We start from the raw sequence: 288,358 nt of genomic DNA on the forward strand, positions 1-288,358 counted from the left end.
ACCCCCACAAGACTTGCCAAAAGTCCAGCGGGGGTCCGGAACGACCTCCTGCGTCGAATCGTTTTGGTTCGTTCAGCGGGGGACCCCCGCTGAACGACCTCCTGCAGTCGATCTCCTGCCGGCTCCATTTTCCGTACGGAAAACGATTCGCGGCAGGAAATCGCTCCCGGAACCCCGCTCGACCCCCAGGAACTTTTGGCCAGCTTGGGGGGGCCTCCTGACCTCCACAAGACTTGCCAAAAGTCCAGCGGGGGTCCGGAACGACCTCCTGCATCGAATCGTTTTGGTTCGTTCAGCGGGGGACCCCCGCTGAACAACCTTCTGCAGTCGATCTCCTGCCGGTGCCATTTTCCGTACGGAAAACGATTCGCGGCAGGAAATCGCTCCCGGAACCCCGCTCGACCCCCAGGAACTTTTGGCCAGCTTGGGGGGGCCTCCTGACCCCCACAAGACTTGCCAAAAGTCCAGCGGGGGTCCGGAACGACCTCCTGCGTCGAATCGTTTTGGTCTATGGCCGCCGCCATTTTGCGGCGGCCATTTTGCAAAATGGCGCCGGCTGAAGACAACACGATTCAATTGAGGGGGCCGTTCTGGACCGTCGCCGTTCCGGACCACCGCTGGATCCCCAGGTAATTTAAAGCATTTGGGGGGGGGTTCGGGAGGGTGGGGGATTTAATTTAAAGGGTCGGGGTGGGTTTTAGGGGGTTTTAGTGTGCCGGTTTTCCTGCCCTCCCCCTTCCCCCGATTTACGATTTTTGACGATAAATCGGGGGAATTGGTATTGTATCGTGGCCCTAATGATTTTTGACGATTTAAAATATATCGGACGATATTTTAAATCGTCAAAAAATGATTCACATCCCTATCATTAAAATCATCCATTGCACCTGAAGACTGGAGGATAGCAAATGTAACCCCAATATTTAAAAAAGGCTCCAGGGGAGATCCGGGAAATTACAGATCGGTTAGCCTGACTTCAGTTCCAGGAAAATTAGTGGAAAGTGTTCTAAACATCAAAATCACAGAACATATAGAAAGACATGGTTTAATGGAACAAAGTCAGTATGGCTTTACCCAAGGCACGTTTTGCCTCACAAATCTGCTTCACTTTTTTGAAGGAGTTAATAAACATGTGGATAAAGGTGAACCGGTAGATGTAGTGTACTTGGATTTTCAGAAGGCATTTGACAAAGTTCCTCTTGAGAGGCTGCTAGGAAAAGTAAAAAGTCATGGGATAGGTGGTGATGTCCTTTCATGGATTACAAACTGGCTAAAAGACAGGAAACAGAGAGTAGGATTAAATGGACAATTTTCTCAGTGGAAGGGAGTGAGCAGTGGAGTGCCTCAGGGATCTGTACTGGGACCCTTACTTTTCAATATATTTATAAATGATCTGGAAAGAAATACGACAAGTGTGGTAATCAAATTTGCAGATGATACAAAATTGTTCAGAGTAGTTAAATCACAAGCAGATTGTGATAAATTGCAGGAAGACCTTGTGAGGCTGGAAAATTGGGCATCTAAATGGCAGATGAAATTTAATGTGGACAAGTGCAAGTTGATGCATATAGGGAAAAATAACCCATGCTATAGTTACACAATGTTAGGTTCCATATTAGGTGCTACTACCCAAGATAGAGATCTAGGCGACATAGTGGATAACACATTGAAATCATCAGTTCAGTGTGCTGCGGCAGTCAAAAAAGCAAACAGAATGTTGGGAATTATTAGAAAGGGAATGGTGAATAAAACAGAAAATGTCATAATGCCTCTGTATCGCTCCATGGTGAGACCGCACCTTGAATATTGTGTACAATTCTGGTTGCCGCATCTCAAAAAAGATATAATTGCGATGGAGAAGGTACAGAGAAGGGCTACCAAAATGATAAAGGGAATGGAACAGCAGCTCCCCTATGAGGAAAAACTAAAGAGGTTAGGACTTTTCGGCTTGGAGAAGAGACGGCTGAGGGGGGATATGATAGAGGTGTTTAAAATCATGAGAGGTCTAGAACGAGTAGATGTGAATCGTTTTTTTACTCTTTTGGATAATAGAAAGACTACGGGGCACTCCATGAATTTAGCATGTGGCACATTTAAAACTAATCGGAGAAAGTTCTTTTTCACTCAACGCACAATTAAACTCTGGAATTTGTTGCCAGAGGATATGGTTAGTGCAGTTAGTATAGCTGTGTTTAAAAAAGGATTGGATAATTTCTTGGACGAGAAGTTCATTACCTGCTATTAATTAAGTTGACTTAGATAATAACCACCGCTATTACTAGCAATGGTAATATGGAATAGACTTAGTTTTTAGGTACTTGCCAGGTTGTTATGGCCTGGATTGGCCACTTTTGGAAACAGGATGCTGGGCTTGACAGACCCTTGGTCTCACCCAGTATGGCATGTTCTTATGTTCTTATAAACCCTCTGCAAAGCCTGGAGTCACCATTGAAGCGCGGGGGCACTCGGAGGGCCAACAAGGCTCGAGGTATCGATGGAGATGGCTGTAGATGAGTAGGAACCGGATTCAAAACTGGATTATTAGTGAGGGCATCAAGCTGGGCATGAAGACGATCCATGAAGGAGGCCAGTGCCTCGAGAAACTGCTGCTGTTCTTGTACCTTGGATGCCAGCCCTGGGATGGCCTGGAGGGCACATGGCTCCACCTAGTCCATGGTCTTTGCAACCTGTTGCATCAGAGGTGGACCCTTGGACCGAGGTGGGGTTGATGCAACCCCTAGGTAGGGATCTATGGGTTCCCACCGTCAGCAGGTGGCGTGGGCTGATAGGCAGAGGCCACTGGAGCTTTACCTATACCAGCCCTCGTTCCCCGCAGGTTGACCCTTTGGGTGCTGTGGCCGGCAGAACTTAGGTGGGTCTCGAGGTTGGTTAGCAAGAGTGATTGGTTCAGCCCAGAGACAGCAGACGATAGGTGACATAGTCCTACTCTGGACTGGGTAAGGTACTGGAACTCGGGCGCCAATGGAACTGAGGTTGGCTGAGGGTGCTCGAGCAAAGGTAGGCAGGAGTCTAATAAGTCCACGTCCAGGGAGTAGGCTAGGAGAGGCATCAATGACAGACTTGGATCAGGGCCGGCGTCAAAGTGGAGGTCATGGTAAGCAATGCTGAGATCTGATCACGGAGAAAATAGCGAGAGACAATCAAAGCAATGATAAAGGTCTGGAGATAGGTTGTAGCATTGTCAGATGTAGCAAAGGTCTGAGTCTGGGGATAGGCAGTAGGGTAGTCAGGCGTAGCGGAGGTCTGGGTCTGGAGATAGGCAGTAGTGTGGTCAGCATAGCGGAGGTCTGGGTCTGGAAGGCAGAAGCATGGTCAAGCATAGCAAAGGTCTGGGTATGGAGATAGGCAGTAGTGTGGTCAGCATAGCGGAGGTCTGGGTCTGGAGATAGGCAGAAGCATGGTCAAGCGTAGAAAGGCTGAAGTGTGGTCAGGCATAGCGGAGGTCTGGGTCTGGAGATAGGCAAGCGTGGTCAGGCAAAGCAAAGTCGATATCCGTACAGTCAATCCAAAACATAGACAGGACAGGAACGAGGAGAACAGTAACCAGGAACAAAGAGGGTCAGGAACAAAGCGTAGAGAGGATTCTCTATCAGCAACTAGTACTCGAGAAGTGAGGAGACCTGTTGCAAAGGCAACGCTATGGAGCGAAGCCTGAGCTTAAATACACTGAAGAGTTTGATGTCAGCATCCAGGACCGCAGCCAGATTCCCTCCGCGGGCCCTTCAAAAGATCAGTGAAGCGCGTGTGCGTGCCTAGGGAGGGGTGCAGCGCGGGTAGTGGCATCTCTCCGCGGGCCATGTGGAGAGGCCCGACAAGTAATGGCATCTTGAGCTGAGTTGCTGGGATTTGTGGCGGAGCCGGAGGCACCAGGGAAGGCCCGAGATCAGAGCTGGCGGCCTACCGCCACTAGCAAGGAGGAACCAGAAGCTGGAGTATGTATAGAAAAGTGAGAGGGCGCGCCATGGGTTTGCCGTGGATGGCATGCGTAACATTCATGGGATCTTCTTGGTGTTTGGGTAATTGCCAGGTTATTGTGGCCTGGTTTGGCCTCTGTTGGAAACAGGATGCTGGGCTTGATGGACCCTTGGTCTGACCCAGCATGGCAATTTCTTATGTTCTTATGTTTTCACTGGTATATTTATGGATTATTTCTTGAAGAGGGGAATCTTACTGCTCATAGTTTGGACATACTGTCATTTTGAAAAAGTCCACCGATGGAGAAGAAACCAGCAGAGGGTTGCTTCATGTTACTTTTGTCTTCCCACAGGTCTTTTTTTCGGAATAGGTTATTTCATGGTAAAAAGGTCTGATTTATTCTGCATGTTTCAAAAACTACACAAGTTCATAGGAAGACATTTTTGGCAATGAGCCAGGAAGGCTTGGCCTTACACATAATGCACCGGATTTTAAAAGGGTTACGTGTGCCAGGCCTATTTTCAAAAGGCCCGGTGATGCGCATAAAGCCCCGGGATGCATGTAAGTCCCGGGGCTTGCAAAAAGGGGCGGGGAATGGGAGGTCCTGTGCGGTTCGGGGGCGGGGCCAGAGGCCTCTGACACAGCGGCCATTTGCCGCTGTGTTAAATGATCACGTGCCGGCAAGCTGCCGGCGCGCAACCTGCGCCTGCCTCCAGGCAGGTGCAAAAGGTGAAATAAATTTTTTTTGGGGGGTTAGAGTATGGCTGGGGGGGGGGGGGAAGGTTAGGGGAATGGGTGGGAAATTTAGGTTAGGGGGAAGGGAAGTTCTCTTCCAGGCCGCTCCGATTTTGGAGCGGCCTGGGAGGGAATATAGGAAGGCAGCGCAGCTTGGCCGCACAAGGTGCACAATTGTGCACCCCCTTGCACGCGCTGATCCCGGATTTTATAACTTGCGCGTGCCTGCAAGGAAAGGCCTTAAAACATTTCTCTTTAACAAGCTCTTTGAAGATTAGTTCTTCTTAATCATGATATATTAAGATAGTTTAACTGATTGTGTTTGAATTTATTTTAATCAATTTCATTTATTAAATTTTAGATCTTGTTTCTTACCTCCTTATTTATATTTATATAATATTTTGATGTTGTTTTTATGACATTTTATTGTATAATGTTTCGGCTATTATTTGGTAGTTTTTTCTTTTCATGTGTTAATCATAGATATAGATAGATAGATAGATAGATAGATAGATAGATAGATAGATGTGAATCGGAACCGGAATCGGTTCTGATTCCGTTTCTGATTCATATCATGGTTTTTTTTCGTCCGACCCGATCGCGGTTTTGTTTACCGGCTGCGCCCAAGCCGATAAACAAAAAACCCACCCCGACCCTTTAAAATGAATCCCTTAGCTTCCCCCACCCTCCCGACCCCCCCCAAAAACTTTTTACAGGTACCTGGTGGTTCAGTGGGGGTCCCGGGAGCGATCTCCCGCTCTCGGGCCGTTGGCTGCCACTAATAAAAATGGCGCCGATGGCCTTTGCCCTTACCATATGACAGGGTATCCATGCCATTGGCTGCCCCTGTCAGATGGTAGGAGCACTGGATGGCCCGTGCCATTTTTAAAGATGGCGCCGGCCATCCAGTGCTCCCTCCATGTGACAGGGGTGGCCAATGGCACCGATACCCTATGACATGGTAAGGGCAAAGGGCCATTGGCGCCATTTTGATTTTTGGCAGCTGACGGCCCGGGAGCAGGAGATCGCTCCCGGGACCCCCACTGGACCACCAGGTACCTGTAAAAAGTTTTATGGGGGGTCAGGAGGGTGGGGGAAGCTAAGGGATTAGTTTTAAAGGGTCGGGGTGGGTTTAGGGGTTATTTTTATGTGCTGTTTTTCCCGCCCTCCCCCAAAATGATAAGAGAACCCCCACGAACAATTTCGTGGGGTTTTCCTATCGTTTTGGGGGAGCCCCCGATTTCTGACATTTTTTACAAATATCGTACGATATTTTCAATCGTCCGAAGCCCGATTCACATCCCTAGATAGATAGATGTTTGAAATGATCCACTGGGATTCATTACCAGCAGTGCCCTAGTAACTCTAACATGTGGTTAGACGTGCATTTTGGATGCGCTACACTTATGCCATATGTAATACAGGAATCAGCACGTACAAAATGAGCATCCAAACCAGCATGTAGTTAATAGTGCTCATCACATGTAAATTCTATGTAGATGAGGCTATTAGCTTTTAATTCGCTATTCAAAATATTCCCATGCAGCCAATGCACCCATTGTAACACAGCAAATTTAACGCCAGCCGGGAGCTCAACCAAAAAAACCAAAAATCCTGATTTATGTTGTTCCTTCTATTAGTATTGGCGTGATACAAATTAAGAAGAACCACAGAAAGGAACATTGTGCAAAAAATAAACTCTTGAAAAAAATACCGTATTTTTCGCTCCATAAGACGCACTTTTTTTCCCCCAAAAGTGTGGAGAAAATGTCTGTGCAACTTATGGAGCGAATGTAGGGTCTCTCCCTCTCGCGCGCCGTCCCCTTCCTCCTCCCCCCAACTCAGCTCAATCAGCATGGCGGCGCAGGTCAAATGCACACCGCCCCCACGACCCTCTGGTGCGTCTGGACAGATGTGAGGGAGATGGCCCGCGCTTACCATGGGCCCCAATGCTGTGTGTCATCTTCCGCCGGCGGAGCTCGAGCTTCCTGCCGGTCTGCTGCTCCTGGGGTGCACCCCTCCGCAAGGGCCGGCGTGGCACAGGCCAGACATCAGCCGCCCGAACCATGTGGGCTATGGAGGCCCCTCCGGTTCAGACAGCTGGCATTTCACCTGCGCTGCGCCGGCCTTCGTGGCAAGATGCACTCCAGGAACAGCAGACCGGCAGGGAGCTGTTTGAACCGGAGGGGCCTCCATAGTGCACGCGGTTCTAACAGCTGATGTCTGACCTGCACCATGCCGATCTTCGCAGTGAGATGCACCCCGGGAACGGCGGACCAGCGGGACGCTCGGGCTCTGCTGGCGGAGGACGATACATGGCATCAGGGTTTGTGGTTGGTACAGGCCATTTCCTTCTCATTTGTTTGGATGTATTGGAGGTTCATGGGGGTGATATACTGCCTGGGATGGAGAATACATGACACAGGCCTTTGCTTTTTTGGTTCTTTGTGTGTTTCAGTGATTTCTGATAAAATGTTTCTTGCATATGAAGCAATGTGGCTTTTCAGAAATGATTAGCAGTTTGACAGCTGAAATTAATGAAAAGCAAATAGAATTACTGCCTGTGCTGATTAAGTGGCTACCTGTTGAAATATTAGGAGCAAATTGCTCTCCTAATCAATGTAATATAGCCCTGAGTATTTATTATTGAACTTTGGAGCAGTCATGAAAGTTTAAAATAACTGGTGTGAGAGAGCTGTGTGTATGAGGGAGAGAGTCTGAGTGTGTGATTGTCTGTGGGTATGTGTATATGTGAGGGAGAGCCAGTGAGTTGAGTGGGGGAGAGAGCTAGTGAGTGTGAAAGAGCCTATGTATGTATGTGAGGGAGAGAAAACCAGTGAGTATGTGTGAATGTTCTTTGCCTTACTATAAAAAACAAAACCAAAAAAATATCCCACAGACAGCCACCAGGGGGGAGCTCTGTACAGAGCCCCTCATGGGGACAGACATTTTTTTTCTTATTTTCCTCCTCCAAATCTTAGGTGATTCTTATGGTCAGGTGCGTCTTATAGTGCAAAAAATACGGTAATTTCTGGACGCCCAATATACACACCCAATATAAACAGTCCAGGCCGTGTATATTGTGCGTGTATATTGTGCTGACAGCAGGAGAAAATGGACACTCGTATTGAGCGTCCATTTTCCTAACCTGCACTGACAGCCATGTCTCCTGGATGCCTGATTCCAAAGAAGCTCTAAGGACGCACAATTTCCCCTAGCGCCTCCTTTTTTATGTGACAGCGCATTACCCTATTTCATCGTGTGCCCAGGAGAGGTGGGTAGGTGTGCATTAAGAAAGCAGGCGCTCATGATTAAGTGCCTAATTTTCGTGCAACAGTATTGATTCGGCCTGTTAGATAGGGCAGTGTAGGATGGAGTTTGGAGAGATACCTTTTGGTACAGCTCCTTCCTTTCAGGGAACTGGAATGGCCATTCCATGGTGGTTATTTAAGCAACTCCCTACTGAGAGACTGGAGGCAGTGCTTTTAGGTTTCTGAGTTAGGTGGCAGTGCAGGAACTTTTTTTATGTTGGATTTTTGGCTTACTTGGAGGATCCAGGCAAGCCCTACCTGACGATTCTGAGCAAGGACAGGAAGCTGCTCTCCCAGTCCACTAACTAGCTGGTTGGCTGAGCATCCGGATTGTTTTTTAGGGTTTTGGACATTTTTCCATAATAGGAAGGTTTGAGAAGTCCCTGGGTGTTCTTGAGTAGAGGTCATGGGGAACCCTCTCCCTGAAGAGCCAAGGATAAGGAAGGCATGCTCTTCTGCAACTTTCTTTGGGAACCAGAGTTATGGTTGTGACCTGATTTAAGGACAGTCTGGTAATTTTTGGACCACATTTTTGGGGAAAAGGTTTTTGGTTCCCAGAGTTAGGAGGAGGATTTCTACTGCCCGTTCCTACCTGAGGAGGAACATTGAGATATGCATGTTCCTGAAAGGGATCCCTTCCATTGTGGGATTTGAGGGGAAAAGAGAGATCAAGCGTGTGAGAGCTGAACTGTGAATAAGACCAATTCTAAACCTATCGTAATCTTCAACTACTGGGGAGAGAGGACCTTTGCACTCTCTGTGCTGAGACTGTAAATTCTCATTTTTGCCAGTGGAGGGGTTTTCCCTTGGGAGCCTCATTTTATCCAAGTACTGGAGGGTGAGTGCTTTCCTTCCTGCCATCTGTCATGGATGAGCGCCCACGACTTAGGGAAACAGCCAGAAGGACAAAATGAAGTGGACTCCTGCTGGTTCTCACACACCAAGTTTACTTACAGAATAAAAATACTGAATATAAGGCTGCCTACCTTTGCAGTCCTTACAACAGCCTTAAACATAAGTAGTCTACTTGCTGACTTCCTGATTTTAAACCATGCACAGATAGACTTTACCTGGGAAAATGATCATCTGTGGTGCTGAGAGCTGTGTTAATTGGGCCATGTCTTCATCTGATTCACTTTTAGTAAAGTATATTATTTTAGACACTCAATGGTGTATCTGGTGTGTTCTTCGGGACTAGCAGTTCTCACTAAGGATGTGAATCGTGTGCCCGATCGTCTTAACGATCGGGTTCGGCTAGAGGGGTAAAAAAATCTGATCAGTGGTGATGTGAATCGGAATCGGTTCCGATTCACATGGTTATTTTTTTTTTAGTAAGGCCCGACCCTTTAAAATTGACCCCTTACCTTCCCCCACCCTCCCGAACCCCCCCAAAACTTTTTACGATTACCTGGTGGTCCAGTGGGGGCGCGGGGACCGATCTCCCGCTCTCGGGCCATCGGCGCCATTTTGGCTGCCACTCAAAAATGGCGCCGATGGCCCGATAAAAAAAACCCCCACCCGACCCTTTAAAAATGACCCCTTAGCTTCCCCCACCCTCCCGAGTCCCCCAAAACATTTTAAAATTACCTGGTGGTCTAGTGGTGGTCCCGGGAGCGATCTCCCGTTCTCGGGCCGTCGGCTGCCACTCATAAAGATGGCGCCGATGGCCCTTTGCCCTTACCATGTGACAGGGTATCCGTGCCATTGGCCGGCTCCTGTCACATGGTAGGAGCACTGGATGGCCAGCGCCATCTTTAAAGATGGCGCTGGCCATCTTTAAATACGGCACAGCACAAGCAGCCATACGGCACAGCACAAGCAGCCATGACTTGGAGAAAGAGCCCAGGAGGACAAACTGAGTTGGACTCCACCGGGTTCTCACACTGAATACAAGGCTGCCTACCTCTGCAGTCCTTATAAAAGCCTTAAACATCTCTCTGCACGCTGGCTTCCTGTCTTTAACCTAGGGTCCTGAACACTGCCGGGCTAAAGGGATCTCTCTGGGCCCAGAACCCTTTGCTTGGTTGGCTCATAAGAAGGACCATACCAGATAACTGTGGTCGGTCCTTCAAGGCACTCTATTACTAGAGAATGAATCGCTGAAAGAAAAATCTTTAGCTCCTCTGGTTCCAGCTTCCTGGCAACCACCCAACCCAAAAACTAGTAAGAAGTAAGCTTCAAATAAACTAAAAGGAAATAGAAAGCCCTGCCAATACACTATGATGGCAGCACATTTCACAGGATCCTACAGCTACTCAGGAAAAGACATTGAGGAATAGAGAGTTCACATTTTTGTTCCTCTGTAAATGTAGCATACATGCTCCAATACAATAAACATGAAGGGGATACTAAAATCGTGAAATGAGCCAAAACTGAACATAAAAATACAGACATACAAAGAGCAAATTTGAGTCTCTCTGAAGAGCATACAGGGAAGCAGGTGCAAAGTATCCCAGTGGCAATATGGGCAGAGATTTGAAAATGTCACCCCAACCCTCCACTTAACTGCCCATTTTTGTGTGTGGGTAGGACCTGTGCACACTGTAAAACACTGCATGTCCTTTTTACCCACATGGAGTGGTTCGGGGTAGGCCCAGTTTTCAAATGCATTTTTACATGGGTAAATAATATGTATTCACCTATTACTGACAACAAAATAACATCAAATTACAGAGAAGAACAAAATAACACCTTAATAGCCAAACATTTCTGAAGGATGCTGGAGGACCGATAGTAGGAGGTCATCCTCCATCACGGGTTAACACCCTCATGCCAGTCATGTCAGCTGACACTGTGGGAAGGGTGGGCCTGCAAGGGCTTCTAGATAGGATGTATCCTGTATAGTGCGTAGATTCTCCATCTTTCTCCATGCCTCCTGTGCTGGTTATTTTCCAGCAGAATCATCTGTACAGAACCATATGACTGTATATGCAATGTATATTATTTTCTATCTGTTTCCCAGGTAAAGAATCCTTGCATGCTGCCATGGAAGAGCTCTGAGTCATTTCTGCTTCACTGTGTTTTTCCTAGAGGCGTGGGAGGTCCCTGCTGCACATACGCCTAGTTCTGATCCATAAGAAGCAGATCAGGCCAGAAATGATCCCAGACAAGGAGAGAAAAATCCATCAAAGGGAAGATCCCTCTCTTAAGGATCTCACAATTGAAGGTACATAAAAAGAATTTCAGAATTACACAATAATGAAAAACCTTTGAAATTCAGATGACCAAATACTTTGGAATGAACAGAAAAGAATTTAAGAAAAACGTTGGCACTCTCATCTGTTGTCAGATATAGGCTCCTTGGAACTGTAACATTTTACTGTCTCTGCCACTTTCGTTAAGCCACCTCCCCTCCCCCCCAATCCCATCCCTCAACTGGGTGTAATAACCTGCAAGTCCCTGGCATTTGCAGACAACCTTAGTGTCCAGCTGTCTCTGTACTATTTAACCCCAGTGTAAGTGTGCTGTCTTTTCACATAAGAACATAAGAACATAAGAAAATGCCATACTGGGTCAGACCAAGGGTCCATCAAGCCCAGCATCCTGTTTCCAACAGTGGCCAATCCAGGCCATAAGAACCTGGCAAGTACCCAAAAACTAAGTCTATTCCATGTAACCATTGCTAATGGCAGTGGCTATTCTCTAAGTGAACTTAATAGCAGGTAATGGACTTCTCCTCCAAGAACTTATCCAATCCTTTTTTAAACACAGCTATACTAACTGCACGAACCACATTCTCTGGCAACAAATTCCAGAGTTTAATTGTGCGTTGAGTAAAAAAGAACTTTCTCCGATTAGTTTTAAATGTGCCCCATGCTAACTTCATGGAGTGTCCCCTAGTCTTTCTACTATCCGAAAGAGTAAATAACCGATTCACATCTACCCGTTCTAGACCTCTCATGATTTTAAACACCTCTATCATATCCCCCCTCAGTCGTCTCTTCTCCAAGCTGAAAAGTCCTAACCTCTTTAGTCTTTCCTCATAGGGGAGTTGTTCCATTCCCCTTATCATTTTGGTAGCCCTTCTCTGTACCTTCTCCATCGCAATTATATACCTGATGAAGGGAGGATAGCCCTGGAAAGGTAGTCACAGATGCATTAAGTTAATCCAATATAATGTTTTCACCTACAACTGGTTTTCTGACCTTTATGTCTACAGTTTCAAGTAGACTAACATGGCAACCACAATGTGATGCTCCAAGGAGCTGCTAATTAGTGTTATATGGCAGAATTCAAGAGCTGTTTAAAAATGTAATTGGGTCTGATGCTGGTACTATAAATAGTACCAGCATTGGCCTCAACCACACTACTTAGAGATAAGTGAGTAAAATGCCAGGTAGGAAGACTACAAAATAGTCCCATTAAGGTCAGTTTTATATTGCAATCCTCAAACTGAAAAAAAAAAAAAGTTACTTTTTTTTTTTGTCAAAATACTTTTTATTAACAGGGAATCAGCAGACAGAAATGTCAAACAGGCACTATAAGGTACAGAACATAAACAATTAAGAACATTACTTTTAAGAGCATGACTCAAATCTGCCTCTACTTTTCAGCAGCAGCAAATCTGAAGTGCAAAAAAATACTTATGCAAAATGCTTTTGTGTGTGTGCGTGTGTGTGTGTAAATCTCACTGATTTGTACTGAGAGATTTGCCCTTACCTCACAATTTACTTTCTAGCCATCAGAATCTGAATATGGAAATGAAGGAGCTTGGAACTCAGGTATTTAAAGCAGCACTACGGGCCTTCACTGAAGAATAGTGCTATATTTGGTGTTTAAAATCTGATCTCCGGAGGAGCAGGAGGAGGTGAATTTAACTGTATTGACTCGCTGGAAAGTGAACTGTTTTATTTTTTTCTTGCCTACCTTGCTGAGGTGTGTGATTGCTGGAGGGAAATGTTGGTGTGTGAGGGCTCACCAACCTGACTGATTAACAGCTGTTTCCATGGTCAGCGTGAGAGGACGGACCCGGACTCAAGCCCAATAAGAACTGGCTTGACTGCGGTGCGCAGCAGACGCCGGCATGCCGCCAAAGCCGCGCGCGCCTAAGGGGTGCGCGGATGAGCGGCTTAGCCCGGCTTTGCCCGGACTTTGCATGGACTTTTCAGCTGTTTCTGCTACTCCTCATTACTCCACAGGTAAGATATTAATTGTGTTTCTTGCACCTACCTGCTCTCTTCCATATAGATATCTCTCTGAATGTTTGAATTGTTATGGTCCATTTTGAGAATCTAAGAAGCCTGGAGAAATTGCTCTTCAAATATGCCTCACACTAAAAGGAAGGCCAAATTAAGGTTCAGCATGAGAGGACGGACCCGGACTCAAGCCCAATAAGAACTGGCTTTCTTGCAGCACTGCTTGAGGAGGTGAATTTAACTATATTGCTTGACTCGCTGGAAAGTGAACTTTTTTTTTTTCTTGCCTACCTTGTTGAGGTGTGTGATTGCTGGAGGGAAAAGTTGGTGTGTGAGGGCTCACCACCCTGACTGATTAACAGCTGTTTCCATGGTCAGCGTGAGAGGACGGACCCGGACTCAAGCCCAATAAGAACTGGCTTGACTGCGGTGCGCAGCAGACGCCGGCATGCCGCCAAAGCCGCGCGCGCCTAAGGGGTGCGCGGATGAGCGGCTTAGCCCGGCTTTGCCCGGACTTTGCATGGACTTTTCAGCTGTTTCTGCTACTCCTCATTACTCCACAGGTAAGATATTAATTGTGTTTCTTGCACCTACCTGCTCTCTTCCATATAGATATCTCTCTGAATGTTTGAATTGTTATGGTCCATTTTGAGAATCTAAGAAGCCTGGAGAAATTGCTCTTCAAATATGCCTCACACTAAAAGGAAGGCCAAATTAAGGTTTTCCAAATTTACCAAATGTTGATTCTGGGCAACAAAGTGTATCAGAATGGCTAGGATCTCCAATTGTAAACCCCGATGGACTGACCGTTTTGGAGGAGGGGGTGGAGCGAATTCCTACATCCATGGTCTTAGAAACATCATTGAGTCCGGGGGCACCGGAGACACCGCCCCCACCCGGTAGCGAAGGGAGGTCCCCTCCGGTTGTACTGGGAGGAAATGAGGAATTGAAAGATTGTAAAATCCCTAGAGACTGAAGTACAAATGGCACCATCCCTAGCCGAATCATTGGAAGAATCTGATATTGATATCTCTTTATCATCTCCAAAAAAGGAAAGTACTCATATTGGGAAATTAATTGGAACTAGGAAACGGGACACTGTTAGATCAGTGATATTAAAGCCTCCTACCATTACTTTAAAAAATCTATGGAATTTTATAGCAAAGTTAGATGGTTCAATAGGAGAAATTATGGAAGAAGTTAAGAAAATAAAGAATTCCCTAAAGATCAATTTGGAGAAAGTAAAGGAACAACAAAAAGAAATTAAAGATTTAGATAAGAGATGTGTGCAGATAGAGAAAATTCAACATCAAATTAAAACAGAAGAATTCCAAAGGAAAGTTGAGTTTTTGGAGAATAATATAAGGGCCTTTAATCTAAAGGTAATACATTTTCCCATCATAGATCAATTGGGACCAAGGGAACTGTTTAAAGAATATATCATACAAATTCTAAATATAGGCATAAGGAAAAAAAGTTCCAATAAAATTAGATCAAATACAAAATTCTCAAGAACATCAGGAATCCATAGATATTTCTGATCTGTTGCAAACATCGCAAGGAAAGATAGAAATAAAAAATAGAGGCACATTGTTGTTACAGTTTGCCTTTATTACTGATAAGGATGTTATACTTAAATTTTTTTTTTGCAATAGATCAAAACATTTTTATGGACAAAAAATATGGATCTTTCCGGATTTGGTAAGGGCTACTCAGCTCTGTAGAAAGAGTTTTCTACTACTTAGAAAAGAGGTAGTGGATAAAGGAGGATTATTTTTATTAAAATACCCCTGTAGATGTATCATCAAGAGCGAGGGGAAAAATTACTCATTCCTAGAACCAGAACAACTTAGAAATTTTCTAGGGGGGAAAACAGCCGGTTAATATAGATTGATGGAAATCCCATAACATTTTCTGGTTGGGTTAAGATTTCAATTAGATTTTCGCTCATAAAAAGTTTCACAGAGGATATCCTTAATTTTTCCTGTAGTTAGGAGGAACAAGAATTATTTTTATTGTATTTCAAACAATATTATGTATATTTCTTATTTAAATGTTTCTTTCTTGTTCTGCTATTACTGTCTTGGTAATTTTGACTGAATAAATTGAAAATTCATAAATAAAAAATTGAAAAAAAAAATCTGATCTCCACATTACACAGGCACTAGTGTCATGCCATTAGCATAAATGAGCCCTACAAACTCTTACTTTACAGAAAAAAAGATTTTTGAAACCAGATGGTATGATCATAATAAAAAGTGCACACCATTTATTTAATAAAATTAACAACTATAAATAAAAAAATATCTATGAGAAAACAGAAATGCAAACAACAGATGGAGGAGCAGAAGTCACAAACAGGTAAGCTGATGTTTTGAAGACTGCAATGCTTTAAAATGACTAAATCCTTTGGTTAAAGATCTATCATAGGATATTAAGTATACTATACAAAAAAAGATGCCCTTAATTCTGATGATTGTTGACAAGTAGGTCAAACCATTTTGAATATAAATGACATACTATAAAAGGCAATAGCATTTTAATACATCATTATCTTGGTAGGTCATAGTGGGTCTATCATTGTCAGGGAACATGAGTAAATACTGTAGACAGGAGTGGAACAATTCTTTTCCAATATCTTACCATGGAATGTTGTGGGTTTTTTGTTTTTGTTTTTGCATCTGGAAAGAATGATTGGAAAGCCACATCTGAGACAGACAATAATTCAGTTCCTTGTCTAATCATCAGGGAGTCTCTAAGTGGCAAGACGCTGACTCTCCATGGCTTGGTACAGCTTCTCTGTTGGTAGGTAGCCTTGCTCAGTCCAGTCCAGACCCTTAGAAGCATGCATCTTGCCTTGAATTTGAATGCTTTGATCAATGAACCAGACCACACTGTCGCCTTCAAGATTTTCTTTTTCTTTTCCACAAACAAAAAAATACAAGCATAAAAAGTAGTACACACCCCATTTTGAAATAAATTAACTGAAGATGCTTCTGAACGTGTCTTCTGTTAATTTATTTTAAAATGACACTTATACAATATTATAAAGTAATTCTAAAAAATTGTACAGCTTATAGCCTGCAAATATATGAAAACTGCATTTGTAATCCTAGACAAACTACAATTCTTTTGTTTCTGTGCACTGCCAAATGTACTACAGTCTACTTCCACCAGATGGCAAGGGGAAGTCTTGAGCTACATGCAAGACTTCTTTTTCACAAAAAATAAATTTAGGGGCCTATTTACTTAAGGTTTTCTCCCTTTTGTGTCTATAGGAAAAAAATAGTTTGCTACCAGTATCTTAGATCAATTTTGAAAAAAAAGAATATTTAGTTTTAAAGTGTAATTGCATTATATATAAGTGGCCCCTCTTACAAGGTATATAAAATATCGCTAAAGAAAACCCTGAGAAGGACCATTGCTGGTTGATAAGATCATAGAAGGAAATGGGGTAAACTCCTTTTACAGAAGAGAATATATGGAAAGAGCTAGGAAAACTGAAGTGGACAAGGCCATGGGGCTGGATGAGGTACATCTCAGGATACTAAGGGAGAGATGTCCTGGCAGGTTCACTAACAAGTTCAATAGTAGGGATGTGAATCGTTTTTTGACGATTTAAAATATCGTCCGATATATTTTAAATCATCAAAAATCGTTAGAGCCGCGATACAATAACAATTCCCACGATTTATCGTCAAAAAATCGTAAATCGGGGGAAGGGGGAGGGCGGGAAAACCGGCACACTAAAACAACCCTAAAACCCACCCCAACCCTTTAAAATAAATCCCCCACCCTCCCGAACCCCCCCAAAATGCCTTAAATTACCTGGGGTCCAGAGGAAGGGTCCCGGTGTGATCTTTTACTCTCGGACCTCCGGTGCGTTGTAGAAATGGCACCGGCGCTACCTTTGCCTTGTCATATGACAGGTCAAAGGTAGCGCCGGCGCCATTTTGTTTTTTGTCCCCCGACGTCAGGAGCATAGGAGATCGCTCCCGGACCCCCGCTGGACCCCCAGGGACTTTTGGCCAGCTTGGGGGGGCCTCCTGACCCCCACAAGACTTGCCAAAAGTCCAGCGGGGGTCCGGGAACGACTTCCTGCACGCGAATCATTTTTCCTTATGGAAAAATGATTCGCGGTAGGAGATCGCTCCCGGACCCCCGCTGGACCCCCAGGGACTTTTGGCCAGCTTGGGGGGGCCTCCTGACCCCCACAAGTCTTGCCAAAAGTCCAGCGGGGGTCCGGAACGACCTCCTGCAGTTGAATCATGTTGCCGTACGGCCGGCGCCATTTTGCGCAAAATGGTGCCGGCCGTACATTGGGGGGGTCCCCCGACGTCAGGAGCGATCTCCTATGCTCCTGACGTCGGGTGACAAAAAACAAAATGGCGCCGGCGCTACCTTTGACCTGTCATATGACAAGGCAAAGGTAGCGCCGGCGCCATTTCTACAACGCACCGGAGGTCCAAGAGTAAAAGATCACACTGGGACCCTTCCTCTGGACCCCAGGTAATTTAAGGCATTTTGGGGGGGTTCGGGAGGGTGGGGGATTTATTTTAAAGGGTCAGGGTGGGTTTTAGGGTTGTTTTAGTGTGCCGGTTTTCCTGCCCTCCCCTTCCCCTCCCCTTCCCCTCCCCCCCCACTGGACCCCAGGTAATTTAAGGCATTTTGGGGGGGTTCGGGAGGGTGGGGGATTTATTTTAAAGGGTCGGGGTGGGTTTTAGGGGTGTTTTAGTGTGCCGGTTTTCGATTTACACGATTTACACGATATTCACGATATTTAAAAAACCCAAACTACGACGATCCGATTCCCTCCCCCTCCCAGCCGAAATCGATCGTTAAGACGATCGATCACACGATTCACATCTCTATTCAATAGAGCCCTGGAAATTGGAGAGGTGCCGCGATATTGGAGAAGAGTGGTTGTGATCCTGCTTCATAAGTGTAGTAGAGAGGAGGCTGGAAACTACAGGTTGGTTAACCTCACCTCGGTGGTGGGAAAAGTAATGGAGACTCTGCTGAAAGAAAGGAAACAATCTACAATATGGTAAGTTTCTGGACCTGAAACAGCATGGATTCACCAGTGGAAAGTCCTGTCAGACAAATCTGATTTTTTTTGATTGGGAGACTAGAGAACTGGATCAAAGAAGAGTGCTCAATGTGATCTACTTGGATTTCAGCAAAGCTTTTGATACAGTTCCGCATAGGAGTCTTGTAAATCAAATGAGAAGCTTAGAGTGAGTGCCAAGGTGGTGGCATGGATTACAGACTAGTTGACTGATAGGAGACAGTTTGTAATGGTAAAGGAAATCTACTCTGAAGAAAAAGCCATGTTAAGTGGAGTGCCACTGGTATCAAAATTGGGACCGGTTCTATTCAATATCTTTGTGAGCGACATTGCAGAAAAAATAGAAGGTAAATGTATATTTGTAGATGATATTAAGATCCACAACAGAGTGGTCTCGTCTGAAGGAGTAGAGAGAATGAAAAGTGATTTTCGAAAGGTTGAAGGGTTGTCAAAGATTTGGCAGCTGGAATTCCATGCCAAGAAATGCAGAGTCATGCATCTGAGATGTGGTAATCCAAAACAGCTGTATGTTACAGGTGATGAAAGACTGATGTGCACAGACCAAGAGAAGGAACTTGGGGTGATAGTGTCTGGTGACGTGAAGATAGCAAAGCAATGTAACAAGATAATAGCTAAAGCCAGAAGAATGCTGTGCTGCATAGACAGAAGAATAATTAGTAAGAAAAAGGAGGTGATGATGCCCTTGTATGGGTCCTTGGTGAGGTCTCACCTCAAGTACTGTGTTCAGTTCTGGAGCCCTGATATCAAAAGGAATAGAGACAGGATGGAGATGGTCCAGAAAAGGGCAACCAAAATGGTGTGGGGTCAGTATCGGAAGACTTATGAGGAGAAGCCCTATTTAGTAAACCACGCAGATATCCGTGCAGAAACCCATGCAGACACTAATTGGTATGTGAACACCCATGATTGATTCTAGGGGGCTAAAGCCTTTCTTTTCCAAAAAAAGAATGTTAGTGGTCCAGAAGTTGATGTGAAGGTGGGTAGAGCAATATCTAACCCCTCATGATCGGACTCTGCCGGCAACAACATGAAATGCAGATCGGCGATTCTGCCTCATTGAGAATCTGCCTTCTCTCTACCATTCTATCCACCACTTGGCTGACCTGCAAATGCATCAAGAAACTGGTCTCCACACCGATTCTTTCACTTAACTTCTGCCCTGACCCAGGTGCAAAAACCTGCATTAACCCGAGCTCCCTACTAGTGTGGCTCCCTGCATTGCCTGTAAATAGATAATTGCATCCTTTGCATGCCATTAGCATGCTTGTGTGCTTTTTTCCCCTGTGCACAAAGCCCTTATTACATACCCGTATAGGGATTTGCACAGGAAAACATGTGTAGAGGCACGCACAAACCCACAGCAGCTTCAGCGCACTTTTTACATCAACCCCTATGTGAGTTGATATAAAATTATTCTATGAACTGGTTTTGTGGAGCTTACTGTCATGTAGAAGACTCATGCTCCAGTCTCCTGTCTGATGGGACAGAATAGATTTGAGATCTTTGCAGAAGCAGAGTTCTCAGACATGCAGAGGGAGGGAAATTGACTGACACTTTTATATTATTTTATTTATTTATTTATTTGTTTGTTTTTATATACCGATTTTCACCCAAGGATATCACATCTGTTTACATAATTACCAGTGAGATGGTGTGATTACAGGTCACACTATCTTTACATAGAGATGATGAAACTACAGACAATTATAGTATTATAGAGAATAGAATAATAACATTTTAGAAACTGCAGCGAATTATAGTATTGTAGAGAATAGAATTGTAACATTTTAGAAACAAAACAGCTTATTTTCATGGCAGTATAATGGCTACCGATTAATTTGACTATTAAGTGTCTTCATTGAAGGATATGTGTGGGTTGGGGATCTGTTTGGTAGTGGTTGTTGGAGATGACGTGGAGTTAACTGTTGTTAACTCATAGAGTCTGGCAGACTAAGTCAATTAAATTTTTCATTCTTTGCAATGGTGAAAGGCCTTTCCTTTCTCTGCTTCTAGGAATATTAATCCCATCTGCCATAAAATGGCCTAGAGGGAAAGCCTTGGAAGAGACTGACCAGAGCGTTTGAATCATTTGGGCATTTCATGTGAGGTGTGGTGGGGGAATCTATAAAATGGAAAAAGGTGAATTAAAAAAAAAGGATATTTATTGTGGTGGAACGGAAACATTAAGGGACCTATGCACTAAAGCTTATCATGTACAACAAAGGCATACAGTGCACATTCTAAACAGCATGCAAAGCAGCAAGGTTCTAATACAGGTATATATTAAGACTAGTGCATATCTGTATGTAAATTGATTAGTCCCCTTCTGTTTTACCCTAAGGGAAATATTTTTCCAGAAGGCTGATTTTGGACTAAACCTTCAAGGAGCTTGTCCCCGGTTTTACCTTTTGTAATCTAGAATTCTTACCTGAGGTTCAGTGACAGGAAGAGATCAGCCACACAGTCAATTCCAGTTTAATTTGTCATAAATTTATTTTATAGACAGCAAGCATGAAAGGAATTAAAATCTCAAGCACAGAGCACTACACAATGGTTTATTAGCAGGTCTTATTCATTCTAGATCTACTTAGCAAAGCTGTCTCTTTCTTCCTGGGTAGAACTACAAAGTCCTTTCCAAAATGTTGTGAGCAGTCTTACAATTTTCTGCTTGTGTCGTTCTGGCTTAAATTCTACTTGCATATGTGTCAATCTGTACATAGCTTGGCTGCTTTGTACCACCACAAACTACTCCAAACCAGTTTAATCTGGCTCCTAAATGCTGACTACCCCCTATTCCTTAAGCATTTGTTCTTAAATTTAGTTTTACTAGAAATGATACATTCTTAGTTTCATGTTTTTATTTATTTATTTATTTAACAATTTTTATATACCGGCATTCGTAGGACACATCATGTCGGTTCACATTTAACTGAGAAAGGAAATTACAATGAACGAGGATAGAGAGAGTCAACGATATTACAATGAACTAGGAACAAGGATAGAGAGAGTCAACGAGCAAGGATACAACTTTGTAAAACGAACTGGATGATGATTATGCATGTTAAGAGTAGGTATGCATCAGGATGTAAAGGATGCATGTACCCTTAAGAACTTAACATATGAAATTATTTACAATAATAATATTAAATGTAGGGGCAGGGAGAAGGGGAAGGGGGTAGCGAGGAGGGGAAAGGAGAGGAGGGGGGTAGGGGTATAGGAGAACGTTAAGGCAATGGCACTTTCAAGGAAAGGCTGTTTGTAGGAAGAGAGGGGAGGGGTAGGGGAGAGGCAGCAGGGTGCTGGGGAAGGGTGGGGGGAGGGAGCAGGGGGGGAGCTGGGAAGGTGAGGGAGCTAGAATGGTAGGGGAGAGGGGGGAGCTGGGAATTTATTTATTTTGGGATGGCGAAGGGGAGGTTGAGGAGGGGGTGTGTAGGCTGAGCGGGAGCTGAGTAAGTTCGAGACAAGACAATGACTAGGATTGGGAGGAGTTGGGGTATGCCTGTTTAAAGAGCCATGTCTTGATTCCTTTTTTGAAATGGCTCAGGGACGGTTCTAGGCGGAGTTTAGCAGGAAGGGAGTTCCAGAGGGTAGGACCCGCAATGGAGAAGGCTCTAGGGGTGTGCATTCGGATTGACCGCATTAGTAAAACGCAACTCATATTTTTTTTTTACTTAAAAAATTGATTCGACATAAACGATCGGATTTCCCACATATCGAACATAGATATGTTCGATATGTGGGAAATCGCGATTGTTGAGCCAAAATAAAAATATAAACCCCCTCACCCTCCTTAATCCCCCCCCCCCGACTTACCACAACTCCCTGGTGATGGAGCGAGGAGTGAGGACGCCATTTCTGCAATCCTTGGCGAGAAGCATGTGACGTCGGCGGCACGTCGAGTGACTCTCTAAACTAGGACTAAAACTAGGGTCAGGAGGCCCCCCCAAGCTGGCCAAAAGTTCTTTTTGGGCCGAACGAGCCGTCCGGCGCGAACGAGCCGGGAATCACGTGACGCCGCGTCACTCGACGTGCCACCGACGTCACATGCTTCTCGCCAAGGATTGCAGAAATGACGTCCTCACTCCTCGCTCGATCACCAGGGAGTTGTGGTAAGTCTGGGGGGGGGATTAAGGAGGGTGAGGGGGTTTAATTTTTTTTTTTGCACATATGTACATATACCCAACTCATTGGATTTTTTTTATGTCCATATTGGCCGCAAGTGGGACCCCCTTTCGGACATAAAAAATATGAACATAAAATTTTGCTCTGCACATCCCTAGAAGGCTCTGTCCCGGGTAGTGGTAAGGTGCCCAATTTTGAGTGAGGGGGTTTGAAGGGTGCCAGCGAGGGAGTTTCTGGTGGGGCGATTAGTTTGACGGAAATGTGGCATATCCTCCAGCCAGGGGGAGTTGTTTTTGTATAATGTGTTATGGAGGATGGTAAGTGTTTTGTATTGGGAACGGTAGGAAATGGGGAGCCAGTGGAGATCCTGTAGTATGGGAGTGATGTGGTCAGTTTTCCTGGTGTTTGTTAAGATTCTAGCCATAGCATTTTGGAGGATTTGGAGGGGTTTAATAGTGGAGGCAGGTAGACCTATGAGAAGGGAGTTGCAATAGTCGATTTTAGATAGTATGGTGGTTTGCATAACAGTGCGGAAGTCGTGGGCGTGGAGGAGGGGCTTCAGTTTTTTGAGGGTTTGAAGTTTAAAGAAGCCCCCTTTTAGCAGTGATTTAATGTGAGATTTGAAGCTTAGCTGATTGTCAAGGGAAACTCCTAAGTCTCTGACACTGGGTGGTAGTGTGTAAGCTTGTGAGGCGTTTTGATTCATTTGGTGGATCGCGTCGATTGATTGATTTGTTAGGATAAGGATTTCTGTTTTAGAGGCATTGAGTGCAAGGTGGATATTGGAGAGGAGAGAATTGATGGATGTCAGGCAAGTTTCCCAATATTGCAGGGTTTCAGTAAGGGATTTCCGAATGGGAATGAGTATTTGTACGTCGTCTGCATATAAGAAAAATTTTAGTCCTAGTTTAGAGAGTAGGTGGCAGAGTGGGAGTAGATATATATTGAAGAGGGTGGACGATAAAGAGGAGCCTTGTGGTACGCCTTGTGTGAGGGGAATGTGAGCGGATTCAAAGTTATCAAGTTTGACTAGGTACTTTCTGTGGTCAAGGTATGAGGAGAACCAGGATAGGGCTGTATTTGAGATGCCTATCTCCGCTAACCGTGATAATAGGATTTGATGGTTCACGGTATCGAAAGCGGCAGAGATATCAAGGAGGGCAAGTATATATGATTGACCGTGGTCCATGCCTTTGAGGACGGTGTCAGTTATTGCAAGCAGGAGTTTTTCGGTGCTTCGGTCTTGACGAAAGCCATATTGAGCGGGATGTAAGATGTTGTTTTCTTCTAGGAAATCAGTGAGTTGCATGTTAACCACCTTCTCCATGATTTTGGAAATAAAAGGCAGATTGGAAATGGGCCTGTAGTTTGCTGGGTCATTGTGGTCAAGGGTAGGTTTTTTCAGTAGTGGCTTCACGATGGCAAATTTCAGTGGTCCGGGGACTTTCCCAGTGGTGATGGAGCAGTTTATAATATCTGCTATTGGCTTAGCAATGGCGGAAGGAATGGTGAGGAGAATTTTTGATGGGATGGCATCTGCGATATGTGTGGCTGGTCACATCTTCTTTAGTATAGATTCAACTTCCTTCGAGGAGGTGAGGTCAAGGGAGCTGAGATTAATTTTATTGTCAATAGGTAGTGGGTCTGTGGGGGCAGGGTTGGAGGGGAGCCGAGTAAGAATTTGGGAGATTTTGTTTTTAAAATAATCTGCTAGTTTCTCACATTTCTCTATGTTCTCTATGTTCTCTATGTTCTCCAGTTTCATCCTACCAGAGGGTCAACTCTCAGACACCTATAGAGGCTAGTATCCCAATACACTATCTCCTTCAGAGCTTCCTCTTCCTTCCTCCAGTTGTTTATTCTCTGATCTACTCTGGTGCTTGGTTATCTACTGCCCCACCTTATAGTGCTGGTCAGGCCCTGCCACACATTTTCCAGCAGTACAGACTTCTCACAGATTTCCATAAGGTAATTAGGCTTTAACAGATACACAGGAAATACTGTGTAATGCTGTCCTCCACATGCTGTTTTGTGTGAGCTCATTAAGGCCTAAAGTTTAACACCTATCTAGGGTGTTAAACGTTAGCATGCCAGCAGGTACTGATCCCATTCCTGTCCAAAGGCAAAAATCTTTGGAACATAGAATTCAATGTATCTGGGCAGTGAGTTCCTTATTCTTTCGTTATTTTGCAACTATGCCAGAATTCTTTGGAAATTAAATGTTCTTGCTTTGGTAAAGAATACAAACAGTTTTGCTAAGGTTTTGGTACGGTTACCAAAATGTATATAGTGACCCATTGGGATCTCTATGAACATTAGGCAAGAAGGAGGGGACAGGGCAGAGGATCACCGCCCATTTGGTGAAGACCAAGTATGGATCTCTGCAGGAGAGGGCCTGAATCTCAGAGATCCACCTAGCTGAACAGATTGCCACCAAGAACACTGCTTTAAGCGAAATGCCCTTACGTGATACCTGTCTCAGAGGCTCGAGGATGATTAAAAATGCTTGGTTTTCTATTTTCTCCAATGTCCTCATTATCAATGGTCATGGGGTAAACACATACAATGGGTTTCTGGTTGCCAGAGGACCAGCAGGGCGTCTATCCCACTGGAGCTTCTTCAGCTGAAGAATTTTCTTGTCTTTGTGCTGAGCTGGGTCACCATCAGGTCCATTGTTGGCTGCCCCCATTTGGACAGAATACTGAGGAAATTTCTTGGCTCATATCCCATTTGCCCTGGTCTAATTTATACCTGCTCTGGAAGTCTGCCTCGATGTTGCAGGAGCCCACAATGTGGACTGCTGTCAGGCTCTAGAGCCTTTGCTCTGCCCAGGCCCAAATTGCTGCAGTCTCATGTGCTAGTGCCTGACTGTGGCCTACCTTTTAACAATGGGAAAAGGCTCAGAGTGCCAGGCTGATAGCCTGCAATATGAGTCTGTTTATGTGTCAGGACTTTTCCTGCTCGTCCCACTGCCCTTGGGTTGTCTGCCCCTGGCAGTGGGCTCGCTAGCCTAAAGTGCTGGTGTCTGTGGTCAGTGTGATCCATTCTGGTGTGCCTAGGTTTACCCCCCTTAAGTGGTTGGGTAGGTATGTCCACCAGTCTAGATTGTTCTTACTGGATGTTACAGAGGTAACTCCTGCTCAAAGTCCATTGAGGATGGTGACCACTTAGAGAGCAGGTGGTCTTGTAGGGAGCACATGTGTGCCCGGGCTCAGGGGACCAGATCTATGGTTTTTGCCATTAAGTCTAACAGGTGCATGTAGTCCCTGTCTGTATGCAAGGGCTGGGTTTAGAAGCTTCTGTGGAAAATTAATTTTTCCCATTTCTTGCAGATAAAACCCGCCCGGCTTCCATGTAGAATAGTGCTCCCAGAAATTCCCGGAATTGAGAGGACACTAGGGTGCTCTTCGCATAATTTACCACCCAGCCTAGCCGCTTCAGCAGGTAAACTACTGAGGAAGGGGCCGGGAGCTTTCCTGAGCGGATTTGGCCCAAATGAGCCAGTTGTCCAAGTAGGGATGGACTTGATTACCCTGCTTGTGCAGCCTTGCTGCTATCACCACCATTATCTTGGTAAATGTCCTTGGTACAGTATTGATGCCAAAGGGAAGGGCTTGAAACTGGAAGTGTTTGCCCAATACACAGAAGCATAAGAGGTTCTGGTGAGATTCTCTTATCGGTATGTGGAAGTATGCCTCGGCTAAGTCCAGGGAAAAGAGAAACTTCCCTTTCTTCACTGCCTATATAACTGAGCGCAGGGTTTCTATGCGGAAATGCAGGACCCTAAGGCATTTGTTGACCTCCTAGAGGTCTAGTACAGGCCAGAAGGATCCATCCTTCTTGTGCACCATGAAAAAGATAGAGTAGGTTCCAGTGCCCTGTTCCCCAGATGGACTTGGCAAACTGCTCTTGGCCTCTGTAACTTGACTAAGGTAGCTTCTATCACTACCGCCTTGACTGGTGATGAGCAGGAAGAGGCCACGAATATCTGGGGTACTGACATCAGTTCGAGTACGAACCCTATGTGGGTCCACTCCGAATAGAATCCCTGCAGGGGACCACTCTCAGAGAGATCCCTGATCATCATTGGGAAGGGTGACTTGGGCCTGCTCCTGTTGCAGAGTTGGACCTGGAGTGCCTGGCCCCTCAAAAGGGCTGATTACTAGGTCTCCATGCCTGCTGACCAGAGGAGCTGCTAAACTTGTGCCTATGATAGTCTCCTGGTACCTCTAATGCCTAGCGCTGTGCCTTGGTCTGTCCTCGGGGAGCCTCTGGGGCTTTGAATCTCCCAGAACCTTTACTACTTTATCTAGCTTCTTCCCGAAAAGTAGGCCCCTTTAAAAGGGAGCTTACTCAGATGAGTCTTTGAGACCTCATCTGCGGCCCAATTCCTGAGCCAGAGCAGCCTTCTTATGGCCACTTCTGAGGCCATCCTGAAAAGGTCATAAAGAGTATCTGCCAGGAAGGCTACCTCTGATTCAATTCAGTCTGTCTTCCAATTCTGGCCACTGCTGGACCTAGCATTCCACTGTGAGCAACATAACCTCCACAAATGGAGGCCTGTAGGGCAAACGATTGCTTCAATAAGCTTTTGATCTTCCTATCCTGTTGGTCTCTCAGGGCTGAACCTTCTTCCACGGGGATAGTAGCCCTCTGGGTGACCGCTGATACCAAGGCATCGACCTTGGGGAATTTGAGGAGAGAATCCCCAATATCCTGAGGCAGGGGAAAGAACTTGCCAAGGATTTCTGACCCCCTGAGAGGGCCCTGGCGGATTTTCCACTCCACCATATATCCTTTAGGGCCAGGTGAAACGGAAAGGATTTCTGGGACTTCTGCCCCAGGACAATGGGGCCCCCTTCTGGGTGCTCCTCCCTCCTGGGATTCTCAATCTTAAGGGCTGTCAGGGTACTAATAATTAGTTCTGGCAGCTCCTCTCTGTGAAAAAGGTGCACACCACAGCATCTGCCCTATCCTCTGAAGAGTTGTTTTGTTCCTCTGAGGAAAGCGAGTCCAGGCTGGGAGAACTTCCCCTGGACTCTGGCAGGGGATCCCTGGCAGGAGGACCGGCGCCTTTTGGTTCCCCTTGCCTGCCCCCGAAGATGCCAACGAGGGAGGGCCTGAGCCCTTCTGAAACCCGGAGATACTGCTTAGCTGGAGCATTGCAACCTCGTCCTGTCCCCCTTCTTCCTTGCCTACAGATGGCTTGCCGCCTGATTGTTTCACAGGGGGGGAGGGGGCCTGGGTTCAACCGTGGGTAGATGTGCATCGCAGAGGGGGGCAGAGGGAACCTGCCATGGTCAGGAGCCTCTTAGTCCCGCAGGCAGGACATCTCCTGCCTTTTAACATGCCGCCAAATTCCAGCTTGCCAATGGGATGGTGACGGTCATGCTTATGAGCTTGTTGCAGCGATGCCCTCCCTCTCCCAAGTAGGAGGGCCTGCGTCTGAAGCTTTCTCGCCACAGTTCCAGAGCGAGGAGCCCCTCGCACCCTTAGTTCCACCAGACTCCAAGCCTCCTTTCCCAGTACCCACTACCTGCTTGCTTCCTTCCCCTTTTAAGACTTATTTATTTAATTTTTTACTCACTATGATTCCAGCAGCATGGAAGAGACAGCAACATGGCAAAATACTTGGTCCTTAGGCTTTCTGTCTCCCCACGAGGAGGGAGAAGTCCCCTACCAGGGCAGCCACTCAAGCCCATGGGAGGGCTGGGGGCACAACTCGAGGGATATCACCAGGGGGAGCCAGATCACAACCCGGGAATTGAGGCTAATAGGGGAGGCCCCAAGGGGACTGATCCAGGCCTGGGGGCGAGATGCCAATCTTCTTAGAGGAAAAAACAAAAAATAAGACGTCGAATAGGACTCGTCCATACCTGCTGTGAGACAGAGAACTCCTGGGGACTGCCTTGTGTATGCCTCCCTTATAGGGGAAGTGACATCACAGCAAACAGCTTGGAGACATTTCTCTGCACCAGCTATGGAGGAGGAAACCCCTTTGGTGAGGAGTGATCTAGCAGTGGATAAGGAAGGTAAGGATACTCATTCAGTATCTAGTGGAAGCAGAGGCAGCAGGAAAGAGGAGAAGAAGTTGCACACACAAGGTGCTCACTCAGAGCCTGCACCCATACAGTTCCCACCAGAGAGTCAAAGAGGTGCCTAGCCAGTACAAGAGAGAAAAAAGAGGAGTGAAAGTAAAACCACAGCCTTACAGCATTATTTAAGTACCATTTACAAGGAACCGTAAACTGGAAGACATATCCATTGTTCAGTTTTAAAGTTCAGTAAATTCCAACTGCAATAGCTGTTGGAGGCCTTGTTTCAAAAAGGAATAAGGGGGACTGCAGAGCCACAGTTGCTGATTTATATATATTCATTTCAGGATTAAGGAGTATCAAAAGGAAATGTCTATTTCATTGTGCAAGTGCTTCAGTACAGACTTTATGTTGGAATGCCATTCAGGTGATCCTTTGGTTCTTTTAAGCACACTTGGGGATTGATACCCTTAACACCTTGCAGTATAGAAGATATCTACCCCCACCATCCACTAAATGGAAGAGAGTGGATTGTATGTATGTCTTAACCCCAGGGTTAAGCCCAGGGTTAAGACATACATACAATCCACTTAACCCCCCCCTCCACTTAACCCCCCTCCACCTATCACACACAAATCACTGTAACAGAAGATGGGTATATTTACTCCAATGGGATATCAGACAGCAAATCCTCATAGGAACTTACAATCATTTATTTGGAACTCATTGTCTGATATCCCTTTTATTAAAATACTGCCATCCATTGGATGTTATTTTTGCGACCGTCGCTGCCCGACAACTCCACTCCGCCCTCCTTTCCTCTTTGGCGACTCCCTCTTTGGTTGATGGAGGTTTGGCTGCCACGGCGTCATCTTGCCGACCTCCTCCGGCGTCCCCGGACCGGCTAGACGTTGCCTTCTGCCATGTTCTCCTGAGGCCTAAGGGCGTGCACGCGACGCGGCCCCAACTCAAGTACCAGTTGTGGCGTGAACCTCAGGGGTGTCCCCCTGAGATGACATCATCCTCTCCGGATACTTAAGGTCTTCGTTGTCGCTAGCCATTCCAGTTAGCAAGGGCTTCTCCGGGTATCATTGCGGATGGGATTGGCTCTCTGCATACCTTGCTACTCTGCCTCCTTGGACTTTACCAGGGGAACCCGCTCCTCGGGGGCCTAGCTGTCTCTTTTGCTTTTCAGGTCGAGTCTGGAACTGGTACTCACTCCTCGAGGGCCCACATTCCCGGACCTGCTACCAAATACAATTTCTGCCAGGAAGTTGTATTCGGTTGACGACTCCCTCTTTGGTTGATGGAAGTTTGGCTGCTGTGGCGTCATCTTGCCGACCTCCTCTGGCGTCCCTGGACCGGCTAGATGCTGCCTTCCACCATGTTCTCCTGAGGCCTAAGGGTGCACACGCGGCGCGGCCTCGATTCCACTGCCTACAACTCTGCTGCCTACAACTCCGCTGCCTACAACTCCATTCAGTTATCATCTCTCTCTCAGAGCTTTCCCTGGAACCAGGTACTCGCTCCTCGAGGGCCTACTTCATTCCAGCTTCTGGGCTGCCTCAAGAGACTATTGTGTGAATGTTACCATCCAGGTTCTGTTCCTGAACTCTGCATACTCTGCCTTCTCAGCTCAGCCATCCTGGGATCGCTGTTCCAGTGCCTGAGGGACTACAGCCCAGCCGGGCTCTTCCAGCTCACTACTGCCACCTCTGGTGGTTCACTTACAGTTTAATAAAAGAACTAGTGTGTGTCTGTCTCCCAACTCTGAGCCTGACCGGTGGTCCCTCTCGGCATCTTCCCCTGTGGGCGTGGTCATCTGCCACCGGTCCAAGGATCCACCCACAAATATCACAAATAATAACAGTTATATACTCATTATAATCTATCCATGTGTTTCTGTAAGTCATACCCCTAACAATTTGCATGTGCAAATGTTTTTCCAACAGATCTGTTTCTCTCTGCTACATGCAAATGCCAACTTGAGGTTACAAAAGTTTTCTTTCCTTACTGTTTTCAATTATAAAAAAAAAAAAAAAAATTCAAACCAGAAGCGTAAAATATACCATAAGTAAAGATTATAATTAATTATTTAGTTCCCATAAGTGGTGGATTAAGAAGGAGTCTGAAGGACAATGACGAGTGAAGAAATGAAGTGCTAGAGGCTACTTATTCTAGCCGACACATTTAATGCATTGTATACAGTAGCCAGAAATACAAGGCACCAGGTGCAAAAGTCATTCCTTTTTTTTATCCAGTCAGGTATTGGTTCTTCCATATCTCATTCCCTACAGGTATACTTTTGATTTTCATCTTCATATTAATCCTCTTCATCATCCTTCATTAAAAGCACATCACAAATTACATTTCTCATCCATCTGAGCATATGGTGCGGAACTGTTTCAATGGCTGCAATATGATGATCCTGGACTGCAGAGCAGAACTGATTGGCACATTAGACTGCTGGGAGACTCTTATCTGAAGCAGACAGAATTCTTCCCAGTGTACTCCTAAGGGGCCCTCAGTAATGAAAAATAGTAATTCCAAGTCTTCTCTACCTGTCTGTTGCCAAGCAGCTCTAAATAGAGTTTCAATAGTTTTTCTTTTCCTGTAACCCGTATTAAAGCAAATCAGGAGTGACTCATTTAAGTCATTAGAGCTTATAGAGAACCTCAACAATAATATTAATATCAATACCATGCATTATCACGTCTAATATATACAGTATCTATATGGAGAGAGAGATTATTTATATATATTTATATATTTGTGTAGAGTATAATTTTTTACAAATTTTCTATCAAGTAAGTTGAAAATGCATCTGTATTCTGTGACACATTTGAAGGTAATGGAACTTATAGCTTTCATTGGCTTCAATACTGTAAACTTTGTGAGCCACAGAAATGGTCAGAGCTATTTGATCTGCAGCACTTCTTTCCTCATACAGCACAAAATAAATCTGAGGTCAGCTCAGGGGACATTCAGGTTAATGTCTGACATTTATTTATGTGCCTGCTTCTTGCATATTGTAGAATTCTTCAGAATAGCAACCATTGGAAGCAGCGACTGCAAATTAAAATTTACTTTTGCATCAGGTCTCCAAGGTGAAAAGTATATATGTATTCCACACATTAAGAAAGGTGGAGGAAGGCAAAACGATTACCGTCATGGTTAAAAGGTGAGGTGAAAGAGGCTATTTTAACCAAAAAAAATCCTTCAAAAATTGGAAGAAGGATCCATCTGAAGAAAATAGGATAAAACAGATGCATTGTCAAGTTAAGTGTAAAACATTGATAAGACAGGTGAAGGAAGTTGACCATAGAGGCAAAAACTCATAATAAAACCTTTTTTAAATATATCCGAAGCAAGAAACCTAGGAGTCGGTTGGACCATTAGATGACAGAGGGGTTAAAGGGGCTCTTAGGGAAGACAAGACCATTACAGAAAGACTAAATGAATTCTGTGCTTCTGTGTTTACTAATGAAGATGTTGGGGAGATACCAGTTCCGGAGATGGTTTTCAGGGGTGATGAGTCAGAAGAACTGAATGAAATCACTGTGAACCTGGAAGATGTAGTAGGCCAGATTGACAAATTAAAGAGTAGCAAATCAACTGGACCAGATGGTATATATCCTAGGGTACTGAAGGAACTAAAAAATGAAATTTCTGATCTATTAGTTAACATTTGTAACCTATCATTAAATCATCCATTGTACCTGAAGGCTGGAGGGTGGCCCATGTAACCCCAATATTTAAAAAAGGCTCCAGGGGCAATCCGGGTAACTATAGACCAGTGAATCTGACTTCAGTGTCAGGAAAAATAGTGGAAACTATTCTCAAGATCAAAATCGTAGAACATATAGAAAGACATGGTTTAATGGAATACAGTCAACATGGATTTACCCAAGGGAAGTCTTGCCTAACAAATCTGCTTCATTTTTTTGAAGGGGTTAATAAACATGTGGATTAAGGTGAACCGGTAGATATGGTGTATTTGGATTTTCAGATGGTGTTTGACAAAAATCCCTCATGAGAGGCTTCTACAAAAACTAAAAAGTCATGGGATAGGAGGCGATGTCCTTTTATGGAATACAAACTGGTTAAAAGACAGGAAACAGAGAGTAGGATTAAATGGTCAATTTTCTCAGAGGAAAAGGGTAAAAGTGGAGTGCCTCAGGAATCTGACCGGTGCTTTTCAATATATATATAAATGATCTGTTGGGCATCCCAACAGAGAGGTTGGGATGCCCAATACGACGAGTGAGGTTATCAAATTTGTGGATGATACAAAATTATTCAGAGTAGTTAAACCACAAGCGGATTGTGATACATTACAGGAAGACCTTGCAAGACCAGAAGTTTGGGCATCCGAATGGCAGATGAAATTTAATGTGGACAAGTGCAAGGTGTTGCATATAGGGAAAAATAACCCTTGCTGTAGTTACACGATGTTAGGTTCCATATTAGGAGCTACCACCCAGGAAAAAGATCTATTCATCATAGTGGATAATACTTTAAAATTGTCAGCTCAGTGTGCTGCAGCAGTCAAAAAAGTATACAGAATATTAGGAATTATTAGGAATGATTAATAAAACGGAAAATGCCATAATGCCTCTATATCGCTCCATGGTGAGACCGCACCTGGAATACTGTGTACAATTCTGGTCGCCGCATCTCAAATAATATATAGTTGCAATGGAGAAGGCACAAAGAAGGGCAACCAAAATGATAAAGGGGATAGAACTCCCCTATGAGGAAAGGCTGAAGAGGTTAGGGCTGCTCAGCTTGGAGAAGAGACAGTTGAGGGGGAATATGATAGAGGTCTTTAAGATCATGAGAGGTTTTGAACAAGTGAATCGGTTATTTACACTTTTGAATAATAGAAGGACTATAGGGCATTCCATGAAGTTAGCAAGTAGCACATTTAAGACTTATCGGAAAAAATTATTTTTCACTCAACGCACAATAAAGCTCTAGAATTTGTTGCCAGAGGATGTGGTTAGTGCAGTTAGTATAGCTGGGTTCAAAAAAGGTTTGGATAAGTTCTTGGAGGAGGTCCATTAACGGCTATTAATCAAATTTACTTAGGGAATAGCCACTGCTATTAATTGCATCAGTGGCATGGGATCTTCTTAGTGTCTGGGTAATTGCCAGGTTCTTGTGGCCTGGTTTGGCCTCTGTTGGAAACAGGATGCTGGGCTTGATGGATCCTTGGTCTGACCCAGCATGGCAATTTCTTATGTTCTTATGGCTAACGTAGATAAGTTCCCATTAATACATTTTAGTGGGTACCCAGCCTGTGATGGAAAAAGGGGCAGCCCCGAGTGTTCTCTACCCCCAAGGAGAACTCTCGTATTACAAAGCCCCAACCTGTCCATAAACCCCACCTTATCTATTTTCAAAAAAAGATCCCAACTCCCTCCAGGCATGAACATTTCTCCAGTCTCAAGTTTACTTAGGGAATAATTAGCCATTGCTATTAATTGCATCAGTAGCACGGGTTCTTCTTAGTGTTGGGTAATTGCCAGGTTCTTGTGGCCTGGTTTGGCTTCTGTTGGAAACAGGATGCTGGGCTTGATGGACCCTTGGTCTGACCCAGCATGGCAATTTCTTATGTTCTTATGTTCTTAATTGCTTCTGCCCTACCAGCAACAAAATTCAAATTGGCGCCAGTTTACCCACAGCTCCTATTTGTAAGACAAACAGGATCCTTAATTCTGCCAGTGCCATCTGCAATTCTGGCACCAGTGGGGCATGAGTGATTAGACCTGAGACTACCATTGTGTAAGGAAGGATTCCAGAGGATAGAAAATCTGGGGAACCAGGAGAGGGTCATGCCTGGTGATATCATAGATTTAACTAGCGCAAGTCCCATTTAAGGGTTCTTGTAGATACTGAAATGCACCTTTGAAAGCAGAGAACACAGAGGCTGGGGAGATGACTTCTAATTCTGAATGCCACAGCACATCCATTAGAAGATGTGTAAGTGCCACAGCCAAAGCAAATCTATTAGAAGATGCAACTACATCACACCGTTCTACTGAAATTTCATTGGCTCCCAGTGCTTTACAGGATCAAATTTAAAACCATATGTCTAACCTTCAAATCCTTAAAGGGAAACAGCCCAGACTACACATCTACTAGGTCTCTATAGGGTCATCCTAGAAAGCATTCATAGTCACTTTTTCACCAAAGGAAATAAAGCATTCTGACATCCAGCAAAGGGCTTTCTTATGAAGCATCCACACCCTGCAGGACTCACTACCAGAAACATTATGCCAAAATAGAACCACATCCACTGCAGGAAGTAGGTGATAGGTACATAACATTATTCTCTCACCCTTACTCTGCCCCTGTAGTTGTCCATGTTTTACGCATTTCAACATAGGTGCCTAAATTTAACTGCTCAGTCATAGTTAATTTTCAAAAGGATCCTAAATCCTTCAAAAATTGATCTTAATTATTTGTTTGCATCAAAATCAGAGCTAAAGTGGGTCAAAGCAGTCTTCAAGTATCTGAATAAGTTTGAGTTAAATTATATCACTGATTTGAACCACAGTAAATTCAGTTCACCCACATCTACAAACAGTGGAATTTTCCACTCACCTAGGCTTTTTAATATATATAATTTCCTTTCCTCACTTCAAATAACCTGAAAATCCCTTCACTGTGTAGGTGGATCTCAGAAGGAGTTTTTCTCATCAATTTTTTTTTTTTTTTTTGGAATCCATTGTAACCATACAACCTATTGAATCTGGAAACAGAGAGGTCAATATTCAGTGTTGTGTTAAGCAGAATATTTTATTCAGGGAAAATTACACGTATAGCTTGTCCAGAATATTTTATTCAGGGAAAATTACACATATAGCTTGTCCTGGAGATTCAGTGGGACTTGCGTACACAAGTCTCCCACTGAATATATTAAGATAAAATTATGCATGTAACTTTAATGGGGTACAGTTAGGAATGTGATTTTTCCAACCAAAGTTATGCATGTAATGAGGCCAATTTTAAAATGAGCAGGTGTGCGCCCTTGCATGCGCACATCAGTGCACAAGTGAAGATTCACTGTATTTTTAAATTGTGCACGTAATTGTCTTCTGTAGGACTTTGTCAGCTTTTATGCACGTATGTAAGTGGATTTTAAAATATGCTCATGCGATAGACATTCCCAGTTTTTCCAGTTAGTCCACCAGTTTGTGCAGTTAATATTGAGGTCTTCCAGACATCTCTGGTACTTCATCCTGCATGCCCAGCAGTTGACTTAGACACTTCACTCTATCAGTTTTAAAATACAGAATTTGCATATAAGTGTTGGCCCCACCCCAGAATGCCCAGGTCCCGCCCATGCCCGACTCCTTATATCTCTCACGTGCATGGGCACATATGCACATAATTGGCGGCTTTTTAAAATCTGCATTCTTGCGCATGGCCCATATACGTGTGTATGTGGGCATTTTTGCGCAAGCAACACTTTTAAAATCAACCTCATTATGGGGTCGATTTTGAGACCCATGTGTGCACATCCATGTGTGTGCAGTTCCCGGTGTACGTACATGGACAAACCAATTTTATAACAACATGTGGACTAGGAGGAAACTTTCCTATGCCTAACTCTAACCTTCCTACCTCTTCCCCTCTCCTCTCCTCTCCTCTCCTCCCCTACCTAACTTACATTTTTTTTAATTTTTTACATTGCTGTTCCTGTGGAGCAGGAGTAGATTCTGCACGTCGGCCAGCTGCTGGCATACACTTCACCGGGACAGCCTCGAATGGCACTGTCCCGGCCCACCCTTGTCCTGTCCCCCAGTCCGCCCCTTCTGAGAGGCCTGGCACTTGTGCGCATATCAGTGGTTATGCACATGGCCGGGGCCTTTAGAAAATGCACACACAGGGTCCGGTATTTGTGCACATGGCCCTTTCAAAATTGACCCGTATGCGCACACACTGGTTAAGGTTAAACCCTGCCCTGGAACGCCCTCATTGATGACCCTTTTTTGTGCTGGTAAATGTGGGGCAGAAAAAATTTTACACACAAACTTTTTGCATTCAGTAGGGAAGCATTTTCAAAACTCAGCTTCTGTCTTGCATAACTCAAAAAGTTACATGCACAAAGGCCTTGACTATTGACTTCAAAATAGGCATAATGCTGATTAAACCGAATGAGAAGCTTGCTGAAGTTTTGCCCACTGTCTGTTTTTCTAAATGTAGAGAGAGAAAACCACAATTGACAATTGAAAAAGTGGCTGTCCTTCCCACCTCTTAAGCATCGTTTTTCCAAATCTGCAGATTCTCTGCATGGTATTTAAAATAAGCTTCGTTTACATTTAATACTCTAGATTCTCACATCCATAACTGCCCTGTAAAAATGGTTTTCAATGTGATTTTTGTTTGCAATTGTTAAAGAAAACAGACACATACAGCAAAAAAGTGAATAGGACCCTGGAAAGATAATTATCACAATTACAGTTTTTTGTTAACTTTCATTCCTTTCTAGGGATAATAAAATGTGCTTTTGGAACTCTAAAATTACTCTCAGAGGTAATTTTCAAAGAGATATGTGGGGGTTGCATGCATAAAATTAACATACATGTGCATAATTAGCACATGTCAATATATGCTATTTTATAGACTGAGAGTATGTGCATAGCATACTTGCAGTCTCATGTAACAGGGGAAAAAAAGAGGTGGTCTAGGGATGTTCTGGAATGGGGTTCAGAAGTACATGCTCAATATGCTATTTTGTAAGTGGTGTATACGCTGCATTACCGAAGTTACCTGAACTACTACACCTGCTAATTGACCTGTACAAACTGAAATTAGACTTAGCTTTCATCTTCAGTTTTTGGGTGGTAGTTCTGTGTATACTGGTGGGGGCTCGAGGTGAATTGCTGGAAGGTCTGGGTGAACTGGAGGTGGTGATTCCAAGTATGCATGCAGGTAAGACTTTTCAGAAGCAGAGAGCCTCTCTATTTAAGTCAGGGTTATGATGCAAATTGTTAAAATTATGTGTACATTTTTATAAAATGGATAAAGTATGTGTGTTGCTGTATATCAAATATATGCATGCACTGAGACATACACACCTGCTCTCTGGACAGAAATACACAATAGAGGTAATTTTCAAAGGTGTTACATGCATAAATGTAACATACTATTGTGGCAATTTTCAAAAGCTATTTATGCACATAAAATGCACTTACCCGTGACTATCCTATGACCAATTCAATGGCATATATTGTAGCAATTTTAAAAAGCCCACTTACAGGGTAAAGGGCATTTACTAGCTTATATTTCCATGGGTCTACATAACACCCAAATGGTGTACCGCAGACAGTTTTGAAAACTGGGCTTTTTATTTGTGATAAAAATCAGAAGGATAGCTGGTGTAGCAAAAATGACAGGAGTCGAGTGGCATCCTATAGACTCCAATTTATTGAAGCATAGCTTCTGGCTCACTACTACTATCTATGAACTTAACTGTTATCAGATCATTCTGTCTTTTCCTTAGTTGTCAGTAGACTATACTATAATGCTATTAACCCTCTCTGCACACCATGTTCTGCCTAATCCAATGTCTTCTCTCTGTTCTGTATATATTTACCCATTTCCTGTACATCACTTCATACGTCTTATGAAGTGGACTTTGTCCTCAAAAGCTCATGTTTCAATAATTTAATCTATAAGGTGCCTACCTGACTCCTGTCCTTTTTTTTTTTTTATAGTGACTTGAAATTAACAGCAGCTTTTCAAAACCTTTCTCCCAAACAGTAGATAATTTTTATTTTAAATTTATGACACAAAAATCACAGGTGTCATTTCATGTTTTGATTTCATGAAAACAATTATTTAGATAAACTATTGGGCAAGGTTATTTTTCCACCCTGAATAAAATTGTTCACAGTCTATATCCTCTCAGCTTTCTATTTATATATTAAATTGTCTTTTCCCCTGCTTTCCATGCTATTTGGACTTCTATCAAATCAATTTGCATTTCAATTGAAACAAATATTTTTGTTGCTGCAATAAAGCTCATTGAGCTTGGCATCTGCAATATTATGCCCTGGCATGTGTCACATTAATATGAATAGCAAGAGGAAGTAATTTTATAATGGTGCAGGTTGGGGTAAAGTCTGAATGTACCTTTTAAGTGCAGACTATGTCTTAAATTTCAAAGTGAACTTGTGTGCTTAAATTTGTTTTGCAAATTCCCAAATTGGCCCAGAATTTGCATGGACTTAACCCCTAGAAAATTATGTTTGTGCAGGTGAACTTATGTGCTAAGATGGTAATTTTCAAACTGGTGTGCAGGCACACATGTGCTCACGTGTCGACCTACACCCAGGGATGTGGCCATATTAATACATACACATGTATCTGCATGCATGTTATAAAATAGCCTGACCATGCGCACGTGTGTGCAATTTTATGTGGACGTGCACAGAGACCGCTTCTACCATGTAAGTGGGGGGATTTTAAAAGACTTGCGTGCTGTCACCATTACTAGTTTTGCCAGTTCATTCCCAGTTAGGAATAGGACTTCCAAACCCCCTAGTTTAATAGCCTCCCTTCTCCCCTGTTAACCTCAATCTTCAAACTCACCATTCTATTTGTCTTTATTTTATTACTTGCACATCCTCCATAGCAGAAGTAAAGTTATATGGCAGAGGACCCCAGTGCAGGTAAGTATTTACATGCAGATTTCAATGTGAAGTCCAGGAATGCCCATGCTCCGTCCCAGCCCCTTTTTTGGAACTTTTCATTTGTGCACATAGTGGCAAGTATGGGCAAACTCAGGCAACTTAAAATCCACTCAGTGTACACTGGCCCAACTTGTGGAGAGAGAGAGAGAGAGAGAGAGAGAGAGAGAGAGAGAGAGAGAGAGAGAGAGAGAGAGAGAGAGAGAGAGAGAGAGAGAGAGAGAGAGAGAGAGAGAGAGAACCTTCCTATAGTGCCTATGCCCTAGACAGGTATTTTAACCCCTATGGGAGGGCCACCTACTAACTCGGGGTGGGGATTAGGTATGAGCGTCGTGGGTTGGGGGCCACTTTCGCATTCCACATGAGACCTACGGAAAGAACAGTGGTCTCTAGTGAAGATTTGCTGGCCGTCGGAGTGAGGAAACTCACTCCAAGAAGAGATTTGGGCTATGTTCTCTCCACCTAGCTTGTTGTTGCCCAGGTAGAGTGTCCATCAAGCTAGGTGGAGAGAACGTAGGCCAAATCTCTTCTTGGAGTGAGTTTCCTCACTCCGACGGCCAGCAAATCTTCACTAGAGACCACTGTTCTTTCCGTAGGTCTCATGTGGAATGCGAAAGTGGCCCCCAACCCCCGACGCTCATACCTAATCCCCACCCCGAGTTAGTAGGTGGCCCTCCCATAGGGGTTAAAATACCTGTCTAGGGCATAGGCACTATAGGAAGGTGCTCTCTCTCTCTCTCTCTCTCTCTCTCTCTCTCTCTCTCTCTCTCTCTCTCTCTCTCTCTCTCAATAACCCTTTACTGGCCTGTAGTGCAGTCCATATCGCACATTTGAGGGTTGTAGTTATCAGCTGCACTGCCGCTGTTTCGCTGCACACGATAAACTGGTTCCAACTCTGCCCCCTGAATACTAATTTGCATTCGCGTTAACGTGATTTGTGAATTTATCGCACGCGGTAAACTGCTTTGAAAATGAGGCCCTTAGCCTTCTAAATTTTTATCCAGCTAAAAAGTTAGCTGGATCAGTGTGGGGTTGGAAGGGGCATTCCAAGGCGGTATTACTTTTAGCTGGATAAACGCTGATATTCAGCACTATCCAGCTTCTGAGTGACCACTATTAGACACAAGAGACAGGATGCTGGGCTCTATGAACCACTGGTGTGACCCTGCATGGCATTTCTCATGGTCTTAACTTGAACCCAGCAACAGCAGCACTGATATCAGCTTATTCATAGCCCTTGGATAGCATGGAGGACAAACAGATGCTCTTACCACTGATCATAAGATTGATGCAGCACGAAACTGTGGAACATAATTTTGAAGTTTCTTAATTAGTTAACTGCTTTCTTTAAAACTGCAGAATCAGGTCAAATGAAAGCAACTCACTCTCACAGTAGACCCCAGGGCTACCCTTTACTCGGGGGAAAGGGAGTATTCATCTTGTTCTTTATTTATTGCATATTTGTGCAATGGGGTTAGGCATGCTCTGTACCCATTTTTTGTATGACGATGCAGATTTATCAGGTATATCACGTAACTTCAGTTTTAAAATACAAAACAAGGACCTATTGATACAATATATACTGTATAAAAACATAGAGGGCCCAATATTCAAAACACATTCAGTGCTATTTAGTCAGATAAGCGGGACTTATGTGGCTAAGTTGCAGCCGCTGAATATAAGCCTACATTCAGTAACCACTGCTTAGCTGGATAAGCCCCTTATTCAGATAAAACTTACACGCACAAAAAGTGGGCGTGTACTGAATGGATAGGAGCGGAATGACATGGCCAAATTTTCAAAGTCCCATGCGCGTAAATCCCGGTAGGTGCACAAGTGGTGGGCCAGGGGGTGGGGTCTGGGTGGGGAGGGGCAGGCCGGGACAGTGCCATTGTACACTGTCGCAGGGAAGCACGCGCCAGCAGCATACAAACACTGCTTCTGCTCCCAAGCAGCAGTAAGTAAGAAAATGTAAAAATTAGGGGTAGCTAGTTAGGGATCAGGATAGAGAGGGAAAATGGAAGGAAGGTTAGGTAGGGAGGTAGGGAAGTTCCCTCCCAGTCTGCTCTTTAATTGGAGATGACTGGGAGGGAACTGGGGGAGGCACGATTGCATCGCCACGCGTACTGTTACAAAATTCGGCCCCTCTGCGCGCACTGCCCGCACATGCACGCAGAGGGACTGTGCCGCTGAATATACATCTTAACTTAGCCAGATTAGTTCTAACCTGCTAAGTTACTTATAAGGCCGGCTTTTAATATCTATATCTAATTTATAATTTGTCTCATACTACATAAAGTAATAATTAGAGAATGTGCTTTTCCAAACTATAAATCACATTACACCAACCAAAATGATTTCCATGTGCAATCTCTATTCTATGGGCATTTTAATTTTGTTAATTCACATATACAAATATTTACAGTATTTTTGGCAAGGCACAATGGCTCTTGTGCCATCTGAGTGTCTGTGCAATTAAAGTCACTTAAATGCTGGTGACCAGTAGAGCTATATTAAATGTGTACTATTGTGTACTATTGTACACAATAGTACACAATATTTATCAGGTATATCTGGTGCATGTGCACATGTAGGACATGTGCACATGCACCAGATTTTAAAAGCCGCCTACATGCGCGTGCATCTCCTGATACACGAATATCTCAGATACAAAAAGGGGCTTGATGTGGGCACAGTTTAGGCAGGGCATGGGCATTCTGAGGCAGAGCCAAGAGATGTGCGTGCAAATTGTTTTGTCCCTTGGCATGCGTCCAAGTCCAGTGCCACATAACTTTATATCTGATATAGAGAAGGTGTAACTTAAAAAAAGAAACAAAACCAGCCATTTCTGAGGGGTTTAAAGGATTTGGGGTAAATGGGAGACTAGAGTTTATTAAACCAGGGGGATTTGGAGGACCTAGCTGTACACTGGATGAACTGGTGGTTGAACTAGTGAAACTGATCAAGGTGCAGATGCACACCGGTTATAAAATTCTCCCACTTAGGCATCTCAGACTCGAATGTGTGCAACTGTGTGCACCCAGTTGCAAAATAGGGTGCACACACCTGCGCCTATGCTATTTTAAAACATGCAAGCAAATGTGCGCATATGTTATAAACTAGGCACGTTCCTGGTCGCACACCGATGCACGTGTCAATGTGTGCTACACTTCCCTTTAAAAGTTGCCACCAGTGACATTAATTCCCTTAATTCTTACATATGGTGTCCTCTAGCTCCTGTCTTGGACATTTCCTGCAGACCCTACGTCGAAACCTGTATAGGGATTTTGGTTAAGCAACAAACTGTTGATCTTCCAGGCAACTGATTCAGTACTCTTCTTTATACTGTACAAGGATAACTTTCAAACAACTCCATGCTGCCACGTTTAGCCATAAAGCCATACATTTAGCCATACAGAGATCTGAGATAATATTTCATAACCAATGTGTGTATTAAAAAATACGTGTATGTATGTTTATGCACAAAAACAAGCAACGCATTGAAAGTGAATATTTCAATATGCTGAACATGCATACTTTTCCTCCAAATTAGAAAAGATATGGGCGTATATTTATAGCACGAAAATAAAGTAGGACTTGCTTGCATAAAACTCAATTTATGCGTGTAATTCAGTATATTTTAAAACACGAGCACATAATTGAAATTACCAATTTTCCGATTCCTCAACCAGTTCGCACTGTCCTTCTTCACCCTCTGGGTTCTTCAACCTGACCTCTCACCCAGTCAATAGTACACAATAAACAAATCTGATATCACTTATACAAGATAATTAGCAGATGTAAAATTATGCAAGTAGAATACCAGATGTTTGCGCATAAGTCTCTCATAAAATAATTTACATGAGTAACTGTTGGTCCCACTACAGAAAACCCCTTTTCCACCCCTTTTTTTTTTACATTATCTGTGCGTGTATTTTATTTTTTTATGTTTATAAAATAGTGAATGTGTGAGTACAAGCTATTTATAAAAGTATATGCTAATTTTTACAGGTGTAACTCTTTGAAAATTCACCCCATGTGTTTTGCTTCTTGGGATATGTCTTGTTTTGTTATTTGTAAGTCATTTAGCATTTGTTTGCTAAAAAAAAATAAATAAATTACCTCAGCTAAGAATGAGTTTAGCAATGCAGTTTGTTTCCTCAGGGCCACTGCTTTTTGATAAGCCATTGATGTAACCATTGAAGAGAACGGCAATACGTTTGATAGTTCAGGCAATACAACAAATGGCTGCTAGGGATGTACAGGCCCAAGATTTTCATCTTGGTTAATTTATTCATTCCATGGGAGTTTGGTTTGTTTGTTTCCTTCAGTTTGGTTTATTTGCTGAACCAATATAAAATGTTAACGCTCCTCAGCCCAAAAAAGTCTCAAAACAAATAAAATTTGTAATGGGCCTCCCCCCCTCTAATCCCAATGTAAGCCTTGGGCACAGACTAGGCCCAACTGGGGCCTTCCCAGGCCTCTCCAACCTTCCCCTCCCATCTGCAAAAATACCTCAGGGATTGAGTTTATCTGGCCTGGCGTTTGCCGAACTCAGTTGGGTCTTGATCAGGTTACTATGACCCTCCTCCTATCTTCTACAAAAATTGGCAGAACTGAGGCTCTCTCTGGGTCCTTCTTAGCCTTTCCATGGGGGTCTAGCAGCTGTAAAGTGCAGGAGTGATGCTCACTCACTCCTGCCTCTCTTCTGCTCTTTAATAATGGTAGCACTGTCTCTGCTAAGCAGCACCAAAGTGCCACCATTTTTAAAGAGAAGAAGAGAGGGCAAGAAGAAGGAGGCATTCGTCCTGCTCTTTACAACTTCTAGACCCTCAAGGAAAGGATCTGGGAGCCCAGGGAAGTCCTCAGCCCTGGCAATTTTTGTAGATGGCAGGAGGAGGGTCAATAGGGGCCTAGAAATAGGGGCCTAGAAAGTCCCTGGCCCCTAGTCCTCAGTGACTTTTGTATGGGAAGGGAGGTGAGTTGGAGGAGTGTGGCTAGACTCGGCTATGCCCAGCCAAGTAGGCTGGAGGATCAAGGTATTTTTCCTCCAGAGGAGATCTGAGAGTTCTAGGGAGGCCTTTTTTTCCTGCCACATGAAAGGAAAATATCCACAGATTTTGGAGTATTTTTGTGACAGGCCATTTTGGTTTGTTCCATTTAGAATGAAACCACAATGGCCTCATTTGTTGCATTTTTCACATTCTATATTACATATGTGATATTTCAGGTCAAACACCGGTATATAAAAACAAACAAATAAATAAATAAATATATGCTTTACTCTGTGCTGTGCATAGTACAACTATGACGAGTGTTTCAGCAGAATACAATATCTATTTATTTAGATTTATATCCTGCTTCTATCATAAAAGTGTTCACAGCATAATACAACCAATAAGAATTATAACAAAATACTTTTCACAAAAAATAAAACAAATGAAACAGGCAAAATATTATAAAACCTTAACACAAACATGCAGCCTTTTATAAATAAGCATATGCATATATTATATCAAATCATAATTAATAACAGAGGAACCTATTTGATCTAAATGTTCAAGATAGATGCAGTCTGAAATTTAAAAAAAAAGGCTTTACTGCTTTCAAATATGTCAATAAGTCAGTATTAATCCTAACATCCTATAGAAAGGTAGACTGTAATTTTAACTGACTTAATTGGAGGCAATTCAAGGTGACCTGTTTGAGAAGCATGAATAGACTTAATAGATTCTAGTCCTAACAATAAGCAATATGCTTTGGTGTTGCTCCTACTTATCACCATTTGAATTACAGATGTGGAATATAACTTTACAAACTCATACTGTATTGTGCACATCTGGGCTCTGATTAAAATTTTAAGTGAAAAAAAACCCAAAACCTTATGCAAGGAACATTGTAGAAACTTAGCTGAACTTACCACTGGGGATTGACTATTCTGATGTCTGGTTCCCCAAGTGCTCTCTGCATCTTCTGGCTTTCCACCTGAAAAAGAACATTTGAATTTTAGTAAGAAGACTAAAGATGAATAAAGATGGAATTATTCCAGAGCTTCCTAAACCTGTCCTAGGGATCCCATAGCCTGTCAGGTTTGCAGGATATCCACAAAGAATGTGCCATGCATGAGATAAATTTGAATATGCTGAGTCACCATGCAATGCAATTTTATCTCATATACTGTAGATATCCTGAAAACCCGACTGGCTGTGGGGTCCCCAGAACAGGTTTGGTAAACCCTGAATTATTCATTGTTATGCTATGAATCAGAAGGTTCAAGGCCTGCAAAAAAAAAATTCTAAAACCAACAACCTCATATCCAAACATTTTTTAGCTGTCCAATTAGGGCCACCCATTAGCATTTTGTTTTTGTTTCTTTCTGGGGACCCCAAAACAAATTAAGAGGTTCCCCCAAATTAAAGGAATTTCTTTCATTTGTTTGAAATGAATGATTTCTATAAGCCATTATAGTCAAAGAACTCATAGGAAAGTAACAGGTGCATGTGTTCAGTTAGAAATCGATACAGTGTAGAGTAGGCGGTCAGCAGAGAAGGATGGGCTTGTTGTCAAGGAGATGAGAGGAATGATGTATTACAGTGAGACAATTTGCCAATATAACCTATTGCTGCAGACCGGGTACAGTGACGCTGTCACATTGATCTTGAAGACTGAGCATATCAGAGAATTGCTCTGCATTGCTTCTCAAGACATTGTCTGTGTGAAAGCATAACGGAGCTTGCTAAAGTTTTTTTGCAATGGCATATTTTATAGTCTTACTATTCCAGAAACAGCCCATCGCACCAGAGAGGAAGGCAGTGAGACAGCACTGCGCACAGTATCTGTGTCTCATAGCAGATTTGTGTTGCTTCACGTACAGTTGCTGTTCTGTTTTTCATTTCTGGTGATTGAAGCCTTAGGTACACTTGAGATTAGTCATTTATTCTCTGTTTGCCAGTGGGCAGTGGGCACAAATGAGTATGGAGGGCAGAACAGAGAGTGTAGCATAACAGGTGGCAGTAAAGCCTCCAAGGCAGGCACTGATAAAGGGGCCAAGTAGCACAAAGAGTGACTTCAAAGTATAAGGTCTGGTTATTGTCACACTTAGCACATCACAAAAGATGCTCAAGAGAAATAATTTTGATTAACGCATATAATACAACAGAGTAGGGCCAGAGATTTCATGCAATACCAGAAAATCAGGAAATGGAAGCTCAATGATGTGGGAAATGGTCTTTAAATAAAGCAGCCCTCACTACTTTCTTGGAAAACAACCTCACAATCATTAGACAAACCTTTGTGATGTACTAATTAATTATGATAATAACCTTTACATTTGGCAAACCCATTCTACAAGAAAACCTAAATTCCACCCTGCACCTTGAGGGTCTTTGTGCCACTCAGTCCTGCTTCCATACCCAGACCTTACACCTTGGAGTTCCCTTTGCCACTGTGTCATGCTGTCATACCCCAGAGCTAACACCTTACCAGTCTGTTATGCCCGTCGTTCACAAATGGCTGCGACCGCGTGTACTTACTTCCCGCACTGCTTTCCTGCCCTCCCCAGGGCTGCCCGCAGCTTAGACCAGCTTTCACCGCTGCTTTCCCTGGGACTCCTCATGGCAGCCTGGACGCCGCTGCCATCCTCCTCGACTTCGGGCCTTCCTAGGCACACACGCGTGCCACCGGGCCCTCCTGCACAGGATGATCGTAGAGCAGGAGATCGGAGGACCCTTACCTCCAGATGTTGTTGTCGTAGATGGTAGTCAATTCTACCGACCAGGGAGATCAGGTCTTCCAGAGATACAGGGATCTCGTGGGCAGCCAGTTCATCCTTTAGGGTAGGAGAGAGTTCCTCGACGTAGAGTGTCTGCAAGTAGTCTTCTTGCCAACATAACTCAGTAGCTAGTGCTCTAAAGCAAGTGCGAGCCTTGACGGAGGTGGAGTAGGTGGTGGCCAGTGACCGCCTGTAGGCCTGGGTCCTCAAAGGTACGTTGGAAGACATAGATGAACTGAGGGAGCTGGCGAAGGATGGCGTCGGAATGCTCCCAATGTGGGGAAGCCCATGCCAGGGCCTTTCCCTCAATGCGCGAAAGGATGAATGTGATCTTAGTTGCTTCATCAGGAAACAGCGAGGGTTGCAGTGAAAACTGCATATAACATTGATTTAGGAAGACTCGATAAAGGCACGGATCCCCATTAAAACGGGGTGGAGCCGGGAGGGACAGTGGTGCCTGTGAGGGTAAGGTGTGGGCAAGACCCCCCTGAGTTGGCCATGACAGATTCCTCCAATTGGAAACATATTTTCTCCACAGAAGAAGCCAACGCTTCCATGATCTGTTGTTGCTCTTGGACACGAGTGACCAGACCGGGAATGGCCTGCAAGGCAGGAGACTCCACCAGGTCTATGGCCTTGGCAACCTGTTACGCTGGAAGTAGCCCCTTGGCCTGGTGCAGGATTGGTACGGCCCTCTGGTCGGACCCAGAGAGCGCCTGCCATGAGGAGGTGGAGAACGTAAGGAGAAAGAGGCTAACTGGAGCTTCAACAATAACAGTCCGGGGTTTCTGCAGGTTGAGCCCTTGGATACCCAGACTGCCTGGACTTAGGTGGGCCTCTGGTGTTCTCCCGGAGAGGTAGCAGAGGGGTGTGCCCACCACGAGCAAGGGTGCACAGCTGATGCAGAGTAGATGGACTAGACCCGAACTGGAAGCTCCGGAGACCTCAGGGAGGCAACAGTTCAGGAAGGTTCTCCAGGCGAGACAGGCAGCACCTGCAGGTCTAGTCAAGTGGAAGCCGCAGTTAGCTTCCAAGCAGGTTGGTCTGATGGTCACCGGGGACCAGAAGAGAATGTCCAAGTGAAACACAAGGGTCAGAGCCAGAGTATCAGTCCAGGAGAAGTCAGCCAAAGCAGGGGTCAATACCAGAGTCAGTCCGAGAGTAGTCAAGGCAAGCGAGGATCGGTTCCAGGTGGCAGACAAGAGAATGGTTAGGCAGGCAGAGAATGGTCAGGCAGGGATAAGGAGACTGAGCCCTGCCTTATATACAGGGCTCTGGTGATGGCATCCGAACGTGCCTCTCGGGTTTCCCGTGCTTGTCCCTTTAAAAGAATGGACGTCGGCCGCATGCGTGCCTAGGGGCGGGGCCGAGATGGCGGAAGATGCAGAGCCCCATCGGGAGCTCTGCTGCGAGGCCTGTAGGAGTGAGGATGCTGAGGAAGGCCATGGTGAGCGCCGGAGACGCCGGCGGTTAGCGGCAGCAGCCAGGCCAGCGCTTGTGGAGGGCAGCTTGAGGTGAGCAGGTCCGGTCGCAGCACCCACACGCTTGTGACGCACAACAGAAACTTGCTGAGAATATTTGTTTATTTAAATTTATTTATGAATCACTCTTTCCAGATTTAAAATAATCGTTGAGTGATGTACAAAAATATACACATAATACAATCATATATATTTACACATATAGCATAAACTCAAAATGAAAATAAAAAATCATAACAATGAAATCAAATAAAACCAACAAAAAGAAACAAATACTACACTCTTGCACTATCCATTTATAATCTACAGTCTCCATTTTACTGTCACTTTGACATTTGCATCTCCTTTCTGTGAAGATACTTTTTCTAAGAATATACAAATTCAGTTGAAAAACTAATCTACATACAGTGGGGCAGATTTTCAAAGGGGTACGCACGTAACCACCCCCCCCCCCCCCCCCGAAAACCTGCCCCAAGCTCCCCTGCACGCACCGAGCCTATGTTGAAGAGGCTCGGCGGCGCGCAAGCCGTGGGATGCGCGTAAGTCCAGGGGCTTTCCTGGGGGGGCGTGCCGGGTGCATGTCGGGGGCGTGTCGCGGTGGCACATCCGGGGCATGGCTGCGGGCGTGGTTCGGCCTGGGGGCATTTTGGGGGAGTGGCCGCGGCCTCCAAAACCGCTCCCAGGCCGGGGAATTGCATGCGGGCTGGCCGGCGTGTGCGAGTTACACCTACCTCAGGCAGGCGTAACTTTTCTAACAAAGGTGGGGGAGTTAGATAGGGCTGGGGAGAGTGGGTTAGGTAGGGGAAGGGAGGGGAAGGGAGGGGAAGCTGTGGGGGCGTGGAAGGAAAGTTCCCTCCTAGCCCGCTCCAATTTCGGAGCAGCCTCGGAGGGAACGGAGGCAAGCTGCACAACTCGGCGCGCTGACCCCGGATTTTAAAGGACATGCGTGGCTACGCACGTATTTATTAAAATCCGGCATACTCTTGTTTGTGCCTGGTGCGCAAACAAAAGTACACGCGGGCGTACTTTATTAAAATCTACCCCACTAGTTTTCTCCTCCAAGCTAGACACACCCCTGGTAATGCCTCCTTTTTTGAGTGAGGGCAATTTTCAGGCAGAAAATTTTATGCATATAAACCACTAACCCTTCTAGCTCTTCACCAATGACACTTACAAGAACACTGACGAGAACAAGATCTAGCAAAGACGGTGAAGAGCAGGGGTAACCAAATTTGGTCCTGGAGGGCCGTAACCCAGTCAGGTTTTCAGGATTTACATGAAGAATATACCTGAAATCTATCTGATGCACTGACTCTATTCTGTGCAAATAAATCTCATGCTTATTCATTGCAGAACTTTTGAAAACCTGACTGGGTTGCAGCCTTCAAGGACCAATTTTGTGGATCCCTAGTAGAGAGGTCAAAGAAAAAAGTGGTAGGAAGGAAGTTAGGAGGCTTCTGAATTATAAACGTCCATCCTTCACTTCCTCAGGAACAGAAGGTAAGAAGAAAACGAGATATGGATAAAGGAAACAAGGTAATGATAACAGTTTACAGCATAGTAAGTTGGAAGCCAACAGGCTAGAACTACCCAGAAACAACTTGGTCAATGCTGGAAGATTTATGATTGCCACTGGAATATCACCATGTTTTTATGTCTATATTAGTTTGATTACTCATTCTATACTTTGTTGGAGTGAGGTTGGAACATGCTCTGAGGCTCTGGTGGTAGAGCATGCAATAAAATGAAAAAATAAATATGCAGGTGCCTCCATCCTGCATTCAGAAAACTGATTGATATCCTATCAGAAGTAAAAGTTCTGCTGCTGGGATATATCCTTAACAATATAAACCAAAATAACTGGGCAGACTACTGAATGAGCCAATTGGTCTTTATTAGAGATGTGCTTTGGGTAAAAATTTCATGTCGGGCTTTGTTTCGGGCCCCCCCCCCCCCCAGGAATTTCGTTTTTCCTGTGGTTCAGGTTTTTTTTGGGGGGGGGCCCTATTTTCGGGTTAGCGTGCCCTATCGGGAGTTAGCATGCAATATCGGGAGTTAGCATGCACTAACTCAAAAATGAATTTTTTCCGAAATTTCGGAAAACATTCAATCATTTTTCGGTTCTCCCGAACCATTCCGAATTAGGCAATTTCATTGACATTGCCTAATTCGGGAAAAACGATTGCACATCTCTAGTCTTTATCAGCTGTCATCTACTATGTTATTATGTTAATGTTATAGATAATTTGCATCTTTCACACCCCCTCTGATCTTCTACTCTTGTCGCTTCAAATAAATCAAACATTTGGCAATATTTTCCCTTTATGACATCATGCTGCCTACAAACCTGTAATCCACTAGTTTAAAAGTACTGCACTATTCTGTCCTCCAGAAGCATTTCCATTACCTTGCCAACAACAGATATTAGACTAACAGGTCTGTAATTTTTTGCTTCTTCCTTGTGGAGTGGTTCGACATCTGCCCTTCTCTAGCCTCTTGAAACCTCGCCTATTTCAAGTGATGTACTGATTAGAGATGTGTTGGGTACAGCAAATGCCTCCTTCAGCTTCTTCAGTAATCTGGGATGTACCCCATCAAGTCCCATAGCTTTGTTTACTTTTAACTGCGTGACTTCAATATTTGAAGCTAGTGAGTGTGGGTGTACAGTACTGTATATCAATCCCATACTCACAACATTTAGACATGTAACCACACTGTGATTGCACGATAGACATGACAATAACCACTCCAAATCCTCAAGGAGTCAGGTCCCTTAATCATTCTACCTTCAGTGCACTGTGTATTATAATTTTATTAGAATTTGCATTAATTATATGTTTTCTTTTGTTTGTTGTAACACATCTTATGCACTTTGGCAGAAAGGCATACAAGAATCAAACATTAAATACAACTTCCATAGTAAAGGGTGACATTTCAAAACATTACACACATAAAAATTTGCCATGTAGTTTCAAAACATACCCACATATGGCCCCTGCTCAGGGATTTTGCATTTTACAAAAGTCCAAAATATGTGTGCACTTTCACTCGCATTTAAAAAAGGGACCGCCTGGAGTGTTTTTGGGTGGGACCAACACTTACACTCATAAATTACTATTTTAAAAGACACTTACATGTGTACATTTCCTGATGTACTCACATATTTTTACACCTGCTAGTTATCTGGCGTAAGTGATAGTAAACATGTTTATTGTGTAGTACAGACTGGGTGGAAGGTCTGAGTGATTTGGGAGTTGTTCAGGCTGAATGACCAGGAGGGTCTCAACTCTCAATGACCTGGAAAAAGACTGGACAAACTGGCTAAACTGGTAATTTCACTCATGTGCGTATGTCTTAAAATACACTGATTTACACGTATAAATCACGAGTAAGTTCTATTTTAGTTTAGGATGTAAAATATAAGCATGTATATATTAAAAATAGCTGGATAAGTTATGTGTGTTCATTTAAATATATGGTTTCAATGCATTGCATGTATTTGCACTTTGGTAAACAAACATGCATTTTATCCACCTATTTGGAGTGTACATGTACTGATTATTGTGTTTAATGTATGTTCTTATGTAATTTGCCTTGAACTTTGTTATGACCAATGCAAGCAACAAATTTTAATAAATTCAAATTTAAATTCAAATATGCATACATGTAATATGCACGATACAAAATACAATAGTAAAGCTACACGGGGCCACATACATACGCATATGCTGCCACGCTTAGTTGTTTGAAAGTTATCTTCTAAGAGAGTAACTCTATAACAGCTCACATAGCAGTAAAATCTGCATGTACATTGTATGCACCCAGATTTTACAGCATAGTTTCAAAGCAAACTCATGCACCTCAGTTCACGTTGAAAAACCCTTGGGTAATTAGCCTCACACAAAGTTCCACCTAGTCCAAGAGGGCAGCTTTTGTGCACAATAAGTTATGTGCACATTTTTGAAAAGTTGTAATTCTGCCCCAACTATGCCTCCCAGAGTATCTCTCCTTAAAGCCCACAAAAGATGATGCAAAATCTGCTTAATTTAACATCCGCTGAGCCTGAGTCAATTTTAGAACTGCCATTTACCAAATTAAATTGGGTTCTATGTGCATCAATGGCTTTGAAAGTGATCTCCGGAATTGCAATGTGTTCTCCCGACAGCCCCTTACATCCTGGTCTTTTGCCTTTGGTCTTTCACTCTCCTCTGAATACCAAACAGAAGTATTTGTTTAAGTTTTCTGCTTTCTCCTGGTCCTCCTCGTCATTAAATCGTTCCCTTTCATTCTTACTGCTTGTACTTATTTATTTAAATAGGTATCCTCTGCTTTTTCCGATTGGGCAGTACACACATCCCGTTTCCCTTTATTTCTCCTAGTAATCTTGTTTGCTTTGTATTTCATGAATGCTCTTTTTTCCTTTTATTTCATCTCCTTCCTTAGTGAAGCTTAATTGTCTGCTGCAGGGGCAGCCAGTTTTCCTGGTTGGAAATTAACTTCAAAGCTCTGGATCAACAGTGGGGGAAACTGGATTATATTCAATAATCAAACCCATGTATAAGAGTCAAAATCAAATAAATACATCCATTCTACTTCATTCCAACATGGTACATTCACCAGGGTATTAGTTTGGAAAGTAAACTTGTACATTTCAACCAACTTGTCTTTACCCTCCTCCAAGTGGTAAGCTTTTCCTTGAGAGAGTATGGAAGACAAGGAAAGATCTGTCATTCTGGGTAGGATTATTTCCAGGGTTTAGGCCCAGATTTTAAAAGACCTACGCATGCCAGGTTTATTTTAAAAAGGCCCGACCATGCGCGTAAAGCCCCGGGATGCGAGTAAGTCCGGGGACTTCAGAAAAGGGGCGGGGGTAGAGCAGTCCATGGTGGGTTCAGAGGCTCCTGGCACAGCGACCATTTGCTGCTGTGCCGGGGGATCGCGTGCCAGCAGGCTGCCAGCGCGCACAACCTGCGCCTGCCAAAAGGTAGGACAAAGGTCGGGGGGTGGTCTAGATTAGGGCTAGAGAGCAGGAGGGTTAGGGGAAGGGGAAGGGAGGTTAGTTTAGGGGGTTGGGAAGTTCCCACCCAGGCCGCTCCAAAATTGGAGGGAACAGGGGAAAGCCGTGGGAGTCGGTGCGAGTAAGTTGCACTAATGTGCACCCCTTGTGCTCGCCGACCCCCAATTTTATAACATGCGCACACCGGCGCCGACCATCTTTAAAATGGCCGGCACCATTTTTAAAGATGGCGCCGGCCATCCAGTGCTCCTACCATGTGACAGGGGCCGGCCAATGGCACAGATACTCTGTCACATGGTAAGGGCAAAGGGCCATCGGCACCATGTTTATTAGCGCAGGAAGCAAAGGGGTCATTTTTAAAGGGTCGGGGTGGGTTTTTTGTTTATCGGCTCAGGAGCAGCCGATAAACAAAAAAACAATCGTGCCGGACTATAAAAATTGTAAGATTTGAATCGGAACCGAACCGATTCCGGTTCCGATTCACATCTCTAGACCTTTCTGCTGAAAGTGGTCCTAGAGAGCACTTTAGTTTGGCACTAACAGGTGCAACAACCACCTGAGACCCACGTTTTCCACTACCTGCAGGAGCTGGTTGACTAAAGTGATCATCTTGCCAAAAGTCCTAGTCACCACTTTATATGCTGCCTGCTTTTTTGCTCTGTGACAATGCCACCGGACACCACCCCATTTCATCTATTCTGGGCTGTCGCTTGCTAGGTAAGGCTGGGGTCTGCTGCTGCTGCTGGCCTGCCACCTGACTGGTAGAACTAGCTAAAGGCTTGGAAGCAGATGGAGGATTACTAGTCCCTTTTTCAAATAGTGTCCTCTGCCTTGCAGAAGGGGCCTCCTGATCACTACTACTACTATTACCATCCCCAAGTGCATATTGAAGAGGAAGCTGCTTCTTCAAGTGATGCTCCATCTCAGAATTACTTAAATGGCCCACTTGCCTCCCTCTGCTGATCTCCTTTGCACAATAGTTACAACTCACAAAGCATGGGTCCTCCCTGATTGGAAAATGGCTCCAGATCACACATTTTGTCATGATCCCTTCCTCTGTCTGCATCCTTGCGGGTGGATGATGGTGGTACTGAAGTGGCAGTGGAAACAGATGGAGGCTGAGAAACTGGGACAGTGCAGGAACAGGAACATCCTGTTCCTGCACTGTCAGTGTGATCTGCTCTTCCTGCCTCTCTCCACATCACTGAAGTGGAGGCTAAAACAGTACTCATTAATTCTTCTAATTCAAGGTCTTTAGCTAACAGCTCTCCATCTCTGATTCAGAAAATCCTTTAAAGGTGGATTCTTCAAACTCTGATTCAGAGGAAGAGGTTGACATACCTGCTTTTGCTGCCTCTGCTGATTGATTGCAATGCCAGAGCTTTAGGTTTTACCACTTGTAATTCAACTTCCACAGGCACTGGTGGTGCTCATACCCTACGGCTGCTTCCTGCCCTTTCTCTGGGGTCTGGCTGAGATACAGCTGGTGCTGGCAGATCCTCCTCCCCAAATTTCAATTTCTTGCAGCTCAACCTGCCTGTCTCTCCTGCTATTTTGGATTTTAAAAACAATCTTTTTCCAACTGTGGGCTTCCCGTGGCCTCTACCTTTGCCTGACATGATGTGATGGAACAGTTCCCCTAAGAGGAAAGACTGAAGAGGTTAGGGCTGTTCAGCTTAGAGAAGAGATGGCTGAGGGGGGATATGATAGAAGTCTTTAAGATCATGAGAGGTCTTGAACAAGTAGATGTGAATTGGTTATTTACACTTTCAAATAATAGAAGGATTAGGGGGCATTCCATGAAGTTAGCAAGTAGAACATTTAAGACTAATTGGAGAAAAAAAATTTTTCACTCAAAGCACAATTAAGCTCTGGCATTTGTTGCCAGAGGATGTGGTTAGTACAGTTAGGGCCAGATTTTATAACATGCGTGCGGGTGTAGATTTGTGCGCGCAACCCAGCGCGCACAAATCTACGCCCGATTTTATAACATGCGTGCGCAGCCACGCGCATGTTATAAAATCTGGGTTCAGCATGCGGAAGGGGGTGCGCACTTGTGCACTTTGCGCACGCCGAGCCTTAGGGGAGCCCTGATGGCTTTCCCCGTTCTCTCCGAGGCTGCTCCAAAATCGGAGCAGTCTCTGAGGGAACTTTCCTTCCGCCCCCCCACCTTACCCTCCCTTCCCCTATCTAACCCGCCCCCAGCCCTATCTAAATCCCCCCCTACCTTTGTTGCAGTATTTACGCCTGCCTGAGGCAGGTGTAACTTGTGTGCGCCAGCTAGCTGCCGGCGTGTGAACCTCGGCACGGCTGCTGTGCCGGAGGCCTCATTCCCACCCCCAGACCGCCCCTGGACCAATGCCACGCCCATGACCTCCCCCCCTCCCCCCCCCCCCCTTTTTCAATATGAGGGGGGATATGATAGAGGTGTTTAAAATCATGAGAGGTCTAGAACGGGTAGATGTGAATCGGTTATTTACTCTTTCGGATAATAGAAAGACTAGGGGGCACTCCATGAAGTTAGCATGGGGTACATTTAAAACTAATCGGAGAAAGTTCTTTTTTACTCAACGCACAATTAAACTCTGGAATTTGTTGCCAGAGGATGTGGTTAGTGCAGTTAGTATAGCTGTGTTTAAAAAAGGATTGGATAAGTTCTTGGAGGAGAAGTCCATTACCTGCTATTAAGTTCAGTTAGAGAATAGCCACTGCCATTAGCAATGGTAACATGGAGTAGACTTAGTTTTTGGGTACTTGCCAGGTTCTTATGGCCTGGATTGGCCACTGTTGGAAACAGGATGCTGGGCTTGATGGACCCTTGGTCTGACCCAGTATGGCATTTTCTTATGTTCTTATGCCCTGGGACATATGCGTGTCCCGGGGCTTGCGCGCGCCGCCGAGCCTATGCAAAATAGGCTCGGCGCGCGCAAGGGCAGGTTTTTGGGGTTACGCATATAACCCTTTGAAAATCTACCCTTTAGTGTAGCTGGATTCAAAAAAGGTTTGGATAAGTTCTTGGAGGAGAAATCCATTAACTGCTATTAATCAAGTTTACTTAGGGAATAGCCACTGCTATTAATTGTAACCGTAGCATGGGATCTTCTTACTGTTTGGTTAATTGCCAGGTTCTTGTGATCTGGTTTGGCCTCTGTTGGAAACAGGATGCTGGGCTTGATGGACCCTTGGTCTGAACCAGCATGGCAATTTCTTATGTTCTTATGATTTTATCAGGTGCTGTACCTGCTTACTGGGATTTAAATGATGGATTGGACAAAAGATGTTTTAATCTTTATTATTTTCAATCAGGTGAATGTGAGTGACACTGACTACTAAACTGAGTGATCACTGTGTATAAGGTTGAAGAACACAAAGAAGGCCCAATGTTGTAAGCGCATTCAGATTTATCCGGCTATCTAGCAGTCCACTAAATATCAGCAGCCTCTATCTAGCTGGATAAGTCACTGATCCAGCCATCTCTTAGCCGGCTTGAAAGTTGGTGAGCAATGGCCTGATCAGGGTAGCACTACTTATTTATCCAGTTATAAGTTAAATATAAGTTATCCAGCTAAGTAGTGATTCTTGCACTTATCCATCTAAGTAGTGATTTGTCACTGGGATATTCAGCAGCATAGCTAACAGAAATGAACAGACAACTTTTGAAGATTGACCCCAGAGAGAATGCACTACGGTACTAATTTAATATATTATATTTTCCTCTTCAGACTATGCACTGAATAACACACACACACACACAAAGCAGAAAATGATGAATAATGCTATATTGTGTGCGTGAGTACAGCCGTGCATCCAATAGTACAACAGTATGAAAATGAATCTACAAAGTGACTGGCTGTACTTGTGACAATAACTGCCTGCTTTCTTTGTAGAAGAACTGACTGGTGCACAGATGCAGACAGACAGTATATTGGGCACTGTTACACGGCTAGCATAGAACTGTCTAGTGCTAGCTGCCTGCCTGGTACAGCTGCTGGTTCACTTCAATAGGTCCAAACTAAATGTTGGGTTTGAGGCATAGTGTGGACTCTTAGTCACAGTGGTGATGACTCCACTCACGGGAAGGGGCCCCGTGGGGAAGCACAGCGATAGGCTAGACTCAGAGAGAAGACACTGGAGATGGAAAGCTTTATTGTACTGCGTTCAAGCAGGGCGAGCCTGTCTCGCCCTGCGAACATAACTGGAGGCAGGAAAGCGAAGGAAAGGGCGGGATGTTAGGATAGAATGAAGGAAGGGGGGGAAGGGGACTGGAAGGAGAGTTAAACCAATAGGAGAGGAGAATTTCAAACTGGAGGCCTAGGATTGGAGTAAGGGGATAGAAAAGAAAAGAAAGTGGGGTTAACGGTTAGTCGGTGAGGAAAGACTGAGGCAGCAGGTTGAGGCTGGTTGTCAGGTTTTAAGGGGGTAAGCAGAGTATTTGTATAATTTATTTAGCTAGCTGTAGTAGAATTCATTTAACTTAGGGTAATATAGACACTTAATTGTGGTTTCATTATAAAAAAAAAAAAAACAAAAACTAAAAACATTGAAATTAATATAAAATTAATTTTACCGGATTATCCTTTTAGTTTTATCCCGTCAGCGGGGACTTACCCTGAGTGGCTCTAAGGCATGCCTAAGAAGGCCAAGGACCGGGGGCGCGTTCCTGCGGCCTCCGCGCCCCGCCGCGCCGCCCCTCCCCCCCTGCCTGCCTCCGACTTGGTTGCTGCGTCTCCTCCTCGCCGGCTCCCGCGCGGTGCTCCTCCGCCTTGCATCGTCGCGCGCGCGGCTTCCCCACGCTCGCCCGCTCCCCCCCCGCGCCCCTCCCCCCCGCGCCGCCTCTCCAGCTCCATGCCGGCCGACTCGGGCGAGAGCGGCCCAGAGTCGGCTGACGCTTACCTCGGCCCTGCCCGCAGCCCCTCCCCTGCCAGCGGGGAATCGGCTGGGGACGCAGCTGAGGTGTCGCTGTTCGCTCCTGCCTTGGAGTTCAGCTTCCTGCCGGCTGGCGGGAGCCCCTCTCCTCCGCGCCGCCCCCCTCCGCCGAGGTCCCCCCCTCGCTCCACTGCGACGCTCCTCCCCGCGCATCCTGGGCCCTACGCTGCGCTTCCTGCGGATTCGAGAGGTCCTGTTTCCAGAGGCAGGTCTCGGTGGCGCCTCGGAGGTCCGCGCAGGGCCGTGACCCGCGGCACACGTGGTGTGGGTGGCTCGTGCAGCCCCGGCCGGATTCAGGCTCTCCAGGCATCCTGCAGCGTGGGTATGTATGGTTCCGGCAAATTTAAAAGTACATTGCAGAAAATTGGGAGTGGTAGGAAGTCTCGTCCCGGGCCTTTGGTTCCCTCGTTGCTAAAAGGGGCACTACACAGCGTTTGCAGCACCGGCAGCGATTTTCAGGGCAGGGGACATGCATGTGATCAAGGGCAGGCCAGTAAGCCAAGTAACACAGATGGGGCCCTTAGTGAGATGCACGGAGGGCTGCCGCCCTCTCCCCAGGCGGTTCGCCAGGTTCACGAGCCTTGGGGATTTGGGGGATGGCCCGTTTGGAGCGAGGTTGCGCCTGGGACGGCTGAGGGCAGGGTGGAAGCAGATAGGGAGAGGGACCACTCGTCGGGGAGACATAGGCGGGGGGGGTCCGGTAGGGAGGCGTCTCGGTCGGGCACGCGTGTTTCGGGCATGCATCGGGCGGGAGTGGGGACTGGGGGGGGATCAGAGATGTGTTTTCTTTCAGAGCCAGAGGTGGATGTCATGCCTGGGACATCAGGACAAGAAGCTTGGAGGGAGAGGGAGTTTGCCGTGGAACCGCCAGCAATGGTGCGTAGTGGCGCAGGAAGTAGCAGAAGGATACCGGTGGCAGGGCATAGGAGAGTGGAAGTATCAAGCGCAGGTGAGACGGGGCATGGTGCGGGGAGTGATAAAAGTAAACACAAACGGAAGAAGCCCCGCTATTCTCCCAGTTCATCGTCTAGTGATTCAGAGTCCTCAGATATTTCTTCTGACTCAGGTCCTAAGTATAAGAAAGCGTTAGAGGAAGGGCCTTTGCATGGGGTTGGGCAGGCAGCTAGTCCTACATTGGCGGAATTATGGGAAGGGGTCCCGAGGAAGTTACGCAGAAAGATTAGGAAGCGACGTTATGTGAACATATTTAGGTTATTAGAAGGAAGGAGAAGGGAGAAGAAGAGCAAGAAGAAGGACAAAAAGAAACATGTAAAGGGTGTCAAGGTAGCAAAGAATATTGTGAATTGGGTACGAGGATTTTTGCGGTTAGCCAGTGTGGTGGGGCATTATGATTCATCCCAATATGGAGCGTTACTATCCTATGCGGATAGTATTTTGGGAGCGTTCAAGGATTACGAAGGTTGGGCTTGGCTCAACTACGATGAGAAGTTTAGAGATAAGATGGCAGGCAGCAAAGGGATGTCGTGGCGTTCTCAGGATATCAATTTGTGGTTGACACAAATGACAGCCAAAGCGAATAGTGGTAGTAAAGTGTCTGGCGTTGGGAGTAGCGGTATAGGTGGGGGCGCGGGGACCAGTCCTGGGCTGGGGCAGTCCTTTCGGGCGGGAGGTCAAGCTGTTAGAGGCATGCCCGGCAACAAATTCAGAGGGGGAGGGAGCGATACCTGTTGGCGTTTTAACAAGACAGCCTGCTTGTTCCCAGACTGCAAATTTCGACACGTGTGTTCAGTTTGCGGGGGAGTGCACTCAGCCCTTAAATGCAGCCAAGGGAGTAGTGGAATACAAGGGAGAGGGGGGAAAGCGTAGTACATGGCTTACGGTAGCGGACTCTCCAGTATCCGTGCATGAAATGATTCCTTGGCTGGAGAGATATCCTAATAGACAAGCTGCCCATTTCTTAAGGGAGGGGTTTCAAGTGGGTTTTGTGATTCCTTATATTGGTCCCGGTTTTGGGGGTACAGGGAGAAATGCGCAGTCGGCCAGCAAGCACGCGCTTGTAGTTAGGGAGAAGATAGATACGGAAATTCGATTAGGAAGGGTGGGAGGGCCTTTTGTGGAGCAACCTTTTGTTCATATGCACTTGTCTCCGGTAGCCGTTATCCCTAAAAAGGAGCAGGGGAAGTTCCGCTTTATATTGAATTTATCACATCCTAAGGGCGAGTCGGTTAACGATTTCATACCGCGGGAGTGTTGTTCAGTTAGTTATGCTTCATTTGACAAGGCCGTCAGTTTGGTGTTAACGGCGGGGAGAGGAGCGTTATTGGCTAAGGCAGATATAGAAGCGGCGTTTCGGTTGTTGCCTATTCATCCGAGCTGCTTCCCACTATTGGGCTTTCGATTTGAGGGTCAGTATTATGTGGACAAATGCTTGCCTATGGGTTGTGCGGTGTCGTGCGCTTTTTTTGAAGCGTTCAGCACGTTTCTTCATTGGGTCGTGGAAGAAAATTTGGGGGGTGGGGGTGTTTTACATTACTTGGATGATTTTTTGTTCATTGGTCCGGTAGGGACGGATAAATGTCAGTTGCTCTTGAATGGATTTCTGCAAGTGGCTCATCAGTTCGGTGTACCGATCGCATTTCAGAAGACAGAGGGCCCAGTATCGAAGTTAGTGTTTCTAGGGATTGAGTTAGATTCTATTACATTAGAAGCCCGTTTGCCGGTGGAGAAAGTAGATAAGTTGAGGTGGTTAGTGGTGAATACCAGGCAGTTAAAGAAAGTGACGTTGCGTCAGATGCAGTCTCTTATAGGCGTGTTGAATTTCGCTTGCAGGGTAATTCCAATGGGTAGGGCTTTCATTCGGCGGTTGTCTAGCAGGACGGTAGGTATACGAAGCAGTCATCATTTCATTAGAATAACTTCCAGAGTGCGAGAGGAGTTGGGAGTGTGGGAGGCTTTTCTGGCTTCTTTTAACGGTGTTTGCATTATGCAACAGGCGGAGGTCTCTAATGTAGAATTGGAGTTATATACTGACGCGGCGGGGAGCATAGGTTTTGGAGCATATTTCCAAGGACAGTGGTGCGCAGAACAATGGCCGGAGGACTGGAAAGAGGAGGGGTTGACTAAAAATATTACTTTCCTGGAGTTATTTCCTATTGTAGTAGCCTTGTCTTTATGGGGGAGACAGTTGGTAAACAAAAGGGTGATATTCTGGTGCGATAATTTGGGGGTGGTTCAAGTAATTAACCGACAGTCGGCAAAATGTCCTAGAGTGTCTGAATTATTGCGAGAATTAATACTTCAGTGTTTACAGTTAAATTTGACCATTCGTGCTAGACATGTGCCGGGAGAATTAAATGTGATAGCTGATGCTCTCTCCCGTTGTAAGTGGCAGGAATTTCGAAAAGCGGCGCCAGGTGCACATGCGGTGGGAGAGAAGTTGCCACCCCTACTTTGGCGGCTGGGTCGACGGCTTGGTCGCTGATTCGGAAGTCGCTGGCACAATCAACTTGGACAGCATATGTGCGAGGATATTGGATAATAGCAGGATATTTGAAAGGGGATGGATGGCGCAGGGGTAGGGTGGAAGATGAACTGATCGTTCGCTTTATTCTCTGGGCAAAGGATAGCGGGTATTCTTTGGCTGCGGTGAGGGCGCATTTGTTGGGATTTTCATTTTTTCAGAAATTGAACGGATGGGGAAATCCTGGAGCTAGTTTTTTGGTGAAGAGGGTTTTAGGTGGGTGGAAAAGGGAGCAAGCCACTTCTCCAGATATGAGACTTCCCATTCGTTACAGGGATCTCCGGTTGATAGTAGGATGTTTACCAGAAGTTTGCTGGTCCGAATACGAAACGCTGCTGTTTCAGACCGCGTTCGTATTAGCCTTTTTCGGAGCAATGCGGGTAGGGGAGTTAGTCGCCTCTTCCAGATACAACAAGCGGGGTTCTGGTTTGAAGGCTCAAAATGTTTGGTTGGGTTCAGGGATTGTTACAATTTGCATCCATCGGTCCAAGGTGGATCAATATGGTAAGGGTCAATTAGTAAGGTTGGTCCCAGCAAAGGATAGGTGTGTGTGTCCAATATGGCATGTACTGCGTTTCTCGGCAATTAGACCCAGGATTGAGGGTTTATTCCTAGTTCACAAGGACGGATTGCCGGTGACGGTTTATCAATTCGTTCAAGTTTTGAAAAAAGCTTTGCGGCATTTAGGCTGGGACGACAGGCATTTCACGTCACACTCTTTCCGGATAGGGGCCGCGACGTCGGCGGCAGAAGGGGGATTGTCAGGCAGGGCAATCCAATCCATTGGGCGATGGAAATCAAGGGCGTTTCAGTCGTACGTACGGCAAGGAAACTAAAAAAAAAAACAAAAAACAATAATAATAATAAAATAAGGAACAATATACATAATTATTAATTAAAGAGGCCGTGCCTAAATATACATGCAGTTCGTGGTTCTGGTATTAATTTTGTGTGTTTTTTCTAGTGAGCGGGACAGTTCGGGGATTACAAGAATGTGTCTGGGTCGTGGGCCATTCTTTCATACATTGGGCCGAGCATAGAGCCAAACATAGACCGTATGGACGGAATCTCGAGTTGGAGGAGTCGAGTTGGAAGATCCTATGGCTCAGTCGGCGTGGGATGAAATGGGATGACTTATTATCCTTTGTTGAAAACTGTTTATTGCAATTTGAATTTCCAAAAATTGTGTTAATTCACTTAGGGGGTAATGATGTGGGGGAAGGGACTTGTAAAGACTTGATTGTACGAATTAAAAAGGACTTGGGTACTTTGATGAACGCCATGCCGGATACACATTGGGGTTGGTCAGACATTATTGTTCGTTTAAAATTCTTACGGTCCCCTTTATGGCTTAAAGGAGTTAAAAAGTTAAATAAGCAGATTGGTAAGTGGGTAGTGGGGCAAGGAGGTTTTTGGGTGCAGCATGAGTGGGCTTGGGAAGTGATCCCGGGATATTTTCGATTGGATGGAGTTCATCTATCGGATGTGGGGATCGATTTATTTAACATTACGATACAGGAGGGTTTAGACCATGTAATTGGTCGTGTCAAGACCGCAGTTGGGGGGAACAATGACAACTAATGTTGTTATTGTCTTATGGCGGTAAACCCGAGCCTCAAATGTTGTTAATTGTATTGTATTGTTCAAATTTACAAAGGGGGGGGAATCTTGTGCAGTGCGGGGGGGCTGCTGCACGAGATTGCCAAAGAGCAAGAGGGGGGCCGATGCTCGGAGGCTTTATAAGGGGATGCTCTACCACTGGAAAAGGTGGGGGGATGCTCTACCACTGGAAAAGGTGGGGGGCGCTGTTGGGACTGTTACGTGAATGGGGGGGGGGGGAACGTTTTATTGTATTATAAGTATATTGTGGGGCTCGGGTCTTGTTAATAAACTGCGGCCTTTTATTATTCCAAAATTAAAGTGTCTGTGGATATTTGGGAACTAGGAAGGGGAGAGAGGGAGATGGGGTGGGAAAGGAATGAGCGAGTATTGCATCTCACAGTTAGTTCAAGCAGGGCGAGCCTGTCTCGCCCTGCGAACATAACTGGAGGCAGGAAAGCGAAGGAAAGGGCGGGATGTTAGGATAGAATGAAGGAAGGGGGGGAAGGGGACTGGAAGGAGAGTTAAACCAATAGGAGAGGAGAATTTCAAACTGGAGGCCTAGGATTGGAGTAAGGGGATAGAAAAGAAAAGAAAGTGGGGTTAACGGTTAGTCGGTGAGGAAAGACTGAGGCAGCAGGTTGAGGCTGGCCCACCCTCCCGCCCTAATAATAAAATAAATAAATAAATAAATAAATAAAAATAAATAATGAACCGAATAAATAACATAATAAATAATCATTGGTGTTTTCATGTATAGAGCTGTATTCGTCGCAGTGGCGGTAAACCCGAGCCTCAAATGTTGTTAATTGTATTGTATTGTTCAAATTTACAAAGGGGGGGGGAATCTTGTGCAGTGCGGGGGGGCTGCTGCACGAGATTGCCAAAGAGCAAGAGGGGGGCCGATGCTCGGAGGCTTTATAAGGGGATGATCTACCACTGGAAAAGGTGGGGGGATGCTCTACCACTGGAAAAGGTGGGGGGCGCTGTTGGGGACTGTTACGTGAATGGGGGGGGGGGGAACGTTTTATTGTATTATAAGTATATTGTGGGGCTCGGGTCTTGTTAATAAACTGCGGCCTTTTATTATTCCAAAATTAAAGTGTCTGTGGATATTTGGGAACTAGGAAGGGGAGAGAGGGAGATGGGGTGGGAAAGGAATGAGCGAGTATTGCATCTCACAGTTATGTAGAATGATGGTAATGGTGCAGGAAGATATGGCATAGCCTCAGATAACTAGGTCTCACCCAGATGTAGAAGGTTGGTAGTGTTCCGCAGAGCAGGATAAGCCGGACCTGGTGGGTGGAATTGGAGAGCTGGATCATAGAGGTACTCACTGAAGAGTAGTGCAGGACTCCCCCTGGTGGATGGTGACGGTGGGACCCGAGGTACGTGGTGCAGGATACTCTGAGCTGGATAGGCCCTCAAGGAGTGAGTACCTGGAAGCACAGAATTCCGAAAAAAGACCCCCGAGGAGCGGTTGTCTAGTTAGTGGTAGAAACCCCGAAGGGGTTGGAAGCGAGAGGCCCCCGAGGAGCGGGAGCCCACAGCTTCTTCAGGAGCGAGATACCCCGGAGGGTAGTGAGGAGTCTAAGCATGCAGTTTAGAAGTGGACAGAGTAGCTAAACTGAAGTCCTTGCTAACTCGTTCATTCTGAGTAGAGTGGAAGCTTAAATACCCGGAGGTATGAACGTCATGCGGTGGGGATGCCCCCGAGGTTCCTGCCATGACATGTAGATAAAAGTTCTTTACTTGTGTGCACGGGCATGCCCTAGGAGGCCACGGGAAGGAGCATGGCGGGCAGGGACTCCCATGTTGAGTTGGAGACGCCGAGGGTTTCGGCACTCAGCACCGGAGGTAGCCATCTTACCCATGGAGGCAGAGAAAGGCAAAAAAAGAGGTGAGGCAGAGTGGTCGCAGCCATCTGCGACCGACGGACACAACACTAAAATCAATCACTGCACTAAAGAGAGAAGCTACAGTCTTCAGCCTTTCCTCCCAAAGGGGAAAAAGGCTTGATTCATAAACTTTAGTCTTCAGTGGCAGTGACAATCAGATGTTACAGAAAATAAATGTTAAATACCTATGCAGATGAACACTCACAGCAGCCAAAATGACGGGTATGCAATGTTTCTGAGCACACTGTTGATTAAACACTGTGGAGCATGGAACAACACACCTCACACAACAGCTATCAATGTTTCTTCCTCTAGAGAAAGATGTAAATGCACTTTCAAACAGGCTTCACATACTATAAGAAGAATAGATAGAGCAGTGACTCGTAGATTTAGAAAACTACTTCACTATGATATGCTCCCTTACGTTGTCGGTCTGGTTTCCTTACCTCACAGACAAGTCATAGGCACAAAGGTTGGTTGCTATGGAAACTCCTACATGGCCAGCCTCAGACATGCACTTGAATGCCACCAATGCTTTTCTATGGGAAACGAAAATGAATGAAACTGACATATGTTGCATTCATGGGAAGTGCCCATTCTTATTCATTGGCCCACGAAATTGCAGTCATTTTAAATAAATGTGCATCCCTACTGGTTCTCTTCAGGTGCTAGGATGGCAGTCAGCTCACATGTCTAGATTTGTGAGTATGGGATTTCTGTAATGTATGCACGCACACCTGCTACACAAATGTTCTCTCCTGCAGGACCAAGAAACCTAGTGAACAGTGTCAAGCATGAGACAGATTTTTTCCTCCCTGATGGTCGTTTCGATGAAAGATTGCTTTATAGCCAATGAAGAGAAATAGCAGAAGGGGAACAGTGTTTTCTGTCCAAAACATATCTGTTTGAAAAAAAAAATCATGTCAGAGAACATCAAGTGACAAAATGACAAAAGAAGAGATAAAGAAGTTGGACCATCTGAGAGCAAGGAAGAATAAATTCCAAAGAAAGGATAATCACATACTGAGCGGGGAAGGTGCTCAACCCAAGAGTACAAAAGCACAATGCAGGCTGACATTGATAAAAGACAAGCATCGAACTGACCAAAAGAAAAAGAACAAACAAGATACAACAGGTCCTCTGTGTCCTACCCAGTGTTATATCCATGCAAAAGAGGCTGGTGCAAGCATGGGGGGGGGGGGGGGGGGGGGGGATGTGTCTTCTTTTGCACTAGGCAGCGGAAAAACTTTCACCTCTTGCTGCTGAAAGAATAGAGCTGTGAAGAGATGTTGCTTGGTGCCATTTACACAGCCCTCATGAAACGACACTGATTTGATGTCATTGGTAAAGAGAGCTTACTAACTTACGGTATAACTCACCATATGACTTCTACATATGACAGCGACTGTATAATGTTAATAAGCTAGTTGTATGGGGAACAAAGATTTCTCTGCATTCATACTTCTGAGAGGCATCTGTTCTTTTGCAGTCATCAAGGAATAAGAGGGTAAGGAATGCCGAGTCAATCTGAAACATTTTCATTATCACTGCCTATTCAAGACACTGTTCTTCTTAATTTATGATATGCCAGTTACTGGAAATTCATTAAGGTTCCTTACAGCCTTCCTGAAAACCTTTAAGTAAATATGTATTTGTGTATGTGCCTTTTACGACACAGCTTCATTTTAAGGGGAATTTAATTAAATGTACAAGAGCTCATATTTTATGTGAAATTTGCATCCCTCCTGCTGTTGCTTGAGAGAAAAAAAAAAGTGTGACTTTTTCCCTGCCATGCAAAATAGCCTTCATTCACTCATAAACCCACCTTGAAACTCCAACTCTAAACACACAAAACCTGAACACACTTTTGAAATATTATGAAACAAAATATTTGGAGACCAGCTTTGAGCAATAGAGCAATACTGTCCACCTAAGCAAATCCTGGGAGATAATGCCTTAACATGAAGGCCTGAGGGCCCCAGATGAAGCTGGTAAATTATCAGCAAGCAAATGCTTTTCCTTGCAAGGCATTTTAATTTTGAAACAATTTTTTTGGTGGGGAGGATTAAAAATACCATCAATACCTTACCATAGAAATGGCTCCATCAGTGGTCATCAGTGGTAGTGACTCTTTGCTGGCGCTACCCCACTTTACTCCTGATCTTCCAGTCACACCTCTGCTACCACATAGGCTTGCAATATATGCTGCTAACAGGAAGCAGTGTGACTTTGTTCAATAACCTGTGGACAATGCTTACTGTGCAGAGTGGTTTTTTTACATAATACTTTGTTACAGTCTCTAATGAGATCATCATACAATCCCAGGTAGCATGGAGAATAGAACCTAGTTTATTTTAAATCCTTGTATACTGCAAAACCTGTCAATACAATAAAAGCAGTTTACAATAGATTACATACTTAATTCTTTCATGAGCATATACTGCTAGTCTCCTAAACAGAATATGCTCAGTCAATATAGCAATGTGAGGGCATAAAGATTCTTAAAAAAAACAAAAAAGCAATGTGACTGTTTAAGATAGTCAATTCGAGAAGGGAAAAAACAAGTTCGACAATTTTCAAAGGGATTTATTTGGGTAAATAGGCATTTACCTGGGTAGATTGCCTGGTTGAGAATATAATAGTGGCTATAAAAGTATGCAAACATTTTACACCGTTTAAGCCAGATTAAACAGATTTCATTTTGAAATGCATGCAGGCTGTTTTGCCCCTTATCAGCTGCCCGTACATACAATGTAGACAATTTTCAAAGGGAAGCCAAAAAAAAAAAAAAGGACACTGGTGAAAAAATATCATTTTTAACAAATCACTAAGCTAGCCTACAATGTGAAGAGTCGGAGGAAAGGAAAAAATAAAAGCTCAGATATCCTGCACTGGTCCTCAGGTGTTCCAAGAGCTAGCATACCATCAAATGGTAATAAAAAACCAATCCTCTTATTCAGCCTATGACCCACCAGCCACTGCATCTTATATAATGCAATGATTGTCCGAGACATATATTCCACCAAAATATATTTATCTGCAGGCAGGCCACAAATTGCTAGAAGAGCCCGCTACCATCAGTCCATCTCATGAAGTAGCTGTAGCAAACAGCAGTAATCAGTAAAAAATCAGCACAGTCCAGCAGACGTAGTCCACGTTTTGCGGGGAAGCTGCTTCAGGGCAAACTGTCAGAACACATTAGCCCAGAATAATATACATGATCAATGCAGTTTGTCAAAACTTCAGCAAATGGTGAACCACATTGGCTGGCTTGTGAAGATTCCTGATGCTTGCCGTGTCTAATTCACGAGACACACTGATAATAGCTGGCTCTTTTATGGTGACACTCCTGAAAGTTAGTGTATTTTCATATGACCAGAGATTCATTGGAGACTTGCTGCATTATATACGTTGTTGTGGCCAGACCGAACAGGAGGGTTTTGCTTTGCTTTTTTTCCCTATGATGGCATGCTAGCCCTAGGTTGAGCACCTGAGGACCAGTAAATATTGGTGCCTGAGGGTTTTTGGTTTTCCCCTTCCTTTGAATGTTAACATTGTAGCCTATATCTGCTATGCATGTTGTAAAAATTGATTTTTCACCAGTGTCCTTTTTTGGCTTTGTATTAGAATATTTTTTCATTGGGAAACATGTTTGTGCATTGAATTTTCAAAGGGAAATCACCCGAGTACTCTCTTCTTGCAAATTTAGCTACAGGAATGCATGCACTAAGGTGCATAAGTAACTTGCAATAACTTGGGCTATTCAAAATCACACTCCATTTTTGCTCAGTTTATGACTTTTGGTATCCATTAAACTTTGAATTTATACAGATATGAACCTGCAGCTGATAAAACAAATCAGAAGCCTGGTAATGGTTCATGTAAATAACCATTTAGGATGATAGCTTGCACGCGGTTCTTTGACAAATTGCTTTATATTGCATTAACTGGAAGTTATTACTGTCATTGGCTTCAGTGCTACAAAATTATGTTGTCATGTACTAAAAAAAGATATTAGGATGTTTCTAAAAGATTGTTCAGCTCCCTCCATGGACAGCTATGCTGGTACTTAAAAGGTTGCATGCCTTAGAATTTAGCAGAATAAAAGTCACAACTGGAACTCACTGTTCACCGTGTTAAATCATGTCACACCAGTGGAATATCTTAATTAAATATCCCCATGCAACAAAATATTACTGCTATTTATCACTTTGCTGTTTTTAATTTTGTTTTAAAATCTACACATAGCAGTGTGAACTTATTAACCCATATTAAAACTGGCAGGATAATGCATGTTACCTGCTGGTTCTAACATGGGTGGGTATATCTGGTTTAATGCTTGCTGTCTTACAAAAATGATAGGTAGAAGGCAACAGCATTAAAATGGCTGCATTAAGAGGTTTATTTTATAATAGCTGGCTTAAATTAGGTGGCGAAAATGCATATAGGTTGCACAATGTTTCAGAGCGGCCTTAAAGGGCGGATTTTCAAATTTACGTAATATATGCGCATAACCCCGAAAACCTGCTCCTGCGCGTATGTCCCAGAGCTTGAAAAAATGGGCGGGGAGTGGGCTGGCTGGGGTGGGACTGAGGCCTCTGGCATAGCGGTTGTGCCGGGGGCTCGCTCGCTGGCACTCGGCCGGCGCGTGCAACCTAAGCCTGCCCAGAGGCAGGCGCAACCGCCAACAAAGGTCAGGGTGGTGGTTTAGTTAGGGCTGGGGGGTGGGTTAGTAGGGGAAGGGAGGGGAAGGTGGGGGGGCAGAAGGAAAGTTCCCTCCGAGGCCTTTCCGATTTTGGAGTGGCCACGGAGGGAACAGGGAAAGCCATCAAGGCTCCCCTTTGGCTCAGCGCATGCAAGGTACACAAGTGTGCACCCCCTTGCACATGCCGACCCTGGATTTTATAACATGCACGCGGCTGGAGGTGGGGTTGGATCAGGATTATTAGTTACAGCAGGCATTTTCTGGTTGTATGGAGGAATGGGGCTTGTTCTGGAATTAGGCAAGATACGGTGCATTCCATGGGAGGTCCGTTACCTGGTGCAGTGAGCTTTGGGGTGCCTTCTGCTGGTCCTGTCTTTCCTTTACAGGTTGAGCCTCTATATCAAGGGGTTATTAATCCCACTGATGGTCCTGGGAAGTATAAGCAGGAAGAATGGAGAGCTAATCCAGTAGAGGAGTAGTGGAGATCCAGGTTGAGTGAGGGGGATGTGGCTCAGGCCTTCCAAGGCAACAATGTGAGAGTTCCACAGAGCAATCAGGAGCTGGGTGAGTTTGCTGCAGGAACAGTAGAGGGGGAGATAGATAAGGCAGTGGTGGTTACTTTGCAGATGGTGCAGACGTCTAGAGCAGCTTCTGTGATTGCAGTAGGGGGTTGGTGACCAATAGTCAGATTTTGATAAAATAGTTGGATGTGTACAGGGTGAAAAGGTATTTGGGCCTATGGGTCAGAAAAGGGAAGGCAGGTCCAGGCATCAATAGTGTTGAGGGTAAAGGGATTAGTCGTGTTCATCTTTCTCTGGTTCTTCATCTTCCTCTTCTTCTTCTTCTTCTAGCTCTTCCTTCAGGGGGTAACCTCCAATGGCAGCAGGCAAAACAGACAGTGGTAGAGATGGGAGGGGGGGGGGGGGGGCCACCAGCTTTGGTTGTGTTGTGAAAACTGGGAAAGTGTATCCTTTTCTTTTAGGAGCAAAATTCAGAAGCGTAGGTATTTTCTGTTGGCTGGGGGGAGGGGCAGAAGGAGGCATAGGGGGAGGAACAAGAAGGAGGACCAGGAATGTTTTAAGGGTCCTCAGAACAGGGTGCTGCTTACGATATTGAATTAGACTAGGTATTTTCTTCATTTGGCTACTGTGGTGGGGCATCCTGACCCATTGAATTATGGGACTTTGCTTGCATATGCAGACAGGATCCTTGTGGCTCACAAAGATTATGAAGGATGAGCGTTTTAGGGACAAGATGGAAGAGAATGATTTAATGTCCTGGGGTTTACAAAATGTGAGTCTTTGGCTCACACAGATAACTAATAAAACAGCATGGTCATCAGTTACAGGGACAGTTGCCAGGTCATTGGCTTCTGGTTGCAGTAATTCTGGGTCTTCTGTTCTGTCCTTTCAAGGGGCGGCCGCATAGGCTGGCATGGTCAAGCAGGGTGCAGGACGTTTGCTGGAGATACAATAGATCCATTTAGGGCTGGTGGCAGCACTAGGCAGCTGCCTAGAATGCCACCAATCTGGGGCAGTAATGACTTGGTTTCCCCTTCTTCCCACCCATGTGGCCAGAAGAGGAGGTGTTGGGTCTGCACGGGCTGTAAGAAGGAGAGGTCATGCCGATGTGGCCCAAATCAGGAGGAAAACAGTTTGTAGCCCGGGTTGTTGCACGAAGCGGCACCATTGGCCCCAGACCATGCTGAATTCAATCATAGGAGGAGAAGCAGCAGCAACAGCACCCCCACCTGCAGGTGAAAGAAGCAGATCAGCATAAGGCCCTGCAGCTTCAGAAATGAAGTCATGTCTGTTGTGCAGGTTGAAGGAGGAGGCTGTTGTGCATCTGATGGGGAGGGGGAGGAAGTGAGAGAGAGTGTGTCTGTGTGTGCATATCTGTGTCTGCATGTGTGTGTTAGAGCATGTGTGTGTCTGTCTATGAGATCATTTCTGTGTATCTGTATGTCTCTGTATGAGAGAATATGTCTATGTGTGTGTTGCAAGAGCCAACCGTGACTCTCCACCTACCGGCGTGGCTGACCCCGCCTCCTTTTTTTATGTTTTAAATTATTGGATGATATTTTTTGTCAACTATTTTGAAATATTCTTTTTATTAGTATGGTTTTACTTCTGTCAATTTACATTTCCTGATTTTATTGTTTGATGTTTATGAGGAATTGTAATGCTCCTGTTTTTCCATTGTTACACTGCATACATAGTCTGGCTTGTTAGTGCTGACAAACGCCTTATTAAAGTCTAATATTTAGTCACAGTTTACAATTCAGTTTTTGTTTGCACGTTTGTAATACTTTATTCTGCATTTGGTGAGGGTTTGTTTGTATTTTGCCTGTGTGACTGAGTTCACATATTCTTCTAGTGTATAGGTTCTGTCTAGGGATCTATAGCAGCTTACTTTTTTCTGTTTCCCCGATAGTAGTTGTATTAGTGTTTTAGGACCTGGTGTAATAATTTCAGTGTTGCCTTTTCATAAGTAGAGTTGTTAGTGTTTGAGTGCTGGCAGTTATTGCAGTTTTGATATGGGAGATTTACTATATTGAAACTGTAATTCATTTTACTTGTGGCTTTTTGAGGGCCAAGCTCATATCTAACACTCATTACAATATCCTAATACCTATTCTCAAAGGGCCGGATTTTAAAAGCCCTGCACGTGTAAATTATTTTTTAAGCAAGCTTTTAATGATATGTAAGTTTTTAGTTTGTTTTTCTTCTTTCTATGATGAATTGGATTTGTTTTAATTTTTTATCTGTGGTTAATGTGTTTTGTTGAGTTGTTAATTTTTGTTAATATTTATACATTTGTTTTGAATGTTCTTTATATTAATTGTGTATGTACTTCTACTAGCCACCTAAAACCATGGATAGTGTAGGTTATAAATTGTGAAAATAAAAAAATACAACATATGCCATTGCTGCTAATTGTCTTTTTCGATAAAAGTGGGCCCAGTTCTGGATGCCAACTCCAGAACTAGGACCAGTGTGGAAGTTCATCTACGCAGATGATGTTCAACTACTTTCCCCCTTTACGGATTCCCTCCAGACCGCTCTCCAAAACTGGGAATCATGCCTCATCTTGATTAACCAACTTCTCACCGACATGCACCTCGCACTCAACCCACAAAAAACTGAACTCCTCATTGTTTCCTCTAAACGTCCTTTTTCCTCCATTCCCCCATCCTATTCCTCCACTAACTTCCCCACCCACACGCGAAACCTGAGTGTTCTGATTGACAATCAGCTCACCCTAAAACCATTCATCAAATCTATCCTTTTGCTATTTCAAGCTACAAACCCTCAAAAAACTCCGGCCTCTGCTATTCTTCACTGACTTTCGCACCATTCTACAGTCCATTATTTTTATTAAAATAGACTATTGTAATGCCCTTCTTATTGGCCTCCCTTCTACCTACACCAAGCCTTTACAGCTCCTACAGAATGCCGCAGCACGCATCCTCACAAATTCCAAAAGTAGAGACCACATCACCTCTACACTCATGGAGCTTCACTGGTTACCAAAAAAGTTGCGAATCCTTTACAAAACCCTATCCCTCATTCATAAAACCATCATAAATGACAACTCCCACTGGATCGATCCCCCATTCCACCCACACACCTCCACAAGACCAACCCGTTCCACCCATTAAGGAACGCTCTGCCTACCATCAATTAAATCATCTAGACTTACCTCCACCACCAAGAGGGCCTTTTCTCTTGCTGGTCCCACCTTTTGGAACTCCATGCCCCCAGATCTACATACTGAAACCTCTACCCCTAAATTTAAAAAAAAGCTAAAAACCTGACTGTTCCTACAGGCCTTTCCCTCAAATACCACCCACACTTGTGAATAATCCACGTTTGCTTACCTCACGTGACCTATTATTATTGTATTCTTATGTACGCTGTTCTCTTGTAAACTTTAACTATTTCTATACACCTCTGGATTTTATGTAAATCATACTTAAATCTCTCCCCCCGTATGCTGGAACCTTTTCCTTCCCCTCCTGTTTTTTGTTAATCCCTACTGCCAGAATCCTCCTTAACCCTCTCTCCTCTCTCTGCCTCCCCCCCTTAACTCTACCACCCCCCCTGCATTAAAATCCCTACCCCCGCAGAAGTCTCCATTACAAACTAACATATAGATCTCCTCACTGTGCCTGGTTGGATCTCCCTGTACATATTATACCTAGAATAATTACTGTTCCTAACTAGTCATTATCTGTATACTTCTTTTTGCCAGTTATATGTTTCTTACCAATTATAGACCAGTTATCCATTCACCTACTTATTTGACCCCCTATGTAGTTTTTGTTCCTTGTAAAGGCTGTTGCCTGTGTGGCAACTGTCCTGTTTTGAGAATTCAAGTTACATGTAAACCGATACGATGTGCAAACGGTTGTCGGTATATAAAAATGTCAAAATAAATAAATAAATAGATAAATAAATAAACAAACTTACTGCAAGCAACTTTAGCCCAGTCCAACTGGGCAGGGTATTTGAATGGTGATAAAAAGGATGTGAGCTTCCTTTTTGCAATGGGTTGATCAAGCAGTCTGGTGTCTGATATTTTATTAACATCAGATTTAAAGCCACAGTGATTACATGTTACATCAATACACATACCTTACTTTTGTGGTTCTATTTTTGTGGATATTTTATTAATGCAGTACATTGAAGAAGCTAAAAAAAAGTGGGTTTTTCTAGGATGGCAGTTGCTAGGCACATTTCATAATTTTTGTATTTTATGCAGCAGCATGACTGCTGTTTTCCTGCGGGACATTTTATTATTGACAAGTTTTTGTTGGGCGGTGTAAGGGAATATATAACAAATTCCTTCAGAACACTTAAAGGACTGGCCAAAGCTATCTCTATCAGCCCATCTTAAGACCCAACCTGTCAAGGGATTCTGGGCTAGGGTAGATCACTGCAACCAAGGAGGAGAGGCCACAGAGAGCAGAGAGGAAGCCTTCCTATGAGAGGACAGGTTGCAATTGATGTTTGAATACTGTCAGAATAGCAAGGTGGGCTGCATTTGTTTTTCTGTTTTGCTTTCACTGTCAATAAAAGTCCACATAAGGAAACAGCCAGAGTCTGCCTCCTTTGTTTTCCTGGCTCTTTTCTAAGCTGCTGCTGACTAAGTTACCACATATGGTGTCAGGAGTGGGGTATCTTGCCTAAGCAGAGAGCACAGATGGGAAGCCCACAGCTGCAGCAGAAAAAAAAATCCTGCATAGTTTGTTTTTTTTCTGTGGTCTCCCAGTTCCACTCCCCCTGTTGCAGTCCCGGTTGCTGGGCTCACGGCCGGGTCCTTACCTTTGGGCAACAATGAATCCCGTGATGGGGTCCAGCATTTTTCGGGCCTTCTAAGGCCTTTCCACGGCAGCGTCTCCACGAGGGAGACACCGCCGAGCTCCGCTCCTAGACTCCGCCCCCCTTAGGCACTCACGCAAGCAAGAGGGAGCCTTTTAAAGGCACAGCAGCACGGAGTCCCGGCCGGCCCCTAAAATGACGTCAGACGCCGGCAGGGTATTTAAACCCGGCGTCTGACTAGGGAAATCACCTTGCAACAGGGTTCACTCCTTGGAGTCACTAGTTGCCTTGCGTTCCTGTGTTCCTGCTTCGATTCCTGTGTTCCTGCTTCAGGTTCTGTGCTCCAGCTTCAGTTCCTTCCTTTGGTTCTGGTTCCAAATCTTCCGACTGACTTCCTGGTCTCTGCTTCGGTACATCTTCGTTCTTCTGTTCTGCTGCCTGCCTCGACCTCGGACTGCTTCAACGGACTATCGCCTGCTCCGCGGGACCTCTCCTAAGCCCCAGTGGCCAGGGTCCTCACAGGCTTCTCCTGGGGGGACGCGGGCTTTCAAGGGTGAAGTTCTTTCCCAGCTCCGAGCCGCCTCCCGGCCAATCTTCACAGCGGTGACCCATCAACCTCCTTTCCATCATCTGCACAGCCGGCCCAAGGGTCCACCTCTCCAGCGACTACAGTTTGCAAGGCCATGGACCCGGCGGACATCTTGGGACTGCAGGCCATTCCAGGAATAGCTCAACATTTACAACTACAGCAGCACTGCCTGAATGTGCTGGCTGCAACCGTCGAGCGGCTGGCTAACCGCTTGGATGCTGTGCCTCCCGAGGTGCCACCTGCACACCCTCAGGTACCTGCCCTGGGAGTGTCTGCACCGACCCAGCTACCTGCTCTGCCTCGCTACTCCGGTGACGCCAAGACCTGTCGAGGGTTTCTCAATCAGTGCAACATTAGATTCTCTCTGCTACCAAGCCAGTTTCCCTCTGATTCAGTGAAAGTAGCCTACATCTTGTCCCTGCTGGATGGAAAGGCACTAAGTTGGGCCTCACCCATGTGGGAGCGTAACGATCCGCTGTTAAGTAACTTGCAACAGTTCATAATTAATTTCAAGCAGGTGTTTGATGAGCCAGCACAGCTATCTATCTATGCTATGTCTGAGCTTCTGCAACTTTGACAGGGGCCTCGATTGTTGGCGGATTATGCGCTCGAGTTCCACACCCTCACCACGGAGGTTGGGTGGCGAGACGACAATTTGCGGGGAGTCTTTCTGGAGGGGCTGTCTGCTCGCATTAAGGACGAGTTGTCTGCCAGAGACATCCCTGATGACCTCAACAGCGTTATTGACTTGGCTGGGCGAATTGACCGCCGTCTTCAGCAAAGAGCTAAGGAGGGGCACCCACCGCGTAGGTCTGTATCCTTCGCTCCGGCCTTCTTGAGACCTATGACGTCGACTCCAGGCCATCCTGCATCTCCTTCCAAGACATCGGCAGAGGAGCCCATGCAGCTAGGATGGACCCCTCTGACTGCAGAGGAGAGGCATCGACGCCGAGCATTGGGGCTATGCCTGTACTGCGGGAGCAAGGGCCATTTCCTGGCTCAATGTAAGGAGCGCCCGGAAAACACCAAAGCCTAGGTACAATGGAGGAGCTACACCTAGGCCGAGTTAATTCTGCTCCTCAATGTACGGCCCCTGTGACTCTTGAATACCCAGGGGGATCGTTTACCACACTCGCTTTCATTGACTCCAGGGCAGGAGGGAATATCCTGTCTGACTTGGTACAACAACTTCAGTTACCCACTCGTCCTCGTAATCCACCAGTACTGCCCGGGAGAATCTCTGTCTCCACCACTCCCATTACCGTACGAACTGGGGTACTACATTCTGAGCAGCTATCCTTCTTGGTCCTGGAGAAGGCGGTGCATCCTGTAGTACTAGGATTACCGTGGCTACAAAGACACTCTCCAGTTATACATTGGGACACGTTACAAGTGGCAAGATGGAGTCCCTTCTGTTTCTCTAATTGTCTTAAGACCCTGTTTCCCCATAGACTGGCCTAATTGAACACGTCTGTTCTACCTCCAGCTCCATACGCAGAATTTGCGGAAGTGTCCTCCAAAAAGAAGGCAGAGGTTCTGCCACAGCACCGCTCCTTCGATTGTGCGATTGAACTGCTGCCTCGGACCATGCCTCCCCGTGGAAGGGTCTACCCCCTGTCACTTCCTGAGACACAAGCAATATCGAAATCATTTCTGAAAACCTTGCCAAGGGGTTCATCAGACCCTACAAGTCACCTGCTGGTGCAGGGTTCTTTTTCGTTGGGAAAAAAGATGGCACCTTAAGACCATGCATTGACTACAGGGGCTTAAATGCCATCACTCGTCTGGATCGCTATCCCCTGCCATTGATCCCTGAGCTCCTGGACAGATTGCAAGGAGCTAAGATATTTACCAAACTCGATCTTCGAGGTGCGTAAAATCTCATCCAAATTCGCCCTGGAGACGAATGGAAGACTGCCTTCAACACCAGGGATGGGCATTACGAGTACCTAGTAATGCCGTTCGGATTATGCAACGCCCCGGCAGTCTTCCAAAACTTAATGAATGAGGTACTCCGTGAAATGCTGCACTCCTCAGTTATCGTATACTTGGACGATGTACTAATTTACTCCCAAGATTTGGACTCTCATCGGCAATACGTGAAGCAAGTACTACAAATTCTTAAGGACAACCACCTTTACACAAAGCTGGAAAAATGTTTGTTCGAGCAAGAATCCCTTCCATTCCTAGGATACATCGTCTCGTCTACAGGATTTCGTATGGATCCTGAGAAAGTTTCGGCCATTAAGGAGTGGCCTCGTCCTATGGGAGTAAAGGTGCTACAGCGTTTCCTAGGATTCACAAACTTCTACAGACAATTCATTTCTCATTATTTTCTTAAAGTGGCACCTCTTACCGCCCTTACTAAGAGGGGAGCTGACACCAAATGTGGCCTGAAGCTGCCTGTCAAGCTTTTGAGGATCTAAAGAAGGCTTTTCTGCTAGACACTTGCTTACATCATCCAGACCCACTATGCCCCTTTATAGTAGAGGTAGACACCTCCAACATAGCGGAAGGGGCAGTACTCAGTCAGACTTCCAGCAAGGTGAAGTTATTCCCATGCTCTTACTTCTCCAAGAAATTATCAGCAGCCGAACGTAACTACAGTATAGGAGACAAGGAACTCCTAGCAATCAAGCTAGCTTTTGAAGAATGGAGACAGTGGCTAGAGGGGGCGATCCATCCCATCACGGTCTACATGGATCATAAGAACTTAGAATTTCTATGTAAGGCCCAGCGACTAAATCCCAGACAAGCCCGTTGGTCTCTCTTTTTTAATCGCTTTTTCACTCTTTGCTACAGGCCAGCAACCAAGAATATTCGAGCGGATGCCTTGTCCAGAACCACCAAGCCAGAGGAAGAGGGGGACTCCCCCCAGTACATCCTAGATCCAGCGAGAGTCAGTATAGCAAGTACGAGTTTGAATCCCTTGGGCAAGACTGTAGTCCCATGGCGATTACGAAAAGAGGTGTTACTATGGGCTCATGACTCCCTCACCGGTGGACACGCTGGTCGGGAGTGAACATTGGAACTTCTAAATCATTATTATTGGTGGCCTCAGATGAGGCACGATGTCTGTGCCTATGTCAGTTCCTGCCCTTCTTGTGCTAAACAGAAACCCTTGCCAGGGCAACCCTGGGGACTTCTGCAACCTCTACCGATTCCCAAAGAACCTTGGACACACTTAGCCACGGACTTTGTGGTTGATCTGCCATCTTCAGAGGGGAAAATGGTCCTATGAGTCACAGTGGACCGTTTCTCCAAAATGGCTCATTTTGTTCCGATGCCCAAGCTACCATCAGCACCTGAGTTAGCCCAACTCTTCACACAGCATATCTTCCGGGTGCATGGCCTGCCACAGAATATAGTCTCAGACAGAGGACCGCAGTTCACTGCCTGATACTGGAGGGCACAGTGTAAAATGTTTGGAGCAGTTGAATCTGTCTACAGCCTTCCATCCGCAAAGCAATGGACAAACTGAGCGTATGAACCGCTCTTTGAAAACCTTCCTTCGCACCTTTGTTACTGAAAGATAGGATAATTGGGTAGCCTTGCTATCATGGGCCGAATTCTCCTACAATAATCATACTCGTTCAGTCACAGGGAACTCTCTTTTAAAAGTAGTTTATGGGAAGCAACTCTAGCCACCGTTACCTCTGCCAGTGACCGTTCCATCACCTGCGGCTCAGTTGTCAGCTCAACAGCTGCATAACCTCTGGAACTCCATTCAGAACAAACTGTCTACAACAGCGAGGTCCGCTAAAAGGTATGCCAATCGGCATTGTCGACCAGCGCCAGTGTTTCTACCGGGTGACAGAGTCTGGTTAAGCACCAAGAACATACACCTTCGGTTACCCTCCAAGAAATTGGCTCCTAAGTTCTGTGGGCCATTCCGAATCACAGAGAGAGTTGGAATGGTTTCCTATCGCCTATGTCTCCCCACTACTTTGCGTATCCACAATGTGTTTCATGTCTTCTTACTTAAACCAGTAGTTCTTTCTAGGTTCCATCGGAGACCGCCAGATCCAATGAATACCCCTGCCACTGACGAACCGACGTACCAAGTTCTGGAGGTCCTTGATGTACGATTTCACCACCGTCGCTGGGAGTACTTGCTAGCCTGGGAAGGCTGCGGCTCTGAAGAGAACACCTGGGAGCCCACTCATAACATCTTGGACAAATCTCTTCTATGACAATTCCACCTGGACAATCTGAGGAGGGGGCATAAGAGGTGGGGTACTGTTACGGTCCTGGTCGCTGGGCTCGTGACTGGGTCCTTACCTTTGGGCCATGCTGAATCCCGCGACGGGGTCCAGCGTTTTTTGGGCCTTCTCAGGCTTCTCCGCGGTGGCGTCTCCACGAGGGAGATGCCACCGAGCTCCGCTCCCAGACTCCACCCCCCTTAGGCGTGCGCACATGCGCAAGGGGGAGCCTTTTAAAGGCACAGCAGCATGGAGTCCCGGCCGGCCCCTAAAATGATGTCAGATGCCGGCAGGGTATTTGAACCCGGTATCTGACTAGGGAAATCGCCTTGCAACAGGGTTCACTCCTTGGAGTCACTAGTTGCCTTGCGTTCCTGTATTCCTGCTTCGATTCCTGTGTTCCTGCTTCAGTTCCTGAGTTCCTGCTTCAGGTTCTGTGCTTCAGCTTCAGTTCCTTCCTTTGGTTCTGGTTCCAGATCTTTGGACTGACTTATTGGTCTCTGTTTTGGTACGCCTTCGTTCTTCTGTTCTGCTGCCTGCCTCGACCTCTGACTGCTTCAATGGACTATTGCCTGCTCTGGTGGACCTCTCCTAAGCCCCAGGAGCCAGGGTCCTCACAGGCTCCTCCTGGGGGGACTGCGGGCTTCCAGGGTGAAGTTCTTGCTTGGTCTCCCAGCTCCGAGCCGCCTCCCGGCCAATCTTCAAGGTGGTGACCCATCAACCTCCTTTCCACCATCTGCACGGCCGGCCCAAGGGTCCACCTCTCCAGTGACAACATAAACCGCTGTGTCCAGGATAATGGATTCACCTGGGTTATCTCACATCCTGTTTAAAAGGAAGACAAGCAAGGACCCAGGCATCTTCTGGATTGGCCCAAAGCCAATTGGACTATGAACTTGGCTAACTTGCTCATGGGAAAAAGTCAAGCAACTTTCCAAGCAACAATCCAGATGAGAGGGCTACCTATGGGGATGTCAAGGTCTCTATCCTGGGTATATCTCAGAAACATACCAGCAGCAAGGGTTCCTGCAGTCCGGAGAGAGCCCCCAAAATCTGTTTCATCACCTGAAGGATGCTGACTGAAAGAGGTTATAGCCAAAGGGGTTACAGCCAGAGATAAGACTGGACTTGAAATAGCCTGACATGTGCTTCTAGAGCGGTTCTTAGACAGGCTGGTCCAGCCTAGGTGGAATCAGTTCTGCTGATACACAGCTTTAGAAGTGGTGTTTGCTTTCCACCAGGTGCACTTAATGACCAACGTGATATGGAGGCTAGCAAGACAGCCCATGCAAACTCCCTGGTGAAGCACAGAGAGTGGAGGGCCCCAATAATGTCCCTCAGAAGTGGATAATTCATTTTCTGGACCCAGAACCTAGGCCATAGTCTCATCCATATGCATTAACTGTGGTCACAGAGATCATTTGGCTAGGGACTGCTGATTTGAGAGACCTGAATTTATTGATGTCGGCTTAGTGATCCAATCTCCACCAGAAACTAAAATTCTTTGGGACAAAGGGAAAACTACAAAGCAGGAAAGACTCTCACCTCAAAGAAAAAAGATACCTCAGAGCATTCAAGCCACCCCAAGAATGAAACTTCATATACCTTTCCCTTCTGTGCCCTCTGTGTGGGTAATGGTCATTAGGAGGACAATTGTCCTTTTGGAAAGGCCAAAGGTGAAGAGCCCTTGAGGGGAAATGATAAAACCCAAGGGAGCCCACCCACTGGGCATGTTCTTTTTGTAAGGCAGTAGACCATATCATTGAAGAGTGTTCATGGTCAGATGATAAGGAGTGAAAAAGAAAGCTGGAAGAACAGTGCAAGAGAGAGCATGGGGAAATGCAGGACCCCAGAATGAGGATGTAAAATGGGAATAAGTGTGTGCAAACACATTTGCAAAACTGCAAAATTTCAGCTTAGTGGATATTAGGGATGTGAATCGTTTTTTGACAATTTAAAAAATCATCCGATATTTTTTAAATCGTCAAAACTCATTAGAGTGCGCGATACAATACAAATTCCCCCGATTTATCGTGAAAAATCGTTAATCGGGTACGGGAGTTATTTGGGGGGAGGGCGGGAAAACCGGCACACCAAAACAACCCCTAAACCCAGCCTGACCCTTAAAACAAATCCCTTACCCTCCTGAACCCCCCCAAAATGTTTTAAATTACCTGGTGGTCCAGCGGGGGGGGGGGGGGGGGGGGAGGGCCAGCGAGATCTCCCGCTCTTGGGCCATTGGTGCCATTTTGGCTGCCACTAATAAAAATGGCGCCGATGGCCCGATTAAAAAAAAACCCCACCCGACCCTTTAAAACTTACCCCATAGCCTCCCCCATCCTCCCAACCCCCCCCCCAAAACCTTTTAAAATTACCTGGTGGTCCAGTGGGGGCGCGGGGAGCGATATCCCGCTCTCGGGCCATCGGCTGCCACTAATAAAAATGGCGCCGATGGCCCTTTGCCCTTACCACATGACAGGGAAGCCGTGCCATTGGCCGGCCCCTGTCACATGGTAGGAGGACTGGATGGCCGGCCATTCAGTGCTCCTACCATGTGACAGGGGCTAGCCAATGGCATGGATTCCCTGTCACATGGTAAGGGCAAAGGGCCATCGGCGCCATTTTTATTAACGCAGCCGATGGCCAGAGAGCAGAAGATCGCTCCCCGCGCCCCCACTGGACCACCAGGTAGTTTTAAAACATTTTTTGGGGGTTCGGGAGGGTGGGGGAGGGTTTTTTTGTTATCGGATCGGGCGCAGCCAATAAAAAAAAAAAATCGAGCCGGACGATAAAAATTGTAAGATTTGAATCGGAGCCGGAACTGATCAGATTCCGGTTCCAATTCACATCTCCAGTGGATATTCTTCACCAGCATTGTAAGGAATTTGTGATCCAGGAGGAACTGGATGATGTGTGTGTCGTCCCCCCCCCCCCCCCCCCCCCAAGCTTTGGTGGATTAGGTATCTTGCAAGACTCTCGTTCATGAGGACCTGCTCCAAAATGAGCACATCAGTCATAAGAGAAAAGAGACACTTACCTGTGTACATGGGGACAATCAGGAATACCCAACCAGTAAGGTTCTGTTGATGACCCTGTCAGGTCAAGCTGTTATGAATGGAGTCCTTCCCAATCTCCCATACCTGGTTGTTTTGGGTTGCGATTGTCCCCAGTTTGCGGCACTGTGGCGCAGACTCACAGGAAATCAGGACTACCCACCCGAGGTTGGTTTGTCTAGGAGGTGGATCGGGGAAGTAGCCCAAATATGGCTGAAAGCCTGGCCTGACAAGGCCAAGCTGAGGGGGAGGGTATATGAGGGAATATATAAGAAACTCCCTCAGAACACCTTAAAGGACTGGCCACAGCTATGTGTACTGGTCCTCCTTAAGTCCCAACCCAGAAAGGGATTCTGGGCTAGGGTTTATCACCTCAGACCCAGGATAATAAACCAGAGCCTAGAGGATTGGGGAAAGGCTCTGGAGAGCAGAGAAGAAGCCTTCCTATGAGATGACAGGTCGCATTGATGTTTGAATATTGTCAGAACAGCAAGGGAAGCTGCATCTGTTTTTCTGTTTTGCTTTCACTGTAAATAAAAGTGCACATAAGGAAACAGCAAGAGTCTGCCTCCTTTGTTTTCCTGGCTGTTTCCCAAACCTCTACCATCCAAGTTACCATAGGTTGGTTGAGGGGTATTCAGATAGCATAAGATGGGCAATTGCCAATTACTCATGAGATTTTGGTGGCCTAATGGAATGCAGTGCCAGGGATCTGTGTCTCGGAGTACAAGGTGTGTTTGTTTCATTTAGACATTGTGCTAGGTTTTTTTTAGGCCTTTTGGATCTGCAAATTGGGGCTGGGTAGTGTAGCTGGCGATACGGGTTTTTAGTTTCGGCACCTGCTTCTTCAGGAAGATTGTATTACCCTGCAAGTTCATCAGTCTAAAATGGATCAGTTAGGAAAAGGGGATACATTTGTTTTGAGGATTGTGAAGGGCTTGTATACTTGTCCCATGCTCAATGGGAATATTTGGAATATTTGGTACTTGCGGCTTTAAAATCTCTAATTAGGTATCAGTTTGAGATGGTTTTGAAGAGAGTGTTAGAGGTGGGTGTTTTACAGGTGGCTCTTTATGGGACACATTCTTTTAGAATTGGTGCTGCAACTTTGGCAGTGGTTTCTGGATTCTCAGATGTGGTTATACTGTGGATTGGCAGGGCCTGATACATTCCAGTTGTATGTCAGATTGAAGCAGGTCTGATACTTTAATGTTATTTCCTTTTTTCTTACATTCCTGGCCTCATGGTCAAAATGTTTGGATCATAGGGCATTCATATGTGGCCTGGGCCCACAAGAATGCTTGTCAGCTTCCCTTTAGTCCACATTTGGGCTTGGAGGTGCATTGGCTGGCCACTGTGGTATGCGCTGGTACCAGTTGCTGTGCTGCATGCATCTTTGAGAGCATGGTCAGAGGTCTTGTTGATTAACTTGGGAGAAAATTACCTTATCAATCAACTAGTCTGGATGGCAGCTGGTTGATGCTGTGAGGAACCACCAGGCTACTATATTGGCATGGGTTCTTAATATGGTGGTTTGTTGCTCCAATATAATTCTGAGGCCATCTGTGATGGTTCAGGTTATGTGGGGGCACTGTCAGACTAAAGCAAACCAGCAAATTGGCTCTTGGCTGTATTCGCAAAGTAAGAGACGTATTAAACATACTTGGGCGTGGGATATTTGTAATAGTCTATATCATTAGGACAGCATTTTCTTGTGTGATGTTGGGCAGGATTTGCTACTCAATGCATTTCTGGAGGCCTTGGAGGAAATTTTGTTTTTTGGATCATAGGTCGCATCTTTGGGGGTTCACAGGATAAGCCTGAGGAGGCTTTCCCATGCTTGTGGAAGGTTACTTGAGTTTGTACTGGTTTGCATTGATCAGCCAGCTGGATTTGTTGGATGGTCAGTGAAAAAATCTGGAGTTCTTCGAGGGTGATTGGGTGCAGTCACTTTGCAGGTGGCTCTTTGCTGGGTTGTGGTAGAGACTCTGTATCAAGACAACATGGTGTTTTCAGAGACCTATAGGGTGCAGGGTCAGGGGGTGGATTCATTTTGCTGGGGTGTGGCAGATTACTACCAGGGCTGTTGTACTCTGATGTTATGAGCTGGGGTAATTTTGCAGATGTCTTGTGTTCAGAAAGCTATGACCTTGTTGATCCCAAGTTTAAGTGTCTGCCTGTTATTGTGTCCGATGTGCTTTGTAAAGGGGACAGTTAAATGAGAGGGTGGTCCTAGCTGCCCATGTTATTGGAGAGTCAGGCTGGGCAGGGTCCCTAATTGGCCTATATAACATGAACATCAGTTACAGCCTTGTGCTACCCAGCCATGGTGGAGGGGGAGGGGACCATTGGTTATCTGTTGCTTCTCTGCAGTTTGCAGGACAGCAAGGGATTCAGGAGACAGGGTCTTTATCTGTGGATGTGCTAAGTTGTTCCTGCTTTTATGTCTAGCAGGAACAACTTGGCAAGTTGATATAACAATGTATAAAGCCAGTCTTGTATTTTTGTCTAGCTAAGCAGACCGCATCCCTCCCACCTGCCCTATATTACGGTGTATTTTTACTGTTTTGTTGTGGCTGTCATGGTTATTTTGGGGGTGGTTTACCAGGGCTTGATTAATTATATTGAATCATATTGAACAGCCAGGTGAGTTGGTTTAATGGTCAGCTGTGGAAATCTTTAAGAGCAATTTGGTGCAGTCGCTTTGGAGGTAGCTTCTTGCCAGCAGTTGTGAAGTGAAGCATGTGGTGCTATTATCAGAGGCCTACAGACTGAGGGACCTGAGGGTGGATTCATCTTGCTGGGGCATAGTAAATGACCACTGGAGCTGTTGGCCTGTGATGGTATGATCTCAGGTAATTTTTGCTGGTGTCTTGGGTTAACAAAGATGTGGCCTTGCTGATCCCAAGTTTTGGTCTGCCTGTTATTGTGTCAATTCTGCTTTGTAAAGAGGATGGTTGGAGGAGAGGCTGTGGTTATGGGGGATTAGGGGAACAAAAGGGTGGGAGTATACGCGTAGTGGCACAGTCATGTGGTAAAATACGCGCATACAAAGGGTATTTCGAGGGTGTTCCAGGCTGGGGTTTCGAAGTACATGCATATTTATATATTTTATAAATGGAGTATGTACATGTGTCATCTAACATTCACATGCTTTTATACCTGATCAAGTCACGGATAGTTAATCTGACATTTCTCTAAAGTTTTTGGCTGAGGGATCTGGAGCATGTGCGGAAGTGTGTGAGTGAATTAGTAAAACTAGAGAAGATATCAGTGAACTGGTAATACATGCACAATTAAGTATTTTCAAAAGCGAAATGTATGCATCTGTCCATTTTATAAAAAACCTGCATCTGTGATAAGGATTATTACATGCACGTTACAATTATTTAACATGTAAAACACATGCACATACTTTTATAAAATATTTGCAAAACTATACACACCACTCCATTACAAACTTGTGTGTTTATTGACACATGCACATACTTTAGTGGTGGAGATAAGTGGTATTTATAATATGTGCAGCTCCCACTGCACAGTTTAGAAGATGGCAAGCATAATTTTAGATTCACTGACTTGGTGCATAAGTGCTGATTTATCCACAATGTCGAAAATTACTCCCCCTATATTCAAACCAGAATGTCAGATTCCTATGGAACATAAAACTGGTAAATCAGTTTCTATTTTATTTACATTGAAATGCTTTTGCTTTATGTTGTCTTAAATGATTAGCAATTAAATAGTGTTATTAGTGGGTTTGCTAGGTCAAGAGAATACATCTTATTTTTAGCTGCCTTATTTTTCCGTGTTGTAACAATATAGGATCTGATTCACCTTGGAGTTTTCCCATAGGCACAGAATAGGGAAAAAAATGCTTTGATGAATCGGGTCTATAGCTAGATTAATACCCTGTCAGGTAGTAACTATAGACAAATCTACCGTATACTCAATGTATTCTCCAAGGGGGATTTCATTGACATAAGCGTTAAACTTATTGACTTATGAGGCACATGGGAAACATTTTCCTCTGTAACACATATCCTATTGTAACACAGACAAACACTCAAATAATAGTCTTAAACTGAATGCAATGATACGTTGAAATGAAAGCCTTCCAAGAAAACAATTGGCTGATGTACTGTATCTGCTATAAACAAGTTATTGTGCAAAAAAAAAAAATACATTTAGGCATGTGCGTAAAATCCTGCTGTTTCTTCAAACCTTTTAGAACATGTTCTATTCTTTTGTGTATGTATTTTAAATAGTTAGTCCAAACAATATTTTTCTATTAATAGAATCCACTCTATTTTTCTGAATCAAAATGTTATATTTATTTATGTATTGATAGACAAAATGTAAACAGAAAGTATTCTACTGCTGCTTTACATAAAAATGACAGAGATTCCTGTCATAGGGCAATGAGCAACATTAATCAGGAACTGAACACATACCCACAAAATTAACACATATAGACTAAATAAGACATCTGACTTTTATTTATAAAGGGCCACATCTTTACAAGTGTGGGAATTCACAAAGTCCCCCAGGTTTGGCCAGAGTTGCCACTGCAAATAGAGATGTACAGATTAATCTGAATCAGAAGTGAATGTGCAGATTTCAGTCTGAGATGCTTCTGCAGAAAATGATGAAATTACCCATGGTTTATAGGTAAATACCATCTTGTTTTATAAAATGGTGTTGGTGTGGGGAAAATCCACCATGATTCCATGGAAATCTGTCTATGAGTTTGTCATATTTGTGTAGTTTATGTTCTCTGCCATATATTGCCATAAACCGGATCGATTTTCAAGGAAATCAGGCTGACAAGAATTCCACAGATTTTGCATGAGTTATTCAGTTTTATTCATCAAGATAATTTATAAAGAAATAAAGGGAAAAATCTAACCAGACATAAAATATTAGGGGTTCCATATTCAGCAGTGTGGCAAGTGAATAATTTATCTGGTTAAAGTTAGCCAGATAAATTGTCATGGATATTCAGTGGAGCGCTGCCAATTAAGTGCTCCAGTAAATATAGCCAGATAAAGTTCTATTTAGCTAGATAACTTGGAGGCGGTCAGAGAGAAGGAATTTTTAAAACCCATGGTTGGTCCAGTTAAGCCCCAAACTTACCCAGACAAACTGAATGTTGATCCCTAGGGTCTCAGGAGTATGATTTCTATGAGGCCATTGTCTTTAGACCGAGCTTCTGGAAGTGTTGGCCTTTCTGTGTGCAGCTCTCCGCACTGGGGAAGGAGATGGCTCAGCTCAAGGAGACATTAGCCATATTTAGAGATATCTTCACTAACATCTCTCTAGAGCCCTGAAAATTTACTGCCACTCCGACAAAGGAGCCAAAGGTCAAGTGATAGCAACAATGTATTCTATAGGATCAGAGTGACATTGCCCAAATCGATACACCAATACAGCATGCCTATCCAGCATTAGAATTGGAAGAAGGTCCTACAAAGGCATCTGACGATGTGGTGACAGAGCTAAAGCAGGAGATCCACTGTTAAAGACTACCCATGTGTCGCATCAAAAGATCCTAAACCGGAGAAATCTTCTTCTGGTAGGTGATTTGATCATCAGAGGAAATCTCTATTAGGGTGCAAGATTTGAGAGCAACAAGAAGATCCATCAGCTACCAGGATCCTTGGCTGTGTTACAAATCACATTCTCATTGGGAGTGTGCACTGATTTTTTTTTTTTTTGTGTGTGTTAGTTTCATTTTCTTTCTTAAAAATAAAGAAATATTTGGCAAAATATTACAAAATGGAAAACAAAAGAAAAAAAAAAGTTCAGGCCCCCTCCCACTGATAAAATTTAGTAATCTACATTTTTAAAAAGCTCCATAGGCATACGATTGTCTCACCATCCATTCTGTCCATCAGGTCTTCACTGGGCAGAAGAGTGACCCAGTTACTCCTGCCCCACCAGTGCTGTTTTTCATAATCACACTGGCTGACCTGAGGCTGGCACCAGAGGCCCCTGGTTTCGTGGCAAATTTTTCAAGATTCAGCGACTTCTAAAAGTTCTGGCGTAATTTATATATATAAAGTCATTTCATGACATTCCTGTCCAGTTCATTTATTTGGTTCTTTAAAGGAAAAGGGATCTTAGGCCTGGATTTTCTAAGTTCACAGAACTTAGAAAATCTGGCGGTAACGGGGGGGGGGGGGGGGGGGGGGAGAGGCGGGCCTGCGAAAGCCGGCAGCGATCGCACCACCGCGGTGCGATTGCTGCCGGCTTTCTCAAACCAATAGCACCACCATGAAAGGTGGTGCTATTGGCCGCGTTACTGACGGCGTTAAGGCTCCTTACCTTTTCGCTGTCAGCGATGTCTTCACGGCGTCCGCTCCAGTGCCGCCCCGACTTCTCCTCTTCCGGTGCAGACACCGCCCAGAACCCACCCTGATCTAGGTATCGCACGCAAAAAGGGACTTTTTGCGTGTGATACCTTTGGGAAATGACCCCCTTAGTGATTGGGGCTGGTGAGGAAGGAGGGGAAGGGGTCTGAGAACGAGAAAAGAAGATATTTTAGAAGAGGGAAAGGGGAATTTAGAGGAGAGAAATGAAGATGAAATATTAGGGAGTCCCTCCCCCACAATCTCCTTCCCCAACCAATCTTCTCACTCACCCTTATGTGGAAATAGGATGGCAGCCTTGCTTTCAACATTTTGGGCCCCGTCCTTTTCCTTCTCTTCTGCTGCCGGCTCCAAGTTGTGCATTGAGCCAAGTCATTCAAAGTGCCGCTCAGAACTGGTAGCAGAAGAGGAGGAAGACAGGGCTTGAGGCACTGCAAGGCTGCTGACCTCCTCTTATTTATAGATAAAGCGGGTGAGTGTGGGCAGCAAGGAAGCAATGCACCGTCCCTTTGCCACCAATGCATTTTTCTTCCTGAGGTGGGAGAGAGGCTGGAGGAGGAACAGTGTGCCGCCCCTCTATCACCAATGTGTTTTTCTTTGAACTCCAGTCTCCTGCCACAGCAAGGGCTGGATTCTTTCTGTGGCCACATAATTACAGGGGACCAGGGACCCTGGCTAGCACCATTTTGCTGCATGGTTGTTGTGAGAGGTCCTCCGAGTATTAATATTGATAAGATTCCTTTGGAGGGGAAACTTATCCCAGGTTGGGAGTCACTCAGATTTGTGAAAACATGGAAATACACTTTGGATTTACTCACATTTTCCAAATCAGTGCTAAAGGCGACCACTTTGGAACAGTCCAAGCTCCAGGTTGTGTGTTCTGCTGCCAAAGAGATTCTGCACCCAGGGGAGAGTAGCAGGAATTTCTTCTAATGTCGATGTGAAAAAAATTCACAGGAGGAAAAATTACTGAAAAGAGAAGGTTTTTATTCTGGTGCAGGGAAACTGTCCTGCATTGTCAGAGGCTGAGAGAAGAAATCCTCAGCTTATATTCAGGTACCAAAAGAGGGAGACCCAAAGCTGGGAGTCTCTAAAGAGTCAGAGGAAACTCCTACTGCTGATTGGATTTTTTGTTTCTGTGGTAGATGTTACCTGACGGTATACAGTTTGTCAAATCATTAATATTCAGCAAATAATAATTTATTACTTTTTCATGCTTTACTGCCAAAGCACCCAGACTGTGTTATAATAAAATACTTAGCATAATATTAACATAATACAACATAGTAAACAGTCATCATAATTATGTGTCGGCCCATCTAATTTCTGGCCATGCTGTGAGATATATTTCTCCAGTATTATACTCCTTCACTGGTTGCCAATTGGAAAGTGAGTCATTTATAAGGTAGCAATGCTTTTGCACAAGCTGCTTGCTTTGGACTCCTTTTCTCGGACAACACCATGTTGCATATTTATAATCCAGCACGTATTTTGTAATCTCGGAGAGGAATGCTTGACGACCCCACTGTGTTATGCTTGACTGGAGGAGACACGTGAGAGGGCCGTTTTTGTGGCAGCTCCTGTTTTATGGTCCTCAGGAATTGTATTTATTAACTTGCACCAAAAGCTTCAAGGTGTCTTTGAAAACACAACTGTTAGACAGGCTGTTTTGTAATTTGACCCTTACTCTTTGCTTTGAGATGGGACTGTTATGCATGTTTTGGTCTACTTTGTTTTATTAAATATTTTGTTAGTTTTGATTATAAATGTAGTATTGTTAGCTGCCTAGAGCTTTGGCATTGGTGGCATTTAAAATTTCAATACATAAATAAATAAATAACTAAATAAATAAAAATATGGAATTCTCCAAGTCTACTTTAATAATGAACTTATGGACTTTTCTTCCAGGAACTTGTCTAAACCTATTTTAAAACCTAGCTATACTAACAACTTTCACCACATCCTCTGGCAACAAATTCCAGTTAAATTATGCGTTGAATAAAAAAAAATGTCTCCTATTTGTCTTAAATGTATTACCTAGTAACTTCATTAAATATCCTCTAACCTTTGTATTTTTGAAAGAGTAAACCGATCCGCATTTACCTGTTCCATGCTACTCATTTTGTAGACCTCAATCATATCTCCCTTTAACCATCACTTCTTCAAACTTAAGAGTCCTAACTTCTTAAGCCTTTCGTGATAAATGAATCATTCTGTCCCCTTTATCATTTTGGTCACTCTTCTCTGAACCTTTTCTAATTCTGCTATGTCTGCTTTGCTGAAATCCAAATAAACCACATCTAACACACTTCTTTCATCTAATTCTCTAGCCACCCAAGTAAATAAAACAGATTCACTTGACACAGTGTACCTCTGGTAAATCCATACTATCTTGGGTCCTGAAATCCACTGGATTGCAGATAATCCTTTGCTTCAGCTTCCAAACTCCAGTAGTTCACATCAGCAAATCAATGACCCCCCCCCCCCCCCCCCCCCCCCCCCCCCCCCCCCCCCCCGTTAGTATCTCCCCTTTCAATTAACTTGTGAATCTCGACCTGTACTGTCCTGTGCCCTTTTTGCAATTGATTTACAAAGATTTCTGAACCAAGTAGTTATCTATAAATTTATTGATTATCTTGACCCTTTTCGGGGGATTTAATGCTCTCTGACTGCAACCTTTATTTTGATCTAAGTTCCTTATAATTTATGGGCTGCCTCTCGACGCAGTATTTTCGAAACACGGACAGTGTCAGAGGACTGTTGATTTGCTGATGTAAACTATTGTCTTGATGCTGACAATTTGAACTTTTCTACTTGCTTACATACAATAAACCATTATTGGAACTTTATGGACATTGTAGAGTATTTGATGTTCCCCCTCTTATTGGTTATTCATATTTGATCATTGGACTATCACCTATTATTATTATTATTTACCTTTTAATTGGACTCAATCATTGGAATGCCTTTCATGATTCACTTATATCTTCTGGTAAAATGTCATCTTTTGCTTAATCTGTTCTGACCTAAGGAAGGGAATATTAGCTCCTGAAATCTGGGTCTAGAAATGTATTGTTAGTCCAATAAAAAAAAGGTATAACATTTTTATCCTGTTTGTTAATTTTTATTTCCATTGAAGATTTTTATTTCCATTGAAGATTTCCGTTTCAGAAACTATGAAATTTGCGCGTGCAGCATTTGCCAAACATAGGGGGCAGTAGTTCATTTTAAAGTGCTTTGCTATACACCAGACTTTCAGATTTTTAATCTAACCACCAAACTTATACTTCAGTCACATTCCACAATCCTTCTCAAATGAACTTACCACACACGTATATCTTCCCAATCATAAGAGCAGGTTTTCGGGAATGCTGCTTAAGGCAGACTGTCTCTATATTAGCTAGACAAAGTGATTATCTGAGCAGTTGCCTTAAGCTGTTTTGTGTCTGAACCACCATGCACACTGCAGGACATTTAGAAGAATAAGAGTAAAATATCTGATTATTGTGGTCTATTAAAACACTACACTTTGCTTTAGCTTCTGGGAAGCATGCTTAGATCCAGCAGTGACAGTAAATCAGCCTGATCTCTGCACAGCTTGTAAGTGCATCGGGACAGCCCATAGGAAAATTAACCAGTAAGCTTTGAAAATGAATTAGTAGTGTAGCTAAAGGCAGCATCCCCCCTGCTTATCTTTCGTGAGTTACACTAAAGCTATAAAAGCAGGGCAAATATCAGCTGTGCAATAAATCAGTGTTTTCCTCATGCTTGCTATACAAATATGTTTCCGAACCATGAAATCTTTGCAGCAAGTCCACTATTATTTTAACACAATCTTGTAAGCATTCAGAACCTAAAGTAAATAGGGGAATTTATTTACCAAGCTGCAGTTTTAAATACCATGCATTATTAATGCCCAGATAACACAGGTATGGTCATGAGCTGCTTTGCGTACAAATACTTTGCAAATATATGCAAAGCAGCTCATTAATGGGTTTTATGTAAATAAAATAACATGGCTTGCCTGGAAATTTGCAAACCGTGATATTTTTCTGGAAATGTAGCTACGAATCTGGAGTTATAGCTAACTTTGCCTGGGAGCATCGGGACGCTAATAAGCGTGCCAGGGCACTTGATAAAGTGAGTTAAAGGGCCCAAGCAGCCCAACAAAATACCTCCCCTAAGAAGAGAACCCCACCTCCCCAGGGGGTTGGAGAGAATCCCCTTTCCTATGCCCCTGCTTCCAATTAAGTTGGCCCCAGTACAGAAATAGTATGAAAAAAAGAATTGGTAGAGGCTCATCCCCTCCCTCCAAAACCCTGCACTGAGATTGCCTTAATGGATGGAAGGTGGTAGGACAGGACCCCAGGAAGGAAATGGGGGGCTACTTTGTTGGGTAGCCTGGGCCTTTTAACAAGATGGTGGTTCTGGGCTGTGGGGCTGCCATCGCGTGGAACTTCACGGGGGTAAGCTAAGCTGCAGCATTTTTCCTGGCAAACACCACCGGGTTTACCAAGCTGCAGTATCCAGAAGGGAAAATACCATGATTTAGTAAATGATCCCAATGGTTTGCTGAAATAACTAAATACAGCTTTGCTTTCAGTCAGTGGAAATCCTTAGGCAAAGTTGAGTTTTAAAAAAAAAAAAAAGTAAACCCCTGTTTGCCAGGGGTCACCTTCCCAGCATTGTAGTTACTGTCCCGTAGTAAGGAGATAAATGTCCAGGGCTGTGAGCTGGAGGCAGGATAACTTGCAGGGCCAGTACCGGGCCAAGAACACTCCACATAAATAAACTGCTCTCCAGACACAAGTTATGCTCCAAATATTAGAGAGTTTACTGCAGAATCTTCAGGATCAAACTTAGTAACAGTGACAGTTCAGGTAGATGCAGAAATCAAACAAGCAGAGTTCCAGAAATCTTAATTCTTCTCCTTAAGTAGCAGTTTCTTCTTACAGCAACACAGTAGTCCTAATTACTTTGTTTCTCCTCTTTCCGCAGCTTTGGTACCCCCAGCCTGATACTCTTGTTAGTCTCCTTAGGGGCCTATTTAACCCGCACTCCGACGCGGGTTAAATAGGCGCTAATCCACCCCCTAATGCAATAGGGGGATTAGCGCCTACTAACCTACGTCTGACGTGGAGTGAATGTAATAGCGCTCATCACATGCAAATGCATGTGAATGAGCCTATTACTCATTCACTCCGCATGCAAAAAAATAAATGTGTATCTCAGACGCATATTTAATTGCTCAGTTATTAAAGCCTGCGTGGAGCAGGCGTTAGGAGCTGAACGCAGGTAAAAGAAGTACAGAAAAGCTGCTTTTCTGTACTTTTTTAAAGTAATAAATAAATAAATAAATATCTCGGCAGACCGCTGAGTTATGAAGACCGTCGCCAATAAACTTGGCGTCGGTTTTCATAACCAGCCATCTGCCAGTTTATCGGCGGCCATTTTCATTACTGGCAGACGAACGGTTATGAAAACCAACGCAGAGTTTACCTAATTTGGATTCCCCATAATTTGGATCTTCTCTAAAATTTCTTCTTTCATATCAATGCAAATTGTTGTGATTCTGGCTACTGCATGACCTCCATGCCACCAGAGGACCTCCACGAGCTCTTGCCCCTGGCTGGCTAAATCCCTCTCTTCTGCCTGTACCACACCCAGACTCCTGCCCTTCTTAATCCTGCCTCTCCGATGCCTCAAAGCTTCGGCATCGATTTCCCTTGGGTTCCCTGCTCTAGCCACCCATGCCTTGCTGCCTTCCCAGGCCATTCTCTGTATTTCCTCGTGGCCTCCATACCTGTGATCTTCTGATTTTCAGTCACCCTGAGATTGTCATGGATTGGGGGACATAAGGTCGCTCAAATTTCATCTTCCCTCTCACACACACACGATAACACACACACTCCCTCTCTTGAATACATACACTGGCTCCCTCTCCCTAACAGATACATTATGTGTGTGTGTGTGTGTGTGCCTGTGAGAGCCTATATGTGACACAGACCCACAAAGGTACACGCAGGCTCTCTCACAGACACATTCACAGGCACTCGGGTTCTCACACAGACACATACAGGCTCTCAGTCACTCACACTCATGGTCTCCTTTTGTATTCAGGCCATGGTGGGATGAGCTCCACCCCGGCCCTGCAGGCCTCCTGATGTCTTCGGGCTGTACAGCCCACTGGCCTTCCAGATTGGGAGGCGGGGGGGGGGAGAGCGGAAGCTGTGCGTGCGCGCACACACACAAATCAGCACAGGCCCCTCCAATGGCGGATTGAGTGCCGGCGACTTGCAGCCCCTCTCCTTCTTTGGCTGCCGGCGGCCCGACGGCCTCTCCCACTGCTATCATCTCGCCATGTACCGCCCCATACAAATGCATGGTATGCACACCCAGTCGCGCCAGGCCTGACCAGCACTCAGCTCCAGTGCTCCAATTCCACCCTTACCTACATGCAGTTCCAGTGTTTGAGCTCCATCCCAGGCTGCGCCTCGTTCTAGAGATCCATTCCAGCTTCACTTCTTCCCTGAGCTCCAGCACAGTCTGCTCTTGTTCCTGTTCCAGCCTCACTGGACCACCCACGCTTAGCTCCAGCCTTGCCCTCCTGTGCCATTCCTGTAGGTGTTGTTCACCATACTATTGCTACAGCGCAAACCCACAACAGGATGCCAAAGCTATCCATCTCCAGGAGAGGGGGCAGAACCCCACATCATCTCAGCGAGTCCACTTCTGTTTCTAACCAGGAACGTAATATCCCTCTTAGATGATATTATTCCTGTGCAACTTGCCAGGCTTTGAAATATTAACATGAATCTGAATGCCTAGCATGTAAATGTCCTGACCATCAATCTTGGGTATGAAGTGGGTATAGGAAGAAAAATGTCTTCTTGTTCCCACAATGTTTAAATTGTGACTCCCCCAAACTAACCTGGTGAAATTGCCCCTGCATTCCCTCCTACATGCTTCCAGAAATGACCTGCCCCATCTGTGGGGCCACCAAGCCAGTTTCTAAATACAAACCTGAAGCTGGGTCAAGTGGGAAAATAATTAAAGATCCTCGTATGCAGTCTGCTGCAAAACCCCTTTGTACAACACATCAAAAGATACCAGCCTGTCTGACTGGCTTGAATTCTGTACTTACTTAGTCAGGCAAACTCTGTGTATGGAGAGAGAAAACTCTTGGTTTTTATTCCCTATACAAAAAAGGTGAAACTGATGGCTCAGAACATCTTTAAATCTGCACCAGTAGAGGGGCAGAACTAATCACTGCTGGAACTACTATTGTAACTCTGAAAAAATTGCAGCAGAAAGGACTATTACTAATCTCGTTGGCAGGGATTTAGTTGGTTCCTCTCTTCAAGCCCAGGCATGTGATTGCCTGGAGCAGCAGGGACCAAGCCAGCCCTGGAGAAAACCCAGCAATTTTAAAAGCAGAGTCTGGTCCAGAAAGGGAATTAACTCGTTAACACAGCACATACTATTATAAAAGGTTTCAGCATAACATCTTTAGGAAAAACCTTTCATCAAGAGACTGTAAAACACTCACCAGAAAAGACTGACACCAACTTGGTCTGTAGCATTCCCGAGGGTTCCTTGCTCTATTCCCAGACTCTAGGGCCGATGCAATACAGTGTGCTCAGCCGAGCGCACTATTTAACCCGCAATTGGACGTGGGTTGTGTAGGTGCATGCACAGCCCTCTATGCTAAAAGGGGATTAGTGCCTCCACAACGCTCGTCCAATGCGGGAAACTAATAGCGTTCATCACATGCATGTGAATGAGGCTATCAGTTATTCACTCTCAATACAAAAAAAAATAAATGTGCATCCAATAGGGATGTGAATCGTGTCCTCGATCGTCTTAACGATCGATTTCGGCTGGGAGGGGGAGGGAATCGTATTGTTGCCGTTTGGGGGGGTAAAATATCGTGAAAAATCGTGAAAAATCTAAAAATCTAAAATCGCAAAACCGGCACATTAAAACCCCCTAAAACCCACCCCCGACCCTTTAAATTAAATCCCCCACCCTCCCGAACCCCCCCCAAATGACTTAAATAACCTGCGGGTCCAGCGGCGGTCCGGAACGGCAGCGGTCCGGAACGGGCTCCTGCTCCTGAATCTTGTTGTCTTCAGCCGGCGCCATTTTCCAAAATGGCGCCGAAAAATGGCGGCGGCCATAGACGAACACGATTGGATGGCAGGAGGTCCTTCCGGACCCCCGCTGGACTTTTGGCAAGTCTCGTGGGGGTCAGGAGGCCCCCCACAAGCTGGCCAAAAGTTCCTGGAGGTCCAGCGGGGGTCAGGGAGCGATTTCCCGCCGCGAATCGTTTTCGTACGGAAAATGGCGCCGGCCATACGCGTATGGCTGGCGCCATTTTCCGTACGGAAAATGGCGCCGGCAGGAGATCGACTGCAGGAGGTCGTTCAGCGAGGGTTCCGGCGCCTCGCTGAACAACCTCCTGCAGTCGATCTCCTGCCGGCGCCATTTTCCGTACGAAAACGATTCGCGGCGGGAAATCGCTCCCTGACCCCCGCTGGACCTCCAGGAACTTTTGGCCAGCTTGTGGGGGCCTCCTGACCCCCACGAGACTTGCCAAAAGTCCAGCGGGGGTCCGGAAGGACCTCCTGCCGTCCAATCGTGTTCGTCTATGGCCGCCGCCATTTTTCGGCGCCATTTTGGAAAATGGCGCCGGCTGAAGACAACAAGATTCAGGAGCAGGAGCCCGTTCCGGACCGCTGCCGTTCCGGACCGCCGCTGGACCCGCAGGTTATTTAAGTCATTGGGGGGGGGGGTTGGGGGGGGGGGGGGTTTTAATTTAAAGGGTGGGGGGGGGGTTTTTAGGGGGTTTTAGTGTGCCGGCTCATGATTCTAACGATTTATAACGATAAATCGTTAGAATCTCTATTGTATTGTGTTCCATAACGGTTTAAGACGATATTAAAATTATCGGACGATAATTTTAATCGTCCTAAAACGATTCACATCCCTAGCATCCAATATGCACATTTTTGCACTCAAATTAATGCCTGCCTGGAGCAGAAAAAACTGCTTTTCTGTACATCTTCTGACTTAATATCGTGGCGATATTAAGTCAGAGGATGGAAAGATTAAAAAAAAATGTTTTAAAAAGTGCCAGTGGTCAGGTTCGGGAAATGGACGCTCAGTTAACCAGCATTCGTTTTCCAAACCTGTGGCTGTGCGCCAATTAGGAAAACGGACGCTGATAAATTCAGTGTCCATTTTCTAAATCGCCGGACAGCAGCAGACAGCCGACTTCGCCCACGCAGCCGCTATCAAGGAGGCACTAGGGGCTCGCAATCGACCCTGGCGCCTCCTTGACAACTCAACCCCTAATTTAAATATTGCATGGCACCCCAGGAGAGGTGCCTGGGGGAGCATTGGGAAAGTGGGTGCTTAACACTCAGTGCCCGCTTTCAGCATGTTTTTTTTTTTTTTTGCATCGGCCCCTCTACTTGTTCCTGAGCAGGAAGCACCAACCAACTCTGAAACAGCAGTTCCAAAGCTTGTAAAAATTATCTAAAAAGACTGTCATGAACCTGAGTTGCAGGGATCCCCTGCTTTTTCCATTCCATTTGTAATAACATACCTGCCCAAAGCAGGGAGGACTAACGAAGCCCAGTACCGCCCAATTTCCTCCACCTGCAATCTAGCAGTAGAAGTTAACAAGCTTTCCAGGGAGACTGCTAAAAGCAACATGTGTTTTTAATAATCTTTGACCTTTTACTCCCTGCTCCCAGTTCAGCAAAAACACCCAGCTTCTTTCCAAAGTAAGGGTCCCAGTAGGCCTGGCGCCACCGAGTGTGCAAACCGTGCAATTGCACAGGGCAGCACACCCAGTGGGGAGGTATCGGAAGCAGGGAGAGGTCCATGTTGCCACTGGTGAACCCATTCCCACTGGCGGCGGAAGAAGTGGAGGTCCGTGATGCAGGTGCTCCTCTTCTTTCCTGCTTGCGTGGCCCCGGAAGAAAAACGTTGCTGGAGCCACACAGGCAGGAAGGAGGAGGAGGAGAACCGGGGCTGTGCAAGCAAGAAAGAGGAGAGCATCTGCCGAATGCCTGGCGAGCCATAAAGATCGGACTCCTGGGAGGCCCCGAAAGCCAGTCTTAGCACCCACCAGGGCCCCCTGAGCCTTACCTGCAGGAGCAGGAGAAAATGCCAGCACCGGTTCTCATGGTAGCAGCTGCCTGCAGGAGTGAGTGTGCCCTGCCTGCCCCATGCCCTATGAAGGAACCTCTGCAGCACTGCCAGCAGGAGCATCCCAGCGTCACCTGCATGCAGGCCTGCAGCAGGGAGCGACCTCCGCCCATGCCTCGCAGGTAGCAGTGGCGCACCAGGGGGAGATCTCGCCTTGCCTTCCGCATTTCACCACTATGAGAAAATCGCGGGGAGGGTCACACTGACTACACGAATGAGGATTAACCTGCCGGCCAAGCTTCAATCACACTCCCCACCCTCCAATCTCCTTGCTGATTTGCCATCATCATCCTGGGATGCTGAAAAAGTGGGATGAAAGCTCTCCAACTACCAGCCCACGTCTTAACGATCGATTTCGGCTGGGAGGGGGAGGGAATTGGATCGTTGCAGTTTGGGTTTTTTAAATATCGTGTAAATCGTGTAAATCGAAAACCGGCACACTAAAACATCCCTAAAACCCACCCCGACCCTTTAAAATAAATTTCCCACCCTCCCGAACCCCCCCAAAATGCCTTAAATTACCTGGGGTCCAGTGGGGGGGAGGGGAAGGGGGAGGGCGGGAAAACCGGCACACTAAAACAACCCTAAAACCCACCCGACCCTTTAAAATAAATCCCCCCCCCTCCCGAACCCCCCCAAAATGCCTTAAATTACCTAGGGTCCAGAGGAAGGGTCCCGGTGTGATCTTTTACTCTCGGACCTCTGTGCATTGTAGAAATTGCACCGGCGCTACCTTTGACCTGTCATATGACAGGTCAAAGGTAGCGCCGGCGCCATTTTGTTTTTTTGTCCCCCGATGTCAGGAGCGTAGGAGATTGCTCCCGGACCCCCACTGGACCCCCAGGGACTTTTGGCCAGCTTGGGGGGGCCTCCTGACCCCCACAAGACTTGCCAAAAGTCCAGCGGGGGTCCGGGAGCGATCTCCTACCACGAATCGTTTTTCCGTACGGAAAAACGATTCAACTGCAGGAGGTTGTTCCGGACCCCCGCTGGACCCCCAGGGACTTTTGGCCAGCTTGGGGGGGCCTCCTGACCCCCACAAGACTTGCCAAAAGTCCAGCGGGGGTCCGGGAGCGACCTCCTGCAGTCGAATCGTTTTGCCGTACGGCCGGCGCCATTTTGCGGCGCCATTTTCCGTACGGAAAAACGATTCGCGGTAGGAGATCGTTCCGGACCCCCGCTGGACTTTTGGCAAGTCTTGTGGGGGTCAGGAGGCCCCCCCATGCTGGCCAAAAGTCCCTGGGGGTCCAGCGGGGGTCCGGGAGCGATCTCCTACGCTCCTGACGTCGGGGGACAAAAAAACAAAATGGCGCAGGCGCTACCTTTGACCTGTCATATGACAGGTCAAAGGTAGCGCCGGCGCCATTTCTACAACGCACGGAGGTCCGAGAGTAAAAGATCACACCGGGACCCTTCCTCTGGACCCCAGGTAATTTAAGGCATTTTGGGGGGGTTCGGGAGGGTGGGGGATTTATTTTAAAGGGTCGGGGTGGGTTTTAGGGTTGTTTTAGTGTGCCGGTTTTCCCACCCTCCCCCTTCCCCTCCCCCTTCCCCCGATTTATGATTTTTTAACGATAAATCGTGGGAATTGTTATTGTATTGCGGCTCTAACGATTTTTGACGATTTAAAATATATCGGACGATATTTGAAATCGTCAAAAAACGATTCACATCCCTAGTCTGTTTATGTTCTGCATTGTGATTTAGGTGAGGCATTTTCCTAATAAGAAATGTATTAGTGTATTTGGGCTTTCAGAAGATCAAGCCCACACCCAACACCCATCACAATAGGCCTAATACCATATGGGTTCCATTTTTGCAGGGATTTCTGGTTGGCATCACAGAAGTGCATGTAAATATAATGTAAGTGATATTTTTACCTGTGCCACTCCTGGAGGTGATGCTCACCACACCCTTGCTACAGCCCAAACCCACAACACAAATGCTTAAAGTAGACAGTTAGCAAATTTGTATTGGCCAAGTAGAGAACTCAGAGAGCTCTGTGCAAGAGATGCGTCGAGCCTGGTGCAGAGCTAGGACTCTTTAGCTGCACCTTTGCCTTTAGACATCAGGTCAGAGACATATTATTGTGTGTTTAGTGAAAACCTGGATTTGTATTTATTTATTTATTCAAACATTTCTTATATACCGAGAGTCGTTGGGAACATCACCCCAGTTTACAGATAACATAATGCAGCAACAGGCTTTACAAGAAAACACAGAAGGTCTGCATGCAGGGCGATTGTAAAGAGAAGGGTGGACTCTGGTTTTGAGTTTTTTTGTTATTAGTGTGGAGGGGGGAGGTGGAACTATGGCCCTGATTGAAATGGTAAATGGTGTGAGTAGTGGGTATGACAGGTGAGATCTAGGTGGTTTGTGTAAATAATATGGTGGGATGTTTTCAGATGGCAGGCTATTGCATGATTTTAATCTTGTGTTTTATGATGTCATTCTTTGTTATTTGGTGCATGTTTGTGCACTGCTTTGGATGATTTCTTTTAAGCAGGAAAGTGGTCTATAAACATAGTTATAAATAAAGAAAATGATTGCCTTGTATATCATAAGCTTGAAATGTACAGTATTTTTTTCTGGCAGAGCTATAGACCATGAAGGGAAGTTATTTTCTGGTCCTCCAGATGGAAAACAAAAACAAGATATCAAGGGAAAAGCTACGTAAGAAGTGAGGGATGTAATAAATAATAATGGCAGCACACTGGAACAAAAACGTGCCATTTAAATCAGGTGGAATCCCAACAAAATCCCCCCTTGATATCATAAACAGAGAGACGTTGAGACAAACTGAAGGAAAGACTGGTGAAGCCTTCATTACAGTAATTTTATCCATCTCATTTGTGGAAGGCACTTTCTACTGCCTGTGTGTAAATCAACAGAAGCAGCATCAACACCAAAGGGCAGTTTTCAACATAGGGAGTCCTATTGGCACAACAATTTTCCCACAGGCACAGAATGGAAGAAACCTTTTAAAATAATAAAAACAAAACAAAACAAAACCAGGATCCACAAAACATCAGCTTGTCCTTTCCTTCCATCCAATCTATCTTGTTGTGCATCTGCACGCATTCAAAATGTTAATGCAAGAAATTAGGTCCTCTCCCTTTGCAAAGATACATTTTCTTTCACTTAATTTGCTGGCAATGTGCCTCTCTCTGCCTGCTACCTGATCAGACCAATAAATATAACGTATGGGCTAATCAAGTCTTCAACTTATCAGTTTCTAATGTTCTTAAGTGACAGCTTCTTTGTTAGTTTGCTTGTCCCTATTTAAAAGATAAATATCTCTGCCATCGCTTGAAAGCAGCACATAACCCATATTTTCGATATAATTTATTTTAATGATTTTTCTTTGGCATACTTATTTACAGAAATGTCAAACAGTTGTGTTTTTTTTTTTTCTTTTATCATGCAGTATCTTTCAAAATAATTTTGCCTTTTTTCATCTCTGTTACAAATAAGTGTGAACATAATTCAGGAGTTTTCACTCATTAAGGAATACGGGGAGTTTTATTTAGACTTTCTGAGCATAGTAGCCTCAGCACAAAGAAGAGGGATGGTACAAAGCCAAATAAGATTTGCTTCTCTCCAAGTTTGCCAATGAATATTTTTCCTTTGCATTTTTTGAATGTGAGGTTCAGTTTCTAGATAGTGTTACCAACCACAAGGTGTGTCTCTGGAACACTCTGGCGCTGTTACCCACTCGTCTCCTTTCACCATTAGAAATATTCACAACCTTCTTCCATCAAGCAAAATTGGAACAACAAGAGCCACAGCTTTATTTCATCTATATAAAAATGTTAAATAGTTTGTACGTCGTCGCTAATCTTGCCAACCGCTTAACCGAATGCGTTCAAATTTGCACACAACATTCACTTCCCATACGGGAAGGATCTTATACACTTACATTACATATAGGTCACACCTGTGACAGGTAATACAAGTTTAAAAATTGATTACACAAAACAGCGACATCTGGTGGCCGTCAGGGCAAGCGCAACCTCTTACACCTTTCACACACACTCACACACCACACCCCACCCCCACACAGGGCTATTGTCTTTCATTCACACTCCCTCATAACACACAGAAATCCACACTCATCACACCACACACCCCCACCCACACGCCTGCCAATGTCACTTACTTCACCCACCCTCCCAAAACACACCAAAAGACGAATTCCTGGCTGCTACATTGGGAAGCCACGCATTTCACACACCCTCCGAATTTAAATTAAAGTACCCTCTTCCACCCACCCACGCACTGCACTCCGATCACACACTACACCTGAAACAAGCCCATGCTTCTCCGCCGGCACCACAGGAACGGTCCGGGACACATCACATTCAGTAGGGCCGTCGGATGCCAGCAACCAAAATGGCACCGGCGGACCTTGCCCTTACTATGCTATACGGAGACAACAATGACGTCGGTACACCATGTGACATAGTAAGGGCAACAGCCTGTCGGCGCCATATCCTCAGCAGACATTTGCCCTTACTAGGTCAGGAATCCTGATGCACATCTTTCACCGGTGAAGTTTTGCGACATGGCAGCCGGCGGAAGAAACCCTAGCACACACCCTCGCCACCGGCTGGCAGTTTACACATGTGGCCGGGGAGGAGCACGGTGGAGGACCGTTCTTATTTTCCGCTGCACGTTTTTCACAGGGGGGGGCACTCATTCACCACATCTCCCGAGAGGGGGCCTGTAGCGTGGGTTGCTCTATTTCGCCGGGTTGGGGGGGAGGCCAGGAAGGTGTGCTTGCATATTTAAACTATTCTTTGCTGGTGCTGTTCATTTGGGGTACAAAAAAAAAACAAAACCACACAATCTATAACCTTTACTGCTCTGTTCTGTTTTTTCAATTTAACCAGGCTCAGCCACAGCAAAGTGTGAACCGATTGCTTTCAAATTTGGACACAAGTTTCACCTCACATACGGCAAGGATCTTCTACACTTACATTACATATATGTCACACCGGGGGCTGGTAAAAAAGTTTTAAAATTTGGTTCCACAAAACAGCGACATCTGCTGGACGTAAGCGCAAGGTCTTACACCTTGCACAAACGCTCACACCCCACACACACGTGACCAATGTTTGGGATTCACACACCCTCCGACCATACACAAATCCACCCTCCTCACACACACCCCCCCCACACACATGCCAATTGTACTTACTTTACATACCCTCCCAAAACACACAAAAACCCACAAAATTCCAGCATGATACACCGGGAGGCCACTAACATGCCACATGTTTGCTATTCCCACACCCTACGAACTCACACAAAAACACCCTCCTCACACCCCCCACACCCATGACATTTCTACTTACTGCCCACACCCTTAGAACGCACGCAAAACTGCAGAATAGTTTGGGCTGCTCCAGCGGGGGAGGGGGGGGGCAATACCGCTCTGTGACACATCGCATACACTATGGCCGTCGGCTGCCAGCAATCAAAATGGCACCGACGGCTCTGTCCCTTACTAGGACACTCGGGAACACCAATGGCGGCAGTAGCCCATGTGACAAAGTAAGGGCGAGGGCCCGTCGACGCCATTTTCTGGACTGGCAACTGGCACACCTTCGCCCTTACTATCTGAGCGAGACGACCGCTCCCATTGCTCCACCCCACTGACAGAGTAAGTTCTAACAGCCATCGGAGACAGTTTCAGTGCTGGCTGCCAAGGGCCTGGCGCTAATACTTCCATGCCGGAACGAACGCCCGCTCTACCGACTACCATTTTTGACAGGTATAGGCGGGCCTGCAGGGGGGGGGCGTGGGGATGTTCTTGCATCCATGTTCGGGGGGGAGCAGGGGGTGGTTATCCACATTCTCTTTTCTTTCTTTTCTACTTAACATGGCTCTGCCACTGCAACGCGTGGCCGGGTACAGCTAGTGATATATAAATATCACTGAACCTGAGCCAACTACATCTACGGACATGCCTGCTCTGATGGCAAGGCCACCAGTCACATCCCAGTAAGATGGGCCAAGGTTGGGCTTCAGACATCACTCAGCGATTCACTGCCACTAGTTGGGCCCCCACCATGGCCCAGCTGGAGCCCATTCAGGTGATACCCAGATCACCCCCAATATGCCATTCTCTGTTGCAACCCACCCAGATCACATAAAATGACTTCCATGTCACTACATGCATGCCACCCTCAACAAGATGATGTCTGCACACTACTGTGTGCAGACATCATCTTCCTAACACCTCCCTTCCCTAACCACTTCCCTAACACCTACCCCCCTCCCCCCTCCAGCCCCTGCCCTGACACCACTCCTCCCCCTTGCTCACCTCCCCATTCTCTTCATTCCACAGGACTTATTATGTTTATAATCGCCGAGGATAAATCTATGTTGCTGTCTCACTACTCTACTGTTCTTCGTTGATTATTTTATCACTCTCCAGTTGTTATCTTTTAAAATCTTTCCTGTCTTCCATCTTCCAGGTTTTCGCTCCCTGTTTAATGTAACTTTACCTTCTTCTTAAATTGTTAATTTGGTTTCCCCCCTGTTCCATTGTAAACCGGTACGATAAGACCTTCGTCTTGAGTATCGGTATAGTAAAAGAATTTAAATAAATAAATAAAAATACTGGTGGACAGTAGTGGGTTGGGTTGCCTACCCAATGCTGAGACACCATACCTATAAAACAATCTATAAGGGAGTGCTTGAGAGAGATGCTGAGGACTAAGGAGTTAGAAAGCATGAGAATGCCCTGTATCATCTCCTTTAAACTCAAAAGGTGGCTATTCCCCTTCCTGAGTCCTTGTGCGGTCCGGCACCAGACAGAGTCACAGGCAAGGCTGCCGTGGCATTCAAACCGAGTAGGACCAAGGCATGCTGACCTACCTCCCAAGCCTCTTTCATATCCTCCAGTAAGTTTGTGAGTGATATACTGGTTGACAGGGCCCGGTGCCATGTTTTCAATAGCTTTCTTAGACCCAAACTGTCTCCTCATAACTTTTGAGCACATTTCAAAATTTCTTGCTTGTACAGATAACACTAGTACTGAAGTAACAGACATGGAACTCAAATTGCCTATGAGATTTTTAAATGGACAGAATAGCTGAAGAATAGAGTACCTAAAAAATATCAGCTAAATCATAACGAGGCCAATCTATTAAAGTGCATTACTGGTAGGGCAAGTGTTAACATGTTAAATGCCTGCATTATCTAATGCAGGCATTTAACACATGATCACTAGCGTACATTAACATTACTGTTAAATGTATGCAAATAAGGTAATGAGATGCTGAATTATGCTAAATAACTCATTATTATTGCATCAAGGTGTTGGCTTAGGTATTGGTTTTATGAAAAACAAAAGAGAAATGGGTCTAAAATGCCCTATTGGCTGAAGAGCTAGAGACCATTACTTGGGCATGCTTGGGAAAATGATAGGAAAAAGGGTTGGAAGAGAGATAAAAGACTTGGGGGAATGGAGAAAATTGGTTTTGGATTGCATAAAGGATTTGTGTGCATTTATTCCCAAATTACATTAACCTACTGCACAATTTTGGTCTTTATCAGTGAAAAACATGTTAAAATGAGCAAAATGTAGTAGTTTTGTTCAAGCGAAAAGGAATCTACATCTCTTGGAGGTAAGTTGGCATTTTTGCATCGTCCTCCGCATTGACACTCACAATTTAACACACAAACAATAGTGCCTGCATTAAAGCAACCTCATTTCTATCAATCATTGGCCCTTAATACACATATTAAAGACTGTGTCAATGCATGTTAACGGCCAATGGTAAGCAGTTAACTCAATTTAGTAAAAGAATCCCCAATGTGACAAGCATTTTCCTCTGATTATGATCAGTCTTCTGCTTTCTAACACCATACAGTTTACAGAATTCCTGGTGAAGACTTCCCATCTATTTATGCATACATTTCAAGCTTTTCTTGCTTGCAAATGCATTTACTCTATAACTCATAAACCGGAGTGATATGTATTGTATACAGGAACTCCCTGTATATAAAACTATAAATAAATAAATAAATAAACTCCTCATCAGCTATCGTCTCTTCTCTCTCCCAACTACCTTTTTTTATGGACTCCACTCAAGGAGTCACTTATCTGTGCCCTTCTCCTCTACCATGAACTCCCTACTCTGCACTTTCCAGCTTGCTGTGCCATATGCCTAGAATAGAATGCTCTCTCTCTCTGCCCATATTGAAATCCAGTCTTAAAAAGGCTGCTTTTAAACTCTAACCACACTGAAAGGGATTTCTGCAGGTTATATAGTGCTTTCCCCGTGGAAGTGACCCTGTAGAAAACTGTGTGACCGATGCATATATAAAATAATACACATGTACACGGTATATGCGCACATTTACGCACCTAAGTGAGGCTTTCTAGGGGCAGGATTGGGACTTATGTGCATCCTTTTTTACTTCAAAAGGCATGCGCATAACATTCTCTTGGCAAAATTTACATCCACCAAATAGCAAGGCTCATTGTGTGCATGTAGTTTTGTCAGGATAAATTTTCAGTGGACTTCTTACATAAATCCCCTTTGAAAACTGATGTAATTGATATGCATATGTCGCAGCTAACTTAAGGGTAATGTTGCAAAATTACCCCTTAAATGCACTTCCCGGAGATTTGAAGAGATTGTAAGCTCCATGGAGCAGAGACATTCTCTGATGTGTATCTGGACAGCACTGTGTAAGTCTTGCAGCATTTAACAAATGATTAATAGCAGTAGTGGTGAATAGGGATGTGAATCGTTTTCCATATCGTCTTAACGATAGAAATCGTGTGGCAGGGCAAGAAAATCGTCTTAGGCACGATTTTTTAGTTAAAAAATCGTTAAAAATCGTTTTTTCCGATTAGTGCGCACTAACTCCCCGTTAGTGCGCACTAACTCGAGTTAGTGCGCACTAACTCAAAATGATACAAATAGACACTTTCCAGGTCACTGAAGGTCAGTTAGGAATGAATATGTGTTACTATTGGCTGGCAGCCCTCTTATCTATTGATGTTACCAAAGTTACCACTGAGGTGATGGTTGGGGGGATGGGAAATGGAACTGGAAACTCACGAACAGCAACAGAAAATGAAACAAAGTGTTCACACTTCCCAGGTCAGTAAAGGTCACTTAGCAATGAATATATGTATTCCTATTGGCTGGCTGTGCTCTTATCTATTGATGTTACCAAGGTTCCACTGAGGTAATGGCATTGGTTGGGGGGATGTGAAATGGAAACAGTTGGAAGCTTGACAAAAAAAGTAATGTGATGATCAGCACTTCTTTGTTTATTATTTTTGTTAGCAGGCACCTGAAATGCTAGTGCATGGTGAATTTGCCAATCACTGTGCATTTTAGAAAGGTGGTCCTGGCTGGAACTGTACACAGTTCAAATATATGTAATTGATTGTTGGTAAGTGTATTTTTTAAGTAGCCAGCCACACTGGCACCAGTATGTTTACTTATCCTCTTACTTAACTCACTAGCTCAGCTTTGTAAGAAGGGCTTCTCTGCTTGTGTGTTGCTTTTCTTTGCTGTGAGGAGAGCAGAAACATCAGATCTGTATTCAATCTACTACAGTCATCTCTTATATTAACCTACTCAATTTTTTTTAAATGATTTGTTATATCACTGAATTAATAATTCATTATTATTAGGTGGTGGTGAATGTCTGGACACCCGCTGGGCTTTTGGCAAGTCTTGTGGGGGTCAGGAGGCCCCCCCAAGGTGGCCAAAAGTCCCTGGGGGTCCAGCGGGGGTCTGAGAGCGATCTCCTGTCGCAAATTGTTTTTTCGTAAGGAAAATGGCGCCGGCCATAGCAGGGTGGGTTTTAGGGTTGCTTTAGCGTGCCGGTTTCCCCCGCCCTCCCCCCCACTGGACCCCAGGTAATATAAGGCACTTTGGGGGGGGGTTCGGGAGGGTGGGGGATTTATTTTCAAGGGTCAGGTTGTTGTGATCTTCCTGCACACAGTGCCCTAACCCTGGCAGGAGGGTGGGGGATTTATTTTCAAGGGTCGGGGTGTTGTGATCTTCCTGCACACAGTGCCCTAACCCTGGCAGGAGGGTGTGGGATTTATTTTCAAGGGTCGGGGTGTTGTGATCTTCCTGCACACAGTGCCCTAACCCTGGCAGGAGGGTGGGGGATTTATTTTAAAGGGTCGGGGTGGGTTTTAGGGTTGCTTTAGTGTGCCGGTTTCCCCGCCCTGCCCCCCACTGGACCCCAGGTAATATAAGGCACTTTGGGGGGGTTCGGGAGGGTGGGGGATTTATTTTCAAGGGTTGGGGTGGGTTTTAGGGTTGCTTTAGCGTGCCGGTTTCCCCGCCCTGCCCCCCACTGGACCCCAGGTAATATAAGGCACTTTGGGGGGGTTCAGGAGGGTGGGGGATTTATTTTCAAGGGTCAGGGTGTTGTGATCTTCCTGCACACAGTGCCCTAACCCTGGCAGGAGGGCGGGGGATTTATTTTCAAGGGTCGGGGTGTTGTGATCTTCCTGCACACAGTTCCCTAACCCTGGCAGGAGGGTGGGGGATTTATTTTAAAGGGTCGGGGTGTGTTTTAGGTTTGCTTTAGCGTGCCGGTTTCCCCGCCCTGCCCCCCACTGGACCCCAGGTAATATAAGGCACTTTGGGGGGGTTCGGGAGGGTGGGGGATTTATTTTCAAGGGTCAGGGTGTTGTGATCTTCCTGCACACAGTGCCCTAACCCTGGCAGGAGGGTGGGGGATTTATTTTCAAGGGTCGGGGTGTTGTGATCTTCCTGCACACAGTTCCCTAACCCTGGCAGGAGGGTGGGGGATTTATTTTAAAGGGTCGGGGTGTGTTTTAGGTTTGCTTTAGCGTGCCGGTTTCCCCGCCCTGCCCCCCACTGGACCCCAGGTAATATAAGGCACTTTGGGGGGGTTCGGGAGGGTGGGGGATTTATTTTCAAGGGTCAGGGTGTTGTGATCTTCCTGCACACAGTGCCCTAACCCTGGCAGGAGGGTGGGGGATTTATTTTCAAGGGTCGGGGTGTTGTGATCTTCCTGCACACAGTGCCCTAACCCTGGCAGGAGGGTGGGGGATTTATTTTAAAGGGTCGGGGTGTGTTTTAGGTTTGCTTTAGCGTGCCGGTTTCCCCGCCCTGCCCCCCACTGGACCCCAGGTAATATAAGGCACTTTGGGGGGGTTCGGGAGGGTGGGGGATTTATTTTCAAGGGTCAGGGTGTTGTGATCTTCCTGCACACAGTGCCCTAACCCTGGCAGGAGGGTGGGGGATTTATTTTCAAGGGTCGGGGTGTTGTGATCTTCCTGCACACAGTGCCCTAACCCTGGCAGGAGGGTGGGGGATTTATTTTCAAGGGCCGGGGTGTTGTGATCTTCCTGCACACACAGTGCCCTAACCCTGGCACCAGGGGTGTTGGGATCTTCCTGCACACACAGTGCCCTAACCCTGGCACCAGGGGTGTTGTGATCTTCCTGCACACAGTGCCTGACCCTGACTCCTCCCCTCCCCCATGTCCCAGCCAGTGAATAGTGTGTGGGTGAGTGGTGGGGGGGGGAGGGAGGGAGGGATGGGAAGGGAGAGACAGCCCCTGCATTCAGGGGCTGTCTCTCCCTTCCTATCCCTCCCAGGGAGTGGGGCTGGCTCTCCCTTCCCATCCCTCACAGGGAGTGGGGCTGCTTGCCCCTTCACCTCCCCCCACCCCCTCCCCTTCCCCTTCTCTCTCCCATATACCAACAGTGGGGGATGTGAAGGGTGGGATACTTCAGCCCTTTCCAGTCTGAGCTTCTGAACTTACTTTTTTTCATCTTCTTTTTTATTTTCTCATTGTAGATGGATCATGATAGGGAGTCAGCCCAACCGTCCTCCTCAAAGGCCGATCGTGATGCTAGGTCCCGGAAGCCACGGTTCACACAGGCAGATGTGGACCTCCTAGCCCGGCTACTCCTCCTGGATGAGGAGCATCTCTACACCCCCTCAGGCAGCAGGCCTAACCTTCAAAGGGAGTCTGCAGCCTGGGTGGCTCTCCAGGAGGAGTTCTGCCGGAGAGCCTCTTACCCGCGTGAGATCGAAGATCTCAAGAAGAAAGGTGAGAGATAATGTTAGTGGTGTATTATATTTATTTATATTTATTTATCATTTTGAAATGATGTGATTTGTATTTGGGAATTTTGAATGCCACATTAAAAGATAGCTAATTTTTTTTTTATTACTAAATGTTATATATTGCATAAAAAAATAACCTAGCAGGGCATGTTGTGTTTGTAATTAATTTATTAATCAATTAATGTTATTCTATTTCCTTTCTACCTCTAATTCTCAGGTCGGCATCTGAGACTTCACGAGGGTGATTGGCTTGAGGAGGTCCGCCTGACTTTAGCGCGTCCTTCGCCTGGTAGGCTGTTTGAGAATACTCCACAAGTACACAAATATTATTCAATTAATTGTAATGGAATTTGTGTTTAATATTGTTTGTGTCAGTTCCAATTCCTTTTTTTTAAATTTTAACTGTTGTTCTGTGAAATTTGATCTGTGTCTTCGTACAGAACCACACACCAGCAGGGACGAGGCAGGGCTTCCTGGGCCCAGTAGCTGTCAGCAGAGGAGGACGGAGCGAACCGTCACTGGTGGGCCAGGTATTATATTATTAGATAATTGAGCCCTGACCATTGACCAACATGCTGCAAATGTGAATGGGGGATAAATGTGAGACTGAGGGAAGGGGGTATTAGTCACTGTGAGAGGGGAGGGAGGCAGTGGGAGAAAGAGGATGAGTGAGGAAGAAGAACTGTAGAAGAGTGCCATGTTAAAAAATGAACTGAAAAACATTTTTTTTTAATGTAGCACGTGTGTACGGGCTTAATGGCTTGTATTTTGGCCCACAGGGCCAGTATGTATGTTGTAGTACTAGTAGTAGTAGTTTGTCTAGTATCTGTCTGAGGCAGAAAATCAAAATTATTGTTTGTGATCAGTCAGTTATATAGGGTGGGATAGATGTATGTTATGTTATATATTTATATAATATTATCTCTAATTATCTAGAATGATATCCCTCCACTCTCCCTCTCCGAGGTTGTAGACTATAAACTCATTTTTCCAAAACCCTACAATTTAGTAAACTAAGGGGTTGAATGTATTTTAATATTGTAAACTTGCTGGTGCGTACAATACTGGTTTGTGGCCCTCGAGGACCATAACTGCCCACCCCTGTTCTATATCTTATGTAGAATTTTTTACATTTCTTTACAGGGCAAGAAGAGGCAGCCACAGCCACCAGTGCCACTGCCAGTGCCCAAAGGATGGAGGCAGCCACAGCCGGGCCCAGCAGCACCAGCACCAGCACTGCTGCTGTACTCCTTGCAGGATCTCCTCCAAGCTGCGTATGTACTGCACATGCGCAGTTTGGCATGCTGAAGGAGCTCCTGCAGGGAGTAAACAGCATCAGGGCAGATGTCAAGGATGTGCAGAGGAGGCTGTCAGCCATGGAGGAGGCCTTTCAGGAGCTGAGGGCACAGGTATCTCCTCCTCATGAGATGCCTCGTGAGGAGGAGATGCCACTGCCCTCTGCTCCAGAGCAGGATCCTCCTCTCGGGTTGCCATTCTCCTCTCCACATCCTTGAGTACTGGGTGCTAAAACACATAATTTTTTTTTGGTATGTTGTCATTGTAAAGTTATATTTTTATAACAGTGTTATTTAATTTCGTTATAGTTTTGTAGTTAATAAAATGTTTTAAATTTGAGAAATATTAGTGGACTCAATTATTAAAATTATTATAAATTGGGATTTATAGTCAACAGATTTTCTAACATGCACACAGCAATAAAATTACCAGTGTTATATCAATTAGTCTTTCAGTTTCCAATCCAGTCCATCTGCAACTCATCAAGATCAGCCTCAGCTTCCCCCATTTCTCCCAGACCACGACCTAGTCATGATTTGACTGTTAAGACTTCTTATACTATCACTTACTCCAGATAAAGAGCGAGAGTAAATATAAAGCTGCCAAATCTACACATACAGTAAATCTCTTATAAAATAGCGACTAACATACATAAATGTTGGCCTCCACTTGGGAACACCTAGACCATCCCTTTTTTCACACGTGTAGATTTACTCATGTTGTACTATATGTATATAAAGAAGTATATGCTATTTATGTAAACACGTAAATGCTGTTTTTTATTAATGCAACTTAAAAATTCAACTTAACATGTATCTGCTCCGCAGGGAGAAATAATTAAATCTCGGCCAGAGAAACCTTTTACTGACCACAGGGAGGTTAGGTAACTCATGACACAACTGGAGATGGTTTTGATTTAGGCACTAACTTACGTGGTCAGGCTTTATTTAGAGAGTGAGACAAATTGGTCCCTACAAACCAGGGTTTTCCAAATAAATAACCACTCACTCAGCAGGATTTTATGCATGATGTAAATTTGCATATACTGAGTCCCCATGATATGCAAATGTATTTCATGCATAATTCTTTGTGGATATTCTAAAAATCCAACTGGCTGTGGAATCCCCAGGACCGGTTTGGTAAGCTGAGCTATAAACTGTCTCAGCCAGAAAAATAAACCATGCCCCATCACAGTATGATATACATTAACTGCTTAGAGAGACTATGGTCAAAACTCAAAAGTACTTTAACTGCCTGTTTTCTAACAGCTGCTAAATAACGGCACACAGTTGATAGACACAAACTTAGGTTTCTTTCTTGCACATACAAAGTCCTTATTCATCAAGCTGACAAGATAGATGATAACAGCACAGCAGACACCTGAGGTGAAGAGGCAGGGGCAGTTCTATCATGAGGCACTGGCAGTGCTTCTGCTGAATGCTCCATCCTGCTGTGTTCCCAAACGACCTTGCATCCCCATCCTAGACAAGAGACTCACTACTCCTCCCAGTCACAGCGAATGTTCACATTATGAAGCAGCGGAAGGTTGATTTTGATGAAAACCAATTCCTCTACTAAGTCTGGATTCAAACGTGCACGGAGTGGACTCACAATATTCCCTGTCAATGAAAATACTCGTTCACTTTGCACACTGGTGGGTGGGCAGGAAAGAAAGTGTTGTGCTACTCTGGTAAGATAAGGCCACATTGAAGCTTTTTCTGCCCAATATCTCAGGGGATCTGACTCCATGCTCTCAACTGGCTCAGAGAGAAAATTCTTCACATGAATTTCTGCAACCTTCTCTTGCAGGTGCTGCTGGTTAGCAGCCCCACCACTCTGAAATGTGAGAAATCTTGCTCTTGCTTTTGAAATAGGACCAGTTTCATGAAATTTGGGAGGACAATGGGTTGTCATCATGGGAGGGAAGCAGCTGGTGGAACTGGAAGCAGCTGAGCAGGATGGAGTGGGAGGAGTTGAAATCTTTTGAACCATTTCAATCAACTTATGTGTCCAGGATGCAAGAGTATTGCACTTGAGAGCAACATTGCCTTTCACACGTGGGTCACACATAGTAGCTAAGATATAGCTATCCTTCTCCATTAGAGGTTTCAACCTTTTCTGTACTTGCTCTTTTAAGCATCTCACAAGCTGCAACACTTCCTTCGACAAATCTGTCTGATGCAGAAATTCCTGTAATACCTGCTCCAGATCATATATTACAGGAATGATATCACCTAACGTGGCTGTAGCTGCACTCAGTGCATCAGTATATTCTTTGAAAGGCTTGAGGACATGCACCATCTGTGCAATGTTTGTCCAGTCCTGACATCCAAGTGGATTTTCCAATCCAATTTCAGATTCCATTGCCAAATCATGCAGAGGAGTCTGTTGTTCAGACAACCTCTCCAACATAAGATAGGTGGAATTCCATCTGGTAGGCACATCCTGAACGAGGTTATGCAATGGTGCCCTAACTGCTTTTTGTTTTTCTCTGAGTTCCTTCCCACTTTTCACACTGCGATTGAAATGCCCAGTTATTTTGCGGCACTTTTCAATCAACCGCTTCAGGGCTTGACGACTAGTACCTTGCACTTCCTTGGCACTTAGCCCCAACGCATCCCTCACTACCAGGTGCAGTGTATGTGCAAAGCATCGGATGCCTTTGAATCCACCATCCTCCAGAGCCTTAATCATATTGGCAGCATTGTCAGTAATGATATATCCATTTAAACATTCCATATCACTGCTTCTAAGTAGCCCTTTCCATCCTTCCATCATCCCCTGAATTGTCTGTAAGATATTTTCAGAAGTATGTCTCTGGTCTAGCACTTGAGCATGCAGTAAAGCCCACCGGTATCCTGGAGAAAGCTTTTTGGAGCTGCTGGTGCTACTGCCACTGCTTGTGCTGTCAGTTAATGCCTCATCCAGCTGCCACCAATGTGCTGTTAGAGACAAATATGCATGTGTTGCATTCTTACTAGTCCAAAGATCAGTGGTGAGATGTATGCTCCTTCCCTTTGCCCTTGCCATCACAATCTGCATTTCAGCACGACATTGTGAGTACAGGGAAGGAATCACCTGACGGGTAAATGTAGTTCTTGAAGGAATTTTGTAGTCAGGTGCTAACAGATGTATCAGCTGCTGAAATCCATCATTCTCTACAATCTGCAGTGGCTGATCATCCACAGCAATCATTACAGCAATTTGTCGTGTCACCACTTTGGATACTACTTGCTTCCTAGTCTGTGAAATTGAAGAAGGACACCACCCCATCTGCTCAACAGTAGCTTGCCGCTGCTGCCGGGGAAGAGGAGAAGGAGAAGTCTGCTTCTGCTTCACATACACACAATCTTCTGAAGTAATTTCCTTCTTTGGCTTCCCTGCAGCTTCTTCTGCAAGCAACACTGCTTTATGTTCTCTTTCAAGGTGATATTTCATGTTGGTGGTAGTAAGATGTCCAATAGTTCTTCCACGGCTCACCATCCTTTTACAATGGATACATTGAGCACATCTCCAATCATCCGTAACATTAAAATGATTCCAAACCTTAGATGTTTTTCTACTGTCCCTTACTCTAGGCTGGACATTTCTTGTCAGTGTTGTCATCAGAGTAGGAGTAGTAGTACTAGGAGTAGAAGTAGCAGAAGTTGTTCTTGTAGTAACCTGCAAATTTTCAACTGGTTTAGGACTAGAGAGGATACTACTGGCGCTGACAGTGGTTTTTTTGACAATCGGACTACCATCATCTGATTCATCATCACTACTATCACTGTCATTGGCGGTGTTCTTCTCCTCATCCTGAATATCATCATTGTCATCCTCCTCCTCAGACTCAGAGTCCTCTGATTCTCTATTCAGCACTTTCTGTAGCACTTCATCCATCAATAAACTTTGCTGCTGCAGCACAGATTTCACTTTCACCTTTCCAGATTTTGCTCCTTCCTTGTCCTGCAAGTTACCTTGCTCCTTTACATTCGCTGAAGTAGAAGGGGTATCATCAAATCGCAGTTTTTTCCTACTGACTGGAATTTTCTTTCCAGTAGCACTCTTCTTCTTACCAGCAAACATTTTAAAACGTTATGGCTGCAAGTCCAGTCCAGTACCAACAAGTAAGCTGGCACAGCAGTGTACTGAGCAGCACCTAATAGATAAGATATATAGAAGGGTTAAATACAGTTAGTGAGTGACTTCGTCAGTCAGTGACAGGTCACTGTGTGATTAGTAATCTGACTAGTGGCTCACTGGCGTGGCTAGTAGCCAGCCACTAGCCAATGACACTAGGCTACCCCATAATATTATATTTACTTATACTTGCACTACTAACACAAACAATTTATTTATAAATTTAAGGCTCACGTGCATTTGCAAGTCCAGCACCAACACAGGGGTAGTGGCTGGCTAGTGTAAGACAACACACTAGTTTACTAGTAAATCGGGGGAAGTGGGAGGGGAAGGGGAGGGCGGGAAAACCGGCAGACTAAAGCAACCCTAAAACCCACCCCGACCCTTTAAAATAAATCCCCCACCCTCCCAAACCCCCCCAAAGTGCCTTATATTACCTGGGGTCCAGTGGGGGGGAGGGCAGGGAAACCAGCACACTAAAGCAGCCCTAAAACCCACCCCGACCCTTTAAAATAAATCCCCCACCCTCCCGAACCCCCCCAAAGTGCCTTATATTACCTGGGGTCCAGTGGTGGGGAGGGCGGGGGAAACCGGCACACTAAAGCAGCCCTAAAACCCACCCCGACCCTTTAAAATAAATCCCCCACCCTCCCGAACCCCCCCAAAGTGCCTTATATTACCTGGAGTCCAGTGGTGGGGAGGGCGGGGGAAACCGGCACACTAAAGCAGCCCTAAAACCCACCCCGACCCTTTAAAATAAATCCCCCACCCTCCCGAACCCCCACAAAGTGCCTTATATTACCTGGAGTCCAGTGGGGGGGAGGGCAGGGAAACCGGCACACTAAAGCAACCCTAAAACCCACCCCGACCCTTTAAAATAAATCCCCCACCCTCCCGAACCCCCCCAAAGTGCCTTATATTACCTGGGGTCCAGTGGGGGGGAGGGCAGGGAAACCGGCACACTAAAGCAACCCTAAAACCCACCCCGACCCTTTAAAATAAATCCCCCACCCTCCCGAACCCCCCCCCAAAGTGCCTTATATTACCTGGGGTCCAGTGGGTGGGGAGGGCAGGGAAACCGGCACACTAAAGCAACCCTAAAACCCACCCCGACCCTTTAAAATAAATCCCCCACCCTCCCGAACCCCCCCCAAAGTGCCTTATATTACCTGGGGTCCAGTGGGGGAGGAGGGCAGGGAAACCGGCACACTAAAGCAACCCTAAAACCCACCCCGACCCTTTAAAATAAATCCCCCACCCTCCCGAACCCCCCCCAAAGTGCCTTATATTACCTGGGGTCCAGTGGGGGGGGAGGGCAGGGAAACCGGCACACTAAAGCAACCCTAAAACCCACCCCGACCCTTTAAAATAAATCCCCCACCCTCCCGAACCCCCACAAAGTGCCTTATATTACCTGGGGTCCAGTGGGGGGGAGGGCAGGGAAACCGGCACACTAAAGCAACCCTAAAACCCACCATGACCCTTTAAAATAAATCCCCCACCCTCCCGAACCCCCCCAAAGTGCCTTATATTACCTGGGGTCCAGTGGGGGGGAGGGCAGGGAAACCGGCACACTAAAGCAACCCTAAAACCCACCCCGACCCTTTAAAATAAATCCCCCACCCTCCCGAACCCCCACAAAGTGCCTTATATTACCTGGGGTCCAGTGGGGGGGAGGGCAGGGAAACCGGCACACTAAAGCAACCCTAAAACCCACCATGACCCTTTAAAATAAATCCCTCACACCAAACAAAAGCAACACACAAGCAGAGAAGCCCTTCTTACAAAGCTGAGCTAGTGAGTTAAGTAGGAGGATAAGTAAACATACTGGTGCCACTGTGGCTACTTAAAAAATACACTTACCAACAATCAATTACATATATTTGAACTGTGTACAGTTCCAGCCAGGACCACCTTTCTAAAATGCACAGTGATTGGCAAATTTCACGTGCCTGCTAACAAAAATAATAAACAAACAAGTTCTAGTCACGTGAGTGCTGATCATCACATGTCAAGCTTGCAACTGTTTCCATTTCACATCCCCCCAACCATTACCTCAGTGGAAACCTTGGTAACATCAATAGATAAGAGCACAGCCAGCCAATAGGAATACATACATACATATTCATTCCTAAGTGACCTTTACTGACCTGGGAAGTGTCAACACTTTGTTTCATTTTCTGTTGGTGTTCGTGAGTTTCCAGTTCCATTTCCCATCCCCCCAACCATCACCTCAGTGGTAACATCAATAGATAAGAGGGCAGCCAGCCAATAGGAACACATATTCATTCCTAACTGACCTTCAGTGACCTGGAAAGTGTTTATTTGTATCATTTTCAGTTAGTGCGCACTAAATCGAGTTAGTGCGCACTAACGGGGAGTTAGTGCGCACTAACTCGAGTTAGTGCGCACTAACACGATTTAAACGATTTTTAACGATAAATCGTTAGAATTTCTATTGTATCGTGTTCTATAACGATTTAAGACGATATAAACATTATCGGACGATAATTTTAATCGTTGAAAAACGATTCACATCCCTAGTGGTGAAGGAGATGTGGACCTCCCATCTCCTACAAGTGATAAGGGCTTGATTTCCTCAATTCTTTTTGGCCTCTGGAGGAGAAAAGTGGGGGAAAAAAGCTTTACAGAAACTGCCCTAAGGGCAGATATTTGAGACCTATTCAACTTAAAAATAAATTATTTCACTTTAAAGGTACATCTTATAAGAATGTGTGATACTTGCTGTGATGCGGTGTTCTAAAACTTGAGCTAAAAATGTTTCTGCTTCTCCATGGCTAAACATTTTTAGCACTCATACTGAAATACCATTTAATAAGCTATGCACTTATAGCCTGATATTCAAAAGTATTTACATCTGGGGGGAGTGGAAAGAGAGAGAGGAGATCTCAATATTGCCTGCTTATTCTGTGGCTGCTTTCGAAGGTCAGGACGCCGACCCGGCCCCGGAGTGATTGCTTTTGTCGGGTGAGGACGCTGCCCAGGCCCCGGAGGCAGAGAAATGCACCGTCTATGTCATCAGGGAGGGACCGAAGGCTTTCAAAAGCCGGCCCCTCCTGCGGCGCAGATTCGGGGAGTGGAAAGAGAGAGAGGAGATCTCTATATTACCTGCTTATTCTGTGGCTGCTTTCGAGGGTCAGGACGCCGACCCGGCCCCGAAGTGATTGCTTTTGTCGGGTGAGGATGCTGCCCAGGCCCCGGTGGCGGAGAAACACGCCATCTACGTCATCAGGGAGGGACCGGAAGGCCCTCATGAGGGCAAAGGCTAGCGCTGGCACCATTTTAAATACTGGCAATACGGCCCGAGTGCAGGAGGTTGCTCCCGGCCCCCGCTGGACTTTTGGCAAGACTTGTGGGGGTCAGGAGGCTTACCCAAGCTGGCCAAAAGTCCCCGGGGGTCCAGCGGGGGTCCAGGAGCAATCTCCTGCACTCGTGCCGTCAGGTGCCAGGAACCAAAATGGCGCCGATAGCCTTGCCCTTACTATGTCATAGGGGCTACCGGTGCCATTGGTCAGCCCCTGTCACATGGTAGGAGCACAAGATGGCGCCGGCCATCCAGTGCTCCTACCATGTGACAGGATCCAGCCAATGGCATGGATACCCTGTCACAAGGTAAGGGCTAAGGACGGCCCGGTAGCCGGAGGATGACCCGGAGCGGGAGATCGCTCCCGGGACCCCCACTGGACCACCAGGTACCTGTAAAAAGGTTTTGGGGGGGTCGGGAGGGTGGGGGAAGCTAAGGGGTTACTTTTAAAGGGTCGGGGTGGGTTTAGGGGTTATTTTTGTGTGCCGTTTTTCCCGCCCTCCCCCGAAATGATAAGGGAAGCCCCACGATCAATATCGTGGGGTTTTCCTATCATTTTGGCAGAGCCCCCGATTTCTGACGATTTTGAAAATATCGATGATATTTTCAATCGTCTGAAGCCCGATTCACATCCCTATTCATTACTATCAGGACTTTTTGAATTAAAGTGTCCCAATACAGGGGAAAAAGCAATACAAGAAAGAGGAAGTGTGGTGTCTTGTATTCTAAGTGAAGGTAATAGTCCTGACACACACAACAGTGTGGTTGGTCATCGAGTATTGGAACTAGAACCCAGCAACCCCCAGGAAATTAAAAAACCTCTTAAAATAACATTGGAAAATGTCTGGACTGCAATAATGACATTAGAAAAATCTATTACTGCGCTTACCAATGTAGTTACAGATGTGAATAACTGAATTTTAAATACAGAACAACAGAATGAGACGCAGAAGAAACAAATCCATGACATTGATCAGAAAATTCAAAAAATAGAAAAAGTTCAAATAGGTCTAATTCAAGGGGAATGTCAACAGCAGAAAAAAATGGAGAATATTGAGAACGAAATGAGATATTTAAACTTGAGAGTGATCAATTTCCCACAGGTTATCGGAATCTCACTTCAGGAGCAATTTAAACAGTATCCGGGAACAGTTCTGAAAATACCAAAAGAATCTCTACCTCCATTAGCAAAAATGTATTATCTACCTGAAAGGAGAGGGAAAGACCAAGAGGATTTACGAGATCAACAAGATCCACAATAAGGACTATTGAATGTCTCTGAACTGTTAGAAACATCTAATGAGGAATTAGTTCAAAAAAGGGGCATTGTCCTTGTTAAGTTTATTTCCCATCAGATAGGGATTTGGTGCTCAAATTGTTTCTAAGAAATAGAGCTATTAAATATTATAAAAAACAAATCTGGATTTTTCCAGATGTTACGAGAGCTACACAGAGCAGAAGAAAGGAATTTTTAGCCTTAAAACAACTAGCAGAGAAAGTAGGAGCCCAGATGTTGATTCGTTATCCCTGTAAATGTATGATTAAATTAAACAATGAGAATTACATCTATTAAGAACCTTTGGAATTAAAAAGATTTTTGGAGGCTAAGAATTTGCTGGGGGAGGTGGCTTCTGAATAAAGGTATTCGCATAATGGGTATAATTTGTTCAAACAAATGGTATTGAAACCCACGAGAGAAGGAACTATTCTCGACCTAGTGCTCAATAATGGAGAAATTGTCTCTGATGTCAAGGTGGGCGCCCACCTCAGCACCAGTGATCATCAAACGGTATGGTTTAATATCACTAAAAGAATAGGGAAAAGAACCACAAAGACCCGAGTTTTACAGTTCAAAAACACAGACTTTGAGGAAATGGGGAAGTACCTAGAGGAAGAACTAAATGGATGGGAAAATGAGAGAGATGTGGATCAACAGTGGACCAATCTAAAAGGAGCAATCGCCAAGGCAACTGCTCTATATGTTAGAAATGTAAAGAAAAGCAAAAGAAAAATGAAACCTATCTGGTTCTCAAAGGAGGTGGCTGACAAAATTAAAGCTAAAAGAACTGCATACAAGAAATACAAAAGATCCCAAAGGGAGGAGCACAAAGAAGAATATCTCTGATTCAACTGAGGGAGACTAAGAAATTAATCAAGTTGGCAAAAAGTCAAGCAGAAGAGAGGATTGCCAAGGAGATAAAATATGGTGACAAAACATTTTTCAGATACATCAGCGAAAAGAGAAAAGTCCAAAGTGGTATAGTGAAATTGAAAGGTGGAAATGATCAATGTGTGGAGGGAGACGAAGAAATGGCAGAAATATTAAACGAATACTTCAGCTCTGTGTTCACTAAAGAAGACCCTGGAGAAGGACCATCTCTACACAACAAGAAACTGGAGGGAAGCGGAACAGAGGAAAATCCATTTACAGTAGATAATGTATGGGAAGAGCTAAAGAATCTGAAAGTGGACAAAGCCATGGGGCCTGATGGGATTCATCCAAGGATACTGAGGGAGCTCAGAGATGTGCTGGCGGGACCGCTGTGCGACCTGTTCAATAGATCCCTAGAAACAGGAGTGGTGCCGAGTGATTGGAGAAGAGCGGTGGTGGTCCCTCTTCACAAGAGTGGGAACAGAGAGGAGGCTGGTAACTACAGACCAGTTAGCCTCACTTCAGTGGTGGGAAAAGTAATGGAGTCACTGTTGAAAGAGAGAATAGTGAACTATCTACAGTCTGGAGAATTGATGGACCAGAGGCAGCATGGATTCACCAGAGGAAGATCCTGTCAGACAAATCTGATTGACTTTTTTGACTGGGTAACCAAGGAATTGGATAGAGGAAGAGCACTCGATATCATATACTTGGATTTCAGCAAAGCTTTTGATACGGTTCCGCACAGGAGACTGGTGAATAAAACGAGAAGCTTGGGAGTGAGTGCCGAGGTGGTGACCTGGATTGCAAATTGGTTTACGGACAGAAGACAATGTGTGATGGTAAATGGAACCTTCTCTGAAGAGAGAGCGGTTTTAAGTGGTGTACCGCAAGGATCGGTGTTGGGACCTGTCCTGATCAATATCTTTGTGAGCGACATTGCGGACGGGATAGAAGGTAAGGTTTGTCTTTTTGCGGATGACACTAAGATCTGCAACAGAGTGGACACGCCGGAAGGAGTGGAGAGAATGAGACGGGATCTAAGGAAACTGGAAGAGTGGTCGAAGATATGGCAGCTGAGATTCAATGCCAAGAAGTGCAAAGTCATGCATATGGGGAGTGGAAATCCGAATGAACTGTATTCGATGGGGGGGGAAAGGCTGATGTGCACGGAGCAGGAGAGGGACCTTGGGGTGATGGTGTCTAATGATCTGAAGTCGGCGAAACAATGCGACAAGGCAATAGCTAAAGCCAGAAGAATGCTGGGCTGCATAGAGAGAGGAATATCGAGTAAGAAAAGGGAAGTGATTATTCCCTTGTACAGGTCCTTGGTGAGGCCTCACCTGGAGTACTGTGTTCAGTTCTGGAGACCATACCTTCAAAAAGACAAGACAAGATGGAGGCGGTACAGAGAAGGGCAACCAGGAAGGTGGAGGATCTTCATCGGATGACGTACGAGGAGAGATTGAAGAATCTAAATATGTACACCCTGGAGGAAAGGAGGAGCAGAGGTGATATGATACAGACTTTCAGATACTTGAAAGGTGTTAATGATCAAAAGACAACGACAAACCTTTTCCGAAGGAAAAAAATCAGCAGAACCAGGGGTCACGATTTGAAGCTCCAGGGAGGAAGATTCAGAACCAATGTCAGGAAGTATTTCTTCACAGAGAGGGTGGTGGATGCCTGGAATGCCCTTCCGGAGGATGTGGTGAAGACCAGAACTGTGAAGGACTTCAAAGGGGCGTGGGATAAACACTGTGGATCCATAAAGTCAAGAGGCTGCCAATGAAGAGTGGGTGACTCGCCAGAATGATGGCTACTGCCTGGAGTCAATACCCTTATTAAATAAACATACACAGGCTTACGGTGACTCCAACATCGCTCTAAGCTTCAACAGCAAGAGGAAATGTGGAAAAAAGGATTCACACTCACAAAGAGGGGAGTAGCTGGCTTGTTACGGCGGTTACTACCCCAAATCAAATAAGCCTGATACTTCACTTTCAATGCATATACAGCAAAGTTCTCTGATTCAACGGCAGGGGAGAAGAAAAACTGATACTTCACACATCCAGCAGAGCTCTCTGCTTCAACGGCAGGGGAGAAGAAAAGAGGGTTCGCACTCACAAAGCGGGGAGTAGCTGGCTTGTTACGGCGGTTACTACCCCAAACCAAATGTGCCTGATACTTCACTTTCGATGCACATCCAGCATGGCTCTCTGCTTCAACGGCATGGGAGAAGACTTATACGTCACGCATATCCAGCATAGCTCCCTGCCTCAACGGCAGGGGAGAAGAAAAACAACCAATAAGGGCTAATAACATAGTCTGGGTAAAACAAATAAGCATGGGTGCAGCTTGCTTATTGCGGCGGCTACTACCCCTAACGAATCAAGCTAGATATTTCACTTGGATGCAGCTCCATCACTGCTCTCTACATTAAAGGTGGGGGTGGAAGGGAAATAGAACCAAGAGCTAAGAGAAACAGATAAGTATGAGAGAAAATATGTGTGAAGCTTGCTGGGCAGACTAGATGGGCCATTTGGTCTTCTTCTGCCGTCATTTCTATGTTTCTATGTTTCTATAATGGGGTATAAATTTCCAGCTAACGTAAGAAGTAATTATTTCCTTGATAAATGCTTAATTTAAAATTTTTGATTCCCTCCGTTTCATAGTAAATAGAATGCCTAAATGGATTTATAAATGTTTTGGTATTTTTCTATTTCTTTTATGAATCTGTTACTTCTGTTTAGTCATTCGTGCTAGTAAATGATATGTATATGTCATGAATTATGAAAATTTAATAAAGATTAAAAAAAAAAAACATTTACATGTGTAAAATGGGGGTTTTACACGTGTAAATTCACTTTACTCGTGTAAGTGGGCTTTTGAAAATTGGTACAATATATAAGAAATAAAGAACATAAGAAATTACCATGCTGGGTCAGACCAAGGGTCCATCAAGCCCAGCATCCTGTTTCCAACAGAGGCCAAACCAGGACACAAGAACCTTGCAATTACCCAAACACTAAGAAGATCCCATGCTACTGATGCAATTAATAGCAGTGTCTTATTTCCTAAGTAAACTTGATTAATAGCCGTTAATGGACTTCTCCTCCAAGAACTTATCCAAACCTATTTTGAACCCAGCTACACTAACTGCACTAACCACATCCTCTGGCAACAAATTCCAGAGCTTTATTGTGCGTTGAATGAAAAATAAATTTCTCCAATTAGTCTTAAATGTGCTACTTGCTAACTTCATGGAATGCCCACTAGTAAATAACCGATTCACATCTACTCATTCAAGACCTCTCATGATCTTAAAGACCTCTATCATATCCCCCCTCAGCCATCTCTTCTCCAAGCTGAACAGCTCTAACCTCATAGGGGAGCTGTTCCATCCCCTTTATCATTTTGGTTGCCCTTCTCTGTACCTTCTCCATCGCAACTATATCTTTTTTGATATGTGGCGAACAGAATTGTACACAGTATTCAAGGTGCGGTTTCACCATGGAGCAATATAGAGGCATTGTGACATTTTCCATTTTATTAACCATTCCCTTCCTAATAATTCCTAACATTCTGTTTGCTTTTTTGACTGCTGCAGCACACTGAGCTGACGATTTTAAAGTATTATCCACTATGATGCTAGATCTTTTTCCTGGGTGGTAGCTCCTAATACGGAACCTAACATTGTGTAACTACAGCAAGGGTTATTTTTCCCTATATTCAACACCTTCAACTTGTCCAAATTAAATTTCATCTGCCATTTGGATGCCCAATCCTCAAGTCTTGCAAGGTCTTTCTGTAATGTATCACAATCCGCTTGTGATTTAACTACTCTGAACAATTTTGTATCATCCGCAATTTTGATAACCTCAATTGTCGTATTCCTTTCCAGATCATTTATATACATATATTGAAAAGCACCGGTCCAAGTACAGATCCCTGAGGCACTCAACTGTTTACCCTTTTCCACTGAGAAAATTGACCATTTAATCCTACTCTCTGTTACCTGTCTTTTAACCAGTTTATAATCCACGAAAGGACATCACCTCCTATCCCATGACTTTTTAGTTTTCTTAAAAGCCTCTCATGAAGGACTTTGTCAAACGCCTTCTGAAAATCCAAATACACTACATCTACTGGTTCACCTTTATTCACATGTTTATTAACCCCTTCAAAAAAATGAAGCAGATTTGTTAGGCAAGACTTCCCTTGGGTAAATCCATGTTTTCTGTGTTCCATTAAACCATGTCTTTCTATATGCTCTACAATTTGGATCTTAAGAATAGTTTCCACTATTTTTCCTGGCACTGAAGTCAGGCTCACTGGTCTATAGTTACCCGGATCGCCCCTGGAGCCTTTTTTAAATATTGGGGTTACATTGGCCACCCTCCAGTCTTCAGGTACAATGGATGATTTTAATGATAGGTTACAAATGTTAACTATTAGATCAGAAATTTCATTTTTTAGTTCCTTCAGTACCCTAGGATATATACCATCTGGTCCAGTTGATTTGCTACTCTTTAGTTTGTCAATCTCGCCTACTACATCTTCCAGGTTCACAGTGATTTCGTTCAGTTCGCCTGACTCATCACCCCTGAAAACCATCTCCAGAACTGGTATCTCCCCAATATCCTCATTAGTAAACACGGAAGCAAAGAATTCATTTAGTCTTTCTGCAATGGCCTTATCTTCCCTAAGAGCCCCTTTAACCCCTCAGTCGTCTAATGGTCCAACTGACTCCATCACAGGTTTCTTGCTTCGGATATATTTAAAAACATTTTTATTATGAGTTTTTGCCTCTATGGCCAACTACATTTCAAACTCTCTCTTCGCTTTGTCTTATCAATGTTTTACACTTAACTTGACAATGCTTATGTTTTATCCTATTTTCTTCAGATGGATCCTTCTGCCAATTTTTGATGGATTTTTTTTTGGCTAAAATAGCCTCTTTCACCTCCCCTTTTAACCATGACGGTAATCGTTTTGCCTTCCTTCCACCTTTCTTAATGTGTGGAATACATATAGACTGCGCCTCTAGGTTTGTATTTTGAAACAATGTCCATGCCTGTTGAACACTTTTAATCTTTGCAGCTGCACCTTTCAGTTTTTTTCTAACTATTTTCCTCATTTTATCAAAGTTTCCCTTTTGAAAGTTTAGTGTTAGAGCTGCAGATTTACTTATTGTCCTCCTTCCAGTTATTAGTTTAAATTTTATTTTTTATTTTTTTTTTTTTATTTAATATTTTTGAAATTATAACATTACATACAATGAAATAATCAAGGAATTTAAAGAAATAATCACAGTACATTAGTACAAAGAAAACAATATAGTTCACATCTCTATTAATACAGCCCACGTCTTGAGGAGAGAAGGAGAGCAAATATGGCCGCAACATCTTAGTTTTTGCAGCTTTTATACCCTTCATTGCAACTTGCTGTTTAAGTACTAGTCTTATCCCTAATAAACTGTTCCAAATGTAAAGGATCCAGGAATACAAACTTATTATTATTATATGTTATTAGACATTTACAGGGATATTTCAAAAAGTAGGTAGCACCTAAATCCAGAACCCTCTGCTTGTATACCAAAAAAAGTTTCCTACGAGCTTGTGTAGCTCGGGAGACATCAGGAAAAATTTGGACTTTTTGTCCACAAAAATTAAACTGTTTATTCTGAAAATATTTACGAAATACTTCTTCCTTATCACATTTTAACAAAAATGATACAAGCAGAGTGGCTCTGGTTGGAATATTATCTAGGGAATCCTCTAAAAAAGTGGTGATACCAGGACTTTCTAAAATATCCATCCCCCCTTCATCTTGGTTTACTATTTTCCTAACAGGAATATAATAGATTTTTGATATAGTTGGTATCTTGTCCACCTCATAGGACAATATCTCTATCAGATATTTTCTCAAGATTTCTCTTGGGGACAATAGTCTAGTACAAGGAAAATTTAACAGACGCAAATTATTAGACCTCATTTCATTCTCTAATGTCTCAAATTGATTATATATAAACAATCTATCTTTTATAAATGATGTTGTCACTCCCTGTAATGGGAGTAATTGAGCATTAATTTTTAAGATAGAAGTTTCTGTATTTCTTAATCTTGTATCCTGTTCACCCAATTTTGCACATGTCTGTACGGAAAAAACTATGTATTTGGGAAATAGAACTAGAGAGTTTCTTATCTACAGTTGAAACCAATTTCCAAATATCTTTTAGTGAAACTGATTCTGGTTCTACTTCCACTTCCAACTTGTCAGACATATCTGGTATAACGGTAGGAATAGGTAAAAAGGCATTACTCTCTTTAACCTCCTTATTAACTTCAATTGATATCACATTCCCTTCCCCACCTGCAATCCCTCCCTCAGCTACTTGCTGCGGATTAATGCTGGTGGGGGAAATCATTCCCGTTAACCCAGATACTGTCCCAGTGTCCAACTGCACAAATGCAGGTTGAAGGGGTGGCTGCTGTGACCCAGGGCTTAATGAAATCCCCGAGGGTGAATTAACCCCGGAGCAATCCCTCGTGGATGACTCACCCAGGTGGAATACGTGGTCATCCATCGGTCCAACTCTTGCAGATGATAGAGGAAGTGGGGAAGAAGTCCAGTTCTTTGATTTCCTTTTCTTGCCCATTTTTTCCCCAGGGGCGCGCCCCTTAGGCGCGCGGCTTCGGCTGCGCGCCTGCCCTGTGCGCCGCAGCTCCCTGCTTAAAAAAGATTTTCCGGGCTCCACCCGATGACGTCGGGACCGAGGAGTCACGCCCCTCTCTCCTCCGGCGGCAACGGGGCCGATTCAGGGAAACGTGCAGGCAAGTCTCTCTGGGGTTCTTGCGGCCGTCAGGGCTCTCCTCCGCTCCTGCCCTGTGCGCCGCAGCTCCCTGCTTAAAAAAGATTTTCCGGGCTCCACCCGATGACGTCGGGACCGAGGAGTCACGCCCCTCTCTCCTCCGGCGGCAACGGGGCCGATTCAGGGAAACGTGCAGGCAAGTCTCTCTGGGGTCCTTGCGGCCGTCAGGGCTCTCCTCCGCTCCTGAGTTATTAGTTTAAATTTGATCATGTTATGATCACTGTTGCCAAGTGGCCCCAGCACCGTTACCTCTCTCACCAAATCCTGCATTCCACTAAGAATTAAATCTAAAACAGCTCCCTCTCTTGTTGGTTTCTGAAGCAATTGCTCCATGAAACAATCATTATTACATACAGGAACTTTATGTCTCTACCAAGTCCTGATGTTACATTTACCCAGTCAATATTGGGGTAATTGAAATCTCCCATTATTATTGCACTGCCAAATTGGTTTGCTTCCCTGATTTCTCTTAGCATTTCATCATCTGTCTGACCATTTTGTCCAGGTGGATGGTAGTATACTCCTATCACTATACTCTTACCCAACATACATGGGATTTCTACTCATATAGATTCTACTAAGCATTTAGTCTCTTGTATGATCTTTATCCTGTTGGACTCTATGCCCTCCCGGACATAAAGTGCAACACCCCCACCAAGTTGATTCTCCCTATCATTGCGATATAATTTGTACCCTGGTATAGCACTGTCCCATTGGTTATCCTTCCACCAAGTCTCTGTGATGCCAATTATGTCAATCTCATCATTTGCTGCTATACACTCTAACTCTCCCATCTTACCTCTTAGACTTCTGGCATTGGCATACAGACATTTCAAAGTGTGTTTTTTGTTTGTATTAACAACCTGCTTTTCAGTTGTTAGGGATAATTCGGAAATCATTAGCTTTGGTAATTTTTTACATATAGGCACATGGACTATGTTTTCTTTTAATGGAACCTCTCTGTTGGGATGCCCTAACTCTCCTGTTTCATTAGTATCCTTCAAGGATACATTTCTCTGAACCATGCACTGCTGACTGACTGTCGGCTTTCTCCTTTGTTCTAGTTTAAAAGCTGATCTATCTCCTTTTTGAAAGTGCTAGCAGCTTGGTTTCACTCTGGTTAAGGTGGAGCCCATCCTTTCGGAAAAGTCTCCCCTTTCCCCAAAAGTTTCCCCAGTTCCTTACAAAGCTGAATCCCTCTTCCCTGCACCATCGTCTCATTCATGCATTGAAACTCTGGAGCTCTGCCTGCCTCTGGGGACCTGCACATGGAACAGGAAGCATTTCAGAGCATGCCACCCTGGAGGATCTGGATTTTAGCTTCCTACCTAAAATCCTAAATTTGGCTTTCAAACCTCTCTCCCACATTTTCCTATGTCGTTGGTGCCCACATGTACCACGGCAGCCGGCTCCTCCCTGGCCTTGTCTATAATCCTATCTCTAGGTGACGCGTGAGTTCTGCCACCTTTGCACCAGGCAGGCAAGTTACCAGGTGGTCCTCACGTCCACCAGCCACCCTGCTATCTACATTTCTAATAATCGAATCACCAACTATGATGGCCGGCCTAACCCTTCCATCCTGGGCAGTAGCCCTGGGAGACTTGTCCTCAGTGCAAGAGGACAATCCATCAACTGGAGAGCAGGTCCTTGCTATAGTATCACTTCCTGCTACACCAGGGTGATGCTCTCCTAGTGGGAGACCTTTCTGATCCAAGGCAGCACTGGGGCTGCCAGACTGGATTTGGAACTTGGCTACTGTGTCCCTGAAAGTTTCATCAATATACCTCTCTGTCTACCTCAGCTCCTCCAAGTCTGCTACTCTAGCCTCCAGAGATTGGACTCATTCCCTGAGAGCAAGGAGCTCTTTGCACCGAGTGCACACATACAATCTCTTACCAGAGGGTAAAAAATTATACATGTGACACTCAATGCAAAAGACTGGAAATCCCCCCTCTTGCTGCTGGACTGCTGCCTTCATCTTAGTTTTATTGAGTTCCTAGTTAAGTTTAGGACACTAAGGGAGTTGGAATGAGAGTACTTTAAATTTACAGGTGAATTTACTAATTAATCAGCTAGTGCCCTACAAGGGGATGATTAAACTTTCAATAAGGGCTGGTACAATAGCATGATTTAGATAAGACCCTGATTGATTTTTAATGAGAAAGTGTCTAGTGCCTAAAAATCAAGGGTTGAGTGGGTGGGGAAGACAGACACTAGAATTAACTATCTCTGGCTTGCTTATTACCTCAGACACACACAAACTCTAAAGAATATATCCCTTAATTTCACCTTTCACCAAACTTTTATAAACCCAAACATTTCTGAAAGCTTTATTTACCAAGCCTCTTTAACCACCATTAAATTAATCTTCACTCAGTTAATGGAAGGGTTTGAGATTCACGTGCCGTTAGGCACGCACTTCCGGTCCTCTACTGCAAAGGGTGCGGGGCCTCTGGAAGCTGGGTCTGTGGAAGTCAATCCCTGGATCGTTTGCGGTGACCTCTGGACTCCTCTCCCGGGGGATGCTGGGAGCAGAATGCAGGTGAGCCTTCCGGTCCTCCTCTACTGCCATTGAATATATATATGCCATTGAATTGTCCATAGGATTTACCCATGTAAGTGCACTTTACCTGCATAAATTACTTTTGAAAATTACTATGATTATAGGGATGTGCACAAGGAAAAACTGTGTTTCATTTTGATTGTTTCTCTGGGACCCAAATTTGTTTCATTAGTTTCATAGAGGAAAAAACCAATTCATTTATTAGTTTCATTCATGTTTCATTTGCCATTAAAGTCAATGGGGGAAGTATTTGCAGCCTATTTTTGGCTGCAGAATTGGGGTTTTCTTATCAATTCTGATGAAACTTATGGGGAGCAATCATCAGAATGAGAAAAGAACTCCAAGGTACTTAGACTGTGGCAAAATGGCACCAAAGTGGCATAAATAGCCTAAGGCACTGTAAAGGGGCAATGGGGTACCAGGAGTGGCAAAAGTGCTTTAACAGAGGTACAAAGCAGCAGCAAGAGTGTCAAAAACACACCACAGCTTCAAAAGAGAGCACCGATAACAGTTGCATGAACCCTCAAAGGCAGCATGACAGGCAAAGTGGCATGACAAGTGGCATCAACATCCTACAGCACAATGAAGGGGGAACATAGCAAGCAGAAAGAGTGTCAGAAAAAACCACAAGGTGCAGATAAAGGGACAAAGCAGCAAAAAAACTAGACTAACACACTGAGGAACCATGATAGTGGAAAGAACACCACAAGGAGTAGAGTGAGTCACCCGGTGTATGGCAGCAAGGCAGAGTGGCAGAAAGTTGATAGGGGAAAGACAGGCTGGCAGAGTGGAGATAGTCTGGTCCTGTGGTTTTGATAGGGGCAAGACAGGCTGGCAGAGCTGAGGTAGTAAGGTCCCTGTGGTTTTGATAGGGGCAAGACAGGCTGGCAGAGCTGAGGTAGTCAGGTCACTGTGGTGTTGATAGGGGAAAGACAAAGAGGCAAGACAAAATGAGGCTCAGTCCGCGGATGGTGTTAGGCCGGTAGTAGTGGCCCCCGGCACGCCAGGACCAGGTCTTCTTGGAGTTGTGATGTTTGTGAATGCAGCCGAAAGTGGGTGGTAAACTCCATCTAAGGCTAAATACCAGCACGAGACCGATAGTCAAGAAGTAGTTCAATAAAAAAAGTGTGGAAAAAAAAAGCCTGGCCGCCTGGCCGCCTGGCCGCCTGGCAGACACAGCAGCAAAAAAGAACAAATATCTTTTTCAGCAATAGAAAATTAATTGTAGCAAACTAGCAATAGCAATTGAATAAAGATTTGAGACACTCAGAGAGCTCAAACAGCAAACAAGCTTCTCAGATAGAACCCAAGAAGAGGGGAGCGGGGTGAACGGGGATGGGGCCCCTGTATGCGGCACAACTGTCAACCGGTTCGTACTGTCCACCCGACCCATCTTGAAACACAGACCAAGGAGTCTAACACTCGTGCTAGGACCTGAAACATGATGAACTATGCCTGGGTGGGGTGGAGTTACTGGTAGTAGCAAATATTTAAACAAGAGCCCCGGGGAGAGTTCCCTTTCCTTTGTGCAGGAAAGGGCTCCCTAGAATGGGTTCACCCTAGAGTGTGGTGGTTCTGTTGGCATCTAGAAAGCTCTTGCTGGTCCTTTAAAATCTGGTGGATGTAGCAGATATACAAACTAGAATTTTGAAGGCTGAGGAAGTTTCCATGTGAACAACGGTTCAACATGTGTCAGCGGGTATTAAGAGATAAGCTACACTGGGGAAAGTTCCCTTTCCTTTGCGCAGGAAAGGGCTCCCTGAAATGAGTTCACCCCGAGAGTGGGGCACGAGCCTTCAAAGTGTAGTGAAGGAGGAGGTTTCAATGTGAACAGCAGTTCAACATGTGTCAGCGGGTGTTAAGAGATAGGCGACACCCGGAGAGAGTTCCCTTTCCTTTGCGCAGGAAAGGGCTCCCTGAAATGTGTTCATCCCGAGAATGAGGCACGAGACAGAAAGTGTTGCGACGTGGAGGAGGTTTCCATGTGAACAGCAGTTCAACATGTGTCAGCGGGTGTTAAGAGACAGGCGACACCCGAGGAAAGTTCCCTTTCCTTTGCGCAGGAAAGGGCTCACCCCAGAGTGGGGCCCAAGCCTGCAAAGTGTTGCGAAGTGAGGAAGGTTTCCATGTGAACAGCGGTTCTGGTTCAACATGTGTCAGCGGGTACTAAGAGATAGGTTACACCCAGGGAGAGTTCCATTTCCTTTGCACAGGAAAGGGTTCCTTGAAATGGGTTCACCCCAAAAGTGGGGCACGAGCCTGAAAGTGTGGTGAAGTGGAGGAGGTTAAACGAAAAAAAGGGACCAGCTAGTATCCAATTCAATTATACTCAAAGACTAACTGTGACAACTACATAAGTTATCATATATTTTGAAATTCTGTTAAGAACAAACTTTATTAAATTTTATTAAAGGTAATAAATCCCAATTATTTTTATCTAAGAGACAAAGACCTCAGAACTGGCAAAAAAGGTCTGGTTGACCATAAGTTTTATGACCAGTAAGTTCAACCATAGGTCTTAATTACGTCTCTTTTTTTCTTTTTTTATAAAAACATGTTTGACTCTTTATAATTGAGCAATTTTTCAATTCCCGTTGTATGTAAACAATCAATATCGTATATTTGGTTATAACAAGCTTTGTCAATGTTACAACATGCTAAATAGCATGGTGTATTGGCTAATATCTCAGCAATCCAAAAATCTTAAATACTGACTGCTGTCAACGGCCTGTTTTCTTCTCGCCATTTATTGCCACACTGACAGCATATGTATTTTATCACCGTTTATTGCCACCATAACTTATGTTAACTAAAAGCCCATGAATTTAGTATCTTTCTCCTTTTAAGACAGAATTAACATATCTTCAATTTCAATAATTCTTTGCCCGACATCATAGTAAAGCACTTATCTTAAAACATGTTATAATTTTCCTTCATGTTAAACAAGTTTGTGCTGCACGCCAATGTTAACGTTTCACCTAACGCAGATTATAGCTCTGCGTTAGGCGAAGAGATTTGGGCAATGTTCTCGTTACATAGGCGTGAGATTTGGGCAATGTTCTCGTTACATTGCCCAAATCTCATCTTGAAGTGAGTTTCCTCACTCCGAAGGCCAGCAAATCTTCACAAGAGACCACTGTTCTGTTTGTAGGTGTCACGTAGAATGTCAAAGTGGCCCCTAACCCCCTACACTGTTACCTAAACCCCACCTCGAGTTACTAGGTGGGCCTACCATAGGGATACAAATACCTACCTATGGGCCATGACATTATGGCCAGTCTCTCTCTCTCTCTCTCTCTCTCTCTCTCTCTCTCTCTCTCTCTCTCTCTCTCTCTCTCTCTCTCTCTCTCTCTCTCTCTCCCCCCAAAGGCTCTGATCCTGTCAATTCAGCTGAAATCAGACTTACAGGAGACATCACAAATGGCAATGAAACCTTATCACACAGCCTAACACAATCCAAAGAGGTGTTGTTAAAATCAGCATTATGGCTGTGCAATAACCCAGCACACTCTCTTCCTATTTTTGGAATTTGCATCGCACCATACGAAACGATGCGATCGCATGCGGTAAACACGTTTTCGCATGCGATAAGCCCTTAACGCATGCGAAAACGCCTTATCGCATTTTGATAAATGACCCCCTTAGTCTTTCAACATACGGGCTTCATAATGCCAACAACCGCGGCTATAGTTATTTTATAGTACTCCCTAAATTTGAAAAGTGACCAATAAGTGAGCTCGTCTGTGACATGCTTCACGTATTTACGTAAAACTCGTATTCAGCAAGTGGTTATCAACGTCCTTGATGTATATCACGTCCTTACGTGAAACTTCTATTTGACAAATAGTTGACAGATGACCGTAAAGTTTCAAAATATCATTCTTATATGTGTTTTTGTATTATAAATGAATGGCCAACCACTCGAAAATGATTACAGTGAAATTCTGACTACCGGATCAAGCTATTCCACTCAATCTTCCTGTTAAGTCCTTCTGGTTCCTCAGAACCTAACTTGAAAATCCACTCTTGTTCTCTTTGATATAGTAATTACTCTCGATTACCACCTCTAGAATCTAAACTGATGTGATCAATCACAAACCAGCATAATTCGTGGACTTTGTGATTTTTGGAAAGACAGTGTTCCACAATCAGTGCTGTGACTCTTTTATTATTTAAACAACTTTTGTGTTCACTTATACAGGAACTCAAATTTCTAGTTGTTTAACCTATATAAATCTTCTGACATGGACAGATAATTATATAGATAACAAAATTGGTCTGACAGGTTGTAAAGTGTCGCAGCTTGATGGGTAACCAGTTCTAGTACAGCTATATTCTTTTAATTCAACCGTTTGACTGCAAATTTTGCAGTGACCGCACTTGTAGTGGCCTCGCAGAATTTTGCCGTCTAACGTCATGAAATTAGCCACTTTGTCTTTCAGAGTGGAAGGACATAGAATTTCTTTTAGGTTTCTGCCTCTTGAGAAAGCAAAGTTACTCAAAGACTAAATATTAGCATTCACATTGTCCCCCTCTCTCATGCAAGTGTAGGTCAGACTGTCACTAGTAGAAAAGTGCAGGCAAAATATTTTTGGCTCAGCTAGTTCCATTCATTTCCATCTTGATTTTCAGCTGAATTTCATTTTGAAGGGGCTTTGTTTTTCAATTTTTACATAATTTTCTTTTTGAGAAATAGCGCACACTTTTTGTAAACAATGCGAGCTATTGGCCGAGACTAAAAATTAAAACTTTTTTTAGTTTTTCAGAGGCATTTTCAATTTGCTTTAGATTTAATGAAACAAATGAAAGTGGCCCTCATTTGGTTTGGAATGCAGATTTGTTTTAATGGATTGCACATGCCTGCTTGCTGAAGGAAAATAACATTCTCCCTCCTGCCAGTGAAGATTTCTAAAATACCTGTTTTGGGGTGAGGGTCAGTAGAGTCTGGCGATGGATGGATTGTCCAGTTACAGAGGCCCTTCTGTTAGTTTGGCACAAGTAAGGTTAAGATTAAAACTGATTTGGCATAAAAAGAACTATGTGAATGGATATTTTGATGCTCACTAATCACAGTACTATTTTCTCTATCCAGTGTAAAAAAGTAAAACTGTTCTTATAATCAATAAACTATGTATTCCTATGCCTGTCCACTATACCATTTGGCAACAGTCCTCCTGGTATAAAATAGTTTTTTGTGCCAAAAGCAAATAAAGGCAACATCAGCTATTGTTGCTGCACAGCCTGCTAACAAAAGGGACTATCGGTTTTGGAAAAAGAAATTTCAATACTGTTTTAAATGTTTTTCTATGTGTTTTAATCCATTGCACCAGCAGAAATTTTAATAAGCCTCCTGTTAGGTAATGCCCGCTGAATTTCACTGGTGGACTAGCGAAAACACGTTCCTGCTTATCGATGGAAAATAGAATGCTGCTTGGCCTTAAGCTTTTTCAGAACTGAAAGGGAACAAACACTCCAGGGTAAGAAGCTGACAAAACACTGTCAACCTGAGTCATATTTCTGTGTGCAGGTGTACTTGTACTATATGTCATCCTTTCAGGTAGTGAGGCAGAGACTGTCACATGAACTGTTCTCATATGCAACCTCATTTATCATCTGAAGTCGAAAAACAAAGGGCACCGAAGCAATGATGACTCTCTTCCAAAAACTAATGGAGGGGAAGATATAGAACAGAAGCCATGCAGCTTCCCCTAGTAGCTTAGTTCTGAAATGTATATTTTAGTTCTGTACTATGATTTTGGGAAATGCTAAATAAAAAAATATATATACTTCCCTTCATGATCAACAAATGATGTCTGGGTTGTGCCCTACAAGAAAGCTATTTTTAAGGACGTTTCTAAGGATCAGGGGACCGAATCACATAGGAAATTTGATCTGAAAGGGTAGAAAGGTGAAACAAAAGAGATAAAAGACAAAACGCAAAGCCATGAAGAAGCTAGAATTAACTACCAACTCTTGTACTTGAATAGCCTTGAGGATGTTGGCGACCAAAATATACTAGTCAACTCTACCATCTCCATGATATTTTAAGCAGCTGACATTTGAAAAACATACTCAAATTCTTCCAGTACTTGTATGGGCTTGTAATTGGTGACAATGGTACAGTAGCCTTTCAGGGATAATGACAATAAAGACACAGGAAAGTACTACTGGATGCTAGCCCGATAATCAACTCTTCTTGGGTTCTTTGGCAGACTTGCTGCAGCTAAGGGAATGGCATCCTCTCATGTCAATTCCTATACATTCTCCACATCTTCTACCATCCTCAATCCAAACATCACCTTGCCTACAAATTTTATGATGTTTTCTATCTGTTTGGTTTCATTTCTGTTTTGTGACTAAGGGGGAGTTGACCTGATTCCTCAAAATTTAGTTTAGAAGTAAGCCTTTAATAAATCATGCAAGTCCTCACCTTTATGACTTATCAGAATCATCCTTCTGCTCTGAACCTGCAATGCTTCGCTCTGCCTTCTGACACTCTCTGTGGCAGATGTGCTTTATATCCCAGCTCAGCCCCCACCACTGAGCACTGCAGGAGGTGGTGAGTGGGTAGGTGGGAGTTGACAACAGTGTGTCCCAACTCAGGACCCACCACTGAGCTTGCAGGAGATGTAGGGAGCAGGGGCAGTGATGTCAGCATGGCTCTTTAGAAAGAAGGTATAGTACTCAGAGGTGGGGTGGGGAAGGGGGAGGAATTTAGCCCCAGTCATGGGGTTTTATTGCTTTGATTCTTCTACTTGCCTGGAAGGCAGGATTTCCTCACATTCCATGCAGGGAGAGGATATTTTTATTCCTGTGGTGTTGCGGCTACCATCTCCCTCCCTCGCTCATGCAGCAGCTGTCTCCACAACTCCTCAGTGCTCCCTTCTCACACGAACACAGCCTTGGATAGCTTTTTTTAAATTCCCTGTAAGCAAGACTGTCTGTTTCTGCTTGCTCTTTGCTCCTTTTTGAACTCTAAGCAGTTTAAGTCATAAGTTGGAATCCTGATTGGCTATCAATCGCAACAGTTCCATTTCAGATGAAAGTGGGGTCATGGCCTTGATGCTTGAACCAATCCCTTATGTATAACACCTCTTCCTATGGGAAAAATCTGTTTTGACTTAAGTCAGTTCGACTTAAGACATGTTTTTAATGACCCACGTCTGTCTTAAGTGTGAGGACTTCCTGTATTAGTTTCCTTGTTCCAGTTGTCAAATATGGGGTCTCTCAAGGAAGGATGGGTGATGAATTCTCAATTTATTTTCTTATACATGTCTAAAATTTTAATTCCAGTATGCTTATCTTATGTGTCTTTGCCGGTGGAATGAGACTGTGTTATTATGGAGGCAATAATCAAACTGCTCGCAATTCAGCAGATTCCACAGAGTTTTTACCTGTAGGCTTTACCAAAATAATCAAAGCCAAACTATATGAGTTGTTTGGCTTTGATTATTACTTTGTGAAAAGTTGCCACACATTTTTGTACCTGCTTGTTGTGCAGGTGCTATTTAAAATTAAACTTACAGCAGGGGTGGACTGGCAATGATCTGGGCCCCTAGCAGAAAGGGTCATTGGGCCCTAATCACCCATTCAAGGCTAGGGGAAAGTGCTGTGAGTCCTTGGACACTGCCCTATGGCATGAATGGTCAGTCCACCCCGATTACAAAAGTAGTTGCGATTATTCAAAACTCCCCATGTGAGTTACCTTCCTGACCAAACCCACTGTGCTGAATAGCGTGGGTGTGAGCCCTGGGGTGCTGCGGCGTAGTTGAAGCAGCCTTGTAGGCAAACCTATGAGGCCTACACCGATAGCTGGCGAATGCACTCTGAGCTTCACCTATACCAGCCACTTTCACTGCAGGTTGAGCCCTTGGGTTCTGGCAGCCAGCAGGACTTAGGTGGGTCACTAGAGTGGTAGGATGAGTGAGGCTCAACAATATGCTGGGGTCAGGAAACACACAGCAGGTACTGGGAACAGACCAAGATTTGAGGCAGGCAGGCAGCAAGCTAGTCAGATCCAAGATAATGGGCAGGTCCAACGCAAGAAGTCGGTACCAGGATGTCAGGCCGAAGGATGGACATGGACAGATGAGGAGACACTGGATGAGACAAGCTAGGCAAGGCAAGCCTGGATGAGGTGGGCTGGGAAGGCAAGGCTGGAAAGGAACACTGGAGCGAAGAGCAACACATACTAGATTAGGCAAGAAACCTGTTGCTGAGGCGAGGAGTACAGGGCTCAGTGGGTTTAAATTTCTGAGCAGACTGATGTCATTTGTACATGCTGCATCTAGTTTCCCACCACGGGGCCTTTATCATGCACTCACAAGAAGGATGCCAGCGGGGACAGGATGGCAGCATTGAAGCTGCACAGATAGCCAAGGCCCCTTGGTAAATGCAGTGGGTCGCAAGCCTATCCTAGAGCCAGCCAAACAACATCCATCTGAGAAACACTTCCAAACATACACAGGTAAATGTACTCGCATTGCTGACATACCCATGTATAAAGTGGACAATAATCAAACATTTATGCAGATAAAACAACATTTTACCTTTAGAAATGGCTTTACTGCCCTCCACATATGATAACAAATATATTTATCCTTCTCTAGAATGTAATTCTATTTTGACCACCTTCCATCAAATATTCAAGATGATTTAGAAAATCAATGTTTGCAAAACAATAAGAATAAAACAAATAAGAACTCATACATACAATCCAAAACAAATGAAACAGAATTCAATATAAATATAAACCTAAGACTAAGTATATAAAAAGTCCCTAGACTACAGTATCCAAAAATTGAAAAACTATAACCTGGGACAGTTAGATTGCTATTATAAAATGGTTTAGAGCTAAGCTGTTCTTTGCTATAAGCCACTGATTATTTTTTATGCCATTAGCCTAATTGCAGCACTTGACAGTATAGTGCTACCAGCCTTGGTATATCAGAATTTTGGTGTACAACCATTTGTCTTCGAAGAACTTTACCATGGAGTCAAAAAAATAAAAAAAAAAGATATTTTAGCTAACCCAGTAGAATGAGTACCTTCCTTAACCTGCTAACTCATGATTTCATTCACAGCACATGCTGGTGGCAATGTGCCCAAGCAAAGCATAATAAACATTGAGCAAATAAAAGCACCGCCACTCAGAGGATTTTGAGAAAACCTTGAACTTTATGTGATAAAATCTAACTGCAGCATAACATTAACTCAATCTGCAAACGTTAATACAAACTATCAAATATAAAAAATGCTAACATAACATCTGTTCTCATGGGGTGATAATAAGCGCTATCAATTATAGCGTAAATTTTGTATAAATACTGTCTCATTATGCAAGCTGCAATGCACTTTGTTGTAAAAGCTGGGTTTGCTCACAATTTGCTATGAGCACCAGCCATCAAAGCTTAGCTCTTACCTAGTCACATCCTAGAGCTTGTTCAAAAATTGCAAAAGCTGTGGTCCCAGTTCCATAAAAGTCCGGAGACCTGCATGGAGGAGTGGCTCAGTTCAATACTCTGCCGTAAGAGTGGAGACATTGCATTTCTTGTTTGCCACTTCGTCTTAGGCTTTGCTGCTCTTGGTGATGAAGACTGTCCCTTTGCCACCTTACTGCTGTGCAAAAATCATGCTTAAAAGCTTGCCATCCCCACTATGCTATGACTATGCTGGACCTCCACCAAGCCCCTGATCCCCTGCAGGGTTGGTGGGCAGAATGATCATGCACCGGCCCAAAGAGATGTCTTAGGTGGGGGGGCATGCCTGGATTTTTGTCCCCCCTCCTCTGAATGACACCTTTCTGTTAGGCCCCGCCCTCTCCCCATTCTGATTTGCTGCTTCCATTGCTCCTCCCCCCCTCTTCCCTAGGCTCTTTGCTCCTCTCAACTGCTTTTCCTGCCTTCTATCCTCCTCACCCCCCCCTTCCCTGCCTTCAAGTGGGCATTCCCTGGTTGTGTTGTGACATGCTCGTCAAGGTGTAAGGGCATGTATCTGTCCTGCAGCTTTCTCAATCTATCCTTACAGGTTCAGGATCTGAGTGCTGTTGCCACAGAGAATAAGAGTATCTTACTTCCTACTAGATGGTGCTACAATAGCGCTGTCATCTATTTCTCAGCTAAGGGAATCTTCCGATTCCAAGGTTACAGTTCTAATACTGCACAGAATTTGGAATGTCTGGAAGCCACAGGAAATGTTTTAAAATGCCTTTAAATATGGTTGAAATACTGATGATAATAAACTACACAGTGACTAAAATATCTACTTCCCCAGGCGCACTAGTTAAAGCTCCCTATCTGCTCAAGCCTGCTTGTTCATTGTTTTCCCTTTATTACCTCACTGTCATAACTCCATTTACTCTTGAAGCTGTAAAAGTTATTTAAGTTGAAAGAGAATGGACAACATATTTCTCCTTCAGGGTACTGAGGGTAAATCTGTGTGCTGTGTTTTATAGCGCGAAAAGTCTGACCATGAAACTGGCCAATAAAATCGGTACTTACACTGGAAATGCCCAAGCTGCATAATGTCTCACATGCACTGTTTTATACAAGGAGCTAGGAATCTTTTTTTCTAAAATTCTTTTTTGCTAGAGTGCTCTTAGAAGACAACCATAAGAAAAGTTCAGACCTTATGATGGGAATCCACCTTAGATCCTGGCTGAAAAGGCCGCAGTTCCTCTTGCTTGGTTTCCTCTTTCTTTCCGTGACTGGGATTGTGCACGCTACTCTACAGCAGCCTCTGGCTGAAATCATCCCTTAAGAGAAAGGATATTATGCTGCCGGTATCTGCCGTAGGGGGAAGTGACTTACTAATAAAAAGGCATTTAGCAAGCACCTAAGTGCAGGCTAGCAAAACTTGGATTCTGCCCTAATTGTGATTGGTGAATGCCCTTCTTTCAGCATTTATCAAAAACACCTTTTTCATTAAAGCTGAAAATGTTATTAACTGGTTAGCAAAGTTGAATGCAGAGAAAGCTTCTGATGTCTTGCCTCGTCATGATAAATGGGATCCTACCTATTCACCGCTAAAGATGAAAGGGCAGACTGAAATTAGAGCACTATACTTAAAGAGTTCCCTGTCACGCTCAACCAGAAAGTCTAAAATAGGAGCATTATAGCCGCATTCAGCTGTCATGTACTCCTTCTGTCTTTCCATTCCCATCATGGCTGTTCATTGTACTGTACTTGGAGCCAAGACACTCTGGATAACATCAGCCTTCATCTCCTGCTGGATTCAGTTCATGAAATCTCTAGTCACACATCAGCGGGTCTGACCGAGTCCTTTCTACGGCAGTGAAACTGCATTATTGTAAATGCTGAATCACAATGTTACTAGAGGCGACGGGCAGAAAAATGAGATTAGCTAAAAAGTAAAGTTAAAAAAAGAAAAATCAGCAATGGAAAAGAGATGCAGATTAGCATCACTATTTATCCAAACTGCCAGACAGTTTTTAAAATAAGGAATGCACAATTCATAGTTGGGTAGACTGTAGTTGACTCAAATATTTTAGGGATGCATTTGATCAGGGAGTGGTTGATGGGTAATGTACAAATCATGATAGAATCCACAGAGGACATTTTAATGATCACATTGGGGCAGAGAGGACTGACCCTAAGGAAAGTGCAAAGCTCTGGAACACTGCTATGACATGTGTGGCCGCACCTGTTTGCCAGCCGGAAATTATACAGCTGGGAGGTGGTGTGTGTGTGTGTGTGTATGGGGGGGTGGTCTACAGTAGCTTCCGAAAATGTATACCTGGGCTGGTTGCCCTGATTTCCTCTCCCTCCCTCTAAGGACAGCCCTGAGGGAGGATAATGTAGCCACCTATGGAATCAGGCAACTAGACCCACAGTTGTGAAGATTCGCCACTATTGAGTGATTAAATATAGCCCACTGGTTACACTGTCTGTTTCACAATATTTAGCCACTCATAGGGAAGGAAATTTTCAAAATCATTTGTATATGGTAAAGCAGTGCTTTACCGGCAGAAACAGGTTTTATTAAAATTGCCTTTCCTGTGTGTGCGTAAACTTGCACACAGTGTGCTAGTACACATATAACTTTATCTGCATTGAGAAAATGCATCCCCAGGGACGGGAAGTGGGGAAAGATTTGAGCTTCTGCACATACTTTTGAATTTGCAAAAGTAGGCACTTTTTTTTCTTGAAAAAACTACCTGTACAAATTAGAGGGTGCAGATTTCTTCAGGCACATCTCCTAGCACATAATTTTCAAAGGGAAAATACAATACATACAGAATACCTGCAGACTTTCTACCAGCGCTGGTAGTTATAAAATTACCTCCAAGGTGTATAATTCTGGAGACATGGCTAGGTAGAGGGTGAAGGTGGGAATAAGCTGGCTAGTACTAATTTTCAGGACTATCCAGTGCTTGGAGAAAGAGAAAATCCCCTGTGCTAACCCATCAAAACAGAAACATATTAAACATAGGTGATTTTAGCCATTAGTATATAATAGAAATGTAACATTTGGTTCAAGGCAACTGTAAAACTTTTATAGTGGATATGAGGATATTATCATGCTAATACTCATGGGCCTAGAAAGTCTCATTTGTATATGATACTCCCTCATTTACATGCACATAATTGTTAATTTTAGCATTTATACATTAATGTGATGGGGACCATCTTAACATTCATATTAAGAAGGGATGTGCATTTGAGAAAAAAAAAAAAAAAACAGGCTTCCAGCAGCCCTGGCTGAGTCTTTCTAGGCCTCTTTCCAGCTGAACTGGGGCCTGTAAAGAACCAGCTGGGTAGATGTATAGAGAAGGTACAAATCAATCCCCTAAATATATGCTGAAATTTACAAAGTAAAAAATGAGAGGACCCACACATTTATCACAAAAGTATCTTTATACAATATATAAAAACAAAAAATATCTTAAATAATATTTAATACAAAATATGTATAAAAACATATCATATACTTAAATCATATACAGACAATATAGGTACAATGTTCCAATGTTTCTTTATAGATTGTTACAAAACCCAATAATTACAATCAAATATACACATAATCATACATACATCACTCATATCTGATACATTCAAACTAAAATCTCAATAATCTATCACGATACCCTCAACAGAAATTAAAGATCCTACTCCAATCAATAATGGAGATCGCTATTCCCATTGAACAAAATAGGAATCAAAGATACTATCGCTAGGAGGAATTGGGGAATGAATTGCATAATTTATGGTAAGATAAATTAAAATAGAAGTATGGTGAGATATGGATTTAATGAGAGATGGTAGATTTCTTGTTGCGCTGGAGGTGGACACTTGGCCTTTTGCAGGATTGGTACGGCCCTCTGGTCAGACCCAGAAAGCGCCTGCCACCAGGAGGTGGAGCACACAAGGAGACCGAGGCTAACTGGAGCGTCACCAATAACAGTCAGTGGTTTCCGCTGGTTGAGCCCTTGGGTACCTGGACTGCCTGGACTTAGGTGGGCCTCAGGTGGTCTCCCAGAGAGGTAGCGTAGGGGTGTGCCCACCATGAGCAACGGTGAATGGCTGATGCAGAGTGGATGGACTAGACCCGAACTGGAAGCTCCGGAGACCTCAGGAAGGTAACAGTTCAGGAAGGTTCTCTGGGCGAGGCAGGCAGCACCTGCGGATCTAGTCAGGTGGAAGTCGCGGTTAGTTTCCAAGCAGGTTGGTCTGGTAGTCACAGTAGGCCAGAAGAGAGTCTGTTCAATATATTTATAAATGATCTGGAAAGAAATGCGACAAGTGAGAATCACATTTGCAGATGATACAAAATTGTTCAGAGTAGTTAAATCACAAGCAGATTGTGATAAATTGCAGGAAGACCTTGTGAGACTGGAAAATTGGGCATCAAAATGGCAGATGAAATTTAATGTGGATAAGTGCAAGGTGATGCATATAGGGAAAAATAACCCATGCTATAGTTACACAATGTTAGGTTCCATATTAGGTGCTACTACCCAAGAAAGAGATCTAGGTGTCATAGTGGATAACACATTGAAATTGTCAGTTCAGTGTGCTGCGATAGTCAAACAAGCAAACAGAATGTTGGCAATTATTAGAAAGGGAATGGTGAATAAAATGGAAAATGTCATAATGCCTCTGTATCGCTCCACGGTGAGACCGCACCTTGAATACTGTGTACAATTCTGGTCGCCGCATCTCAAAAAAAGATATAATTGCGATGGAGAAGGTACAGAGAAGGGCTACCAAAATGATAAGGGGAATGGAACAGCTCCCGTATGTGGAAAGACTAAAGAGGTTAGGACTTTTCAGCTTGGAGAAGACGGCTGAGGGGGGATATGATAGAGGTGTTTAAAATCATGAGAGGTCTAGAACGAGTAGATGTGAATCAGTTATTTACTCTTTCGGATAATAGAAAGACTAGGGGGCAATCCATGAAGTTAGCATGTTGTACATTTAAAACTAATCGGAGAAAGTTCTTTTTTACACAACGCACAACTAAACTCTGGAATTTGTTGCCATAGGATGTGGTTAGTGCAGTTAGTATAGCTGTGTTTAAAAAAGGATTGGATAAATTCTTGGAGGAGCAGTCCATTACCTGCTATTAATTAAGTTGACTTAGAAAATAGCCATTACTAGCAGCAGTAACATGGAATAGACTTAGTTTTTGGGTACTTGCCAGGTTCTTATGGCCTGGATTGGCCACTGTTGGAAACAGGATGCTGGGCTTGATGGACCCTTGGTCTAACCCAGAATGGCATGTTCTTTTGTTCTTATGTTCTTAAGGGTCAGATCCAGAGTGTCAGTCCAGGAGTAGTCAGCCAAAGCAGGGGTCAATACCAGAGCAGGGGTCAATTCCAAGTGTAGTCAAGGCAAGCGAGGGTCAGTTCCAGGCAGCAGACAAGAGAATGGTCAGGCAGGCAGTGGTCAGTTCCAGGCAGCAGACAACAGAATGGTCAGGCAGGCAGAGGTCAGTCCGAAAGTACTACCTGAGAAGGATACAGGAACACATGGAGACACTGGTTATGAGGAGACGCTGGAACAAGGAGACGCTGGAACAAAGAACACTGGAACAAGAAGACACTGGAACAAGAGAACCCTGGAACACAAGAAGGCAAACTAGTACACCAATGGTGTCGACCCGATTGCCAAGGCAAGGTCCTGGGGACAGGGCCTTGCTTTAAATAAGGTTAAGCGGTGATGTCATCACTTCGCGTCTTGTTTGGGTTTCCTGTGCTCGGTCCTTTAAATACAGAGACGTCAGCAGCGCGTGCACCTAGGGGCGGGGCCGAGATGGTCGAAGATGCAGAGCCCCAATGGGAGCCCCGCTGCGAGGCCTGGAGTGAGGAAGAAGACGAGGCAGGCAGCGGTGAGCATTGGGGATGCTGGGAGCTTGTGGCAGCGGCGAGGCCTGCACTGGTTGAGGTGAGCAGGCCCAGTCACAGCAGCCATGCAGCCGGGATGCGCAACAGTAACCCCCCTCCTAGGCCTCCCCCTTACTGGTCTGGGCTTTTCAGGGTGGTCCCGGTGGAACTCCTGGAGCAGGTTTTTGTCAAAGATGTTGTGAGAGGGCTCCCAAGAGTTTTCTTCTGGGCCTAAGCCCTCCCATGATAGGAGGTACTCCCAAAGACCATGATGATGTTGGACGTCCAGGACCTCCTTGACCTGCAGGGTGTTTTCAGGTTCTGCTGTATGCTGTGTAGGTGGAGGATGCCTTCGGGAAGGCCAGGGCAGGGCCAAAGGCTTAAGTAGCAACACGTGGAATGTGTTGTGAATTCCCATGGAGGCTGGGAGTTGTAGCTGGTAGGTGACTGCTCCTATACATCGAAGGATGGGAAGTGGATCAATGAATCTGGGGACTAGCCCTTCAGATGGCAATAATAATCGGATGTGCTTCGTAATGAGCCAGACTTTCTGGCCAGGCCAGAACAGCAGCGTGGCCCGACGGATGTCTGTGAAGCGTTTGGTCCGATCAGCTGCTTGGCAGAGTCTCTCCTTTACTAGGTTCCAGAGCCTGCATATGGTTTGTGCTGTAAACTGAGCTGCAGGTGAGGGTACACTGAGTGGAACCAATAGGGGTAGGTGTGGTTGGTGGCCAAAGACTACCGCAAAGGGTGAAACATCTGTGGCAGAGGCGATATGAGTGTTAGGGATAGTTCTGCCCATGGAAGAAGGTCAGCCCAGTTATCTTACTGGATGTTGACATATGATCGCAGGAACGTTTTCAAGGAGTGATTAGTCCTTTCGGCTTGGCCATTTGCTTGTGGATGATAGGCTGATGTTAAGTTTAATGTAATATTGAACTTTTTACAAAGAGACCTCCAACATTTAACAGCAAATTGAGGCCCATGATCAGAGACAATTTCTTGTGGTAGTCCATGTAAACGAAATATGTTGGTTAAGAAGAGTCTAGCTCGTTCTGGAGCCTAAGAGAGACCAGGTAATGGGACAAAGTGGGCCATTTTTGAGAAGCGGTCAATGATGACCCATATTACAGTATTTCCTTTTGAAGGAGGCAGATCCATGATAAAATCAGTGGAAAGACTTGACCAGGGCTTGGTGGGTGCAGGAAGAGGTTGGAGAAGCCCCTATGGGTGGCTAGTCAGGGGTTTTTGCTGTGCACAAACTAGACAGGAGTCCACGTATTCGTGGGAGTCCTTTATCATACTAGGCCACCAATAGTGCCTTCGAAGCATCTTGATAGTCCAGGCTCAACCAGGGTGACTGGCCAGCTTAGAGTTGTGAGCCCAATGGAGCACACGCTCATGGAGATGGTGGGGGACTACTGTCTTTCCGGCTGGTTCCGTGGTGGTGATTGTAATTGATATGCAAGCTGGACCGATGATGTGCCTAGGAGTCTCAGGTGTGTCTTCTGGCTCGACAGAGCAAGAGAGCGCATCTGCATGGCAGTTTTTTGCTGCTGGGTGATAGAGTTCGAAGTTGAAGTATTCAAAGAAAAGTAAATATTGTGAATTTGTGTTGCTCCCCTTCCAGCCAGGGATGCCATTCCTAGAGAGCAAGTTTCACTGCTAGGAGTTCACGGTCCCCTATAGTATAATTTTGTTCTGTGGAGGAGAATTTATGTGAGTAGAAGGAGCATGGTACTAGAGTTCCCTTGGTGGACTATTGACTCAAGACCGCTCCTGCTCCGATAGCGGATACATTGACTTTGACGATGAAGGGGCGGTTAGGATCCGGATGATGTAGACAATGACCGGTATAGAAGGCTTCTTTTAAGGCATGGAATGCTGATTGGGCCTTGGGGCTACACACTCAAAGGTCACATCTTTTCCTAGTCATGGCGGTGAGTGGAGCGGCCAGCGTGGAGTAATTAGCAATGAAGTTTCGATAGTAATTTGTGAATCCAAGGAATCTTTGTAGGGCACGGAGGCCCACTGGTTGAAGCCAATCTTGAATACCCTGGAATTTTTCAGGGTCCATGGTGAAGCCACAGTTGGAAAAGATGTAGCCTAAGAATGAAAGACTGGGTTGTTCAAAAATGCTCTTCTATAATTTCACAGAGATGATGGTCTCTGAGGCATTGGAGGACTGTTTGAACGTGGGAACGATGAGACTTCAGGTCTTTGGATAATATTAGTATATTTGTCCAGATATACTATGACAAATGAGTATAAAAGGTCCCGGAAGATCTCGTTCATTAGCCGCTGAAAGACTGCAGGGGTGTTGCAAAGTCCGAAGGGCATTACTACGTACTCATAGTGGCCATCTCTTGTGTTAAAGGTGGTTTTCCAGATGTCTTCCGGCTGAATCCATACTAGGTTATACGCCCCTCGGAGATCCAATTTCGTAAAGATTTGTGCACCCTGCAGGTGATCGAATAGTTTACTAATAAGTGGCAGTGGGTAACGGTCCTTACGAGTTACTGTGTTCAACCCTCTGTAGTCTATGCAAGGTCTAAACTGCCATCCTTCTTCTTTACAAAGAACTCGGCTCCTGTCGGGGAATTAGAGAGTCTTATGAATCCTTTAGCCAAATTTTCCTTGATGTATGTTGACATCGCTTGGGTTTCAGGGAGTGAAAGGGGATAGGTTCCGTCCTTGGGAGGCATGGTTCCAGGTAGAAGTTCTATGGGGCAGTTAAACTCTAGGAATGGAGGCAGGATGTCAGCGTTTTGTTTGGAGAACACATCTTTGAATTCCGAGTACAGGGCAGGTAACCCAGGAAGAGTTCTAGAGTTTAGAACAGTCACAGATGGAGACGCTTGCTGTAAACAGTGGGTTTGACATCGAGGGCCCCACTGAGTTAATTGCAAGGCTTGCCAGTTGAAGTGGGGTGCATGTAATTGGAGCCAGGGAAGTCCAAGGACTACGGGTTGCGTGGATCATTTCAAGATCAGGAGGGAGATCTCCTCGTCATGCAGAGTCCCAACGGTGAGGCGAATGCTCATGGTACGGTGAGTGATACGACTGGGGAGATGTTCTCCCTGGATCGAGGCAATACGGAGTGGTACCTCCAGTGGTTGGTATCTAGAGGTATCTGAAGAAGCTTGATGATATCTTCCATAACAAAATTTCCACTCGCCCTAGTGTCTACGAGGGCGGTGGTAGTGAATGAACGTGACTCCCTAAGGAGGTTGATAGGCAGCAACAGTTCAGGGCCAGAAACAGTAGTGCCCAAGCTTGGGACCCCCGCCGGGCTCAGGCTTTGGAGTTTTCCAGATGCACATGGCAAGTCTGAATAAGGTGTCTAGGACCGATGCAATATAAGCAAAAACCCGCTTTTCTGCATCGGAGACAGGTGGCCACGATTGATTTGCAGAGGCCTCTCAGGAGGTTAAGTAGCCACTGGTAAGGCCTTCAACTTAGGACACGCTGAATAGGGTGATCTTAAGGCAGGAGGTCGTAGGATCCTTACCTCCTGATGTCATTGTTGAAGACGGTAGTTGATTCAACTGACCAGGGAGATCAGGTCTTCCAGAGATATGGGCATCTCGCGGGTAGCCAGTTCATCCTTAAGGGCAGGAGACAGTCCCTCGAGGTAGAGTGCCCACAAGCAGTCTTCTTGCCAACCTAACTCAGTAGCTAGAGTTCTAAACTCCACTGTATATTCAGCGAGCAAGTGCGAGCCTTGACGGAGGTGGAGTAGGTGGTGGCCAGCGACCGCCTGTCGGCCTGGGTCCTCGAAGGTATGTTGGAAGACGGAGATGAACTGAGGGAACTGACGAAGGATAGTGTCAGAACGCTCTCAGAGTGGGGAAGCCCATGCCAGGATGAATGTGATTTTTGTTGCCTCATTAGGGAACAATGAGGGTTGCAGTGAGAACTGCATATGACATTGATTTATGAAGCCTCGACAGAAGCGCAGATCCCCATTAAAACAGGGTGGAGCCGGGAGGGCGAGTGATGGCCATGAGGGCAAGGTGTGGGCAAGGCCCCTAGGTTGGCCATAACAGATTCCTCCAATTGAGAACGTATTTCTCCACAGAAGAAGCCAACGCTTCCATGATCAGTTGTTGCTCTCGGACACGAGTGACCAGACCAGGGATGGCCTGCAAGTCAGGAGACTCCGTCGAGTCCATGGTCTTGGCAACCTGTTGCTCTGGAGATGGACCCTTGGCCTGGAGCAGGATTGTACGGCCCTCTGATCAGACCCAGAGAGCACCTGCCATCAGGCTAACTGGAGCTTCACCAATAACAGTCCGGGGTTTCCGCAGGTTGAGCACTTGGGTACCCGGACCGCCTGGACTTAGGTGGGCCTCAGGTGGTCCCCCGGAGAAGTAGCTGAGGGGTGTACCCACCATGAGCAATGGTGCGCAGCTGATAAAGAGTGCATGGACTAGACCTGAACTGGAAGCTCCGGAGACTCAGGGAGATAACAGTTCAGGAAGGTTCTCCGGGCGAGGCAGGCATCGCCTGCGGATCTAGTCAGGTGGAAGCTGCGGTTAGTTTCCAAGCAGGTTGGTCTGGTAGTTACAGTAGGCCAGAAGAGAGTTTCCGAGTGAAGCTCAAGGGTCAGAGCCAGAGTATCAGTCCAGGAGTAGTCAGCCAAAGCAGGGGTCAATACCAGAGTCAGTCCGAGTATAGTCAAGGCAAGTGAGGGTCGGTTCCAGGCAGCAGACAAGAGAATGGTCAGGCAGGCAGTGGTCAGTACCAGAGGTCAGTACGAAGGTATTACCTGAGAAGGATACAGGAACACACGGAGACACTGGGATCAAGGAGACACTGGGATCAAGGAGACGCTGGAACAAGGAGATGCTGGAACAAGAAGACGCTGGAACAAGAAGACACTGGAACAAGAGAACACTGGAACACAAGAAGGCAAACTAGTACACTAACGGTGTTGACCCAATTGCCAAGGCGAGGTCCTGGGGACAGGGCCTCACTTTAAATAGGGTTAAGCGGTGATGTCATCACTTCGTGTGCTGTTTAGGTTTCCCGCGCTTGGCCCTTTAAATACAGAGACATCGGCCGTGCTCGCACATAGGGGCGGGGCCGAGATGGCCGAAGACGTGGAGCCCCGGCGGGAGCTCCGCTGTGAGACCTGGAGCGAAGAAGAAGATGAGGCAGGCTATGGTGAGCGTTGGGGACGCCGGGAGCTAGTGGCAGTGGCAAGGCCATAACTGGTCGAGGGCAGTAAGAGGTGAACAGGCCCGGTCGCAGCACCACGCGGCCAGGATGCGCAACATTTCTGAGTTGTGAGTATGTGCTGATAGAGTCTATTTGTGTTACACATAAGTATCTGAGCTATTATCCTCCCTGTAGAAGCCCAGAGTTGGGTTAAATGAGGGACCCTTGATGGGGTTCTTCTTTGAAGAGTGATGGTGCATAGAATTGAGAAATATCAGTATTTAAAATATCAGATATATGATTGCCCAATTTGACTTGGAATGATATGTTAGATAGGAAGGAAGAGAACCATCTGAGAATATTACCTTTGATTCCAATGTTGCTTGGCTGATGGCATAACAGGGTATGGTCCACAGTGTCAAAGGCTGCTGTTAAATCAATTAGCATAATATCTTTCTGTTCTTCTGACAGTAGGAGTTGGAGGTAGAGGAAATAAGTGCCCGCAGGTTTCAACATAACGTGCTGGTTTCAATTTGATGGAGATATTGGAACAATCCCAGAAAGAAGTGGTGAACATAACTCCTCTTGTTTCTTTTGCTTTAGAACCTGATAGGACGTGGACCCTTGGAGCTATCCTTTTGTGCCTCTTATTATCAGAAGATAAGGGTGCTTCCAGTTATGATAAAAGGAAGAAGTTCCTGGCACTTAATTTTTTCTAAAATTTCTAGTCAAATGTATAGTAAAATTCTTGGAAGTTCATTTTGTTTTCCATAATTCAGTTCAACTGGAGAGGTTTCTTGAAGAAATATTATCTTAGCTTGCAAAATACAACATCACTTGTGCATTGGGGTTTGTTACTATTGGAGTGTCTACGTTCATTATATCCTTCCAGTTAATGACAGTTTTTCTTCTTTTTTTAATTTTTCCTTTCCTCCTGTATTTTTGGTCTAATTTTTCAGCATTTAATATATTGAATGATTTTCTTTTTCCTATGTACTTATGTTATCCTTGGAATTATAGTTTTGTAAATGTTGCATTTTTTTCTCTCTCTTAATTAAACAATTGTTTGGCTTAAATTTTGAAAAGCGTAATAAATAGAAATGTTGAAAAGAAAGCTCATTTCTGAATTGTGTTTGCCTGTAAACCTTTCAGGCAATGAACAATCTGCTTTGCATCCTTCAGATTGCATATCAGCAGATGTCCAGGGGCATAAACGTGTATTAATTTTCTTTCATCTATTTCCATTAAAATCATGAATACATACAGCATAGCAACTTCCTTTCCTTTTAAGTACTTTTCCTGTTTTTCTTAACAGTTTTTTTTATTTTTGAAGGCATGCATCTGCCACCATTATCCTTAAAAATTAGCACATCAATGTTTCTGTGCAAATATATATTTTTTTGAAATAAGGCCTGCAGTAAGGTAATGTCCATAAAACATGCCAATTTGTCAGTAAATTACAAGCTTCGTTACCATAAAACTCACAAACAGAGCCTATATCTCATTAGCAAAGCACAATGTGAGTGCAACAATATTCATCTCCCTGAAGAGTGCTTATGCACTGATAAAAAAATAACAGATACAAGTTTTGCTGAGAGCTGCCACTAATTACACTAAGTACAAGGAACAAAAATACGCAATTGCGTATTTTTGTTCCTTGTACACCGACGTGATATCTTTGATGAGCGGCGGTATAGAAAAACCATTAAATAAATAAATAAATAAATAAATTATAGCATTAACTTTATTAATGAAAAGACCAACATACATAATTTTTTGTAATGTATGTTGCTTTCCTTTAATCTTCTTCCTCTTCCTCCATCTTCTAATGACAAGGTATATCATATAACACAGGTATATCTTCCTTACCAGTATGAGAAAGAGGTCTGAGTGTGGGTTAGTCCATGGAGATAGAGGCAAGCTTTCCTTTCAAACTCTAACCCTAGCCCAGCCACTAATTTACTATAATTTTGTGGGACACATTTTCTTCTTCACTCTTTCATTTGTAATCTATCCAGACTGGATGGGCAATATAGTCTTTTCCTGCCATCATGTTTCTATGTTTCATTTAGATTTTGAACATTCTAGAATAACAGGCTCTGTATTTTTAGGAATAAGCATATTAAAAGTATAATGTATTTCAATATATACCTTTTCTGTAAGTACTGTATGCAGTACATGCTAATAAAGATTTATAGTAAATTTGCACCACTGCACTTTATAAATATATATTTTCCCCAGCAAATAATACAAGATAAAATGTTCTTTTGTCTGCTACCCCAGTTACCCCTGCAATTACCTCCTGCAATTTCTTTAAGAGTTATATCACCCAAATATGGATTTTGTGGATAAATAAAATGTGTAAATGCAACAAGTACATAAGAAGGCAAAACATTATGATGATAGCTAAAACTATAACTGGGATCTATTTTTCCTGTAAAAGGAAAAAAATGTACATAGACATTCTTTACAGGCAAAGACAATATCTAATATTGTTACTACCATTTACGAGCCCAATCCCATTAGCTAAATACATTGTAGATCTGCATTAACAAGGGCTTGTTCTCATTATATACCAATGGGAAAATAGACTACATATAACAAGGACATATGCCTATTTACCCTAATTAGATTACTTTTTTTAATTACTTACATGTGATATCTAGATACTCCCTAATGCTGTAAATTTTACACATGCAACTACCTTGACTCACAAAACTGAATGAAGAGGGAGTACTGAATGCAGAAACTTCATCTGCTGATGGTAAGTTGGACTTGCTGGGAAAGAACATTTAAAATCTTTAAAAACATCCTTAAAGGGCTAAACTATTAACTGGCTGTGTGTTGTGTTCCGCGCTCGTGAAAGGCCACAAGCGCGGCCCACTACCTCACCCGCGACCGCAACCTGCCGCGGGAACTCCGGGGGAAACCCCTGACCCGATGCCTGCTGCTTTGGCGCGGGCTCCCGTCCTGGCCGTCGGGTGGGGAGCCGTCCCTGTTCCTCCCTCGCGGTGTCCGGCTGCATTTCCTCGGAGGAAATCCAAGATGGCCGCCGCCATCTTTAGGCGCGAGGCCGTGCCTCCTCATTAGCTTTAAAGGGGCATGATCCCTTTAACCAGGTTCAGCTGTTCCCTATGAGCTAGAGCAGAGGAAGTATAAAAGGAGACTTCCTCTGCTCATTCCTCAACTTGGCAACATCCTTTGTTCGTCAGGTCTGCTTGCTTCGGTGAGTCTTCCTGTGCTTTGGATCTTCGTTCCTGTCTTGTCTTGGTGTTCCTGGTTCCTGACTTCGGATCGGCTAGCGGTGATTCCTGGTGTGTGACTTCGGACTGGCAAATGGTGATCCCTCGGTGTGTGACCTTGGACTGGTAAGCGACAAACCTCTGGCACTTGACCTCGGACTCCTTCTTGATCATCGTCTCCAAGGGCCCGCCTAAGTCCCAGCAGCCCGGGTCCCTACGGGCTCCTCCCGGGGGGACCACAGGCTTCCAGGGGTGAAGCTCCAGTCAGCCCATGCACCGAACGTCTTGACCTCTCAAAGGTCCACCTAAGTCCCAGCGGTCCGGGTCCCTACGGGCTCCTCCTGGGGGGACCGCGGACTTCCAGTGGCAAAGACACACTTCCTTTCTTCACCTCACGACTCTTCGTCTGCCTTCACAGTCGTCTCTGCCTCCTGTGCCGAGGGTCAGTTGGTAACGTCTTCTGTTCCTGCCTCGCCACCCCAAAGGGAGAACCTACGGACCATCATCCCAAGGTATTCCATCCTCCCGTCGACCCAAGGGTTCACAAGCCTGAGCATAACACTGTTTACTGTGTGTTAGATTTTAAGGCTAGTATTTGGTGTCAAGTATTAAAAATTGTATGTGTTTAGTAACAGGATTTTAGGTTCATTTTGTGAGCTCATATAAGTTAGTATTTATTTGCCACTATAAAGAATTGTGAGAGTTTAGAGATAATAGGCTTTCAGGAAGTGGTGTAGCCACTGGTGGGCCTGGCCCAACCACTTTCAGGTCAGACTGTTGTGACCGTCGCTGCCCGCCTTACCACTTTTGCGACTCCCCCTTTAGTTGATGGAAGTTTGGCTGCCGCAGGGTCATCTTGCCGTTCTCCTCCGGCGTCCCAGACCGGCTAGACGCTGCCTTCCGCCATGTTCTCCTGAAGCTTAAGGGCATGCGCGTGGCGCGGCCCTACTCAAGTACCAGCTGTGGCGTGAACCTCAGGGGCATCCCCCTGAGATGATGTCATCCTCACTGGATACTTAAGGTCTTTTGTTTTGCTAGCTATTCAAGTTAGCAAAGGTTAGCAAAGGTTAAGGTTCATACGTTTCCCTGGAACCAGGTACTCGCTCCTTTAGGGCCTACTTCATTCCAGCCCCTGGGCTGCTTCAAGAGACTATTGTGTGAGTGTTACCATCAAGGTTCTGTTCCTGAACTCTGCATACTCTGCCTACTCACTATATTCAGTTTCTGTACAGCTCAGCCATCCTGGGATCGCTGTTCTAGTGCCTGAGGGACTACAGCCCACCCGGGCTCTTCCAGCTCACTACTGCCACCTCTGGTGCTTCACTATACAGTTTAATAAAAGATCTAGTGTGTGTCTGTCTTCCAACTCTGAACCTGACCGGTGGCCCCTCTCGGGATCTTCCCCCATGGGCGTGGTCATCTGCCACCGGCCCAAGGATCCACCCACAATTATCACAAATAATAACACAGACCTACCCAATCAGAGCTGCCCAACACCTGATATGAGAGGAAACTGCAGTGGCGCGGAGATGACATGCTCGTGGGGATCCCACCCTATAATAGGTGCAATAGAAGAAACTTGACAGTGTGGTGATAACCTACTCATATAAAGATTTTAAAAGCCTATTTTACAAAGGCCCGGCAACACGCATAAAGCCCCGGGATGCGGCCATTTGCTGCTGTGTCGGAGGATCGCATGCCAGCAGGCTGCCAGTGCAAGAGGTAAGATAAAGGTTGGGGGGGAGGGTTAGGAAAGGGCTAGGGGGCAGAAGGGTTAGGGGAAGGGGAAGGGAGGTTAGGATAGGGGGTTAGGAAGTTCCCTTCCAGGCTGCTCCGAAATCAGAGTGGCCTAGGAGGGAATGGGTTAAGGCTCCAGGACATTGGCGGAATACGCCATCGACTTTCGGGCCCTCTCCTCGGAGCTCGGCTGGGACTCCGACTGCCTCAACACCATTTTCTATTAGGGACTGAGCCCCCGAATTAAAGACGAGCTCGCAGGACGTGAGATACCGAGCTCCTTAAATGCCTTGATCAATTTGGCCGGTCACATAGATCGACACCACCAGGAGCGCCGCCAAGAGGCCCAGACAACATCTAAAGCCGCAACTCCGTCCAGACGTCCGCGACATTCACCCTCACCCAAGAGTAGGTCAGAAACCCCCCGGTCGCTACCCGACGAACCCATGGATGTGGGACGGGGGAAGCTGTCCTCCCGCAAACATCATCAGCGAATAAGGAAGGACCTCTGTTTTTATTGCGGTGTAGCGGGCCACCGGTTAGCCACCTGCCCTGTGCGTTTGGAAAACTCGCGTGCCTAGGACCAGGAGGAGGCCTCGTCCTAGGCTCAACTTCATCTACACCTCCACTAACTGTTCCAGTGGCGCTAACGTCACCCGCGGGTGAATTTCATACGTTAGCCCTGGTCGACTCAGGCGCCGGCGGCAATTTCATAATGCAGAAATTGGTGGAGCACCTAAAAACTCCACTGGCTCACATCCCTGCTCCTCTGGTCATCTCCTTCATCCAAGGGAGACCCCTCCCAGGTCGCGTGACCCACATGACAGTTCCTACCCAGTTAATGGTAGGGCTCCTTCATCGGGAAGAGATGTAATTCCACGTCCTGGAGCACTCGATGCACCCGGTAGTCTTGGACCTCCCGTGGCTCCAAGAACACGGTCCCCAGTTCGAGTGGAAGAGTTTACAGCTGACCCGTTGGGGCCCGAGCTGTCATGGTAGATGCCTCCAACCTGTAATCCCAGTCTCCTACTCTGTGGCCTCCACCAGGCTTCCAGGATTGTCAGATGTGTTTTCGAAGCAAAAGGCCGACATTCTGCCTCCTCATCGATCCTTTGACTGTGCCATCAATCTACTTCCTGGCACTGAGCCTCCTCGTAGGCGCACTTATGCCCTCTTGCCTGCGGAAACACAGGCCATGAATGAATATATCCAGGAAAACCTGGAGAGAGGCTTCATCCGGAAGTCAAAGACCCCCGCAGGGGCTGGATTCTTCTTCGTCGGGAAGAAGGATGGAACACTGCGCCCCTGCATAGACTACCGGGTCCTGAATGCTATAACAGTAAAGGATCGCTACTCCTTGCATCTTATCTCTGAACTCTTTAACCGCCTGCAAGGGGCAAGAATCTTTTCCAAATTGGATCTTCGAGGGGCTTACAACCTCATTCGAATTAAGGAGGGTGATGAGTGGAAGACCGCCTTCAATACCCGGGACGGCCACTATGAGTATTTGGTGATGCCATTCGGGCTTTGCAATGCCCCCGCAGTTTTCCAGAATACCATGAATGAAATATTCCGCGACCTTCTGTACCAATGTGTGGTAATATATTTGGACGACATCCTGATTTTCTCCGCTTCACGTCGTCCAATTCTTGCAACGTCTCAGGGAACATAAGCTGTATGCGAAGCTTGAAAAGTGCCTGTTTGAGCAGGAGTCTCTCCCCTTCCTGGGATACATAGTCTCCAGTCAGGGATTCCGTATGGATCCGCAGAAGCTAAGTGCCATTCGGGAATGGCCACAGCTGTCCGGGCTCAAGGCACTCCAAAGGTTTCTGGGTTTTGCAAACTATTACCGGTCTTTTATCCCCCACTATGCATCCATTGTGGCACCGATGACAGCCCTGACACATAAAGGAGCAGACTCCAAAAAGTGGCCTCCAGCAGCGGAGGCCACCTTCCGTCGCCTCAAGGAGGCGTTCATGCTGCAACCCTGCCTTCGAGATCCCGATCCGCAACGCCCGTTCTTTGTCAAAGTGGATGCATCTTCAGAAGGAGTAGGGGCCGTCCTGAGTCAGGCCTCCGAGGGCCACAAGTTACGTACGTGTGCCTTCCTCTCCCGCCAGTTCATGCTAGCGGAGCAGAACTACGCCATTGGCGACAAGGAGCTCTTGGCCATCAAAGTGGCCTTAGAAGAGTGGCACCCATGGCTGGAGGGGGCACAGCACCAGTTCACGGTCTTCACAGACCACAAAAACTTAGAGTACTTACACCGGGCACAACGGCTCAATCCCCGACAAGCTCGGTGGGCCCTGTTCTTCACCCGTTTTAACTTCATTCTGCGATACAGACCGGCAGAAAAGAATACTAAGGCTGACGCCTTATCACCGGTATTTGATTCTACGGAAGGTTCTGAGGAACCACAGTACATCATTGAGCCATCTCGGATCCACCTGGCAGCTACCACTACCATCCCGCCTGGAAGAACCCTAGTTCCGCCGCACTTGCAGAGACAAGTGCTGGCGTGGGCCCACGATTCTCGATGTTCTGGCCACCCAGGGCAATCCCGCACGTTGCAGCACCTGCGCCGGTACTACTGGTGGCCCAAGGTGAATAAGGATGTCCGGGCATATGTGGAGTCCTGCCAGACCTGCGCTCGCCACAAGAAGATCTCCGGTTCAACCCCTGGGTTACTCCAACCGTTACCTGCCCCTGCGGAACCGTGGACTCATGTGGCTACGGACTTTGTGGTGGATCTGCCACCCTCCAATGGCAACACAGTAATATGGGTGGTTGTCGACCGTTTTAGCAAGATGGCGCATTTCGTGCCTTTACCAGGGTTGCCGTCTGCACTACAGCTGGCTCAGCTATTCGTCCAGCACATCTTCCGGCTTCATGGTCTGCCTAAAGGCATCCTGTCCGATCGAGGGCCTCAGTTTACTGCTAAATTCTGGAAGGCCCTCTGCCAGAAGTTCGACGTCACCCTAGATTACACGTCCGATTATCATCCACAATCCAACGGTCTCGCAGAGAGGACGAACCAGACCCTAAAGCAATTTCTCCGTCTGTATGTTAATGAAAAACAGGACGACTGGGCCAGCCTGCTGCCCTGGGCCGAATTTGCACTGAATTCCCATATCTCAGCCGCTACGGGGTCCTCCCCATTTCAGATAGTGTATGGAAAGCAGCCATGCCCACCACTGCCTGTTCCCATCACGGTTGCATCTCTGACAGCTCAACTCTCCGCCGATGAGTTGCATCGCCTGTGGATTTCCACGCAACGCGCCCTGATCAGGGCTGGTCAGGCAGCTAAGAGATACGCAGACCAGCACAGAAGGCCATACCCGCCTCTCAAGCCGGGCCAAAAGGTTTGGTTGAGCACGCAGTTCATCCAGTTGAAACTGCCCTCATCACGACTGGCCCCGCGGTTCATCGGACTGTTTCCCATCATCCGGCAAGTGGGTGCTGTCTCGTATCAACTTCGTCTCTCTCCGACCCTCAAGATTCACAACACGTTCCACGTCTCCCTACTGAAGCCTCTGGTTTTGTCTTGGACTTCCAGCACGCCTCCAACCCCGCAACCTGTGGCCTCTGAAGATGACCTCACCTATCAAGTCCGAGAGGTTCTAGATGTAAGGAAACACAGGAAGAAATGGGAGTACCTAATAGCGTGGGAAGGCTTCGGTCCCAAGGAGAACTCCTGGGAACCACTGGCTAATATCCTGGACCGGAATTTGCTGGAGCAGTTCCACAAGGACCATCCAGCTAAACCCAGGCCTCCGGGGAGACGCCCTAAAGAGGGGGGTACTGTTGTGTTCCGCGGTTGTGGCACCCCACGACCGCGGCCCCCTACCTTAGCCACAGCGTTCCTGCACTGCGGGAGCCCCGGGGGAGGGCTCTGATCCTGGCCGTCGCCCCGCACGGCCTCCCAAGCTGACCGCTGCAGGGGAAGCCTTCCTGCTCCCCCCTCGCGGCGTCCAGCAGCATCTCTCCTCCGCGGGACAAAATAAAAAATGGCCGCCGCCATCTTTAGGCTCGAGGCTGCGCCTCCTCATTAGCCTTAAAGGGACATGATCCCTTTAACCAGGCTCAGCTGTTCCCTATGAGCTGGAGCAGAGGAAGTGTAAAGGGAGACTTCCTCTGCTCATTCCTCGACCTGGCAACGTCCCCTAGCGCTGTCTAGTCTGCTTGCTTCGGTGAGTCTTCAAGCTTTGGATCCCGTTCCTGCTTTGTCTTGGTGTTCCTGGTTCCTGACTTCGGATTGGCTTCGGTGATTCTCTGGTTCCTGAGTTCGGATTGGCAAGCAGTGATTCTCTGGTACACGACTTTGGACTGGTAAGCGACGACCCTCTGGCACTCGACCTAGGACTCCTTCAAGACTCCGTCTCCAAGGGCCCACCTAAGTCCCAGTGGCCCAGGTCCCTATGGGCTCCTCCTGGGGGGACCGCGGGCTTCCAGGGTGAAGTTCCAGTTGGCCTTTGCACTGTTACCCTGACCTCCCTAGGTCCACCTAAGTCCCAGCGGTCGGGTCCCTACGGGCTCCTCCCGGGGGGACCGTAGACCACCAGTGGTGAAGACACAGCACCTCATCTCGTCTCTTCATCGCCTCCGTGTTCGCCTCAGTCTCCAGTGCCAAGGGTCAGCTGGTCCTGCCTCCTGTTCTGCCTCGCCACCCGACAAGAGAGCCTATGGACCCTCCGAAAGGTTTACCATCCTCTCGTCGGCCAAGGGTCCACAAGCCTGAGCATAACATTTATTACATGATTGATTGGATCTGATTGTGTTTTCTTGTGTATTTATAAACTGCAATAAATATAAAATTAATACAGATTAATAGATAATTTTTTAATGTTGGTAAGTGCTTGAAATTATTGAGTTAAAATAATTTAAAGTTTCACTCATGATGCATAACAGCTATTGGAGACTATTTAGAAATTCAATGTCCGGTGCACTCTAAGGCAATATTTATTGATAACAGTACAACTTGTAGGGCTCAGGCTTGTATGCCTACTGCCTACCCTTTTAACCTTGGTCCCCCTCCCAAAAAAAAAAAAAATCAATTCTGGCTGCGTCACTGCTTTGAGCTAATTTTGTGAGTTAGTATAAGTATAAAAATTGTAAATTTGCAAAGGTCTGGAAAATGAGAATACTGGTTTCTGAGGAACTAGACACTAGTTTGATTCCCACTCACCTCCTCCCCATATTCTTACCCACCCCAAGCTTTTTTTTTTTTTTCTCTCTTTAATAGATAACACACCCTTCCCTCTCCCAGATAAGAGGAAAATTTCAAAAATAGGAGTCAATAAGTGATTTTGAATATACTGCTAACCCTGGTTTTAGTGATTGACTGTTGGGAATCCCAGCTGCGGTTCACCGCAACCAGGCTCCCTTACCTGCCTTGGCAGGCGCAGACTCCAGGCTTCCCCCCTGCGGCGTGGGGGTGGCCCTGCCCCGAATTCTGCCATAGCATTCATTCCACACGGCCTCAGATGCTGCAGACTTCCTCCCAGCATACGCCTCCCTAGGTGCGCGCGTGTGGCACTTGCCGCTTCTTAAAGGGGCCGCAGCGGGAAACTTTGGCCCAGACCCGAAGATGATGTCATCTCATTGGGCTATTTAAGCCCAGCTCTGATCTCTGTTCCTTGCCTTGGCAACAGGTCCTGCTCATGAGAGTGCGTGGTTGCTGCGTTCCAGTGTTCCTGATCTTGAGTTCCTGCCTGTTCCTGTTCCTGGTATCCCGCTCTTCGGATTGTCTTCGGATTGTCTTCTTGGTCTCAACTTCGGCTTGATTTCCTGATTTTGCTTGTCTGCTGCCCGTCTTGACATTTGGCTTGCTTCCTGGTTCCTGTGTGTCCGCCGCCTGCCCTGATCTCCGGCCTGGTTCTTCGTGCTGCCTGTTCGCTGCCTGCCCCAACTTCTGGACTGTTCACGGTACCCTTGATCTCCGCCAGCCTTGACCTGGACTCCATGACATTTCTTCTTCTCTTGGATTCCTCATTGCCAAGAGACCCGCGTCTGTCCTGCCGGCCCCGATACCCAAGGGCTCAACCTGAGGGGAACGAGGGCTGGTATAGGTGAAGCTCCAGCTGGGTCTCCTTCTCCACTGGGGGCCTTCCCTGTCCTGGGCGCATGACTCTCTAACTACTGGCCATCCTGGCAGGACCCATACTCTGGAGCTCCTGTCCTGCTACTACTGGTGGCCACAGATGGAGCGCAATGTCCAGGCATATGTCAGATCCTGCCTGACCTGTGCCCAGCAGAAGCCATTACCAGGTTGCCCTTGGGGCCTCTTGCAACTGCTACCCATACCCAAGGAACCATGGACTCATATCTCCACGGACTTTGTGGTGGATCTACCCCCATTCAATGGGAATCATCTGGGTGACCATCAACAGGTTTTCAAAGATGGCACACTTCATTGCTCTTCCAAAACTACCCTCAGTACCTGAACTTGCTCAGTTGTTTACTCAACACATCTTTCGCCTCCATGGCCTTCCCCGACACATAGCCTCCGACTGTTGCTCTCAGTTTACAGCGAAGTACTGGCGATCTGTATGTAAAAAGTTTGGGATCCAAATGGATTTCACCTCCGCCTTTCACCCTCAGGAGAACGGCCAAGCAGAACGTACTAACCCCTAAAGACCTTCCTCCGTTCCTTCGTTGGAGACAGACAAATGATTGGGCTGCTCTGTTACCTTGGGCAGAATTTTTCCATAACCAGCATGTCCATTCCACAACAGGAGCTTCTGCATTCCAACTAGTCTTTGGTAAACAACCAGCATCACCGTTACCATTACCACTGGCAGTGCCCTCTCCTGCAGCTCAACTTACTGCCCAACAACTCCATTCATTCTGGAACACCACTCAGGCTAATCTCCAACGAACTGCCGAGGCAGCCAAGAAAGGTGCTGACAAACACCAGCATCCTGCCCCACTAACCCTGGAGATCGAGTATGGGTGAGCACTCATCATATTCATCTTCGAGTGCCCTCCATGAGGTTGGCACCCAAATACATCGGACCCTTTGCAGTAAGCAAACACCTGGGCCCGGTTTCCTACCATCTGCATCTACCATCGAGCCTGAAGATACACAACGCATTTCATGTTTCCTTGTTGAAACCTTTGGTGCTCTCTCCATTCCACCACAAGCCACCAGAACCCCCGGACATAGCCGCAGACGAAGACTAGGTCTATCAGGTCAAGGACATACTTGTTGTCAGGTACAACCACAGACGCTGGGAGTACTTGATCTCCTGGGAGGGTTTTGGACCAGAGAAGAACTGTTGCGCCCGTCAGCCGCAGATGCCTGTGACCTCTCTGTCTCACCTCTTTTCTGCCTTTCTCTATTCCAAATGGCAAGATATCTGCCTCCACTTCCACACGCCAACTGCTCCGGTGTCCCTGGTCCAACAGGGGCAATTGCGTTCGCCATTTTCCTTCTGGGATCACCTAGGGCACATATGCGCGAGCTGGCCCTCCTTTTACGTACGTCATGGCGGGAACTTCGGGGGCGTCCCCTCCGCATGACGTCATTATCTCTGGGTATTTAAACTCTAAACTCCATTTCAGCTACGAGTTAGCAAGGATTCGTTCCTGCTGATTTCGCTCAGGTTACAGACGCCTTCGCTCTGTACTCTCTCCGGACGACCCAGGTACCCGCACCTTGAGGGACTTGCTACATTCCTGTTTCACCATTCGGGGTCAGCTTATTAAACTAGGATGTCCTTGGTACCCGCTCCTTGGGGGCCTTGCCTCATCCTGGGTCCCCACTCCTCGGAAGTCCCTACTTCTTCATCCTATCGCTTCAAAGTGAGTATCCCAGCTTCCATTCTCTCTCTCTCTCACCTTTCTAAAGTGTGGATTCACGGCGTACCCCGCTCTGTGGGTCACTATCGGATCTACCTCAAAAGCTGACCATCTACAGCATGGATTCACGGCGCACCCCACTCTGTGGATCACTACCGGATCTACCCCACAGGCCTGCCATCTACAGTGTGGATTCACGGCGTACCCCGCTTTGCAGACCACTACTGGATCTACGGTCTATTGGTGAGAGTTCATCTCTGCAAGTCACGCTGTGGAGTATAGGTGAGAGCACTCCTCTGGGACCACCCTCCTCTGTGCAGAGATACTCTGCCCGCTCCTCGGGTTATTTCAATCATCGGCTGTATAATAAAGACTCTCTTGACTTCTGTGTGTGTACCATTAAAGCCAGCCCATTGCAGCAAGTCCCCACAGGACTCCTTCCTGTGGGAGGTTCCATCTCTTGCTATGACCAAGGGCCCACAGCACCCACAAAACATAACAGATTGCTAACTCCATGGACCCAGCTCAGCGCTCAGCCTTGCAGGTCATTCCTGGCCTGGCCCAGCGGCTCAAATAACAACAGAAGTTCCTGGAGATGTTAACCACTGTCTTCAATCAGTTGAATGCCAGACTGAGCACTCATCCTCTTCCAGAGAAGAATGCTTCTTCTCAAGTGAATAAGGACAAAACCACTGTGCCATTACCTGCTTCTACACGCTTCTCTTGAGATGCCCAGAGGTGTAGGGGCTTCTTCAACCAGTGCTGTATGCACTTTTCGTTGCAACCCAAATACTTTTCTTCCACTGTTTCCAAGACAACGTATATTCTGTCTTTACTAGAAGAGCGCGCCCTGGCCTGGGCTTCACCCCTCTGGGAACGCAACGACCCAGTCTTGAGCGAAATGTCTGGGTTTATGACCCTTTTCAAATCAGTGTTTGATGATCCAGCATTCCAGACTATCACAGGGTCTACACTTTAACACCTTCAACAGGGGAATAGACCCCTACTGGACTATGTTATTGAATTTAAAACATTATCCTCAGAACTCCACTGGGACCTGGGATGCCTACACGCCATATTTCTGGAAGGTCTCAAGTCCCAAATAAAGGAGAACTCGCAACTTGCGATTTACAAGACACCCTGGAGGCTCTTATTGACTTAGCCGGAAGAGTGGATCACCGACTCCGTGACCTGACTGAAGAATCAAAGAGTTCCAAGAAACATACCTTGGGAGATATCCGCCCTCGAACTATCCATACGGCATCCATCCAACCTTCTGTGCCCAATGAAGAGGATGAACGAATGCAGCTAGGCCGCAGCCACTTAACCTCTAAAGAGAGGAGCTACCGCAGACATATGGGCCTCTGCATGTACTGTGGACAATCAGGCCATGCTGTACAGACTTGCCCCATCTGTCCGGGAAACATGCAGACCTAGGATCCACTGGAGGACTCTTCCTAGGTCTAACTACACCCTCTCCTCCATTATCTCTCCCCATCTCTCTCGTCTCAGGAAGTCTCGCGTTCCAGACTCTAGCACTTGTGGATTCCGGTGCTGGCGGAAATTTTATTCTGAAAAGACTCGTGGAACATCTATGAATTCCTACCACACCTACAGCTACTCCTTTGCTGCTATCGTCAATACATGACGAGCCTCTACCTGGGGATGTCTCCCTTGTTTCACAGCCCATATACTTACACACTGGGATGCTCCACTCTGAGAATATCTCCTTCTTGGTCCTCGACAAAGCCATTCACCCCATTGTACTTGGCCTACCCTGGTTACAAGAACACACTCCTCAGTTCAACTGGACTATGATGGACCTTTCGCAGTGGAGTTCTGGCTGTCATGACCAATGCCTAAAGAAAGTTACACCCTTACCATGTATGTCTACTATACCATCTTTATCTAGTCTTCCGCCTCAATATGCATCGTTTCAGGATGTCTTCTCCAAACAAGCAGCAGATGTCCTACCACTGCATAGAACCTTTGCCTGTGCAATTAACTTGAAGCCTAACTCAGAACCTCCGAAGAGAAGGGTGTACCCTCTCTCGTTATCTGAGACTGAGGCCATGTCGGCTTATATCCAAGAGAACCTACAAAAGGGGTTTATCAGACCCTCGAAGTCACCTGCTGGTGCAGGGGTATTTTTTGTTGGCAAGAATGAAATTACCATCAAGGATTGTTACCCTCTACCGCTGACTTCAGAGCTGTTTGATAGACTCCAGGGGGCCAAGGTCTTTACCAAACTAGATCTAAAAGAGGCCTACAACCTGGTCAGAATCCATCATGAGGATGAGTGGAAGACCGCCTATAATACCTGTGATGGACACTTTGAATACTTAGTCATGCCATTTGCTTGTGCAATGCACCAACGGTATTTCAAAATATGATGAATGAAATTCTGTGAGACCTGCTGTACCATAGTGTGGTGGTATATTTAGATGACATCTTAATGTTCTCTAAGGACATTCAGATGCATCAGGCAGATGTGGTCAAGGTACTAAGAAGATTACGTGACAACCACCTTTACGCAAAGCTTGAGAAGTGTGCCTTTCACCATGAATCTGTGCCTTTCCTTGGTTATATTGTTTCCAAAGAAGGGTTCCAAATGGACCTGCAAAAATCCAAAAGCATCCAAAGCTGGCCTCAACATACTGGATTAAATGCATTACGCCGTTTTCTCGGCTTCACAAACTACTACCGTACATTTATCAAGCATTACTCCACCTTAACTGCTCCACTCACTGTCATGACTAGAAAAGGTGCTAACCCTTCTAAATGGTCTCCTGAAGCCATGGCAGCCTTCCAGACTCTCAAAGCGGCCTTCTTAAAAAAACCTTGTCTTCACCATCCCGATCCGTATCACCCATTCATCGTCGAAGTCGACGCCTCTGATGGCGTGTTAAGCCAGAACGGCGATACCAACACCCTTCATCCATGTTCATTCTTCTCTCAATGTTTTTCTCCAGCCAAGAGAAATTATGGAATTGGGGATAAAGAGCTGTTAGCTATTAAACTGGCCTTTGAGGACTGGAGTCCATGGTTGGAAGGGGCCCAACACCAAAAATCAGTGTATACAGATCACAAAAATCTGGAATATCTACAATATGCATAGCGATTTAACCATCGGCAAGCCAGGTGGTCATTGTTTTTTAACCAATTAAGATTTTCTGCTCAAATACTGTCTTGCGGAGAAGAATGTCCGGGCGGACGCCCTCTCGAATTCCTTTTTACCAGAAGATATGCCTGATGAACCTCGCCACATCATCAGCCCTGAGAAGGTGGTCTTGGCCGCCAGCTATGCGGTCCCAGCCGGTAAGTCTGTGGTGGCTCAAGGTATGAGGAAAAAGCTATTGAGATAGGCACATGATTCTCAATTGGCCGGTCACCCAGGCCAAGCCCGCATGCTAGCCATGCTTCAGAGCTTCTATTGGTTGCCCATGATGAAGGCAGATGTACAAGCTTATGTAGCCTCATGTGCTACCTGCTCGAGGCAGAAACCTCTGGCTGGACATCCCTGGGATCTCCTTCAGCCCTTACCAGTGCCTGAATAACCTTGAACACATATCACAACTGACTTCGTGGTAGACTTACCACCTTCCAATGGGAATAACACGATTTGGGTAACTGTCGATCGCTTCTCGAAGATGGCCCACTACATGGCACTACCAGGATTACCGTCGGCTGCGGAACTAGTCAAGTTGTTCATGAAAAACATCTTCCGCCTTCACGGCATGCCAAGGCACATCCTGTCAGATAGGGGCGTGCAGTTCACTGCTAAATTCTGGAAGGCACTGTGTCAGAAATTTGACATCTCGTTGGATCTAACCTCGGCCTATCACCCACAATCCAACGGCCAGACCGAGAGAATGAATCGGACACTCAAGCAATTTCTACGTTCTTATGTGAACTCGAGGCAAAACAACTGGGCAGATTTACTTCCCTGGGCTGAATTCGCCTTGAACTCCCATCCTGCTTCTGCCACTGGATCATTCCAGATCATCTATGGTCATCAACCACTACCTCCACTACCTTTGCCTCTGTTCGTAGCTTTGCCAGCTGCTCAAACCACAGCAGAAGAGCTGCAACAACTTTGGAGATAGACCAAGGACCTCTTACTCAAAGCGGGGCAGAGAGCCAAAAAGACCTATGATACTCATCACCGAGAGGCACCTCAGTTCCAGTCAGGTGACAAAGTCTGGCTGAGCACTAAGTACCTTCACCTTAAAATACCCTCTGTGTGCTTTGCGCCACATTATGTCGGTGTTACAGTTTTGGCTGCAGTGCAACCGCCTCACCACCAGGGGTCCCTCTAGTGCTGGCTTTCCGGACAGGCCCAGTCCATCTTATCTGTCCACTCTGTGCTCTGGGTGTGTCCTTATAACCCTGCCTGACAGTTGCCTCGGGGCTTTGGCATCGAGCTCACCTGGGCTCCCTGCTCTAGCCTGCCTTGCGTGGCCTTCGGGCCTATCCTTGCCTTGCGCGGCCTTGGGCCTTCTTCCTTGATTTCCATACCTGGCCTACGGGCCTCCTGGGTGTGTGTGGCCTACGGGCCTTCTGACCTGCCTTGCTCCGCTTATGGTGTGTGGCCTACGGGCCTTCTGTGTGTGTGTGGCCTACGGGCCTTCTGACCTGCCTTGCTCCGCTTATGGTGTGTGGCCTACGGGCCTTCTGTGTGTGTGTGGCCTACGGGCCTTCTGACCTGCCTTGCTCCGCTTATGGTGTGTGGCCTACGGGCCTTCTGTGTGTGTGTGGCCTACGGGCCTTCTGACCTGCCTTGCCCCGCTATTGGTGTGTGGCCTACAGGCCTTCTGTGTGTGTGTGTGTGGCCTACGGGCCTTCTGACCTGCCTTGCCCTGCTTACTGTGCCCTGACCCAGCCTGAACTTAGACTCTGCTCATTGCCGCCTGCCCTGACCCAGCCTGAACTTAGACTCTGCTCATTGCCGCCTGCCCTGACCCAGCCTGAACTTAGACTCTGCTCCTTGCCGCCTGCTCTGACCCAGCCTGAACTAGACACTGTTTCTGCTTCCTGTCTCTCTCCACCTGGAGCCACCCTGCTGGGTGGTGTTCACGCCTCCTGACCGGAGCCCAAGCGTAACAGTATGCCGAAGCCATCAAATTTCCAGGGGAAGAGATGGTCTGTGTCCTGCCGGTGAGTCAACTTTTTCACTAATTCAAGATGCCTCCTTCTTTAAAGTTTTATACCTGCAATTCCTGTCAGACTTTGAATTATCCAAGCTATCAGAACTGTCTAGCCTGTGAACTTGTTGGTCAGGAACACTGGTCATGCAATAATTGCAACAAGAAAAATGTCTCTGTCTATCAGGAATGTTTGAACTGTCTGGCTCCTAAACCAGGGTGGTGGAAATGCTCCTGTCTTCCGTGTTTGTTACCACCAGGCAAACCCTGCCCCCGGTGTTCTGCTCTAGGACCAGCTGTGCCATTAAAAAAAGCTATCAGCTCTCCTAACCAGTATTCTGTTTCTGGCTCAACTAAAACAGACATTTTTGCTGGCAGTTTGTGGATAGAAAAACCCAGGACTTACCTGGCCAAGAAGGCTTCTGTGATACCAGTGCTAGAGCCTCAGGAACAGGTTTCTCTCAAACGGAGAGAGTTGATTAACTCTAGCAGGGCTCTGCTGCCCACAGCTGCTGTTGAGACACTAATGAGCACATTCCCTAGACGTCCTAGAACTGCCTGTGCCTTCTCTAAACTGCTCCTCCAGAAACAAAATAAGGAGCCTCAGAGTGTGGCTCGAGGTATCAAGCCCACAGCAGTGCTACTTGAGTCTTCTATGTGCACTGCTTCAAACCTTGCTGCTCTGCCATCTGCGCCTGTTTCATCACCCCAGGGGGGGGCCAAGCCTGCTGCATCACCCCAGGAGGGGGCCAAGCCTGCTGCATCGCCCCAAGAGGGGACCAAGCCTGCTGCATCGCCCCAAGAGGGGACCAAGCCTGCTGCATCGCCCCAGGAGGAGGCCAAGCCTGCTGCATCGCCCCAAGAGGGGGCCAAGCCTGCTGCATCGCCCCAAGAGGGGGCCAAGCTTGCTGCATCGCCCCAAGAGGGGGCCAAGCCTGCTGCATCACCCCAGGAGGGGGTCAAGCCTGCTGCATCGCCCCAGGAGGGGGCCAAGCCTGCTGCATCGCCCCAAGAGGGGGCCAAGCCTGCTGCATCACCCCAGGAGGGGGCCAAGCCTGCTGCATCGCCCCAGGAGGGGGCCAAGCCTGCTGCATCGCCCCAAGAGGGGGCCAAGCCTGCTGCATCGCCCCAAGAGGGGCCCAAGCCTGCTGCATCGCCTCAAGAGGGGGCCAAGCCTGCTGCATCGCCCCAAGAGGGGGCCAAGCCTGCTGCATCACCCCAGGAGGGGGCCAAGCCTGCTACATCGCCCCGAGAGGGGTCCGATCCTGCTACAACGCCCGGAGAGGTGTTCCAGCCTGCTGTTTCATCCCGAGAGGGGCCCAAACCTGCTGCACTACCCCGAGAAGAGCCTGCTAAACCGGTCCTGCTGCCACCCCCGGAGGGGCTCAAACCGGTACCACTAACAGACTTTCTAACTCAGCCATCTCAGCCTGTTGAATGGCTCCAGCTGTTGTTGCCCTCGGAGGGGCCAGATCTCATCTTTGAGTACCCCCTGCTAAGATGGGACCCAGGAGGAGGGGGAGGCCTTGAGGAGGGGGTACTGTTACAGTTTTGGATGTAGTGCAACCGCCTCACCACCAGGGGTCCCTCTAGTGCTGGCTTTCCGGACAGGCCCAGTCCATCTTATCTGTCCACTCTGTGCTCTGGGTGTGTCCTTATAACCCTGCCTGACAGTTGCCTCGGGGCTTCGGCATCGAGCTCACCTGGGCTCCCTGCTCTAGCCTGCCTTGCGTGGCCTTCGGGCCTATCCTTGCCTTGCACGGCCTTGGGCCTTCTTCCTTGATTTCCATACCTTGCCTACGGGCCTCCTGGGTGTGTGTGGCCTACGGGCCTTCTGACCTGCCTTGCTCCGCTTATGGTGTGTGGCCTACGGGCCTTCTGTGTGTGTGTGGCCTACGGGCCTTCTGACCTGCCTTGCTCCGCTTATGGTGTGTGGCCTACGGGCCTTCTGTGTGTGTGTGGCCTACGGGCCTTCTGACCTGCCTTGCTCCGCTTATGGTGTGTGGCCTACGGGCCTTCTGTGTGTGTGTGGCCTACGGGCCTTCTGACCTGCCTTGCCCCGCTATTGGTGTGTGGCCTACAGGCCTTCTGTGTGTGTGTGTGTGGCCTACGGGCCTTCTGACCTGCCTTGCCCTGCTTACTGTGCCCTGACCCAGCCTGAACTTAGACTCTGCACATTGCCGCCTGCCCTGACCCAGCCTGAACTTAGACTCTGCTCATTGCCGCCTGCCCTGACCCAGCCTGAACTTAGACTCTGCTCCTTGCCGCCTGCTCTGACCCAGCCTGAACTAGACACTGCTTATTGCTGCCTGCCTTGACCCAGCCTGGAACCAGACACTGTTTCTGCTTCCTGTCTCTCTCCACCTGGAGCCACCCTGCTGGGTGGTGTTCACGACTCCTGACCGGAGCCCAAGCGTAACAGTCGGACCCTTTGCTATTCTCCGGCGCTTGGAGCATTAACTTACAGTCTGAAATTACCTCCCTCCATGAAGATTCACAATGCCTTCCATGTGGCACTCTTGAAACTGCTTATCCTTTCCGAATTCTTGTCCAAGACTCTTGAGCCAGCACCTCTTGACGCTGAAGAAGATATTGCTTATCTAGTCCATTATGTTCTTGATGTGTGCAAGAGGTAAACACTGGGAGTACTTAATCTCGTGGGAAGGATACGGACCAGGAGAATTCCTGGGAACCTGCTGTCAACATTCTTGACAAAGGCTTGATTCGACACTTTCATCAAGCACATCCTAGGAAGCCAAAACCCCCTGGGAAGGGCCCTAAGAAGGGGGGTACTGTTGCGCCTGTCGACCACAGACACCTGCAGCCTCTCTGTCTCACCTCTTTTCTGCCTTTTTCCATTCCAATTGGCAAGATGGCTGCCTCCACTTCCACACACCGACCACTTCGGCGTCCCCGGACCAACTGGGGCTATTGTGTTTGCCATTTTCCTTCTGGGATCACCTAGGGCACGCCAACCCTCCTTTTACGTACGTCATGGCGGGGACCTTGCATGACGTCATTACCTCTGGATATTTAAACTCTAAACTCTATTCCAGCTATGAGTTAGCAAGGATTCGTTCCTGCTGATTTCGCTCAGGTTACAGACGCCTTCGCTCTGTATTCTCTTCGGACGACCCAGGTACTCGCTCCTTGGGAGCCTTGCTACGTTCCTGTTTCACCATTCGGGGTCTGCTTTTAAACTAGAAGGTCCCTACCTTCTTCATCCTATCTCTACAGAGTGAGTACCCCAGCTTCCAGTCTCTCTCTCTCACCTTTCTACAGAGTGGATTCACAGCATACCCCGCTCTGTGGACCACTACCGGATCTACCTCACAGGCTTACCATCTACAGCGTGGATTCACAGCTGTATAATAAAGACTCTCTTGACTTCTGTGTGTGTACCATTAGAGCCAGCCTATCGCAGCAAGTCCCCACAGGGCTCCTTCCTGTGGGAGGTTCCATCTCTTGCTACGACCAAGGGCCCACAACACCCACAAAACATAACAAGAACACCTGGGAGCCCGTCTTCAATATACTGGATAAATCCCTCCTCCAACAGTTTCATCAAGCACACCCCGACAAACCTGGCCCTTCTGTGAGGGGGTGTAAGAGGGGGGTACTGTTAGGAATTCCACCCTTATCTGCCTCGGCAGGCGCAGACTCCGGGCTTCTCCTCCTGTAGCACTGCCCCGAATTCTGCCACTGCATTCGTTCCAAGCAGCCTCAGACGCTGCCAACTTCCTCCCAGCATATGCCTCCTTAGGCACGTGCATGCGGCACTTGCTGCTTCTAAAAAGGCACCACGGCGGGAAACCGGCCTGGCCCACCGAAGATGACGTCATCTCATCGGGCTATTTAAGCCCAGCTCAGATCACTGTTCCTTGCCTTGGCAACAGGTCCTGATCATGAGAGTGCATAGTTGCTGCATTCCAGTGGTCCTGATCCTGAGTTCCTGCCTGTTCCTGTGGTTCTGCTTGTTCCTGTTCCTGGTATGCCACTCCTCGGATTGTCTTCTTGGCCTGGACTTGGGCTTGGTTTCCTGATTCAGTTTGTCCGCTGCCCGTCCTGACGTTTGGCTTGCTTCCTGGTTCCTGTGTGTCCACTGCCTGCCCTTATCTCTGGCCCGGTTCTCCGTGCTGCCTGTTCGTTGCCTGCCCCGACTTCTGGACTGTTTACAGTACCCTTGATCTCCGCCAGCCTCGACCCAGCCTCCTCATCGCCAAGAGACCCACACCTAAGTCCTGCCAGCCCCAGTACCCAAGGACTCAACCTGAGGGGAATGAGGGCTGGTATAGGTGAAGCTCCAGCTGGGTCTCCTTCTCCAGCACCACCTACCGCTGACGAGGTCCACTGGGGGCCTTCCCCCAGTGGCAGGTCCAACCCTCATCCCAGCTCAAGGGTCCACGTTGATAACACTGACTAATTTTAGTTTTCTTGCTAGTCATTCACAAACTAACATAAGCACCTAGTTATCAATTTTAAAAACTTTGGGGGTAATTTTCAAAAGGATTCATACTTGTAAAACTGCATTTACACTTGTAAAACTGTATTTTACAAGTATAAATGCATTTTACTCATGTAAATGGGCATTTGAAAATTGTTACAGTATATACCATCAAGGGTCCATCAAGCCCAGCATCCTATTTCCAACAGTGGCCAATCCAGGCCATAAAAACCTGGCAAGTATCCAAAACCTAAGTCTGTTCCATATTACTGTTGCTAGTAATAGCGGTGGCTATTTTCTAATCAGCTTAATTAATAGCAGGTAATGGACTTCTCCTCCAAGAACTTATCCAATCCTTTTTTAAACACAGCTACACTAACTGCAACAAACTGCAACAAATTCCAGAGTTTAATTGTGCGTTGAGTGAAAAAGAACTTTCTCCGATTAGTTTTAAATGTGCCACATGGTAACTTCATGGAGTGCCTCCTAGTCTTTCTATTTTCCAAAAGAGTAAATAACCGATTCACATTTACCCATTCTAGACCTCTCATGATTTTAATTGAGTTGAGTTTAATTGGCTAACCTTGCTATCCAGACTGTGTCTGAATAAGGACCTCTATGTTTTATAAAGTGGGAGGTGTTTTGGAAATGTTAGCCATAAAAAAGTATGAAAGTACCAGGGTGAATAAAAACTAGTACTACATGAGATGAATAAATGGTCCATAATGATTTATGTTTAAAAAATTATAAGGGGGGAGCCAATAATATGAAGAAACTAACCTTATCTATTGACTCCCTCCCTTATATTTAAATTATGTATATGATTAGCTGTAGTGCTTTTATAAGAAAGTAGAAGGCGGCACAATTCTTTTGAAGTAACTGGGTATTTTGCAGGTGAATATTGCTCGAAAAGAAAAAAGATTTTTTTTAAAGACTCCCCTTGAAGCTAAATATTTCATCTTAATCAGCTTCTCTTTGTTCAGTAAATGTGAATGTAATATGCTATTCAGTATCTTTTCTTTGTCAAAAGGCCAGCTCAGTGATTTAATGAAATTATGGGACTGTAACCCATTTCCTAGCCTTTAAAAATGTGGGCAGCCCCCCCACCCCTGTAGTGGCCCACAGCAGGTAGGCGGGCACCGCCAGTAACAAGGAGACTGAGGGCCTTCCCCACCGCGGGCAGCACTACCTCCTTGCCTCAGCCCCATTCGAGTGGCACAGCCACTCGTGCACTCACCGGGGAGGTGTGGGTTCCCTCGTTGCTGCTGGAGGTGGCCGGGTCTTCCTCCAGGGGCACCAGGTGGCAGGTGGAAGCAAAAGACAGCACACTGGGGCCTCCCCTTCTCGCCCCATGGTCCGACATCAAGGCAGCCACTACATATTCAGCACGGCATGCCAGGGAATCTCCCAGTAGCATGTGCTGCCGTCGGCACCGCCAGAAAGAGAGGGGATTGGATTATCGGCTGCGTCGGGGGCAGGGCAATGTTGATCTTCCCTTTTGCAATTGCCAACACCAGCCAGCTGTTCTGTTCCCCCCTCCCAGCCCGACACGAGCAGCAGGACAAATCCATATATTACATGCTTGTTACAGTGCAGGAGGTATTTGTATTAGTAAGCAGTCGTTCTGTCACAGCAGGGGTCTGAGCCTCGAAAGTGTGGGGGATCATTTGGTCGGACCAGCGTTGGGTCTGGAGAGACCACCTTTACTAGGAGCACGAAAGTGCGCTAGGGCTCGGCAATCCATCGGCAAGGCCTTGCAAGACACGGCATACCTTGGAAATTCTGCCTGGGCATGGGGCTGAGGATAGTTCGAAATGGTGGTTCAGGGCCAGTGGCCTTGGTAGTGGCTCTGGGAGCCAGGGCAAGAGTCTGTGCCTGGTCCGGCACAGACTGGGAGGAGAGTAGGGCAAATGAAGGCTCACAGTGCCATAGCCACAATAGAGACCTGTTACAATTAAGCTGGAAACCTAAAGTGGCAGGAAGAACCATCAGGTCAACAAAAATATCTGTTTATATGCTGCCATTACATTATGGCCTGATTTACTATGACTTTTCCCCCATGCTGTGTCTAAGGGGAAAAAAATACTAGCCCCCTCCACTGAGGATGGAAAGACGGTACTGTGCCTGGGCAGGGGCATACCTTAGAAAGGTCAAAGCTGAAGGCCTCTGCCTGAAGCAGCCACCGTTCCCCACAGGTTGGGCCCTTGGGTGCAGGCAGCCACTAGGACTTACCAAGTGGAGGCTGGAAACCAGAAACAGAGCAGGACCCAGAAGTGGAGCTGGAGACCACGATCAGAACTGAACACCAGGCACGAAGCAGGAAACAGGATGAAGCAGAAACCAGGGACACAGTGAATTCTATGAGGACTTTCAGACCAGTAAAGGTGTGTCATTTTAGGGCTCCTTATATCCAGTGCCCAACTTTCACCCAATGCTCATCCAATAGGGAGCCTCTGGAAGCGGGTCTCCCTAATTCTGTTTAGCTTAATGGTTTCTACCTGATACTTGTTGCGTCAGAGTCCCTGTGGCTTCATTGCAAGATCCCGTGGCCTTGAACACCAAGGGCACAGATTTGATCCCCATCGCCCCCGACAATAGTATAAATAATAGAACAAGAATTGAAGCAATGCATAACTGCAGTAAGCAGCCATATTCTCATATCTAAAAATAAATATTTAATATATATAGTATTTGCTTAATCTAAAACAACATATCATGTATCAACCTGTTTTTAGAAGTAATTATTATTTTAAATTCCTTGTGGTAGGATATCAAAGAGGCCGCAGCCATGAAAAAAGTTCTATTTAGCTATGAATGTGTACCCAAGTTGGCAAGTCAAAAGCGGGCATGGCAAAATGGGGATACTCTTCCAGACCTATGACCTGAGAGAGTGGCAACAGGAAGACCCTACAAGACTTTTTGGTCTGCATATTGTGTGAGGGTGAGCCATGCACAAGGCAAGATCTTGCTAAGGTCAAATCGCCAGCATTGAAATGTGCTCATCAGTGAAAAGAAACATGACTTTGGTGGATGAACACGAGAAGACGTGAAAAGGAAATAACATGCCAGAAAGACTGTCATGTGTGTAAAGCAAATTTGCATAAAGGATTTAGATTAAGGATGAGTAATTAAATCTGAACCCCCATCAGGCCTGAGAAGTGTGGGGCCATTTCTGATAATCAACATCAAAACTCAAATTGATAAGATTAATCTACGCTATCCATGTCTCACTTTGGATAAATTTGGCCAAATCACGACTTGACTCCAATCTCTTTAGCAACGTGTTTGAAGACCCCCTTCCAATTCAGACAAGAATATTCAGCTTGGTTATTAGAGTCAGAGATTTGCATTATTTTCTAGTACATTGAATAGGTGGAATCTATATTCATCAGTATATAGAGTCAAATGAGTACATTTGGATTTTTTACTTCAGAAAAATTCAGATTGAGATTCAAATAATGTTATTTAGATTCAAAATTGGCCAAAATTGTCTTCTTATCTGAAAAACCTTGTTTTCACAGATCTGAAGTTGGATTTACTGGGTTGGACGAGACTTGTAGTTCTCTTTTTATATAAAAAGAGTGCATCTTTTAAATGCTGTTACATCTTTTCAGAATATTATGCATCATTGATTAAAATCATAGTCAGTAGTAAAAATGAAGTCTCCCTAATATATATTATCCAATTAAATGAAAACCATACATATATTTTACAATTTACAGATTCAAAATAAATATGCAATTACTGCATTTCAGTTTCCAGAAAAGCACCCCAAACCATCACACTGATGATTTTTCATTGAACTTATATGGTATACTGTGCATGCATAATACATTCTTGAGTTATGTGCATCATTTGGATAATTTGCCTTTATGTGGTCATGGAACCATGCCTAATTCAAACGACTTCAGTGGGGGCAGTGTTAGAAATTCAAATTTAGGAATGCTAATTATACAGGTTTTAAATTCCAGTTTGTACTATCAGTTTTCTCAGAGCATTCAGAAGCCACATTTTCTTTTTTTTTTTTTTTTGGTCTTCAGATTGATGTACGTAGTACGCAGATGATGATGCTCAAAGCCATTTATGTAGGTAAATAATAATTTGTGGTCCACTTCCCCAAATAAAGCTCAAGGTAATTTACAAGCCTTAACAGCATTCAGTTACAATAATTATGTTCCTAAGAGCTTGCAATCCTGATACAAAGGGGATAAAGTGACTTGCCCAATGTAGGTTTTCTGCCCATCACTCCAACCACTAGGCCACTCATTTATCTGTGGAAATTAGTTAGCTGTCTTAAAATTCCCCCTCTTACAATACAATTAAAGGTAACGTATGTTCATTTTGCCACATTTAGAGGAGGCATTTCCAACAATGTTTAGGTCAGGGGAGAAAAATAGTATAGATAGATTGCATATATTGAATATGAATTTTCAGTGGCATATATACCCGAAGAAAAATGAGATACTCATGGCAAGTTTCAATGTGATAGCATACATCATCTTTCCTCCTGAAAATGTACTTTGTTCCAGTGCAGAAAGTTGATAATTTGTTCCCTCAAACTGAGGTGAGTCTGATCAAGCAATAACCCATGTCATTTGATTAATACATGGAGATCGATATTCAAAACTATTTAGATGGATAACTCCATCTAGGTGAATTTTAAAAGCCTGGCTTGCGCCAAAACCAGGTAATACGCGCACAAGTCGGATTTCAAAATCCGTCCGTGTAGGCATGTACTTATCGCTACACGCACAAATTAAAAGTTCTGAAAAAGGGGTGGGCGTGGTCTGGGCAGGGCCTGGGCACTCCTGGATTTCACCTTGAAATTTGTGTGCAAATGCTTACGTACACAGGCGCGTGCCGGAGTCTCCTGCCAGATAACTTTATTTCTACTATGGATGGCGTGGAAGTTGTAAAACAAAAAGATACAGGAAGATCAGCGGGGTTTTAAGGGTTGGGGCTAACAGGGGAGAAGGGAGGTAATTAAACTACGGGGGGGGGGGTATAAGGTCCTATCCCTTACCTGGGAGAACTGGGAAAACTGGTAATAGCATAGGTGCATGTCTACGAAAATCCCCCCACGCGGTAGAAGCAGCATTTGCACACATAACTGTGCATCCATGTAAAATTGCGCGCACATTTGCATGCATTCAGGATATTTTATAACATGCGCACATATGTTCTAAAATGGCTGCGTCCCTGGGTGCGGGCCAACAAATGTCAACATCTGCACCTGCATGCCTGTTTAAAAGTTAATTTAATTGAATATTGAACCCCTTATCTGACTGGATTTTAGCTGGATAATTATTATCTCGCCAGGTTAAAAAAAAGAGGCATTCTGGGAGCATATCTAAGCTATCTGGCTAACTTAGCTGAATTTCACTTCTATCCGGCAAAGTTTGCAGGATAATTTTAGACCTGTTTTAGAGCAGGTCTGTGTGGATGGATAATGTGCTACTTTTTGGATATCTTCAAAAGATATCTGGTTAAATGGCACTGTAGTCGGAAAAAAAAAAGATGTCAAGGGGCCTGCAGCTCGATTCCCTCCCTCCCCTCCAAATTTCATATAGGGTCATTCTGAGCCATACCCTTCCAACCCCCTGCCAAATTTGAACATAATGTTCCAGGGTCATAGGTCGCACCTACCTCCTTCCTCAGTTCAGTATACATATTAAACTTGGGTGGTCCCCTGACTCCCTCCCATCTCCCCACAGTCACAATGTCCCAAAGTGACCCCCCTCCCCATTCCCACTCCCATGGACTCCCTCCATCCCCCCCTGCACTAAAAACCTCTGCCAGAAGCAAAGTAAGCAAGTAAGCACTTACCCACTCCTAGCACTTCTAGGGCTGCTTCTGTCAAAAGCAGCACTGGAAATATAAGCTACCATAGTTTAAGCTTCCAGACTAACTGAAAATAAATTGACCAGATATATTTGCCTAAAGTTATCTGGCTCCATGTCACCAGATAACTTAAAATCCAACCAGTTATATTCAAACGCAGCAAGTTAGGTTTCTGGCTACATTGGCTACATGTAGTAGGATAACTTTAGGTGCATATATATTGTACTTTATAAAGTTTTTATTTCACTTGTATTTAAAATTTGTAAAACTGTTGTGATGGCAACACCGAATGAAGGTATATAAAACCCGACAAAGAAATAAAAATATATTCAGCAGCATGTTTATCTCACTAAATATCGGGGGGGGGGGGGGGGGGGGGGGGCAAGTTATCTGGCTAACTTTGGCCTCTCAGTATCTAATGCTCCCTGTAATAAACATCTTTACTGAGGACAATCAAGATCATGGTGTTATCTGTTAGTTAAGCTAAACAAATTAGTTTCTGCTATATAAAGTTATTGTTTGTATAAATGCTATAATCCATTTACTAAATATAAGTTGAAATTTAATTTAGCAGCATGCAGTAAATATTTCAAAATAGTTTCATCAGAACTGTACATGGCATCAGTTTTTCCTGATTAGTATTCTAAATTTGCATAATTAGAATTCTTAGAATTCTTCCTAGATAATTTTCTATCTTCATGGCAGCAAAGTCGTTACTTTAAAACTGTAGGAAAACAGAGGAACCTAGTCTTAATGCAATATGCCTAAATTTAATTTCTAATGGAGGGGAGCCCTTGTTCCTATATGGGACACATGGCAATACATCCAGAAGTAGCACAGGTTTGAAACTTGTGAGCAGCGGCACCAGTTGTGAGGGTAGAAAAGGTCAAATCTTTAGCAATGATTGTTGCTGCTTCTAAGTTTCAAATTTGCACTAAAATCAATCATTTCCCTAAATTTCTACTTTACTGATGAGTTGCTGTGCAATTTATTTGTTTAGTAATGCAGCTCTTTGAATAGATATGTAGATTTGGGTGAATTCAGTCATCTTTTCTTACTTGCAAAATTACAAACAATCAATTGTATTTACTTGCTACTAGTAAAGAAATTTTGTTCCCTCTGTATAGTGCTAAAAAAAAGTACACATACCAAGTAGTGAACCCATCTTGAACCAGTTAGAAATTATACATAAGAAATAAGATTTGTCATACTAGGTCAAACCGAAGATCCATCAAGCCCAGTATCCTGTTTCCAACAGTGGCCAATCCAGGTCACAAGTACCTGGCAGAATCCCCAAAAATTGACATATTCCATGCTGTTTATCCCCAAAATCTACCTTAATAATTGTTTTTGAACTTTTCTTCCAGGAATTTGGCCAAACCTTCTTTAAACCCAGCTACACTAACAGCTTTTATCGCATCCTCTGGCAACAAATTCCAGGGTTTAATTATGTGTTGATTATGCCAGCTGACTTACTAGATCAGCAGCAGTGCTGTTTGCTGCCACACAAAGAGGCCCAGGTTCCATTCCCAGCTTGGTCTTCTCTATTCGGGATCAGCAAGGGCTGGGAATACTGCAGCACCAATGCTCACAGCCGCTGAAGGGAAGGAAGCCATCATCATTACCCAAGAGTGACATCTAGTGGTCATATTTAAAGCCTATGAATGCAGGGTTCTGGAAGGTGTCCTCATGTCTAGCCTCCATTGCTACAATGCCTGAATAAAGTAAATTGGAAATTGATATACAATGAGGGAGAAATCGTTGGGTAACTGTGAATGAAGGGTCATGGTGCCAGATCTCAAGCCTGGTTCTGAGTTGGAAAAAGTAAATGCCCAGTCCAAAAAAAAAAAAAGAAAAAAAATTGTACTGCCAAGTCATTATCTTTGCAGTTTTTTTTTTAAGCACACCCCTAAGATGTACTTAAACATAAACATAGTCAGTTTTTGGAGAGTGTGGCATAAAAGACTTGCAGGCAATCCTCTTGGGAGATGAATCACTGAACAAATAATCCTTGCTTCACTGGTACTGGCCCTCAGGCAACCATCTAATCTGAAGCAGAAATTAGTAGGGATATGTGAAGCCCGAACCTATTGGTTCAGGCTTCGTTTTTGGCCCGCAGTGGGAAATTTTGTATTTCCCGTGGTTCGGGCCTTTAAAATTCAGGGAGAACCAAATTTTGTTTTAGTGCACACTAACAGGGATAGTATGCACTAACTCCTCGTAAGTGCGCACTAACATTTCTTTGTGAGCGCACACTAACAGGGAGTGCACACTAAACCCAAAAACACATTTTTCCTGAAATTTTGGGAAAAATTCATTCGGGTTTTGAATTCCCTGAACCAGGAAGAATTAGGCATCCTGGACGAATGCACATCCTTAGAAATTAGTAAAAATGCAAGCTTCCAACAGCATTTCAGAAGGAAGAAAATGGCATATACCCCTGCAATCTGAATGTACCACACTGCAAAGTATGCCAATTCATATCACAGGATCCCAGAATCAGCGGCACGGGAAATACATTCAACATAAAAAGATCCTACTTGTGTTCCTCTCTAAAGTAGTATTCAGAGACCTTCATTTTCAGTTTTAATTCACTTTTTCCCAGCATTTATCAATGTTTATAACATGATATTTACCTGGGAAAATGACATTTATTATTTATTTATTTAATATTTTTCTATACCGGCTTTCACGACTAGTAGTCGCATCAACCCGGTTTACATTTAACATTTAGTGTAATGAACATAAAACTAGATGAATTGAACTGGTGCAGGAATAGCAGTTACAATAAAAACAAGGAAAAATACAACTGGGAGAGGAGGAAGCAAGAAGAAAAATATAGCAATAGGTACAAAAAACAAAATTACAAGATAATATTTACAATATGTACAAAATTAAAGTCAAGACTAAAGGTGGTCATGGGCTGGAAAACTTGAGGATAAAATAGGAAGAGTATGATGAATAAGGCAGAGTGATGGTCTTTACACTGGGATTCTGGTAACATGGGATAGCCTGATTGAAGGGTAAGGTTTATATGGATCAATCAGAGATCTGATAGGCTTTTTTAAAAAGCCAAGTTTTTAGCCTTTTTCTGAAAGTTAATAGGCACTGTTCTTGGCGTAGCTCAGATGGGATGGAATTCCATAGATGTGGTCCTGCTGAGGATAATGCTCTGACTTCCAATGATTTATGTTGGAAGGTTTTGGCGTGTGGAACATGTAAAGCTTCTTTGTAAAATTCCCTAGTAGGTCTGACAGAGGTGCGTTTTTCAAACGGAATTTGTAGATTTAATGGTGCCTGAAGTTGCGTGGCTTTGAATATAGTAGTGATGGTCTTGTACATAATTCTGTAATGAATCGGTAGCCAGTGGAGGGCTTTCAGGATGGGGGTGATGTGGTCGAATCTCCTAGAGTTGGTCAACATTCTTGCAGCTGTATTCTGCACCATCTGTAAAGGTTTTGTATGAGAGATGGGGAGGCCTAGCAATATGGAATTACAATAATCCAGCTTGGAAAAAATAATTGCTTGAAGAATAGTTCTAAAATCTTTGGAGTGGAAAAGATGTCTGATTCTTTTAAGGGTGTATAATTTATGAAAACAATCTTTGGTCGTTTGGTTAATAAATGGTTTTAGGTTTAGTCGGTTGTCAATAATTTCTCCTAGGTCTCTTATGTGTGAGGTTTGCAGGTTAGCTGGTGGGTTTGTGGTAATGTCGTTGTTTTCTGGGGCTATAATGAGAAATTCCGTTTTTGAGGCATTGAGAATGAGGTTTAGACTGTTGAGGAGTTGTTTAATCTCGGTTAGACAGCTCTCCCAGAATTTTAGAGTGTTTGTAATGGTTGTTTTTACGGGGATTACGATCTGAACGTCGTCTGCGTAAAGGAAGTGTTTCAAATTTAGTTTTGTAAGAAGGTGGCAGAGTGGGAGCAGGTATATATTAAATAAGGTGGGTGAGAGGGAGGAACCCTGTGGAACCCCTAACGAAGATGGATGGTAGCGAGATTCTTTGTTGTGGATTTTTACCTTGTATCCTCTGTTCTTCAGAAAGGTTTTAAACCAGGTCTGAACACTGCCTGAAACTCCGATGTTTGCCAGTAGGTTTATAAGGATGTGATGGTTGACCGTGTCGAATGCCGCCGAAAAGTCAAGTAAAATTAGAAGGAATGCGTGTCCTTTGTCGATGCCGGCTAGGAGGAAGTCTGTGAGAGAGAGTAGAAGCGTTTCTGTGCTTGCTGCTCTACGGAATCCAAATTGGTTAGGAGATAAAATTTGGTGGTCCTCAAGATAATTAGATAATTGTGCATTTACTATTTTTTCCATAATTTTTGATATGAAGGGGAGGTTGGAGATGGGGCGGAAATTGCCGGGATCATTTGTGTTAAGGTTTGGTTTTTTGAGTAGAGGTTTTATTGAAGCCGTTTTAAGGTCATCTGGGTAGATTCCCTGTTCAAGGGAACAATTAATGATGTCCGCTAGAGTTTTGGAAATCGTATCCGGGATTAGTAAGAGTATTTTGGTGGGTAGTTGGTCAAAAGGGTGTGATGAAGGTTTCATTTTCTTCAGGATTGTTTGTATGTCCACGGTAGAGATGGGTTCGAATGAGTTGAAAGCGAAGTCTTTGTTATGGTAGAGAAATGAGGTATTGTAGGATGCATTTGGGTTTGGTGTCAGCTTCATAAGGAGGTCGGCGATTTTTTTATTGAAGTAAAGAGCCAGTTCATCTGCTTTAGTCTGTGCTTGGTCATCTGGGATATCTGGAGTGATGGTTTTTGTGAGACTGGACACGTAGTTGAACAAAGCTTTTGAATCAAATATGAGGTGGTGGATCTTGCAGGCGTAATAGTCTCTTTTGGTTTTTAGTGTGCTGTTTTTGTAGAGGTGTAGGGAGCGTTTGTAATCCTGAAGTGCTGCCGGTGAGGGGGCTTTTCTCCATTTTTTTTCCTTCTGTCTTAAAGTGGTTTTGAGTTTTCTTAATTCCTCATTAAACCATGGTTGATTCTTAGGCGCATTGTGTTTGGGATTTTTTGTTGTTAGGGGACATAATGTGTTGGCTACTGATTCTGTTATTTTAGCCCATGATTGAACAGCTGAGTTAGGAGTGGAGAGGTCAATGAGTGAGAGGTCTGGAGCTAGGTGCTTGGCTAGGTGTTCCGAAGGGCATGTTTTCCTGTAAAGAAATGGTTGAGGGGGGAGCAGATTGTAGCTCGGTTTAAACAGTGAGAATGATGTGGAGATTAATGAATGGTCTGACCATGGGACTTTGATGCACTCCGGGTGTTCTGTGAGTGAAATGCCGGAATTAACAAAAAAGAGGTCCAGCGTATGACCAGCTTTGTGCGTGGGTTTGTTTAATTTGTTGCTTGAATCCCAAGGCTGTCATGGCCGTGAGAAAGGCTTCGCAGTTGGGAGAGAGAGGAGACTTATCCACATGAAGATTGAAGTCTCCCAGGATAATGGCTGGTGAGTCTAGGTTTAGGTGAGCTGCTATTATTTCCAGTATAGGAGAGGGATCAGATTCAAGAAAGCTTGGGGGTGCGTAGACTAATAGAATTTGAAGAAATTCAGATTTAAAGAGGCCTATTTCAAGTTTAGTTGAAACATTGATGGTATGATGTGTAAATCTCAGTGTTTTTTTTGCTGCAAGGAAAATACCCCCTCCTCTTTTTTTTTGCCTTGGAATGGAGAAGAGGTCGTATGTTTGTGAAGGTAGTTGGTTTAAGAGGGCGATGTCTGATGTTTTGAGCCATGTTTCAGTTATGGCACAGAAGTCTGGGTTGTTATCTTGAAGAAGGTCGTTAAGGATCAACGTTTTGTTGGTGATCGATTGAGCGTTGAAGAGGATGAAGGTGAATAATGTTAGTCCTAAGAACTGCGTGGTGGGGGAGATCATGATGGGAATGAGAGATTTGTAAGTGTGTGGCCTGTTGATCATTGTAGGTATAGTAGATAATGAGCAGGCCTGATGAGGAGTAGGATAACTTGTATATGTTGACTCCTGGATGGTAGGTTGATGTGAGTCCTGGATGCAATTGGATGGATGCTGGATAGTGTTGAGTGAGTCCTGGATGCAGCTGGATGGGTGCTGGATGGTGTTGAGTGAGTCCTGGATGCAGCTGGATGGGTGCTGGATGGTGTTGAGTGAGTCCTGGATGCAATTGGATGGATGCTGGATGGTGTTGAGTGAGTCCTGGAAGCAGTTGGATGGATGCTGGATGGTGTTGAGTGAGTCCTGGATGCAGCTGGGTGGGTGCTGGATGGTGTTGAGTGAGTCCTGGATGCAGCTGGGTGGGTGCTGGATGGTGTTGAGTGAGTCCTGGATGCAGCTGGGTGGATGCTGGATGGTGTTGAGTGAGTCCTGGATGCAGCTGGATGGGTGCTGGATGGTGTTGAGTGAGTCCTGGATGCAATTGGATGGATGCTGGATGGTGTTGAGTGAGTCCTGGATGCAGTTGGATGGATGCTGGATGGTGTTGAGTGAGTCCTGGATGCAGCTGGATGGGTGCTGGATGGTGTTGAGTGAGTCCTGGATGCAGCTGGATGGGTGCTGGATGGTGTTGAGTGAGTCCTGGATGCAATTGGATGGATGCTGGATGGTGTTGAGTGAGTCCTGGAAGCAGTTGGATGGATGCTGGATGGTGTTGAGTGAGTCCTGGATGCAGCTGGATGGGTGCTGGATGGTGTTGAGTGAGTCCTGGATGCAGCTGGATGGGTGCTGGATGGTGTTGAGTGAGTCCTGGATGCAATTGGATGGATGCTGGATGGTGTTGAGTGAGTCCTGGAAGCAGTTGGATGGATGCTGGATGGTGTTGAGTGAGTCCTGGATGCAGCTGGGTGGGTGCTGGATGGTGTTGAGTGAGTCCTGGATGCAGCTGGGTGGGTGCTGGATGGTGTTGAGTGAGTCCTGGATGCAGCTGGATGGATGCTGGATGGTGTTGAGTGAGTCCTGGATGCAGCTGGATGGGTGCTGGATGGTGTTGAGTGAGTCCTGGATGCAGCTGGATGGGTGCTGGATGGTGTTGAGTGAGTCCTGGATGCAATTGGATGGATGCTGGATGGTGTTGAGTGAGTCCTGGAAGCAGTTGGATGGATGCTGGATGGTGTTGAGTGAGTCCTGGATGCAGCTGGGTGGGTGCTGGATGGTGTTGAGTGAGTCCTGGATGCAGCTGGGTGGGTGCTGGATGGTGTTGAGTGAGTCCTGGATGCAGCTGGATGGATGCTGGATGGTGTTGAGTGAGTCCTGGATGCAGCTGGATGGGTGCTGGATGGTGTTGAGTGAGTCCTGGATGCAATTGGATGGATGCTGGATGGTGTTGAGTGAGTCCTGGATGCAATTGGATGGATGCTGGATGGTGTTGAGTGAGTCCTGGATGCAGTTGGATGGATGCTGGATGGTGTTGAGTGAGTCCTGGATGCAGCTGGATGGGTGCTGGATGGTGTTGAGTGAGTCCTGGATGCAGCTGGATGGGTGCTGGATGGTGTGGAGTGAGTCCTGGATGCAGTTGGATGGATGCTGGATGGTGTTGAGTGAGTCCTGGATGCAGCTGGATGGGTGCTGGATGGTGTTGAGTGAGTCCTGGATGCAATTGGATGGATGCTGGATGGTGTTGAGTGAGTCCTGGATGCAGCTGGATGGGTGCTGGATGGTGTTGAATGCGTGCTGAATACAGTTGCTGGAGAGTTGGACGAGTGAGGATGTGTGTTATTTGAAACGTCCGTTCAAATTGAAATAGGGTTTACTTTTCTGCGGTCTGTTGGAGCCGAAAAGCTGAGAGGCTAGCTCTAAAGCACAGGGCTATTGGTCTTATTACGGGGACGCACGAAGGGGCGCACTAAGGGGCAAGCCCCTTAGTTCGCGCTCCTTCGTGCGCACGACGCCCGGCGCACGACGCCGCCTGGAGGTTTGTAAAATGTAAAGGTCTCTGCTTCCCTCCCTGATTGGCTGGCTGAGTCCCAGGGGCGCGGTTTACTCACCACATTCTTAGATTGTCTGGCCGCTGAATGTTGTTAAATTGCTGGGTTCCGGTGCCTCCTCGGCACGGCTCACTCTAAGTCAGCGAGCAGGCTCTAGCCCGGGTGGGTAACGGGAGCCTCGGTCGAGGAGGTGGAAAAGCGCGGCGTGGTTAGTATCAGGAGCGGGAGGGCGCGAATATGGACGCCGCCTGGAGGTTTGTAAAATGTAAAGGTCTCTGCTTTCCTCCCTGATTGGCTGGCTGAGTCCCAGGGGCGCGGTTTACTCACCGCGTTCTTAGATTGTCTGGCCGCTGAATGTTGTTAAATTGCTGGGTTCCGGTGCCTCCTCGGCACGGCTCACTCTAAGTCAGCGAGCAGGCTCTAGCCCGGGTGGGTAACGGGAGCCTCGGTCGAGGAGGTGGAAAAGCGCGGCGTGGTTAGTATCAGGATTTCTCCCATTCTCATTGTAATAAACACCAAAACAGTTCTCTGTACAATAAACTTGAAACAAAAAAGAAAAATCCCTAAATATATTTTATTCAATTCAGAAAATGGAAGAAGCATGATACATTGGTGAGACAGGACAGACATTAAGAAAATAAGAACATAAGAAATTGCCATGTTGGGTCAGTCCAAGGGTCCATCAAGCCCAGCATCCTGTTTCCAACAGAGGCCAAACCAGGCCACAAGAACCTGGCAATTACCCAAACACTAAGAAGATCCCATGCTACTGATGCAATTAATAGCAGTGGCTATTCCCTAAGTAAACTTGATTAATTAATAGCCATTAATGGACTTCTCCTCCAAGAACGTATCCAAAGCTTTTTGGAACCCAGCTACACTAACTGCACTACATATATCCTCTGGCAACAAATTCCAGAGATTTATTGTGCGTTGAGTAAAAAAAAAATTTCTCTGATTAATCTTAAATGTGCCACTTGCTAACTTCATGGAATGTCCCCTAGTCCTATTATTCAAAAGTGTAAATAACTGATTCACATCTACTCGTTCAAGACCTCTCATGATCTTAAAGACCTCTATCATATCCCCCCTCAGCCGTCTCTTTTCCAAGCTGAACAGCCCTAACCTCTTCAGCCTTTCCTCATAGGGGAGCTGTTCCATCCCCTATCATTTCGGTTGCCCTTCTCTGTACCTTCTCCATTGCAACTATATCTTTTTTGAGATGCAGCGACCAGAATTGTATACAGTATTCAAGGTGCGGTCTCACCATGGAGCGATATAGAGGCATTAAGACATTTTCCATTTTATTAACCATTCCCTTCCTAATAATTCCTAACATTCTGTTTGCTTTTTTGACTGCTGTAGCACACTGAGCCAACAATTTTAAGGTATTATCCACTATGATGCCTAGATCTTTTTCCTAGGTGGTAGTTCCTAATATGGAACCTAACATCGTGTAACTACAGCAAGGGATATTTTTCCCCATATGCAACACCTTGTACTTGTCCACATTAAATTTCATCTGCCATTTGGATGCCCAATCATCCAGTCTTGCAAGGTTCTCCTGTAATGTATCACAATCCGCTTGTGATTTAACTACTCTGAATAATTTTGTATCATCTGCAAATTTGATAACCTCACTCGTCGTATACCTTTCCAGATCATTTATATATATATTGAAAAGCACCGGTCCAAGTACAGATCCCTGAGGCACTTCACTGTTTTTTGTTTTTTTTTTTATTTATCAATTTACTTAAATTAACAAAGAATAAACTTTGTATGAAATACATTCCATGAGATATTAGAAAGAAAAGAAAAATTCTCAGGCAACAACAAAAATTATTACATATTCCAGAGTACATTTAACATGATCCTGGATCCGTATCATATCTCAGAAATTTACAACGGAAATATGTGGGGGGGGCGTATTTACTTAACACTGAGAAGAATACTTAAGTGAACTAAGAACATGTAACTTGGCGATTCACTGCACTACAAATTACAATAGACCTTCATTTATGGGAGGTTGTTTTTTGCTAAGTAGGAACTCCCTCAAATGCTCAGGGTTGAAAAATATATAGGTATTATTTGAAAATTTCAACACACATCTGCATGGGTAGCGAAGTTGGAAATTTGCTCCCAAAGCCTGTGCCTCAGGTCTCATAGAAAGAAACATTTTACGACGTTGTTGAGTCGGTCTAGATAAGTCAGGGTACATTCGAACACTTTGACCTTGATATAGCACATTTATATTTTTAAAGTACGCTTTCATAAACTAAAGTCTTGTTCCGAATATAAAGTTACAAATAACACCGCTCTCTCGATTACTTCTAACTATGAATTTTCAAGGTATTGGGTTAAATTCAGGAAATCAGGCCTGCTCCCTTCAGCTGCAGGTATATTCCCAGTTCTTTGCATCAAAAAACTGATTTTTTTCACCGCAGGTATTTCATCTGCTGGGAACTTCAAGACTTCTTGAAGGTATCTTTTAAAAGTTATAATAGGTATTTCACCCATGATCCTTGGGAAATTTAAGAGTCTGATGTTCAAATGTCTAAGATAATTTTCGACCGCTTCAAGCCTTCTGGAAGTAATTTGAGTATCCCGGACCAAGCCTGCTGAAGTATCTTGTAATTTTTTCACATCACATTTTAAAGACTCTGTGACCTGCACTTGTTCTTGTTGTGCAAGGAGATTATCCTTAGTTACAGAGTCTATTTTCTTCCCCAGTTCCACTATTTGAAGTGTTTGCTCCTTAATTAGCTTGAACATACCTGCCATCATTCCCCATAGGGAATCCATCGAGACAACTGCAGGTTTATTAAAATCCTCGGTTCCCAAGATGTTTAAATTGCTTTCTCTTGTCGGGGTTCTCCTCTCTCCCCGGGAGACAGCCACTCCTCCAACCGCTTCTCCCCCCGTGGGGGTCGGGACTCCCGACAGAGCAGCAAGATGGAACTCTTCCGGGTCATCACCGCTACTCCCGGCAAGCAAGGGTCGTCGGATGGAATCCTCATCCCTCGCCGTTGCAGAAACGGAGATACTCGGTGAGGAAGCTATCACAAGTTGCCTAAGGTCTGGCGGGCTTAGAGTGACTTCCCCGGGCGAAATCTGGCCTTCTCCTCCAGAAACGCCAATGGGGCTTAAAGCCTGCTGAGTCAGTGCAGGAGCGGTATACTGAGTTATTAAACGCTGCTCCTAGCAAATTCTGGGTCTGCCGGGAATACCCTGACTTTCGCTTTACGCTTGTGAGGCATTCTTAAAGAAAATCACCATCTAGATAACCAGTATCTATTCGGATTAAATTTTTCTAGGTAAAGCGTTTTCGAAGCGAGTGCACGTACGTCAACTAGATCGCCATCTTGGAACGCCCCCCGGCACTTCACTGTTTACCCTTTTCCACTGAGAAAATTGACCATTTAATCCTACTCTCTGTTTCCTGTCTTTTAACCAGTTTGTAATCCACAAAAGGACATCGCCTCCTATCCCATGACTTTTTAGTTTTCTTAGAAGCCTCTCATGAGGGACTTTGTCAAACGCCTTCTGAAAATCCAAATACACTACATCTACTGGTTCACCTTTATCCACATGTTTATTAACCCCTTCAAAAAAATGAAGCAGATTTGTTAGGCAAGACTTCCCTTGGGTAAATCCATGTTGACCGTGTTCCATTAAACCATGTCTTTCTATATGCTCTATGATTTTTATCTTGAGAATAGTTTCCAGTATTTTTCCTGGCACTGAAGTCAGGCTCACTGACTTGTTACCCGGATCACCCCTGGAGCCTTGTTTAAATATTGGGGTTACAATGGCCACACTCCAGTCTTCAGGTACAATGGATGATTTTAATGATGTTACAAATTTTAAATAATAGATCAGAAATTTCATTTTTGAGTTCCTTCAGTACCCTAGGATGCATACCATCCGGTCCAGGTGATTTGCTACTCTTTAGTTTGTCAATCTGGCCTACTACATCTTCTAGGTTCACAGTGATTTCATTCAGTTTGTCTGACTCATCACCCCTGAAAACCATCTCCGGAATTGGTATCTCCCCAACATCCTCATTAGTAAACACGGAAGCAAAGAATTCATTTAGTCTTTCTGCAATGGCTTTATCTTCCCAAAGAGCCCCTTTAACCTCTCGTTCATTTAATGGTCCAACCGACTCCCTCACAGGTTTCTTGCTTCAGATATATTTTTAAAATTTTTTATTATGAGTTTTTGTCTCTATGGCCAACTTCATTTCAAATTATCTCTTTGCCTGTCTTATCAATGTTTTACACTTAACTTGACAATGCTTATGTTTTATCCTATTTTCTTCAGATGGATCCTTCTTCCAATTTTTGAAGGATTTTTTTTGGCTAAAATAGCCTCTTTCACCTCATGACGGTAATCGTTTTGCCTTACTTCCACTTTTCTTAATGTGTGGAATACATATGGACTGCGCCTCTGGTATTGTATTTTTAAACAATGACCATGCCTGTTGAACACTTTTAACCTTTGCAGCTGCACCTTTCAGTTTTTCTCTATTTTCCTCATTTTATGAAAGTTTCCCTTTTGAAAGTTTAGTGTTAGAGCTGAAGATTTACTTATTGTCCCCCTTCGTTATTAGTTTACATTTTATCATGTTATGATCACTGTTGCCAAGTGGCCCCACCACCGTTACCTCTCTCACCAAATCCTGCATTCCACTAATAATTAAATCTAAAATTGCTCCCTCTCTTGTTGGTTCCTGAACCAATTGCTCCATGAAGCAGTCATTTATTACATCCAGGAATTTTATGTCTCTAGCAAGTCCTGATGTCACATTTACCCAGTCAATATTGGGGTAATTGAAATCTCCCATTATTATTGCACTGCCAAATTGGTTAGCTTCCCTGATTTCAGATGGACTGATGGACTGAATCAAATCACGGTGAACCTAGAAGATGTGGTAGACCTGATTGACAAACTAAAGAGTAGTAAATCACTTGGACCAGATGGTATACACCCCAGAGTTCTAAAGGAACTAAAAAATGAAATTTCAGACCTATTAGTGAACATTTATAACCTATCATTAAAATCATCCATTGTACCTGAAGACTGGAGGATAGCTAATATAACCCCAATATTTAAAAAGGGCTCCAGGGGCGATTGTGGAAACTATAGACCAGTTAGCCTGACTTCAGTGCCAGGAAAAATAGTGGAAAGTGTTCTAAACATCAAAATCACAGAACATATAGAAAGACATGGTTTAATGGAACAAAGTCAGCATGGCTTTACCCAAGGCAAGTCTTGCCTCACAAATCTGCTTCACTTTTTTGAAGGAGTTAATAAACATGTGGATAAAGGTGAACCGGTAAATGTAGTATACTTGGATTTTCAGAAGGCGTTTGACAAAGTTCCTCATGAGAGGCTTGTAGGAAAAGTAAAAAGTCATGGGATAGCTGGCGATGTCCTTTCGTGGATTGCAAACTGGCTAAAAGACAGGAAACAGAGAGTAGGATTAAATGGACAATTTTCTCAGTGGAAGGGAGTGAGCAGTGGAGTGCCTCGGGGATCTGTATTGGGACCCTTACATTTCAATATATTTATAAATGATCTGGAAAGAAATACGACTAGTGAGATAATCAAATTTGCAGATGATACAAAATTGTTCAGAGTAGTTAAATCACAAGCAGATTGTGATAAATTGCAGGAAGACTTTGTGAGACTGGAAAATTGGGCATCCAAATGGCAGATGAAATTTAATGTGGATAAGTGCAAGGTGATGCATATAGGGAAAAATAACCCATGTTATAGTTATAGTTCCTAATATGTAACCTAATAATGTTAGGTTCCATATTAGGTGTTATAACCCAAGAAAGAGATCTAGGCATCATAATGGATAACACATGGAAATTGTCTGTTCAGTGTGCTGCAGCAGTCAAAAAAGCAAACAGAATGTTGGGAATTATTAGAAAGGGAATGGTGAATAAAACAGAAAATGTGATAATGCCTCTATCGCTCCATGGTGAGACCACACCTTGAATACTGTGTACAATTCTCGTCCTGCATCTCAAAAAAGATAAAATTGTGATGGAGAAGGTACAGAGAAGGGCTACCAAAATGATAAGGGGAATGGAACAGCTCCCCTATGAGGAAATACTAAAGAGGTTAGGACTTTTCAGCATGGAGAAGAGACGGCTGTGGGGGGATATGATAGAGGTGTTTAAAATCATGAGAGGTCTAGAATGGGTAGATGTGAATCAGTTATTTACTCTTTCGGATAATAGAAAGACTAAGGGGCACTCCATGACGTTAGCATGTGGCACATTTAAAACTAATCGGAGAAAGTTCTTTTTTACTCAACGCACAATTAAACTCAAATTTGTTGCCAGAGGATGTGGTTAGTGCAGTTAGTATAGCTGTGTTTAAAAAAGGATTGGATACGTTCTTGGAGGAGAAGTACATTACCTGCTATTAATTAAGTTGACTTAGAAAATAGCCACTGCTATTACTAGCACTGGTAACATGGAATAGACTTCATTTTTGGGTACTTGCTAGGTTCTTATGGCCTGGATTGGCCACTGTTGGAAACAGGATGCTGGGCTTGATGGACCCTTGGTCTGACCCAGTATGGCATGTTTTTATGTTCTTATGTTCTTATCTGTCTGACCATTTTGTCCAGGTGGACAGTAGTATATTCCTATCACTATACTCTTACCCAACACACATGGTATTTCTATCCATACAGATTCTACTGAGCATTTAGTCTCTTGTATGATCTTTATCCTGTTGGACTCTATACCCTCCCGGATATAAAGTGCCACATCCCCACCAAGTTGATCCTCCCTATCATTGCGATATAATTTGTACCCTGATATAGCACTGTCGCATTGGTTATCCTCTTTCCACCAAGTCTCTGTGATGCCAATTATTTCAATCTCATCATTTGCTGCTATACACTAACTCTCCCATCTTACTTCTTAGACTTCTGACATAGGCATACAGACATTTCAATAATGACATTAGATAATCAACCACCACAAGGAAAAATGGGCCAAAACCTCGGCTTGGGAGCACGTTTTGGAACCAGACCTCTAAATTTAAAACAATCTAGGAATTCAAGACTTTTGAAGTTAAAATAATCAGACACTGACAAAAAATGACTCAAAAGAACCTGTGAGCCATAAAATAATACTGTCTGTCATCTTCTGATCATCCTTCAAAACCCCCCACCCCTCACCCCTAGCTCTCTTCCCCTTTATCACCAGGGCTGGTGCAAGGGTATTAGGCGCCCTAGGCGAACCTTCTGCCATGCTCCCACCCCCCCTTCCCCTCCCCGGTCCTGACCTCATTCGCTGAGATGCTGCTCACGGCCAGCCAATACGCCTCTCTGCCGATAGCGGGATATGCTCCACTCATGGCTCCACATGGCTGCTCTTTGGCGCCCCCTAATGGTTGGCGTTCTAGGTGATCACCTAGTTCACTTAATGGAACGTGTCAGTCCTGCATATCACCGGAATGCCCTTTATGATTCACTTATGGCAGCTACACTACTCTATATTTCCTGGCAATGTCATCTTTTGCTCATTTTATTCTGAGCTGAAGAAGAGAACGTTAGCTCTCAAAACCTTGTCAAGAAATGTTATTAGTCCAATAAAAAGTTATCACCTGATATACATATACTATTTTTTTTGTGTTTTGTTTTTATCATTAGTCATATTTGGAACAGTATCACCAATTACTTCACAGGGAACAGAATACGATTACTTATGTTGTATATTCAGTAATTTAACATCTTGTATGCGATCTCTCTTTACTACCTGGCCATTCATTTCAATTTCTTTAGAATCTACCTCTGTTTTGTCTACAGTGCTATGAACCTTCATTCTCAAGCACTTGAGTATTTTCAATCATTAATTTTATCCCCACCTCCCACACAGCTGACTCATCACAGTGCCAGCCCTTAGACCATGTGGCCATAGACCTTGCCTCCCTCCGGAGCCCAATGTACAGGCATGCTGAATTACTATCAGTTAGCTGGTGGTGGCATATAATGGGTGGGTCTCCCTCAAGCCCTCTACAGCATCCCCAGTCTAAGGAGGAGAGGCTGAGTTCAGGAAATGAACCCAGGTCTGCCTCATGACAGCCTGCAGCCCTGCCAATGAGTCACTGGGCCGTTCCCTACTGCCCCACACGCTGACAACTTTGTGCTAAGTAACTGGCAATGCAGCAGAGAGGCAAAACTGAAAACTAGTCAAAAGTAGACACAAAACCACAGACCAGCAACAACAAAAAAACAAAAACCCACCAAACACTGGGATAAAGAGACTTCCAAGCAGTTGCATGTAATTACAGCCTGCTTTGGCACACTATTTACAGGGCTGGTTCACATCTGAAGTCTTGCTGATGCCACTAGCACTATGCAACAGCTCACAGGGAGCAGCATCCCAATTTGTGCTCCACAGTTACAGCAATTGAAAGGGTCTCTATACTTAATTTCCCTGGGCAAAATTTAGATAACATTTTTTACCTACCCAGTTACATGCAGCTCAGTCATCAACAAAGATATTTGAAATGGTAGCATGCTGTAAGCCCTGTAACTGAAGCAGGGGCATGAGCAAATTATTTATCTGAGTAAAATAGAAGAAAATGATAATGTTCTCCTTCCTTCTCACTTTTCTTCTTCTTCCCATGTTTATATGGAATACTTCTTCCTTTTCTTAATTTCAGAATTTAATACAGAAACACAGTATATAGAATATCTAAGTGTTGTGAACGTGGACAGATGCTCGAAAGTGTGAGCCCTGTGCCGCGGCGTGACCTGCACAACCCAGGGGCTGGCCGCGGCCACACTGATTGCAGGCAAATGCATCCAGGCACAGGCTGACTGGAACGGGAACACTCTTGTCTTGGAAATAGGAACACTTGAATGTCCAGCACACACCAGGAAAGGAGACCCAGCAATGCAATGCTGGTCTTTGGGGTAGCCTTACGGCCACTCAAAAGCCCTTTCAGACTGCTGCTTGGAAGTAGCTTGAGCGTGAGGACAGACAGTGGCTGAGGACTCAAGACAAGACGTGATGAATTCTTAAACATGACTCTTGGAACAAGGTGAAGACTCAGGACTTGGGACTAGAGGAAGGCACTAAAGGCTTGGTAATATGAAGAAGCTCTGGGAAAGCCCTGAGTTGCAACATGCCCTGCACAGCCCATGGGCTGGCCTTGGACCACACTGATGGCAGCGCACTCTGCACTAGGTACTTAAAGAGGTCTTGGTATCAGGACTTGGAACATGATAAAGGCTCTGAGGAGGTCCGGCACCACTGCATGCCCTACACAACCATGGGCTGGTCACGGACCACAACAATAGCAGTGCAGGCACTGATCTCAGGAACAAGGTGGAAGTTGGAACAAGAACTCCAAAGATCGGGACAGGACTCAGGAACTCAGAACTCAGACACAGGAACACAGGTTTTGGATTCATGAAAGACTCAGGAACCAGGGATGGTCTTCCAAAGACGAACCAGCAAACAAAGATTCTAAAGACTCTGGACAGGACAAAGACTTGGAACCAGGAAAAAGGCAAGGACTTGGATTAAAGAACAAAGCAAAGACCTGGATTCAGGAACACAACAAAGAGACCAGGGCATCACAGAAACCAGTAGACCAGGAACATGGAACAGGCAACATGGAGGACCTTGAAAGCAGACCTTTGCGAAGGCCAAGAGTGATGACTGAAGAGTTCTTTTATAGGGCTGCAGGAAGGTCATCATCAGAATGGGCCATGGGGCTTTTCCCACCGTAGTTCCATTAAAAAATAAGCAGAGGCGTGCACAAATGCCTAGGAGAATGCTGGGGCAGGGGCTGAATGGAAGTCGTCATCTCTCAGGGTGTGAAGAATCGAGCAATGGCAAACTAGAGGTGGCGTTGGGGAAAGTGGTGCTCCGGCCAGGCAAAGACAGAATCCAGCTGACATTGGGAGCCAGCACAGGAGACAGAAGCGGTATCCCAAGTCCGCACAGAGAAGCAAGGCGACAACGGTGGCACCACTGCCATTGAAAGTGGCGGCACAAGGCCGTGCCGGGAGGTGAGTGAGCTGCTCGCAAGGCCCTCCCGCGGGTGGAATCACAACACTAAGCTTTGCTAGCTATAAAGGTTAGCACCAAAGATGAATAATCTCAAAGTTTCAAAATAAAAAAAGACTGCAAAGCATAGGCTAATGTGAATATTCTACAATAGTGTCAGGCTTTTATCTATAAACAGGATTATTGGCCACAAAAGGAAAAAAAAAGCATAATTTTTTTTAGATGTTTTGAAGAGAGAAAAGGAACTACTATATCATCACTCAGATAAAGATTGACTGTGCAGTGCATAGCCATGGAGAGTATTAGCAGGCATCCTTTTGTTCCAAGAGCAAAGAACTGAATCTTATTTGGAAGCCAGGGGCTGAATTCTCACTAAGGAGGACTAATGAATGACTGAGCAAAATCAATAGCAGTTTATGAGAAGTGATACTTTTCTGTATTTAAAGTTGTTTTGTTAACAAATGATACTTGATAACACCTCTAAGGATGGCTGTTTTCTGTTGATTGCACATGCACCACACATGGCAAATACTCAAGTCAGGTTACTTAGGCCCTTATCAGCATGGTTCAAGGTCTTACTTTCAAACAAAGCTTTCATTTGTATTTAAAGCAGCAGTAATCATAACCAGGAAGCTCCCAGGATTATTGTGATGGGCTTTACAAGGGTTCTTTCCATCGGGGGAGAGCCAGTGCTTTTGGGTCCTACTGATGGGCACATTTTGCTTTAAAACATGGCAGGTGAATCAAGATACCAAAATGTTGGAGGCTCACAAGGATTTCTTTACTCCAGAATTAGTTACATGACAATGATCTCACAAGTAATAGATGCACAGCACTGCAGTGCCAAGCATAATATGAACTAAATGGACACAAATGGTGCTTTATCCTTCACAAGGAGGTGGTTCAGCTCCGAGTTTGAATCTGGATTGGGGGGGGAGATTAACTTCCAGTGCCCTAGGTGCCATCGACCACAGCAGCTTCACACTCTAGCCTCAAAATCTCTTGAAGGTGCCAGAAGTGTAAAATGAAAAGGGTATATTTTCAAAAGTACACACAGGTGTTCATGTGCGTGTGATTCCCGGCGCGCGCACATGGACGTGTCAATTTTATAACATGCACGCGTTATCGCCTGCATGTTATAGAATCAGATACCCACACACGTGTGCAAGGGGGGGGGGGGTTCTTTAAATGCACGCAGCGACGCAATTGGATCTTCTCCAGTACTGGGAGGGAATATTGCTAACCCCCTAACTACCCTTCCTCCTTTTTCCCCTCTCCACCACAACCCCTAATCCCTATCTAACTAATCCAATTTTTATGTTTTTAAACTTACTTGCTCTCAGGAGCTGAAGTAAGTTCAGTGCACCGGCCGGCTACTGGTGCACACTTCACTGGGACGACCGCTGTCCCGTCCTCACCCCTTATCAAAAACCCGGCACTTCTGCGCATACTGGGAGATACGCATGTGGCCGGGCTGCTCTGAAAATGCACTTGGCCCACGCGCGGCCCAGCCACGCACATATCTCCCGGTACTTACGCACACCAAGTATTTAAAATTGCCCTGAAAGGCATGGGAACCAAAATCAACGCCACTGGCAAAAACCTTTGCGTCACATCAGGGTCCATTCATCCCTTGCACATCCAGGAATGGAAAATAAAGAAATCCAAGAGAGTCCAGATTTGGTGCTCAAATGAATATAGTCTTTACTGTAATTTAAAAAGAATGTTGCAAACCACAATACCAAAAATGAACAACAGCATCAGAAATATGATGGCAATGAATATCATTGTTAGTTTATCCCTATTAGGTGTTATCTCCCTTCTCACCTCCCTTGCACAGTTATGATGGAAAAAAAATATCCTCACCCATGAGGGTGGGATAACTAGAGTGCTGCTCCAATATGTATCAACAGCCAGAGGAAAAACATATCTTCAAGCCCAAGGAAAGGTTTAGCTTGGTTACCTAATAGGGATGTGCAGAAGGTACGGATTCATCCGATTCAGTATTCGTATTCGTCGGCGGGCAAATTCGTTGCATTCGTTAAATGGCGCCCCCGATACGTTGATACGTGCATTCGTTTTCCGGTTCCCATTAAAATCAATGGGGGAAGTATTTGCAGCCTATTTTTGGCTGCAGAATTGTGGTTTTCTTATCAATTTTGATGAAACTTCTGGGAAGCAATCATCAGAACAACAAAAGAGCTCCAAGGTTCTTAGACTGTGGCAAAGTGGCACCAAAGTGGCATGAATAGCCTAAGGTACTTTAAAGGGGCAAAGGGGTATCAGGAGTGGCAAGAGTGCTTTAATAGAGGTGCAAAGCAGCAGCGAGAGTGTCAAAAACACACCACAGCTTCAAAAGAGAGCACCGATAACAGATGCATGAACCCTTGAAGGCAGCACGACAGGCAATGCGGCAAGACAAGAGGCATCAACATCCTAGCGCACAATGAAAGGGGAACATAGCAAGCAGAAAGACTAGCACCAACACACTGAGCAACTATGATAGTGGCCAGAACACCACAAGGAGTTGAGTGAGTCATCTGGTGTCTGGCAGCAAGGCACAGAGGCAGAGGGTAGATACAGGCTGGCTACACCCGGGAGAGAGTTCCCTTTCCTTTGTGCAGGAAAGGGCTTCCTAGAATGGGTTTGCCCCTAGAGTGGGGTGTTTCCGTTGGCGTCTAGTGAGCTCTTGCTGGTCTTTTAAAATCTGGTGGATGTAGCAGATATACAAACGAGAAATTTCAAGGCCGAGGCGGAGAAGGGTGCATGTGAACAGCAGCTCAACATGGGTCATAGGGTAGATACAGGTTGGCTACACCCGGGGAGAGTTCCCTTTTCTTTGAGCCGGGAAGGGCTCCCCAGAATGAGTTGGCCCCTAGAGTGAAGCACGAACCTTCAAAGCGTGGCGAAGTGGAGCAGAGTGCCATGTGAACAGCGGTTCAACATGGGTCAACCGATGCTAAGAGATAGGCTGCTACACCAGGAAGATTTCCCTTTCCTTTGAGTGGGAAAGGACTCCCCGGAATGCGATGGTCTCTAGAGTGAATAACGGTACAAATTGTTAGGATTTAAGCATTTGCAAACAGATCATGACTTCATAAGCAAGACAGAGGAAGTTCTCTTCTCTGCCCTGAAACTAAAGAAAACTGTTTGTTTTACTTAAGGATCCATGCTGTGAAGGATTACTAATTTGAATTGCCAGAGACTGAGGTTTCCCTTTGCAAAGAGGGTTCAGCTGTTAGGACTGGACATAATGCCTGGACGGACAGGCACAGCAATCGAGGACAGAGGTGAAGCCCACATAGGGACAGAAGGCCTGGACGAACAGGGACTGCAATCGAGGACAGAGGTCAATCCCATCTAGGGACATAAGGTCTGGACGAACAGGCATAGCAATCAAGAACAGAGGTTAATCCCACCTAGGGACATAAGGCCTGGACGGACAGGCACAGCATTCGAGGATTTCCTTTGTGCAGGTATGTTGTGGTTTGACCTGTCACTTCTTCCTGAACTGGTTCACTGCCAGAAGAAAATGGCATCTTTTTCATTTCTGAAAGATAATTCAACAGAGGATGCTTTTAGAGCAATAGAGACTGCCATTTGTGAAGCAAGGACTGGGCTGGAGATTATTTTTGAATACCCAGAAGCTATTAACTGTATTTATGCACTTCAGCTGATAACAAAGGAACATGAAGAGCTCTCAGAAATAAGAAAACCGCTACAAGTCAAAATCTACAATATCAACCTATGTTGACTGTGTTTTACACAGTGCCTCTATAAACAATGGGAACACAGAGGATGAACTAGAGTGCAACTACCACCAGTTTCCAATAGTACTTGAAACATTACTGTTGGCAAGGTCATGAAAAATATTAAGCATATGAAATATGCAAGGTCCAAACATCTTGCTTTTTATGTTCTTACATTCCAAATGTGGACAGACAGGCACAGCATTAGAGGTCAGGCCCTTGTAGGGATGTACAGCCTGGACAGTGGGTGGTCAGGCACAGCGTTTCAGGTCAGGCCCTTGTAGGGACGTACGGCCTGGACAGTGGATGGACAGGCACAGTGTTTCAGGTCAGGCCCTTGTAGACATACGGCCTGGACAGTGGACGGTCAGGCACAGCATTTCAGGTCAGGCCCTTGTAGGGATGTATGGCCTGGACATTAGACGGACAGGCACAGCATTTCAGGACAGGCCCTTGTAGGGACATACGGCCTGGAAAGTAGACAGACAGGCACAGCATTTCAGGTCAGGTACATGTGCTGCAGTGCTTATATTATCTGGAGCACAGGAGGCAGTTTAAGCTGCTGCAAGGCTTTCAATTGCTTTTATTCATCTTTCCATTCACAGTGCACCAGCACTTGGTCAGCGCACGCAACCTACGCCTGCTTGGAGGCAGGCATAAATAAGAAAATAAAGGTGGAGGGGGGATTTAGGTAGGGCTGGGGGAACGGGAGGGAACGGAGAAAGCCATCGGGACTCCCCTAGGGCTCGGCGCATGCAAGGTGCACAAGAGTGCACTCCCTTGCGCACGCTGACCCTGGAATTTATAACATGCGTGCAGCTGCTCGTGCATGTTATAAAATTGGGCACAGATTTGTGCGCGCCGGGTTGCATGCACAAATCTACGCCTGCATGTATCTATTAAAATCCGGCCCTAACTATATTAATAAAAAAAAAAGTTGCCCTGCAACACTAGTATGCAAATTGAACTTTGCCCTTTTCCCCTCCCTATATTCTCTATCTCTGCCCCACTCTCCTCTACCCTTACCTCCTTCTGCATAGAAACTGAGCTCCGCCCTACTCTTTCTCAGGACTCTCCAGCTCCGCCCCTCTTTCTCTGCATTGTCCAATCCACTCTCTACTACCACTACTACATGTGGAAACTGAGCTCAGACCCTCTCTCTGACTGTACTCTTCAGCTCTGCCCATCTTGCTCTGAATTGTCCAGTCCTCTCTCTAGTACCACAGAGTACACCCAAGCTCAGCCTGCACTGTCTACTACCACACATCTCAATTACACACTTCTTACACGTCACAGTATTTTACCATCTTTGGACTGTTTACTACTAGCTCCTAATAATACAGAACCAGACTGCAGATGTATATTGGAAGGCTCTGAATACAATATTCCCAAATAGCAAGAAATAACTTTTGTAAAAATATAGTGCGATTTGCCAGATTTTCCATCTGCATCATATCATGTAATAAACTGTGCCAGTGTCAGAACTAAGTGAACAATTTTTAAACAGCACCTCCCTTTCACAGTTTTTCAGAGGTCATATCAGTAGGCAAAATATCTGGATCTTCTGTGTCCGAGAAGCACTTGTACCTGACTTTTCCAGGTTTCTGGATTCTGGTAGGAAAACTACCAAGAATACCATATCTTGGTGATCCCTTTCAATAAAAGCATGTGGTTTACACACCTCCAGCAGGTAAAGCAATGATGATTGTTGCTATAGAAGCACTAAGAGGGTTCTCATATCATTAAACAAAATCTCTCATGAGACAATCTGATTAAATCCTCATCGACTCACACATACAAGACAACTCCAGGAGGCACTCCCAAACCTTTCTCCCAGTTAGAGGTTATATGATATCCCTCTAGAGGTCGTCATATCCTCTGGCCAGCACAGACCTAAATGCACACATACTCAGGGCTGCGCAGAACTGAATTATATTGTCTGTGATCCAGAGCCAGATTTCAATATATTTTTAGTAAACAACCACAGTGACATCACAAATAATAATTATTAATAATAATAATAATAATAATAATAATAATTTGAGCTCTTATATTGAGCCCTACCCAAAGCATCTTACAATATATATAACAAGGAGCAAATACATAAATCAATGGAAAATGTCATAAATGACACAGTTAATAAAATAATTACATTTATTGTATTGCTTCCTCAGAAATGGTTGTTTTGAATCTTAGTCAGCAATGATGAATTTACTGCTTATGAATGAGATCCAGTGCTGTCAATCTAGAACCAAAATCCTGCATTTATCCATTGGCCATAGCAGTACAAGCTTCTTATAGTGACCTATCAATGTATATCAACCCTATTCTGGAGGAAGTAACACCATTAAGTGTGAGAGGATAATTCAGTTTCTAGACCTCAAATCTGCCAGCATGGGTTCCAGTTAATGTTAAACTGTGAATGTGGTTTCTGTATTGTGCACACTACAAACTACACTGAGATCATCATTTTGTTCTATATAGAATTCAAAATGACTTTCTGATTATAATAACTCACTACAGACTTGAGTCAGATTTGAAATGGCTTATTAATGAAAAGCTCTGTCACCACCAATTATTTGTAACACTACCAGCTAGGGATATGCAGGGCTATTTTTTGTTTATTTGGTTTGATTAATTCATTTTTTAATCTTTTTTTTAATTCATTGTGTGGCTTTTTTTCTTTTTTTGATGGGGGGAGTTAATAATATGCACTGATGGTGTGCATTTTTCACAGATTTTTTGTGAATAGTGCACACTATTTTTCCAAAATAAATTAACCAGAACTTTTTTGAGATTTTCAGGGGGGATTGTACATTTGTTTAGGAGTAAAATAAACCAAAATGAAAATGCTCAATTTGTTAGGATTATCATTCATTTTAATAAGAATGCAGATCCCTACTACCAGAATGGAATGATCTTGAACTAGTGACAGAGGTGAAAAGACTGTAACCCAGTGCTAGATCTCGAGTCAATTACAGATAAGTAAACTGAAATAGTGAAATAAAATGAGTTGTCCTAGAAAATACCGAGAGCCAAAGGGGAGTGGGATTTGAATATCTCCTATTTCTCTTGACTAACAGTCCAGCAAGCTAACCATCAGCGAACCCACATTTTCGTCCTCCATCCTGTTCTTGACAAATGAGGTTAAAAGTTGAAAGGATAATTATATGACATGGAGATGCATTTGGTGGAATGTAAAACCTGAAGTATAGGTAGCATTGTAGCATTTTCAACTCAAGGTGGATTTGAGGGGGTGCTATTACATACACAGTCAGAGGAATTAGCTGCAAATTTGATATCACTGAATAATTTCTATCATTGGAATCGATGAAATGTACAACAAGTAGAGTTGATTTGTACCTTTCATCGATTCAACTGATAGAAATTCTTCAGTGATATCAAATTTGCAGTTAATTACTCTTCAAACCCATTCCGAGTTGAATGTGCCCATCTGAGGTGCTATTTATTTAGAGAGTCCTAGTCATCCTATTAAAGCTCTCTCTCTCTCCCCCCTCCCACCACGCTGTGCTTGTATACAATAGGGGTGTGCATTTGATCCCTACGTATTGGCAATCCGCAACGGATGTGGTCATATTTGTTGTATTCGTGGGGAAGCGAAACATATCACGATTCCCCACGAATACATGAATCTTGGCCGAATTATTCAGCCGCCTAAAGAAACAAATTTAAACAAACCCCCCCACCCTCCTGACCCCCCCCTAAGACTTACCAAAACTCCATGGTGGTCCAGCGGGGGGTCCGGGAGCCATTCCCTGCACTCACACCCTCAGTGCTGGTTTCAAAATGGTGCCAATAGTCTTTGACCTACTATGTCACAGGGGCTACCGGTGCCATTGGTCAGCCCCTGTCACATGGCCATCGGCACCATCTTGTGCTCCTACCATGTGACAGGGGCTGACCAATGGCACCGGTAGCCCCTGTGACATAGTAGGTCAAAGGCTATCGGCGCCATTTTGAAACCAGCACTGAGGGTGTGAGTGCAGGAGATGGCTCACGGACCACCAGAGAGTTTTGGTAAGTCTTGGGGGGGGGGTCAGGAGGGTGGGGGGTTATAGTTAATTTAATTTTAGCGGGGGAACAAATCAAAATGGACGTATTAATGGATCGGGGTGCCATACAGCCAAATGCAATGTATCTGCTCCCCGACGAATCCGAATCCCGAATGCAACGTATGGCGTCCCTCTGCACATCCCTAGTATACAATGTGGTAACTCTCAATTTTCCTATTTTTTTTTTATTGCGGGCACTATTTCTGCTATATTAATAGCATTTTGATGACTTTAGGCTTAAGATTGTTATGTTATGATTTGTATTGTTAAGCCGCTTAGCACTTTTAAATAAATAAAATAAAGCCTATGCATGTAGCATCTACTGTACGTATCACAGACCATAAAGTTTGAAACTAGATTCAGGAGGTCTATGTACTAACCTACATTTAAAAAACTGACATATAGAACATATTCTGTTAATTTCAACATGGGAGCTACTCCCTGCTGTAATGTAGGGATGTGCCTTTGTTTATTTTGCTTTATATTTTTTAAGGCATGTTAATTTTTGTAGTGCATTTATTTTTTACTGCAAATTAACTCTTAGTGCACCATTTTATGGAATTTAGTGCTCACTAAAATGAAGCAAAGGGAAAACATGCAGAACAGAAAAAAAAACAAATGAACATTTTTTTGGATGTAAATCCCCTCTATAATGCAGAATGTGCAATGCTAAAGAGATGCAAAATCTGACTACATTAGTCTTTTGATTAATTTATTTTCCAGCTCTAAACTTGAAGGGATTTGCTTTTTTATGTTTTAAATCAAGATTATTATTTAAAAATAAACCTTATTAATCACTAACTACAGGAGGTCATGATTTTGGAAATGACATTTGTTTTAAAAATTAACCTTTCTTTAATGTTTTTCTTGTGGTATTGTAGGTGTAAAAACTCATCTTCTGATATCACTTCATATTCTTGCAGGGGACATCACTGCCCCAAAAGCTGTACTATCAGGATCCATTACAAGTGCAACATTAAAAGGTAAAAAGGAAGAGAGCTTTATTTTAAAAATATGTCATTTCTAAAAATCACATTCTCCTCTAGTAAATGATTACAGAATGAATAGACAGTAATATCCTTAACAAAAACAACAACAAACAAAAGCTTGACAGTCCCCCCCCCCAACCCCCCCCCCCCCTTTCAATCACTCGTAAAGTTGCACTGACACATGCAATTTCTGCTTTCTAATTGTGGCATTTAACAGAAATAAAAGCCTCACAGAAAGCTCAAGAGAAGAAGTATAAGAGCTGAGGCGAATGAGAATAGAATAGCCAAAAGATTATCATTAGTCTGTTCGCTACGCTATTTGGCTTTTTCTGTTCGTCATTACAGTCATTGCTACGAGAGCAGATTCGTGTTAAGCTATTTATTGTTCTCATTATAACTCTCGTCAGAAGGATGCACTGTTACAACTAGGATGCCTCATATATTTTTGAAGACGATAACAGCACAATGTACTACTTTGACCTTTTCAGAGCTCCATGGTTTGATGCATTGATCATTCTCTTTCCTTCCTGTTTATAGTTTTTGTAGCTGAAGAAGATGTGGTAGAATGGACATCTAATTTAAATGCAGAATACTGAAAAGGTTAAGCCAGTGTTTAAAAGTTTAGATTCTTTCACACATATACAACCATTTGCAGCAAAACTAGTATGGTATTTTTTTCATTCCTACAATCAAGATGATATCCAAGGGATTTTAAAATCCATAAGCACTGTAGTTCCAGTTGGGTAGAATGTCCAATCCACATTTAAACAATAGTAACCATTTAGACTAGTCATTTTCAAAGCTTTGGACAATTTTTAATCTGTAAAGTGCTCAAATGCTGTTAAATAAAAATAAAATAAACAAAATAAAAGCAATGCTTTTCCTGAGGAAATGAGCTTCTGGAAATCAGCCTGTCTGATTGTGACGGGGTCACTATGCCAGTCTGAGTAGGTAGAATAAAGCCAGGAACAAAAACTCCCTGGAACCAAAGTTCTAGAAGGAGGGGGAAGAAAACCCAGGTGATACATAGTCAAGAATATACACTGGTGGCTTCCCCTGTAACCATAGAAACAAACACACAGGTGTGGGAGGTTAAGGATGGGACTCCCCCTGAGCCAATCAGCTAAGAGAGGAGGAGGAGTTACAGAGTATAAGAGAGACTCCCTAACCCAGCAGTTTCAGTCTCCTGCTGGGGACTGAAGGAGAAGGACCATACCTGCCTACTGTGCTGCCAGACTGGAATGTTGGTGCTCCTGCTTAGATGGATGACTGGTGTGACTTCAAGGAAGGTGAGCCGGGAGATACAGGCTGTTTGACTGTCTGGATGTGCCTACTTCAGGATATTGTTTGAGAGACTGCCGGTGGGTGGTTGTACCTTTGGGGAAGAGTTGATATCCCAGAGGTATGGAGGGAGGTGGCAGTTAGGCCCATGGGGCCAGACTTTGGACTTGAGATGAACTTTTGAAGCCAGCCTTTGGAAATTGAGTCGCTGGCTCAGTGGGGAGGGCTTCTGCCTTCCATCCAGACTGGGAGGGTTCAAACACTGCCTGGGGAGTTGTGAGGATAAACTATAAAGAACTTCTATTTGAGTTTTCAAGGGATCAGGAAAGCTCGTTCAGGGATTGGACCCTGGAACTGGTGCAATTGATGGTGTACGGACCGGTGAAAGCGTGACACTGATATGGGGGAGAAAGTAAGGCCTTTACATGAGCACTTTTTCCCCATGGTGAGTGGAAGTATTCTTTGGGTGTGCTGTTTAGGTTTTTGAATTTTCAAATGCACTAGGAAGTCTACAGTCCGGATAGCAAAGTTAGCTGGTTAAACTTATCTGGCTAACTTTGGAGGCATATTTAGGAGTGTATCCATACAATTGAATATAGCTAGCTATCTTAGGCCTAGATTTATCATTTTGCTATAAATATAGCAAAAATAGTACCCATGATAAAAAAAAAAGAGTGGTTAGGGTAGTTTTCCTGGAATCACATCTGTGTTATCTTTACATTGCAAGCTGAGAAGTCCTTAGACAAACTTTAACTATTTATATCACTGTAAGAGGGGGCACTAGTAACTTGTGGTGTGGGTTCTGGGGGCAATTTTACATGTACAGTCATAAGTATGAACAGCACAGTTACCATGAGTGAAGATTTAATGTGATTTGGAGAGGTGAAAGAAGAGTAGATTTGTACCATGCTTGATCAAGCTAGGTAGAGAGAACATGTTACAAATCTACTTTTCTTTTAACTTTCATTCTTCCAAATCATATTAAATCTTCACTGATTGTAACTGTGCTGTTCATATGTATGACTATGCTTGTTAAACTGCCTCCTAAAACTAAACTCACCCCACAAACCTCAACCACAGTTCATAATGTCCCCACTTACAGTGGTATAAAAAGGTAACAAATCAGTGGGCCTTCACAGAGGCTCTCTCCTCTCCTGAAACAGGATTTGCGATAAATTCTATTTTGTCTGTAACGCACAGCTATCGCAGGCATAATCCCCAGAAAAAAAGTGTAGCTATTTCCAGCATTAAATTCTGTGATAGTGTGTGTTACATTATTGCATGCAACGTTAACCAGCCTTCATTTCAATTTACTCCTCCAGCTTGAATACAATTTTCAAATTTGCATATGCATTTTGCGATCTGGTGTTTATTGCATGCATTACAGCATTATTGTGGGTGTTAGGGCCCTTGCATCTGTGATAATGCTCTAACACATTTTGATAAATGACCCCCGTTAAGTAGTTAGCAGCTAATTATAGCTGGCTAAATTTAGGACAGTTCTTTGACCCAACCAGACTAACTCAATTCCTTTCGGTTATGCCCCCAGAACAGCCCTGACTTATCTGGCTAAATTCTAGCCACCTAACTGATTCAGCTGAATATAGCCTGGTAAGCCATTTAGATAACTTTTCAGTTAGCCATCTATTAGGGATGTGAATCGTTTTTGAACGATTAAAATTATCGTCCGAAAATTTTAAAATCATTCTAAACTGTTAGAGTACACGATACAATATAAATGGTGGGCATTTGTATTGTATCGTTAAATAGGGCACGGGAATTATTTGGGGGAGGGTGGGAAAACCGGCACACCAACACAACCTCTAAACCCACCCTGACCTTTTAAAACAAATTCCTTACACTCCCCCACCCTCCTGAACCCCCCCAAAATGTTAAATTACCTGGTGGTCCAGTGGGGGGGGGGGGTCCCCGGCGTGATCTCCCGCCATCGGTGCCATTTTGGCTACCACTGATAAAAAGGTGCCGATGGCCCAACAAAAAAAAAACCCACCCTGACCCTTTTCAAATTACCCCTTTGCTTCTCCCCCCCCCCCCCCCCCCAAAAAAAAAACCTTTTAGATGTACCTGGTGGTCTAGCGGGGGGTCCAGGAGCCATCCCTTCAATCGTGCCGGTGCCGGAGGTTTCAAAATGGCGCCGATCGCCTTTGCCCTTACCTTGTCACAGACAGCGACCGTCACTCCCTGTGACAAGGTAAGGGCAAAGGCGATCGGCCCCATTTTGAAACCTCCGGCACCGGCACGATTGAAGGGATGGCTCCTGGACCCCCCGCTAGACCACCAGGTACATCTAAAAGGTTTTTTGGGGGGGTCGGGAGGGTGGGAGAAGCAAAGGGGTAATTTGAAAAGGGTCGGGGTGGGGTTTTTTTTTGGGCCATCGGCGCCTTTTTATCAGTGGTAGCCAAAATGGCGCCGATGGCCCGAGAGTGGGAGATCGCGCCGGGGACCCCCCCCCCCCCTGGACCACCAGGTAATTTAACATTTTTTTGGGGGGGGGGGTCAGTGGGGTTTTGTTTATCTGCTCAGGCCTCACTAAAAATTTAACAATGTGAATTGGAATCGGAACGATTCTAATTCACAATCTCTAACTATCCGATTTTTTCCCTCCCACCATCCGAACCTGATCATTAAGACGATCGGGCACACGATTCACATCTCTACCATCTATATGGTTTTTGAATATCAACCTCATTTTTTCCACCAAAAATCCTTATCCCACAAAGGAATAAATCTGTGTGGGTTGTTTTTCTGTATTTTAAAAGGGGAAGTACAATTATAATTTCCTTTGAAAATGAGAGTAAAGTATCCATAGACTTTGCACCAAGTCAAAAAGTTTGTAAATTAGCCCTGTACAGGTTGTTTAAAATAACCTGTAAGGGTTAAAGTCCAAAGGGGGATACTTTGTACTCACAGGATGTCATATTCAAAGAGGGGTAGATTTTCAAAAACCGCGAATAGGCGTACTTTTGTTGGCGCTCCAGGCGCCAACAAAAGTACGCTGGATTTCAGTAGATACGCGCGTAGCCGCTGAAATCCGGGATCGGCGCGCGCAAGGCTATCTATTTCGTATAGCCGGCGCGCGCCGAGCCGCGCAGCCTACCCCCGTTCCCTCCGAGGCAGCTCCGAAATCGGAGCGGCCTTGGAGGGAACTTTCTTTTGCCCTCCCCGCCCAGCCCTGTCTAAACCCCCCTTACCTTTGTTGGGGGATTTACGCGCCGGGACGCGATCTGGGGGCGGGTCCGGAGGGCGCGGCCACGCCCCCGGAACGCTCCCGACACGCCCCGAAAACACCTCGCAGTTCGGGCCCGCCCCCCGACACGTCCCCCAACACACCCCCTCCGAAAACCCCGGGACTTACACGAGTCCCGGGGCTCTGCGCGCGCCGGTAGGCCTATGTAAAATAGGCTTACTGGCGCGCCTCCCGAACCCCTCCAAAATGCCTTAAATTACCTGGGGGTCCAGCGGGGGTCCGGTGCCATTTTGCGCCGCCATTTTGCAAAATGGCGGCGCAAAATGGCGCCAGCCATAGACCAACACGATTCGACTGCAGGAGGTCGTTCCGGACCCCCGCTGGACTTTTGGCAAGTCTTGTGGGGGTCAGGAGGCCCCCCCAAGCTGGCCAAAAGTCCCTGGGGGTCCAGCGGAGGTCCGGGAGCGATCTCCTGCCGCGAATCGTTTTTCCGTACGGAAAATGGCGCCGGCCATACGCGTAAGGGGGATTTAATTTAAAGGGTCGGGGGTGGGTTTTAGGGTGTTTTAGTGTGCCGGTTTTCCCGCCCTCCCCTTCCCCCGATTTACGATTTTTTGACGATAAATCGGGAGAATTGTTGTATCGTGGCCCTAACTATTTTTGACGATTTAAAATATATCGGACAATATTTTAAATCGTCAAAAAACGATTCACATCCCTACTGGCTATCTGGCTAATCTATGTATTGAATGTCATTTGCTTCTGTGTTGAGTATTGTATTGAAGTGAATATGTTTGACTTCATATTTAGATGTGACATTATTTTATTTTTGTTTTTATTATTGTGTTTAATTTATAATGTTTGTTCGTTCTAGTCTTTGAGAAACTTTGTGATTTTATTATGTATGTAATTTTGTATATCGCTTAGGCCATTTGTGTTAAGCGATTAATAAATTTTTTTCAAATACAAAAATCTAGTGGGTCGCTGAATATCTGGGTATATTCAATGGCCACTAGATAGGCAGATAAGTGACTTATTTGGCTACATAAAAAGTGGGTGGATCAGGGTGGCGCTACTTATCCAGTTAACTTAACCGAATAAGTAGCAATATTTGCTCTTATCCGATTAACCTTATTGGATAAGTTAGACCAACCATATAACTTATCTGGCTAAGTAGCAATTTGTGCGTGAATATTCAGCAGCATAGCTGTGCCACTGAATATCCCTTGTAACTTACCTGAACATGTGATATCCGGTTAAGTTACTTAGTTATGGAATTTCGTGGTTAGACTATGAGAGTCTTTAGAGACCAACAAGAGGAGGAACTATTTTAGATCTAATTCTTAGTGGAACACAGGATTTGGTAAGAGAGGTAATAGTGGTGGGGGCCACTTGGCAATAGTGATCATAACATGATCAAATTTAAACTAATGACTGGAAGGAGGACAATATGTAATTCTACAGCTCTAACACTAAATTTTCAAAAGGGAAACTTTGATAAAATAAGGAAAATAGAAAATGTTCAATTTTCTCAGAAAAAGGTAAACAGAGTGCCTCAGGGATCTGTATTTGGACCAATGCTTTTCAATATATTTATAAATGATCTGGAAAGGGATATGAGTGGTCATATTTGCAGATGACACAATTATTCAGAGTAATTAAATTGTAGGAGGACGTTTTTGAGACTGAGCATTCAAATGACAGAAGAAATTTAATGTGGATAGGTGCAAGGAGATGTATATAGGGAAAAATAACCCATGCTGTAGTTACATGATGTTAGGTTCCATATTAGGAGCTACCACTCAGGAAAAGATCTAGGCATCAAAGTCGGTAATACATTGAAATTGTTGGCTCGGTGTACTGCGGCAGTCAAAAAAGCAAACAATGTTAGGGATTATTAGGAAGGGAATGGCAAAACTATGGATGTCATAATGCTTCTATATCGCTCCATGGTTAGGCTGCAGCTTGAATACTGTGTGCAATTCTGGTCACCGCATTTCAAAAAGATAAAGTTGCACTGGAGAAGGTACAGAGGTGTTGCGCTTCCCGGCCGCTTTGGCACCACAGCCAGGCCTGCTCACCTCGCACTCCCTTCAACCAGCTCTGGGCAACTTCACTTGCGACCGCAGCCAGTTCACGGCATCCTCGGGCTCCCTGCTCACCATCTTCTTGTTGCAACCATCGCTGCCCGACATCTCCACTCCACCCACCTTACCTCTTTGGTGACTCCCTCTTTGTTTGATGGAAGTTTGGCTGCCGCGGCGTCATTTTGCTGTCCTCCTCCGACATCCCCAGACGGCTAGACACTGCCTTCCGCCATGTTCTCCTGAACCCTAAGGGCGCGCGCCACAGCCCCGACTCAAGTACCAGCTGTGGCGCGAACCTCAGGGGGTGACCCCTGAGATGACGTCATCATCACCAGATATTTAAGATCTCTTGTTTTGCTAGCTATGAGTTAGCAAAGGGTTTCTTACCTAGCTGCCTCCAGGTATCGCTGCGGATGGGATTCGCTCTCCGCTTACCTTGCTACTCTGCCTCCTTGGACTTTACCAGGGGTACCTGCTCCTTGGGGGCCTCGCTCTCTCTTTTGCCTTTCAGGTCGCAGTCTAGAGTCAGTACTCGCTCCTCGAGGGCCCATGTTCCCAGACCTGCTACTGAATATAACTTCTGCCAGGAAGTCACCACTGCTTACAACACCAGTGAGTTACCATCTCTCTCTCAGGTACTCGCTCCTTGAGGGCCTACTTCATTCCAGTTCCTGGGCTGTTCCAAGAGACTATTGTGTGAGTGTTACCATCAAGGTTCTGTTCCTGAACTCTGGATACTCTGCCTACTCACTATATTCAGTTTCTGTACAGCTCAGCCATCCTGGGATCGCTGTTCCAGTGCCTGAGGGACTATAGCCCAGCTGAGCTCTTCCAGCTCACTACTGCCACATCTGGTGGCTCTTTAAAGCAGTTTAATAAAAGAACTAGTGTCTCTCCCAAATCTGAGCCTGACTGGTGGTCCCTCTCGGGATCTTCCCCCATGGGCATGGTCATCTGCCACCGGCCCAAGGATCCACCCACAATTATCACAAATAATAACACTTCCTCACGGCGGAGCTCCCGTCGGGGCTCTGCATCATCGGCGTCCTTGGTCACACCCCTAGGCACGTGCATGGCCAATGTGCAGTCCTTTAAAGGGCCCAAGGTGGGAAAATCCGCGTGAGTGCCTCCCGATGACATCACATAGTTTCACTACTTAATGTGAGGCCCTTTCCCCAGGACGTCACCTTGGCAATCAGGTCAACACCGTTGGTGTGTTAGTTTGCCTTGCATTCCTGTTCCAGTGTCTCCTGTTACAGGAACACAAAGACGCTGGATCCTTCAGGTAGTACCTCTCCTGATTGATCTTTGATACTGACCATTCTCTTCCCTGCCACCTGGAACTGACCACTGCCTGTCTGACCATTCTCCTGTCTGCTGCCTGGAACAGAACCCTGCTTTGGTGGACTGATACTCTGGCTCTGACCCTTGCGCTTTACTCGGACACTTCTGGCCAACTGGGACCATTGGACCAACTTGCTTGGAAACCAACCACAGCCACCACATGACTAGACCCACAGGCACTGCCTGTCTCACCCAGAGAACCTTCTTGAACTGTTGCCTCCCTGAGGTCTCCAGAGCTTCCAGCTCAGGTCTAGTTCATCCTCTCTGCATCAGCCGCGCATCCTTGCGAGTGATGGGTACACCCCTCTGCTACCTCTCTGGGAGAACACCAGAAGCCCACCTAAATCCAGGTACCCAAGGGAACCCTGGACTGTTATTGGTAAAGCTCCAGTTAGCCTCTGTCTCCTTGTATGCTCCACCTCCTGGTGGCAGGTGCTCTCTGGGTCCAACAAGAGGGCTGTACCAATCCTGCAGCAGGCCAAGGGTCCACCTCCAGCACAACAGAAGGGTGACCAAAATGATGTAATGGCTCCCCTATGAGGAAAGGCTAAAGAGGTTAGGGCTGTTCAGCTTGGAGAAGAGATGGCTGATGCGGTATATGATAGAAGTCTAGAACAGGTAAATGTGAATCTGTTTTTTACTCTTTCAGATAATTTATTTATTTATTTATTAACTTTTCTATACCGAAGTTCAGGTAACAGTGTTGCCTATCACTCCGGTTTACATTGCAACATATAATAAACAATGACAGACTTATGTCTTACAAGGAACAAGGGATGTGAAATAACTTGGATAACATGACTATGAACCAGGACAGAACTAAAGCGAACAAGCCTATGGGTAGGGAGCTTAGCTGCTGGGGAGGGGAAATTTATTCTTGATAATTAAAGGAAAAGGCTTGAGCCTAGGCTATGGTCGTTGATATGTTGATAACAGTCTGTGGTGGCTGTGGTAGACTCAGTGAGTTATGGGAACACTTGACCGAACATCCAAGTCTTGAGTCTTTTTTTGAAAGTGTTGTGGCAATGTATCAGTCTTAGTTCCGGGGGAAGCAATCTTCAAGTCTTAGTTCCGGGGGAAGCATCTTCAAGACATATCCACTTCCCACACTGCTAGAAAAGACAATGTCTGGGTCAACTTTTTCAGCAGGCAGAGCTTGGACCCAGGAAAGTGGGAGACAATGGACAGAGCCTTTCAATTCATAGTGGCATGCTGGGTTCACCCATATATAGATTTGCTGACGACCTCTGGCAATGCAAAGGTTCAGCGGTTCTTCAGTTGCAGAAGGGATCCAAAAGCACTGGGTATTGATGTTCTCGTTCAGGTGAGGCCACAGGACGAGGGGTTATATGCCTTCCCTCCATGGCCACTTATAGGCAGGATCATTCAAAGGATTGCAGGCCAGACCAAATCTGTACTTCTGGTGGCTCCAGATTGGCCCTGGATGCCGTGATATGCCGATCTGCAGAGGCTACTGGTGGACAGCCCTCTCCGATTACTGCTCAGGAAAGATCTGTAGGATCAGGGACCTATTGTACACAACAATCCAGGTCGATTTTGTCTTATGGTTTGGCCCTTCAGAGGGCTCGGTTATTGAAGCATGGTTATTCTGCTCCAGTGATTTCCACTTTGCTCCAGGCCAGAAAATTTTCTTCGTCTTTGGCTTATGTTAGAGTTTGGAGAGTTTTCGAGGCCTGATGTGAGGACCAAAGTTCTAAGCCTCTCAAAGTGGACATTCCATTAATTTTGGAATTTTTACAGGAAGGGTTGCTTAAAGATTTGGCTCTTAACACCTTGAAGGTGCAAGTGGCAGCTCTCGCTTATCATAGGGGGCGAATTAATGGTTGGCCTTTGTCTTCCCATTCAGATGTGTCTTGGTTCTTGAAGGGAGTTAAGCATCTTCATCCTCCCTTATGGCTTCTGGTGCCTCTGTGGGACCTTAATCTGGTCTTGAATTTCTTGGCACTATCTTTTGACTGCTGCATGGCCTCTCCTTGTGGCTGTTTACCTTGAAGACAGTTTTTCTCATAGGTAATCTGTTCAGCATGTTGGGTTTCCAAACTGCAGGCTCTTTTGTGCCATGAGCCATTTCTGCATGTGACTCCAGGGCCAGTACAGCTTCAGACTATAATTTCCTTTTTGCTGAGAATGGTTTTCAATCAGTCTATTTCCCTGCCCATGCTGGACAGGGATAGATATGTGAGTTTCGTGTCTTGTGTGCCTTGGATGTCAAGCGGCATCTGATGTTGTACTTGAAGATTACTAAATCTGTCAGGAGGTCTGATCAACTGTTTGTACTCCATAGTGGAGGTACACAGGGTGAGCCAGCAAAGCAGGCAACTACAGCCCATTGGGTTAAGGAAGCCATCACAACTGCCAGTGTGGATGCTGATAGGACTAGGGGGCACTCAATGAAGTTAGCAAATAGCGCATTTAAAAAAAAAAAATCAGACCACGCATAAACTCAACACACAAGTAAGCTCTGGAATTTGTTGCCAGAGGATGTGGTTAGGAAATTTATTGTAGCTGGGTTTTGCTAAGTTCCTGGAGAATTCCATTAACTGCTATTAATCAAGTTGACTTAGGGAATTGCCACTGCTATTACTGGCATTAGTAGCATGAAATCTACTTAATATTTGGGTACTTGCCAGGTACTTGTAGCCTGGATTGGCCACCTTTTGAACAGGATGCTGGCTTGATGGACCCTCTGTCTGACCCAGTATAGCAACTTCTTATGTTATTATAAAAAATGACTGGAACTCCTGAGATGTCTTGGAGTGCCCATGTTAAACTACAGCTCCTGCGCATGACCTTTAGGGTGACAGCTGGACAAATGTAGAACTGGCACTTTAGAGGAATTGCTAGCATTCCAAGTCAGCTGTGAGACTACCCAGCAACTGCAAATGCATGCTGATGATTCATTTGCACTGGTTGCCCCATATTTGATTCCAAATGCAAGTATATTTTCAGTCACTCACCCTGCCAGCAAGTATCCCAAAAATGGGGTAGAGGGAGACTCAATGGGTTGTCCAAATGATTTTGCTGAATGGATTAATGTCCCTTTACCAATTCTCTGATGGCAGATACTTTGGTTGCTTACCTACACAAGAAGGAACAGCTACACTGCCATTCAGTTTTAGAGACTGCTTCAGAATCCCGTACTCAGGCCCCCTTCAAACCTCTTCAATTGCTACTGCACCTTCATCAACCTGCTTTGCTGGATTTATCTATGTCTAATTGGCTTTTGAGCTGTGTTTAAGGCATATTGCTGGACCCTTCCCTTACAGGCATTTGGATCAGATGACACTGTCATCTCTTACAGTGCTTCCAACAAAATATCCTGGAAAGTTTAGACTAATTCACAATCTTTTGTACTTTAAAGGGTCGGAGGTGAATGAGTTCATCTTACTGGAGCAGTGATCAGTTAAGTAGGCCTCCTTTGATATTACTCTTGACATGCTCCAGGGTTGCAAGGTAGGTACTCCATGGCTAAAGTCACAGAATCAACTTTCTGGTTGCTAACGATGAATCCTGACATCTTCCCACTTCTGGGCTTTCATTTCAAGGGCGCTTACTATTTTGACTTCTGCAATCCGGGCTGTTAGAAACATAAAAATGATGGCAGAAGAAGACCAAACGGCTCATCCAGTCTGCCCAGCAAGCTTTCACACTTTTTTTCCCTCATACTTATCTGTTACTCTTGGCCCTTATTAGTAACTTTTTGGTTCTAGTTACCTTCCACCCCCACCACTGATGTAGAGAGCAGTGCTGGAGCTACATCTAAGTGAAGTATCTAACTTCATTGGTTAGGGGTAGTAACTGCCGCAATAAGCAAGCTACTCCCACGCTTATTTGTTTACCCAGCCTGTGCAATTCTGTCCTTGTTGGTTGTTGTCTGAATATAAATCCTCTTTTCTTTATTCCCCCTTGCCGTTGAAGTGAGCTGCGCTGGATATGTATTCCAAGTGAAGTATCAGGCTTAATTGATTCAGGGTAGTAACTGCCGCAACAAGCAAGCTACTCCCCTGCTTTTTTGTGAATGCAAATCCTTTTTTCCACATTTCCTCTTGGCATTGAAGCATAGAGCAATGTTGGAGTTGCATGAACGGTGAGTATGTTTATTGAATAAGGGTATTAATCTCCATGTAGTAGCTGTTTCCTGCAAGCCACCCCCATGCCTCTTCTCTTCATTCACATCCTCTAGACTTTATGGATCCACGGTATTTATCCCACACCCCTTTGAAATCTTTCACAGTTTTGATTTTCACCACTTCCTTTGGAAGGGTGTTCCTTTCATCCACCACCCTCTCCATGAAGAAATACTTCCTGACATTGGTTCTGAGTCTTCCTCCCTGGAGCTTCAAATCATGACCCCTGGTTCTGCTTTTTATTTATTTTATTTTTTTTTTTACAACGGAAAAGGTATGTCATTGTCTTTGGTGTTACGAAACAGAAGGTGGACCCCTGTTCCAAGGTAGAGTTAGCGCTACCCAAAAAGGGAGTCAACCCTTTTAGGTCTCTACCGTCTGAGGGCAAGGCCTGAGGATGCAGATGTAGAATGAAGACTTCACCCTGGAAGCTCACGATCCCCTCAGGAGGAGCCCGTAGGGACCCGGCTACTGGGACTTAGGAGACTCCCTGAAGACTGAATGTAGGTCTGGATGCAGGTGCCTCCTGTAGGTCGTGGATTTCAGATATCCAGCACCTCCACAGGTTGTGGTCAGTCCAGGAGTCGAAGAATAGTCAAGAGCCAGTCCAAGGGTCGAATACCAGAGGAGGTTCGTAAGCCGGTTCAGGGACAAGTCAGGAGCGTGGTCCGAAGCCGGTCCAGGATCAAGCCAAGAGAATCACCAAGAGAATGATCGGTCCGAAGGTCAAAAGCCAAGGAATCAGTCCAACGGGGCAAGGAACAGGACTAAGAGCAGAACCGAACCAGGAACACAGAGCTCGGGCAAACCTCAGCTAGAAGCCTCAATACCAAGGCAAGGTCTGAGGAGCAGACCTTGTCTTAAATACTAGAGGCAAGGGAGGAGTCCCAGGAAGGAGCCACAACAACTTTTGTGTCATATATTCTTCAGTCGCACACGCGGCTCTAAACTAACCCGGAGGGGGCGGAGTCTTTCTGGCCGTGTCGGGCCATGCGGCCGGCCTCAGCAGTGGCCATGGCTGCAAGGAGAGTGCTGGGGGAGGCTGCCTGCCCCAGCAGGAGCCACAGAGATGACCCGACACCACAGGTAAGCCTTTGGTCCCAGCTGCAGACCACCACGGCCGGTGGCCATGACAGTTGTCCCCGGTCGTGGACCGCTGCAGCCGACGGCCATAACATTTGGATCATTAAAACCTTTCAAGTATCTGAAAGTCTCTGTATCATATCACCTCTCCTCCTCCTTTCCTCCAGGGTGTGTACATATGTAGATTCTTCAATCTCTCCTCATAAGTCATTTGAAGACCCTCTACTTTTTTGGTCACCCTTCTCTGGACCGCCTCCATCCTGTCTCTGTCCATTCGGAGATACTGTCTCCAGAACTGAGCATAGTACTTCAGGTGAGGCCTCACCAAGGACCTGTACAAGGGGATAATGACTTCCCTTTTCTTACTCAATATTCCTCTCTCTATGCAGTTCAGCATTCTTCTGGCTTTAGCTATTGCCTTGTCACATTGTTTTGCCGACTTCAGATCGTTAGACACAATCACCCCAAGGTCTCTCTCCTGCTCCATGCACATCAGCCCTTCACCCCCCTGTGCTTACTTCAAAATGTTTAAAACCTTTCTGCAGGTCCAAGATGGCGGAGAGGTAAGACGTGTGTGAGCGTCTCTCTCCAAGTTTCCTTACCATTGTTTTGATGCCGCATTCTGGCCGCAAGAAGAGAGCGAGGGAGCGGCTAGCTCTAGAGCCCCCCTCGACTCAAGCTGTTTTAGGACCTATGGATGCTCACATACGCCGGGGAGTTGACACTTCAGGCATGAGCTCACTGGCTGCAAATTGGAGGGAAGAAGAGTCTGTGAGCAGCCCTGAGCGATCGTTGGTATTCTTGCTGGAGGATAGATGTCCACCCGATAACCCCACGCAGAGACATGCCGAACAGCGAGAGGAACCAGAGGTACAACAAACGGGTGCCTCAGGGGAAGCCTCTCTAGAGCCCAAGTTGTCGGAGGGAAGTTTCTCTGATATTGCATCCGGGTCGGGAGATGGGAGAAACACTAGAAGCGGACCAACAAGTGCTGAGAGGGGAGATGCCAGAATCAATTCAACAAGAATTGAGAGGGGAGTTATCTGGAAGTATTGCCGGAGTCACTGAATGTTTGGTTCAACTTTGTGAGTTGGTAAGACCGCAAACTTTCACTTTGCAAACTATGGGGGTAATTTTTCAGCATGCGAAAAGGGCCGTACCGCACATCGTGATGCAAATTTTGAAAAGGGGAGGAGTTGGGGGAGGTCCAATGTAAAGTAGGTCCTTCTATCACAGTTTGCGATAGATTTTGGGCAGTATTGCAGCCCTTTATTGCTGAAAATAACTACACCTTTTTTATTTGCAGTAAGGGCCGATCGCATGCGATTATCGCGGAGTACACCGCGTGCGATAAGCTGTGAAGCTGTTTACAGGTTTTATCTGGACCAATAAAAAGGCTTGTTTTTAGTAGGTGAGCTGTCAGACCATATGCTCACTACCAGGTGTATATATACATGGCTACCACATGCCTCGCCAGTCCCATCGCAGACCACAGCATGTGGAAGCAGGACACCATGAAGAACAGGCCAGGCCACATCGAAGAGAGCACAGGGAGTTACCAGCAGTGCAGGCAGAGCCTGCACTCCCGCAGGGTCACAGGCCTGGTTGGGGCAGGCCATATGCCAGGGCCCAGGCGAGGATAATTAGGGACCGTATATTCCCTCCACGTACGTCCTTGGACGGCAGGCCTGAGGACACAAGTGGTGAGCAGGTATCGCCTTAGCACTCAGGCAATACAGGAGTTATGAGGACATGTGCGTTGATCATGATCCTGCGACCACAAGGTCCCATGCCATCCCTGGCATGACCAAGCTGCTGGCTGCACTCTATTTCACTGTCAGCAGCTCTTTCCAAACCATAGTAGGAGTTGTGGGAGGAATGTCTCAGAGCACATTTTCACACTGTCTGGATCAGGTCATTGAAGTCATGGCCCGCATACATCGATACATATACTTTCCTCGCAACAGGCAGGGCTTGAAGGACTTGAAGAGGTTTTTATGCGTTGGCACACTTCCCCAATGTTATTGGAGCTATCGACTGCACCCATGTGGCCATCCTTCCACCACGTGAACGGGAGGCAGCTTACCACAACAGGAAGCTATTCCACTCCCTCAATGTCCAAATGGTCTGTGATGCAGGAATGCATATTCTGGACGCGGTGGCCAGGTACCCAGGCGGAACCCATGATTCCTTCATCCTAAGGCAATCGGGCCTTTTCGACAACATTGAGGCAGGCGTATATGGTGATGCTTGGCTTGTAGGTAAAAGACATCTTTTTTTCTATTCCATATCTATTATATTGTTGAAGTGTGTCATATCACCGAAAAGGGAGGCAAACATTTGTGGCCTTGCCATGGCCATGTTGAGTGTTGCAACCCAGTATACATGGTGTGTCAGTGGTCATGAGCAAGTGATAGGCTTAATGTATGCCTTTTGCACATCCTTCTTCACTGTCCTGCTGCTGGTCTGAAGTGACAGGGGTTGGTAATGGTGTGACATATGAAGCTGTATCTAGGTTCCTAGTACGGAGCATCTATATGTCCCTTTTCCTATGAGTCCTGTGGTGGCGTTCCAATGTCTGCACACTGGCATACACCCTGTATGTGTGATTATATACCGAGCCATCTTGCCCCTTTGCAGCCAGTGTATATCTGTACACGTGCCCTCCTGTATAGCAAGTATTGTGCCCTGCATGTTACTGGCCCCTGGGATGGCCTTGATAGCCTACTGTGCCACATTCGGCCACAGCCTGCACTCCTGCAATGCACAATCACCATAACAATGTAACCAATGTCAATCCTTTCACTGCAGGTCCCACAGCTGTAATGTTGGTGTGTGCAGTTGTGCGGCAGCTACACCAATGTATAGCAATCGAACGGGCAGTTAGGCCACATGCAATGCTGTACTGAGGGACATAGTAGCTGCTTAGCATAATAGGTGACAACTCCTAAGTATACTGCAGTCACACAACAGGAATGAGCCTTTAAGGTCCAGCTATCTTCCAGGCTATCTTGCACTGTATAACTGGATGTTGTGGGTAGCCTGTCACATCAGGCTATAACCTAGCTTACAGTAATGTGTTTCTTATATGGTGCAGGGGATTTAAGTTATGGTTGCCGGCCATGGCTTCTGACCCCCATACACATGCCGAATACGCCTGCAGAGATGAGGTACAACGACGCTTTATGTGCTACCCGCACAGTCATTGAACGCACCTTTTGGCCTTCTTAAAAGCCGTTTTCGCTGTTTGGACAAGACAGGGGGAGCCTTAATGTATGCCCCAGACAAAGCTGGCAGGATTGTCCTACTGTGCTGTGTGTTCCATAATGTGACAGTACATCATGGAATACCAATGGATATATGGCCCGAGCCCAGGAGACCCTAGTGACTGGCAGACAGATTTGGCAGAACCTTATCGCTTCACACTTTTCCTGATTGGTCCGGCCAATGGAATGTGTGTGGGAATGACATTGATGGGTTTGGCTGAATAAGTGCCACGCTTTCAGTCAAAAGTAGTACATTGCTATGATGTGCATGCCTACGTATGTGCCCTATTTCAATTACTGTCTGTATTATGGACCCTTGCACTGGCATTGGAATAAAAGCTGTGCTGCCAAGTTTCAGTTTTATACATGGTGTAGCCAACTTCTGTTCTGCGTGCATGACACAGTAAAAGAGGCTGGTCTGTTAACAGTGTGTTTGACCTACCTAGAACCATGTGGGGTGGCTAGCAGGGTGGACCTCTCACACTTCTTTATGTGCATGTCACAGCTTTCTAACAGTCGAAATTGGCCAAATATGTAGGCACCATGCACAGTGGTTCAACATTGTTTGTGTGTATGTACAAGGACACTCCCAGGTAATTTTGAAACCTGGCCATCCTCACAGGAACTTTAATCTGTCACATGCATGATGATCTGCATAACACTTCGCTGTGTACATACAAGTACATGTCTACAGCTGAACAAAGTGAGGATGTACATCACCTTCAGGTGACACTGCTTCATGTACCTTGGAAGTGTGTACCATGGGTGCCCACAATCCCGCACCCATCCCACAGCAGAACCCTCTCACCCTTCCTTACAAGCTGGCTGAACGTCTTGCTGATATGACTGTCAAGTGTCACAATGTGCATAGCTTTTGGAAACCAGCCTTTGGCCTTTCCCAAAGCTAGCTTAACTGTGTACATGGTCGCTAGGTCACCCCATTGGCTGTGATCGTATAATGCGATATAACACGTGTCCCCTCATATGAACATGTGAATATCCACTTGCTGGACTGAAGGCACATGACAGGATGACTTAGTCATACTGCTCTCTCAGGTACCACGTCCATATATACCTATCCTGCACGCCAAGGGTTTACCATCCCGTCAGCAGTCTTTCACATGACAGCCACCTATAATATCCATATGGGTGCCTTACCTGTGGCCCGACTCATTACACTGTTTCAGCTCTTATACTGCTTTAACAAGCAGCACTTCAGTTTGTTCCCTCATGATAACCATTTATAGGACTGGCACACAAACTGAAGTATAAAGGCCGTGTGATGCCCTGCATAGCATATAGTCTCGCACACAAACCATATTGTACTGCAAACCATGTAATGCACAAGCCTTGCAGGCGTACATCAGGTTTACCATCAGCTCCTCCACATGTGTGTGTGGACATCTGTGAACAGCAGCAACGGTGAGCAGTGCTTGTGCTGTTACCTTTCACCATTTGTAGGATGTTCGACCTGTCCTTTGGTCGTATCCCATCCATGAAGGGTGGCGTCCAAGGCTGTTTCAGCAGCCTACCTTTGAACTGAACATGAAATTTTTCTCAGGCATTTTCAGCTGCACTGTATGCTAATTTGGGTGGTGAACTCCAAACACAGATGTTAGGTGTATCTGATGGTAGATTATGTCCTTTACATGTTGGCATTGTGGCAAGCTGCCCTGTACAGTATGTTACAGCAGTCTGTGGCACGTAATCGAATGTAGGGATGTGAATCGTGTCCTCGATCGTCTTAACGATCGATTTCGGCTGGGAGGGGGAGGGAATCGTATTGTTGCCGTTTGGGGGGGTAAAATATCGTGAAAAATCTAAAAATCGCAAAACCGGCATATTAAAACCCCCTAAAACCCACCCCCGACCCTTTAAATTAAATCCCCCACCCTCCCGAACCCCCCCCAAATGAGTTAAATAACCTGCGGGTCCAGCGGCAGTCCAGAACGGCAGCGGTCCGGAACGGGCTCCTGCTCCTCAATCTTGTTGTCTTCAGCCGGCGCCATTTTCCAAAATGGCGGCGAAAAATGGCGGCGGCCATAGACGAACACGATTGGACGGCAGGAGGTCCTTCCGGACCCCCGCTGGACTTTTGGCAAGTCTCGTGGGGGTCAGGAGGCCCCCCACAAGCTGGCCAAAAGTTCCTGGAGGTCCAGCGGGGGTCAGGGAGCGATTTCCCGCCGCGAATCGTTTTCGTACGGAAAATGGCGCCGGCAGGAGATCGACTGCAGGAGGTCGTTCAGCGAGGGTTCCGGCGCCTCGCTGAACGACCTCCTGCAGTCGATCTCCTGCCAGCGCCATTTTCCGTACGAAAACGATTCGCGGCGGGAAATCGCTCCCTGACCCCCGCTGGACCTCCAGGAACTTTTGGCCAGCTTGTGGGGGGCCTCCTGACCCCCACGAGACTTGCCAAAAGTCCAGCGGGGGTCCGGAAGGACCTCCTGCCGTCCAATCGTGTTCGTCTATGGCCGCCGCCATTTTTCGCCGCCATTTTGGAAAATGGCGCAGGCTGAAGACAACAAGATTGAGGAGCAGGAGCCCGTTCCGGACCGCCGCTGGACCCGCAGGTTATTTAACTCATTTGGGGGGGGTTCGGGAGGGTGGGGGATTTAATTTAAAGGGTCGGGGGTGGGTTTTAGGGGGTTTTAGTGTGCCGGCTCACGATTCTAACGATTTATAACGATAAATCGTTAGAATCTCTATTGTATTGTGTTCCATAACGGTTTAAGATGATATTAAAATTATCGGACGATAATTTTAATCGTCCTAAAACGATTCACATCCCTAATCGAATGACCCATGAATGTGATGTGAATATTAGCTGTTGGTGTACTGCTTTCGGAATGTAGCTATACTTACTGTTTGTGGAGGCAGGAGGTTAGATGGTTCAGAAGCAGGTACAGTTAATTTTCTATGAGCCCCTACATCCATAGGTTCAGGTGTGCCATTCACAGAGTACTGTTGTACCAATTGTCTGTGAATGGACAGCATTCTGTATGGGGTTGGCATAACATACATGTGTGTGATGCGTATGTTACGCAGTTCTCAGTGGACCATGCTCACTCGGACACTTGTAGTGTGCGGTCTCTGCTGCTTTACGCACGTCAGCCTGTATGTGTAGTCTACATAAGGGTGTAGCAGGTAATCGGGTGGCAGGTTTGTTCTAACCTACAGTTTAGTGTGCTTTTAGATGGTAGAAGGGGTGTGTAGGGCAGGGCCCCCAGACACTGTACCAGTATGTACTAGGGTCACTATGGTTTCATATTACCCTTCCATTTCTACAACTTATGACAGCACTCAGTGAATGTGCTGTTCATGCAGGTCCACAGATGGGGCCGTGACCAGTGTTATGTAATGATTTGTTACTCACCATCTGGTATATGGCCTGAGCTTGCACCAACCACCACAGCAAGGATTGCTCCGCAACTGTTCGTATGTAGTCAAATCATTTTATGGTTTATGTGCACCTAGCCCACTCCATCATTCACATACCGTAGCTATTCATGCTGCCAGTTTCGATGATGAACTGGGTGGCACCTGCCTATCAGCATGTGGGCCAGGCTGGAGAGTGTCAGTATACAATGATTAGTTTCAGCATTCACTCAAAATATTTATACTAGCTGTCTTCCCAGCATTCATATAGATAGAAAGGTGGCTGCTTCGCTTTCTGTGTGTATGAATGGACATGCAATGACACCCCACACACCGGGATTGGCCTACAGCTGCCGCTCGGCATATGTATGTGTGACGGTATGGCCATAGCATACACCACAGGACCACTCATATTTGACGCCCTCACATAATCCACGTACACCAGCTCTGTATGGTGCATATGATATAGGGAGCCTTTACAGTGTCATGGTACAGGTACCCTAGGTAATGTTGTAGAGGACACCTATATGTCCTGTTTACAAAACCTGTGTATGGTATATCATACCTTATACCACCATTGTGTTCTAGTTAGCTGTGAGTGGTCTTACACTGTATAAATACAGTATAAATACATTTATACTGTATCTACACTATATTATAATATTACTATGTTCAATTGGCATTCTGTTCTATTGTTCCATGTAAAGCCCCCACCCCTCTTTTGGGCATTTCATTGTTTTATGTAAACCGGAGTGATTTGTATTTCTTACAAGAACATCGGTATATAAAAATAAATAAATATAAACTGCCTTGCCACACATAGAGACCAGGCCTACATCAGTACTGTGGATCAGCATCTACTGAGGTGGCAAGTAGCACAGTTGTGTTGGTCTGTGTATCAGGAACACCTGTACACTCAGATTCCCATGCCTGTGCTGTCCTCCCTTGTGGGTGTGTAACGTATTTTGTTAATAAGCCTTCCCTTATACCTACTGTACAGACTTCCGAAGAAACGTTGTATGCAGATGGCCAGTACCTTGATGGATAATATGGAACATAAGGCAGTAACCAGACTACTGCTATTAATGGTGGTGTGAATATGCAAAATATCCCCGGAATGTGATTTAAGCGGTGCTAAACGTAAGGTCAACATGAATACGTTGTGACCTTTATGACAGGTTAAAGGCTAATAGCTTTTTACTGACAACATGCTATGTTATGTATTGGAAAGAAACAGATACCGGTACTACATGCAGTGTAAGTGGATCAGCATAGCCGCCATGTACCTTGTGTACTGGGTCATTAACAGACAGTTAATGTGCTGTAACTTCCACTGTCATATGAACATTGAGATGGCACACTCCCATGGGTAAACGGTATGTACTGGAACATTGGCTTGCTCTTAAATAGATGTTTGTACTCATCAAACCTGCCTTGTACTACCACTAGCAAGGTATATATTTGTCTATGCCCCTTCTTTGTCACACTGTGTCTGGCAGTGTACAAAGCTTGCAATGCTGTGTCACACACAGCATGGCTTTTTACTAGCACTCACTGTTACCTACAGTACTTGGGTTTACAACAACATGACGTGTATGAGGTGACATACCCTTGTATTTTACATTTACAACCTTACACATTGTATAGAGTATCCTCCTTGACAGTCCTTTTATAATTGCCTTGAACGGCCAGCAGGTGACTGCACACTATATGAAGAGTTTGCATGCTACATACACAGTTATGTGACACTGGAGCTTGAAGGCACCATAATCATTATGTTCAGCATGTGCAACCCTTAATCATGAACCACAAGCAGAGCATAGAAAACATGATGGAACAGTTGTCAAGCTGTGTGCATTTTATTATCAGATTGTAATATTCATCTGCTGACATACATGCCAATGTCTTTGGTTATACAAATTGGCAAGGCCATGTGATGCCACATCTTACAATAATGCCTGTTGACTGAACAGCACTGTCATTATGAACCTGTACATAATAGAAACATAGAAATAATGGCAGAAGAAGACCAAACGGCCCAGCAAGCTTCACACTTTTTTCTCTCATACTTATCTGTTTCTCTTAGCTCTTGGTTCTATTTCCCTTCCACCCCCACCATTAATGTAGAGAGCAGTGATGGAGCTGCATCCAAGTGAAATATCTAGCTTGATTAGTTAGAGGTAGTAGGGGTAGTAACCGCCGCAATAAGCAAGCTACACCCATGCTTATTTGTTTTACCCAGACTGTTATACAGTCCTTATTGGTTGTTTTTCTTCTCCCCTGCTGTTGAAGCAGGGAGCTATGCTGGAAATGTGTGATGTATCAGTCTTCTCCCATGCCGTTGAAGCAGAGAGCCATGCTGGATATGCATTGAAAGTGAAGTATCCGACACATTTGGTTTGGGGTAGTAACCACCGTAACAAGCCAGCTACTCCCCTCTTTGTGAGTGTAAATCCTTTTTTTCCACATTTCCTCTTGCTGTTGAAGCTTAGAGCGATGTTGGAGTCACAGTAAGCATGTGTATGTTTATTGAATAAGGGTATTGTCTCCAGGCAGTAGCTATCATTCTGGCGAGTCACCCACTCTTCATTGGCGGCCTCTTGACTTTATGGATCCACAGTGTTTATCCCACGCCCCTTTGAAGTCCTTCACAGTTCTGGTCTTCACCACATCCTCCGGAAGGGCATTCCAGGCGTCCACCACCCTCTCCGTGAAGAAATACTTCCTGACATTGGTTCTGAATCTTCCTCCCTGGAGCTTCAAATCGTGACCCCTGGTTCTGCTGATTTTTTTCCTACGGAAAAGGTTTGTCGTTGTCTTTGGATCATTAAAACCTTTCAAGTATCTGAAAGTCTGTATCATATCACCTCTGCTCCTCCTTTCCTCCAGGGTGTACATATTTAGATTCTTCAATCTCTCCTCGTACGTCATCCGATGAAGATCCTCCACCTTCCTGGTCGCCCATCTCTGTACCGCTTCCATCTTGTCTTTGTCTTTTTGTAGATACGGTCTCCAGAACTGAACACAGTACTCCAGGTGAGGCCTCACCAAGGACCTGTACAAGGGAATAATCACTTCCCTTTTCTTACTCGATATTCCTCTCTCTATGCAGCCCAGCATTCTTCTGGCTTTTGCTATCGCCTTGTCGCATTGTTTCGCAGACTTCATATCATTAGACACTATCACCCCAAGGTCCCTCTCCTGCTCCGTGCACATCAGCCTTTCCCCCCCCCCATCGAATACAGTTCATTCGGATTTCCACTCCCCATATGCATGACTTTGCACTTCTTGGCATTGAATCTCAGCTGCCATATCTTCGACCACTCTTCCAGTTTCCTTAGATCCCGTCTCATTCTCTCCACTCCTTCCGGCGTGTCCACTCTGTTGCTGATCTTCGTGTCATCCGCAAAAAGACAAACCTTACCTTCTATCCCATCCGCAATGTCGCTCACAAAGATATTGAACAGGACCGGTCCCAACATCGATCCTTGCGGTACACCACTTAAAACCGCTCTCTCTTCAGAGAAGGTTCCATTTACCATCACACATTGTCTTCTGTCCGTCAGCCAATTTGCAATCCAGGTCACCAACTCTGCCCTCACTCCTAAGCTTCTCGTTTTATTCACCAGTCTCCTGTGCGGAACCGTATCAAAAGCTTTGCTGAAATCCAAGTATATGATATAGAGTGCTCTTCCTTGATCCAATTCCTTGGTTACCCAGTCAAAAAAGTCAATCAGATTTGTCTGACAGGATCTTCCCCTGGTGAATCCATGTTGCCTCTGGTCCATCAATTCTCCGGACTGTAGATAGTTCACTATTCTCTCTTTCAGCAGTGACTCCATTACTTTTCCCACCACTGAAGTGAGGCTAACTGGTCTGTAGTTGCCAGCCTCCTCCCTGTTCCCACTCTTGTGAAGCAGGACCACCACCGCTCTTCTCCAATCACTCGGCACCACTCCCATTTCTAGGGATCTATTGAACAGGTCACACAGCGGAGCTGCCAGAACATCTCTGAGCTCCCTCAATATCCTTGGATGAATCCCATCAGGCCCCATGGCTTTGTCCACTTTCAGGTTCTTTAGCTCTTCCCACACATTTTCTACTGTAAAAGGATTTTCATCCATTCCACTTCCCTCCAGTTTCTTGTTGTGTAGAGATGGTCCTTCTCCAGGGTCTTCTTTAGTGAACACAGAGCTGAAGTATTCGTTTAATATTTCTGCCATTTCTTCGTCTCTCTCCACACATTGATCATTACCACCTTTCAATTTCACTATACCACTTTGGACCTTTCTCTTTTCGCTGATGTATCTGAAAAATGTTTTGTCACCATTTTTTATCTCCTTGGCAATCCTCTCTTCCGCTTGACTTTTTGCCAACTTGATTAATTTCTTTGTCTCCCTCAGTTGATACAAATATTCTTCTTTGTGCTCCTCCCTTTGGGATCTTTTATATTTCTTGAATGCTGTTCTTTTAGCTTTAATTTTGTCAGCCACCTCCTTTGAGAACCAGATAGGTTTCAATTTTCTTTTGCTTTTCTTTACATTTCTAACATATAGAGCAGTTGCCTTGGTGATTGGTCCACTGTTGATCCACATCTCTCTCGTTCTCCCATCCTTTAAGTTCTTAAAGGATGGGAGAACGAGAACCTCCAGGTACTTCCCCATTTCCTCAGTCTGTGTTTTTGAACTGTAAAACTCGGGTCTTTGTGGTTCTTTTCCCTATTCTATTAGTGATATTAAACCATACCGTTTGATCACTACTGCTGAGGTGGGCGCCCACCTGGACATCTGAGACATTATCTGCATTAGTGAGCACTAAGTCGAGTATAGCTCCTTCTCTCGTGGGTTCCAACACCATTTGTTTGAACAAAGATACTTGCATGGCATCCACTATCGCTCTACTATTTTTAGTTTCTGCAGATGGGATTTTCCAGTCTACATCTGGCATATTAAAGTCACCCACGATCACCACTTCTCCCTTCTTACCTATCTTATGGATGTCTTCAACCAGAACTCTGTCCAGCTCTTCCTTTTGGTTTGGAGGCCTGTAACCCACTCCAATATAAATGGACGCTCCATCATCTTTTTTTAGGTCGAGCCATAGAGCTTCTTCCTTACCCCAACTTCCTTGTAGCTCAGATGCTTGGATGTTGTTTCTGACAAAGAGCCACACCTCCCCCTTTTCTATCCTCTCTGTCCTTCCTTAACAAGTTGTAGCCTGGTATTGTTGTATCCCATTCATGAGATTCTGTGAACCATGTTTCTGTGATAGCAACAATGTCCAATTCTGCCTCAGCCATTAGGGCCTGCAGATCTGGGATTTTATTTCCCAAACTATGAGCATTTGTGGTCATAGCCTTCCAGGTACTCTCTTTAAGATTATTGCTTTTCCTGGACTCATAAGATATTAGTTGAGATTTGTTATTCACTTCACTCTTTCTTTTTGTAGTTGTGCCACTGTTGACAGAGTTATTCATCTCAATTAGATTTTCTTTTGGTTATGGATCTTGAAATACTGCATGGATTGTGTTTTCTCTCTCTTTGCTGGTAACACTTCAATGTTTTTCTCAAGAACTTCTTCAGTTTTTAATATAGAGAAGGCTTGTTGTTCGTTTTGCATTTGGTACATTGTGTGTCTCCTCATCACAGGTCTAATTCTACCAGAGCCCACTGTAATCCTGGATTGTATATATGGAAACAGCAGAATGACATATACAGGCATAGCAGTGTAGACATATAGCAGATTCATGGTTATTTATTTATTTATTGGTTTTTATATACTGGAAGTTCCTGTATACAATACATATCACTCCGGTTCACATTTAACAGAGATAACTATCGCCGGGTAGGCGGTTTACATGGAACATATCAAATATAAAGTAATGAACAGAAGAACTATAATACAGTATATATATTATATTTAGAAACAACTAAGATCAACTTAGATAACAACTTGGAACAAAACTGACTCAATGTGAGCATTACATTATTGTGGTAAGATTTGGTTACACACAGGACATGTTGAAACTGGAAGTGGCACCCCTGCTACAGTAGTGATGTTAACAGAGAAGGTCATGATGCTGTACTATGTGATTAAAGGCAAAGGGCCCAAACTGTCTATGTTGAAAGAGTGCACTGAAAGAAGACAGCCAGCCAGCAGGAGAACAAGCACAAGGTCCAGCTGCAGGAGTGATGGAACGGTGGAGACACAGCAGCATGGGAGCAAGAGACCCAGGAAGAGGCAGCCACATCTTGGAGCAGATGAGAAGAGGTTAGCGCACAATGATTCGTTTCCTTCCATCTAGACAGCACAGGAAGTCTGTGAAGGGCCCACACAGAGTAACTGGAGGGAAGGGGTTATTTGACCATGGGATCCAATTTATGGGCCTTTGCCACGTGGACCCTTGCCTCTTGGAGGTGGCATTGTTTTTGAGGGACGACCCCTGCACCCTCATCCACGTCCGGGACTGCTATGGGGGGTTGACGCCTGTGATGAGGATTCCGATGGCTGGTAGGGCATGCGCTCCAGGATGTGGCTAAGTACGTTGGTCATGGTGGTGACCGCAGCGGCTATGGTGCTCGCATCCTGGGAACTGGAAGCTATCCCATGCTGCAGGATCCTGTTCTGTCTCTGCATTACCCGACGCAGGAATCTGATTTCTGCTCCCAAGCGCAGGCCCTGTGAGGCTGTCATGGGCCGATTGAGTCCTGCGGTGGAGCATCCTGTGGTGCCAGTGGTGCTGCAGGGGGGGGGGGGGGGGTGCAAGTGGTGGTGCTGCAGGGGGTGGTGAATATGTTGGTGTGGGCTGGCTAGATGGGGTTGATATCCCATGGGGCCTCAGCACTGGCATCCCCTCACTGCCTGAGGAGTGGGTAGGGCTGCTGGTTCATCCTCTCCAGGCAGCTGTGTCCTGGATGAAGGTGTCAATGTCCAGGGAGACATTCAGGCCGGTGAATGGTGGGGACTCCTGTGGGGATATTAACTCCTCCTGCTCCACCTGTGTCTTGGCATCGAGCTGTAAGTGAAGCTGCATGAGAGGGGTGGGCTGGCTGACAGATGGCCCTTGCCAGCTGGGTCCTGGCAATTCCTGGCTGGGACCCGGGCGTTCCTGAAGGCGAGCTGTAGAAACAGAAGAGAAAATAAAAACATCATAAGTATATATGGCATAACAAGCTGTCCAGCTGTTTGTCATTTGTGAGATTACAGAGTGATCATCTAATGCCATTTCTGTGTGGCATTCGCTACTGTGTTTGGGTCATTGCATGTGAATGGCAAAAACACAGTCTTTCACGCATTAGGTGTGTTGAGTTGCTGGGTGGGCCTTTATGGACCATGGGAACTTACCTGCCATGACTCATGAGGTGTCCAGCCGTGGCTCCAAAACTTCAAAGACGTCCAGGCCCAGCCGATCCAGCAACCTCTGCTCCATTGGTGTAATAACTGTTGGACAGGGTGCCCCTCCACCTGTCTGCTGCTGGTACCTCCTGCGTGTGGCTAATTTCCCTTTCAGCTGGGCCTTTACATCGCGGTATCTGTGTGATACCTGCTCCCATGTGCGTGGTATGCCACTGTGCCAGGTGATGGTGCCAGCTATAGCTTTCCAGAGCTTGACCTTGGCTGCCTTGCTGGTCTTCACTGCTCTGTTTCCAAACAAGTAGACAAAGTGCTCCATCACACCGGCTATCAGCAGCTCATTCTCCTAGCTGCTGAAGCGAATGGCCTGCAGTCTCTGGCGTGGTGCTGGCTGGCTGCGTGAAGGGGGTTCCACTTCCAGTCCTGGAGGGGTGTCTTCCCTACCCTCACTCTCCGTCCCACTCTCATCTCCCCTCCCTTCATCCCCCCCCAACTCATCCTGCCCTGGCCTATCCCTTCCCCTCTCCTGTGTCTGACTTCTTCCCCTCCTCCCTCCTCCTATCCCTTCCCTGCTGCTAGCCCAGGCCCTACTTCGACTCCTACTTCTCATTCCCATTCCACTCCCGCTCCCTCTCACTCCTCCTCCCTCTACTATCCTCACTCCTCTTCTCACCTCTCTTTCCACTTCTCTCATGCTCCATCCTTTAAAGATGTGAATCGTGTGATCGATCATCTTAACGATAGATTTCGGCTGGGGGGGGAGGGAATCGGATCGTCGCGGTTTTGTTTTTGTAAATATCGTGTAAATCGGGGAGGGCGGGAAAACCGGCACACTAAAACCCACCCCGAACCCCCCCCCCCCCCAAATGCCTTAAATTACCTGGGGTCCAGAGCGGGGGTCCCGGTGTGATCTCTTACACTCAGGCCTGTGGTGCGTTGTAGAAATGGGTCGCGCCATTTTGCGCAAAATGGCGCCGGCCGTACGGCAAAACGATTTGACTGCAGGAGGTCGTTCCGGACACCCTCTGGTCTTTTGGCAAGTCTTGTGGGGGTCAGGAGCCCCCCCTCCAAGCTGGCCAAAAGTCCCTGGGGGTCCAGCGGGGGTCCGGGAGCGATCTCCTACGCTCCTGACGTCGGGGGACAAAAAACAAAATGGTGCCGGCGCTACCTTTGACCTGTCATGACAGGGCAAAGGTAGCGCCAGCGCCATTTCTACAACGCACCGCAGGCCCGAGAGTAAAAGATCACACCGGGACCCCCGCTCTGGACCCCAGGTAATTTTAAGGCATTTTGGGAGGGTTCGGGAGGGTGGGGGATTTATATTAAAGGGTCGGGGTGGGTTTTAGGGTTGTTTTAGTGTGCCGGTTTTTCCGCCCTCCCCCTTCCCCCTTCCCCCGATTTGCAATTTGACGATAAATCGGGGGAATTCCTATTGTATCGCGCTTCTAACGATTTTTGACTATTTAAAATATATCGGACGATATTGTAAATCGTCAAAAAATGATTCACATCCCTACCATCCTCTTCCACGCCTCCTCTGCTCTACTCTCCCACTCCTCCTCCACACAAATAGACAAACCTAACAAACACCACTTGCACTCCAACAATTATGACAGAAGACTCAAGGTTGAGGGACAACAAAGAAACAGTACAACTCACTCAGAAATCGATGAAAAGCTCTCCAATACACTGCACTCCTCTCCTACACCTCCAACTGCTAACACACCCTCAAAGGGGAAGGTGCAGGAAGTGTGCTTTTATACTGGAAACATTATCGCGGAACGCGATGACGTTTTCGCGAATAGCGAAGTAACTTCGCCATTCACGAAGCTACTTCCCGAATAGTGAAGTTTCTTCGCCATTCGCGAATTGACTTCGCACATTGCGAAATTTATTGTGAATACTTTCGTTGCGAAGTGGAACTAGCCTTCATTATCGTAGACATGCCCATTTTCCTATTGCATGCGTTATTGCTGCGATGTTTTTCGCTTTTTGATAAATCCAGGCCTATATGGGAAGCAATAAAAGAAACTAATAATATTCAGCATCAAATACTTACTACCGCAAAAACTGTGAAAATTTTAGAAATAAAGATGGTGTCTGTTGAAAAAGATCTCTCTGAAAAAACAAAAGATACAAAATTTAGATGTTAAAATGGAAAGCTTGAATAATTTACAAAGTGACTTAATTAAAGAGAACCAAATCCTTCACCAGAAAGTGGAGAATCTAGATAATCAGATGCAAGCTAGAAATCTGAGATTAATTTCCCAAAGTTGTCATATATGGCTGCTAAGGATCTTTGGAGGAAGTATATGATGGAAATTTTAAAAATTACTGAAGAGACTCTTCCCATGTTTTCTATATTCCACCAAGGAAGAACACTGAGAGTGATTCAGACAATTTCCAGATATTTGTGCCTAGAGAAACACCAAATATTAACATTTCAGAAATCCTTGAACAATCGGAAGAGAACATAGCTTTGCCATCTACGTTAATAGTAGTATTTTTGCTCCAATCGGACAGAGAATGGGTTTTCAAAAAATATTTCTCCCATCGTACTGAAACTTTTTTTCTTGGTTTTAAAGTTCAGATATTTCCTGACCTTTCGAGGTCGATGCAGAAAAGGTGTCAACAATTTTTGGTACTAAAGCCACAAGTATTGGAGTTGGGAGGATTATTTTTATTGAAATTCCCTTGTAAATGTTTAAGTTTCAAGGTAATTCTTTCTTTTATGTTTTTTCAACCCTCTCAATATCTTTTTATTACTAGTAAAAAGAATTCTGTTGCATTCTCCTCTCCTGTAACTTGATATGCAAGCTTCTAAAGTGTAATTATAGGTCTATTAAAGAATAAATAACTCACCCCATTAGATTAATGATTAAAAATTTTCTTAAGGTTGTGTGAATTTTGGACCCAAATTGTGGGCTAAATAATATACTTCACAGATTGAATATTAAGGGTTGTAAACTGATTTTTTCCTATTGTTGGTTGAATAGTTATTTGTTTAATTTGAATATGTTAAGTTAATGATTTGAATTTTGTGAAATGTATGTATTTCTTTTTCAAGAAACTCTTGAAATTTGTAAAACTGATTAAAAAAACCCAAAAACCTTTCTGCAGTGGGAGGCGTTCAGATGGTGATATACAACATCCTTCACTGCATAGATGACTTCATATTTTTATAAGAGCCTGGCATTTCCACTGTTTGTGAAGATCTTTGTTCAATTTCAAGTTATAGCTCATGACTTTGAGGTACCTTTTAACTGTGGAAAAATGTATGGGTCCCATTAAGCCTTACTTTTCTGGGTATTGAGCTAGACTGTAATGGTGTCTCACGTGCCCCAGATAAGCTGCTTAAATTATCTGCCTTAGTATTGGAGATATATGTAGCTAAAAAGATTACTTCTAGATATTTGTGCTTACTGAGTATCTGGTAGGGATGTGAATCGTGTCCTCGATCGTCTTAACGATCGATTTCGGCTGGGAGGGGGAGGGAATCGTATTGTTGCCGTTTGGGGGGGTAAAATATCGTGAAAAATCGTTAAAAATCGTTAAAAATCGAAAAATCGGCACATTAAAACCCCCTAAAACCCACCCCCGACCCTTTAAATTAAATCCCCCACCCTCCCGAACCCCCCCCCAAATAACTTAACCTGCGGGTCCAGCGGCGGTCCGGAACGGCAGCGGTCCGGAACGGGCTCCTGCTCTGAATCTTGTCTTCAGCCGGCGCCATTTTCCAAAATGGCGCCGAAAAATGGCGGCGGCCATAGACGAAAAAGATTGGACGGCAGGAGGTCCTTCCGGACCCCCGCTGGACTTTTGGCAAGTCTCGTGGGGGCCAGGAGGCCCCCCACAAGCTGGCCAAAAGTTCCTGGAGGTCCAGCGGGGGTCAGGGAGCGATTTCCCGCCGCGAATCGTTTTCGTACGGAAAATGGCGCCGGCAGGAGATCGACTGCAGGAGGTCGTTCAGCGAGGCGCCGGAACCCTCGCTGAACGACCTCCTGCAGTTGATCTCCTGCCGGCGCCATTTTCCGTACGGAAAATGGCGCCGGCCATACGCGTATGGCCGGCGCCATTTTCCGTACGATTCACATCCCTAGTATCTGGTATTTGTGTGCAGGGTCAACCTTATGGGTCATTCTTATGTCAAAAAATAATGATCTTTACTGCCTTAAAGGAGGATTTGACAGGATGGGAAGCCCATCTGTCATACTTTAATGCGGGTTTGGTTATCCCCTCCTGTCTCCAATGATGATCTTGAGCTGTACTCAGATGCTTCTGTTGACATTGATTTTGGGCTCTTTTGCCATTGTTTTGATGAGCAGCCACATGACTTGGAGAGCGTGTGGACTCAGGCATCACATACAATATCACCTTTTTTGAGCTCTTCCCAGTTGTGGTGGCCCTCCAGGTGTGCAGCACTTGGATGAGTCATTGAAGAATGATATTCTACTGTGATAACATGGTAATTGAGATAATCACCAGTTACAAAATGCCCCCATGTTTTTAGAACTGAGGATCTGTCATTGTATTTGCATTGTAATATTTCTATGCATGCTAGATATGACCCTGGAGACAGGAACAAGATTACTGAATTAATTTCTCATTGTATATGGTCTTTATTTAAAAAAAAAACACTGGTGCCAGAAGTGGACACGATCAAAACTCTTTTCCTGGATCACCAATGGGTATTTGAGGCTTAGAAGCATAGGGCTTGCTACATGGGTTCATTATCCTATCCACCTGTGTCCTACTTCCTATGAACATATGGTGCTGATATTCAGTGCCATTTAACTGGATAAGTTTGGACTTATCTGGCTAAGAGGCGACATTTGAATATTTGGCCTCATTTCAACGGTCACTACTTACCTGGATAACTATTTATCCAGCTAAATAGTTATTCATTTAAGTGATGGGCAGGATGTGGACATTTGAGGGGCATGGCTACTTTATCCAGTGTCACTATTCAGAATTATCCAGCTAAGTTAGTCAGATAAGTTAGAACAGGGATGCACAAACAGGGTGCTGTGAATGGGCTTCCAGGGGGCCGCCAGCAGCTGGGATGAGAAGAGTGCCTGCCTCTGCTGTTTTGGGCCTAGTGGAATGTTGTACCTTGGGGGGAAAGTGCATGCGGCCGCTGGTGGACCTTATCCCACCGGTGGCTGAGCAGAGTAGGACATCCTTCCTGTCTGTGCGAACCCACAGTATTAGAACTCATGAGACTAGCACTTTCTCTATGCTGATTTCACAATGCACAAGATCAGCATTGAGGAAGTGCTAGTCTTGTCAATTTTTAATATTGCAGGACCAGCACAGAGAGGAAGTAGTGATGAGCGATCTGCTCCTCCCTAACAGCCACGGAGTGGAGGTGACAGTGACAGCAGAAATGAGAGGCTCCGAGGCTGAGTGTATGTGTAAGAATGGGAGTGTGTGAGAGAGAGAATGGGTGCCTGCCTGGGTGTGTGTGTGTGTGAGAACGAGTGCCTGCCTGGATGTCTGTCAGTATATGTGTATGTGACAATGGGTGCCTGCTTGGGGGGTCTGTGTGTGTGTGTGGTGTATGTGTGGGAGAGAGAGAGAGAATGGATGCTTGCTTAGGGGTCAGTCTGTATGTGTGTCTGTGTGTGAGAATGGGTGCCTTTCTCTGGTCCGTATATGTGAGAATGAATGGGTGTCTGACTGGGGCTGTGTGAGAGTCTGTGTGCATGAAGGAATCTGGGGGAGTGAGAGTGTGTGGGTTTGTATGAGAACATGCAAGTGTGGGTGTGTGTGTACTAGAGAGAGGATAAAGTTTGGATGTGCCACCAGCTCCCTAATCCTCAATCTCAGGGTGACTGGAAATCAAGTTCTCAGGTTTGGACAGCAAGGTTTTTTTTTTTTTTTATCCTCATTAGTTTTAATTGTTGGGTTTTATTTGATGTGTGCTGGTTTGAAATTTTATTGAAGCTTGGGAAATTTAAAAAAAAATGTATATGACTTTAATAGATGTTACACTATTTGTCAATAGTTTTGAAATATTTATTCTTTTATTAATATTCGGCTGTGCGTCTTGTATCCTATTCTAAACATCGTGATCATATCTTTCCAGTCCTGTGCAGTCTTAATTGGTTATCAGTAACTGAACGCATTATATATAAAATAGTCATGGTTGTCTTTAAGCTTTTAGCTTCAGATTCCTCTTACTGGCTAAATGCCCTTTTACAAACCTGTAAGGTGCTTAAGATCATCCCAATTGAATCTTTTAGAAATTCCATCTGTTCAACAAGCACACTTATATAGTACTCGGGAGACCTCCTTTTCCATTGCCGCACCTATACAATGGAATCTCATTCCATTTGAACTTAGGTCTTTGGATGATGTGAAAATTTAGACAGTTATTGAAAGAGTATTTACTCTGATGTGCATACAATATAGTTTAGAGTGGTGTTAGCAGAATAAATCCTCTCAAAGATGTTAGGATAATGATATATATTTTGAGTGACTGATTATACATTCCATTTATATGATAGAGTATTATTGTTTCTGTGAAACATATGAAAATTGTCTGTTGTACATGTCAATTTCATGTTTTTATTATGTATGTTCATGATATAAATCGCCTAGGCCTCCTTGTGGTAGGCGATTAATACATTTTAATAAAAGAAATGAAAATGAAATATGGTTTTACTATTATAATGTTTTATTTTCTTGATATCATTGCTTGTTTGAGAAATGGTGGTTCTGTTTTTCCATTGTTACAGAGTATGGCTTCTTGGGGTTTCCATTTCAGTTTTTGTCTGCATATTGCTGCTTCTAATTTGTGATCCTTTATTCTGTATTTGGTGAGGGTCTGTCTCTGCTCTGTGTACGTGACCAAGGTGAGATATTCTGCTAGTGTGTAGTGTTTGTGTGGGGATCTATAGCAATCGGGTTTGTTTTTGTTTCCCCAGTAGGTAATGTATTGGTGTTCTGGGACCAATGTAATATTTACCTGGGCTTTTTCACAGGTAGGGTTCTTGTGTTTTGAGTCCTTGGTGTTACTACTGTTATGTTATGAAAGATTTGCTGTATAGATCTTGAGTGTCTTTTTTGCAGGGTTGTGTGTTAGTCCACAATGTGTCTGGCAGTGGAAGGAGTTTGTGCTGCTGTTATTGTGAGATGTCCGTCTGGATGGGGCATGGTATCTGCCTCTTTGTATTTGTGTGTATCTGATTGCTCCTATCAGCAATCTGAAGAGAATCAAAACTGGAATTTTGAGTTTCTGGATGGTAGCATGATTGCCTGCTATTTGGCAAATGGTTCAACACCTGGTTGGTGAGAGTGATTAAGGAGCAGACTGGGAGGGAACTTCCCTACCCTTTCTACCTTTCCCCTCTCCTCTCCGACATCTAACCTAAACCTAGAGAGATAAAGTTCCTGGATAGAATAAATGACAGCTTTATGGAGCAATTGGTACAGGAACCGACAGAGGGAGCAATTTTAGATCTAATTGTCAGTGGAGCACAGGATTTGAGATAGGTAATGGTGGTGGGGCCACTTGGCAATAGTAATCATAATATGATCAAATTTGAATAAATGGCTGGAAGGGGGACAGTAAGCAAATCCAAGGCTTTCGTACTAAATTTTCAAAAGGGAAACTGATAAAATAAGAAAAATACTGAAAGGAGCAGCTACAAAGGTAAAAAGTGTGCAAGAGGTGTGGTCACTATTAAAAAAAAAAACAAAAAAAAAAAAAAACCCATCCTAGAAGCAAGTCCAGATGCATTCTACACATTAAAGGTGGAAAGAAGGCAAAACAATCACCGGCATGGTTAAAAGGGGAGGTGAAAGAAGCTATTTTATCCAAAAGAACTTCATTCCAAAAATTGGAAGAAGGATCCAACAGAAGAAAATAGGATAATACAAAAGTGTTGCAAGTCAAATGTAAGACATTGATAACACAGGCTAAGAAGAATCTGAAAAGAAGTTGGCCATAGAGGCAAAAACTCACAGTAAAAACTTTTTAAAATATATCCGAAGCAGAAAGCCTGTGAGGGAGTCGGTTGGACTGTTAGATGATCAAGGGGTTAAAGGGGCAATTAGAGAAGATAAGGCCATCGCAGAAAGATTAAATTAATTTTTTTGCTTTAGTGTTTACTGAAGAGGAAGTTAGGGAGATACCCGTATCGGAGAAGGTTTTCATGGGTAATGATTCAGATGGACTGAACCAAATCACGGTGAACCTAGAAGATGTGGTAGGCCTGATTTACAAACTATAGTAAATCACCTGGACCAGATGGTATACACCCCAGGGTTCTGAAGAAACTAAAAAATGTAATTTCAGACCTATTAGTAAAAATTTGTATCCTATCATTAAAATCATCTATTGTACCTGAAGACTGGAGAGTGACTAATGCAACCTCAATATTTAAAAAGGGCTCCAGGGGCAATCCGTTAATCTACAGACCAGTTAGCCTGACTTCAGTGCCAGGAAAAATAGTGGAAAGTGTTCTAAACATCAAAATCACAGAACATATAGAAAGACATGGTTTAATGGAACAAAGTCAGCATGGCTTTACCCAAGGCAAGTCTTGTCTCTCAAATCTGATTCACTTTTTTGAAGGAGTTAATAAATATGTGGATAAAGTTGAATCAGTAGATGTGGTATATTTGGATTTTCAGAAGGCATTTGACAAAGTTCCTTCTAGGAAAAGTAAAGAGTTATAGGATAAGTGGCGATATCCTTTCGTGGATTACAAACTTGCTAAAAGACAGGAAACAGAGTAGGATTAAATGGACATTTTCTCAGTGGAAGGGAGTGGGCAGTGGAGTGCCTCAGGGATTTGTAATGGGACCTATACTTTTCAATATATTTATAAATGATCTGGAAAGAAATACGACTGAGGTAATCAAATTTGCAGATACAGAATTGTTCAGAGTAGTTAAATCACAAGCAGATTGTTATAAATTGCAGGAAGACCTTGTGAGACTGGAAAATTGGGCATCGAAATGGCAGATTAAATTTAATGTGGATAAGTGCGGGGTGATGCATATAGGGAAAAATAACCCATGCTATAGTTACACAATGTTGGGTTCCATATTAGGAGCTACCAACCAAGAAAGAGATCTGGGCGTCATAGTGACCATCTGTTCAGTGTGCTGCGGCAATCAAGAAAGCAAACACAATGTTGGGAATTATTAGAAAGGGAATGGTGAATAAAACGGAAAATGTCATAATGCCTCTATCGCTCCATGGTGAGACTGCACCTTGAATACTGTGTACAATTCTGGACGCCTCATCTCAAAAAAGCTATAGCTGCAATGGAGAAGTTACAGAGAAGAGTGACCAAAATGATAAAGGGAATGGAACAGCTCCCCTATGAGGAAAGACTAAAGAGTTTTGGACTTTTTAGCTTGGAGAAGAGACGGCTGAGGTGGGATATGATAGAGCTGTTTAAAATCATGAGAGGACTAGAACAGGTTAATGTGAAACAGTTATTTACTCTTTTGGACAATAGACTAGGGGGCACTCCATGAAGTTAGCATGTGGCACATTTAAAACTAAACGGAGAAAGTTCTTTTTCACTCAACGTACAATTAAACTCTGGAATTTGTTGCCAGAGGATGTGGTTAGGGCAGTTGGTGTAGCTGTGTTTAAAAAAGGATTGGATAAGTTCTTGGAGGAGAAGTCCATTACCTGCTATTAATTAAGTTGACTTAGGAAATAGCCACTGCTATTACTAGCAACAGTAGCATGGAATAGACTTAGTGTTTGGGTACTTGCCAAGTTCTTATGGCCTGGATTGGCCACTGTTGGAAACAGGATGCTGGGCTTGATGGACCCTTGGTCTGACCCAGTATGGCATGTTCTTATATTCTTAAACCTAACTGTACCCTATTTTTTTTGTTTTCATACTTCTGCTCCAGAGGAGCAGTAAGTATCTTCCACGTGCTGGCTGGTAAGCGCTTCCCTGGGACAGCATCTAATGGTGCTGTCCCAGCCTACGCTCACCCCTCCCAGACCATGCTGCCCGGCCCGCCTCTTTCTTCTGGCATGGCACTTCGGTGCGTATCGGGGATTATGGGCGTGTCTGGGCTGTAAAATGTGCGCAGGGCCCGGCCATACGTGTAACCCCCAATTTTTACGCGCATGGGCCTTTTATAATTGGCCTGTAAGGCTTAATGGTTAAGGGTAGTAACCACCATTCCAGCAAGTTACCCCCATGTATGCATTATTTCCTTTAGGACTTGGCCGTAGAAGCAGGCCTATGGTTTTCCCCTTATGTCTGCATATCAGTATCCCAGACAATGGAAGTCGGAGCCCTCAGTTGTCATCTGAATCCAATTTCTCTTTTCCCCCTGCCATCTTATCAGGGAGCAATGTTGCAGTTGCATTAAAAGCATCAAAGCGTAGTGGTTAAAGGTCGTAATCTCCATGCCTTCTGCTAAGGGTAGTATCCACCGTACCAACAAGTTGCTCACCTGCACCCTTATCTCCTTTCCTCTAGACTTTAGAGATCCATAGTATTTTTCCCATGCCCTTTTGAATGACTGTTTTCTTCTTCACTACCTCATCTAGAAGGGCATTCCAGGTCTCCACTACCTTCTCTGTGAAGAAATATTTCCTGAATTTGGTTCTGAGTCATCCACCAGCAGATTTCATGACCCCCTAGTTCTATTGTTTTCTTTCCAATGGAAAAGGTTCAAAGTCCATATGTTACTGAAGTCTTTTAGGTATCTAAAGGTCTATAACATATCTCCCCCTGCACCTCCTCTCTTCTCAAGGGTATACATATTCATATCAGTCAGCTTCTCAGGCTTCTGATACAGACCCCACACCATTTTCATGGCCCTTCTCTGGTCCGCCTCCATCCATCATCTGTTCTGAGATACGGGCTCCAGAACTGAACACAAGTCTCCAGATGAGGCCTCACCAAGGACCTGTACAAGGACATCACCTCCTTTTTCTTATTGGTTATTCCTCTCTATGCAGCCAGCATTCTTATGGCTTTAGCTATTGCCTTGGCACATTGCTTCACTGCATTCAGACTATCACCCCAAGATCCTCTCTTGGTCTGTGAACATCAGTCTTTCACCCCCCATTACTTACAGCTCTTTTGGATTACCTCATACCAGATGCATGATTGCACTTCTTGGCATTGAATTCAAGCTGCCAAATCTTCAACCAAGCTTTCTTAAATCACTTCATTTTCTCTACCCCTTCAGGCATGTCCACTCTGTTGCAGATCTTAGTGTCATCTGAAAATAGACATAGTTTACCTTCTATCCCTTCAGCAATGTTGCTCACAAAGATATTGAATAGAACCAGTCCCAACACAGATCCCTGTGGCACTCCACTTATCATGGCTCTCTTCAGAATAGGGTCCATTTACATTACACGCTATCAATCAACCAGTTTTTAATCCATGCCATCACCTTGGCATTCACTCCCAAGCTTCTCATTTATTCAAAAGCATCTTATGCTGAAATCCAAGTAAATCACATTGAGCACTCTTCCTCAATCCAATTCTCTAGACACCCAATGAAAAAAATCAATCAGATTTGTCTGATCGGGCCTTCACCTGGTGAATCCATGCTGCCTCGGGTCCAGCAACCCACCAGATTGAAGATAGTTCACTATCCTTTCCTTCAGCAGCATCTCCATTAATTTTGTGAGGCTAACTGGCCTGTAGTTTCCAGCCTCCTATCTGCTACCACTCTTATGAAGCGGGACTACCACTGCTCTTCTCCAATCCAGAGGCACTACTCCCACTTCCAAGGATCTATTGAAAAGGTCCTTCTGTGGACCCACCAGCTCATCTCAAGAGCTCCCTCAGTATCCTGGGATATACCTCATCTGGCCCCTTGGCAGTTTGCTTATCTCTTCCCATACAATCTGTTTCATAAACAGTTTCATCTACTCCATCCCCTTCTACGATCTTGTCTACCAGCAACGGTGGTCCTCCAGGGTCTTCTTTAGTGAACACCGAACTGAAGTATTTGTTCAATATTTATGACATTGCTTCATCTCTCTCCACACATCGTTCCTCATCACCTTTCAATTTCACCATACGACTTTGGACCTTCCTTTCTCAGATATTTCTAAAAAAATGTTTTGTCACCTTAGTTTACCTCTTTGGCAATCCTTTCTTCCACTTGACTTTTAGCTTTCCTGATTTCTTTCTTAGGTTCCCTCAGTTTCACCAGGTATTCTTCCCTGTGTTCCTCATTTTGGAATCCTTTATACTTCTTGAATACTATTCTTTTTGCCTTTACTTTTTCAGCCACTTCCTTTCAGAACCAGATCGGTTTCTTTTTAGTCTTACTTTTGTTTACTTTTCTAACATTTAGATGTGTTGCCTTTGTAATAGCTCCTTTCAATTGGGCCCACTGTTCTTCCACCTCACCAATTTTCTCCCATTCTTCCAGTTCTTCCTCTAGGAACGTTCCCATTTTGACACAGTCTGTATTTGTGAAATTCAAAACATGTATCTTCTCTGTATCCTGTTTGTGATATCAAACAATACCGTCTGATCACTAGTGCTCAGATGGGCACCTACTCAGACATTTGACACATTATCCCCATTTGTGAGCACCAGGTCAATCACACCCTCCCTCATGGGTTTCATTAACATATGTTTGAACAGAGCCCCTGGCAAAGCATCCACTATCTCTACTTTTTGTAGATTCCGCAGAAGGGATACTCCAGTTCACATCCAGCAGATTAAAATATCCAGCTTCTCCCTTCTTACCCACCTTTTGGATATCTTGAACCAGACCTCTGTCAATTCTTCTGTTTGAGTTGGAGGTCGTAGACCACACAACCCAACGGTGGGTGGGGCCCAACAAATTATATGGATGGAAGCGGGGGCAGAAGCTCAAAATGTTTGCTCACCTCTGAGTTAGATCATAGCAGGTCTAAAGTTAGCCAGATAGGTTTATCTGGGTATATTCAGCAGCAAGGCTGTGCTGCTGAATAGCCTGGATAAATTAGCTGTATGTGTTTATCTGACCAACTTTCTTAGCCAGATGTTTGAATAGGGACCTCTCTGTCATTCAGCAAGATTAGGGATTGCTGGCAGGGCCGAGTCTCTGAATATATTGAGGCTGATATTCAAAGTGTGTTTAACACTAGATAGCCAGCTAAGTAGGACTTAACTGGCTATCCAGCAGCCAATGAATATCCGGATATGTTCAACAGCCGCTAGATAGCTGGATAGTCAGTGGGAGGGCAGTGAATGATTGGAATGGCTCTACTTATCCAGTTCGTACTAAAAACCCAAAACTTCTCACCCAATATGAATCTCTTGCGACGTAATGTTGCTCCTCCCCCCTATCAGACTTGCTCCGGGTTTACCGTATACCACGTTATATCAGAGTATACCATTCTATAGAAGCATTGAGCCCTGCTGGAATCACAGTATTCAATCTAAATATCCACTGCTGTTCTTTCTTGTTTAGAACTTTATTGATATCTCCTCCACGAGGATGGTTCATGATTTTTTCCAAAATTCTCCAACGCAAGGAATCAAAAGAATGTTGAAAGTCAATGCAGTGCTGCACCATGGGAGCAGTCAATTTTTCCGTGGTGATGCAACTCCGATGTTCAACCAGACGTGTACGAATCATTCTTTTAGTTCTGCCAACATAACAAAGTCTGCACGGACATTCAATGAGATAGACGACATGCGTGGAACGGCAAACGGTAAACCGGAGCAAGTCTGATAGGGGGGAGGAGCAACATTACGTCATTTTTCCATCATATTCAAGGGCTTTGGGAGGTTTCCCGGAAATGGGTAAAACACGCCGAAGCGCCATGTTTGAATTAGGTGACAACCATGTAAGTACTTTTCCAGGATATAGTCCGCTCTGCTATAATTGTAAGTCCACTGAAATATTGACTGAATGTGCAAGATTGGTTATCAAAGTTGATTAATGAATGTTTTTGACGCAGAACCATTACCCTTGATGAAGGACTGGGAGATGGTGAAAGCAGTCCGAAACACGTTTTCGTGTCGGGTCAGCACCGTGAACTCTGTTATGGTTTTCAACGGGTTAGAACTGTGAACACCGTCAGATAAGTTCAATCATTTGAATGACGCTTTATATACAAGAAATGATGTCAGTTAAATATTTATTATTTTAATATGCAAAAGAAATTTTTGAAAAAATTTTGTCAACAATATGACCGATGATTATATATAAGGCCGAGTTGTATCGGCGAAAGCCTAAACGAGGAAGCCTATTATGAAGGTCATTATTTAAGTATTTCGTTGGTGCAGCGTCGCAAGAGATTCATATTGGGTGAGAAGTTTTGGGTTTTTAGTACGTGCATTATTTGCTCCCAATACTTTTCAAAAAAGAAGTTCAAGTCCTACTCCAGTTATCTCTAAGTGACTCTACTTATCCAGTTAACATAACTGGATAAGTTAGATCTGCCATACAGCAGGTCTTACTTAGCTGGATTTAACTTATCTGGCTAAGTAGAGACTTCTACTGTGCTGCTGAATATCCCTTCTAGCTTAGCCAGATAAGTTATATCTGGCTAAGTTACTTATCCATATAGCTTTCAATATTGACCTTATAGTGGTGGACTGTATTGTACATGCCAGACAGCTTGGAGTTTCAGTGGCGTGGCTCAATCGCAGATGGTGGGTTTGGTATTCTTCTCTAAAGTGCAGAACTGGCCTAAACTGATTAACAGCTTTGCAGATAAAAGGGCCACGGTGGGATGGGCTTGAGAGCAGGAGCTTAGCCTTGACACCAGGATGTCTTTCATGCATGATCATTTCTTACTGCTATGGCAACATCTCCCAGCAGTGACAGTGTCTGATTTTGAGATGGCACTCTTTAAAGCAGTGTTTCCACTAACATTTTTCACTTTGCTGCTGGTGAGCAAGTTAGTAGCTGCAGTCTGTTGCCTTCTTGCAACAGGAGATACAAGCTAGCCTATGAGCAATATGGCCTGAAGGGCTCTGTGAAGCTGTTGCTCCTGCAGTCCATGGAGAAAAACAATAGAGAGGCTGGATTAGGAGCAGTGTTACTTGTCTTTGGTCTGTTCTTTGTCCATGACAAATTATTCCCTTCCCTCCTATTCCCTGTAAGATAGGATGGGATGGCTAGAATTTAGCTGGGTAAGTTATGGGCATACCGGGGGTATAACTGGGAAGAGTTATGCTACTGTATCTGGCTAACTCAGATATTCAGAGGTACCCAGATGACTTATCTGACCTGCAGTCCTGTACTACAGTTAGCCATATAAACTTATCAGGCTAACTTTGATAGCCGGGTATATTCACTGGTGCAGCTGCGCCACTTAATATACAGCACTAGTTTGCCAATAGGTTTATCCAGCTAACTGGCCACACAGAGGCTGAATATGAACATCTAAATGTTCAGTGTAACCCAAAAACTTACTCAATCAGCCCCTGTGCTGCCAATGTCATACATTCCAGATTTTCTTCTTTACAGTAGCTATAATTTTGTAGGTGTAGGATGGCATAATGGTTTCATAGGAAATCTCTTTCAATCTGCATTTTGCTATATATCTCTTATCAGAGCTAGTCAGGAGAGTCAGAAGTGAGTGCATGAAAGCCAAAGGCTCTATTTTGATTGATATACAGTGCATTGTTATGGCCTGTGCTAGAACACTATAGATTATGATATTAAAGTTCATGCCCTTTGCAGTTTCAGGCAGAAAAACTAAGCTAACCTATTATGGTTGCCAAAATAACATTGCCAACATGAATATCATCTGCATCTATCTAAAACAGGCTCTAATTTCTGAATCTAGTTTCTCACCACATAAAATATGGATAATCATGTTTAGAAAAGTCAAATTTGTTTGTTTCATGCTTTTGTATCTCCTGCAACACAGTCGTATCTTAATGTCCTGAGGAGGAGCTTAAGATATCTGCCTATTTTTATTCAATATAGTCTTCATCAAGAAGCCAATAAATTTGTTTTATTGCTGTTCCCATGACAAGCATTATCACCTCCTGTATACATAAAAAGTCATATTTTGGATCTTTATAGTCACTCAATAGCTAATCAGCAATGTATGCTGCAATAAGTGTGCTAGAGACAACGTAGAATGTCACAGACTGAATGTTGATTAACCCTAAAAAAGGCACATCTATTAGTAATAGGCCACCAGAGTGGTATAAGCACCAACTGTAAACATAAAATACTGTTAGACCAAAATGCAGCATATTTACACTGGAATTTCAAGATAATAGCTACTGTACAAACTGGTAACTGCAAGCGATAAGCAAACATACGTTCACTAGATCCTGCAAGTTTCATTTATTTCCCTGGTAAACTAAATCTTTAGCTGCATAGAAATGATTAGTGTTATGAATTCCTTTTCTAGCATTTTATTAGAAAGCAGTGTGCAAAATGTAATTAGTGATACAACAAAATAGGAACAGATTTCTTTCTGCATCTAATGTGGTTCTTTTAGCACCAGACTATGAACAGATGTTTTGTCTGCACCAAATGCAGCTCTTTTTACAGTATGAAAATAATCATACAAATTGTATGAAGAAGTCTGGAAATGGGCAGAGAACCTTCAAGCCTTGGATACAGAGGGCAGGCTACTTTAATAAAGAGAGAAACAGAGGAGACTGGAAGCTGTAGTTCTAAGAGAAATAGAAAAGAGAAGGCTGAGAACTGTGGTTCCAGAGGAACAGGAAGCAGAAGACTGTTGGAAGCTGTACTTCCAGGAAGTCTTGACCCAAAGCTAGACAGGAGAGAAACTGGGCCAGGATACCTGAGGGTTAGCACAACAGAAGAGAATATCCATAAAAATTCCTAGAAGCCTGTTGCTGGGGTTAGCAGCATGACCAGAGACAGCAGTGAGAAGTGATTTTGGTTGTTGCATAAAGTTTATGCCAACTTGCATTTCAATGCTTACTATAAACATCTGAAGTTACCCTTGTGTCTCAGGGGCATGGCCCTTTGCTGTTGGCTATGTAGGAACATCCACTATGAGAAATTAAAGACACTGTTTTCCTGCAACTGCCTGCATGTGCCAATGTTTTTGATGAGCTGGTAGTATGTCAGTCACCCATAGCAGGGACTTTACACATATACAATTTGCAGAACTTGGGTTATCATTCCTATGCTACAGATTCCTTAATATACATAGAACAGAGTAGGGGCAAACTGACCATTTGTGCAACAGGGCAGTCTCCGAGGGACCACAGCACTTTCCCCTAGTCTTGGATGGATGGTGGTGGGCCAATGACCTTTATTGCTCAGGGGCCCATATTACTGTCAGTCCGCCCCATTGCAAAGATGGAATCTTCATGAGCAGTATACATCCTACTCCCAGCCTGGACCATGGACCCAAATCACAAAATGTATTGCTGCTTGTGATATTCTTTAGAGGTCCCTCCCCATTTGCCATGATTTTTGTTTTTCGGGCCAGCAATCATTTAAGGTAGTTCCATGAGTTTGGGGCCACCATCACTTGAAAGGGGTTGCTCATTGTGTTCTTTTGTCCACGAGACAAAAGAATGTGCCATATAGCTGTGATGCTTTTTCAGGGGAAGGGCCTATCATCACGACACCCCCCCCCCCCCCCCTTCCATAATAATGGGAGCCCTCCTGCAATAAAATCTCAGCTTAGTGCCTCTAGGCCAATGTTAGGAATTATTAGGAAGGGTATGATGAATAAAACAGAAAATGTCATAATGCCTCTGCAATCGCTCCATGGTGAGACTGCACAGTTCTAGTCACCGCATCTCAAAAAAGACATAGTTGGAGAAGGTACAGAGAAGGGCAATGAAAATGATAAAGGGGATGGAACAGCTCCTTTAAGAGGAAAGTCTAAAGAGGTTAGAACTTTTCAGCTTGGAGAAGAGACGGCTGAGGGGGGGATATGATATAGAGGTGTACAAAATCATGAGAGGTCCAGAACGGGTAAATGTGAATCAGTTATTTACTCTTTCAGATCATAGAAGGACTAGGAGGTACTCCTTGAAGTTAGCAAGTAGCACATTTAAAACTAATCGAAGAAAATTATCTCACTCAACTATAAGCTCCGGAATTCACTGCGGGAGGATGGGGTTAAGGGAGTTAGCTTAGCTAGCTTTAAAAAAAGTTTTAAAAGGTATTGGCACACGTGCATACTTGCCGCTACGTGCACAAAAACATTTTCACAAAGGGGTGGGCGTGAGCATTCCTGAATTTCACAATAAAACTAGCATATACCTAATTATGTGCATAAGCGCGTGCCAGGGGTCTCCTTCCATGTAACTTTAGTTCTGCTATGGATGGCGTGTAAGTCAGAAAGTAAAGAGGTGAGTGAGGTTTAAAAGGTCAGGGTTAACAGGATAAAAGGGAGGCTATTAAACTAGGGGAGCTTGGAAGTCCTATCCCTTGCCTAGGAGATCTGGGAAAACTGGTAAGAGTAGGCACACGTGTTTACTAAAATGCCTCCAATTACATGGTAGAAGCAGCATTTGCGCATATAGGGGTGGATTTTAAAAGGGTTACGTGCATAAACCTTTTAAATCCCTCCTGCGCGCTCCGAGTCTATTTTGCATAGGCTCAGCGATGCGCGTAAGCCTTGGGACACGCGTATGTCCTGAGGCTTGAAAAATGTGGCGTGGGCAGTCCAGGGTGGGGCCGGAACCTCCTGGCACAGCAGCCATTTGCCGCTGTGCCCAGGATCGCGGACTGGCCATCGGCTGGTGTGCGTAACCTATGCCTGCCTGGAGGCAGACGCAACTTAGCAGATAACGGTAAGGGGGGGTTTTAGGTAAGGGAAGGTGGTGGGGGGGCAGAAGGAAAGTTCCCTCCGAGGCTGTTCCGATTTCGGAGCAGTCTTGGAGGGAACGGAGGAAGGCTGTGCACCCCCTTGCACGTGCCAACCCCGGATTTTATAATATGCGTGCGGCTGCGTATGCATGTTATAAAATTGGGCGTAGATTTGTGTGCACCGGGTTGCACGCACAAATCTATGCCCTCGCGTAGGTTTAAAAATCTGGCCCATAGGCTAGTACCCTATTTCAAATTGCTCGCATATGTGCGTGCACACAGCCTATTTTATACCACAGATATCAGAGACCTAGGGCCGGATTTTAAATGCCCTGCGCGCCTAAATCCAGCTGGATTTAGGCACGCAGGGCCCTCACGTGCCGGCACGCCTATTTTGCATAGGCTGCTGGGATGCGCGTAAGTCCCAGGGCTTCATAAAAGGGGCGTGTCGGGCGTTCCGTAAATGACACGGCATTTTGGGGGCGTGGTCGAGGCCTCCGGACCAGCCCCCGGGTCGGGTGATGGCGCGCCAGCAGATTTACATCTGCTTTCAGCAGGCGTAAATCTGTCAACAAAGGTAAGGGGGGGGGGTTTAGATAGGGAGGGAAGGGCGAAGGAAAGTTCCCTCCGAGGCTACTCTGAAATCGGAGCAGCCTCGGAGGGAACAGGCAGCGCGCTGGGCTCGGCGCGGGCAGGTTGCACAAATGTGCACCCCCTTGCGCACGCCGACCCCCGGCTTTTATAAGATACACATGGCTACGTGTGTATCTTATAAAATCCAGCGTACTTTTGTTCGCACTCGCGCAAAATCATAAAATCTACCACCTAATGTGCAGAGCCTATTTAAATGTTGGCAGCACCATGGATTTGTATTGGCTCCACTAGTTTTCATTGCTGTTATTAATTTGTATTGACAAATCCACTGATTTCACGCTTTGTATTAATTCCATTGACTCAAGTTGGATTCACTAGTTTGCAATGACTCCATTGGAGTTCTGTTGGATTATGTCACAGGCTCATAACGTTCTATAATAATTTTGTTCCCTATTGCTAATTTAGGGAAAATTCATGGTTCTGAACATAGTGCTATTGAATTCTATATATTCATTACAAGGTTATTTACAATCAAATAGTTCATTAAATCTCAAACCATGTTAGAATGTGTATCTTGAACAGTTGCATTTTCCCAGATGTCCTATTTCTCCCATGGAAATGCTTGAAAAATTCTTAATTGATCTCTTAGGCTTTTTTAAGGATACAATTCCCTCGGTTATTAAGGTTTATTTGTCTACAGTGAATTATCTTCAAGAAGATCCTTTGATATCTCCGCTTTTTTGGAGAAATCTGATTCATTCAAGTAGGGTTACTCTTTTGGTTGACTTTCTTAAAACATCCGACAAGCAGTATGTGTTAAAGCTTTTCTTTCATCAATAAATTGTATTTTTTGTATCCAAAAGATTTCTGTCTCTCCTGATATTGTGAGGGATACTCAATGTCATTGCAAACTTGTTTTTTGAAAGAAAACAAAAGAATTTGTATATGAGTGGGACTTTCCAATTGAAATAATCGTGTAAGTGTATACGTAAGTATGTTAACAGTTATGTTTCCTATGGTGTAGCTCAACTGGATAATTTTTTGGGTAATAGGGTGGTTGCTCTTGGTGTATATGCTATTCTCTAGAGATTATAATGGGTCTTGCAAGTAAGGATGGCTTATTTTCCTATTTAGCATTTCTTTTATTCACGCTCCTCTATGTCTGCTATGCAACTTTCTGTTTAGTTTATAGTCTTATATTGTGTTTCCTTCTGTATTAACATTACAGATTGATGCTATATTTCTGTAAACCAAGGTTTGTTCTTGGATAATTTTGTAAAAATTTAAAAAAGAAATTAAAGAAATGCTCAGTTTATTTGTGTTTCCTATGTGTAGAGCTATCAGATAGCTCCAGGTCATCAGGGACAGACTGGGCCAGTCCTGTTTTTATCCCATTACATATGCTGGAAGTACAACAAAGACTGGCTTAGTCCATCCTGAGGACTTGGAGCCATCTGATAATCCTATCTATGTGGGAAAACATCCAAGGTTATGGATAAATGATCATAATCAGTGGCTCAAAACCATTTTGACTGCTGGGTTTCAAGTTTGATGGGTGCTTTTATTTTGATAAATGTATGCTTATGGGTTATTTAATAATATGCTCATGCTTTGAGTCCTTTAGCAGATTTTCACAAAGCAGCAACCAAAATAGCAGGTAACATTAGTATCAAACTTTATCTATTTCCTGTTCATAAATTTGGCAATTTCCTCAGAGTGTGCAGATGTGTTAGCACTTGGCAGTATGTAGGTCAAAAACAGTTTTGGAATCCTGCTATCTGAAGTGCTTACATTTGTCAAGTTTGCTCTTCATGTCATCCATGGAGTCTAAGGCTTTTGGGGAAAGACAATGCTATGAATGCCAGGCAAGCAAAGAAGCTTATGTTAAGGCAATGCAGTCCTTATCTTCAACTTAATTTTGCATACAGATTTATCCTGATGGGGGGGGGGGGGGGGGAGGGAGTTTATAAAGTGGTTAGCAGCAGCAGTGGGCATTAGGAAACAATATCACTTTAATGGCTATCCAGGCAGATAAAGGATGACCTACACATATGATGTATTTTCTACCAACCTTTAATCTACTTTTCTTGGCAAGAGTCTGTAGTGTTTAATTCTGAACTCAAGTTGTTTTCCAGTGCCTCCAAGGCTTGTGAATCTCATGCATAAGTTTCTGTTAATGTTTTTACAATCAAATATAATGGTTCAGGCCAAACATTTCCCAGAGTGTCTAATGAGCCAGATGACATTCTTTCACAAATAAATGATCTCATTTCAGGTTGTTAACACCAAAGATAAAGGCAAGGGAAGTAAGTTCCACAGGAATTCTGGAGGAGTGATTAGCCAGGATGAGAAAGAGGCCTCCGAGCAGCAGGTACCTGAGACGTCCACATCAGAACTGGAATGCAGGGTCCTCAGGAAGCGAGGCGGAAATAGCAAGGATGTCATTCTTTGCCAAATTCTCTTTGGAGAGGGCCAGCAGGTTTAAATATCCACAGATCCTGATGTCATCTGGAAGGGACGCCCCCATGGTTCCCACCATGACGTGGATAAGACCAGCCTGTGTGCATGCCCGCGTGCCTAGAGAGATCAGATGGCAAGATGATGGCCGGCGGAGTCCATGCCAACCTGGGAGGCCTGGAAGTGGTTGGCAACATCCGCTAGTTACCTACGACCTGCCTATCTACCTCATGGAGTTAGGGAGGTGAAGAAAGAGGTGAGCAGAAGTGGTCACAGCCATCTGCGACTGGGCGGAACAGATGTCCCCATCCTTTAGTCTGACAGCCTTAGGAGAGTGTGACAAGAAGCACATAATATAGACATCAACAAAATTAAGAAATGGGCAATTAGCAAATTTGAGGGTTGGTATCCAGGCACTTCCTCATCACTTAGGATTGCAGTGGCCTCTGACTACTAGATGGTGTGCACCCTTCTGATAAAGGCATGGGTATTTGGAGAACCTTCCAGGATGCCCTGAATGGCATGTTTAGCTTTGTACTCAGGTCAAGTCAGGCACAAATGCCCTCATCTCTGAGTGGTACCACAAGGAATGATGACTAGCAAGTTTGCTACTGAAGAGCAGTGTCAAGAAAACCAGTCAAATCGGGACTAGCAAACTTTGAAAGACAAGTCTATAGAAAGGTGCCATTTATTTTAACTTTACTATGAAAGATTGAACTTGGGGTAAGGGTTGGGGGAGGGATATGATTTGTATTGTCTGATGTATTACTCGCTGGGGAGGGCTTGCGCTATCGGCACCGAGCCCCGCCGGGGGAAGGTCACCTGTTTCCACTCCCCACCCGGACGGCCTCAGCTCCGATAGAGCGACCCAGGCCTTCGTTGAAAAAGTTAAGCAAACTGAAAAAAAAATAAAAAATTGCGCAGAGATCAGCGAAACCCCGCCTACCTGCCAGCTGAACCAATCAGCATTGCCCTGCAGGGTTTTAAATTAAGATCGCAGCGGTGATTTCTTCCTTCTTCTTCTCTGCTTTACTCGCTGGGGAGGGCCTGCGCTATCGGCGCCGAGCCCCGCCGGGGGAAGGTCACCTGTTTCCACTCCCCACCCGGATGGCCTCAGCTCCGATAGAGCGACCCAGGCCTTCGTTGAAAAAGTTAAGCAAACTGAAAAAAAATAAAAAAATTGCGCCGAGATCAGCGAAACCCCGCCTACCTGCCAGCTGAACCAATCAGCATTGCCCTGCAGGGTTTTAAATTAAGACCGCAGCGGCGCCGCGCGCCGTGTGTCGCTCGCCGAAGGAGCGCGACAAAGGGGCAGGCCCCTTTGTGCTCCCCTTCGTGCAGCCCCTGAGAAAGACCTGAGTAACCCTTGGCCTACAGCACTACTCAACAAGGAACCTATGCTAAGCTCACTACCTAAATCCACCTCAATATTAAATTGGTCCCCATAAATATAGGTACAAGACTCTTTCTTCTTCAATTATCTAATTACTAACCACCTTCTAAGCCAGTTCCTTATCACTTCCAATTTATCAATTTATCATAAATCTTAAACAAAATGCAATCCTACCCTATTCCCATTTTACACCACTACCACTCCTCTCGAATAATACCACCTTTCCAAGTCACAAACCGACCAGTCAAATCCATCATGGCCTCACCTCTCTCTCAACTACTAGGACTCACTTTTTTCACACTATCATTATTCAATGCACAATCCCTCACGAAGAAAACCCACATTCTCAACGACCATCTCAATGACTCTAATCCAGACATATGTGCCATTACTGAAACCTGGCTCAGACATCGCCATCATAAATCAATTACCTACACACAGCTATGACATTTTCTCTATCCCCAGACAGAAAAAAAGAGGAGGTGGTCTTCTGCTAGCAGCAAAAAAACCCCTCAACCTCTCTAACCTCCCAATCAAGAGTCCCTCCTCTAAATTGGAACTAGGCTTTATCAAATCTAACCAGCTCCAAATCCTTTTAGTTTATGCTCCCCCCCGGATTGCTGGAATCGAACTTCTCTCCGCTCATAGAAGCCATCACAAAATATATAAACTTGGACTCCCCTGCTATGTTACTGGGAGACTTTAACCCTCCATGTAGATGCTACTCCTCCCTCAGCCAACTGCGAAGCCTTTCTTACTACCCTTAGAGCCATGGGTTTTGAACAAATCATAGACAAACCTACACACAAAGCTGGACACACACTGGACCTCCTCTTCATTAACTCTGGTATCTCATATTCTTCTCCCCCTGACTGCACCCCAGTCCCATGGTCAGACCATGCTCTTATATCCACCTCTCTGACAGGAGGCCCCCCCAGCTTGGGGGGGCCTCCTGACCCCCCCAAGCTGGCCAAAAGTTCTTTTTGGGCCGAACGAGCCTTCCGGCGCGAACTCGCCGGGAATCACGTGACGCCGACGTCACATGCTTCTAGCCAAGGATTGCAGAAATGGCGTCCTCACTCCTCGCTCGATCACCAGGGAGTTGTGGTAAGTCTGGGGGGGGGGATTAAGGAGGGTGAGGGGGTTTAAATTTTTATTTTGGCTCAACAATCGCGATTTCCAACATATCCAACATTGCTATGTTGGATATGTGGGAAATCCGATCGTTTGTCACATCACTTTTTTAAGTTAAAAACAAAATATGCGTAGCGTTTTACATATGCGGTCAATACGAATGCACACCCCTACTCTCCATCTCCTTCTTTGTTTTAGTGAAGGCCTGCACCCTATAGTACTGGGATTACCATGGCTGCAGCAGCATATGCCTCAATTCAATTGGGCTAAACTGGAATTGGGGTCCAGACTGCCATGGGAAATGCCTGATGGAGGTCACCCCTATACCCTGCATGCCAACCACCCCAGTAATGCTGGGGTTGCCGCCTCAATATGCATCTTTCCAAGATGACTTTTCAAAAGAAGCTGCGGATGTGCTACCGCCTCACAGACCTTATGACTGCGCTATTAATCTGAAGCCGAACACTGAACCACCCAAGGGACAGGTATACCCCCTCTCCGTGGCAGAGAATAAAGCCATGTCCGAATATATTCAGGAAAACCTCCAAAAGGGCTTCATAAGACCCTTCAAGTCTCCTGCTGGCGCAGGTTTCTTCTTTGTGGGGAAGAAGGACGGAACATTGCGTCCATGATCTCAGGGCTATTTGACAGACTACAGGGAGCCAAGATCTTCTCCAAACTTGATCTGAAAAGAGCCTACAACTTACTTTGCATTCGCACTGGCGATGAGTGGAAAATGGCCTTCAACACCCGGGATGGTCACTTTGAATATTTAGTGATGTCCTTCGGCCTGTGCAATGCCCCTGCTGTCTTTCAAAATTTAATGAATGACATTTTCCGGGATCTCCTCTATAAGACTGTCGTTATCTACCTAGATGACATCTTGATATTCTCTCAAGACAGGACCACTCATTTTGAGGATGTTAGAGTGCTGCAAAGACTCCGCGAGAACCATCTATATGCCAAGCTATCCAAGTGTGAATTCCATAAGGAATCAGTGCCTTTCTTGGGCTACATTGTTTCCAACCAAGGCTTTCAAATGGATCCACAAAAGCTGGAGGGCACAACCCACCAGTCTAAAGGCGTTCAGATGTTTCTTAAGTTTCACCAACTATTACAGGGCTTTCATCAAGAATTACTCCTCACATACAGTTCCACTTACAGCTATGACAAAGAAAGGTGCCAATGTTGCAAATTGGTCTCTGGAGGCAATAGCTGCATTCCAGAAAAAAAGATGGCCTTTCGAGCAAGCCGTGTCTCCGACACCCGGATCCCTCCAAGCCCTTCATCGTTAAGGTCGATGCCTCAGACGTTGGCGTAGGGGCCGTACTAAGCCAGGCCGGTGATTCAAAGGCTTTACAACCATGCTCATTCTTCTCCCATTGCTTCTCTCCTGCAGAGAAAAATTACGGAATAGGAGACAATGAGCTCCTGGCTATAAAGATGGCATTCGAAGAATGGTGCCCTTGGCTCGAAGGAGCGCAACATCAAGTCACTGTCTTTACAGACCATAAGAATCTGGAGTACCTCCGCCATGCACAGTGCCTAAATCATAGACCAGCGAGATGGTCTCTGTTTTTCAACAGATTAAACTTTGTGCTAAAATACCACCCTGGAGATAAGAATATCAGGGCATCTGCTCTGATATTCTTATCTCGCTCAATCCTCTCTGAGGACATTCCAGAGGAACCGCAACACATCATTGACCCAGAAAGGGTTATTTTGGTAGCTACTCACTCAGTACCTGCAGAAAAAAATCATCATACCCAAGAACCTCAGAAAGAAGTTGTTAGCATGGGCTCACGACTTTAAGCTGGCAGGACACCCTGGCCAATGCAGAACTCTGTCTAAGCTACAAAACTTTCATTGGTGACCCACCATGAAGGAAGGCACTTTCTCCTACATTGCTTCCTGTGCAAGACAGAAGATGCCACCCGGTCATCCTTGGGGCCTACTCCAACCCTTGCCAGTACCAGATGATGAACCATGGACACATCGCCACAGACTTTGTGGTAGACTTACCACTTTCAGGAGGAAACATGATTTGGGTAACTGTAGATCGGTTCTCAAAGATCACTCAGTTTGTGGCTTTCCCTGGCTTACCCACTGCCATGGAGCTCGCCAAGCTCTTCATCACGCACATCTTCTGCCTACAGGGCATGCCTAAGCACATAGTCTCTGATCGAGGAGCCCAATTCACAGCTAAAGTTCTGGAAGGCACTATGCAAGAAGTTTGATATTTCTCTCGACTTCACCTCAGCATACCATCCACAATCTAACAGGCAAACAGACAGAATGAACAGGACACTCTAGCAGTTCATTCGTGCCTATGTAAACACTTGCCAGAATGATTGGAGTGAACTGTTGCCCTGGGCTGAATTCGCCATCAATTCTCATCCAGCAACATCCACTGGATGAACACCATTCAAAGTGGTTTATGGATGACTACCACTGCCACTTCCATTATCAGTGTTGTCCCCGGCAGCTCAATCTACTGCCAAAGATATTCAACAACTTTGGACTAGCCAAAAAGAGATGCTTCTTAAAGCAGGACTTCAAGCTAAAAAAGGATACGATGCTCACCACTGCAAAGCTCCAGATTTCCACCCTGGTGACAAAGTCTGGCTATCCACTAAGCACTTAAGACTTAAACTTCCTTTAGCTTGCTTCGCTCCACGCTTCATTGGACTATTTCCCATTCTCCGACGACTAGGCAATCTCACCTATAGTCTGAAGCTACCTTGAAGATCCACAATGCATTCCACATCTCACTATTGAAGCCATTGATCCTTAGTGAGTTCTCAAACAAGACACCCAAAGCTACTCCTATAGATGCAGAAGAAGACATCAAATACAAGGTAGATGCTATTCTTGATGTGAGAAAAAGAGGCAGAGTATGGGAATACCTCCTATCATGGGAGGGTTATGGACTTGAAGAAAACTCTTGGACTCCATTGGCAAATATACTGGATAAAGAGATGCTACAGGACTTCCATAGATTGCATCCTCAGAAACCAAGACCTGGTAGGAAACAGCGTGGATGCCCTTTGAAGGGTGGTACTGTTGCATCCATTGGTGCTAGACGGCTTTACCCCATTTGCCTCACCTTGTTCATGTCGCCTCCCACTTACCTAGGAAAGATGGCTACCACCACGACTAAAAGCTGACCTCTCTGGCGTCCCTGGAACAGCTATAGTACAGCCTCCCGCCATGCTCCTCCCAGGTACCTACTAGGGTGCATGCGCATCACCCACGTCTTTATTCCAACATTGGTGCGAACCTCGTGGGCGTTCCCCCTTGCTGACGTCATGCCATCCGGGTATATACAGAGTTAGCAAGGACTCAAATCCGTTCCTGTCTACGCTACTCTGCCGCTTCCGTATTGCTGCTGGAAGCTCTCTTTCTGCCCTTCGGGGTAACTGATAACCTGGGTACCCGCTCCTCGATGGCCCTCTGCTTTATTTCAGGTGCCTTACAGGGAACAGGTACTCGCTCCTCGAGGGCCTGCTCTCCCTCCCTCGGTGCCTGCACTTCCTGCTTCTACCTAATGGAATCGCATACCTACAGCAAACACCTAGTGAGTTCTCTAACTCTGTCTGACTCATCCACAGTACGACCAAGCTGGGAAACCTGCTTCGGAACATTCCTGTACTAACGGGGTGAGAAGAGCTCCCTCTGCCGAGGTCCCTGAAACTGCAACTACCAGACTGCCTCCTCTGGTGGTACTCTCCACGCTGTATAATAAAAAACTGTGTTTGTGCTTTCTGAGTCTAGCCTAGTACTCTGGCTCCTCATGGGGTTCCTCCCCGTGGGCATGGTCATCTGCCATAATACCCAAGGATCCACCCAAACACTGCTTAACCATAACAGGAAACAGAACAGACCAAGCTACTACCGATCCCTACAGATAATCCACATATTAAAAGAATGCTTCATCTCAGTCTTTACATGCAGAACACAAACCCTCACCAAATACAGAATAAAGTCACAAAGTATAAATAGAAATGTGCAGACAAAAACTGAACTGTAAAACGCATCACGCCAGACTCTATATAGTGCAGCAATGGGAAAAAAATTTTTACATTCCTCATTAAACAAATCAATAAAATCAAGATATAAATCATTAATCATAATAGTAAAATCATACAAATAAAATAGTTTCAAAACAGCTGATGAATAGAATATCCAATCATTAAAGACTCATGCAAATTTTGAAAGCTTTACCAAACACCAATAAAATATTTCAGACACATCACACACTACCCAATAATTAAAATGGTAGTCAATCAAGAAAAATGAACTTAAAAAGCTAGCTTTACTTACCCTCTCCAGCAGTTCTCCTACTCTTTTCCCTTGCAGGCCACACACACACACACACACACACACCAGTCACACCCTCAGGACCAGTTTCTGGATCTTGCACACCAATCATCTCCCCAAACAGTCTCTCTCTCTCTCTCTCACACACACACACACCAGTCATCTCCCTGATCAGTCTCTCACACATACACACGTCACCTCTCTGGCCAGTCTCTCTGTCACACAATGCTCTCACTCTCTCTTACTTACACACAAGCTCTCAATCACACACATGTTCTATCTCACTTACAAACAGGCTCAATCACACACATGCCCTCTGTCACAACCACAAGCCAGCCAAAAACATGCTCCATCTCTCTCTCACAGACACACATTGACACACACAAGCAACCTCCCTGACTCACATATACAGCATACGCATAGAGAAGCACCCTCCCTGTCTCACACACAGAAGCACCATCCCTTTCTCACATACACACACACACACACAGAAGCACCATTTCTTTCTCACATACACAGAAGCACCCTTCCGATCTCAAATACACAAAGGCCTCCAGCTGAACAGCTTGTGGCGGCTAGCAACGCTGATCTTTTCTTCGGCCCCGCCGGCCTGCTTTCTGGTGGAGGCTGGCTGCGGCAGCCTTCATTTCACTGGTGGCGGCTGGCAGCGCCCATCTTCTTTTCTTTTGGCCCCGCTGGCCTGGTCTCAGGCGTGGCCGGCTGCACCCATCTTCTTTTCTTTGGCCCCGCCGGCCTGCTCTCCGGTGGCGGCTGGCTGCGCCAGTCTTCATTTCTCCGGCGGCGGCTGGCAGCACCAATCTTCTTTTCTTCGGCCCTGCCGGCCTGCTCTCCTGTGGTGGCTGGCTGTGGTCTTCATTTCTCCGGTGGTGGCTGGCTGCGCCAGTCTTCTTTTCTTCGGCCTGGTGCCCTCAAATGTGAGCAGAAGCAGAGGAGGCCATGTGATCAGCTAGTCCAGCCCACAGGGGGAAGCCCGATCCCCTGATAGGCCAATCCGCCCCTGGTGGATACTCTCACATGGCCTTCTATTTCAAGCGGCCACTAAAACACTGGGAACCAAAAGAATGAAACTAATATGTTGCATTCGTGGGGGTTTGTCATGCATTTCACAGACCCACAAATGCTATGAATAGGGACCTATTAGTTGCGGATTGCGCATTCATTGAAAATGGATGCACATCCCTAGTAAATACCATATGCACAAAAAAATGTGTGTGCATTGCAAACAAAATGAATACAATAACTGCACATCCTTAGCTATGCCCTGCACACTGACTTGCAGTTATACCAAAGCTTGATTTGGAGTCCTAGGGGGCATTCCATGAAGTTAGCAAGTAGCACAATTAAGACTAATCGGAGAAAATTCTTTTTCTCTCAATGCACAATAAAGCTCTGGAGTTTGTTGCCAGAGGATGTGGTTAGTATAGCTGGGTTCAAAAAAGGTTTGGATAAGTTCTTGGAGGAGAAGTCCACTAACGGCTATTAATCAAGTTTAGTTAGGGGTAGATTTTCAAAGGGGTACGCGCGTACCCCCCGAAAACCTACCCCAACCCTCCCCCTGCGCGCGCCTATTTTGCATAGGCTCGGCGGCGTGCGCAAGTCCCGGGGCTTCGTAAAGGGGGCGGGGAGGGGGCGTGTCTGCTGGGGCGTGGTGCCGCTCAGGGGCGTGGCCGAGGCCCCCTGGTCTGGTGATGGCACGCCAGCAGCCTGCTTTCAGCAGGCGTAAATCTGCCAATAAAGGTAGGGGGGGTTTAGATGGGGTTGGGGGGGTGGGTTAGGGAGGGGAAGGTGCGAGGGGTGGTGGAAAGAAAGTTCCCTTTGAGGCCGCTCCGAAATCGGAGCGGCCTCGGAGGGAACAGGCAGCGCGCGCCGGACTCAGCGCATGCAAGTTGCACAAATGTGCACCCCCTTGCGCACGCCTACCCTGGCTTTTATAAGATACACGCGGCTATGCACGTATCTTTCGTTGGCGCCTGGTTGCGCGAACAAAAGTACGCGCTCGCGCAACTTTTATAAAATCCAGCCCTTAGGGAATAGCAACTGCTATTAACTGCATCAGTAGCATGGGATCTTCTTAATGTTTGGGTAATTGTCAGGTTCTTGTGGCTTGGTTTGGCATCTGTTGGAAACAGGATGCTGGGTAGGGATGTGCAGAGCAAAAGTTTAAGTTCATATGTCCATATGTCCAAAGGGGGTCCCATTTGCGGTCAATATGGACATAAACAGAATTCAATGAGTTGAGTATATGTCCATATGTGCAAATAAAAATTTAAACCCCTCACCCTCCTTAACCCCCCCCCCCCCCCAAGACTTACCACAACTCCCTAGTGGTCCAGCGGGGTCAGGACGCCATTTCTGACCAACTTTGCAAGGAGCACGTGACGTCGGCGTCACGTCGGAGTGACGCGGCGTCACGTGATTCCCCGCGGGTTCGCGCCGGAACGCTCGTTCGGCCCAAAAGGAACTTTTGGCCAGCTTGGGGGGGTCAGGAGGCCCCCCCCAACCGGGCCAAAAGTTCCTTTTGGGCCGAACGAGGGTGCCGGAGGGAACTCGCGGGGAATCACGTGACGCCGCGTCACGCCGACGTCACGTGATTCCCCGGGGGGTCGCTTCCGGGATCCCCGTTCGGCCCAAAAGGAACTTTTGGCCAGCTTGGGGGTGTCAGGAGGCCCCCCCCCCAAACTGGCCAAAAGTTCCTTTTGGGCCGAACAAGGATCCCGGAAGCGCCCCCACGGGGAATCGCGTGACGCGGCGTCACGTGATTCCCCGCAAGTTCCCTCCGGCACCCTCGTTCGGCCCAAAAGGAACTTTTGGCCCGGTTGGGGGGGCCTCCTGACCCCCCCCAAGCTGGCCAAAAGTTCCTTTTGGGCCGAACGCGCGTTCCGGCGCGAACCCGCGGGGAATCACGTGGCGCCAACGTCACGTGCTCCTCGGAAAGGCTTTCAGAAATGGCGTCCTCACTCCTCGCTGGATCACCAGGGAGTTGTGGTAAGTCTTTGGGGGGGGGATTAAGGAAGGTGAGGGGTTTAAATTTTTATTTTGGATCAACAATCGCGATTTCCAACTTATTCAACATAGCTATGTTGAATAAGTTGGAAATCCGATCGTTTGTCTTATCACTTTTTTAAGTTAAAAAAAAAAAATAGCGTTTTACATTTATGTTCAATACGAATGCACACCCCTAATGCTGGGCTTGATGGACCCTTGGTCTGACCCATCATGTCAATTTCTTATGTTCTTATGTCCTTTCTGAAAGAAAGACAGTTAACTTTCTTGACTCAAGTACCAACTCAGCCTGCTTTTCCTTATATTCTCCTCACCCATAGGTCTGCTTTTGACACTGCTGGGTTTCCTTTTTCCTCTACTACTCCCTCCACCCCACTTGCAGGAACAAAAGCTAGATAAACAGCTGCATCGTTTGCTCCTCTCTGCTGATGGCTGCCATGCCTATGCATTTTTGATAAATAAGTTTTAAATAAAGTATTATTGGTTTTAATTATGGTGTTTAAGCAATCCAACAGCAGGCTTGCTGTTGGATTGCTGGTTTTTTTTTTTTTAATTTAGAGCAAAATATAGTTTATACCTGTACTTCAGAATATTGTACTGGACAAAATACAAAGAGCTTGATTAACTGATTTAATGCCATGGCTTACAGCACATCTTCCTTTCATGAATGTCACTTAATAAAAAAAAAAAAGAAGAATCCTTAGAATACAAGGGGCTCTCAACAAGAAATCTGTTCACTTTGAAGACAGAATATGCTAATGATATACTTTCTATGGGCTAAATAAATTTGCTTTTAGCATGCTTTTAATAGGATACTTTCTCATGAGTCTATGATGATACAGTGACCCTTAATCATAAATCCATCAAACAATACAGATCTGTTTTCTTTTCAGTCAATGCATCTTATTTAACCATATCCTACGAGATGCCTCTTGTCTTTAGCTGGAGGCAGGAAATGATGTACAATTAGCACATTTATGTGGCATTAACAAACAATCTTGTTAGTTCACTACTTTCTAATATTTGCAACAATCCCTTGGAAGCAGATTAGGACCAATTGTAATTACCATATGCAAGTTTCAGTCACAGAAAAGATCAAAGAATATTCACTTTAATCAAAGCCACTATGATAACGATTCAATTATTTTTCTCTCAAAATCTCTTTGTAAATTTAACTTTATGGAAGTGAAATGCTAATCTAAAATTGTTGTATACTTTTTCCTGCTCTATTTATAGTCATGCCTGGGGAGGTCAATGGAAATGTTCAGACTATTTGATAAACTTTGCAAGTTTTTTTGCTGGGGGAGTGGGGTGGGTGTGGGAAGAGGGGAACAGTGGTAATATTATCCAAAATGTTGGACAGTGTTCAGTGGAAAATAAATACTCATTGTAAAGGGCAGCACATTTTAAATCAATCCCATTTTTTGAAAAGGTAAAGTGCTGTATTTGTACACAAAACAACTCAATTTACTGTGTGAGCTGCATTATATTCTGTACCGCTAGCAGTTCGGAAATATCTGCTGCTTGTGTTGAGAGCAAATGATTTTGGTGACCTCAGGAAGCCCCATGATAAAATAAGAGCAAGACACCTGCCCGGTATGTACAAAAGCTGCAGATCTGCACAAAATCCTGTGTCTACAGCATTGCCCACTAGACCTCTAAACCTAATTTGTTCACTAATTTGTCAGATCATCCAGGTACTTTGCCTTACCCATTTTTCTACGCATTTCTTGCTTATTAAAATATTCTCTCTTTTTCTTTGTTTCCCTTTGCTCTTCTCGTTTCCCCTTCCCTTTGGTCTTCCCATCTCTCATCCTCACTTTCCCAGCCACTCTTGGAAAGCTGATAAAAAGCATTTGAACATCTCATACTATGTAAAGAATTTAAGAAATAGATTTTTTTTAATGCTTGGTATCACATCCTGATAGACTACAGTGGTAACTTCACAAGAGACTGATTTTAATATGAGGCATATAGCATCCCCAATGAACAAGAACTATATACTGTTTGGCCCAGGGTTGTCTAGGTGCCCCATCGCTGGGTTAACCTTGCCCCCTTTGAGCCACCCAACATCACTTCAGCTTTCTGTGAACCAGCGGGTCCACAGCTGCAGTGATCCATCATCGGTGGACAACTAACCTCAGCAAGTACAGATGGAAAGAGACCTTCTCCCCACCAACATGCTTTTCTATTTCTGGGCTTCCCCTATTCAACCGCTGGAGTGGGGACCTGAGAATTTTCTTGGGTCCTGCACCCCCAAGGCCATCTCTGATATTCTGATAAGTCTCTTCCATTTTCTGTCTATGGGGAAAAATGCTTGGGGGTAATAAACATAGAAACGATAGCAGAAAAAGACCAAACAATCCATCTATTCAGCCCAGCAAGCTTATGGTAGTATCTGCCACGCCATGCAGGTCACCGCCATAGTTATCAGTTTCCCAGATCGTAAAAGTCAGGGCCCTTGTGGTAACGGTGGTAACTTGAATCCAATTCACCGTTACCTCTTGTTGAAGCAGAGAACAATGTTGGAGTTGCATCAAAAGTATCAGGCTTCTTGGTTAAGGATATTAACAGCCGCATCTTCAAGTTGCCCCCATACTTATTTAATGTCCCAGACCATATAATTAAATATCCTTGTTAGTTGCTGTCTGAATCTAATTTCCCTTTTCCTCCTTTCCCCCTGCCATTAAAGCAGAGAGCAATGATGGAGTTGCATCAACAGTATGAAAGATGATTGGTTAAGGGTAGTAACTGCCACACTAACAAGTTACCCCCCATGCACTCTTTTCCTCATTTCTATCCTCTAGCCTTCAGGTGTTGCGGAATGTGCCCTCAGGCCCTGTTAGGAGCTCAGAGGCATGATCCTGTCTAAGTTAGGATGTGAGCCCTTGGGCCACGGCACGGCTCAGGGAGGAGCCCCAAGACACATCGCGGGAGGTAAACTGGTATGAGCACGAGTGGAGCAGGAGCAAGGCTGGAGAGAAGACAAGGCGAGGATTATCCGGAACAGGAACTAGGCAGGCTCAGCCCTTCACTGGACCTATATGCACCAATGAGATCCAGCAACGCAATGCTGATCTCGTGAGTAGCTTCCAGCCACTCAATAACCCTTCCGGACCCGTCGTTGAGTAACGACGAGTGTGTGAGGCCAGACGTAGGCTGAGGGCAGGAACATGAAGACTCAGATGAAGACAGGATACACAGAGGATTCAGACGAAGACTTGGATACTCAGGAGACTCGGACGAAGACTTGGATACTCTGACAAGGACTCAGAATAGTCAGAAGACTCGGACAAGGATTCAAGTTGCTTGGAAGTTTCAGGCAAGGATTCAAGAGTCAGGCGGAAGTACTGGGTAAGAACTGCATTGCAGCATGCCTACACAGCCGACCGTGGCTGGTCACGGACCACGCTGAATGCAAAGCAGACTCCAGGCGAAGACGTGGAAATTGAAACTGGAACATGGCGAAGATTCAGTAGAGGCCTGCACCGGGGTGCGCCCTGCACAGTTGCCTGTGGCTGGTCGCGGACCACACTGGAGCAGAGCAGGTTCTGGTAGAGTCTTAGGCATGGACATATGTAATCTGTAGACCGGGAGCAAGATACTCAGGAACAAGGCTTTAAAAACAGAAGTCTCCCGGAGGCTTGCACTGCAGACAAGAAAGTGGCCTTGTACCACGAGGCGCCCTACACAGCCATCCCATGGGCTGGTCACAGACCACGACATGGCACGCCAAGAGAGGTGGAAAGACGAGGGACCTGGGAACTGGATGAAGAGCTGAAGATGAGACGTCCGATGTTCCTGTCTTGACTCCGTCCATCAGGAACATGGCACCTCAGGACACAGGACATCTGGACACGGAACATCTGAAACATCAGGAAAAGGAGACAGGCGACGAGGGAGCTCCGATGAGAGACTAGACCAGGGACATCAAGGAGATGAAGTTCAGAAACACGAAGAAAATGGAATGAAGATCCATCAAGGCACAGGAGACCATGGAAGACCTGGATCGGAAGGAAGATCACCGACTCTGTGCAAACCCGATCCGAAGGCCCTGAAGAATGGCAGCAGGGCCCTTTTATAGGGTTGAAGCAGGAACACGCTGATGTCACTTCAGAGGGCCGCGAGGCTTTTCCCACCTCTGGCCCTTTAAATATCGACGAGAGGCGCATGCCCGCACCTAAGGTGAAGCAGGAAGAGGAGACATGCTGGCGGTGTCTCTGCCGCATGGAAGATGGACAGAGGCAGCGGCAGAGGCAGCTTCCCTGCCACTTAGATGGAGGACCCCGGCAGCGGCAGCAGCTGTGACTGAGCAGGAGCAGCATCGGCGGATTCAGCGGCAGAGGAAAGCTCCTGACAGTGGCACTAGGAATGTGGGGGAGCCGGGACAGAGCAGTATGGCCTACCAAGAGGAAATGGCATTAGCAGCCCGGCTGGCCCCATTCAAGCTGGAGGTAGGTGGGGGGCTGCCCGCAGCTCACGGGCAGACTCACATCATCAGGGATCCACAATGTTTATCCCATGTGCCTTTGAAATCTTTCACTGTTTTTGCCTTCACAACCTCCTCTGGAAGAGCATTCTAGACATCCACCACCCTCTGTGAATAAATATTTCCTGATGTTGGGTCTGAGTCATCCTCCCTGGAGTTTCATTTTATGACCCCTAGTTCTACTGATTTCTTTCCAACAGAAAAGGTTTGTAGATTGTGCATCATTAAAACCTTTCAGGTATCTGAAGGTTTGTATCATATCTTCCCTGCACCTCCTCTCCTCCAAGGTATATATTTTTAGGTCCTTCAACCTCTCCTCATAAGTCATTTGATGGAGACCTGCCACCATTTTGGTCGCTCTTCTCTGGACTGCCTCCATCCTGTCTCTGTCACTTTTGAGATAATCATCTTGTACAGGTCCTTGGTGAGGCCATATCACCTCCTTTTTCTTACTGGTTATTTATCTCTCTATGCAGCTTAGCATTCTTCTGGCTTTTGCTATCGCCTTGTCACATAGTTTCTAGCGATCTGAAGACCGTGAAACAATCACCCCAAGGTCCCTCTCTTGCTCTGTGCACAGCAGCCTTTCACCACCCTCATCACATACAACTCTTTTGGATTACCGCACCCCAGATGCATGACTCTGCACTTCATGGCATTGAATCCCTGCTGCCATATCTTTGACCACTGTTCAAGCTTCCTTAAATCACATCTTATTCTCTCTACTCCATCTGGAATGTCCACTCTGTTGCACATCTTAGTATCATCTACATATAGACAAACTTTACCTTTTATCCCTTCCACAATGTCGCTCACAAAGAAACTGATCAGAACCGGTCCCAACTCTGATCCTTGTGGCACACCACTTAACACTGTTACCATTACAAGTCTTCTTTCTGTCAACCAGTTTGTAATCCATGCCACCACCTTGGTGCTCACTCCCAAGCTTCTCATTTTATTCACAAACCTCCTATGCGAGACCATATCAAAAGCTTTGCTGAAATCCAAGTAGATCACATCAAGAGCTCTTCCTCGATCCAATTCTTTAGTCACCCAATCAAAAAAATCAATCAGATTTGTCTGACAGGACCTTCCCCTGGTGAATTCATGCTTTCACTATCCTTTCCTTCAGCAGAGTCTCCATTAATTTTCACAACACTGCAGTGAGGCTAACCGGCTATAGTTTCCACTCTTGGGAAGCTGGACAACCATTCTTCTCCAATTATTTGGCACTATTCCCATTTCCAGGGATCTATTCAACAGGTCATTCAGCAGATCCACCAAAACATCTCTGATCTTCCTAGTATCCAAGGATGAACCTCATTCTGACTTGTCTACTTTTAGTTTTGCTACCTCGTCCCACACATTCTCTTCTGTGAATGAAATTTAATCTACCCCATCTCTAGCTATGGTCTTGTCAACCAGCAACAGTCCTTCTCCAGGGTCTTCTTTAGTGAACCCTGAAGTGAAGTATGTGTTTAATATTTCTGCCATTTCTTAATCTCTCTCCTTTTCACCTTTTAATTTCACCATACCATTTCAGGCCTCCCTTCTTTCTCTGATGTATCTGAAAAATGTTGTGTCTCCTCTCTAAACCACTTTGGCAATTCTTTCTTCCACTTGATTTATTGCTTTCTTGATTTCTTTCTTCGTCTCCCTCGGTTTTAACAGTTCTTCCTTGTGTTCCTATTTTTTGGGATCCTTTATACTTCTTGAATGCTGTTCTTTTTGAATTAATTTTTTCAGTCACCTCCTTACAGAACCAGATTGGTTTCTTTTCCTCTTACTCTTTTTTTATTTTCCTAACATATAGATTTGTTGCCTTTGTAATAGCTTCTTTTAAGTTAGCCCACTGTTGTTCCACCTCAACCATTTTCTCCCAGTCTTCCAGTTCTTCCTCCAGATCCATCCTCATTTTGACAAAATCTGTATTTGTGAAATTCAAAACAGTTGTTTGTGTGACTTCTTTGTATCCTATTTGCGATATTGAACCATGCTGTCTGATGATCATTACTGCTCAGTTGAGCTCCTATTCGAACATCAGAGACATTATCCCTATTAGTGAGCACTAGATCAAAGATGACACCTTTCCTTGTGGGTTCCATTACCATTTGTCTAAGGAAAGCACTTTGAAGGGCATCCACTATCTCTCTACTTTTTGTAGATTCCGCAGAAGGAATCACTATCCACTTTTGAGTATAACCAGTTATTTTAAAGATAGATAAGTTTTTCTGAATATCACAGTTAGCCAGATAACTTATCCAGCTAACTAACTCTACCTCAGAATTCTCCTGGAACACATCTATATAATCTGACTAAATAAAGTAGCCATATAATGAATATGCTCTGCCCAGACCATCCCCTTGCCCTGCCCCTTTTTCAGAACTTTTCACTTGGGTGCGTAGAGGGATATACACACATATGCAGGCACCTTTTAAAATCCTCTCAGCATGCACCGGTCCGAGATGTGTGTGTATTTCCCGGTGTGTGCCAGGCTTTTAAAATTCACCTTTAAATTTGCATTCCACAGGGTATCTAAACTGATAAGAGGTTTAGATAATGTAATATTCCTAGGAGTACAAGTTAATACTGAACTTTCCTTCCAGGATCTACCCTCCTGGCAAAAGGAAGATGAGCTTGCTAAGGGCATATACTGCTGATTCTCAGCACCCTGTAGAAAACCACTGGATGCTAACAATGGTACAGGACCTTCCGCACTCAGGGAGACCAAGTTCCTCTTATCCAGAAATTTGGTTTGACAAACAAAAGGCATCCAAAATCAGTTGGGAAGGGAGAGAAAGAGTTGCTTGGGACATGGAGGGTAACTGCTTCTGGGTGCCTTTCCTCTTCTTACCCATTTAATTTGGTATCCAAAATACAGAAGGAAACAGATTACAAACATGGCTTTGGTATTCCAGTTGAGGTGTGCCACTGCATACCACAATTTATGCTCCCTGGCCTCAGACGCTCAGGCAGGGGTTTGGTGCTTTAACAAGAAACTCCAACAGGCAGTGAGCTGATGTCTGGACTTGCACAGACTCATTTAGAGACATTTGATATTCTCTTTTTTTTTTTACTAAATCCATATCAAGGCAGATTACAATCAAAATTATAGTTAAAATAATTGCAATTGCAGCCCAGATTAGAATCAAAATAAGTAATATTAAACATAGTGATAGAACATATATGCAGATCCAGTTAGAGATATGAGGTAGAGACTGTAATAGTCATCTAAACATCTAGGCTGTAGTAGTACGTAGGGATGTGAGTCGTTTTTCAATGATTAAAATTATCGTCCGATAATTTTAAAACGTCTTAAATCGTTAAAGAACACGATACAATGGGAATTCTAACGATTTATAGTTAAAAAATCGTTAATCGGGTTAGTGCGCACTAACAGAAAATGATACAAAATTGACACTTTTCAGGTCAGTTAGGAATGAATATGTATTCCTATTGGCTAGCTGCCCTCTTATTTATTGATGTTACCAAGGTTCCCACTGAGGTGATGGTTGGGGGGATGGGAAATGGAAACAGTTGGTAGCTTGAAAAAAAAAGTAATGTGATCAGTCAATGTGCCTAGAACTTGTGCCTATCCCTGATACCGGGAGTGTTGTGATCTTCCTGCACACAGTTCCCTAACCCTGATACCGGGAGTGTTGTGATCTTCCTGCACGCAGTGCCCTAACCCTGATACCAGGGGTGTTGTGATCTTCCTGCACTGAGCAGGGATACGGCACTGCATGCAGGAAGATCACAACACTCCCGGTATCAGGGTTAGGGCACTGCGTGCAGAAAGATCACAACACTCCCGGTATCAGGGATAGGGCACTGCGTGCAGGAGGATCACAACACCCCCGGTATCAGGGATAGGGCACTGCGTGCAGGAAGATCACAACACCCCCGGTATCAGGGATAGGGCACTGCGTGCAGGAAGATCACAACACCCTTGGTATCAGGGATAGGGCACTGCATGCAGGAAGATCACAACACCCCTGGTATCAGGGATACGGCACTGCGTGCAGGAAGATCACAACACTCCCGGTATCAGGGATAGGGCACAAGTTCTAGTCACATTGACTGATCACATTACTTTTTTTGTCAAGCTACCAACGGTTTCCATTTCCCATCCCCCATATATTGTCAGTGGGAACCTTGGTAACATGAATAAATAAGAGGGCAGCCAATAGGAATACATATTCATTCCTAAACTGACCTTAACTGACCTGAAAAGTGTCAAATTGTATCATTTTCTGTTAGCGCGCACTAACAATGGTTAGTGCGCACTAACTTCCTGTTAGCGCGCACTAATCGGAAAAACCGATTTTTTTAAAAAATCGTGCCAAACACGATTTTCTTCTCCTGCCAGACGATTTCGATCGTTAAGACGATCGGGCACACGATTCACATCCCTAGTAGTACGTATAGTAGATCCTAAAGGGGCACTTTGTGAAATTTGGTAGTAAGAATAATGACACAGGCAGACACAAGAGTACAAATGCATAGATGATAAGGCAAGCACCTGGTGCCAAGGAAGTAAAAATCCATTAAGTAGCATTGGCCCAGTTGTAGTTAAAGTTGTGGACTCATGATCAGGAAGTTCTGAGAGTCAGGTAGTAGAAGGGAAAGTCTCTGTTGTGGGATCTAAAGAAAAGCCTGGCTGAAGAGCCAGATCTTGATTTTCTTCCAGAAAGTAAGGTCTCAAGGCATAGCTGTAGTGGTATCTTGTTCTATATTTTTGTGGCATAGCAGCTAAATTCAAGAAATCTCATACAAGTTAATCTGGCCAAAGCAAAAGGAGGGGAGGAGAGGAGGGCTATTTGAGAGGATCGATGTTCGCTTGTGGGAGTGTAGAGGAATAGAAGCTGGGGCCGAGTAATTCATGCATTTTAAGGCTTGGCTCTTCAGGACAGCATTTGATATCAAATGATTCTGTCTATATCCTTTGACTTAAGAGTGCTCATGTTTTTATTATTTAATGAAATATTATGGATGTTTTGATTATAAACCATCATGATCACATTTCCCTGTAAATATATAAGTAACTGTAAATTAATTAAATAAAAAGCAAATAATTTTTAATTTTATCTTGCTTGTGTCAGGAGCCAGTGTAACAGATGTAAGATTGGCCTTATATGGTCAGTTGCTTTGGCCCCTACCAAAAGTCTAGCAGCCATATTCTGGAAAAGCTGGAGGCATTTAAGATTATATTGTGAGATGTCACTAAATAGAGAATTAAAATATTTCATGAGATTGGTGTGTTTCTCAAAGTAGTTTTGCAGTAGGATAATCTGGTGCAAATACATGAGGTTTTACCACCTTTGAGACGTGGTTGTCCATTGTAAGTTTGTGGTCTAGTTGAACCCTCAGATTGTGCACTGAATCATTAGTTTATAAGAGAATTCCTGACAAGGTCAAAATAGATAATAGAGGGTGCCCTTATCAGCTGTGCCAGAGGAGTTCTGATTTGAAAAGGTTTAGTTTGATTTTGTAGTTGTTCAGCCACTGGGCTACTACTGTAATGTAAAGCAATGGATGAAGCTTGATCCAAACCCATTTTGATGCAGAGTTGGATGTCATCGACAAACAGGTAGCATTCAATGTTAAACCACTGTATGAGGATGTACGTAGACTGGACAAATATAAATGCTGAAAAGGATTGGGGAAAGCAGTGAACCCTGAACTACTAGGATTAGTTGGTCCATGAGATGGACTGAATTCTGTTAGGAAAGATTCAAGCCATTTGAAAACTGTACCTTTAATTCTTATATTTTCTAAATGTTGTATCAAGAGCTGGTGATTAACAGTATGAAAGGTAGGACTAGGCGGTTGTTACCATGTTGGTTGGCATTTAGTTGAATAAATCAAGGCTAACAAGACAAATTCTGTTCCATGGCCATTCCTGAAGCCAGGAGTTAACAATTTGCTCTCTTCTAGGAAGTCTAAGAGTTGGATGTGGACTACTAGGGATGTGCAGAGCAAAAGTTTAAGTTCATATGTCCAAAGGGGGTCCCATTTGCGGTCAATATGGACATAAACAGAATTCAATGAGTTGAGTATATGTCCATATGTGCAAATAAACATTTAAACCCCTCACCCTCCTTAATCCCCCCCCCCCCAAGACTTACCACAACTCCGTGGTGGTCCAGCGGGGTCAGGACGCCATTTCTGACCAACTTTGCAAGGAGCACGTGACGTCAGCGTCACGTCGGAGTGACGCGGCGTCACGTGATTCCCCGCGGGTTCGCGCCAGAACGCTCGTTCGGCCCAAAAGGAACTTTTGGCCAGCTTGGGGGGGCCTCCTGACACCCCCAAGCTGGCCAAAAGTTCCTTTTGGGCCGAACGAGCGTTCCGGCGCGAACCCGCGGGGAATCATGTGACGCCGCGTCACTCCGACGTGACGCTGACGTCACGTGCTCCTTGCAAAGTTGGTCAGAAATGGCGTCCTGACCCCGCTTTCATACTGTTAATCACCAGCTCTTGATACAACATTTAGAAAATATAAGAATTAAAGGTACAGTTTTCAAATGGCTTGAATCTTTCCTAACAGAATTCAGTCCATCTCATGGACCAACTAATCCTAGTAGTTCAGGGTTCACTGCTTTCCCCAATCCTTTTCAGGTGCCGGAGGGTGCCGGAGGGAACTCGTGGGGAATCACGTGACGCCGCGTCACTGCGACATGGCGCCGACGTCACGTGATTCCCCGGGGGGGTCACTTCCGGGATCCTCGTTCGGCCCAAAAGGAACTTTTGGCCAGCTTGGGGGTGTCAGGAGGCCCCCCAAGCTGGCCAAAAGTTCCTTTTGGGCCGAACGAGGATCCCGGAAGCGACCCCGCGGGAATCACGTGACGTCGGCGTGACGCGGCGTCACGTGATTCCCCGCGAGTTCCCTCCGGCACCCTCGTTCGGCCCAAAAGGAACTTTTGGCCAGCTTGGGGGGGCCTCCTGACCCCCCCAAGCTGGCCAAAAGTTCCTTTTGGGCCGAACGAGCGTTCCGGCGCGAACCCGCGGGGAATCACGTGACGCCGCGTCACTTGCTCCTCGGAAAGGCTTTCAGAAATGGCGTCCTCACTCCTCGCTGGATCACCAGGGAGTTGTGGTAAGTCTTTGGGGGGGGGGATTAAGGAAGGTGAGGGGTTTAAATTTTTATTTTGGATCAACAATCGCGATTTCCAACTTATTCAACATACATACTTATTCAACAAAGTGATGACATAAACGATCGGATTTCCAATAAGTTGGAAATCCGATCGTTTATGTCTTATCACTTTTTTAAGTTAAAAAAAAAATAAGTAGCGTTTTACATTTATGTTCAATACGAATGCACACCCCTATGGACTACTATTTCCACTAGTTTGGATAGAAAGGGAAGGCTGGAAACTGGATGATAATGGTCTATTTTTGGATCAGATACTGGTTTCTTCAAGAAAAGTTTGATTGCAGAATACGGTTGCAGATGAATTTGAGGATATAAGCTCTAATGAGTAAGTGGATCAATCGATCCTATGGAAAATCTTCTCTACTTCTTTTGTGGAGATTGTCCTGAAATCATAGAGTTGCAGACTGTCTTGGAGGTAATTGAATTAGTCCAGCCAGTTGAGGAATGAGCAATGCTGGCCTTTAAGGATGAGCTGGGAAATTGCCTGGGGTGTAGGGTCACAAAGGATGCCTTGGGCACCACTGGCATCACCCATTGGACAAGCATAGCAGCTATGATAGCTCTGGGTATGGACTTAGAACAGGAGATGCAATTCAGGCAAATGCAAAATGAGCAGGTGTTTTCAGGTCAGCAGCATTGAAATCACCTCTGGCCTATATTCCTCTGCACCATTAAGGAGGCAGACTTGAATTTTAATCTTTTCTTTACTGGCATTGGCCCCTCTCTTCTTTGCGCAGCTGTGCAGTTCACTGATGAGCTATTTCAATCATGCGAGTGCAGAACAAAGAAGAGAAGAGGATCTGGGAACATAGAGAAAGGAGCAGCCACATTCAAAGCGATGGCCAAGGCATGAAAGCAAAGTGTGAGACTGACTGTCTGCAGGTACTTGGAGCAAATTATTATACCCTGCTGTCACCTGTGACTCTAAACTTGTTGAGCAGAAGGAGAGGGGATAATCTATGGATATGCTGTTGAGTCCAAACTAACTGTAATAGTTTTTAGGATTGCTGTGGTGTGTGTGTGTGTGTGGGGGGGGGGGGGGGGGCAGGCAAACCCTAGTCTGTCAAACAGAACCCTGCCTGAAGACTCCTGCCTTTCCAGTCTAGCTGCAAAATCTCCAGTACTTTTCTTATGGATGATAGATTATTGCCCAAGGTATGGGGGCTATGCATTACCTGGTGTGCAAGAAAGCCCATCTGTACCCTGATGCTCCATCCCTGCTATAACTGCTGTCAGCACCTGCCTCAACTAGGTGTGCCTGCATGCGAGTATGGCACTGGTTGTTCAGAGTGGAGAAGACCTTTCTATTAAATGTAGTCCTGGAGGGTACTTTGTAATCAAGGGCTAACAGATGCGTAAAGTTCAGGTTCTCCACTACTGGTAGGGGCTGGTCATCAAAGGAAATCATTTCCCCAATGATCCTCATTACTAATTTATATGCTGCCTGCCTCTTACGCTGGATAAGTGCTATGAAATACCACCCCATTTCCTCTATGGTGGGTTGCCACTGCAGCTGCTGTTGGAAGTGGCAATGTGATAAGTCTGAAGACTTTTGGTTCTGGTTTTTACTTTGACTGTCAGATGGGATCCTCAGGCTAGTACTGCCACTGTATCCTGATGCCAATGCTATTAGGTGCTGCTTCTGCAGATAATACTGCATATTAGGGATGTGCAGAAGGAAAAAAAACTTGTTTCGTTTCATTTTTTGTTTCCAGGACCCAAATTTGTTTCACTAGTTTCATAGGGGGGAAAAAACAATTTGTTTATTAGTTTCATTCGTATTTTGCTTGCCATTGAAGTCAATGGGGGAAGTATTTACAGCCTATTTTTGGCTGAAGAATTGGGGTTTTCTTATCAATTCTTATGAAACTTCTAGGGAGCAATCATCAGAACGAGAAAAGAGCTCCAAGGCACTTAGACTGTGGCAAAGTGGCACCAAAGTGGCATGAATTGCCTAAGGTACTGTAAAGGGGCAAATGGGTACCAGGAGTGGCAAGAATGCTTTAACAGAGGTGCAAACACACCAGTTGTATGAACCCTTGAAGTCAGCATCACAGGCAATGTGGCAAGACAAGTGGCATCAACATCGTACAGCACAATGAAGGGGGAACATAGCAAGCAGAAAGAGTGTCAGAAAAAACCACAAGGCATCAATAAAGGGACAAAGCAGCAAAAAGACTAGCACCAACACACTGAGGAACCATGATAGTGGCAAGAACACAAGGAGTAGAGTGAGTCATCTGGTGTATGGCAGCAAGGCAGATTGGCAGAAAGTTGATAGGGGCAAGACAGGCTGGCAGAGTGGAGGTAGTCAGGTCCCTGTGGTTTTGATAGGGGCAAGACAGGCTGGCCCCTGGGAGAGTTCCCTTTCCTTTGTGCAGGAAAGAGGTCCATAGAATGGGTTCACCACTAGTGGGGTGGTTCTGTTGGTGTCTAGTGAGCTCTCGCTGGTCTTTTAAAATCTGATGGATGTAGCAGATTATGCAAACAATTTTGAAGACCAAGGCAGAGGAGGTTTCCATGTGAACAGCGGTTCAACATGAATCAGCGGGTGTTAAGAGATAGGCAACACCCAGGGAAAGTTCCCTTTCCTTTGCACAGGAAAGGGCTCCCTAGAATGGGTTGGCTCCTAGAGTGGGGCCCAAGCCTTCAAAGTGTGGTGACATGGAGGAGGTTTCCATGTGAACAGCGGTTCTGGTTCAACATGGGTCAGCAGTTACTAAGAGATAGGCTGGGAGGACTTTCAGCTGGGAACCTCTACCTGAGAGGTCGGCAGAGAAGGGCAGGTTACAAGCTCTTTTTTTCACCTGTTGAGCCGTTCCATCAAGCCGCCCCGTAGCCACGCCCCCGAAGTGATGTCACCAGGAGGGGCCGGAATCGCTGGGATAAATCCAGGCTAGTTGCGGCGCACTGCCGAAGCCGTGCGCCAGAGGGACGCGCCCCTTGGTGAAAATGTCTTTATACTTTTCCTAACCATATGGGCAGGAAAAGGAAATCAAAAGTCTGGACTTCTTCCCCAGCGACTATGGAGGCTAGAGGACCGATGGACCAACATATTGTAAGGCGGGTAAGTCAAGCAGCCCGCAATACGATTCCTGATATATCTTTCTCCTCAGGAGCTTCTGCCAGCCCGAGCCAGCAGTTACAAACTCAACCTCACCCGGACCTGAATGCTCCTAATCAACCAGGTTTAATGACGGAAGGAAGTATTATGGATAAAGATGAATCAAACCCCACAGATACTGGGGAAGTGGTGGAATTGGGATCTAATGGGGGATCTGGACTACAGGTATTTAGTCCAGTAACCATAGATCCCCAAAACATAACCTTGGTTGATGTATGGAGAACAATTAATGATTTGCAAAAAGTAATGACTGGATTTATGACTCAGACTAATAAAGGGAATAGAGTTGAAAAATGTTATAGAGTCACATGATACCCGCTTGAAACAATTGGAGGAAGTAGGCAGGGGGGCTACAGTGCAGATAGCAACCCTGCAAATTGCAAATAATTCTTTTATTAAGGATTCCTTGACAACTCATAGGCAAACTGAGAGACTGGAGAATGAGAATAGGGTTAGAAACCTGAGGTTCCTGAACTTCCCTATGACCAGACTCCTTTCAGCCACTGAAAGATATAATTACGATGGAGAAGGTACAGAGAAGGGCTACCAAAATGATAAGGGGAATGGAACAACTCCCCTATGAGGAAAGACTAAAGAGGTTAGGACTTTTCAGCTTAGAGAAGAGACGACTGAGGGGGGATATGATAGAGGTGTTTAAAATCATGAGAGGTCTAGAACGGGTAGATGTGAATCGGTTATTTACTCTTTCGGATAGTAGAAAGACTAGGGGGCACTCCATGAAGTTAGCATGGGGCACATTTAAAACTAATCGGAGAAAGTTCTTTTTTACTCAAAGCACAATTAAACTCTGGAATTTGTTGCCAGAGAATGTGGTTAGTGCAGTTAGTATAGCTGTGTTTAAAAAAGGATTGGATAAGTTCTTGGAGGAGAAGTCCATTACCTGCTATTAAGTTCACTTAGAGAATAGCCACTGCCATTAGCAATGGTTACATGGAATAGACTTAGTTTTTGGGTACTTGCCAGGTTCTTATGGCCTGGATTGGCCACTGTTGGAAACAGGATGCTGGGCTTGATGGACCCTTGGTCTGACCCAGTATGGCATTTTCTTATGTTCTTATGTTGTTAAAAAAAATATTTAAAAGAAAATTTGTTTATATTAAATGTGGATGATCAATCTATCTAAAAAATTTATTATGATTTGAGTTCTAGAATTAAGAGACAGGAAGGAGAGGAAGGTATGGACAGTATCCAACAAAAGTCCCCAAATTTAACCTCCTTCCTGGAATCATCAACAGATGACATACCACAAAGAGCCACACTTCCAGTGACTTTTTGCAAAGAGAAGGCTACGTTTAATATTCTTGAAAAATATTTTAGAAATAAGGAATCTTTGTTTTGTGGATATAAAGTCCAGGTATTTCCTGACGTTTCGCGTTCTACTCAGTACAGGAGGAAGACATTTCTTTTGTTAAAGTCTAAGTATTGTCCATAGGGGCAACATTTTCTTAAATTCCCCTGTAAATGTGTGGTAGTATATCAAAAGAATACGTTTATTTTTCAGGATCCATCTCATTTGGAAACTTTTTTGGTAGACAAAGAAAGAGGTTGAGTTAGGGTTGACTGCAATAAAGTAATCCGGCTATATGTAATCAGTTAGAAATACATTTTCTTTTTCTGTTTTATGTTTGACTAGTAAGATTCCTCCCATGTAGTGGACAATAAGTTTGAGGTATTGGAAAAATTATTTGTATTTGTTTGGTGGATTTATATGATGTTATACCTAAATTTGTTCTTTGATTTTTTGCATTTTGTATAATTTGTAAAAACTCCAATAAACTATTAAAAAAAAAAAAAAAAAAAAAAAAAAAGGCTACACCCAGGGAGAGTTCACTTTCCTTTGTGCAGGTATGTTGTGGTTTGATCTGTCACTTCCTCCTGAACTGGTTCACTGCCAGAAGAAAATGGCATCTTTTTCATTTGTGAAAGATAATTCAACAGAGGATATTTTTAGAGCAATAGAGACTGCCATTTGTGAAGCAAGAACTGAGTTGGAGATTATTTGTGAATACCCAGAAGCTATTAACTGTACTTATGCACTTCAGCTGATGATAAAGGAACTTGAAGAGCTCTCAGAAATAAGAAAACTGCAACTCAATTCCAAATCTACAATATCAACCTATGTTGAGTTTGTACCCTACTCAGTGCCTCTATAAACTATGGGGACACAGAGGATGAACTAGAGTGCAACTACCACCAGTCTTCTATAGTACCAGAAACATTAATGTTAGCACCTAAGAAAGATTTAGAGAAAATGGCCCATATTATGAAGGTCATAAAAACAATTGAGCATATGAAATATGCAAGCTCCATACATCATAAGTCAGCTTTTTATGTTCTTACATTCCAAATGTTGCAAAACAGGAAAAAGAATATTCTGGAAAGAAGTGGTGCACAAATACATGAAACTGAAATTAGAGATACTAGAACTAAACTCAGACAGGCACAGTGTTTGAGGTCAGGCCCTTGTAGTGACGTAAGGGCTGGATGGGCAAGAACAGCATTTGAGGGCAGGCCCTTGTAGTGATGTAAGGGCTGGATGAGCAGGCACAGCATTTGATGCCTGGGCCTTGTAGTGACGTACGTTCTGGACAGACAGGCACAGCATTTGAGGTCAGGCCCTTGAAGCGACGTAAGGGCTGGACAGTGGACAGACAAGCACAGCAGTTGAGGTCAGGTACATGTGCTGATATTATCTGGAGCATATGAGGCAGTTGGAGCTGCTGCAAGTCTTTAAATTGCTTTTATTCATCTTGCCATTCACAGGGAAAATCTGGAATCTCAAACAAAGGCATGTTTATTTTCAAAAACACTAGCATTTCCATCAACTCTGGTGCCAGCTTTGAGCAATAAGGGCTCATGTTATCCCCTGTCATTGAAAATACATGGTCACTGGGCACACTGGTTGGTGGACATGAGCCACTTTGGCTAGGTGTAGCCAGAAAGTGGGCTTGTGTGCCCAATATGCCAGCGGATCTGTCTGCATGTCCTCTATGTGCTCTGTGAGATACCGTGTCACTGATATTTGTGCTGGTGTCTCCTTTGCTTGGGTGGGCTGAAAGTCCTTCTTGCCAGCTGCTTTTGCTCTAGCTTATTTCAGAACAGATGCTTTTTTAAGGACAAGATGGCATACTGAAGTGGAGGAGGAAGTACTAGCTGTCGCTGACAGAGTGCTGCTCCTGCTTGGGCTTGCACTACTCTCTGAAGTGCCTGCTGTTTCCTCCTCTGCTTCGTGCCTAATCTGTCTCTGCCTATGGCACTCCTGTTCACGGACTTTTACTAACAGCAGGTCCTTCACAAATGTGAGACAATCTGACTATAGGGCGAGTTTCCCTTTCACATGGGGATCACAGACTGGGGCGAGCATGTATGTGTGGTCTTTTGTTAAAGGTCTTAATCTCTCTTGCACCTGCTTCTGCAAAAAGTCCAGACAATGCGGCACTTCTGCTGTCATTCCCTCTTCCTGTTTAAAGCCCTCCAAATTTCCCTCCAGAAAATTAACTATAGGGATGATGTCAGCGAAGGTGGCACTTCTGGAACTCAGCTCCTCCATGGCATCCTTGAAGGGCTGCAGGATTTTTACCAGCTGACTCATGACTAACCAATCATGATGCCCTAGGGGACTCTGCACACCTATGTCGTTTTCCGTAGAAAGTTCATGAAGGGGTGTCTGCTGCTCCACTAACCTCTGCAGCATCATATAGGTGGAATTCCACCGGGTGCCAATGTCTTGAATGAGACGCCTGTGAGGCATTTCCAAATCAGTCTGCTTTTGTTGGAGAACCTGCCCCGCCTTCACTCTTCTGTGGCAGTGCGCTATGTTCCTGCACTTGTGTATTAACGTATGCAGGTATTCATTCTCTTGGTGATTGGACTCCAACCCCAGAGCTGACTTCACTACCAGGTGCAGAGTGTGTGCAAAACATCAGATGTTCTGAAAGCGCCTGTCGCATATTGCCTTTACCATGTTTGCACCATTGTCTGTGACAAAAAAACCCTGATTGAAGATTCCTGTCTCGCTGGTGTAGCTGCCAGCCTGCCAGAATCTGTCTTTTGCATGCTAGAATATTGGCTGAGGTATGAGCCTTGTCCGTCAGGTGGGTGTGCAGTAAAGCCCACCTCCACCCTGCTACTTCTTCACTAATTGAGCTGCTGCCTGCCCCTGCCTCAGCCAGGTCCCACCAGTGTGCTGTCAGGGAGAAGTGTGCTGTGTGCAGCATTCATGGCAGTCCAGATATGATAGGTGAAATGCACACTCCCCTCTGCCTTAGCTAGCAGTGCTTGGATGCATCTGCGACACTGGCTGTAAAGGCTGGGGATGAACTTTCTGCTAAATGTGGTTCTGGAGGGGACTAAGACCTTCAGAAAATGCTTGAAACCCACATTCTCCACTACCTGCCAGGGCTGGTCATCAAGGGCAATCATTTCCCCAATGCTCCTGGTTACAACTTTTCAGGCTGCCTGCCTCCTTCCCCAGGATAGCCTTACTGAACACCACCCCATTTCCTCCATGGTGGTTTGTCGCTTCTGTCACATGGCAGGGTGCTGCTGGCCCGCCACCTGACTGCTTGAAGGGGCTGAGGGCATGAGATGACTCTGCTCCTTTTCAACCACTTTATGCTGCCTGGAAAAAGGGGTCCCCTGACTGGTACTGCCACATCCCCAGATGGCAGTACTTTTGGGTGTTGCCTCTTCATATGATGCACATGCCAAAATTAGTTAAATGTCCCATTTGCTTGCCACTGTGAGCAAAACGTGGGTCTTCCATCACTTTAAAGTGGCTCCAGATCGCAGATTTCTTTCGTGATCCTTTCTCTATATCCTTCGGGGTGGATGCTGGCACTGGAGCTGAAGTAGTGGGTGCACCCTGAGAAGCAATGCCAGGGGCACTCACACTCTGTGCCTGTGCTGACTGCTCTTCCTCCTCTTCATTATCAGTTTCATCTCTCCCCTCCAGCACTGAAGTGGAGGCTAAGACAGAACTAACTAATCCTCCTAAACCTTCTTCAGCTATTACTTCTTCGATTTCTGATGCTGAGAATCGCACACAAGATGATTCTTCAACAGAATCAGAAGCTGTGCTACATTATCAGCGCTAACTAGAGTCTGCTGTTGCACTGATGCTTTTGGGTCTTGCCCTTTTGTCTTGCATGACTCAGCTTCCCCTTCCTTCACCTCCAAAACAACAGGGTCAGAAACAGGTGGTGGCGGTCATCATCTTTAAATTTCAGTTTTTTTCCAGATGGAACTGCCTGCCCCTCCAGAGATTTTAGATTGGAACAGCTCCCTTTTTAACTTTAATGGGGGACTGGCACTGCCTTTTGAAGTGCCAGTCCCAATCACTCGTCTACCTTTCCCTAACATCATGGATTTAATGTCACTGCCTAAAAGGGATTTCAATTAAAAAAAAATATTTATTGGTGAATGAACACCTCTGTACAAATATATGTGAGTCTGGAAAACTACGCTCAGACGCAGGGCAGTGCCTTGATGTACACTACAACTGAGACTGCTCTGTGTGAACAAAAAAATAAAACTGCAGAGAAAAGACTAGAAGCCTGAGAAAGCACAATTCCTAGTGATGCTGCTTCTTGTTTGAAAATACCAACTCCCAGACAGCCACTGCAACTCTCACACTATCTCCCACCCACACTACCCATACCCTGCCTGCAACCTACCAGCGGGTAAGAACAGCAGCAAAATGCCACTGTTGGCAGCTTGTCTCAGTGGGAGAGATAGACAGTCTGAGTTCAATAAAAAAAAAAGTGCAGTAAAAAAAAAAAGCCTGGCTGGCACAGCAGCAAAAGCAAACAAATATCTTTTTCAATAGAAATTTCTATCAAAGTAGCAAGCAGCATTAGCAATTGAATACAGATTTGAGACACTCAGAGAGCTCAAAAGCAACGAGCTTCTCAGTGAAATGCCGAGAAGAAAGTGCGTAGCGTGCCGCGCCGCATGCTTAAGGTATAAAAAGTACAGCAGGAACAGCATCACAGAGCACTGAGAGCGGCAATTGGCTGCATTAGAAAAATGCTTAGCTCTGATACGTTGCCATTCTGGTCTCCTTGCCAACCTGTCTGACCCACTCTATGCAGGGCTGTGAGGTCACTTATGAGTCACAGGAAAGGGCTGGTTTTTGCTATGGATACTCCCATATGGCCTTCTCCTATTTTATGGTAATCACAAACTAAGAGATTACGGGCCCCCTACTTATTACATCAAAACACACATATATAGGGAGTCCTATGACATAATTATAAAGATTCAAATACTCATGTACTCATATAACAATTTATTATCATTAATATTATTTAGTTTAAAGGAAACTGTTAATGCAGCACATACATATACATCATTTTTTTTAAATACATACATTAATACTAACATTACAATAATGCAGAAGCATGTACAACCTGCTATACATCAATAACCCACATACATTAGCAGCAAGATATTAACATCTTAAAAAACCCCATTTCATCCACACACACTCCCCACCCATTAAAACCACCCCCCTTTTCTAAAGTAACCACTACTTGTTAAATTGAGATTCTCTTCCTTTGATATTATTCAACCTCAAACTCCTTCCATATGGGAGCAATCCACAACGTCGTGGGATGTTGTGGATTGCTCCCATATGGAAGGAGTTATATGAGTACATGAGTATTTGAATCTTTAGAATTATGTCTTCTCCTATTTTGAACAGCAGCAAAGATATCACTATGAACCAAAAGAATGAAACTAATATGATAAATTCTCCTTTTCTCTCTGTGCTATCGCCATGCGTTTTGTGAACCCACGAATCAAACAAACAGGGACTTATGCATTGTAGATTGCACATTCATTGAAAATGAATGCACATCCCTACTGCATATCAGCATTTATCAGATTCCCCATTTACTTCCCTCGACTGATATCTTTCCTGCAGTGAATATACTGAGCAAAATGCAGGTCCTTCCTCACTTTAACATGCATATAGATCAGGGATTTTTTCTGCAATCCCTTTTCTACATCTTTGGAGGCTGATGCTGGCACTGGTAGAGGGTGGACTCTGAGGAAAAATGCCAGAGACATCAAGCACGCTCTTTACCTGCATTGCCTGATCTTCCTGGGGGTTGATCGTACTATCTTCAGTATCATCCTTCTTGCCAATCACCTCACT

The sequence above is a fragment of the Rhinatrema bivittatum genome, chromosome 6 (assembly GCF_901001135.1).
Source record: "Rhinatrema bivittatum chromosome 6, aRhiBiv1.1, whole genome shotgun sequence".
Taxonomy (NCBI): Eukaryota; Metazoa; Chordata; class Amphibia; order Gymnophiona; family Rhinatrematidae; genus Rhinatrema; species Rhinatrema bivittatum.